General features: G+C 41.1%; 19 protein-coding genes, 1 long non-coding RNA gene and 2 other non-coding genes across 30 annotated transcripts in view; 3 read left to right on the forward strand and 19 right to left on the reverse strand.

Moving 5' to 3' along the window:
* Positions 1-21,376: 21,376 nt before the first annotated feature.
* Positions 21,377-22,484, reverse strand: LOC121177179 (homeobox protein HMX2-like). The gene is made up of 2 exons (XM_041031397.1): positions 22,271-22,484; positions 21,377-21,912 (listed from the first exon to the last, which is right to left on the reverse strand). The coding sequence occupies exons 1-2, from the start codon at positions 22,482-22,484 to the stop codon at positions 21,377-21,379; spliced, it is 750 nt and encodes a 249-aa protein (XP_040887331.1).
* Positions 22,485-24,270: 1,786 nt separating this feature from the next.
* Positions 24,271-26,127, reverse strand: LOC121177185 (homeobox protein HMX1-like). Its single transcript, XM_041031403.1, has 3 exons — positions 25,878-26,127; positions 25,036-25,230; positions 24,271-24,704 (listed from the first exon to the last, which is right to left on the reverse strand). Exons 1-3 carry the CDS (start codon positions 26,125-26,127, stop codon positions 24,271-24,273), a joined length of 879 nt encoding a protein of 292 aa, XP_040887337.1.
* Positions 26,128-52,360: 26,233 nt separating this feature from the next.
* LOC121177080 (alpha-2 adrenergic receptor-like) lies at positions 52,361-53,717 on the reverse strand. Its single transcript, XM_041031279.1, is given in 2 exon segments — positions 52,361-53,674; positions 53,676-53,717. Coding segments are annotated over 2 exon segments (1,356 nt in total).
* A 23,124-nt stretch (positions 53,718-76,841) lies between these two features.
* On the reverse strand, positions 76,842-103,031 carry LOC121177019 (protein Dok-7-like). 2 transcript variants are annotated; one of them, XM_041031207.1, is made up of 12 exons: positions 102,952-103,031; positions 102,806-102,851; positions 101,194-101,424; positions 98,750-98,950; positions 94,787-94,906; positions 90,998-91,096; positions 89,819-90,624; positions 87,837-87,885; positions 86,180-86,268; positions 85,202-85,271; positions 80,757-80,912; positions 76,842-78,668 (listed from the first exon to the last, which is right to left on the reverse strand). In XM_041031207.1, exons 1-12 carry the CDS (start codon positions 103,003-103,005, stop codon positions 78,532-78,534), a joined length of 2,058 nt encoding a protein of 685 aa, XP_040887141.1. In that variant the 5' UTR covers positions 103,006-103,031; the 3' UTR covers positions 76,842-78,531. The 2 variants fall into 2 exon arrangements, with proteins under 2 accessions (XP_040887141.1, XP_040887140.1); XM_041031206.1 differs by having other exon boundaries at positions 80,757-80,936.
* Positions 103,032-103,998: 967 nt separating this feature from the next.
* LOC121177081 (hepatocyte growth factor activator) lies at positions 103,999-114,128 on the reverse strand. The gene is made up of 14 exons (XM_041031280.1): positions 113,812-114,128; positions 113,642-113,705; positions 113,220-113,313; positions 111,962-112,041; positions 111,699-111,824; positions 110,656-110,787; positions 109,273-109,383; positions 108,517-108,691; positions 107,816-107,913; positions 106,729-106,993; positions 105,666-105,805; positions 105,202-105,342; positions 104,630-104,772; positions 103,999-104,316 (listed from the first exon to the last, which is right to left on the reverse strand). The coding sequence occupies exons 1-14, from the start codon at positions 113,875-113,877 to the stop codon at positions 104,143-104,145; spliced, it is 1,809 nt and encodes a 602-aa protein (XP_040887214.1). The 5' UTR covers positions 113,878-114,128; the 3' UTR covers positions 103,999-104,142.
* Positions 114,129-115,130: 1,002 nt separating this feature from the next.
* On the reverse strand, positions 115,131-148,656 carry rgs12a (regulator of G protein signaling 12a). 4 transcript variants are annotated; one of them, XM_041031034.1, is made up of 18 exons: positions 148,568-148,656; positions 145,529-147,401; positions 143,929-144,018; positions 129,905-129,926; positions 128,015-128,184; positions 127,142-127,234; positions 126,593-126,736; positions 125,761-125,943; positions 125,494-125,644; positions 124,810-124,907; positions 124,355-124,546; positions 124,126-124,199; positions 123,884-124,010; positions 123,312-123,408; positions 123,027-123,085; positions 122,426-122,537; positions 121,625-122,188; positions 115,131-116,337 (listed from the first exon to the last, which is right to left on the reverse strand). In XM_041031034.1, exons 2-18 carry the CDS (start codon positions 147,317-147,319, stop codon positions 116,063-116,065), a joined length of 4,242 nt encoding a protein of 1,413 aa, XP_040886968.1. In that variant the 5' UTR covers positions 147,320-147,401; positions 148,568-148,656; the 3' UTR covers positions 115,131-116,062. The 4 variants fall into 4 exon arrangements, with proteins under 4 accessions (XP_040886968.1, XP_040886967.1, XP_040886970.1 ...); XM_041031033.1 differs by lacking the exon at positions 148,568-148,656 and adding an exon at positions 148,091-148,134; XM_041031036.1 differs by lacking the exons at positions 143,929-144,018; positions 145,529-147,401; positions 148,568-148,656 and adding an exon at positions 140,144-140,387 and having other exon boundaries at positions 115,145-116,337.
* Positions 148,657-149,292: 636 nt separating this feature from the next.
* On the reverse strand, positions 149,293-151,959 carry msantd1 (Myb/SANT-like DNA-binding domain containing 1). Its single transcript, XM_041031039.1, has 3 exons — positions 151,558-151,959; positions 151,173-151,466; positions 149,293-150,463 (listed from the first exon to the last, which is right to left on the reverse strand). Exons 1-3 carry the CDS (start codon positions 151,809-151,811, stop codon positions 150,172-150,174), a joined length of 840 nt encoding a protein of 279 aa, XP_040886973.1. The 5' UTR covers positions 151,812-151,959; the 3' UTR covers positions 149,293-150,171.
* A 2,693-nt stretch (positions 151,960-154,652) lies between these two features.
* On the reverse strand, positions 154,653-165,684 carry dtx4a (deltex 4, E3 ubiquitin ligase a). Of its 2 annotated transcripts, none has more exons than XM_041031038.1 (9): positions 165,661-165,684; positions 164,884-165,098; positions 161,814-163,014; positions 157,720-157,781; positions 157,262-157,423; positions 157,105-157,166; positions 156,619-156,939; positions 156,442-156,531; positions 154,653-156,335 (listed from the first exon to the last, which is right to left on the reverse strand). In XM_041031038.1, exons 2-9 carry the CDS (start codon positions 165,089-165,091, stop codon positions 156,105-156,107), a joined length of 2,337 nt encoding a protein of 778 aa, XP_040886972.1. In that variant the 5' UTR covers positions 165,092-165,098; positions 165,661-165,684; the 3' UTR covers positions 154,653-156,104. The 2 variants fall into 2 exon arrangements, with proteins under 2 accessions (XP_040886972.1, XP_040886971.1); XM_041031037.1 differs by lacking the exon at positions 165,661-165,684 and adding an exon at positions 165,315-165,442.
* Positions 165,685-166,199: 515 nt separating this feature from the next.
* Positions 166,200-166,271, reverse strand: trnaa-cgc. Its single transcript has one exon. It is a non-coding gene; the product is annotated as a tRNA-Ala (tRNA).
* A 1,026-nt stretch (positions 166,272-167,297) lies between these two features.
* si:ch211-119e14.1 lies at positions 167,298-169,550 on the reverse strand. 2 transcript variants are annotated; one of them, XM_041030750.1, is made up of 3 exons: positions 169,440-169,550; positions 169,157-169,307; positions 167,298-168,434 (listed from the first exon to the last, which is right to left on the reverse strand). In XM_041030750.1, the coding sequence occupies exon 3, from the start codon at positions 168,430-168,432 to the stop codon at positions 167,836-167,838; it is 597 nt and encodes a 198-aa protein (XP_040886684.1). In that variant the 5' UTR covers positions 168,433-168,434; positions 169,157-169,307; positions 169,440-169,550; the 3' UTR covers positions 167,298-167,835. The 2 variants fall into 2 exon arrangements, with proteins under 2 accessions (XP_040886684.1, XP_040886685.1); XM_041030751.1 differs by having other exon boundaries at positions 169,444-169,500.
* Positions 169,551-170,764: 1,214 nt separating this feature from the next.
* coro1b (coronin, actin binding protein, 1B) lies at positions 170,765-178,177 on the reverse strand. The gene is made up of 12 exons (XM_041031385.1): positions 177,882-178,177; positions 177,618-177,766; positions 176,146-176,351; positions 175,778-175,900; positions 174,983-175,112; positions 173,884-174,065; positions 173,628-173,747; positions 173,343-173,447; positions 173,105-173,250; positions 172,830-172,887; positions 172,346-172,684; positions 170,765-172,259 (listed from the first exon to the last, which is right to left on the reverse strand). Exons 3-12 carry the CDS (start codon positions 176,347-176,349, stop codon positions 172,137-172,139), a joined length of 1,530 nt encoding a protein of 509 aa, XP_040887319.1. The 5' UTR covers positions 176,350-176,351; positions 177,618-177,766; positions 177,882-178,177; the 3' UTR covers positions 170,765-172,136.
* An 816-nt stretch (positions 178,178-178,993) lies between these two features.
* On the forward strand, positions 178,994-179,081 carry trnar-ucu. Its single transcript is given in 2 exon segments — positions 178,994-179,030; positions 179,046-179,081. It is a non-coding gene; the product is annotated as a tRNA-Arg (tRNA).
* A 427-nt stretch (positions 179,082-179,508) lies between these two features.
* On the forward strand, positions 179,509-190,844 carry LOC121176997 (oxysterol-binding protein 1-like). Of its 3 annotated transcripts, none has more exons than XM_041031174.1 (17): positions 179,509-179,851; positions 180,747-180,919; positions 181,293-181,501; positions 181,688-181,856; positions 182,181-182,292; positions 182,544-182,727; positions 182,984-183,101; positions 183,364-183,421; positions 183,658-183,822; positions 184,909-185,154; positions 186,401-186,521; positions 186,798-186,901; positions 187,587-187,682; positions 187,800-187,987; positions 188,494-188,729; positions 188,850-188,888; positions 189,016-190,844. In XM_041031174.1, the coding sequence occupies exons 2-17, from the start codon at positions 180,783-180,785 to the stop codon at positions 189,156-189,158; spliced, it is 2,325 nt and encodes a 774-aa protein (XP_040887108.1). In that variant the 5' UTR covers positions 179,509-179,851; positions 180,747-180,782; the 3' UTR covers positions 189,159-190,844. The 3 variants fall into 3 exon arrangements, with proteins under 3 accessions (XP_040887108.1, XP_040887109.1, XP_040887110.1); XM_041031175.1 differs by having other exon boundaries at positions 182,990-183,101; XM_041031176.1 differs by lacking the exon at positions 188,850-188,888.
* Positions 190,845-192,382: 1,538 nt separating this feature from the next.
* Positions 192,383-195,247, forward strand: LOC121177489 (N-acyl-aromatic-L-amino acid amidohydrolase (carboxylate-forming) B-like). Its single transcript, XM_041031817.1, has 6 exons — positions 192,383-192,636; positions 192,725-192,920; positions 193,050-193,143; positions 193,245-193,352; positions 193,490-193,602; positions 194,999-195,247. The coding sequence occupies exons 1-6, from the start codon at positions 192,383-192,385 to the stop codon at positions 195,245-195,247; spliced, it is 1,014 nt and encodes a 337-aa protein (XP_040887751.1).
* A 2,137-nt stretch (positions 195,248-197,384) lies between these two features.
* LOC121177127 (claudin domain-containing protein 1-like) lies at positions 197,385-199,189 on the reverse strand. The gene is made up of 4 exons (XM_041031341.1): positions 198,898-199,189; positions 198,298-198,405; positions 197,909-198,046; positions 197,385-197,605 (listed from the first exon to the last, which is right to left on the reverse strand). Exons 1-4 carry the CDS (start codon positions 199,187-199,189, stop codon positions 197,385-197,387), a joined length of 759 nt encoding a protein of 252 aa, XP_040887275.1.
* Positions 199,190-204,548: 5,359 nt separating this feature from the next.
* LOC121177491 (probable serine/threonine-protein kinase clkA) lies at positions 204,549-224,884 on the reverse strand. The gene is made up of 4 exons (XM_041031818.1): positions 224,853-224,884; positions 224,471-224,527; positions 221,362-221,494; positions 204,549-206,152 (listed from the first exon to the last, which is right to left on the reverse strand). The coding sequence occupies exons 1-4, from the start codon at positions 224,882-224,884 to the stop codon at positions 204,617-204,619; spliced, it is 1,758 nt and encodes a 585-aa protein (XP_040887752.1). The 3' UTR covers positions 204,549-204,616.
* Positions 210,785-215,011, reverse strand: LOC121176747 (mucin-2-like). The gene is made up of 7 exons (XM_041030801.1): positions 213,429-215,011; positions 213,188-213,252; positions 212,854-213,041; positions 212,164-212,504; positions 211,727-211,791; positions 211,500-211,642; positions 210,785-211,392 (listed from the first exon to the last, which is right to left on the reverse strand). Exons 1-7 carry the CDS (start codon positions 214,878-214,880, stop codon positions 211,307-211,309), a joined length of 2,340 nt encoding a protein of 779 aa, XP_040886735.1. The 5' UTR covers positions 214,881-215,011; the 3' UTR covers positions 210,785-211,306.
* Positions 224,885-243,563: 18,679 nt separating the features above from the next.
* LOC121177492 (mucin-2-like) lies at positions 243,564-250,044 on the reverse strand (the record flags this gene model as incomplete). Its single annotated transcript, XM_041031819.1, has 6 exons — positions 243,564-243,584; positions 243,673-244,826; positions 246,240-247,382; positions 247,481-247,496; positions 247,981-248,007; positions 249,163-250,044. Coding segments are annotated over 6 exons (3,243 nt in total), but the record flags the coding sequence as incomplete, so codon positions are not given.
* A 1,421-nt stretch (positions 250,045-251,465) lies between these two features.
* LOC121177493 (mucin-2-like) lies at positions 251,466-259,743 on the reverse strand. Its single transcript, XM_041031820.1, has 10 exons — positions 259,666-259,743; positions 258,227-258,282; positions 257,419-257,870; positions 256,784-257,229; positions 255,274-256,651; positions 254,997-255,048; positions 253,780-254,813; positions 253,492-253,554; positions 251,743-252,957; positions 251,466-251,474 (listed from the first exon to the last, which is right to left on the reverse strand). Exons 2-10 carry the CDS (start codon positions 258,267-258,269, stop codon positions 251,466-251,468), a joined length of 4,692 nt encoding a protein of 1,563 aa, XP_040887754.1. The 5' UTR covers positions 258,270-258,282; positions 259,666-259,743.
* A 6,440-nt stretch (positions 259,744-266,183) lies between these two features.
* LOC121176748 lies at positions 266,184-268,092 on the reverse strand. The gene is made up of 5 exons (XM_041030802.1): positions 267,989-268,092; positions 267,779-267,952; positions 267,122-267,183; positions 266,883-267,031; positions 266,184-266,781 (listed from the first exon to the last, which is right to left on the reverse strand). Exons 1-5 carry the CDS (start codon positions 268,016-268,018, stop codon positions 266,693-266,695), a joined length of 504 nt encoding a protein of 167 aa, XP_040886736.1. The 5' UTR covers positions 268,019-268,092; the 3' UTR covers positions 266,184-266,692.
* A 9,496-nt stretch (positions 268,093-277,588) lies between these two features.
* Positions 277,589-278,098, reverse strand: LOC121176988. The gene is made up of 2 exons (XR_005893141.1): positions 277,977-278,098; positions 277,589-277,700 (listed from the first exon to the last, which is right to left on the reverse strand). It is a non-coding gene; the product is annotated as an uncharacterized LOC121176988 (long non-coding RNA).
* A 1,005-nt stretch (positions 278,099-279,103) lies between these two features.
* LOC121176987 (flocculation protein FLO11-like) overlaps positions 279,104-280,867 on the reverse strand; it is a 4,291-nt gene continuing 2,527 nt past the window's right edge. Inside the window, exon 3 of the mRNA XM_041031162.1 lies at positions 279,104-280,867. This exon is cut by the window's right edge and continues 238 nt beyond it. Coding sequence (XP_040887096.1) covers positions 279,274-280,867 — 1,594 coding nt within the window. The 3' untranslated portion in view covers positions 279,104-279,273.

Genomic DNA, 280,867 nt, shown 5'->3' on the forward strand with positions numbered 1-280,867 from the left:
TGAAGTGTGAGGAAGTCAAAGTTTTCCTTCAGAAAGTCCTTTTCCTGCAGGTGTCTCCTAATATTACAGGTGAGACTCCTCATTCTTTGCCTTCCAAAGTTTTTAGATGAAGTTTGTTCATGTTTTAGTATGGTGGTCTGTTCAGGCTGGATTTTTTTTGTCTGCTAATGAGCACAGGTCATTTGTTTGTTGAATGGTTGGTTGGTGCAGATAACTTGATTCTGGTGTGGTGTTGTAAAGAGGCCTCAAGACAAATTTAGATTGTTTTTGCCATATTTTCTGAAGGAGTAAATATCAAACATGTTGCTCTGATAATATTTGATTCACATGGTGAGAAGATTCTCAGGCTGTGGGATTGATCAAGTCTGAAGGTGTGTGTTTAAGTAATGTATGAATATGAATACCTGGAGTTGAATTTATTGTAATGACCTGTGTTTGTTTATACTGATATGTTAGTTGAGCCTCTTCCTCACGTAACAAACTGCGGCTGTGATGGACTGTCATTTTTACAAGATTTATTGAACACTCAAGCTGCTTTGGCCACTCTGTTGTTCTCCAAGCCCTGATGGCCTTTAATTGATGTCACCTGTGTGTTCACTGTTGGTGTCTGAGGGAGGAGGGCTCAGGAGGAAAGAAGCTTTGTGAAATCTTGTGACCTCAACAGAAGCATTTCAATGGACAGTGAAGTGTGAGGCTTTCTCTCTCTCCCTCCCTTCCTCCCTCCCTCCTTACTGTGGTTTAATGAAATTGAATTCTTCTTGTCTTCCAGCAAATACACCACTGACTCCTGTTTGAGTGATCTATGTAGCAGGGGCTGCATGCCTCAGGTCTAATAAATAAATACATTAAATTTATTTATTTGTAAAATAAGAGGAATATAGAATAACATCAGCCTCATCCTTTAAACCACAAACATTTTATAATTCTCATATTTCTGTTTAGTTTAATTAGTACTTTTTGTACTTTCCACAATTAAACTGTATGTTGCTCATATATGTATTTAGATACTTAGGAATAATCTCTTCCCCCTTCCTGTAATGTATATTCTAACCACTGCACCACTGTGCTGCCCCCTCCTTAATCAGTGTGGTGCATTCCCCTCTGAAATATTTTCAGGCAGGACATTGAAGTGATTTGATTTGATTTGAGGGGTAAAGGGGTGGGATTCCTGAAAAATTTGGGATGGTTTGATTGGTTGAAGTTAATGTTTACGCCTACCTGTCCAGGAAGTCAAAGTTTTCCTGCAGAAAGTCCTTTTTACTACAGGTGTCTCCTAATATTACAGGTGAGACTCCTCATTTTTTGCCTTTAAAAAATTATAGATGGAGCTTGTTCATGTTTTAGTATGATGGTCTGTTCAGGCTGGATTTTTTTTGTTTGAAGAGCACGTGTCCACATGGCAGTGTGGGTCATTTGTTTGTTGAATGGTTGGTTGGTGCAGATAACTTCAGTCTGGTGTGGTGTTGTAAAGAGGCCTCAAGACAAATCTAGATCATTTGTAACATATCTTCTGAAGGATTAAACAACAAACAACCTGTTGCTCTGAAAATATTTGATTCACATGGTGAGAAGATTCCCAGGCTGTGGGATTGATCAAGTCTGAAGGTGTGTGTTTAGGTAATGGCAGTGTATGAATATGAATACCTGGAGTTAAATTTATTGTAATGACCTGAAATGTTTGCTTCTGTGTTTGTTTATACTGATATGTTAGTTGAGCCTTTTCCTCAAGTAACAAACTGCTGCTGTGATGGACTGTCATTTTTACAACATTTATTGAACACTCATGCTGCTTTGGCCACAAACTTGCACTCTGTTGTTCTCCAAGCCCTGATGGCCTGTGTGTTCACTGTTGGTGTCTGAGGGGAGGAGGGCTCAGGAGGAAAGAAGCTTTGTGAAATCTTGTGACCTGAACAGAAGCATTCAATGGACAGTGAAGTGTTAGAAAGTCTTTTTTTTTCTGCAGGTGTCTCATAATATTACAGGTGAGACTCCTCAATCTCTGCCTTCTAAGGTTTTTAGATGAGGTTTGTTCATGTTTTAGTATGGTGGTCTGTTCAGGCTGGATTTTTTTTTTTGGTCTGCTAACAAGTATGTGTCTACATGGCAGTGTGGGTCATTTGTTTGTTGAATGGTTGGAATGGCAGATAACTTCAGTCTGGTCTGGTGTTGTAAAGAGGCCTCAAGACAAATCTAGATTTTTTATTTTTTTTTTGCCTTATTTTCTGAAGGAGTAAATATCAAATATGTTGCACTGACAATATTTGATTCACATGGTGAGAAGATTCCCAGGCTGTGGGATTCTCCAAGCCCTGATGGCATTTAATTGGCTTCACCTGTGTCATCACTGTTGGTGTCTGAGGGGAGGAGGGCTCAGGAGGAAAGAAGCATGTGGCCTGAACAGGAGCATTTCAATGGACAGTGAAGTGTGAGGCTTTTTTTCTTACTGTGGTTTAATGAAATTGAATTTATATGTGGTCTTCTTGTCTTCCAGCAAATACACCACTGATGAGCAATTGTGAGCATACTTAAAGTCGACTCTCCTCTCAGAGTAGGGGATCCTCACATGTGAGTTATTCTCAGCAAAGCACAGTCTAGACACCACCAAATTTAAGGCCAGAATAAAACATAAAGCACAATTGAAATAAGTGTTCCTGATCTTAATGCACATTATCACTGTGTCCCAGGGATAAAACACTTAAAAGTCAGTCATGAAGAAGAGAAAGCCTGAGGGCTCTTTAGGCTGGGTACATGTCTGTGATGCACCCAGCTACTTTAGCTGTCATGCAGCAATATCTCAGAGCCTTTGCTTATGCCTTGCTTAAGTCACTTAGCAGCGCCCTGGTTAACTGAAACCGACAAAACTTCTGATTCCAGCCTGATCTTAGAATAACACCCCTGGCGATTGTGAAGCTGTCTTCGCCCATTTCGTCCGGCATGGTCCCACAATTGCATTTGTAGCTGACAGAGATGCAGAAGAAGATGCCTTATGATGTTACAACTGTTGCCCAGAGAATTAAATCAAATGGAGAGCATTAAATAGAGAGTCTTCAGATCTGGCTGACAGTTGTAGAAGGAAAAGGGGTGAGATTTATACTATTGCTCGAAGAGAGTGCCAGACTAAAGGGTGCATCACATAAATAAAATAAGATGGCATTTGGCCACTTAAAGCCAAAGGGTAAAGTGTTGGATGATTCCAGCTGAATGTTTGCCAGAGGTTGCTCTTTGCACAAAGTAGTTGCCCAGAATCATTCAGAGCAGCAACACTGGGTGATGAGATGTTTACAGCTGAGTGGAAATGTGAACACTGGGCATGTGAGAAGCCAAATCTGCTCATCACACTGGACAAAATTTCACTTAACAGTACAAATACAATGTTACTGGAGTATAGGGCTTGGTCTATGGCTGCTTGTGAAACTGTTTCAGTAGTCTGATGGATAGTCGGATGTTTGCTTCTTGTTGGTTTCATGTTTCATGCACTGCTAACAACACATGCTCTGGAAACACAGTAACTTATATTGTGGACACAAAGTAATAAGTGAGTTTTTGATTAAATTGCCTTTTAAGCAACCTTTGCTTTAATTTAATGCTAATATTTGAACAGGCTGACATGATTAACAGTAGGAGTTTATGGAGTGGATAATGTAAAATGTGCAGCAGCTGACTTTGGAAGCCTACTGTCAATTCGTCTTCACAAAGAAGAGAGTTAATATGTACTTTGCAGTTAACATTAGATGTAATGTTTTGTGCAGAATGTAATGAACTAAGAATGAAATTGTGTGACTAGCACATATTGCTAACACTGTGCAGCCTTTGTTTTTCTGTACTAATGCATTGCAGTGTTGTCTGTGGCATCCTCCAGATATCAGACATCACAGTGCAGCACAGCACCCAGACAATCTGTAAAACAAATGTAGTTTATAAAGGCCAGTGTTTTCGTCACAGCATGTTCATGCTAACAAGCTAATTAAGCATAGTTCTGTGCACATGAACTTTAAGCTTGTATTAGCAGTCAAAAGAGATCTGCCGTTAGGTGCACCAAGCTAATTATGTGATGATAAATCTTCTATGGCATGAGGTAATTTCTCATTGCTCTTTAAAGATAGTAGAGAATGTGGCAGATAACTGCTTGAAGCCTTTGCGAGTCAGCAGCGGCTAAGCTAAATGTGGCAGCAAGTGTCAGGCCAAATCAATACACGCTTCCCAGGATTCCTTTGGTGCCATAATCCAGGCTGTGGTGGGCACTGACCCTGGGGAGGCCTGGCCCCTTGTTTTCTTGCCCTGTTTTTTCATAAGCAGATGCACTTATGGATATGACAGCACTGAGCACAAGCTAATTACCTTTAAAAAAAAGAGCAGAATTTGTGCTATAAACCGCTTAGCTCATATCTGAGACACATTGAAATCTCTCTTCCCAACACTGGGCAGCCAGCTAGCCCTTGGGAAGTGGGCTATGTGGAAGGTGAGGAGGATGGTGTTTCAAAAAATTGTGGATGACCTCAAGCTCAAATGCTGCAGAACTTTCACTAGCTGTGAAAGTGAACTCTTAATGTGTGGTGCATAGATGATTTGAGTGTCAAACCTTCCCTTTGGATATAGAGTTTTGGTCAGCTATTTCACCTCACCAATTCATAATTTGACTAGCATGAACTGCATTTTGAGGATATTTCTTTGAGAGGGGCCTCCGGTGTCTTCCAGCTGATTTCACAGATCCCATTAAGTCATAATCTTGCATGATCTGCCTTAAAATAACAAGAGATAATCCTGGAATCAGGCTAATCAGCCATGAAATTGAGGAATCTCCTTGACTAACTGGATTCCACTGCAGCAAGTCAACACATGATGTGCAGTGTCCAACAATAATAGAAGAATATGCATCCAAAACATTTTACAATTTTTACTGTTAGTACTCAGCATGAAAAAATATTAAATCCTTATGAAAATATATATCTATGTATATGTGTTCTTCTTGCAAATATTGAGTCACTTTTCTTTCTTGTAACAGGAGCTACAGGCCACGGAAAAAAACCACATCTCCTTCCTTCACTCACCAGGAGAGATCATTTAATCCAAGACGAGGAGCTGCAGGAGTGCGAGGGAGGATTTCCAGAACATCACATCTTCTCTTGTAAGCAGTACTCACTTACTTAAGCCATCAGCCAGTCATTAAAAATGTAAAATTAACGTTTTTAAAGTGGAACATGATTCTGCTTTGTGCTCAGAGGGCAGTGAAGCGCGATGCTTGCATATGAAATGCATTTGGTCATCCCCCTGGCAACAGGGAAGGAAAAGGTGCATTGAGTGAAACGAGAGCAGATTGCTTTTATTCTTTATTTAGAGAGTTATTCTAGACACTGAGTCACGGAGTCCCTGCCACTGTACAAATCCTTCCTGCTCAATTGAGAAGCTTGGAAGGAAATGTTTGAAGGCTTGGGTCTCTGTGGGGAAAGTATGAAAAGTAATCGTGGATTTCTATTTGTCTCAAATGGTGTTTTTTTTTTTTTTTTTTTTTTTAAATGTGTAAACATGTCACAGATTTGGGCTGTTGACATTATATTCCTCTTAAGACAGTCTGCTAGCAGGATCAAGACAGAAATGGCAGAATAACAGAAACTAACTGTTATTTACTGTATTTATTTTTCACTTTAGCATAGATACGAAAATGAAATGGGTCAGCAAACAGTTGAAGTGTGTGTGAAATTTGTTATTTGTTAACAGGCAGGGTCCTTTATGAAATGCACTTTTGTTCACACAAATGTTTGGCCCTGGGCCGTGGCCTTAAACTTAGATGTTGTTGTATTAATGTGTTCCGGATGTGTTGGGTGTAATGTGTTCCATATTGTCAATTTCCTGCATAAACAGTGTATCCAGTTCCTCCAGGATCTACTTTAAATTGTCCTCTGTGTACTAGAGTGCAACAGATAAATCAGCCAGCTGATTCTGTACTATTGGCCAATATCAGCTTATTACAGACATTTGAACATCTGCACATTGACTAATATACAAGAAGATGTTGCAGTAGGCAAATACCAAAAATATGGTTGAGTAATGTAGAAAGTGTTACATGGGAAAATTTCCATGAAGTTGACCTCATGCACAGATATTTTTATTTCCAAGGTCAACAGTGAACCTTCAAGATCAATTTTAAAAAACAACTTAAAATATATTTATTATATAATATTTGTGTTACTCCTATGAAGACATATTGGCTGTTAAAGTGATATAATTTTTAATCCTTCAAATCTGTATTGATCTAAAAAAAAAAAAAAAACTAGTCTAATACAAAGTGAGGAATAGTGGCAATATAACAGTAGTAAAATACACTGTGCTCTAACTAAATAATTTGTATTTATAGTCAACAGTGTATTGTAAGTCTAATAATATTATGTTTTTAGCTACTTATCAGCAACAATCTTCACATTTTATTACAGCTTCCTGAAACTCCTACTATGGAGTTTTACCTAAGGAACTCAGAATTTAAAGGCACAAATCATTTCCCTTTCTTGCCATCATCAATCATAATTACGCAACAATTTCTTCACCTTGGATCAATTTGTGCCACTGAGATCAAACAGCGGTGTTAATGGGCGCCCAGATTTCTTTAAAGGTAATCTATATCATGTGGTGTGAGCAGCAGACTTTCAAGCCCCTAGTCAGCTCATGCTGTGTATTGTTTGTCACTGAAACAGTTTTTCCCTGCAGCTAAAACGTAAATATATTCTTTTGTCCCTTCTGCATGGTTGATCACGCTCTTGGTCAGTCATGTATATAATCATGCCTACTGAAAATGTGCAAATACACCTAATGATTATATTATTAGATAAGCACATTACCATATGCCTCGGCATTTAGTATTTTTTATGTGGCATACTAAGTTTGATGAAGCGTAATGAAAAGATCTGCTTTTTAAATGTGGGTTTCTCCCCTAATCTCTATTGACAAGTGAACAAGCTCTAATCATCATTGTTTCACTCACAACACAAACTGGGTCTTCAAAGGTTTCACCCACGATGCAATTACACCAAATTACTCTCGCCAGTGGAGTCACTGAAGGGCTCCGTTTTCGACCCACTCTGCTTGTAGACAGGATGTTGTAGAAAGGGTGGTTGGGAACATGGAAGGAAATACTGTACAATTTCATGCTGCTCATAAATGGGCATCTGGTCATTTCTGCATTTCATTTCAGGTTCAAGTTTGCTTTTTAAATTCTGTGAAGCAACAGGCAGAATGTGCAGACAGCATAAGAGGATTGTCCAGGTTGAGTTAATCAGTTTGCCTGAGTTGCTGCAGGATGAGACCAAACTCTTGGACAGTGAATTAAAGATAAGTTGTTAGGCTCCAATTCCATCGCATTACTCCAAATTGCTTTGAACCACATCATAAAGGCACAGCGCTTAAAGGGCATTAGTATGCATACCCAGGAGGTGAAACACTATAGTGCTGGGAAATACTGTAAGAAACAGACTGCAGCAGATGAAAGGGCACGGGTCCATCACTGTTCTTTACATGATGTGTTTGTAGTTAGCAGGAGGCGGTTGTTTCTTACCCCCATGTACTGTAGTTTAAGCACCCTGTCACTTCAAACTAGCAAGATCTGAAATTTTGCTGGGTGACTGCTGAGAATGCTAATGCCTTGGAAGTTGTATCCTGTGGCTCCTTTGGCTAAAATCAAACCCAGAGAGGCACAAGGAAGAGCTGAGCAGCAGCAATGCCCTCTTGAGAAAGGATGGTAATATTTCAGCAAGTTTGTTTGAGATCACAGAGTGGGCACTACAGGCCTGGCTCTCCACACACATTTAATTTTTTATACTTGATAATTGTTGACTGCAGACTGAAAACTGAAGAAGTCACTTATTTACTTGTTGCTTAAATAGGGTGTTGATTTTATCTTCATATTTTATAAATATAAGTTGGACCGGGTCTTTTCTGGGTCAGCTGGTGTTGGTAGTCGGCAGATAAAGTCATCTAGTGTGTGATTCCCCTAGGGAGAGACACCAGTAAATAAATATCTTTAGCTGAAGTTAGCTTCATTTTACTAAGTGTGGCTACTGTAGTAATGCATATATTTGGTATAATTCCCCTGTGACAGAGAAGATCTTCCTGAACTGTTGCCAAAGCTTTATTTATGTCAGCCAAATTCTAAGAGACAGACAATCACAACTGTGCACATTTAACATTTGAATTAATTTTGCAGCATCAATGAGAGGTTACATTTACCTGTATGACCATGGTTGCTGCCCTAAAATGTACCGGTTGACAATGATGTTTTTTTTTTTTTTTTTTTTTTTTTTAATTTAGCAACTGGTCAAATATTTATGTGAGACTGAACAAAGTCTGAGCTGTATACTCAGCATCCCATTTGAAAATGTGAACAAAATTAACATGACAGTATTCTCTTTTATAGTGCATTCACACATACTGTACAGCAGCATTATTGTTCTGTTTGCATCAGCTCTGAGCGCAAAAAAAAAAAAAAATCTGTCAGAACAGCTTTAGTGTTTTATAGCTCAGAGGAAACACAATGCATTTTATGCACTTGATTGTCACTGTTTATCAAAACCACATCTCAACCAAAACCAGAAATGATGACACATGCAAGCAACGCCTGTGAGTTTCACACCAGGGGGAAATGAAGAATATTATATGTTTTTCAGCTTGCAGTTATCCAAAAGCTCTAAATGAGACTGTTGATTTATGGACATTTCTGGCTAAGGTCTGGCCTCTATGCACACAGTATTTTCATGAAGCAGCCTGTCCCCTTGTAGCTTGTAAATAACCTGTTATGAAAGACTTAATTTTGATCTCCCTATTTCCTTCTCAATGATGAATAACTGGTTTCTAATTTCCAAATGTGTGGGCGTTTAATGAGGCCTATGACATTTTATTCTCCTGCTATAATGCTGTCTACAGAATTGTGCACTGCTGAGTGTAATCATGCAATGGTATCTGGCACAGACACACTCTGGCGGCAGCGAGGCAAAACCTGCAGCCCAGAACTGCTCCACTTAAGGGAGGCTGATGTGAGAGGAGCAGACAGGCGAGAGTGGAAGGCCCTCCAGTCATGCAAAATGCAAAAGAAATATGACTTTATTACAGCTCCCTAATGGTGACATAACAATCTGTTCAGCCACTTCCCTCCAAATCTCAAAGCATTTTGGGAGAGTGCTTCGTTCTACAGGATAGGATGGGTTTGAAAGTCCCTGTGTATGAGTGAGTTTAAACACACTCGAGCTTGAAATGTGGCTTTGACCAGCTTGTCTGTGACAGCTTTTAATTTATTTTTGGGTTGTTCTCTATGTCAAAGCAATAAATGTTGTGATAGACAAAACCAATGCATAACTTTGCTGTTAGAAACTGTTATCTTTGATCACTGCATGGGCTCCCTTTTAATACAACACATGCTGTGTACTTGTTAACTCTATAACTGCTTAAAGAAATGGTTCATAATAGTTGGAAATATAGTCGTGATTTTTTTTTTTCTGAATGATATGATGATTGGTACAGGTCTCATGTCTGTGTTTAATGGGAATCTATAGCTCAGAGGCAGCTAGCTTAGCTTAGCATGAAGACTGGACACAGGGGAAACGGCTAGCTTGGCTCGCACTAAAATTGGAGAAAAAAGCCCCTACCACCATCTCTGAAACACAGTAATTAACACATTGGATCTGTTTACTTCTTACACAAACATAAGTGTGTGTGGTAACCATTTTCTGACAAACAAACAGTTTATTTGTCCTCCCACAGTGCATAGTTGTTGTTTGCTAGCATGTTTGTTAGACCTCTGAATTGCCAGCCACATCTCAGGTTTACAAAATGTAAGGCTGAAATGAATGAAGGAAAAAAGGTGACCGTACAGTCTGGTCATTAGGATACTGGTTTGCTAATGTGTCTGTGAATACCTGCTGGTAGGTGTTTTTTTGAACTTTGTACAGAAACAGGCTAGCTGTTTCTTTATCTTCCATTCTTTATGCTATGTTATGCTATGAACACATCTGTTCATTTTCATGGTTCTCTGTATTTAAGAGCAAATAACATGTCACAAAGGAAATTTTCAACTTTTATTCACCTTTTTTTTGGTCTTTCATTTATTTTTACTGTTTATTTTCTTTTCAAACACCAACCAGCTGTTTAGACTTCTGATGAAAAGACAGTGATACTGGCCATAACCCTTTCAGGGCAGCAGGACCAGGTTCAGGTTCGCTATTTGATGTCCACTGATAAATTTTTAACCTGGAACATTTTGCAGCTATCTATTTGTGGATTTAAAAGATAAATAAAATAAACACAAACTCTCTGTTTTCTCTTTTGTAGGGTTGTGGAATTAAAGTGGTGAATAATGCATGGCTGAAAGCATCTGTCATCTCTCGGAGCTGCCGCATCTCTTCTCAGACACCAGGGGATTTGAAGGTAAGTAAACGCAGATATTTATGAAGTGATTTCAAAAGAAACAGATGCTGTCAAGTCACCTCAACGCTCACCTGTTTTTAAGCATATGTACTGTAGACAGTGCATGGTGCAGACAGAATAACACAGGAAATCACCTTTGGCTTCATAGTTTTTAACTTCTATCTATAACAGAAGATGGAAGCAGGACTTTTAATGAGTTGCTGATTTTATAGTAGAAAACAATCTAGAATAATTATTTAAGTTACTCTATATGTGAAACTAGTTACTGATAAACAGACTCTTCATTATCATTGTCAGTTTCTGTTGTGCACTCTGTTGATGGTGAAGATAGATATGTATTTTGTGTTCTGTTTGCAATTTGGTTAATGTGTTCTTCAATCTTATGATTCTCTGACTTTGCACGCTTGTTCATGTTTCATTGTGAGCAATGTTTCTGAGCATTTTTGTGTCTGGAAAGTTGATATTCTCTGTTTACGAGCTTTTCACTTCTGAAAATCACACCCAAATGATTTAATAGATGTACAGGTCAAAGCAAAATGTTTCGCAGAATGTTTTTTTTGCATATGGCTGAGTTGATGTAGACATTTGTTGACGCTCTGAAGTGGCTGTGAACTGTGACCTTTTCAGCACATCATTCATCTTAGCTGATGAGTAATGTTGACAACTGCGTTGGGCTTGGATAGCAGATGACAGGTTGTATGAGAGTCTTTTGAGCATCAGATCGTGATGTTGATGAGAGCCTCAACCTCAGGCTGCTGTCATGCTGGATCCACTTGTTGGCTAAAATGCTCAATGGGGAAGATGCTCAAGCCTTCATCACCATTGTGAGGGGATGCAGTAGTTTGGTTTTGTTTTGTCATTTTGTGCTTTAAAAAATATCACCTGGCATTGTGATTTACTGTTATTTTCATAAAGTAGCTGGTTGATGTTCACTTTTTTGCACAAAGCATGATAGCTGAGTGTCCATCCGTGCAGTAATTAACAGAACAGTTAGTTCAGTTGCACCATCTGTATCTGCATATCACTGAGAGCCACTGGATTTGTTTCAGATGAGTGGTTTAAACAGAAATGGCTGGGCTGTTACAAATTGTGTTTCATTTGGGATTCCAGCGAGGGCCAAAGAGCTGGTGAACGGGTCAGAGCTTCTGGCACAGAGGCAGCTTCACTGTTTAGCTCTAAAGGGACCAGTGCTGCTTCAGAGAGCCGCCCTAGAGGACAAGAGGAGTGGGAAGCTCTTCATTAATTTGTCACCCTGAAAATAATCTTACTCTAGCATTAGATCACAGCTATTTCGTGACTCATCGCTGGGTGTTGTTTTATCCTCTTAACTGTTTATGTAGTTGATGACTTTCAGCGTGTGAACAGGTTGGAGCTCAGTGCTGGTCGACAGTCAGCAGTTGGGTTTTGTGTCACAGAGGCAATAAAAAGCGAATACATTTCAGTTGCTGACAGTTTGGATATAGCAAGGTTTTGACCTTTTGTATTAAGTGATGTTGCATGGAACATAAAAACCATAAAACACATGGTAACTGATACCACAGAATAAATCACAGGGTAAAACAAATGTGGGTTTAAGTTTGTGACTCCACTGCTCTGCCCCAAATCAGAACTTGCTCATCTAAAATGTAGGAACTATATTTGTTTGTGTTTAACCATTAAATATTTCATATTCCTGCTTGGCAAGACAACCCACGGTTGTTGTGTCTGTTGCTGAAGCTGATTTTATTTCCCACTTGTTTGGACCTCTAAAGGGAGATGGTGTACTTTATGCATAATAAAGCTAAGACTTTAAGGATCTGTGTTTGGAAATAAGATGAGATTCTCAGGTGTGATCATCTCTGCCTGTCACTCTCAGCTGTTTTTTTTTTTTTTTTTTTGTTTTTTGTAAACTGCTAAAAATCCAAACCAAAATTATTGAACACCACAAAAGATACCCTGTAGTTTTTATACTGTCAATGTTGTCGTATTGCCACTTCTGTGAAACAGTGTGATGTGCAGTGTAGGTGTAAAGCTGAGCTGTTGGCTCATTGTAAGCTGCAGTGCTGCTGTTGTTTCTCAGCAGCTGCTGTTTAATGGTACTCTTGGTGCTCTGTAGCCATGTGTAACGTTTTAACTGCAGTGATGACACAGTCTGTTTCAGAGCCGCAGGTGCATCTACCTGGCAGGCAGCCACTCAGGCCATTAGCTCACAATCCAATGATGCCTATTTGGGGAGTAGTTGTCCTCTTCACTGCATCAAGCGCAGCTTGCCTTCTATTAGAGTCTTCCTCTGATTGCTCAGTGACATGTGTGTTTACAGATGATAAATTCTCATGACTGAGCTGTTGCACTTGTGATTTCGGGCTGTCACACTGGATGAGCTGAGCGATGCGCAGCTGCTCGGCCCTCGGGGGGGGAGAGCCGAGCTGGGAGCGCACACTGCCAATTCAGAAGGAAGCAAAAATGGTTGCAGTGCAGATTATTACATTTTTGTGGTTAGAGTTGTGGGTCAGGTTATGTCCTGTTGTCAACTGCTTGGAAGAGGAGGGTAAATGAGCAGGAAACACACCAGCAGTCAATTAACTGTCACTTTCACACTATAATCTGATATTGAGTCAGCAGTTTGAATGCAAGCACACCACAGACTTTTCTCTTTTTCCTGTTTATCTGATTGTTAATTCATGTATGTTGTATGTAGACGGTAAGAAATCTGGCTCTGAAGAGGGACTTATATTACTTGATACTCATGTTACTGCCCTCTCAGCATGTTTTCCCATTAACTTTGTGCTTAGTGTGATTAAGAATTACACTGTAGAAAAGAGTGTAAGAAATAATGTAACACAGTGGTTTCCAGTTTGAGGTTGGGACCCCACCAGTCATGATTTTGCCGGAGACTGTTGCACTGCTTTAGTTTAAGTGTTAAAAATGCTGGGAACCAATGATCTAAAAGGCCAACAGCTCTGCAGAGGTTTTGGTTTCTGTATCACTCATTTATTAACATCAGTGTTGCAAAATAACGTTTTCTGCTTTTGACACCACTGAGGGCAAGCAGAATAGTGAGTAAGAAAATATTACTGATTGTTTTTCATTTTGACGTATATAGATTTTAATGTCTCACCATAATTTTAAGGTGCTTTCTTTGTTTTTTGCTTTCACTTAGTAGTAGTTCTGTAATTTAGTCTTTGACAGTAGAAGAGAATAGAAAACTCAGCTAATCTCCTTCATCATGACTGATCTAATCAGATTTTAACATTAAAATAGCAGTATGTAAAATAATAATAATAATACAGCAGCCCAATTAACATTTCAGCTTTTAAAGCATATACCATCCTGGTCCTGAGCAGAAAAAGGCATTATTGAGCAACTAATAACCTGCTATTGATCAGAACAAGAATCCCTGAAGAGTAAGAAACTGATATGTCTGCATTCACACACAGAAAAGATGCACATGTACAAGCGCCCATTCAGACACATTTGTTCTGGTGTGAGCGTACGCAGACTCTGTGCCTCCTGGTTACATGTTAGTCACTGAAGCTTCTTTCCAATTCAGTCGATAGGCTTCCATTAAGAGGGGGTAGGCTGTCAAAGCAACCTGTGACCTCCTCTCGCCCTCTTGGAGCCCACCGGCCTGTGATGTCCGTATCAATATGAATTTCAGCCCCTTTGCACCCATCAGCTGCAATTCCCAGTGTCCATTAGTCTCAAGTATCTGTTTCCTCCAACTTGTACTATTGATTTCGGTGTGTCTTTTGTTCAGAGCATGTACACTGATCTTAAAGACGGGGACAGCTTTGTTGACAGGACGAGATTCTGTCATTCGGGCATCAAAGTTCCTCTGAATTCTACGTATTAAATGATTTTCAGAGCCTCAGTCAGTCTGAATGGTACTTTCACTCTGAGTCTCAAAGCTCTGAAGCTGAGCGAAGCAGCAGACATCTGATCCTGGATCAGATGGCATGCAGTTTGAGGTTGGCTAGACTGGTGCCCTCGAAGGTCAGGGCTTTTCATCTGGGAGGCCACAATGAAGTGACCTGTTGTTGTCATACACAAAGGGATATCACAGCAAATGTAGAGGCATAATACCTCCCTTGTGATTATGAGCTACTCCTGTGCATGTTACAAAAAAAGTGTCATGATAATGATTAATGCTTCATCTTGATAGTTAAGATTTTGGAAAGACTGAGTGATAAGGTTAGTTTATTTTCACAGGTGACAAAACACAAATCCTGAGTGGTGGCTTTGGCCAAGTTTGGTATGAAAAGGAGAAACTTTATTGATGGTGCAGTTTGTTCCAATTACAGTAATGACACGTTTTCAAAGGAAATTCAAAAGCAGCATCCCCTTTTGTCCTTCCACTGCTTCCTCCCCACTGTGAGTCCAGCATTTCCAAAGTGTGAAGAGCATATGCTGACATTTGCTCGCTCTTCACTGCTGTGACATATTTGCCGCTAGGGGGCCTCCGGGGATGAGTTTAGATATTCCTCTACACAGTAGACCGGTCCCTGCGAGAGGAAGATGGGTGACCTTTGGCTCTATTTATGTCGTCGCCACTCATGCAGGACCTTTTCATCAGATACGGTCATTGTAATCCCTCAGCCCCCATTCAATTTACAGAGGCACTCTGTCACTGCAGACCACTAAAGTCGACAAAATTAATGGATCAATAACCCCTCTGAAAGCCTGGCGGGAGGGTCCAGATCCCTCCAGTCGCTATCAAGTTACGAGTCATAATGAATGGGGTGTTGTTTATGTTGTAAAGTGCAGCGTCACTGAGTCCTTTGAACAAACCACCCTCTTAGCCAGGGCTTAGTACACCGCTGGAGAGTGTTTTCAGGGATGGGATGGGGACATTGTAAAATAGAAATATAGGGGAAAAAATGCAACTCTTTTTATGAATGCAATCTTTATGAGCTGTTAGTTAAAACTAACTTTTGTGTTGGCAGGTTGTAAAAACATCTGTGGTCATTATTTATTCTGCTTCTGCAAGAAACTGTCTTTGCCTTTTTGCATCTTCAGTTCATCAGTAAGACCCTCCAATGGTCCATTTTATGGGACTGTACAGAGTCTGGACCATGGTGCATTTATTGACAACTCAGAACAGCTGTTTTGATGTTTTATTGCAAAACTTTTTTTTTTTTTTATTAATAGCTGCTGGTTTTTTAAACATGAGCATGTTTGAGCTCCAGATGCTGAATTTGTTTTGGCTTATGGGTTGAGAAAATTCCGAAGCTGTTTTCCATAGGAAAAACTCACTGTGCACTACGTGACCAGCACTAAGTGACACAAAGTTAGCAAGGTGGAGTATGGTGGAGCATTTAGCTGCACATATTTTCCTCAGCAGCTGGTGGAGACCAAAACAGGATTAAACTGAGAGTGAATATAGACTTAGATTTGTTGGGTGGCCAGAAATAGTGTTGATGTTTCTCTGTGATATGCTGGATGTGAAAATTGGTAACATGTTTGCTAACATGTTGCATGTTGTTGACATGTTTACCTTAATAAGCTGAGAGTATGTCAGTGATGTGTTTCTGCTGCCACCGAGTGGTCAAAAGAATCCCGTCATGATTGTTTTCTGTGGTTTTCACGGTTGTTAAATGAGTTTTTGAGTAACGCGCAACTACGGTGTTGTGGAAAACAGTTTTCAGAACTAATGCTAAAATGGAGTTTATACACTCAAATGTGGTCTTATGTTTACTGACATCTGGTGTGGTGTAGAGGCTGGATTACTCTTGATTTTACTGGCTATACGATATTTGGCATCCTTTTAAAATAAATCCCTTTAAAATAACCAATCATTATCTCCGTTTCCTGCCACTCTCCTCTGTTTGCTACAGTATATGTGCCAGCATTAGACTTAAAAAGCAGTAATGGTATTTTACAGCAGTTGCTGCTCAGCTCTAATACATCATATTAACAAAATTAAACTCAGTCATCACAGTTAGTGGCCACTGCTGCGTCAGATCCAGCCTATCTCGAGGCAGCTCCAACAGTAATTGGTAGTAATTATAAATCCCGTCTGAGAATGCACAAAGAAAGCTCACGGCAAAACAGGCCTGTTTTTCAGCACGGAGTGCCAAGTAGTGTGAATGTAGATTAATGGGTCATTATCAGGGTTATTAAACAACTATTCATACGTTTGGGTCCAGTTAGGAACAAGGCCAGTGGTGAATGATTGATATGGAAATCTCAATCAAAGCTGTCACTCAGTGTTAAGGGGATGAAATTGGATCTGACAACATGTCAACCTCTTTGAGAAGAAGACAAGATGATGAGCCTTTAGCCAGCACACATACAAGTGTAGTGTACAAAGAGGTACACTGCAATATGTACCAACACTGGTCTCCATTTATTTCCTCAGTATTCTCAGTGTGATTTAAAATGACTTTTCCAAACTTCACAGGGTCGTTTAATGGGAGCTCTGATGGTAAAACGAAGCCACAGTGGTCGGGTCACATCTCTGCATTTGCATGCTAGTGGCATGAGAGAAACCCCCACCACAATTATTCAGTGGGACCACATTATCACTTGCAATTCGGGATCAATGATTTCAAACAATAGCGCTCAGCATTCATACGTTTAACGCTGAATGGAAACCATGTGCTGTGTGGGTTACTGATGGTCAGACTGGAGAAATGTGCTGACAGTTGTGAATGGCCTTGAGGTGCACATCAGCCCAGAATAACTCTGCCAGACTCCCAGCTCTATTTCTTTTTGTAGAAAAACCGTCTTTGTTGCCACTGTTGGCAGTAAGTCAATGGCATGTATTAAACTACCCCGCAATGCTCGCCAGTCATCGATAGCCCTAAATGAGTGCATATGGTGTCTTGGCTTTGGTCGTCTTTTTGATCAGGTTGAGATTTTAATGGATTTTTCTTCGCCTCTGACAGACGAGGCTGGGAGGTTTTTAGCCTGGCTCGGGGCAGACTGCAAGCAGCCGGTGGGGTCATTTGAACCTTGTGGTTGCAGAGCCAGAGTGCTGAGACACAAAGAGCCAGCGCTGCGTTCACAAGTGTCCAACAGCGGGAGAGTCAGGAAGTCTGGCGACTGTAAACCCCACCCGACCCCACCCCCACCAGCCCATCTCAGACACACTCTGAGACACGCTAAGCGGGCACTTCAATGCACACAAACCTGTACTACTACACTCGTGAGGACATGGATTAAACTAAATTAATTAATGTTTTATTATTAATTATTAGTGTTGCATTAGTAATAATTATAAACACGAGTGAAATTGGGCTTTAATTTGAATTTTGAGCAAGGTAGAAACATCCAAAAAGCTTATTTTCTATCTGCAACTATAGACTATTACTAAAAAAAAGTGTTAACCCTAAAATTATATAATGTTAAGTTATGTAATTCTTTGCAAGCTTCCACAATATATTTTCAAACCCTCTATTAAGAATGATATAATATTCCATAATGTTAGGGCTAACAAATGGGCAAATATGTTTGATGTAAATCATTTCAGTAACAGATGGACAATCTCTATTTTTTGTGCTTTTTAAAATCAGATTTTAAGTTAAAATATAAAAATATTTATATATTTTTTTACACAAATATTGCTATTGTAATACTTTTTGTGAATATACCAGCTTATAGAGCATCCTTTAAAGAATGTGAATCTAAAAGTTTCCAATACTAAGATTACAGGTATTTTCAAGCTCAGCTATGTGACAGATTTAAGATTCCATTTAAATAAATGTCAGTTATTCAGATCACCATGTAATTAATGATGTAATCTAAAATATGGTATTAACATGAATAGTATTAATGTGAAAGCAGTGAAGTAATAGTTGTTTGAGATGGATTTTCAAAGGCCTCCTGCCACTTTGTTTGACAGAGACACTGATATTCAGTCCAACTGTGTTAAAGGCTTTGAATGATCTGCTATAGTTTACAGTTGTTACCATGCAGCTTTTACTACAGTGGTAAATATGTTAGGAATTATATTAGTACTTATAATTATTACACTGATAATGAAAGATTTTTAGTCCTGCAATAACAACTTTGCTCTCAATACTTCTTGATAAAAATTTGTTTAAATGCACAACTGGAAAAACACTATGAAAAAATCGGTATGTTTCTTAATTTAAACATTTAAAAAAAATCAGTCCGTATTTGTTTCTTTCCATTTTCAGTTTTTAGACACATTTTCTAACAGTATTCCTTCACCTAACGTCAGAGCAACAACTTCTCCTCTTCTTCCTTTGTGCAAAACAACATCCCGCTCCATTGTGGCGAAAGATGAGATACAGTACAACTCTACGTGCACAGCAAAGGTAGACAGGAATTTAGTAGAGAAAACAACAGATTTGCAGGGAGACTAAGTGGTTGAGTGAACAGGTTAACAGCGACGGGGCCTTGAATGGCTGTGACAGGGAGAAAGCAGTGAGAGGCTCCGGCACTGAAGGGGGAAGTGACCCGGAAACGGTGTGTAAGTGCAGCTTGCTGGGCCCTTTAGGAAAAATCTCTCCAGAAGCACTGATGCAAGTCCACCTAAATACACATTTCTCTTATTTCTCTCGCTCTTTCTGCAGAGATGCATTACTCAGCTACACTCACGCGCTCTAACGGCAAAGAAAAACAGATAGTGGGGACTGTGTTAACAAAAACTCCTGATTCTTCAGTACTTAGAAACTTACTGTTTTTCTTTGAAATAAAAAAGTAAGAGCATCTTTTTGGTCAAAGGTGGATACGCGGCTGCACTAAAAATATAAACAGCATGGAAGCAGACTCATACTCTAGTGAGAGATTGGCCTGTACTGTCACACAGTGATGACTTCATTGCTCTGAGCCACATTAACGGTGGATTGTTTGTGTTTTTCACTGAGAGTCCGGGCTCAGATTTTCTTGTGTGGTATGAAAAGGCACATCTTGCTTCTCAAAGTTGAGGATGTGTAAACTGATGAACGGTGTGTACCTATGCAGTAGCTTAGCCTGCCACTGGTTGTGTTTCCACTCCATATAAAGAAGCTTTTTGCTTATTCGTTTTAAATTTTGATTTATTGGTGTTTTTTTTTTTTTCACAATTTAAAAGGTCCCCAAAGAGAAGCACAGTCGTATAGAAGTAAAAATGTAATTTAAATAGTAATAATAATGTATTTTTGTGAACCTTGTGCTTATTTAACATTTACAAGCTGTTGGCCAAACTTACTGTGAACATGCTTTGTCTGAAAACCAGAGTACATGTATATCTTCAGCAGTACCTCTCACACTCCTGTCTTTTATGTAATGATAAGGCGTCGCAACTTTTTCAGTATCGGGCAGTGAGATACAAACGATAAACATTTAGTGTTTGTATGTTTACTCTGAAAAGCATGTTGTCATGGTGTAACAGGAACTTCTCTGACTGCCACTTAGAAAGAGGTGTCCCAGTCTGACCTGTAGCTCAGCACAAATGAAAGTGACACCACAGGAATATTTGCTTCACACTGGCTGCTGCAGTTTTTATAACAGTCCATACTGTATGTTTGTGTTCATTATTTAAGAATTATATTTGAAAATATTTTTTAATTCTCAGTTTAGGGTGGAGACAAATTATGCTCCACTATTAGGTTAACAGCCGCTTCAAAATTTCTAATAATGATTAACTCTGGTAACTTTGATTTCAGAATAGATACTTTCTTCAGCTCGTTAAATCAGTCTGAGCAAAGTTACTTATGAAGCAATATGGTTTCAACTAAGAAGGATGAGATTAGGCCTCTGACAGAGGGAGCAGGAAAAGCCTGAGAGCACTTCACATATTTAAATGCCTAAATGCAGTTTCATGAGACATGGGAACCGCAGACCCTTGAGTATTAGTAAGTTAATTAGTAAGTATTTGACTTTTGCAAACTCTTCAAAGTACAGTTCAGGGGCTTTTGTGCACTTTACCATTAACTGACCATAAAATTACAAGTTAGTAACAAAACTTTAAGGCTTCAGTGCATGGAGAGAGGCACCTGATGACAGTGATGAGCGCTAAAAACAAAAAAGATAAATTAATAAATAAATACAAGGAAATGACCTGTTGATGTAAACGACTGTCTGAATTCAGTCTGTATATAATCAGAAATTAGCTTGAACAAGTTGTGTTCGTTTACTAAGAAGCAAGTAAGAACCCGGAGCCAATTCAGTCATTTTCCGGCTTTTTGTCGGTCGAATTTACTGGATATACAACAGGTTTGCAGCGACTTTAGCGCTGCACAGGAAAAAACTAAACTTTAACTTTGTTATTGGCCACGGTAACACAGATTTTTTGAGCTTTCTAAAATGCAAATGCACCATAAGAATAAAAAATAAGCAAAATAAAATATAATAAAGCACGATATAAATAGTCTAATCAGGAAGTTCGTTTTTTTCTAAACTTTTTCGTCCTGAAATAATTTAGTTTTAAGTCCACACGCTCAGCGAACAAATGCAAATATTACACTTTTTATTGCAAAATTCATCATTGTCATGATATAATAACTGTATTCACAGTTCAAGAGTCCGTCATATGAAAGATCAAGTGAAAACAAACGATAAAACAAACAACAATCATAAGGCCATTTAAATACAAATGAAGTGTTCCACAGAAACTATGAAATTTCAGCACAAGATTTGGGCGAAAAAAAAAAAAAAGACAGATGATATTGTATTATTGCGGGGAAACAGAGTTGATGCAGCATTGCTCTGAAGGACAACACTAACGTACATTCAGTCAGATGACATTACTGCGCAAAGTAAAACTGCTCAGAGGAACTTTAATGTATGACGATAAACTTTCTTCTCAAAATGTCCTAAACTTTGAACGTAATAATAATAATAATAACAAAAATATATAAAACCATTTGGGGAAGGACAAAAAAGTGGCACATGCATGTATTGGATTAGTTGATATGTTTACATCAAAGTAGGGAGTTTTTTTTTTTTTTTTTTTTTTTAACTCAAATAATAAAATAAAATAGAAACAGGGGAGACTGTATGTCGGAGTGTCCACGCACTCAAACATCCCACACAGAGGAAACCATCAGTCCGCATCAAACAGGCCAAAATATTTGCCAGTGTTGGAGAAGTAGATGTAAGGCGCAGCGTTTGCAGTCGGGTACATGACAGGGAAAGGCATGGGTAACAAACATCCGCCCAGCAGGCTGCTGTCTTTGTAAAAAGTCGGTAATTGCACGTTTTTTCCTGCCTCTGAGAAGTGCTTGGCTGCCAGTGGGCCCTCCATGTCCGTGGATAGCTGTCGCTTCAGCTTGTTGCGGCGGTTCTGAAACCAGATTTTCACCTGGGTCTCGGTGAGCTGCAGAGAGCTGGCGAGGCACGCCCTCTCCGAGCTGCTCAGATACCTCTTCATGTCAAAAGTCGCCTCCAGCTGAAATATCTGTCTCTTGGAGAAGATGGTGCGCGTCTTCTTCTTCACCATGGCTTTGGTGTCAGTGTTGGCCTGCTGCTGCTGCTCGGACGCGTCCTCGGCGCTGTGCGCACTTTGCGCCCCGGGACTGGAGCCAGCGGTCAGCAGCGGTGCGTTTTCTCCGCGGTCCGCACGATGAGCTCTGGGCTTCGCTGTGAATGAAGCGACAAAACGTGCTTTGGTGCAGCGGTAAAGTCAAGCACACACTCCTGCCACCCCGTGCGTAAATACACATGCAAAGAGGCTGCACAATTGTTGTCGTAATGAAAAATATAAAATAACCACCTCCAGTCCGAGATCTTCATCCCAGCATTTCCAGAAAATAATTATACTCGTTACCCTTTGTCTATTATTTTTGTAGTATTTTTTTTTTATCCATCTTTACGCACGTTTACGCATCATTCTACCTAAAAAGTCTGTCAGCCTGAAAATTGTGTATATACCTTATAAAATGTAGCAATCACCATAGATAAAGTACTGTTAAAGACAAAATTAATTTCCCGGAGTTACCTGTCTCCTCTGACCCGCTGTCATGTCTCCTCCGGACGTCCCACACCTCCTCACGCCGCGCTTGAAAGTCGTTCTTACATCCACTGCCCCTCTGCCCCTTTGAGCCGTCAAAGTCTCCGCTGTCCTGCTGCTTCAGGTTGAGGATGTTGTCTATGGTGAACGTCAAAGAAGCGCTCCGACTCGGGGAATCCTCTTTGCTCATATTCCCCGGCATTTCATGCGCTCCTCCGTGATTCCCGAAACACCGACGTCTCCGGACGCTCCGAGCACCATTGCTCCTCGGCTGCGACTAGCGCGCAGAGGAGCCGGTGCGACGCTCTTCAACGACCCGGAAGACTGCGGTTTAGCAGCTTTTGATTGGTGAGGTTGTGGGGCAGATGAGGGCGGGATGCAGATTTCCGTCTGGCTGCCATATTGTAGCTTTAAACACTTTTCTGTCATCAGATTTCATGCGTGTTCGCTCAATGCGCCGTGAAACTGAGCAAATTCAAGACAGTGCTTGATTCCTGTTCAGCAGAGTTTTTAAGCCTTGGAGTTAGAATCTCTGCAGGGTCATATATAACTTCCAGGACTGATTTAGTGTTGACATCTTTATTTATTTATATTAACTATGCCACAGTCATGTCAGCTTGACAGCTCTCTGGCTGCTGGGGTCATGAGACTTACGGGACCTATAAATGGTTCAGGGGCCACATGAGGTGACCAATAGGAAAGCAAGTCCACTTTACTGCAATAACTTTTATGGTTTATGTTTGTTTCTTGTGACTGTTCAGCCTATAAGCTATTCTGAAGGTGCGACACATCCTGTGTGTATCTCTTTAATCCAATATCTCAATTAGTCCATGAACCTATCTTAACTTAATTTACTGGTTCAAATGTGTTTGTAAAGTTCACTCACTCCTTTCCTCAAACGCATTAGTTTTGCACAGGAAAGCAAACAGTCACCATGTGACACAACAAAACAATTTGTGCATAAATTTTATTCACATGTGAGCATATCAGTGTACAAAAATCTGTATTAAAATCCTCTTAAATAAAAAAAAAAGTGTCAAAGATTATTGCTAGTAATGTACCCATGCTCACAGCTGTCAAAAGTCACAGACACCAAAACGCCTTTTCATTAATGGTCGAGTTTCTACACATTGTAGAGTGATCCAATGATACAGTGCATTATATCCCTAAGACAAGTGCATGGGCTCAAATAAGGGTCAAAAAGATGTGGAGCTTGTGAAATAATGTTCAGAAAGAATCAGAAAACCTGTGACAAAGGTTTGTCAGTGTGTGGAAAATATTTCTAGTATTGCTGCACAGCGAGGTAACACAAAGATTAATGTGTGAACTGTGGCACTAATTTTGCCTGTAAAAGCACAGCTAGAATTCCTACTTGTAAAGTAAATGTGTTTTCAAATGTAACTTCACTGCCACACATAGTGTGGGAACTTTGAGTTTCTGTTTTATGCTTTAAATCTGTACTCAGATGTTCACAAAGGCATTTTTTTTAACTTTGTGTAACCTCTCCATTCATATAATTTGTGCACATTTTTATGATTTTAGCGTTCCCAATTTTTCTTTACAACTTAATTTTTTTTCCTGCACATTCACTCTCGTACTTCTCTTGCGGAGTTTTTTTCACGGGTTTACAAAGGCTGATATACAAACACAGGGTTTGAAACAATCTCTGAACATAACTCCACAAGCTCAAAATATTATTGACCCTTAATTGTTCCCACATGTATGTGGGTCATTCATACCATTGTGAAAAATAATCACAAAATAGAGCTACATTTAAATCCTGTGTGATCTGTGTAAATGTCCTCCATGTAGGCCAGAGGAAAAGATTGTGGGCATCTTAAACAATCCAGAAATATCCATCATAGTTCTTAAATCTAGTTTTTAAAATTAATTGAAAAACAAAAGCACTGCTAGTATAGAGAAACTGTCTTGTTTTGAGGATTTTTGAGAAGCTATGTAGAAGGATCCTGATGGCCTCTCTTCCACGCTCAAAGTCCCACCAGTCCGGTCATCTGTGGTGTTACAAACGACACTGGATGAGTGAAGTGAGTAGTCAGTGGATAGTTAATAGTGTTAGAGAAGCCAACCACTGATGGCGACACTTGGGGCAGGCTGGTCAGCGTCACAGGCGTGGTAACGTTCTCGCGATACAGCACGGGTACTCTGACGACCCTCTGTGTGGCGTAGGGGACGGCTGCGCTGCTGGCCTCCATGTCTTCAGCGATCTGCCTCTTCCACTTGTTCCTGCGGTTTTGAAACCAGATCTTCACCTGGGTCTCTGTGAGCTGCAGCGAGGCAGCCAGACCGGCCCGCTCTGAGCTGCTCAGGTAGCGTTTCAGGTCGAAAGTGGACTCCAGCTGGAAGACCTGACTCCGGCTGAACACGGTGCGGGTCTTCTTCTTTCGTGCCACTTTTGTGTCACCTGAGAGGCAGAAGAGGGAAAGATTTTACTAAATGTAACTGGATACAACTGATGGAGTAGCTTTTGATCCTCCATATAACTTTGTCACTTAACTGTAGATATTTGATCAATGTAGTACCCAGAGGGTTTATAGAGATTTTATCAAGATTTCAGCATTGAAAGACGGCATGATTTTAGGTAGTAACATTTTTATGGTGCCCATGGAGCCCAGTTTTCTTTCACAGGGGCCCTGGAGCTCTTAGACACATCCCTGCTACTTCCTGTGAAACTTGTGAAACCAACAAACTCTGTATTTTAAGATGTAGCCTGGATGTATGTACTTTGGCCTCACCAGGGTCACAGCTGTCCTCGCGAGAGAAGCAGGAGGAGCGCGCGTCGTCCTCCCTGTCATCCGTCAAACTGTCTTCCCCCTTTTCCTCCGGTTCATCGTTCTCCCCCGCCCGCCCTGTTAAAGTTGGGGAATCCCGGTCGCTGCTTGGCAGAAGGTCTCTGTGTTCATCCGGGCGGCTGGGCTTGTGCTGTGGACCTGTGAGGAGAGTCGTGAAAGAGGAAACGAAACTTTAATCTGTGCTGGTGTCCCAAACTATGAGGACATTGTTTCACATTTTCTTGGGGGTGGGGGTGGTTACGCGCATTGATGTCCCCCCCGTTTTTTTTTTCCAAGATTATAAATAAGCATCAGCTCTCTGGTCTATTTGAAGCACCAGGGTGAGATTGTTGTGTGGATGCCAAACACTGTTGGCTGGTACAAGGCTGATAATTGGGGAGTTACTGGGGACAGCAAAATGTGCCTCTGTCCATTTGTCATGTCCACTTGTGGTCTGTCGAAGCAGCAGAGTGAGAGTTTTTTGAGAAAATGATAAAATGTCAGCTGCTGTTGGAGCCTAACTCTGATCCAGGTGGTGATTTTACACTTTTACGCACGAGACAGGGAGGTTTTACGTGTGACGTAATTATTTATATCATTATACATGTGTGATAAATTTCATATTGACTGATTTGTTAGATCAGATGTGTAAGTGTTGTCCTGATTCTCCAGTCAGTCAGTAAAGTTATCTCACACTGGCGAAATTAAACCGACGCTTCACTTATTTCACAACATTTTTTTTAGTCTCGTACTTTTATTGACCAATTAGAGCAAATAAATAAACCCATTTACAGATGGACACTCACTTCCTGAGCTGCCGAGCTCTGTGCGCGGTGATGTCCCTCTCCGGTTCAGCACCTCACTGTCGCTCGCACATCTCGTTTCCTGTACCGGACAGATCACCGGGCAGTGTACGGTAACTGTGAAGCCCGAGGTCTCCACCCGCTCCTCAGCTGAAGCCCCTTTGTCTGTCGTTCCCAGCAAATTCTCAATGTAAAAAGACGAACCTCTTGATGGAGGAGCGAGCTTCGATGTCGGCGCTTTCTCGTCCAGCATTTTGACTTTTACTGACCTTTCCCGCTTTTCACCCTCTTAGAAAAAGGTCCCAGATCTGGTTATTATAAACTCATTCCCGGGAATGTGTCTCGTTCCCAGCCAGGAGTCTCTCCTGCTCCGCGTAAACCATTCCGACACAATCCATGAGCGCAAAGAGAGCTCAGGTCTCAGTTGTAAGAGATCCAGGCGAAATAAAATCGCCTTTGGTTGGAACTATATTCAGGAAGCGAGGAGGAATTACTCCAGAAAACCCCCCCAAAACACTGGAGACAGTCTCGTTCTTCAGAGCCTGTCTTGTAGGCTGTGTGATAGTCTGCCTTGAGGGACCGCGGAGATGTTGTATTTAGGTCAATTAGGGAGCAAACCAAAGCAGAGATACAGCGTTGTCCTCAGGGCTGGAGATGGAGAGAGCTTCATGAAGAATGGCACAGTACCGCCTATTGGTTACATTTGTCCGTGCACACTGTATACTTTATATTTGATGCTATAATTTTGTCAATTGCTCTTATTTCTTGCACTATAACGATCAAAGACAGGATTTTACGTGTTTTCCCACCACTGTGTTTCCAATGCAATGGAAAAACAATCAGTGGCTGAACAATATTAATCATGCTAAAAAGTCAAGACTACAAGACTTTAATTTTCTTTTTTAATATATAGTAGAGTTATAGTAGAGCAAAGGTCTACAATACTTAAGTAAGCCTAATATCTGCTTTGAAGAACTTTATTCGATTAATTGCATATTGTTCAAACATCTCCAGACATGTTTTAAGACCTATAAATATAATATTTATATTTAAAGTAATGTTTTTCCCCAAAAAATATTAAAAACAATTTATAGGGTTTAACATTGGCCTCTAAACCAGTTGCAGTTGAATGTGAAAACTGAATTTTAGTGCCAAACCTTCTTCTAGTGTTAAAATGAAGGTAGTAACAATAATCAAAAGAGCTAAATATATTTTTTGAACCAGCCAGACTTTAAAGCTTGGTTCCTTACTTGCACAAAGAAAATGTGTAAAAAAAAAAAAAAAAAAAAGAAAAATCTTATATTTAAGTCAATATATGACTTTTTTTCTGTTTCCAAATTAAGCACAATTCGCCCACAGACATCAGCAGTTTTAACATCATCTGGCCTTTGGGGTTGTTATTCCTCCCTCCCAGCAGAGCCAAAGGACCAATCAGCGTCCACCACAGGCCTCAAAAAACTGTCTCATTTTCAAACTGACAGGCTGAAACAAAAGCATTTCACCATGGTTAAGAAATCTTTCTAAAATCTAATATGAACAGTAGATTATCTGTGGAGAATTAATATATATATATATTTTCTTTTCTTGGGAAGAGCTCCTGCTACCTTAAATGCCCGTAGATGGACTAGCAGTGTGTTCCAGCTTAAAATGAGTTAATTAATACTGAAGGTGGAAAATATTTAGTCAGCTTCGACACCGTGAACGGTGGAGTAAAACAGCACTGCGTTTGGAGTTGTAATAGGATTTAAACACCATGAAAAGCTTACTTTCATCTGTAAGTAAGCTTGAACAAATGCTCAGGACATTCCAGGCTGCAGGTTTTCAGGCTGCGTGTTGATCAACCACATTGAATCAATCTCTTTCCTGTGTCATTGTGCATAGAAAGTACCTCACAACAGTCCAGTAAATGTTAGCAAAAGACTGAGAGAGAAAGAAATTGAACGGAGGAGTGATGTTAAATCCATGTGCAGACTGGTGAGCAGTGAAGAGAGGCAGAGAACAACAAGCTGTTTGTGTTCTCAGAGGAATTGCTCACAATTGTTCTCCATTGTGCCACTAAATTGACTTTGCAAAAGCCTCTTTACTTGTAATAGCCTATCAACCTAATACTCTGGATTCTGGTTGGAGTGGCACAGCACAGACATTTACATGAATTTCCAAATTAAAAGCAGAATTTACATGAAGTAAAAAAATAAATAAATAAAAATAAAATATGGGAAAGTGATTAAACTTGTTAAGCAGTATGCCTGATGCATAATTAGCAACTGTGTAGCCTGCAGTACACACAGGTAGTATGGATTGTAGTACTTATATATGTACTCCTTAAGTAGAAATAGTGCATTGTGGAAATTTAAAACAGCTTAACTTGGCATAAAGTGTTCATTTTATCCAAATCTGATGTTTGTGCTTACTGTTCTTTTATTTCAAGTAGAAAGAATAATTCTGGATTACAATGAAAACACTCTGCAGCAGTTTGAATAAGTAAACAGACAAATAAATGAATGAATAAATGAACAGGCATTTGCATTAAGTAAAAAAAAAGTTAAAAAAAAAAAAATCTTTTCTGTTAATAAGTTTAAGACAAAAGTCCCTGAACATGTCTTTAAATGTGTGCTTTATCTGCTCTGTCAACTGTGATTAGTTTACAATTCTGATTGTGCACAGAAATAGGTGACATTTTCAAAATAAAGCCCCTTCCAATTTAAAAACCAGTGAGAAAAACAGAGAAAAAACAAACAAAACAAAAAGAAAACAAAAAGAAAAACATGTAAATCTCTCAAGTGAAACAACCAAAACTTTCAGGGCCTTTAAGACGAAACAGTGTCGACATGTGGCCCCACTGGTTGTACATGTTTGTGAGCAGACATGTACAACCAGTGATGAGGGACCATTTTCAGAATACTATTTGGTAGCTTCAAGAGACACTATCCAGCTATTCATAATTTAATAAGAAAAAGCAAAGAGTAGATAAGCTAAATAGATTTCTGTGTACATACAGCACTAACACGTCTTCTTCTTTTCCATCATCATCATCACCACTATTCAGTACTTTTTTTGTTGTTGTTGTTTTTTTTCCGGGCTTTTTTCTTATTTTGAACTCTGTTAACTACCTTTGTCTTTTCTAAACACAGTGATTTGACTGTGGCGTCTTAGTCTGAGTCCACAATGAAGTGGCTGGTAATTGAGGAGAAGTGGGAGCAAATCATAGCCTTACATAAACCGGTCGTGGGTTCATAAAGTTATATGGAGACTTTCCAGAGACAGACATTTTTATTAAAGGCAGTAATTGTTATTAAGATCCTCTTAACCTGCACTGTTTTGCTGGCTATAGAAAAGAATTGAGGTGGTGTGTGAGTGTTTAAAAGATGCATGGATGATGGGAAATTCTGCTTTCTGTTTTTCCAACAGTCTGTGCCCAACAGTGATTCAGGCCGACATGTTTTTGTGTCCGTTTGAGGAAAGCTAGAAATGATCTCATGCCACTTTGCCAACAGCAGCACTAACGTAACACTTCCTTTCCTGTCTGGCCTCGTTGTGAAGCTTGTGAAGCATGGAGGCATGTTCAAGCTCTCTTAATTAAAGATGGCACTGTGGCCTTACGAGGTAGATATGATGCAATGAGGAACTTAATCCCTAGAAGAAGAACTCTTCTCTGGTACTTGTTGTGTACTAATACAGTAAAACTTCTAATTCATCCAAGTTGAGGAAGGAGACGCACTAACTGTCCATTTGGACTCACTTAATGCACTTTTTCCCTCTGTTTCTTTGACTTTTGCAGTGGTGGAAGAAGAAAGTAGTTCCTTCGCTTAAGTGCAAGTGGCAATATCACATTTTTAAAATACTCTAAGTCTTCATGCACAATTTTACTTTGGTAAATGTACAGAAGTACTGTCAGCAAAATGTATTTATTAAAGTACACAATTCAGAATGGGTCCTGCTAGTTGCATTGTATTATTATATATTTTATTATTTTATTAATATTACTGAAGCATTAATTGACAAGAGGCATTTTGCATTTTATTGGTGTAGCTCTCGTATAATAGTCCCCTCTTTTAAAGTCTTTGCAGAGCAAATGTGCAGGACAGAAAATCTCGTCACCGTCCATCATCCTGCTGATTACTTTGATTTTCCCAATGTCAGCTCATCCATAGCAAAACCACCCCGAGTCAGATCCAGATGGGATTCTAATCCAGTATCATTAACAGTGTATATGTTTGTCTTCCCATATGCATGATGGGGATCACTGTATTAATAGTGTGCTGGGGAATCCTCCACATCATTATTTCTGCCTCTATAATGGGACACTGTGGCGATGCAAGCTGTTGAGGTCAAAGCCATGGCCCAGAATGCAGTAGTGTATATGAGGTCAGCGAGGTCCAGACATCTTAGGTCGGCCTTAAAGGAGGCATTCAACCAGAAAGCCCCTTTATTCCACATCGAGCTGGGAGCCATTGTCGAATCTGAGTCTGATTTTTCGGTTCTCCTGTGACTCTCTGCCCCCGCTGCTGCTTTTATTTCACACTCTTTCTTCGTCTTTCTTAATCAAAATGCTAAATTCGTACCCATCGGATGAGATTTTTTTCTTTTCTTCTGGTAGTAAATATGTCAAACAGGTCAGTGTTGGACCCTGCGTGAAAACAGACCTCCAGGCTCCCGCTGTCACTTATCAGAAATGCCTCTTAATCTGCGTTTTATACCTGCTCAGAAACTCCAAAAAGAACACTCCAGATTACAACCATCGAAACTGACACATACTTCTCCTGCTTAATCCCTATTAGCCCTCACCTCACTGCACCCACAGCCCAATTCATCGGGACAAAGCGAAAGCATTCTGGGAGCTGTTTGGTTTATTGCAAAAGCTTTTTTTTTTTTTTTTTTGCAGCCTCGCACAAAAGCCCGTTCACAAAGATAACCTTGTTGTTTTTAGTTTTGCTCGTTTGAATTTTGTCTTTCAAACCCCGAATGAAAACACGTTTGGATCTTGGCTGGAATAAACTATTAATGCCTGTTTGTTTAACCCCATGAACGGCAAATTAACCCCTGTTAGAGCCAGCGTGTCAGTTCAGGACAAAGGAGGAAAAAGCTTGATATTTTAACCACAGTTTGGCCTAACGCCACACACCCACATCCTTTTCTCTGTGTCTGAAAGAGAAAAGAAAGCATTTTTCTTCTCAAAGACAAGAAAAAACCCATTATAACACATTCTAAAGGGACAAAATGAAGTTTTGCATCAGTGTTGTGGACTTATCAGTGTCCCAGTATGTATTTTGTCCTCAGAAAAAGCGCGTTTAAAGAGCGTCTGCTGGAAAAATGTTAGTCTATGTTAACAATCACTGGCTCTTTCCCATGCGCGTTAAAGCGATCAGGGTTAATCACATGAGATAAGTGCAGCCGCCAGCAGGTACAATATACCTACACAGGAAACATGCTTTATCCCTCAGGGGGTGGGAAAGACGGAGCATTTCTGATGGATTACAGGCCCACCGCAAATACCAAGGCTTATGGGACATCAGATCAATGAGAATACATCAGCCTCCCTGTAATACCACTAATGTCTTTAGCTGTGCCAGGAACTGGGGTCAAATGTTAACGTAGCACTGGGTTTCAGCTAAATAACCATTGTAGGAAAACGTGTTGATAAGTACTCAAACTTTAAAGGCTTTTAAAACTTCTTAAAGTCGCCAAACCCCTAAAAATAAAAGCCTTTGCGCTCTTACTTTTTTCCCCCAAATGTTGTCCCCGAGTACACTCTGTCTGACCCAGGACTCTGGAGGTTCAGGTCTTCAGTGTTGTTTTTTTCTCTACATGCAAACTTAAATATAAAATCAGTTAGTTGTGAAAAGCAGAAAAGCGGGGACCTGAGCAGGGAGGAATCGCGTGAGAAAGAAGCGTAGATACGCTCAAGGTAGCAGCTGACGTCCGTGCACCCCCCCCCCCCCCCCCCCCATCCGAGGTCAGAGCACTTCTGTCATATTAGCTTATACACACGGGCCATATTTTTCAATAAATCATGGCCCTGAAGGAAAGCTGAGAGTACACAGGCTATTAGAGCTGCAGACTGTCCTGCCTGTGGACTTCCTCCTGCTGCTGCTGCAGAATTACGTTTAATGAGGAAAGTTGCCATGTGAGTGTCTAGTTTAGGGATTTTGTATGTTATTATTATTATTATTATTATTATTATTATTATTATTATTATTATTATTATTATTATTAATAACTTGTAAAAACTGCGAGTTTTTAATTGACTTTTTTTTAAGTAAACGTAAACCTGCTGTAGAGCTGGTGTTTAAAAAGTTTCTGTTATTATATTTAATATTAACCGAGCATACTTGTGTGAATAAAATTCGGTTTACAAGGCCACAGTTTAATGTTAGATAAAAATAAATACAAAATAAATAATTTTTTTTAATCGAATCATCTGAATAATAGCAATAATAATAATAGGCAATTCAAAATAGAGAATTATAAAGACATTTTTCTCGTGTTTTCTCTTTTTCCCCCATTAAAAAAAAAAAAATCTTTTTCTCTATCATTAAAATCAGTGTCGATCGTCGATCTATGTTAAGTCTCCGCGGAGTCTGAGGACCATCTGATATGATTAAACATACATGCAAAGGGGCAGGGCAAGAAAAGGGCCGGAAGCGACATGAAAGATGAAAGAGTCCACTTTAATGTTTGCCTGCAAAAAGAAAGTCTTGTTTTCCCTCCTCTTGTCACGCAAGTCCACATCCATACGCACACGCTGCAACCTAGACTCAGATCGATTGGCATTTTATTTCCTTTTATTTATTCATTTTGAAAATCGCTACATGTTTAAGTTTTGCTCACAAACAGCATCTTATTTTTATTTTTTGAAAGTCCATATGGACAAACATTTGGACAATAAGAGGACTCCACATCAGATCAGAGCTATGATTGTAATGGAGCTCCTGTCAGGTTTTCTGTAGGTGTATGTTGGACATGTTCTCTTAGGGTAACAAGTTCAAATGTTGGTAGGTTGTGTAAGTTGTGAGCCTTTTTTTTATTTTTATTAATATTAATATTATTATTATTATAAGAAGCTGCGGCTGCGATAGACTTTCAGGCATAAAACCTATTGATTACACTTCAGGAAATAACCCCTGCATTAAAACAATTAATCGATTTATTTGAGAAAACGTTTAATTTTATTTTTCTTAATATACAACAAAAAAACATGGCAAACAGCTTTTGATTTTTTTTTTTTAAGGACGCAGCGAGTTTGTTTAAACTAAACTCTGATCACTAACAAACTGTAACCACTTTTACAAACCTGTCTTTGCTCAAATGTCATTTAGTGAGATCGTCAATAGATTCTGTTTAGTAGGTTGCGATTATGTTCGGTTCTTCAATTGGAAAGAACTTAGAGGAAGGTGGTGATCGACAAAACACATTCTATTTTTTTTTTTTTTTAATTAAACAGTGAATGAACATTTCTTTGCTCTGCCAGTAAACGCATGTCCTTTACTTTGCTCTGCCGTGAAAAATAATTGAATCCCACTGCGGTTTTTCTGACTGTTTAGGCACCACACGAAATCTCTTCCCACATTCTCGTTTGGAAATTCAGCGATTTAGCGAAGAAATCAGACGTAGATTATTTCCCCGGTTTTAACGCACAGTTTTGCCTCCAAACTTTCTGTTCTTCCGCAACTTTTTAGGGAATAATTCAGTCAGTTTTTTTTTTTCAAACATGAGACAATAACTTCTCTTTGAGCAGAAAAAAAAATGTTAGTTTGAAAATGATGTGAAACAGTGTGAAAAGTGTGTGTATATAAATATATATCAAATGTTTACTTCTATGGTCTGTTTTTGAGCCTTTAGGTTGTGTAAAGTTAAACTGTAGATTTATAAAAACACACCAGTTTGGTCACAGTAGTTTATCATCTTTTAAACATCTGACTTGGATTTCTGTGCTCACCCCGTTGACACATAATGATAATCATATTAAAAACCCTGAGAAATAAGCCCCCAGTTTTGGTAACGAGTTTGTTTATTATACACAGTTTCAAGCAGAAAAGTTCTCTCTCATACAGTAAACAGGCCGAGTTGTAAAGTTCATCACCTGAAGCATAGAGCTGGTTTTGATGCCCATGTGTTCCTAGTTAGAACAAATGTATTCAACAAATAAAGAGGAGATTTTCTTGAAATGGCCAATGCACACCTTTGGTTCGAAAGCCCCACCACTGCTGCAGTAATGTGCTAATAATTGTGATTGTGTGACATGAAAGAAACTGGCTAATCTGAAGCAGTTTCTGAGGGAGTTAGAGAGGCAGGTCTCTACAGTGCCTCGAGCTGTTTTCAAGGCTGGGAGGCCTAAAACTCCACTTATTGTAATGTGCTGTTTGAGTTCAATGTGTGGAAAGCTCGAGAAAGACTTTCATGTTTGATGGCTGTTCGTGATGAATGTTATTCTGGTTTATATCATTATGTCACCTCGTGTGATGAGGAGGAAGATATCACACAGTTTCTGGTTTGATTGGTTTAATGGTTTGAGTTTGAGCTGTTTTATTTGTGCCTGCATAATAAATAGTGATTAGGAAAAGTAATGAGCCAAAGAAACATGAGCACAGCTGAAAAACATTGAAGGAGTCACATAAACACCATATGTAAACTTCAAAGTCCAAGTCTAGTCCACTATATTATCCATCACACAAATAAAGCCTTCAATCACTGTAATCAGCCAGCTGAGGGCAGCAAAACACAGTTTATGCAAATCAATAAGAGTGTGTGGTATTTGTGTTTTATTAGTCCACATACTGATCATAAACTTCCCTTGTTGGTTGTTGGAGTTGTGCTATATTTTGAAATTTATTTAGAAAATGTTTCCTCAAAGATGAAGAAGATGCTGTTTGTGGGGACAAGACTACAGATTTCAGTGGAGTGGAGACATTTAAGTGACAGTGGACAACACCGCCTCCTGATGGGCTGGTTGTGTGTTTGTGATATTATTCTTGTGTCACTAGATGGCAGTGTTGCAACAGCTCTTTTGCCTTAGCATGTCTTAAGTAAGACTGGTCCTGTGTGCTGTTTCTCTCCTCCACAAAAGGAGAAAGAGTTTTGTCATAGTTTTGTATGAGTTGTTCTATCCCCAAATACTGTGTGCATTACTAAAACACCAGATATCCCAAGATTTACCTAACTTTTATCTAACATGGTGATTTGGTAATGTATACAGAAATAGTGACTCTTATTTTTATATGTGGGTGTATAAAGAAAATCCCTTGTAATTGAAGACATCATGATAAAACATGCACTGGTAATGCAGCGTTTTTCTACATGCCACAGAGCATGATTGGATGTTTATTGTACCGTGCTGTGCACCTGTGTGGAAGCTCATTCATTCAGGCTTTTCCTTTAATTAGTCATCCATCTGTAAATCAAGCCGTATGCTGGTCATTTGACTTAGCCATCATATACACATTGAAAAGTTTAATATTTACCCTTGAATATAATGTATTTTTCACCCCGAGTTTAAATGTCTGGCGTAATACAGCATCCTGACATTCATCACCCTGTTCTCTACTCAAGGCACAGTTAATATGCACATTACAGTACAGTTAGGACTGTTTGTAACTGCACGGTTGTTATTTCTCTCACCGTGGTGCACCAAGAGGCCATAAAACTCCAGTGCCAGCCGAAAGCCAATCAATGGGAAGCTCATTAATAGATAATTTACTTGAGTAAAATGAGGAAGCTTCATCTGTCAAGAAGACTGTGGAGCAGCTACTGAGCAAAATTACATTATCATCCTGAGATTATTATGTCTCTGAGCAGAAAATGTCATCCCAGCCTGATAAAGACAGAGATAGTTGGCATTAGAGCAGAGAGACACTCACATACGCATCTTCATCTTCATCTTCATCATCTCATGGATCTTCTCAGGCCGTGATGGCTCTTTAGGTTTGACTTCATTTGGCTCTATTGGAGCATTTTGTTCTGGAGCTTTCAGCACCATCACATGATCTTCGTGAGCAGATGGAGTTTTTCCAGTTGTTAAAGAACTGAAGCACAATTGAACAAACTCCATCAGCAGATCATCAGAGCAGCTGCTAACTGACTTTGTGGTGACATTGTTTTGTTCATGGTCATTTTGGTGTAGTTTGTGGTGCTTTGAAACTCGGCTAATTTAATAGTGTAAGATCGTGACGGGATCAAGTGAACAGCCGAGTATCTTAGACCCTGAGCTGTCACTGAAATCAGCAGATGTCGTCAGATCACGCTGTTTGGTTATCAAGAGGGTCTGCATTTTGTTTGGTGGAACTGACACCTGCCTAGACTGAAAATTAAGACGAGTACCTTTATGGAGACGGGGTGGGGCGAACATCTGAGGCTAATACTATGACTAGACCCTGTGCTTAATGTACGGCTTAATTCATTACAAGGACAGAGGGCTCTTTCGCATGCATGCGGCATGTCCTTTCTCTCCACCGCCTATCAAATCAAATTAGTCCTTCAGAGGACCTTAGACACGAGGTCCTTGTGCAGAGAGAGAAACGGGGGAGGAAAAAACAAATAATTGCATGAGGCTAAAAAAAAAAAAAAAAAAGACTTCCATCATAATGCAAATTAGTGTTACTGGGCTTTCATATGAACAGGATTTTTAAAATCAGTGTGCGGGTGGCATGGTGTTCTGCTAGCAGGCAGTTCCTTGGAGTCCAGTTAGAGACTGTCATTTGCATGGCCTGCAGCTTTCTTTCTTCTTCAGCTGCCCAAACACCACTGTGCACCAGATATTCACTTCATTCTCCAACGCAAAGCATCTTATTTAACAAGACACAGATGCAGTAAGCACAGAGGAGGCTCTGCAGAGTTTCCAACCGTGAGCAGTTATTACTTTTCTGAATGTATGAAGAAGTTTGCATACCCAGAATTGAACTGTTAATGCCAGTTCAATTGTGAATCAAATTTTGGGCTTTTCAGGCTGTGTCTCATAGAGATGCAATATATGTACCAAGAGACAGAACCTAAAGAGGGTTAGAACCGCTTCGTGTATTTTCCTCTCTTTATCCTCCTCCTTGTGTATTATTTGCATCCTGTGGAATTAAACTGGAGACGTGTCACGATGCATCACAGCCGTTTCAGTTTCTTCCACCCTTGATCTTCAGAGAGCACAATACCGCGGTGCCCTTTACTTCCTTATCAGCCTCCCAGATGGTGCTCTGGCTCTCAGCCTAACTGTGCTCTGTCACCTAGTTTTCCCCTGCTAATGGAGAGTGTGGGTCTGCCAGCTGCAGATGTGCGTTCCCTTCCCTCTGGCTCTGACAGTGCACCGAGGCCACAGGTGGCCAGCGTACCTGTCGCAGACCGGAAACTTAATCACAGGCGCTCTCTAATCCCACAGAAGTCTTCTGTTTCCACTCTGCATGTAGCAGCTGTGGCTGCAGTGTGTGTCGGTAGCCCATGCATGACAACGCAGTCAGATGAAAGAGCGGGAAAATTAATGATGGGAATCAGTGTCATTTATTTGGACTCTGTACTGAAGCTATATGACTCTGAGGGAAGTATTCAAACCCAAGACTCACTGTTCTTATGGTGGCACCGTTCCATCAAATAGAAATATTCTTGATGACTTGAGTTTTATTTTATATACGTTTTCATCAAATTTACGTATTATATTATATTATATAAGGTTCTGTGAGTTTTAAAGCTGTCTGGCTTTACAGCATAAGTCTGTAACGAGTAAGGATCAGTGAGAGTTGATGACACTGATCCTCACATACATGGTTTTTATATACTGTACTATATGGGTTCACCAGAAAGGCACCTGCAGTAATTACATCCAGTCTAGTGTATTTCGGTGTATGTGACTCCTCTTGTATATCTATCTTTGCACCTGGGACTCATTCAATCAGTCCATCCCCACACAGACCTTGACTTGTTCCTATCCATGCTCCTGAATTATTTACCAGTACCCACCTATCCTGACACTGACTGTGTGAGTGAGGGCATTATATTATGCATGAGGTAAAGAAATACATGAGGTTTCCTGATAAACAATGACCTTGTGGGTAAAATGGCACCGTAGTCAAAAGCGCCAAATCACTGAGCATCGAAAGGATGGCTGTGAGAATCTACGGCCAATATATTCCTGCTCCTAATGGAGCGTCCATACTTTCTATCAGACATCTATTTTTGTTAAACTAACCCCGTCCTCCTTTAGTTGACCTTTGCGGGAAAGCAGTCAGTGAGGAGCGAGGATTTGCAGAGATAACGGGCACAGCTGAGGCAGGCACAGAAATAATAGCTGCTCTCCAGAGCCTACGAACAATATGAAATCCCTGACAATGGGCTTTCCAACACCGAACAGTAACAAAGCTCTTAAATGGGAGATAGTAAAAGACTTTTTTTTTTTTTTTTAAAGGACTGCACATAGAAAGCCAAGTTACTTGGAGAGTCTTGTCGTTAAAGTTTGCTGCTGATTGACAAGTCGATCTCTTTAATTAATCACCCTGAGCAGTTGTAGCTGTGGCCTCTCGTCTCCTAATCCCGTCCTGATGAGAAATGGTAGATAATCAGCAGCGCGACAAACCTTCTGGTTTAGTTCTGTCTGGGGGAATTAGCTTGCAGCCAGAGCAAACTGACATTCACTTTATTGACTCGGGAAGCTGCACAATCACCTGATGACATCGCTGATAACAGCAGCACTGTGTTGCCTGTAACAGCCGCATTGATCAGCCTAATGAAGACAATTCATTCCTGCTGAGAGGAGGTGAAAAATAAGAGGACGGGCCAGTAAACAGTAGCAGCTGCTGAATCTGCTTTTCCTCTCAGATCCTCTAAAGAAAAAGGAAAAAATGGTGATCCTGTGTGCATAATATAACTTGTAATATGTCAAACTGATATTACATTTAACAAGGAGCAACCGTATCATCAAAGTCAAAGCTGCTGAGCAACAGGATACCTCTGACTGTTGAACGCTTCAGCTGGGAATTTCCATCATGTCTCTGCACTCGGTGTGTAACACGATAGCTGGTGTTTTCTCTTCTGTTTATGGCGCTTGTCGATTTTTATGGAGGATTATTCTGTTGTAATGGTTTCTACTTTCCCGGAGTAGTTTACTGGAGATGCTGTCAGAGAGGTTTTAAAGGGGAAAATGTGATTTCAGTTGTTGTTGTAAATTTCCTTTCTGAGCATTATTCCACAGATTCAGAACACCTAGCTGGTTTAACTGAGTTCTGGACATGCATCCCTTTTCTATACTTACTGTGCTCGTATATATCGCCTGATGCCTGATGAAGACCAGTGTGTTTGACACGTGTTTTTTTTTTTTCTTTGCATTTTGAACATTCAGTGCACAGACTCTGTTGTAGGCGTTGCCAGTTTCCCTTCTGCACCTGTGGTGGTGTTTTATCGAGCATCTCAAAATGCCTCCTTGAAGTTGTAGAAAAGAAAAGAGGATCCCCCCTGGGAGAAGGTGTTCCTGTTTGATGACTCTCACAAAGTAGCCTGTGTGATCTCTAATTGAATTGTAGATTCTCAAATAAGTGTGGTTTGAAGTGCCGGCGCATTTTAACCTATAATTCATGTCACAGAATAATCTAAGTAACTAGGTTATATATGCAAAAATATTGTGCCAAAATAAATGTGATTTCATTCTCAGATGTCTTTTGCATACTGTAGCAGGCTGGGAGTTAACACTGGCGAGCCTCTCAAACACAGTAGAAGAAGAGGAAGTTTGACTGTGCTGTGTGAAATGACCCAGGGCAGCCCTATCTATCCAATCACATTGTTTAACAATGCCTAAAATAGAGGTGCCTTGCACTTTCTTTTCCACATCTGTAACCTCAGTGGTGGGGAAATGAATGGCTCTGAAGTCTGAGCTATTCCTTCTGGAACGGCTGGTAGTGATAGACCCAAATAATCACAGTCACAAAGCTGCCTTTTCCCTGTTGTCAAAGAAGTGTAAGGTTGCAAGGACCTTGTTGATGAAGTTATTGCATCCTCCCACACAAGGTCAATTACAAGAAATTATGCCATTTTTGTCAGAGCTGTATCTTTTAATAACCTCATCAGTTATGTATAAATGTAATTTTTAATTCGACAGGGTTGCCTTTGGCAGAGATAGGAGTCATTTCCTGTGGCTCAAGACTTTTGATCAGATGTTCTGACCCCTGAACCTGAAAGCAGGTCCAGATACATCACTCTGAGAATTTTTGGCCAATTAGGACTAATTTCCTAATCAGATATGCTTGACAAATTCAAGCGCTGATTTACTCGGGAGGCAATAAAACACCCTGGATATGTTTCCAGAGCATCACAAGACTAGCAGAAACAAAACTACATTAGTAACTGTGGAGAAATTGGTGTCTTGGTGACCTGCATGTGTGCAGAGTGCTGGAGGAAACTGGAACACCTTGACAAACCCACACAAACTAAAGTCCACAGAGAAGACATTAACTTACGCTGTGTTACTCAGCTGCTCTGTTTGGGAAGTAAAATCTGTAGATAAAAGCTCCATCGTGTTATTAGCATATCAAACTATTTCTCGCTTTTCACTGTGTTGTCGGACGTGGATGTGACCACGTTGTTAGATATTCTGGGTCACTTTTAATGGCTCTGCTGCCAACATCACATGATGTGTCTACAAGGTTCTCCTGCTGATAAACAGAGCTTTGTAGGTCATGATTAAGGGACTCATTTGTCTCGCCCACTCCGTCTGCTAAGTTTCAGCCTTCCAAGTAATTAAGGAGCTGTGTGGAACACCGAATGCTGGATGGCCTCGGGGGTTTTCACTCTTACTTTCATGCATCCATTAACAACAGGGCCAATGCCTTCCATATGTACGCTCACGCTTGGGGATTTGTTGCGTTCTTCATGGGAGTCCTCATATAAATTGCAATTGATGTTGTAATTATTTTTTGAGATTTATTTATAGAAGAGGTTCCGGTGAATGGTAAACAGCTGATATAATTATTACCTGATGAAGTTTTCCTTCTGGTTTATAATGACTCAGAATAATAACCTATATCTTGAGGGTATCCATATCACGTTTTCAGAGCTCATCTGCGCAAATGCAAGGTGGATACAGACATTATAGAATGAAGAGGGTATTACTCGGCGTGGTTTATCAAATCTTACAACACATTTATCACAAGAACATCAAGAAAAGGACGATTTAATCTCATTACTTTTCAGCCGAAATCCAATTTCTGTCACTTTGGCTTTGATAGAATTTGTATAAAAATTGGGTCTCAGACATCAAAGGCCTTCTGCAATAAACACAGATGTCACAAACAGGGAAATTTGGCTATTCATTCGGTAATTCATTTCAGTGTGTGCAGGTGGAGCCGGGTTTGAATACACTCGCTCACGAGGCAGCGGGATGTGCATAAAATTTGTGACAGGAACAACAAAAGCTTGATAGGTATGGAATGGAAAAGACGCAGGAGGGACCCTATGACTGACAGCTAATCAGAAGTCCCCAAACTGTTACATTCAGGAGACAGAGACAGATTTTTTTTTTCTTCTTTTAAGAGATTCAGAAACCCAATTATTATCTCCGCTGCCTTCTGCCGCAGCGTGGGAGAAATGAGGAAATGCTGCAGATAAAATTACAACAGATACACGGTCTTTGGGGAAGAGGCTGGATCTCTTTTTATTATGCAGTTGAAATGTGAAAATATATCCATGCAGAAAATACAGTCCAGTATGAAAGAGGTTAGGTTAGGTTAGGTTAGACTTAATTACTCCCTGGGGAACACTTCAATTGCATGAGCGAAAACATTGTATGGCATTTGTATTGATGTTTGTATTGATTGTATTGATGATATGATACATGCAAGTACAACCGTGTTTAACCATAAAGCAAACAAAGCTTTAAAAAGGCAGCAGGTTTTAAATGAGCACCTATATCGCTCTAATGCAGCTGGACATTAGTAATAGTTCTGCATGATGGTCGTCGTCTTCATCTCGATCTGTACCACGTTCTCTCTACAGTGGACGTGGCCTTCATGTTTTCATTTAGCTTTTGTACATCTCCTTTAATTCACCATGAAACAGCTGCAGAAATGAATGAATACTGGTAACAAGCATTGACTTTTGAGTGTGTCAGCACCTTTACAAACCTCCCTCCCTCCCTGCTGGGGCTCCCTGAGCCTCAGCCGTCACTCACAACAACTACAGGCTCAGAAAACAGCAAACTATCACTCAAGCAAATGTTGCTTGTGAAAATTTATATTTCAAACCCCTTTTTTGTTTTGTGTGGCAAATTTTACATCCCAATGCAGTGTTAGTCTGTGTTTTTATGGTCGACAGTGTTGCCAGTTTTAACATGGTCTGGTTTGGTCTTCATGTTTTTCAAACTTTGACGGTTCTGAACTTTGGAAACAGCAGCAACAGCTGAGTAACTGGGCTTGTTGTCCCCTTTAGGACCTGTGCATGGGCCAGTTCTGCAGCAGCATTTATTTTAGTCAGACAATGATCTTGTTAGAAAGGAGACTACTGTAATTTAACTAATCACGTGTGCCATTCAGGGCAGTTGACACTGAGGGGGCTCAGAGGTTTGAATGAGTCAAGGCTATCTCAGCCTGGTGGATGTCGACTGGAGCTGTGATGGATTCCAGCTGAGCGTGGGTTAGCTTTCTCCACTGACCACAGTGTAGTGTTTGCGCTACAGGTGAGGTGTCTAAGTTTTAGCTAAAATTAATTTTACAAGAACAAGAGGAATCTTTTAAGAATGAAAACCCAGAATCTGGTAATATCATGCAAAGCTCCGCTGATTTCCCCGATGGCCTCGCCTGTAATATACAGCATGATATTCAATTTGGGGTGGAGCAGTTGTTAATGGAAGATGAACACTCAGACGCCTGTGTGGTGCGGGATGAGGCATGAGGCACTCCATTAACTGAAAATCCCAGACCTGCCCCGAGCTGAGTCCCCATTAATGCAGAATGCAGTGAATTGGCAAAACTGCTATATCAATAATTCCTCTGTACTCCCTGCTGGCGTCCGTCCGTCCTCTCCTGTCTTCTAAACTCATTTGCAGTTTATTTGCCTGCGTCTGAATGAGAAAATTAAAAGCAAAGGCTCGAGTCAACACTTTGTCTTTGATGAAGCATGTTGGAAATAATCTTGGATTAACAGAGAGCACGCACAAGTCAACAGTTGACAAAAAGTAAACACGGAAGCAAATACGATGATGTAATTGGTGTTTTAACATTCGTTTGAGGTTCAGTGTAATTTTGCTTGGCTGAAGACACGATTTGTTGCGCTTTGTTGTTATTCCTCAATATGCACCCTTTTTGTTTCTTGGACTCGCAGTCCTCCTGCAGGCAAAAACTAGGACACCAAAGCCAAATCGCTGGGCCTGCAGGTGCTGAAACAAATCCAGTGATCAAACAGCAAACACTGTATGCCAGCCACAGTTAGACTTAGCCAGCCGGGGGAAGGATAAGAGTTCGCTCTCTCTGTGGGTGAGAAAGGGGGCCTGGCAGGAACGACAGTGGGAGCCACAGAAACGCTGTTCAAACAGTTTTTATGCAGAGATGACGTCTCTGATGGAGGCCGCCGCGCCTTGCCTCTTGAAGCTTTTGTTCACATGAAAAAGAAGTCGAGTCACGGTCTTGTTATCTTGTTATAAAGCGGTTAAAAACTCGAAAAAAGAGCTACTTCAGAAAGCTGACATTAAAGTGGATTGTTAAATATTGTAATCTTGTGCTGCGTCCCACTTCTCTCCCCACACTTGAGATCACACATGACTCATACAAGGAGGTGTACAGGATATTTAGAAATACTGGAAATGTTTGACTTGACATTAACATGTTTGCACCAAAATTTAAATAGTTTAACAAAACAATTATTTCACTTCTTCTAATGCCTAAATTCACAGAGACAGTGGCGAAGACCTTGATGTCCTTAGTGGCCTTGTTGTAGTATTAAAGCTGCTGATGCTGCATGAAGGCCTTTAATATACCATGCAGCAATTTCTTGCGTATTCTTTTGTCAGTATAAAGTGTTCTCTGGCATTCAGTCGTCTCAGTTTGAGTTATTGTGTTGCCTTGTGAAAACATTTACCTGTTTCCTGTTGTGGCTTCTTACCTTGCTTTACATTTCCATGGTGAGAGCTTGTGGCCATCTCCTTGAGAATTGTGTGTGTCCTTGGGAGACTGTGCATGGCTGCCATGCCTGACCGTGGTGTTGACTGACTTAAGATCGCAAGAGCTTGTTGTTTAATTGTTCTTGGTGTGACACACAAGTGCAATCCTGATTCAGTTGAAGATGTCTGAGAAGGGAGCTGATCAGTTCTTTAACTAATAAACTGAAGGAGCAATAGCAGTCATGATAAATGGATACAGCTATCTGGAAGTGGTTCTGACCATTGATCAATAACTGGTAATTCAATGCAATTCAAGAGGTGGTGGTTTAATTTTGCTCAGTCTCTTGTTTGTTTCCTCTTCATCTTTTTTAGACAAAACGTCTCATATTCGTGCTGCAAAGATAATTATACTGACATCTTTGATTTATAAGTCTTAGAAGATTATAAGATTTGGGTCACTGAAATTTAGTGAACTGAGTTTAGTGTCTTAAAATTTAAAAATGCTCTATTTTATGCCGAACATATTGTCTTCATACAAAATCGAGAGGAAAAAATCCCCAAATCAATTAGTTTTGCAAATGCTTAACTCTCTTATTCTAATGAAATAGTTTTAAAGTTAAATTACATAAATCTAACCTTTGATTAATTTTATCTTACAAATAAGGGAAAAATGAATAAGGGAAAGTCAGTATTAGGTGTCTGGTGGTGGCCCTATCACAGAACAGAAATTGTGGCACAGTAGGTACATTTTATTCTTACGTTACTCTTCCATATAAGCTGTTTCAGAGTTCAGTGCTCCTTTCATTGAAATTCAGGACGCTGCATTGTGTGGGTGAGGAAATACATGTAAAACCTTTCGTGTGACGCACAGTTTAATACACAGCTGTAGGTCACTGTGCAGTTAATCCCTAGTAGAAGAGACACAGAGGCATCGTGAGACCTTGGAGCAGACATGGGATGTTTGCTTTGATGGAGAGGCAGTTCAGGGCAGTAATATGGCTATGCTGCTAACAGTGCAGGTGGAACTGATGACACCCATCGTCTTCTTCACCTTGAACCGTGCTTGTTATTGGCCAGTCAGTGGCCTTCGTCTCACTGGAGGTTCCTTTGTGACCACATTTACATAAGCTAGAACTTTACTGGCATTTTCCCAATCAGTTAAAGTTTCCCTGTGGAGTTCATGACCGCTGTTGGTGATATGGAGCTGTTTTGTTTGCCTTGTGCATGCACATGCAGGTGCCAGAATTTCACGTTTTATGATGAAGGACATGCATTCAACACATTTCTTGGAACTCAAGGATACACACACACACAGTGCCTCTCGGTGGGTGATACTGAATGTAAGGAGAGATTTTGTTTCTTTACAAGAAAACGCCACAGGGCCCCTTTGATAGGTGGAATGGCTTACATTGTCAGCACAGCTGTAAGCCAGTGTTTTCTTAATTTTCATAGAAGACTTTAAGGTTCAGATGTAGTTTTAGAGGATTTTTTTCCTCTTGTGTACAAACAACACAAGATGCTTTTGATGTGAAATTATCAAAATCATAAAAAAAAATTTAAGCTGCTAGAATCAGTGTTTTTATGGCTCTAATGACCACATATGTGAGAGAGGCCGTTCACAGTGACAAACCTACAGAGAGTTATAATTTGACTCTGTAGATAATTCTCTCAGCTGCACGCAGCCTCGTCTTTCTGCTCATTGTTTTGGTTTCATGACCTGCAACAACTTTCACCACGTTCATCAGCGTTGTTTCCAAACAGAGCATACACCATGAGCCCGTACACTCCGTGCCCAGCATCTAACAGCATGCAAAATTAGCAACTAGCTGGTGAGCATAACGGAGCATTTAGCAGCTTAAGAGGCAGATATTTCCCTCAGGAGCTGGTAAAGACCAAAAACAGAGCTAAAAGAGAGTGAATTTTGGATAAATTTTTGCCAGTTGGCCAGAAACACAGCTCCAAATGAATGCTACTGTTAACCCCATGTCAGCTGGGTGTGTAAATAGGCAACTGATTGCTCTGTTATTTGTGATGTGTTCACAGTTTGTTTCTGCTGCCCCCTAGTGGCCAAAAATCAGTTAATGCAAGTTTAAAGACCTGGAGGAATGGCCACAGATGTGATCATCTGGAAGCTCCTATGTACAAATAATATAATCTACATTTATGCCTTCAAAGCCCAGGAGTGTGTTGTCGACAGGCGCAGAGCTATATCACAGGCAAATGATTATGTATTAAAGGGTTAGAGGGCAAATGTGTGAAATAGAACATGTTGGTTATAAATGAGATCCTGCAAGTGGGTTTATTTTTGTGCAGGTTCTCTGTTTTTGTGCTAATCGTCCAAATCTGTTGATGATAACTCGAATTTGACTGCACAAACACAACACACGCGCTTATTTATTTCCTAATTCTTGTTGGATTTGCACCAAGCACAGCTATTCTCTTGTGTGAAAGCACTAACTTTGGCACATAAAACAGTCACATTATGAGATAGTAAATTACATCTTTTTTCCTGTGCCCTCTCACCCTCTGCACAAGTAATTATCACTAAATTCACACTGTGTCTCAGGCTTTGAGTTCCGAGCTGTAATTATAATTAGGAATTAGATTTGACAAAAAGGCCTTGCCACATTGTTGGACACTGTTACCATGGAAAAAATAACTCATTATATATGATTGGATTGGAGCAGCTGTAACCTGTTTAGCAATAGTCTTTGTGATGCAGAAGAGCCAGTCTGAGGCACGTTGTTTGCCTTCATGCCTTCCCCTAGGCTGGATGGGGCTCACTGGAGCAAACAAAACAATAAAAGTGACTTAAGGGGGTTTTTAAGGGTCCGCCTGTTCTGCTGTTGTTCCCCGAGCACAAGATTATAAAAACAGAGCAGCCCAAATGCGGAGATAAATATTCTTTTGGCAGGTGAGGCAGTTGGAGTGTTTACAGATATGACTTTACAGTTCAGTGGAGCGCTTCTGCAAAACTATTGTTAATCTGAGGCATTTTTCTTGAGTGTATTCATGTCATGACACTGTCTATTTATTCTATATAACATTTCAGAGGGGATGATTGTACTTGTTACTCCACTAGATTTATTTGACAGCTGCTATACTTACTGTTTACTTAACAAATTAAGATCTTACATAGAAAACTTTTGAGCTTATAAATCACAATGCTTTTTATAGACTAACCAACACTGCATTAAATAATAAATTCAATAATTGAATAAATTAAAAGTTATCACAGTATTACAGTCACATGGGCCATTTTTCCACACTGAGTACTCTTAATTTAATATTTAATAGTGATACTTCAAGTAGTCTCCATTTTAAATTAAGATAGCTTTTGTGGAGCAAACCAGAGCAGAAAATAAAACATGCATTTTGCATGTTTGTACGTAGTAGTAGTAGTAAAACTTGGTTTGTGACTCAACAGCTCTTGTTAAAAAAGTAGAACAGTCTTTTCTTCAGTGGACTCATTTGCATGTTCTCGTATCTGAGCTGTGTGACTGGACGGCCAGACGGTTTTCTGCTCAGGCAGCGAATTGGGAGCTCAGCTGTGAGAGAGTTTGTGAACAGCGTCTGAGGAGCGCTCCATCATTATGATGCATGATTGGCTGAAGTCAACACATGGTCTAATTCATCACACATTGAAATGTGGATTTAGGAGTCATAATGTTTTGGTGCTGGTTCAGCAAACATGACGGTGTTACATCAAATACTAATCTAATATCAAATATTACTGCGAAGCATCAGCTAATACTATAATGTCTCACTGAAGTTTCAGAGTATGAAAAAATCTTTAAAAAGTTGAACTAATTTTTAATATTCTTAAATTATTTTGTTTATTTATTATGGTTCAGTCCACCTATACACCCTTATTATCCAGACTGTAGATTAATCTACCTCTGTGCTCTGAGGAGACTTTTTAAAGTGAGTCAAACATCCTGAGAGACACGTCCTTCTAATGGAATGAAATTTGCTGCATGAAGAGTTTTTTTTGTGGAAATTTTTAATCTTGGTGTTTTTTCACTGTGCACTGAGCCAGTACCTTTTAAACAAATTAACTTTGAGCTTATTGGGACATTTGAGGTTTGATAGTGGGCTTTACTTCATGTCTTAGACTCAGGCGAGCTGTGTTTGCTGAGCGCTAAAAATGGGAGGCAGATTTTGTGGAAGAAATAACATATCACCACAGACATGGTGTGTATCCAGCTTGAAAATAAACCTGAACAAGTGACTCACTCACTTTCAGTTTTTCCCAGCACTAATTAGAAGTGAAATTAAAGCTGTTCCGATCAATCTATCGAGCCTTTTAGAGTCTTTCAGCTCGTTGTTTTGCTTTTACAGTTCAGTCTCACCTCTCTCGTCAACCTCATTTCCAGCAGCTGTTGGCAGCATTTTTTTTTTCCAGTAACAAAGCTCTGATAAACCCAAACAAACAGCAGACAGACATAGTTAGCAACCAGCTGGAGCATTTAGCAGCTACAGGGCTGGATATTTCCCTCGGGAGAGTGAATGTTGGACATTACATTAATTATGTGGTCAGAAACAAAACTTTGAATGAATGCTAATGTTTCTCTGTGGCTGCTGGATGTGTAAATAGGCAACTGTTTGCTAATCCATTAGCTATGATACCTTTTTAAAGTGATAAAATGTTAAAGTTGTGTTTGCAGCTTGTCTTGCTTGCTCGTACTGGAAGTGTTTTGCAGAAAGTCTGTCTCGACCAGACGGCCTCGCACAGCGTGTACCGTGGAGGCTACACCAAAATCACGCCTGAATCAAAGCCTGTCCAAACTGCTGGGTTTGTTTAAGGCTCAATCTAACGTCTGTCAAAGGAACAGCACTGGCTTAGACATTCGTCCAAGATAGTTGATTTGTGTATGGCTGATGGAGCATGGTCTATTTGGCTTTTTCATGCAAAATAGATGAGGAGGAACAACTATAAAGCAATGTGAGTCTATTGAATGGACAGGTTTCTTGGTGAATCGGTTGAGTCACTTTGTATTCTGCTGGTTACTTCCACACGTCATGCCATGAAATGTCTTTAAAACATAGTTTCACCGAGTAAAACTGAGCTACGAAACTTTCTCCCATCTAAAAAGCAAAATGTTTCTCTGGTGACACCTTCACCTTGATTTCAAGCCAGAAAAGAAATGAATCACCTTCAATTTTCATGAACTGGTCTCTGGGCTTTTCAAACAGAGTGCAGGCCGGAGAGTTTTTGAAAGCCATAAAATCTCAGCAGCTTGCAAATTTATCGTCAAGTTGCTGCAGTCAGTCATAAACTACAGTAAACCACTGCTTGTTTTTTTTTGACTCCTGAGAATGTGCAGCCAAATACATTTTTATTTATCCCAGTGAAGAAGGCACTGTCCTTACTAAAGCTATAAATCTGTAAAAGAACAGCACAGTTAATCTGATTTTTTTTCTTTGACCTTATGAGGAAAACCATTTAAGTTTTGTAGAAAAGATTTAGTACTTGAACATAAAATTACAGTTCTTTTGCAGCAGTGCTTCAGCTGTTGGAACTAGTTTTTATTCTGCTATATTTTTTTATGTAAAAAGACATAAATGATTTTATGTACCATATGATTCTGCGTTGTGATAATCTATCACCACTTTGGACATAATCTGCTAACAGAGACATACTTGCCTGCTGTCTCACATCAACCACTTTACAATTCGCTGTTTATTTTTTCTTTATTCAAACAATTCCACAGACTGGGATTCTGTTTTCTCCTTTCGTTTTTTGGGACATAAATCTCCGGTGGCTGTGAACAGCAGTTGGAACAACAGCAGATGGACTCGTAAGGCGTCACAAATGGCTTTTGGCTGTACACACCCAGCCACAGCAGAAAAGTAGGAGGAAAAATGACGAGAGTTTGGTGTGGGGAATTCAGTTTCACCTCTATCCTGCCCACAGGGCCTCGGGGGAATATTAGATTATGAGGCAGCCAGAACCAACATCAAACCTGTTGTGTTGAAAGGTCACCAACACCCTGAAACGGGCATGGCCACAGTCCACCAGAGGGACTGAGCCCTTTTTTTATGACCCCATCATGGCATCTTCATCGATTTCACAGTCCTAACTCACACTGCTGAAAGTGTAACTTTAAAATGTGCGACGTTGTGTCACGCTAAAGTCCCCTTTTACAGATTGATAATAGGCAGTTTTGTAGTTACCAGTCTGCTCATGATTATTTAATTTTTCCACTAAAGTAAGACATGTAACTGTTTACACTGAGCCTGCACGACACAGTGAAACCAAATGTGGGATCTCACTAGTTTTGTATAAATGGAGATTTTCTCTTTCAGGAGAAAAGTAAACTGCTGAGTTGGATTGAATTAACATCTGTCAAATTTTAATTTCATAAAAGGTAATACAGCTACAGATAGAGACGCCACTGTACTTGATTATTCTGGGGCTTTTAACATTTGTCTATGAATTTAAAATTGAAGGAAATGTCATAAACCACCAGATGACAAAAAAAGTAAATGTAATTTGGCTTGTGATTGAAGCTTTTAGAATACACACTTTCTGCCTCTGTAACTGGTAAAAATAAAACAACATTTATTAACTACATAATAGCTACTTAAGCTTCTGGAGCACGTCAAGCTTTCACACCACAACAGCAGGTGACATAAGACTTCGTCATTTTTATTTTTGCACGACAGCAGACAGCTTAAGCAGAGGAAAGATGTGTACTGCACTTTGCAGAATAAAAATCCCAAAACAGCAACAAAAAACAAAAACAAAACAAAAAACAGAGAGGTAGTTTCTTTAAAAATAAATGCATTTGATCTTAAATACTCAGTAGTTAATGGCCACTGTGAAAATAATGACCTCTTCTTCACATCATAAAAATAATTTAGTTCATAGTCTGGAGCGTCAGCCCTTCTTAGTGCCATCTCAAAGCTTTGTGGTCCAATGAGGAATCAGTAACCAGGAGTCTGTGGTGAGTTAGTCTGTTATGCTTTGCCATTTGTCAGCTGTGTTATGAACTACCATGTGGCTTGGACACACTCAAAGAATCCAGGTACATGCTCAACACAGTTCAATTGTTATTCCTTCACTCTGACTCATTTTAGAGTCTGTTCACAGCAGAGACGCTCAAATGTAAAAACTGACAACATCATGGCAAACAGACAAGACACAAAAAAACACAAATTGTATTCACTGAGTCATTGGTTAGGACCCAAACTTTTCTCTAATAATCTCCTTTTTTGTAAAATGCTGTATAGTTTTAGCCTTTCGGGCCATTAAAAGTTATTTAAATGAAACACTCTGAAAAGGGAAAATAACTTTGGTTAAACTGCTTCAGGCTCGTTTGTGCTTATCGAACTAAACTAAACTTTTTTTTTTTTTTTTACAAATATGCAGAACTAAAGCACAACACTGACGTGATAAGCAGCCTTGAGGTGGGTCTCGCTTTATTATGTAATCTTAAGGAACAGTTTGACATTTTGGGGAAATGCTTATTGTTATATGCTTATTGTTAGCTTAGCTTAGCATAAAGACTGGATGATGGTTTTCCCACTGGTTGCCTAGCAGCTGGTCTTGGCCAGAACCAGCATATCTGTTGTTTTTAGACTTTGGTTTTTGGACAGAGTAAACAAACAAGGAATAACATGTAAATCATTGAGCTTTAGAGATGCTAAGAGGCAGAGTTTGTTATCGTTGGACTAAGCCAGGCCAGCTGTTTCCTCTCCGTTTCTAGTCTTTATGCTAAGCTAAGCTAACCAGCCACTGTGCTGCAGCTGCATATTTACAGTGCAGACTTTAGTATATCATCAGTCTTTTCATCTAACTCTTGGCAAGAAAGTGAATGTGTCTTTCCCAAAAAGGTGGCTGTTCATTCAAGTCTTGAAAAATCAAGTTTTAAAACCTTCATTCTCTGTTTTGTGCACATATGTTGCATATTCCTTCTAAATTAACATTTTATATTACCACACAGCAAATTTGTGGCTAAATTGCATTCTAGCCCCTTCCCCCAAAAAAACAAGAAAAATTGTACACATTGTAGAGAGAGAGAGAGAGAGAGAGAGAGGGAGAAACCGAGGGAGGGTTGAGCAGCTTATTTTTGCCTCTGGTGGCTCCTTAGCAGATAAATCCAGCCATGTGTGTGAGTCTTTTGTGGATGTTATAGAGAGCTTGATTGATGATGATAGACTATAAAGCGTTACAGCACACCTCAGTAGGAATAAAAGAACTGTGGCGCTCACTAATCAGATCGGGAAAGCCTGTAAGAAGCCTGTAATGGAAACGTACTTCGTGTTGAAGCTTGTAGAAACACCCAGTCTGTGGATCAGGGTGACTGAATTACAACTGGACTATGAGACGTAACAGTGGCAGGAATAGACAAAACAGGCGTCTTTCTTTTTTTCTTCACTTGGATATTTCCTTTAAGATTGTCACGGTGCAGCAGCTCTGCTTTAGATCTTAAAAGGACTTTTTCCAGGACTTGCAGAGGATCTTCTGGAAGGCTCGTCTGAAGTCCCGGTTGAAGATGGTGTAGATGGCGGGGTTGAGGGAGCTGTTACAGTAGCCAATCCAGAAGAAGAATTTAAAGAGTGGGTCAGGTATCTTACAGGAGTTCCTGCACACACCGTACAGGCTGTAGCTAAAGAAAAAGGGGAACCAGCACACAACAAAAACCCCCATGACCACAGCCAGGACGAATGTAAACCTCTTCTCCCTGGCCTGAGAGACCTTCTTCCTGGCTAAGGAGCTCCGGCGACGTTTCTTCCTGGAGGCAAAGAGGTCCATGGATTTGTTACTAACTCTGGAGATGCGAGTGGAGTGTTTGGAGAGGGAGCTTTTCTTTTGGCTGGCCCTCGGGGCTCTCTGAGAGTCCTGCTGCTGTGTTTTGTGACCTTTGCCCTCTGAGGAGGAGCTCTCCTCCATGTCAGCATCCTCAGTTTGTGGCCCGATGGTGATGGTGCGTTGGCTGGGCGTAGGCGGGCACTGGCAGTGACCGTTCTCTCTCTCGCCATGGAAAGGGGAGGTGGCCTTGCTCAGTCCGTTCTCGGTTTGTGTAACACCGTCTGGCCTGGGATTTTTTCCCGACATGCCTCTGGTTCTGGTTTTGGCCACTTGGTATATTCTGATATACACCAGGATCATGATTAGGCAGGGAGCGAAGAAGGACGCGGTGCTGGAGGAGAGGATGTACCAGGTTTCATCATTCAGCACGCACTGAGGCTGAGATCCGATATCATTGCTGTCTATAGATATGAGCGGCGGTGATGAGATGAAAGCAGATATAAGCCACACAATTAAGATGATGCACTTGACGCGTTTAGGAGTCCGCTTCAGGTTGTACTCTACAGCCTGCGTAACGGACCAGTACCGGTCCAGGCTTATTGCGCACAGATGCACAATAGACGAAGTGCAGAACAGAACATCCAAAGCCAAATAAATACCGCACCAAACTTTTCCAAAATACCAGTAGCCCATGAGTTCATTCGCCAGAGAAAATGGCATCACCAAAGTGGCGACCAGGATGTCCGCGGTGGCCAGAGAGACCAGAAAGAGGTTCTGGGGGGCTTTCAGCGCCCTGCTCGTTAGCACAGCAATAACCACCAGAATATTTCCAACAACGGTAAAGAGAATGAGAAAACTTACAAGAGCAGCAATGCCGGCTATCGCTGCTAAAGAATATCCACTGTCCAGGCTCCAGGAGGAATTCAGGTGGATCACCGTGAACGCGTCCATTCCGCTGGCGTTAGACGAATCCATCCCGGCTATGCGCGCTTTAGTTCTATGTGTAAATCCTGGACTGGTTGAATGTTGGCATGAATTCACACTCACCCCTCTAATGACCGAAGAGTCCATCAAAAACGCAAGGCTCCGCGGCCAATTGACAAATCTGACGACATGGAGACGCGCGCATGAAAAGATTAACGGAGTCTGTGGATGTTTTCTGCAGCCTGTTGATCAAGGGAATGTCAAGATAAGTTACTTAAATAAAAATGAGTCTCCCATGCAGACTGATGTAGCCTTCTCGTCTCCTGTTTGTCAGGAGTTGAGTGCCGTCCAGCCGCAGCTCTCCCTCCTTCAGCATGGTGCGCTCTCGCTCCTGATGATGCCCCATGTGTTGTTCTCATAAAACTCCCCCACTACTGCCCCGCCCCTGGCACAGAGCATTATTCTTACATTGTGGGAATATGGTAAGACTAAAAAACAAGCCTGCATTTTAGCCCAGATTTTCTCAATTTCAAAATTATTCGTAATTAGTAGTTGTTTTTGTGTTGCAGCCTTAAATAAGGGCAAACAAATGAATAATTGTCCAAATGTTATGCCTCAGTATGAGGGAGAAGCCCGAAAATTAATGTGCAGCAACGTTTTGCTGCGCTCACAGTGAAATCTTTTACTGCTGTAAGTTGCTCAGGATTGTATGGAAGTGTAAAGCAAAAAAAAAACTTGGCCTTTTGAGGTGAACTACAGAGACATGAGACCCAAAAAGAAAAGAAAGAAAAACCTGACAGACTTGTGCAGGATTTCTTTTTTGGAGCTGTGTGGCTTCATGTGGGAGCAGGTTTGAGGTGGGGAGGGTGAGAGTAGATTTGGGGGGGGGGGGGGGGGGGGGGGGGGGGGCTGAGGGATGGCAAAGATGTGAGGGCTTGTTGGGATTTTGGAGTTGAGCTCATCAGCTGAGAGGCAGGCTGCTCATCCAGACACACCGCTGTGTACATCAGGTATAGAAGACGGATTGGATTTTCAGCAGTGTGCTGCGTTTCACCTCTTCTTGCACACACACATTCGTTCTTTTCATCATACACACACATGCAGGGGTTTGAATCCAACCCAAACATCTGACAGTATAGCTGGAGCATCTATAGCTTGCTGTGGTGTATTCCGAGACCTCTGTGATGTTTTATTGTGCTAATGGTTTGAATACGATGCCTGCTGATGTGTCAGTGTTCTAATGTCTCTGCTATTATGAAGACATGGGTCCCTCAGGTGGAGCTGATTTTATTTTATCACAAACAAACCATTTCTGCAATGCAGTTTTTATTGTCAGGTAAACATTTTGCTCATAAAAACAGTTTTTCTCTAACAAAATGGTTGTTACTGATCGGAGAGGAGGCTCTGACGTTCATAATTTTCTCACTGTCGTGGATGTCCTTCACTCTGCAGAACACTGCAATATGTGCTCAAGTCTCACAAGCCAAAAAGGCTGAGAACTTGGCTAATAGTACAAATTGTTGTATTTCACACCTGATGTTTCATAGCAGAAATTCTTATCCAACCCGGATATGAGCGGATGCATCCCTTAGAGGACTTAAGTGAAGAAGCTGACTATCGTATCAAGTGACTTTAAGGTGTACGTACATTAAAGTGAAGTGTTCGAAGAAGCTTAAAATGAAGTGACTCTTCAGTGGATGAGCGTTCATGATGCCTTATCTGCCGGTCTCTGTGAAAAGCATTTATCATTCGAAGATATTTAGTTTTGGTTCAAGGTTTTCCATGAGACTGAGGTTAGCCTGAGACATGAATGCAGTCTTTGGAAATCTTAGAGAAATGCACATTTGGTACATCAGCCTTAGCTTCTAATGCAGTGATGTGAGAAAAGATGCTTTTAATGTCAGCAAATTCTTTCTTCTATAAACTCAGGTTAGGCTGACATGGCTTTGTCAGAAAGTTAAATATAAGTGAATTAGTCCTGAGACAGTACAGGGACTGAAAACAAAAATTCCTCGGGAGAACATCAAGCTTTTAAGATTCAAGACTTTACTTTTACATTTTTTAAAAAGTGAGATTTTTTTATGGAATCGTTGTGAATTGAGCTACTGTATAAAAGCTTTGATCTACATGTAGTAGTTTATGTTTCTGTGTTTATATGAATAATGTGGTAATGCTGTTTGGTTTAAAGGAGGAGCGGAAAAGGCTGTTGGAAAAATAGAAAACTCACTTTATCTAGACTCTACTGGAAAAGAAGAGTTATTGTTTAGGTCTTTTTGATTCTTAAATGCCGTCATGTGGGAAAGATATTAGTATTTCCTTTCCTGTCCTGTTGAACAACTACACAACATTTGATTGCACAGTGCAGCAAATCGTCAGAGAGGTTTAAGACTTATTGTTGAAAACTGTACTGATACAGTTGTAGCTGAGTAGCTTCTTCAGCAGTACTTCAGTGTCAGAGGGAGGCGACGGTATGACGCACTGTCTTACCTCATCCTGATAGCTCATCCAGGGAGTTGAACCAGTGACCTTCCAGTCACAAGCCTGCCTCTGTCCACACAGCTCCCAGCAGCTTCCACACCGCTGCAGCGGCACACCTGCAGGTCCAAGTTCGCTTCCACAATTTCAGCACTGTCAGATGAGTACAGAAAAGTTATAATTCACTCTCTTTATTGCTACACTCACAATAACTCACAGCTGCAGTAATGAGAAGCTGTGGCCCGGCATTTTGTTTCCTCTGATTTCCACTGTCAGGATGTGCTCAGGCTGTCAACATCTGTATGAATATTGCAACAGGGAACTTGTTTTGTGATGTGTATTCCTTAATTATTGATTGGAAGCTCTTCTCGCTGTTCTGTATTCTAGCATAAAAACATTCCTGACAACAAATACAAATTTGTGGAGTTTACGTATACATGCTGCACAACGTTTACCCTCAAGAAAGATTTCAGTTGAAACTGAAACTGAAACGTGTAGGAGAGGAGAGGAGGGTGATCAGGTAGCAGTGATCCGCAGGGTTTGAGTGTGCAGGAGGTGAGAGGCGCTGGCAGCCATCAAAGACAATTCATGTTTGTTTAAGGAACTCAGTGATGATGGGAGATGATGCCACGGCCTTGAGCTATAATTACTGCTCTGCTCTTACAGGTCTTGACTGTCATTGTGCAGCGTTACTGTGCAAACTGGCCGTCATGATCTGTTTTTGTACTTTACATATTCTTCTTTCATCTTTCTTCAGTTAGATTCATGCTGGTTCATGTGTTTTTCCATGTTCCATGTTGGTTTTATTGGATCTTATGTATCACTAAAGGATATTGTTACCAAGACGGAGTCATCTTGAAAATGTTTAGATCTGGATTCACACTGCTTCCACTTGGAGTGACAGAAGCCTGACGTTTTTTTGCCATTTCTAAGCGCTTTTCTTTTCTGTTTCACACATGGCAGCACATGGTGTTCAGGTGTTGGAACTGACTCGAGGTTTAGGACATCCCGGAAGAGGTGCTAGATAGATTGGAGGGTTTTTGAGATTGTGAAGATGATGGGACAGGGTAAAGTCTAGTTGTACCAGAGTAAAATTTGAAGCCTTATCTACTTTGTGCAGAACATAAAATATCACATTTTCAGTATCTTTTTCTTCAGAATTTGTATTATGTTTTTATAGTCACATTTCAGGGTCTTACTTCGACAGACAGATTTTATCATAATGGCTGTCTATCATCGTGAACTTGCTGTACAATCAGTTGTGAAGTAAAACTTCAGTCAGGTGGTGTTGTAAGATGTCAGCGCCTCTTCATCACGACTATCTGCTCGTGTTCACCTTTGTGGAACAAGGACACAGATAGGACTCTTGTCAGCATCTTGAAGGACATATACTTAGGACTGCACAGACATTAACACTTACACTGGCTCCACTATCTTTACAACATGAAGTCTTCAGCGCTAACTGCACGTCTGCTCCAATCGGGAAAGCAGAGATGAATGAACAAACGATCTCAGCAGAGCAATGCTGAGGAGTGAGAAGCATATTGTCAAATGAGCACAAAAGGCACTTGTGAGGCTTGACAAGAAAGTGAGGGGGAGAACAGGCTGAGCGAAAGCTCAGTGTGAACCCTTTTGTTGCCTGATTATTACGAGCAGCAAGCTTTGCAACCCTAATTAGACATTTATTTGCAGGTAATAATTTTGAACAATTCATTTAATTGCCATGTTTGGTGTTAGGAAAGGGATTGTGACAATGTCAATGTGCTGACATCATCCACACGAATGAAAAGCCCTTTTTTGGATCATGCGGAGCAGGATGCATCCTCCATCTGTGGTTTGTGGTTAAAATCAGACCACTCACACAGGGGCTCTGGCACTTTCTCCTTTCAGCAGAGCTTTGCCAATAAGACGGTTATGTGAATCTTTTAAATACATATTCACATTCATGTTCGAGTTAAAAGAATTTCCCTCCAGTTACAGTGCTCAGCTGGATGTTCAGATCTGACCTTTGCTGGAGTGTTTCAAGTCTGCAGGAGATCAGTGGTGACCTGGAGATGCTCCAGAGTTGTAGTATCGATCTGAACGGCTCATCAATCATTACCCGCAGCTCATATCATGGATAACTTCCCCTACATGGCTAAACACGTTGATAATAACCAAAATTCCTGCCATACGTTTTCATTTGTTGCGGTACAGTCAGTGCAATTGAGTGATACGATTTAATTATTATTGAGAAAGGCCAGCCCTTTGAACAATCACACGGCTAACTCGCTCTCCTGTGTCACTTTGGGTTTAATGGCACCATCTGTCAGTTGTTCCCTTTCGTGGAGCGAACAGCCCAGTCCTGTCAGGATGACGACCGTCAGGAAGGGAATGATACCCTGAGCTGAAGGTTTGGGAAGGGATCTCATTCCACCAAACATTATACTCCTCTAACAACAACTACAAAACTCTTTAGTATCCCAAAATTTGATATTATTTCATTATGTGCACACAAGAGCACTTTGTTTTATCTCTTATGCATGAAAGATAAAACATACATGACATAACTTTTGTCCAAAAAAACACAAAAAAGCTAAAGGTATTCTGTCAAGTGTCAACATATAAAAAATGTTTATGGATCATAATCTGTATTGACACACAGATGTATTAATGATGCAGTAAATGTTCATGAAATATGGCCCCCAGCTGACAATATCCTCTCAGTCTGCTTTGTGAGCTCTTACATTTACTGCTGAAAATTTACTGGTTCAATTAGCTGTTGACCCCACACACAGTCATCGCTCACATTAAGTGCGCTGCAGCTCTTCTTCACTGAATTTCAAGTAGCAGTGTGTGATGTTGGAGGCTTCTTCGTTATGGCTTTTATTGACCGGGGGAGTTGTGTGTACACACGTAGCAAGATACGCAAAAAGTACACCGAGTATTCGGGATTTCTTCCTTCTGTTCCCTCGTAGTGTAGATAATATAAACAAACTGTGATTGTAACTGACAGCAGACACAATGTGAAGTCAGTGTCAAGTGAAATTCATGTCCGTTTTTAGGCGGCAGCTGTTGAACTGACTGTCAACACTGTGACAAAGTGGCTGTCCATCGTTAAACCAACAAGCTGAGGGCTCACATAGGATCATAAATCCTGTTACACCTGCAGGACAGGAAGGCTATTACATAGTGTTATTGGGATCAGGATGGGAAAACCCTATCATAGGCAGTGCATGGGAGTAAGGAGAATTTCAAAGATATATATATAAATGTTGTATGTTATCATCTGAATGTAATTTTCAAGTCATTGCATTTATCTAAAGTTAAACTTACTAAGATTTTTTTAATATAGATTCCACCTGTGATTGTTCCCTGCCTCCCTTCCGTACATGCTTCTGCACTAAATTATCCAGTTTTTGAAGGTGTATTTGTAAAAGTCCAATTTTTCTGGGTGGCTGACAACAGACCCTACATACACAACTTAAGCATGTAGCTTCATTATTTTTGAACTGTTGGCGCCCACTACACCCCCCCAAGCCACACTCCTGTTGAGGGAAGTGATGCAGCATCTTAAATTAGACAAGCTCAAGTACAGTGCTATGCGCTTCATGGTTTCCCTGAAAAACGTGTGAAAACATGAAAGCTGCTCTGAACTGTGTTAGAACGAGACTCTACTAAACCCTGTCCATTGGAACAGACGCTGTAATGATCATTAATATTTCTTAATATGTGCAAGAAACATTTCACACCACCACAATCTCTGTGAGGGCCAAGACTCTGACTTATTCGTCTCTGTTGTCCGATACCCTTTTAGTTTGTAAAAAAGCATCTATAATTTAAAGCTGACCGTGAGTACAGTGCACCGTGCTTCAGTAATGAACCCAGTCATAATGATCAACGAGCAGCCTGCCTAGCAGCCAATAAAACTAATAAGCGATGGGCGGTTTAATGCATCATTGCAGGGTACAGTATTCAGCATTGCTCTTTGATGGGTGTTTAATGAGACCAGTGCCACGTATGGGTCACTGATGATCAAGAAAAGCATCAGTGCTCAGCTCTTACATGCCAAGTGTCCATTCTCATGGTGGTTCAAAGGGAAATTTTTGAAATCGGCAATGGCACCACTTCGAGCCTTATAGGTGAATTAGTCAATAATGAAAACAGTTGTTAGTTGCAGAGCTTTAATCACGCACACCGAAAACCTGGTGCCAGGTTTGTGTCATTGCAGCATCAGAGTATTGGTTGGCTTTTTAAAAAAAAAAAAAATTGTAGGAAATTTGTGTCCTGGTGCCCGCTAATTGGTTTGTCCTGCCATGAGTCTGGTTCAGAAATTTTGGGAAAACCTTTTAGGTCTGATTAAAGTGGGGGAGAGTCTGTGACAGCAGCATCTGGAGATATGGTTTTGCTTTGGCCTGGTTTTCTTTGTGAGAAAAGTCCAGGTCCTCAAATTGGATACAAATAGTCTGCTGAGTGTGAGCTGAAGGAGGTTCATGTCAGAGACCGCAGGAAGGCTGCAGCTCTCTGGGTGAGATTGGACTCGGGGAAGGCTGTGAGGAGCGAGCAGACAAATGAAGGGTTTGGTAAATGTAGTACAGCAGGTGTTACTTTGGTGTGGTCAGTAATAATGGAGAGATCTTGTAATGGAACAGGATTTCCCTCAGAGGAACAGCGGCTCGGTTTGTCGAGAGTTACAGTACAATACAGAGCACAACCAGAATTTGAAACTGTAATATCAGGGATGAGTAGATCACTCCCATAATTTATGCACATTTTTAATATATTTCAGCTGGAACTCTGCTTCATTAAAATCCTCCACTAAACAGCCGCGGACTTTCATTAGTTCTCCTTAATAGAATGAATATGTGAAAAGCTCCCAATTTTCCATCATGTGATTCTGGCAGAGCTCCATGACTAAATAAGATGAGTGGCGCCCTCCTCATTAGTAGTGTAATCTTCATCCAGTGTTATCTGACGTGGGAAAGCATCAGCCTATCAGAGCTCATTTACCGCAGCTCGGTCTCTTTGAAGTCATGTCCCTCTTTGTGTGTCTTAAGATTGATAACCTAATGGAAATTCAGCCACACTGAACACTCATCTATCATGTGTCCACAGTAGATACTACACACTGATGTATTGAACTGATTTAATTTCAGGCAGTATAGGATCTACAGTAACGGGTATCACTCATCAGCAGTGGCTTCTTAACTACGGTCCACCCATGTCAGACCTGTGCGGTACTATCTAATGGAGTTAGTTTGTGGTTTTGTCATTATTCTTGTAAATGCAGAATGTTGGTTAGTTTGATTTTTTGTGTAATGGCTCCTTATTGTTCAGATGAAATCAGGGACAGTTGGGCAAAATTACAGTGTATATATCGTAAAATTATGTCAGTGGTCAGAGTTTAGACTGTGGTATCTACCCATGTAGTGGTTCTGGTTGTGTTAGGTCATTGTGGGCAAACGGATTGATTTTTCTTTGTTTACTGGATTGGCACAAACATAGACACCCTCCTGGTTATTTATTGACTTTCTATAAAATCTGCAGTTTAAAGGATGAGGCTGGTGAAATTCTCATGTAATATTATGACCAACAAGACCAAGAATGGGTTCGTCTGTCGCTCAAAACTTTCTAACATCCACCACCTATGACACTAAAGATATAAATCTTTAAAACCAGCTCACAACACACAGTCTAATTTTTTTTAAAAAAAGAGCACATAATTCAGTTGGGAATGTAAAACAGTTGGGGAAACATTGATTTTTAAGAATCAGTGTATCTTCATACACCTGAAAAACCTTTTCTATGGCCATAATGAAGTTATAGTGTTTTCATTTTCAGCACACAACCTATTACATAGTGTAAGATGAGCTTGTGGTGACTGGAGTATAATATTGCTGTTTATTTAAGCCTTATTTAGTTAATCTTTGTCAGGTTAAGCTTTGTCATTTAACCACAGAGACAGCTGTAGAAAATTACAGTAAGGAAAAAAAATCAATATTTGACTGTGACATTCAGCCTTTCAGCTCATATACATGTAAATTTCTGAAATCTGTTTGCTTAAGATTCACGTAATGAGATTCTTAAATGAGTCAGTGTTTTTTTTTTTTTTTTTTTTTTTTTTAAGTTTGGCTAATATGTGTGCACAACATGTTTAATCAGGCTGTGGACATGCATATCACTCTGAATACTACCTCAGCCTGACAGCACTCTGCTTTGTTGTGATAAATTTCAGCCACACTTGTTACAGGACTAGCATGCAAATGAAATGTCAATAGGTTTCTTGTTTGGATGCACATTGGCTAATAGCTGTTTATGCTCTCCATTTCCTCTCATTGTTTGGAAGTAGATCAGTTCAAACTGGTTAAGCTTTGATAAATTTATGAGTTACTCGTTTTCCTTTTCAAATTTTTTTTTTCACCCCTGTGTTGGTTATTCAAGAGATTAAGCCGGCCGTGAATATCAGTGTATTATACATGTCTTTTCTAATTCCATCACACAGATCCAAACTGTCCTTTTTGCAGACGTGTGAATCATGATATATGAGTAACACAGTAAATGAAAGAGCTTCGGGGACCCCTCGGGCATCTGCATGCAGTAACAACACAATACTTTCATGTATTATTTACCATATCTCTATTTTCTCCAGTAATTTGCTCCATATCACATGTTTCTAATTACTGACCCTCAGAATATGTGAGATTTGCAAGTCAATTTCATTCCGTTTTTAAAAGCAAGTATCTGCTCTGCTTCAGTGTCCTTGAGCGAGGCTCTGACCTCGCTGCTGCGGGAGTCATGCCTGAAGACGTTTTCTCTTTTGAAGATGAATAAATTACTGCATTATCATAATTATTTGTCAAAGAATATATGCATACAGTGAAAAGCATCTCTGCTAGTCATGAACCTATGATAAGCAAGTGTGAGCTGGACAGGAGCTTCTGCTTTCACACTCACCTTTGTATTTTTCTAAGAGATTATAAGCAATACTCAATGAATAATTGATCAGGCGCAGATCTTTTTTTTTTTTTTTTTATCATGGAAGGGACACTTACCATATGCCATGTCTGCTTTGCCATCATGACCTTCTGAAACGTTCATGTCAGTCATCTTAAGCTGTGCTCAGCATGGGAGCAGAGCAGAGGATAAGAAGTGTTTGCTGAACAGCTGCCTTTGTGCAAGAATCCACTCTACAAGTCATTTCACTTATTATTGAGACCCAAAATCCATTTTTCAAAAAAAAAAAAAAAAAATTAAAGAAGGCTGCCAGTGAGGTGAAATAATTTTGCTTCTGTGCAAAGAAATTTACTTTTTAAAATGTGCGTAGTGGTTTCGGCTGAAGCTTCAGGTCCGTCATGTCACTTACTTTTTATTTTATCTTACTGTTCCATAGGTTACAGCAAATATATATATTTATTAGTTTAGTTTGAGCTGCACTAATCAATGTTCTTTTATTATTAACTATATATATGTGCAATGTGAAAGAGGTCGCTCATCATCAGCTTATCATAATTATAGCTTATTGTTTTGCGGCCCACCTCTTTTGTTCACTCTTTCACTCTCATTAACTCCGTTTACAGCTGCTGGCAGATGTTTTCAGTTCTACTGTAAACTACCTGCCCAGCAAGCACCAAACAGCAAAGCTAGAATCTAGCTGGTGAGTGGAGCGTTGTTAAGTGGTTTAGTAATTTAACACAGTCAAAGATAACTGTATACTGTACGTTTTCCCATTTAAACCTCAGCTGTGTAATCCTTCATACCTGCCTGTGTCTGCCCATCAGTTCCCTCTGACAGGGAGGAAAATGAATGAGTGATAGTTTGAAATATACTGTGTTTAGTCAGTGAAATAGATGGGATTCAGCTCTGAGTCTGTGGAGTGTTAGGTAATGTGCTCTATTACAGTCTTGCAGGCAGATATTTGTGATTGTTCGAGAGCATAAAATTTGAAGTCCGTCCACAGCATCATGCGCCATTCACTGTGACCTGGGACTGGACGTTCAGACGTTTAACATCACAGACAGCATCAGAGCCCTTCATCATTTCAGTCCATTGGGCATGAAATGGGATCTAACCAGAACCAGAAGCCCATAATATCATCCTCAAATCCTCAGATCTACAACTGAGGCAAAGCAGGAAGGATTTGATGGAGATGGTGCGAGTGCCGTTAGGCTTGTGGTCAGATGGTTTTCACTTGCCTCATTGAATATCATCAGTGATCTGAAAAACAGCAACAGGTGGCAGTGGTGATAACGGTGGAGATACATTTCAGTCAATACCTCAGTTGATTCAGTCAGTGCATGTTTAGGTGTTGTAATTTACCGTGCATTCAAAAACAACCCGAACAACGACTTTCAAATCATATCCTAGCAACTATAACTATGCAGCACAGCAGGCCAGCATTGTGTTTCTCTGCATGTTCATGGACGAGAGATACACAGTGAATTTGGAGGTGTTTGTCTTTTTTTTTTTTTTGGTGTTTCAACAGTGGGTTTGTCTGCAATCAACCATTAGCATGCCCACATAATTGGTTTGTCGCCTTCAGTTGCAACCAAGTGTTACTTTCAAGGTCAAGAAACACATCATCAACAAACTACATTAGTTTGCAATCTCCACTTAGTTGAACTCACATGTTCACTGTGTGGGAGCCTTTCCTTGAGGCTATCGGAGTGCAGGCGAACATTAGCTGTCCTGCTGGATTTGAAGAAGTTTGAGATGGTCCTCCCATGACAAATGAGCCCATACGTTAACGGTGATTGCAATCCCAGATAGTTAAATTATTCTTGCAAATATTTTGCAAAGTTTAGAAGTGACACTGTGTCGTCAATAACAGACTGTTATAAGCTGAAATTACCACACAAAAACTAATATATATCTTCTTCATAAAGTGCATTTCTTCTTAGAAAGTACATTTAGATTTAAAGAGCTCCAGCAACACACGCGTTACAATGCTGCTGTAATCTTCAACAACTTACTTTGAGAGAATTATGTGTTTAAAGCATTGAGCATAATTACATGCTAACTCTGCTCTCTTTTAAAGCCCTCGTTGCCGGGGAGAGAGTTACGTTTTGCCCCAGAAGAATCACAATGATTTCCATAACATAATTGAAGATTTGGGAGGCGAGGGGGGCAGTCAGTGTCTTACCCTGACATCATTCTTTCACTGTGGGCAGGAACAGAGGCTAATGCAAACAAGGCCGACTGCTTTGTAGTGGCACTTATCAGTTCATTGAGCTGTGAGCAGCTCAGCAATGCCATACATCAGTGGATTGTCTGAACCATCTGTGTAAATAATGTCTGATGCTGCGTGAAAATGAAATAATGAATCACTGCCATCCCTCTGATGTCTCACAACTCTATCTGCTCACTCACAGTAAGCCGCTTGCTCGAATCACTCCAGCGAGCAGAGGAGAGGCGCATGTGCAGGCAGACTCGGTCCCCATCACCATTCCTGAAAGGCAACGGAATCACTCCACAAATTGAATTCCTCTTGCAACAATAGCTCACGCTGATAATAATAAAACACTCAGATAGTGAGGGTTAATAGATCTTTGACTCAGTTGCCTGGCGCCTGCATTAGTATCGTCACTCCCGTACAGCAGCAGACTGGAGCTAAATTAGAGTTTGATTGCTGTTGCGTCACTGAAAATTTACCAGTGTATACTGGGTTTAAAGGTCTGTTAATTGTTTCTGAGAGGCAAATACATTTATGGTCTGGGCCGTAAATAGAAAGATATAAATGCAATGAATCATATTTATTGGTAACCACATCAAGAACCATTACAGGATGAAAAATCAACATCCCCACATTTCCGCCCTCTGGATCAGAGTAATAAATCTTACACTGTGGGTTTTCAGCTTGAGTATGCAGATTAAGAAAAAAAAGTTTTATTAGGTAAAAAGTTTTTTGTCCTAATTCAGGTCAGTGTTCATGTAGAAAATGAATTAGTGAGCATGAGTGTCCTGGTACTTATGGTATTACATATTTTTCATGAAAGCCATGAAGCTTTTATTGTCTATTCCAACCCTCAAGGCAAAGGAAGGATAGTACAAAAAACACAGGTCCCTGATCTACACTGAAGCCGTTTACATAGTTTTAATTGGTCTTTCCGGCTGTACAGTGGAACTGATTTGTGCAGATGAAGATTTATGATCCCAGTTTTGGAGACGTGTCATGTTTTTTTACTCATCACATTTCCTCCTGCTGTCGTCTGTAGTGTCTAGTCAAGAACAGTGACATTTAGGGTATATTTATAGTAATATGTGCTTGTTCTGTGCTGGTGGATATGATCCCCTGAAGGCCAGACTGTACTGTACAGACATGTGCTTATTCAAAAAGTACCAGGGCAATGATCTGTTTGATATGGGACTGTCTGACATTTTCAATGAAGCCAAATTCACCAAGTCAATTATATATCCTGAATCCACTTACTGTAGAAGAAAGAAAGAACCCCTTGAATACTATAATGTAATGAAGCTGGATTTAAGGATGTTTGAAAACTAGGCTCCCGATTTTCAAGGGTTTCATGGTAAGATGAGAGAAATGGGTTCATTTCCTCACTAAATCCATCTTTTCATGAAAGCCCCTTGGTAACAAATTTATTCCACATGCCTCAGGCCTGATAAGAGAGACACACTCAGTTGATTATTAGTTGATTAGTCCTGTTACATTGTGCACAGAATGTATCTCATCGCGTCTGAATTTGATTAAAACCAAACACCACAGTGACGAGCGTGAAAAGTTTCAAGATGAAATGCCTTGTTTACGTCATGTTCAACATTTTCTGTTGCACACAACATCGTGTGAGTCCATGTGTTGCGGTGTTGCACCCTCTGCTCGATTTGCAGAAACAGCATGTGATTGTGGGTTAAAGGCTTTTCATGCCAGCAGAAATGCCATGAATTCCAAATTTGTGGCCTTTGTGAGGCCATGCAAGATGCTTTAAAGCCTTAGAGCGTTTTCTAGGCAGCCCTGAGGGCAGAGTCCTTAATTGAAAGAGACAAGGAGAACAAGGGATAGGTAGCGAGTGCATAAGAGGCTACAGTACTTCCTCTCCTTCAACCAATCAAGTGCAGGATAAATGTCAAGCCTTGGAAAGGCCAGGCTCAGAAATGAAGATAGCTGTTGACTCCAGAAATGCCAGCTAATATTTGTGTCGCTGTGAAAGGAGCACAAGGAAAATTCCTGCAAAGCAAATTAGTAATTTCAACTTTACATATCTTCATCCAATGTGTTTAAACCACTGTGGTGTCAGAGTTTCATTGTATAAAGGTAACTGATATATATATCGTTATTAAAGTAACTAACCTGAATTTGGATAAAGTTCCAGCACAAAGGTTGTTAGTGTGGTATTTTCTGCAAAATGACCAGGAGCTGCCTGCTGATAGTGAACTATTGCTGTTAGTTCTTATGGAAACAATGAAAGGAATTTCAGCCAGCAATTTATTTTATACAAAGGACGAACACCCAGCTCTCCTCTATCAAAATCAAACACTCCTCCACATACTCTAAGGCTATATATAAGGCTGTAGATTGAGGTTCATGTGCTGTTTCCCTTCACGATTCTCTAAAGCTTCTCTGGCACAAACAGGAGTTAGATTTAAGTGCTAAACCATGTCGGAGCAAAGATAAGTCACACCACTAAGCCCGAGGATCAACAGTCAAGAGCTTTTCTTGCTCTTGAAGAAAAGACAAGTGTCCATCTGCTCTTTGGCGGCTTTGGATGGAGTCATGTCTGTCTTTCTCCAAGGATTAAAATCATCAAAAGTGTTTACAGGCGGTCACAATAGTTTTCAGAGCTTTTTACTTCTGCTGTAAGTTTACCAGTGCTGCAGGGTTGGAATTTCTGTTGTGTATAGAGAAATACCTTATTATGTAAGGGAATATCAAGCTTTTGAATAATTTGTGTCTCAATGTTAATCCCAGAAATTATCCACATGAATGCCACTTAAATCTAAAATGTTTTTCTAACATTACTTCTGGCTGCATCTTAATAAGCTTAACCTTTTTGCTCTCCGGAGCATTCATAATCCCAAAGCATAACCAAATCCTTCCGAGCCAAAGCATATTTAGTATTTTCCCTGATGTCCCTCATCTCGACTTGGCTGCTATTATGTTTGCATCAAGGACTCTTGAGAGGAAGGCTGGGTTTAAAAAAAAAAAAAAAAGGTCAGAGGTCACTCTGTGAAGGGTTGGTGCATCTGCCCGTGTCCCCGGATGCTCCTTCAGCCTGCCACAGTGATCGTTGCCTTTGAAAGCTCTCCTGCTGTTTCACGGTTATCACTTCCTGCTGAACAAAGGACAAGCAAAGGATACATCATTTGCAATCTGCATGCATGGGAATTTCCATGCTTCTAAGGTGTTAATAATTTCATCAAGGGATGAATGTAATAGTTTTCTTTTAAAACAAGTGTGTGATGCCATATTTTAAGATTACATTATTTAGCCTGAGAGCGGCGTCTTTCGGAAAGGTCACAATCTTTAAATCCATTGTGTTGCCTGCTTTGTCTCTTGAGCACGCGAGGAGCTGAGGTGAGAGAATCAGTATCAGAGAGATGGTACAACTTGAAAAATGCGGCACAGTGCATCAAAACTGCTAACAGTTCTATTCAAGGACATTGGTTTCCAGTTACAGAGCAGTGCATAATACTGATATAAGCTCTTATCAGAAATTATATGACATGTTGCAGAAATGGAAAAAGAATTACTGCCCACAGTTGCTCACTGTTGCAAATGGCTCTTGATTGCTGTTGACAGATTGCTTGAATCCGTCAGCATCAGGGTTTCTAAGAAGCCCATTCGTGCCAGGACATCTTTTGTAGATTACAAAAGTACAGTCTGCTCTCAAGTGATGGTTTCCTAGCCCAGAGTGGGGACAGCCATATCGATTCTGTCCCCCTCTTCAATCCATTATCAGGCCTCTATCAGTGCAGCCAGGAAGCCTGTGGTTATCTAATTTCCCATTTTATAAGCAAGCTGGAAAACAGCCACCAAACTTTGCAATTATAATAAGGTAGTCTCTGTATCAGTGTTTTCCCTTATGACACCATAGCAACTTGGTTTTACTTGGTTTTCATGTTCTCCTGCTGGTATTGTTATTCCGGCATTGTTGATAAGTGACTCTTATAGTCTTATTGTCCTGTCTGGTGTCTTCATCGCACATTGCTTTTTAATGACTGTGCTGTTCCTCTGCTCGCTTTGAAGTTTCATTACTTTGATGAGACACTTTTCACAGCTCAGGGTATTTCCCCTCTGAATGTAACCAAACCAAAAATCAAAGCATGTGACCGAGTCAACCAAGCTTCTTAATTGTAGCTGCTGATCTTTCTTAGAAAAAAATGTTATTTATTTGGAGCTGCCTGTCTTTCATTTAAAGGAGTAGCAATTTAACAATTTAGGAAGTACACTTGGTTTCTTGGTTTCTTTCTGAGACTTTCATGAAAAGATTCACACCATTCAGAGATCTGTATGTTAAGTATGGAGGTAGAGGCTCTGGGCAATTAGCTTAGCTTATTATAGAGACTGGAAGAAAGGGGAAACAGCTAGCCTTGGAGAGATCCATAGCTTCCAGTGAGTATTCTTTGTTTACAATAATATATTACAGGTTGGTTGTAGATCCACTGTGAAATAGCAATCAATACTGGCGTCCACAGACAGTCATTACAGTTTTATTTTGTAAGATACATTTACTACTGAATATCTCTCATGGATCAACAGCTCAGTGAGTCTGCAGTGAAAGGTAATCAATGCAGAATATACTGTATCTGTGGTTTCTCTCTTCTCTTTTACTATCACACCACGTCAATATGCCTACTGTAAGTGAGCGCTCATTATTTTTTATCAACACGCCATGTCGATATCCCTCTGTGAAACCCTACATCTTTCCTTCCAATTATTCATGATATATCATTATAAAACTGTTAGAGGTGCCATGTTGTTGCGTAGGTCCATCATTCGAATCTGTTTGTTTTGAGGTGCCGTGCTGTGATGACTCCCACTCATCCTCTCCCGTGTGCAAGTGAAGAGAAAATGGAGAAAAGACGAGTGATTTAAGTGGCTTTTAAAAACAGTGTCGTTGGAATAAATTGTGATTGAAATAAAAGCGGCACCAAGCTGCGCCATCATCTGATCTAAAAAAAAAAAAAACACTCACTGTGTGATAGTGATGATGGGTTTACACTGTGTTACTGCATCTTCAACTAATTTCCCTTTGTTTAAATTTGTCAGGTTTCTTCCTGTTTTGCTGTAAGTTTCCAGTAGAAGTAAAAAGAACCAGCAGTTCTTCACAGAACATGTGAAATATCTGTCTTGCAGTCCATTAACTTTCCGTTTCCATTATTCCCAACTCTGAGAGGCAGTGACGCATGTTCTTAATGCATCTGTTGTGTCTTTCTTGAAGGGGCAGTGAATTACAGAAATGGAACCAAAGTTGCACAATAGCAATGCCAACCTTTCTTAACCTTGAGTGCTCAGTAGTATTCTTGATCTTTTAATAACTGCACTGGTCTTTCAGTGTCGAGAAAAAGATTTCCTCCAAGTGATGCATGTTCATTTAAGACAATTTACCAAAAAGTAAATTACTTATATCTGATGTTTTGTTGTGGTCAGAGGACCAACATTTGTTGCTTAGTCAAGCTATTTAAAAGTCTATACTGGATTAATTTATTATTTATATACTAAGACAGAAACTTGAGTAGAATGAAGCAGAAGTTGTACTATAGAGCAGTTGTGGTGGTTTTTGAGGATGTTTATGGCTTCTTCTGGACTTCTGTTTTGTATGTAAGCATACAGTCATAAAAGTGGTATCGATTTTCCCATCTAACTCACAGACTAACCTCAGACACCTTCAGAAATTATAGCAATGTGGAAATTGTGAGGGAAAGTAGAGCACTGCACAGGAGCCAGAGATGAAACTGAGTTCAGGATCATGAAGTCCAACTGGGGAAGAGACAAGGACAGCAGCTACCAAATGGGATGAGTTAACCTGGATTATAAAGTGTCATCATAACATTGTCAGATTTGTACTAGAGTATTACAGTATCTGCACTCGAGTCCCATGCACTGACTATACAGAGATAATCTCACCAACATTTTGCTGAGCAATGGTTCTCTATTTTCACATCCCACACCACTGACACCTTGTGACTCATCTCCAAAAATGTCAAGTCTGTGTATGCGTGTGTGAGATGAGTGTCTCATTTGATTCTGCCTCAAAGAGCTAATCAAGGGCCATGTTTTCTGCCCCAGCACAGATGTGCCGGGATCCCCTTCAGTTTACTGAAAAGCCCGACAGGGAGGACGAAGACGTTAACCTGAAGTGCTCCCATGACAAAGATAGTTGATTTTCTATTTACTCAACTTTTAACCCCATCAACCTCTGTACTCTAGAGTAGCATTAACAGAGTAACTATCTTGGATAACTCTATAACTATACCAGGTAATAATCCATGAAAGATCATAGTCCATGCAAAGAGAGAGATGATGCGATGAAACCTCGTGGCAGCAACATACAGTGATCATTTAACCGTAACAACACAGAAAAGTCTGAAAAGGTCCATCCTGTCTCCCTGGACAGACGGATAATAGTGTGCTTTCCTGGGCAGGTTACTGTCGGTCAGCATGTCTCGGACATTATGCTGTATTTTCATTCAGCTCATCATGTCGGTGGATGATAGCACTGGTCAGACTCGCCTGGTATCCTCATTTTAGGCTGTCAAGGCCCCGCTCCAGGGCACGCTGAGTGCTACATATATGCATTAAGTGCACCTTGGGGTGCCAAGTGTCGCTCTGGGACACAGATGGGATTTCATGCCACAAGAGGAAGCATATGAATTTGGATTTATTTCTTCTTATTGTTGTTGTTGTTGTTACAATGTCCTTAAAATTTGAATTTATAGGTATTTTGGACAAAATTGACTAGAACTTCCTGTGTAACAGTGCATGTTGTGCCGAGACTAAATGATGAATGTGACAATGTAATGTTCAGTATAGTGTAATAATGCACTGTAATGTGGGTGTTGACATGACAGTAAACTGTATAGGAGCACATACTGCAGGCAGTCTACAAAGTCCAAGAGGGACCTAGAAGAAGAAATAGTCGAGATAAAAAAATATTTTATTTGCTTAAATATTCAGCGGGGTGTGTATGTAGAACTTCCACCATTAATTTATTACTTTTAAGCCCCTGGAACCAAAATGTCTAATCTTGATTTAATGGCTGTAGTTAGTTGTGCAGGAGGCTGCGTCGAGCAACTTCTACAAACGATAATTTCCCTAGTTTTTCTGATTAAAAATCATCGAAACCACAGACTGAATGCATATATATGTAGATATATATATATATTTTTTTTCATGATGTATTAGAGGGTATGAGCTGAGAAACTTTATCTTGCTGTTTAAAAACATGGTTTCCTTTAGTGAAAAGGTGGAAAATAAACTTGGAGGGGATCGTTTTTCGAGGAAAGTAATTTGCACTTCCACCTCCCTCTGACAGTATTTCAGCAGCTGGATCATCATAATTAACCATCAGAGCTTCCTTGTTTGAGCAAAAGACTAATGGAAATCAATAGATGGTACAGACTAAAGAAAGGTGGGGAAAAAAAAAAAAACCTAGTGCCAAGGTAATGATGTCACTGAGTGGGCTGTTGTTATTGCACTTGTTCTCTGAGCCACTTGACGGTTTGTGTTGTTTTTGTGCTTTCAGTAACAGTCAGCAGATGAGCATCAAATGATCAGGCTGAAGTGTGTGTGTTTGGCCGGACACTCATTGTTGTGAGCTGCTAAACGATAAAGAACAGTCCCCATTTGGTGCGTTACGTAACTCACACCCAAACAGAGCTTACTACAGCACTACAGCTCACCCGATGTGTCAGGGAGCTCAGACGCTGAGTGGTTTCACTAAAATATTCCCAATTTTTTCACTAACAGCAAAATGCAGCAGCTGCTCGTCGATTTCTCGTGACTCTTGTTGTTGCATGATAGGATTGATTTTGAGACCTCAAAGCTGATGTGATCAATATTTGGCACCACGATCATCCCTCCTAAAGCAAGAAGTGAGTGAATCATAACTACAGATTGGAAGAGCAGCCTGGAGCAGCTTAACAGATAATGAGAGATCGACTTTGTTAGCTGAAGTGATTACATCCACATGTCCTGTATGTTGAGGTGTTATCAGGCCCAGGACAGAACTTTTTACCCCCAGAAAATCCTCCCAAAATACTATTACTATCGTCTTTTCAGTCATTTCCACTTAAAAAAAAAAATAGTTTGTGTGTCGGTGTGGAGATGAGGGGGAGTTATTTGTCTTTAGAAAAGCAGGAACTGAAATGAACCAAACCTTTTCCACAATTTATAGACACATTCATTTTTTAAGTGTGTATTATTCAGAGAGAGAAACGGGGGTGGAGGGGGGCGGGGTCAGGTTTTGGACTGATCTGAAGAGCACCCTTTGAACACTGTATTCAGAAAGAAGAAAAACACTCATCGCAGTGTGTCGCGGTTACATCACCGACGAACGTTTTAGTGTGTGTGAGTGTGTATTTCCAGTCTCCACAGCATTCAGCAGGGAGGTCGTGTGGAGATAATGATGATGTTTGTAACCCTAGCTGTCCTTAAACCGCGCTTAACGCCCGGAATTTTGTAGTCTTATTAGACTATAATGTAATTAGCGAATTATGGCGGATTATTATCAGCATATTGGAAAGTGAGAGAAGGACACAAATAGAAAAAAACATGAAAGCAACAAAGCAGCTGCATCACAAAGAGAAAAAAGCCTGCTTAGCCTGCATAGGAGGGAAAAAAAAAAAAGAATAAGATTAAGGCGTTTCCTCTTGAGATGCCTCGTGGGCACTGACGGCAACAGGCTCTTTGTGTGTTTGTGTGAGACATTAGGGGTCATAATCGAGTTGGGCTGAACAAGGCCAATGACCAAGGCCCAATGACCAGAGCAAAAAGGTCAACGGCTGGAGTTTATTGGGTTGCCGTTTGGAAATGCTACTAAACCCTGCAGGCTTTGACCATTTGCAACAAATCACTTCCGACAGATAAACCGATCAGCTGCTATTTGTGGAAGCATAACATTTACTTAGGAGCCATGAGGTTGTAGGTTCAAGCATCAGCGCACGAGTTAAGGGACCGTTGTTCAACACTTAGTGAAGCCAGACTCAACACTTGTGACGTTCTGTGAGAGCTATTTCAAAACCGAAAACAAATGCTTTTAGTTTTATTTATTTATTTATTTTTTTTATGGCTCCATCGTGTGCCACAAGGACACTGTCTCGCCTTTGTGAACAATATGAAGTCAAACATGCACAGTCTGATCTGACGTTCATTATATCAGAACAGTGTATCTCAAGGCAAGCAAAGACATTTACCCAATAAATGACTAATTTCAGTGTCCTTTATGCTCTCTGTTGCTCTGCCAGACGCCACCTGAAGAACATGTGCTTCTGTAATCTAATCTATGGCTGCGCACGACACCGAATGAGAACTGATTGAAACAAGAGGGGAAGAGTGACATGAATAACAATTTCATGTTGTGAGAAAGGACGATTAGCAGATCGATAGTCAGTGGGAAATGATGTTTGTCCGAATGGTAAAATGAATGGTTTCGTGTTAGATAAATTAAGTTAATCGTCTTGGTCAATATGGCGATTGATGCAGAGGTGGAACATTCTTCAGTAACACGTGTTGCTGTATTAATGTACAGTACATGTGAGAAATGATTTGTTGTGTCCAGCATTGCTGGGTAGTGTTATTTCACTTGGCGTGTTTTGATTCACCTGATAAATGTTATGTTCACTTTATTTCTTTCTCTGTCACCAACTCCTGAGGGAAATATCTGGCTCTTTAGCTCATTTCGTTTTCTCTGTACTTCAGAATTGTTCATGCTGTCGTTTTATCTGAGTCAACAAAGAAAGAGGATTGTGCTTAAGAAGGGACTGGGTTGAGTGTTAAAGACTGAGCCATCGTTGAAAACATTGCATCACCGTGCTTTTCTGCCCAATTCTACAAAAATAGTCTTCTGCCTTAATGACCTGTAAAGAAAGCAGGATGAAGAAAAGGGTCAAGTTTGTGGTCACTACACATCAGAGATACTCAGAGCAGCACAGTGCGTTCAGCGAGGCTTTACTTTTATCTGAACAAACAGTAATGTATTTAATGTTCTTGAAGAATTATTAATGCACGTTGTGGCAGGATTTTCTTGTCTGGCCTTAAAGTGCTGTTGCTGTGAAATAATCTTTTCTCACGGTTCCTGAATAATTTATGAAATTTAGTCTTTATTTCCTCTGAGTCGTATGAAAGGAGGCGGCGAGGTCAGTGATGAAGTACTAAAAAGCAGTGTGTAGGGGGGGGGAATGACCTTGCATGAATAATTAAACAGATTGAGTTGTTTGAATTTGTTTTCTGACGAGAATGTATAAGATTGACAAAGCAAAGCAGACAGTTTGATTTGCAAGTATCAATTACTTATTCAGTAGATGTAATTTTCTTAGAGGGGGAGAAGGACATTTCAGATGATTGAACCAGAACAGAAGTAAATGGTCCTGGATTTTTATACTCAGCCTCTACAGCCTTTGTTCTTTGAACCCATGGCAAGAAAAAGTATGGAATTACCTGGTTTTCTGCATTTATTTGACATAATATGTGAACTGATCTTCATCTAAGTCTCATACATGGTTATGCTTAAGCTAATAACACACTTACTTAAGTCCAAGTGCCAAGTCTCCAGCTCCAGCAGACAGATGGTAGTCTTGAATTAGACCTGTGGTGTATTCACTGTTGGTGGCCACAGTGGGAGAGATTAAAACTCTGACCAGAAGAACTAAACTGCTGTTTCTTTCACTGAAAACATGCACTGCAATCACACACAAGCTGTCTGTGGCTTTGCATAGTTCATTAAACCACTGCCACCAGTTTCTCAGTGGCATTAATTTATTTATATCAATATTTCACCACAGAGACAGCCAATTATGCTTTATTTCTCAGTTCTCTCCGGCTAAATTTAATGAGTAAATGACTTTCCAAGAAACACTTCACTGCGCCGTATGGTTTTGTTCCAGGTCAGTGAAGTTAATGTCCATAGTGAGAGTGACTATGTGACAAGTCAATGCAAATCATGTCTCTCTGAGAGCTGGCAGACTATACATCACCATCTTGAAAATATCTGGAACAGGAACAATCCCCATTAATAGTCCCTTTGTGTGGAAGCTTTTAATTTGGACTTTTTGCTGTAACATGCTGTGAAAATAATGTGCAAAATCCACTGTTTATCTTCCAGAGCTCTCACACGGCCAAGCTGGAGTTCCCAAATCCTTTCCTGCAAAGATGTTTCGACTGCAGATACAAACTGAGTCTCCGCCAGCCTACACTGGTCCTGTGGCCCCGTCAGCATGGACTCTGCAGCTGAGGCACAAACACAGTAAGCAAATGTGACTCCATCATGGGGAAAATTATATAGCAATCACTATCAATACTTGCTGTGTAAGCTATAGTGCTAACAGCTAATATTAACGGTAATATCCTAATCTAACTACTAACTCTAGCTTCTAAAATTATTGGCGTGCGGCAGGGAAATGTCAAATAACACAAAAATAACCAAATAGCTTCCATACAAGCAAAATTATAAGGTGCATTTAATATTGTAAGTATTGTAGGTGAACATATGTAAATGTATAATACAGCCACCAGAGGGTGTGTATCATCAGCCAGAAACATAAGTAAATGGAATAATTAATTAAAAAAAAAATTATTTGATGATTAGTTTTATTTATTATTGGTTCATAATTCAAAGGCAAAATGAGAAATAGTTATTTGGTTAATTAATAAGCAAAAATGTAATGACCTTTTCTTTTTATTACTGGGGCATTAAATGTGGATTTAAATAATGCAATGTAATTAATTTATAATAGCTTTCTCTTAAAAAAAAAAAAAATCAGTTTAAACGTGTGTGATCAGTTCTGACTGCCTTCATCTTGTGCATAAGTCTACATTAAAATGCTCCATCGTAGTGTTGAATGATAACAAACATTGTAAGCTTTATATATTATGGTACCAAACCACAACTGTACATGTGGGGAAAGTCCCCATATATAATCCAGCTCTAGAAAACCTGATCACACACATCAAAGCAGTAGTTCCTGTTATAAATAATAAACAAGAAAAATAGTATTGCAAGAAAAAAAAATGGTGCCTTACATCTTTACTGTACATAAATTATGTCTTTCACATGTATATTTAAAATGTACAATCCACATCACCAAAATAGAAAGAAAATATATTTACAGATATCAAAATAAAGAGCAGGAGACAAAAAACTAAATGTAGACTAAGAGGAGTAGCTTTACACAACGCAAACCAAATGATGTTTTTATAATTACAGTTTTAGTAACAATGCCACAGTGCACACACAATAAGGAATACTAATAAAGAGCATGAGATTTTAACCAATTAAAAAAAAAAATACTTAGTTTTGAAAAACAATAGCAGACAGTTTTAGGAGGATGAGATTTTCAGTATCATTTCTGCTTTGCATTATTTATGAAGACTTTTTCCACAGTAAATCTCAGACTATATGAACTGTGACGCAGACAAAATAAAATAGAATAGCAGCATTGAGATTCTGTTCATATGATAAAGATCCGTTAGTTAAACCCAGGCAAAACAAAAGTCAATTTTGAAGTATTATGCACAACCATTAATTAGCCTGCTCTAACTTACATAAACAAAAATCTGGCTGAGACGTGTACTATTCTGTGTAAGACTGGACGAAAAGTTTTCCCTAAATTTGAATACACTGAAAACAGTTTTGCGTAGCTACATGTGGAATTACTGATCACAGGAATAAGTGAGCGTGAACTCCTTGTGAGAGTAAACAACATCTATGCTTCCTCTCCTGCCACCACCCTGCATCGTTCTCCTGAACAAGGACAAAAACAGCCTACTGCATGTTTATTAGGGATGGCCCGAGTGAGCTGTGAAATGCCTCTGCTCTGGGGGTTTATCGGGGCTGGTGACTCAGCTCAGGACTGGCACATCTTCCTCCAAGTTTGCCTGAGGCGCCGGTGCTGACATAATGCCATTTAATGAGATGCCCGAGTCCACAAAGGGGGCGAAGATTGAAATGTTGCTCCTGATCCCGTGCCAAACTTTTTCAACGAAGCTCCATCTTTCTGCTGCTTTGTGGATACAGAGACAAGTCTGAATCTGAGAAAATGGACCTTGGGCAGATGACATTTGCTGGGATGTGCAGACTGGCTGACGCAACTTCCAAAAAAAAAAAAAAAAAAAATCTGCATCAAAAGATGGAACAGAGAAGGAGTCCCACAGTAAATCTCAAGAGGATCTCTTGGAGAACAGTCACAACTGGAGAAAAAAAAAGCCTCCAAGCGGTATTACTTCTTGCAGACTTTACAGTTTGATGTGTTGGGTCGGTCTTGGACAGAAACCTCCTGAGATCTCCAGTTCAGTGATGAAGTCAATGCGGCGTCCCTTTTCTTCTCAGCTCCAGAGTGTGCAGGCCCTCCTGTCGACCCAGGGCGTGCTGCGTGCCGACTTTATGGGCCGTCTCTGTGGCAGTGATGTCAATCTGGGCGTACTTGGTGGAGCTCTTCCCTGTAAAGACACAAACACAGATCCTCTTTTAACTTGAAATAAGTCATAGGAAGTCTAATATTTCGACAGTCATCCCACTTGCTCTCTGGGCTTGCTGCAACACAGTTAACTGCTCGCGGCAGGAAATGGAGCAGAAATGATTAGTGGATTAATTGATCGACAGAAAATTAAAAAGAATAGTTTAGCATTTTGAGGAAGACACTTATTTGCTTTCCTGCAGAGAGCTGGAAGAGAAACTCAACCTCTAAATTCACTAATTAACTTTTTATGCTGTGTTGGCTTAATTGTGTAAAAATGTCACATTGTGGTTTTATGGTGATTATGAGTGGAACCGTTTCTTGGTCGCTAGCAATGACGTAATTTTATTCTCTAATTTCTTTTCAGATTACAAGACAGAACATGCTGATTAGCTCGCTGCAGTGGTGCTGTCCTGGCTCTGTAGTTGGCTCACGCTACCTCTGGACAGAGCCAGATTGGCTGTTTCCAGTCTTCATGCTAAAGGTAAGCACACAGCATTCAGACACAAGCAGCATCAGTACTGTCATGCAAACAAGTGTATTTCCCAAAAAGCTGATCTATTGCTTTATTTTGCAATAATTTTGATAATTAGTAGTAATTTCTTTGGCTTCTGCTTCTCAAATGTGAAATTTCTGAGTCTTGCATTGGGTATAATGTAACAGTTAATAATAATTTAGCCCAAAGAGCAAATTCTGCTAATTTTAAGAAACTGAGGGACATTCTTGTTTGGTGATGACAACAAGAGACACTGCTGAATCATCTTTAAACAAAAAAAAAAAAAAAAAGATGCTGAATTCTGACAAGTGATAAACATCCAAACAAACATGACAGCAGAGAGTTCAGGGTGAATTGGATCTCTGCCCTCACTGCCAACTTGATTGCTTCAGGTACTGGACTGAGCGTCACCACACAAAGCAGAAGAACATGCAAATGAGTCGGTCGAAGTCTTTAAAATTCCCCTCATGCGCTGTCTTCCATATGCATGTTGCTGGCATTAGCATAATTTGGTGCCCTTCCTTGTGTGAAAATCAAATAAGAAAGACGTCAGGGTTTAATCAGAGCAGCTTAAGACTGAATGTCACTAAAATGTACATCGCTGAATTGTTGCCTCCGACTTGAATTATGTATTTTTACAGCCCCATAAAGTCGAGGAAATCAAAACCAGCTCCTCACAACACATCGATAGTCCCTGGAGGAGGATCCCATTAGAGCCAGTGAATTCACAGCTGTGATCTAAATGCCCTGTGACCCCCTTTCAGTGTCCAGATAGAGCAGCCCCCACTCCCAGGTGACAGATTAATGAGCCCACATGCCGGAATATAAACTGAATCGCTGACATCAGATATTAACCTCTCTCATGTCAGAGCTCGAGCGGCCCTCGTATTCCTGCGGGCAGTGACGCTAATGACCGACTTGTCTGTCAATTACGGCTCACTACCGCGTCTCCGATGACAAGGACTCAGCTGTCTTTTATGGTGAGACGAGACCAAATCAGCTCAATCGTATGGTGGCGATTCCTGTAACTCTGACAAAGTAAAATGGAATTACAGAACAATAGTTCTGGATTTCCTTTAAATTGAAAATCTGCTTACATCTGGTCCAATAAAGATCTCCAGTAACAATTCTCATGAATATCTAATGCTGATTAGAAGTGCTCCTGCACATGAGTGTTTGAATTTTAATCACTGTATAAAAAAAAAAAATACTGGACACTACTTTAGTGGAAGTAATTGAGCTTTAGAACAGGTCAGAACATGGCACAGCAGTGACAATGACCATTTAAACATTTAAGGTGGGAACCGGCCTCAGTGACTGACTCTAAATTTAAATCTGCAGCTGAACTGATCCCAGATTATCAACAATTTGTTCGCATTCTTGAGTCCCAGTCTTCGATCTTTAAATGATTTTATGAAGGATCCTGTTGTAAAAAAATTAACACTGCATGTTTCTCCACAGGTGGAGTCTGACCCCCTGACTGTTCGACCTGGCTGCTGCGTGAATAAGGTAGAATGCTTTTTCATACACAGTGATCATTGAGGCTTTAGAGACAAACTATTAGGAGATCCTTACTTTGAGCTGGTAGATGTGTGACAGTCCCTCGGGGGCCGGGCCCTGGCTCCTGCAGCTCCAGCTCCATGTAGTTGAGCTGCTTCTTGGATGTGGGACTAACAGGAATATTCACATACGTCACACCTTCGCTGCAGGGCCTTTCAGGAAGTGCTGCCTCTGGGGGAAACACAAACACTGCCCCTGTCAATGCAAGAGAAAAACTGTGTTAATTTAGCTCAGGTGGCGTTTTGTTCATTTGCACCTGTGAAGGTGTTTTATGTTTTTTTTAAAAAGGTGTGAAGACTTATTTTTATCAACAAAATCCCCTGAAGAGACCAAAGTAATTCATCCTCCTGACAGGATCTGTCTGTGTAGCCACAGCCTAATAACTTACACTTTATCTCCAGCCAAAAACTATTGAAAACAGATAAAAGCGAGCCATGCAGTTGCATTTGGATGACTAATCCTTCATTACAATGAACATGGCCAGTATTTTGAACGTCTGTGTTTTTCTACACTGTGTTCCTTGTGCTAAAAATGTGTCACTCTGATGCAACATCATAGTTTTTGGACAACAATGGAGGAATATGCTGCACCATGCTGTGGCTACACAGACAGTACATATAATCAGTTCAATCCTGACTGTCATCTTTTCAGGGGAATAGTTGATATTTAAAAGATTAGAAAAAAAAAAACACCAGCAGTTTAACACCTATTTGAAACCAGTTCTGTTTTTCTCATTATGACCTTAATTAAAAGATAATAATAATGAAGACTTAAAGGATAAGATTGGTGTTATTTTAACTCTTTGTCATTATAACCTTAATCAAAAGCTAGAGGATTTCCCCCTCCAGGCTGAGCAGCTCTTGAGGCTCATGTGTTAATTAGAGTCATTCAAATGTAGAGCTCTGCATTAGTGACAACATTCTGTTTTAACAGTAAAGCACAGAGGCAGATAGGGGATCAGCAGTAACACTGGAACACAGTGTATCCCACTGAATGGGCCTTTTCCCCCAGAGGCTAATTACGCATAATTAGCTGATAGGCCCCAGAGATAAATTATGAGATACATTATAGTCATTTTGTGCTATGGGGGTAGTAAAACTCTTAAACTTATCATCCCATTAATTAAACGATTAAGCTATTTTGTCAATGCTATCATGCTTTTGTAAACTGTGTGCAGAGCTCTACATCTGATGTCCAATTCCTTTAAAAACATTTTGGTGAGTTTACTGATCGAAATGTTAATGTAATGTTTTTCTTAACATCCTGATTTAATGTAAACAACAATTTGAAAGTTATCTTTATAGTAAAACTCCCAGCAGACTGAAAAGCAGAACAGCGTTATGATCATAATTTAACTTGGAACCGATGCCGAACACAAGCAGTGATTATATTCCGACTAAAAACAGGCAACGCTTCAAAAATCTATTGCGATTGATCAAACAGTGCAGTCAGCAGAAAAAGGTGTTGAGTAAAACTAACAAGAAATGTCGCCTCGACCCAGAGTTTTTCCTGTCAAACATACAAATTATAGCCAGTGTTGCCTAAAGTGCGTTATCCCTGTAATTTATTGTGCTTGATAAATGGTTTCCAGTGACAACAGGAAGCCCCTGTCGGCTTTACTTGTCATAAACCTAAAAGCCAGCCAGGATAAAAGAGCCACATAAAACGTTTTAGCTCTAACATGTATCACCTAATGCCTAGATCTATAACACCAGCAAAGATAGCTACAGAAAAGTAAACTCAAAAATATCTGAGGAATTTGCACAACTTGAATCAGGTCTTAAATGTTACGGTAGCAGAGTAAAAATTAACCAGGCAGGGTGGCTAAAGAGAAATTTTTACCCATGTGTATTAGGAAAAAAGGACAACTTTACAGTGCCGCTACTGTTAAATCCCTAGGCGAACTCTGCTGTTACAAATACACAAACTAAAACCAGCGGATTCATGTCAAGCACTGTATATCAGCAAACAATCCAATCCACACAAAGAGCTCAGGCTCTCATTGAGATTCTCCTCTGGAGCATCAGCAGCTCATAACAAAACAAACCTGATGTAAAGCTGGATAAACACTCCTGATCTGAGCATCTATTTACCTTATTTTACTCCAGTTGTTGCTAAAGTACTGACGTGTGAAGATTAAAGAGAATATCTAGATCACAGAAAACAGATTTTACAGCCGCAGTTTCAGTCGTGTGTTAGATCCCAACAGCAGTCCGAGTATAACAAGAGAAAGAAGTTCAGCTAGTTTGTACAGTCCGTGTAAAGAGTCATGTATTCTTGTCTCATATATGTATAACTACGGCTGTAAATGTTGTTCAGATGATGGGCAACATCTAACACTGGGACACAAAGAAGATTTCACCTGCTACTGACTCTTCCTAAATGGCAGCAGCAGTGGCCATTACCCGCAGCTCAGAAGCAGGAACCCCAAAGGGACACGCATCCAATCAGTGAGAAGCCATTAGACGCCAGCAGAGTCTCACTGGGTGCAGCCTTTGGCGACGTCTCAGATGCCTGATACCTAATTGATCAGACACCAAGCAGCCCTCGCTGTACTGTGGTGTTTTATAATGGCTGTGGGTTTGCCCACAGCTCTAAGGCTGGTGGGGACTTTTCGATAATACACTTTGCGAAGCCTCTAGGGGACATGTTAGAGACAAAACCTGGCTGAGTTTAGTGACCTGAACTCAACAAAGTCAGCTGCTTTCTGAAGGAAAAGCAGGTCTAATCAAAGCTGTGTGAAGAGAACTGCTTGAGCTGAGTTTCCACCTTTGACTTTACTGTAGCTGACCAACGTTAAGCTGCAATACGTGCCAAACCTCTTTAGTGCCAAATGCCAAAAAGTACGTCACAAAAACTCTGACACTTCTTTCCTCTCTTTCTCCCCAGCCACACCTGTCCATCAGGACTCCACTGTCCCTTCTGAGATCCCATCATCCATGCAAGAGGCCAGACCAACCAGCAAGAGTCACCACTGCAAAGATGAAGGTAATAACCCACCAGATATTCATTACACAAGACTAGTAGCACCACAGATAAGTGTTCACGCCAGAAACCTGCATGCCTACACACTAGAATAGCCTGAATGCTTCTATAAATATTGCACCAAAATCAGTTCTTATAACAGCCTCAGTCTTAGCCACCACCTGCACTGGTTAATGAAATCAGGATAAAGCTTTTTAATATGAAGTTTAACAAAACACTCTAACATGCCAGAAAAATGTTGTTCCAGGTGCCATCAGGCCTGCATCCTCACATAAACCTGAGCCACTGGACTGGACCTGCACGCGCCCCCCCCCCTGTCCATTTACTGCCTGCTGAGGCAGGATGATGGGACAGATGACATGGGAGCTGAGCTGTGAGTGTAGGTACATGAACATGACTGATAGGTTTGGTGCCGCATTGTGACAGCTGCTGGGACTTAGCAGAGCAGATGTGCATTAGACTGAGGGCATGTTTCTGGGTGTGGGATGCTTAAGTGGCCAAATGTCCCCTGACAACTGTCCTCTCACCTCACATCAGGGCAGGTATCCTGTCACGCATCACTGCTCGCTCTGTTTAGTTACATGTATTTGTTTTCTCTCTCAACACAATTGGCTCTTACGTAACCCAAGTTTATGGGGGTTACATAAAATGCAGATGAAGAAATGAATATTCGCGCTGCAGTGAGCCCTCCACTACGCTGTGAAAGGCAGAGGTCGCTGAACCGAGGCCTTTCTTCTAAAATACATTAATGGCAACACAAAGGATGTGCGACTCACATCTGTATGTGCTTTACAGATCTCTACCAATCACAGAAATTTGTCTGTCACCTCTGCTCAGCCCCAGCTTGCGCCACAATACACAGTTATTGCATTCAAGTCACAGAGTTAAGATTCAGTTTGTTTCTTTATAACCTTATGTCACATGGCATTTTATCCACTATCGTAAACATGGGCACTGTAGTTAATTTTGATTCAGATTTTTTTCCCCCAATTTAAAAAAAAAAAAAAACTACATATATATGTGTCCAGTTTTAGAGATTTTTGGAATGAATGGGATTGAAGCTCAGAGACACAGACATGCTGAAGACAGAAAAACTCAAGGAGAACAAACACATTCACTTCAAAACTCTAACACAGTTTGAGGATTTTTGGAAATAAACCTCAAAATAGCAGCAAGTGAACAGCCCTCTGAGATTTATCTCATGGGAAAATAAAAACTGATGCTGAGCTCTGTAACTTAAATGTAATAACATCAGACTTTAGCTCATTTTAAACTGTCATGAACCTCAAGCAGAACATGACTCAGGTGTATGAGTCATCAATTTAATTCACTTTCCCTAAGTGGGCCCTGGTTATTGTAAGAAGCCTGAGTAATGAATGGCAAAAAAAAACAAAAACAAAACCTAAAATGCTCCATTAAAAACTAAAACAGAAGCCTATTGTGTTGCTTAATGTCATGATGTGGGTCTCACTTACCTTCAGTCTCTTGGAGGAACCTCTGCTGACCACAGCTGCCCATTAACTCATACTTGCTTCTTTCTTCTGCCTGAAAGACAAAGAGACAGTGAGCACTGTTGATTAGAATTTGCGGTGAGTGACTGAACCCAAGTGCACAAGTTTATTACATAAGAAGTGTGACGAGGACTTTGTCTTCAGCGGCTCGGTGGACATGTCAGGTGGTATTTATAGACAGAGGCTGATATTCAGGGTTTGCTGGGAGCTCAGGGCTATGTCTTACATGTGGAAACACTGTCTGCGATGCCTCATCGTTACGGAAGGATGGCCATGCCTTTCAAATTGAGGACCCATAATCTCTGATTCCAGACAGCCACTGTCAGCACAGCTATTGTGGTGTGAAAATTGGTGAAGCAGCGCATCCGTGCTGCTTTCAGTCTCACTCAGAGGCCACCACCGCCTGCACTGTGAAAACACTAAAGAGGGATTCCTCGATGGGACCATCATCACAATCAGAAATGAAGAGCCTGCTACAGAAAATCTGTAATGACTAGTCAAACCACCTCAAACGAGCACTTCCGGCTGCTGCAGATCAGACTATCAGACTCTGGACCACTCCTCCTGACAAAACTGCTTCAGCTCAGCCACAAAGAGTCTCATCAGCTAAGACACTGCGGGAGGGACGCAGCCTAAGAACGTCACAGTAACATTACAGACTTTCTTTAACTGACTGGACAAGACTTTTCCCGAGCAATAAAATGCAGAGTGAGCAAATTTTCTCTTGTGCAGTTACAGATATTACTGTTACAGCTTCCTGCCACTCAAGCTGCTTTATGAGCTGTTACTCCTTCTCTATAATCCCAATCAATTGCTATTCCCGTAATATCAGACATTTCCCTCAAAATGTTTAGCTCAACTCAGAGCACAATGAGTTACACAGTCAAAATGTGTGAGCAGTTGATAGCGTAAAGCGGATTAGAGAGTTTTGGATTGGCCTACCTCAGAGTTCCTCTCCGGCGGCCGACTCTCCATGATCTCATAAGCAGGATCAGCTCTGCGTCTTTCCTCTTTGCTATTAAGCCTTTTGTCTGGTGGGAGAGGAAAAAAAAACATAGTGTGTTTTAAATATATGAAACAAATCTGTATTTTTTTTTTCTTTGTGCCAATTTGCCAGTGGAGAAAATAATCCCACCCTGTGGTTTTTAAATCCATTTTGTGAATCATAGCAGACAAATTGCTCTCTGGGTTTAAATGCATGGATTCCTGCAGATCCAGTGATGGGAACAAACAGGAGTGGATTGATTTATCATCTCACAATACCACAAACTATTACACATGGGGGGAAATAGCATCCCCTCTGCTGCCTGCTGCTGGGAGTAAGGGATGTATTAATCATGCATAGTGTACAAGGGACAGACTTCAAAGTTTGCATGCTGGTAAAGAGATTCAACATGCTGCAGACAGCTGGAAAACCTGATCTGAATACTAAAGCTAATACTTTCAGTTTTATAATCTAGAAATCCTTCATATTAAAGCTTAACTGATGCATCAGCATTGACAACATAATCACCGTGGCATTAACATTATAGCTCAACTGGTGGTTGGACTTTTTAACAACCTATAGATCCTATATGTCATTTCTGATTTTCTAAACTCCTTTCAGAGACCTCAAAGAGCTCAGCTGAACAAGCAACACACCGAAAAGAAACATCAGAGCGTGTGAGAGAGAAAACAAGCTGCTGATAAAACAAAAGAAGCCAGAAGGAAAGTGTGTTTATTATTGATGACGAAGAGGAGAAAAGAGAATCAAAAAGACCGAAATCCCGAAGAGGAGAAGAACACCAAGGGAATCGTAGAAGCTTTGTTATCAGCTGAAGAGGCCTCTTACCTTCACTGGTCACTGAGAGACCATTCATCTCTTCATACTGACACTGGCCGTCCGCGCGCTGTGATCCATCACCGCGAGCTTGATAGAGCTCTTCCTCATTAACAGCTACTTCATGTACTTGGCTTTTCTTCAGGTGCAGCCCAGATGGAAAGGTTTGTAAAGCGGAAACGTTCCTGTTGCAGTACGTTTCTGCAGGTACGACCCGGGGAGGAGGGCGGCAGTGTTCGCTTTGACACTTCAAACAGTTTTCATAAATGACAGCTCTTCTTTCTTGCTGTGAATCTTGGGATGGTACACAGGTGCCAGCTGGTGCCGATCTGAGCTCATTTCCAAAAGCGGGGCTCATTGACTCGTACAAGTTCAGTCTGTTTGTCTTTGCCTCCGGATGCTTTTCTGCACTTGGAAAGCCGAGCAGATCAGCTAAGAGACTGGCTAATTTCTCTCTTCCTTTTCTTGGCAGCGGTGAATCCTCGCTCGTCCCGTGGATGCTTCCGGAGCCAGGAGGGGCCCGGGACTTCTCCGGAATTTGCTTCACTGCGATACCGTATTCAGCGGCAGTGCTGGCTTTGCGTGGTGATTTGTCAACGCTTTGATCTGCTGGCTTGAAGGTATGATATTCTGGAGGCAAAAACCCAACACACTTTGATTTCTGTCCCAAATCCAGTCAGCAGGCTGTGGCTGCTGCACTGGATCATCAAAACATGCATCAGATCTGCTCATGCATGCAAACGAAAATGCGTGCAGTGTCCATCAGCTGATGACACTTACCTGGCATGGCAGCTGTCACTGATCCACTTGCAGGGATGCATGGTGTCCCCTGTGAAATAATAAAGAATAATCTGATATTAATCAGATTGTTTATGCAAACTGGTTTAATCTGAGCGTTTTTGTGTGAAACGTAAATTAACAACAGTAAACAAACATCTGAGCCTTGTGTTTAAATGTGAGGCACTGAAAGGAAAAGCCTGACAATGATCTATATATTTTTTTAAATTGTAATCAATCCAAACATCAACCTACACCTACAATGTGTTAGTGTCTTGGCATTTACAGACTTCCATGACTCCCAGCCACAAACCCACCGGTGCCTCTGAAGACATAATCTTTAAATATAGGTAGCAAATACACAGTTTCATAAATAAAGCATTTGCTGGGGACTACTTTTAGCTGCGGATGAATAGAAATTCTGAGCTCTAGTGAGTATTTACAGCAGCAGGATGGAGTATGTGTGACTGGTGCAGCAGCGTGGCTCACTGATGGGTTTTTACCTGTTCTACATGTATTTAGTTGTGGTTTTAATGTTTTGTTGTTGTTGTAGTTTTTTGCTCTGAACTAGCCCTTTAACTCTGAGCCAATAAACAGTACAGGGGTGGATTGTGTTGCTCAGGCAGGCTCAGGGTGATAAATGCCCTCCCACGCTGATCCATCAGCTTGTGGCCAATAACTCATGTTTAATTTAGTTCACTGTAGATAAAAGGAACAGAGAGAGCAGATACTTTATCCTGAAACACACCAAAAGGTAATCAATTGCAATTTGCATTCTTAACTAAATGCACCACCAGCAGGTGGAGCTGTAAGTTTAAACTGTTCGATATAGCGAATGACATGAACAAACCTGTGTTCAAATGACTTGGGGGTAAAAAAAAAAAAAGGGTTTCCAAAGAAATGTAAATTATATAAATCAACATTTAGAAGCTTTTGTGCTACAAATAAATCAAGACCAGACAATGAAAGCAACAAAAGAGAAGCAGTTGATTAATCAGTTGTCAGAGAATTAATGTGCAACTACTTTATCAGAAAATTAATAATTCAGATAATTTTCAAATTAAAGTTGTGGGTTCAAACTTTACAATGGGAATATTTACTTTAGTTTTTTTAGACTTCTATGATGTTAAACTGAATCAGGGCTGCAACTAATGATGGTTTTCGTCACCTATTAATCTGCTTTCGATTACTTGTTTGGTCTAAATATTGTGAATAAAACTCGTCACAATAGTGAAAAGAATAGTTAGTTGCTGCCCGATCAAGTAGCCAAGAAGAAAAGCACCATAACTTATAAGAAGTAGACAACTAAACCTCATTGCTCAGACTGAGAGTGACACATCAGAGGCTCATTTGGCATCTTGCTTATAAAAACATCAATTAAACTTGGATGATGTTCAGTTTGCAGTTTACATAACAGAGATAAAAGAGAGAGAGAGAGAGAGAGAGAGAGAACACTCCCTCAGCTCAACAACAGTAAGTTGGGCAATAAACAGGAGGCAGAGGTGTAAAAAAGAGGAAAAACTGCAAGTCACTCACAACTCATGGGGTCTAAATCTGCTGGATACAATGACAGTGTCAACCTCAATTGGCTGCTGACATGCTAACTTGTTAGACAGATGGGCCGTGGGACTGTTAGTTGTTTTGACACCGAGCGCAAAGCGGCATCACCGTCAGCCTGCGCGATACCACAAAGGTCATATTGACAGCGAGCCACAGAACAGATGATACAGTGATGATAAGGCCTGCTCATACAAGCTGCTACTGAATGACAGCGAGTTATACAACGGATTGGGAGACTGTTTGAACAGGAAAGATGCCTTTTTTATTTATTTTATTTTTTTTGAAGTTTAAAGACTAAAAGGGGGCCGACAGAAATAGAACTGCAGTTATTTCTGAGCTTAACCTGAGTCTGTTTCTGGTGTAAAAAGAATTAATCAGCATACAAAAAGAAACCTAGTTCAAACACAAATTATAGTCCTACTCACCTTAAATCCACCACATACTGAGCAGATGGCTACGATGGTTTTGGAGACAGATGTGGAGCTGCAGATGTGACAGGAGTCAGGATGCTCGCTGGACGGCACCACCTTGTTTTTTTTACTCTCCTCTGAAGGGCCCTGAGAGTGTTCACTCGCTGACTGTCTTTCAGTCCTTTCTGAGTGACCATCACATGTCGTGACGCCGCTTTTACCCCCCTTTGCTGACTCTGTTGTGAGGCCTGACAGAGCAGAAGTGTCCTTAGTTGGTGTGGAGCGTTCACTGTCTTTGGCGCCCACATGTCCCTCTTGTAAGAGACTCCTAGGAGTGTCATACAGATACCTAAGTGATGTGGGTACCTGGTACTCATGTCCAGGAACAGTGGGGCAAGTACAAGGGCTCAGGTCTTGAGCCAAGTGGGGAGGCAGGCTGAAAACAGACCCGAAGTCCTCCCCCGGGGTGATATCCAGGCTGCCTGTGTACGAGGAGAAACTTCCAGAGTAAGAGGAATGGCTGCCGGTGGCGATGCCACTGTCAGATGAACTCTGACGGCCGATTTCCTGAAGCTGCCGGGGGGGCTTGGCTGCAGGCCGACTTCCGGCTCCCTGGCTCACTGAAAGCTTCTCGATGCTCTGTGGCGCCACTTTCGGGGCCACGTGGCCCACGTTTTCAGACGGAGCGGTGCAGGCCGGTTCAGTCCAAATGGCCAGCCGGCTGCCAATACTGCAGTCCGACTGGCTGGTGTCCGAAGTGTCGGAAGAACCGGATATGCTGCGGTCGTCTCCTCCAGCAGACGGGCAGTATGTGGACGAGGCTGCAGAAAAGGACACCATTAATAAGACTTAATTAATGAAATTTCATCAATGGAAAACAATGTTTTCATCAATAAAGCATATTAAAGCATTATAATACTACAATTATTCTTCCTCAGCCTTTTCTCTCACTGGGATTCACCACACAACAGGACCAATATATCACCTGTGTGGGTAATGTCAAATCTGTAAACTTAATTTAAATCTAAGTACAACATCATTAAAAGCCAATCCATCATTTATAGTCTTTTTTTGGGGGGGGGGGCGGGGTCTCTGCAGTGATTTTGGGATAATTATGTAATGAAAGAGGCTCATTTAAAAACTCTGAGTTGCAGTTCCACATGTTTTTCAGCTTTAAATCTGAACGTGCTGTACCCGTGCTGCTGCGGTGAGAGAGCATGCTCAGTCGTTTCTCCAGCTCCTGAGCCTCGTGGTTCAGCTTCTCCTCCGAACTGGTCTGACTGGAACTGGGATCTGTCAGAGAGAGAATCCCAAACGTTAGCTCGCCCACAGCCCATGTTATAGCCTGAGAAATCATAATAATAATAATAAATAAATAAAACGCCTCCTTCGGGGGCAGTGATTCATCAGACTAACCACTGATGAGATAAGTTAACTGAGTCTTGCTGCTGTCACTGAGATTTGGGATCAAAATGTGACGCAGCTGAGCATTTTGTAACGCGGTGACACAGCTGTGATAACACATTGAGCTACTCCAGACAGACAAGGAGGGGACACTTCAAACCACAAAGGTCTCACTCATCTTCATGCGGCATCATGAAAATAGCAACAACAACTTGCAGTAAAGCAACAAACACTCCGGCGGCAGCGGTGTGAGCTGTTTCTTGGTCTGTCAGTGTTAGAGAACATTGGACGGGCAGAGAAAAGGGTCACACAGGGGAACACCTTGGAGCGTTTGTGCAACACTACAGGGTTTATTAATAGCGCTGCCACATGGCTCTGTTGGTACGCACTCTGCTGCTGGTGGCTAAAGATTGTTGGTGCTGTGCAAGGATCTAATGTACCTTGGACCACCAAGGTCAACTCTGACACTGGATCGATTTTTTTTTCTTAAATCTATCAGAGCCTGCAGTATTAATGGGATTCATGCACCAAACTTCTCTCTAAATGATTAAGATCAATTCCCACATGTGAAGTATTGATTTACAATATAGAAAATAGGTTCAAATTAAAAAATAATACACCGGGACAAACTGTTAGGTGGTGACTTCAGTGAGTGTTGCCACTTGTGACCTTTATCTCATGTAGTTATGTTTGAAACCTAGAAGACAAAGAGCTGTACGTCCTGTTGGTGTTTACCAAGATACACATCTTGGTAAACAATATGAAATGATGAACTGATTTACTATTCAGGAAATGTATTTGGCCTAAGAAACCCTACTACTCTAAAGACTCCAGATAAGATTTGTTTAGATAAGATTTTGAAAGTTTAAACCTAGTATTTAAAGTGTTTGTACAAGGTTTAAATGTGTAAAATAAATGTTTGTAGAATTCAAATTAACAGTTAAAATAAGTTTCTCACTATAGCTTGATTTTTCTGTCATGATAAAAACAATAATAAGACAGTCAGTCAGCAGTACAAACTGATGAAGATGTTACACGTGGTTCATCATGGCTGCATCCAAATAGAAGGAAATGGGTTTCGTGCTGCCTCTGCCAGCGCTTAAAAGCTGTGAAAAATAAAATTCAAGTTTACCACTGCATCTCCACAACCTGTTGCTGTTTGACTGCTGATAAGAGATTCACCATCATACCTGCTGCCTCCATTTAAATTGCCAATGTGTAACAAGCAGCATGCCTGTGCGCCCAAATGCGGCGCAGCCAAACAGAACAAACAGGCATGTATCTTAGGTAATGCCTTCTTCACTGACAGGTGTCATAGCCTATCGCACTCAGCTGTATTTTTGCGGCTCGCTCATCCCAGCTAAGCTCCAGTAACGCCTCCTCCCCTTCGACCAAGTCAGGATTCTCTGGCTCTAGTAGCTGGCAAAGATGGTACCGAGCTGTAAACAGGCTTCAAAAATGTTTTACCACAGTTATGAGATAAGGAATCAAAACTAAATAAACTGGCACTGACGGCACATCGTGGAAAAAGGTTCCTGGAAATTTGCCTTAAATAATCAGCGATAATCAAACGTAAAATCTAAGTTTCTAAATGTCATAAATCCTTTTTCCACGTTTCATGACCAACATTTTGGTGATTAAAATGTTAAAATAGGCTTCACTGGAATAAAGTTTGTATCCTGGAGACTGAACAGAGAGCAGAGAGAGGTGAAATCACTACAGCACGCAAGGGTAACAAACAGATAACTGAGCCTGGGAACGTAACACCAATCAATCAAAAATATCGAGACGGCGGGAGGGGCAGAGGGATTTAATCTGTAGCTATGTAGGACAGAGACACGGACAAGGACTGTGAGGTGAACCGCGAGTGAGAACAAGAAACACAATTAAGATTTGGGGGGAGGAAAAAGACAGAATAAGATGAGAGAAACAGGAGGGGAGAGTAGAGAGGTGGGTGACCGAGTATGCAGCGAAGGGGGGGAGGCAGCAGTGGAATCCTGTGGATGAGGTTACATACATGCCCGGAGTGATTAGGAGGCTTTGGCTGCTCTGCTTGTGTGAACTGTGACTTTGACCCCTCGCTCCCCCTCCAACATCCTCCCTGCTATTTATTCTACTACGTGCAACAATAATAGGAGCATGAGCTCAACCTGCGATTGGGCGGCGAGATGTGTGAAAACCAGAATATCTACGAACCCCTACAGCTGCCAGCTCCACATTTCCTGTTAAGTTGCAGACTGAGTGAGATTTTTTTTTTTTTTTTTTAAACTGCTGGTGTGGAAAATCAAAAGGTGTTAAAGCGGACAGCAGGAGAGCAGATAATGTTTAACAGCTTTAGTAATATTAGATCTAGAGTCAAAATGTGTTAAAATATGTGTCATAAAAACAGAGACAGGAAAAGTCACATAAATAAGACGCAGAATTTTCTTGTGTGATTCTTTGTACCTGAGACCAGTTCAACTATTTCTATGTTTTGGACAGTACATGATGGATTTTAAAAAAAACATGATTTAAACACTTTGAAAACTTTTTCCAGGTGCCAAGTCACAATTTATGGTTTATTTAAAATTTAATATAAATTTAATACAATAACACAGTGGAAACAAGCTGCAACACTAACATATTACCACCTTTTTTACCAAAGTTATGACTGTGTTAACAGTTGATTTTTAATTTAAAAAATACTGATTGTTGCAGCTTTAAAATTAATGGTTAGGAATATTTGATTAATATAAATGAATTCATTTGCTGACTGTTTTATTAATGATATGATTAATTATTTAATATATAAACTGTCAGAATATTGTGAAAAATACCAAACGCAGTTTCCCAGAGCTCATATAAACATTGCATTTGGTCCACAAATGTCTATAAATGCTGAAAATCTGTCACAATTTCCCATAAAAGCCAAAAGGAACATTTTCAAATTGCTTCAAACAGCAAATATATCACATTTACTATCACACACAATAAAGACAAATAAAAAAATCCTCACAACTGAGAAGCAAGAACCACAAAAAGTTTGGAGAACTTGGCCCATCATCCAGCTTTCCCACCAGTAGCACAACAAACAACTGAATTTGCTGTAGTTCTCCTCTCACTGATGCTTAAGGTGACCCTAAGTTTTACGCTCACCACAGTACACTTAAGTCAGGGGCCGGACATTTGACTGAAATTATAAATTGCTTCAGAAGATTACCCAATTAGGTAAGAAACAGCTGTCAGTCATAATTTAGTCACATCAAAGCACACATCCATGCACACAACAAGCCTCTGACTCAGTCTGCCAAAAGTGGCTGGATTCCAGGAAGGCAGCGCACCTCTCAGCTATGATAAATCCCTGGAAGCACAGGAGGGTAGCCACGCCGGGTTTGGTGCAATTATAGTGGCAAGTGTTGACTTAAGTGTTTGCTCATTCTCCTTGGCAACAGCGCGGCTATTCATTATCCAGATAAGCATCACATAGAGATCCACCTTCTCTCTTTAAATAATAGCACTTATAACTAAACCTTCCCTGTCATGCATGTTGGTTTTCCAGTCCTTTGCAGCTAAGCAGCATTAAACTCCTCTGGTACTGACCTGGCAAAACTGGCCGCAGTCCAAAGGGGCCTCTGGTGGGGGAGATGCCTCTGACGATGCAGTCGAATAGAAAGCTGATCTGCTCGCTCTCGGTAGATGCGAGCAGAAAAACACCGGCCCCTGTAGAAAGCAGACTTCATTAGTGTCGTGTAGTTATTTTGTGCCAGGAAAAATATACTGTACAAGTACAAATTCTACTCTACAGGTACAAATGAATGAGATAGTTATCACAAGATTGGCTGACTGTCATTTGATATTGTTCAGTAATAGTGCTGATATGACTGATATCTGCTAGAGCTGCAACTGAAGATTATTTTTATTATTGATAAATCAATTCTTCGTTTGGTGCAAAATGTCCATTGCAATTTCTTAAAGATCAAAAATGGCCGCCAATGAATTTTTTGACAATAAACAAAATAAGCCAATCACCAACAAGTGTATGATAAAAGAATAAGTGAACAAAGACAAGTCTGATTGATACCCTGCCCCAGTCATGGCTGCTGTTATACATTTGATTTAGGAATTTAAAAAAAAATAATAATAATATTTTTTTATGGCTTCCAGTTTGTCTTTCAGACTGTCATCAGAGAGGATATAATGATGCAGAGGTCAGAGGTCTCTTGACCTCCCTCTGACAATACAACTGGCTGTCCATTACAAGGTGTCAACAATAAAGGGTCATTGTGTCGCGCCCGTCCCTGAGACCACCCATGTCACACTCCCAACACTCCCCTGGCTGTGAGCAAGGTCAAAGGTCAGATGACTGCACCTGCTGAAACTGAAAATGTGCCGCCTGCTTAGCCTTGTTCTGATATGGATCTGATTAAGAAGCATCTCAGTCAGAGAAGTATCTGTGGCACAAGAGATACTCAGATTAGAATCAGATGCTGAATTCAATCACTTCATAGGTTTTTCTTTTTGTGAGGACACATGTGCATGTCATGCTTTTGATAGCAGGTTAGCAGACCCCAGATACACCAACAATGGCCATAGTTCGATAGTAAAATAAGTGGAAAAACAAGTCTGATTGCACGACAAACTGTAAAAAAGGAAACACTGAGAAAGAACTATCGAGCAGGACAAAAGGTCGGACAACAGATCTACAGCTGCTTCAGCCAGAAGTGAGAGGTTCAACACGACTTCTCCCTCTGCTGTGGATAAACTGTGCTGAGATTACATGTCGTAGGAATGCCCTTCACGCACGCCCTTCAACACGCTAACATTCAGATGCACCTGCACGCTCACACTCATTTAACTTCATTCAGTTTCTGATTTGTTTATTTTTTAATATGAAAGTAAAAGTGATGTCTGACCTTCTTCACATTATGTGAGATCTACTGCTGAAGAGTTAATGCAGCTAAATAAATCACACATCACATTCTCAAGTGTCGTGTTTCCAGCGGGGTCATCGTGTCTCTGATGTCTCTGGCGTTCCCCTCGTGTCTGTGTCCGTCCCCTTCCAGGTGTTGACATACACTCGACTCTACTTTAATGGTTTCGTGTCTATTCCAAGATGTAAACTGTGGTCTACCTTATCACAGTGACACACACACAGCTGTGAGAGTTGTAACCGAGCTTATAAGTTGTATTCCTCAAAAAAAAAGAAAAAAGAAAGAACAACGTCTCTGCGAGTGACGCATGATGTTGAATTTTGGGCGCAGCAGGGGTGATCCTGCACAGACCGGATAATTTCCTCCAGCAGGTTTCTTGTTGCCATGAAGCAGCTGTTTTTCTAATACCCTATTTACAGAGTCAGAGGACAAAACACTACAAACAAATGAGAACAAGTGAAAAAACTGCCGTTTACATCATATGCTTTCCATTACTCAGCTGTGCAAATCAAATCACCAATAACAGGCCTCTATTTCAAAGGCTTACTAGAAGATTTGGAAACTGGATGCAGAGATTTGCTCCTATTCGGCCACAAAAGCATTAGTGAGGTCCGACACTGTTGTTGGGTGATAAGGCCTCGCCTGCTCTCGATGTTCCAGGCAATTTCTTCCACAACAAACTCAGAAAACCATGTCTCTTCATGGACCTTCCCCAAACTGCTGCCACAAAGTCTGAAGTCAGGCTGTCCCCTAAAAGAAGACCTGAGCCCACTCGCATTCTCACTCACAGAGTTGACTCACAACTCTTTTTGTTTTTAACTGTCTCACATTATAAGGAGCAAAGCAAAAACTTTTGTGAATAACTTTTGCATTTATTCACTAGGGGGGCACCTGGAGAGACGGTGGAGCAGCTGGCTGAAACACACAAATGCAAAGTTCAGCAAACCAAGCATCAACATCAACAAATCCAGGATCGCTGAGTCACCAGAGGTATGTGAACCCATCTGCTAAGGCTCATTGTACAGATTCCCCTTCAATGAAACTATGTGAATACCTGAAAACTAATATTCCAGAGTAAAAAAAAAAAAGAAACCAATTAAACAGCTGCAGCAGAAGAAGTACGTCACAGGCCATTAGCTGCCCCATAAAGGTTACTATCACATGCCTGTCAGATATGAGGCAGTTAAACAAGAACCTATTGAAAATCCTACAATCCTCTAATGACGACATCTGCACATCTGACCCTTCTGGCAAACAACAAAACACATCTGAAGGCTCTTTTTTTTTTTTCCTTTTGTTCCATAAAACTCCATTGAGCATCTTTCTCAATATGTCTGCCTGAGGGAGGCCAGATGTACGAGCAGATAGAGAGGGAAACACATCCAGTGACTCAGCTCAGCCCACTAATCCTAACGCTGACACTGATGTTCTCCATGCTGGGAGATGCCAGTTGGAAGTGGGCACGTCAGCACTGAAACATCCAGGACGGCGTAATGGTTCAAATCCATCAAACGTTCTGAGACACAGACCGGATCTAAAGGAACTAAAGGCTTAAATAAAAATCTCTAAAACAGGAGCACCATTAGACTTTAACAAAACTATGACTTATAAACACAAGCCCACAAACATGGATCCAGAATGTGACAGAGGCTTCGGAAAAGTTTCACGCTCTCAGTTGGTCCCTCTGTGAATCACATTCATTTGTCCACACTTGATCAATTATTCATCAGCCCGAAATTAGAGACAGCGGCAGCGTAATCAAAACTGATCACCCTCCAGTTATGACAGGACGAGTTTTCATCCAAACAAACTTTAGCTTTACAAAAAAAAAAAAAAGGGCCTTGAAGGAAATGGACTTGCAGCCAGAATGATCAATGACCGCTGGACCAAAACACTGACTCTGCCGAATATTTACTGTCACAAGAAAAAAGTTTATGTTCAGTAATTAAGACTCAAACTTCTAGAACTTCTTTCCCTCCTCTTCTTCTTCTAACAGGCTGTAAAGTGTTTTTTTTAATCACAGCTGCACATGACACTGTTGTACTGGGACACCAGTCATTGTACTGGGAAGGAGCCTCTGTTTCACAGACTTTGTTGAATGAAAGGTACGAATGAGTCATTCTGAATCACAGCCAGTGATTATTTGGTCTGTTTGAGATAGACCTAAGGAAAACATAGCTCATAACATGATTTAATGAGCTATTAGCCTTTAACAATGCAACCCATTTTCCTTCCAGAGACATTATTGTCATAAGATGATGAAGACAGTCTTTAACATGATTGTACAGAGACTGTTAGTTTTTTTTTCTTAAAGCCAAATTTTACTTGTTTCACTTTCACTGTGAGTGGAATGATTTTTTTGTGCTCTTTTTTTCTTATTTTGTCATTTTAACCTTTTTATTATTTATTTTTCTGACTCAATTTTGTTGAGGATGTAGTTTTATAATCCTCCCATTTTGTCAACCACTCACTGTCTTTGTGTTCAAACTGTTTTTATAGTTCCTTTGGTTCCCCACATGCGTTCCAAACAAAACTGCTCTGATCCAGCCTAAGAACCATCTGCCAAACACCTGTTATTCTATGAAGCAATAACTAAATGTAGCATAGAAATAACAATATAAGCTGCACTTACAGTAACCACATCTTGTTCCTCCCTCAAACACGAATCCGTTGGGTACAGGTCCATATCTGCGCAGGTCTGGAAGGTTCCAGTGGCCAATAATAACAGGAGGGACGTCCCGGGCCAGAGCCAGCAAGTTGTTGCACAAATGAAGAGTTGCAGGTCCGCTCTCCAACTTGGTCCCTGGTAAGACTCCAACACTGAATCTGTGAACTGAGCAACTGAACTGGTAAAAAAAAAACTATAAGCCAACAATTAACTTTCAACTTTTATGATACAACATGTGAAATTCATGAGCTTTTGAGATGCTGTGTGGCAGATTTTGTGACGTCTGGATGGAGCTAGGCAAACTGTTCAGCTGTTTCCAGTCTTTATGCTAAGTTATGTTATCTGACTGCTGTTTGTGGCTTTGTATTTACCATATAGACACTGCGCTGCACTCTTCGTAATCAAAACGTACAAAGCTGGACAATAAACCAACAACCTAGATTTTAGTCAGACTCCATCAGGAGAACAGAGTCCAGGTTGAAAATAACTGGAGTAGAAAACACCGTGTCTTTACACAGTGATCACTTCAGCATGGATTTGATTTCATTCACTGATAAAAAAAAAACAGCTGCGCGCAGAGAATGAAATCAGCGAGCTCCAAACACAACAGGCTCAGATCTGAAGCCCAATGCAATCAATCAAAGCCTGTCACAAACATCTGTGTGACGAAAACCCGATGTAAAATTAGAGTTAAGTGTAACAAAGTTTGTGGAATTTCATTCAGAACGTGTGGAGTTCCCCAGCAGCACTGTCACAGACTTTTACTGCGCTGAGGGAAAAAAAAAAAAAAAAAACTTGGCCAGGTAGGATTGATGGAGGTGGTGATGAGGAAATGTCGGCCAGCTGCGTCGCGTCATCACTCAGGTTAAGAAAGATTCATACGGTGTCACACACGACAACAAAAGCTCTGCACACTGGCTGGCAGGTGACATTTCTGCTGGTTTGGACACACTCCACTCTGTGGCATTAAACACTGGGCCACCCACACACACAAGGACAACACACACTTTTACCTAACTCTCTCAACACGTGTGAGAGTCTGAGCAGACACAGGTGTGTCTATAAAAGCCAGCACACATGTATGTTTTAACATAAACAAATGCCAAATAAGGCGCCATGTCCTCTTCCACGTCAGTAACGCTGTCATTACTGGCTGCTTCAAAATTCAGCTGGACTCCTGCCACCAGCTGCACAGCCCAGTGCTATTCATAGCTCCCATTTGTTTATCATGTATATAACTTACATAACAGACCCACACAGTAGGCTACTTACCCTGTCAATGAGTGTCTGCACTCAGCTAAAACTAATACTTATTTCTACAGGGTCAGAAATTTGTCTTGGGTAGAAAGACGAAGCAGAATCATGTGACAGCTGATGACACAGTTGTAGTTTTTTTAGAAGATGGTTGGTGACACCAGTGTGACGTCGGTAAAACCACCACTGTGAAACCTCACTGTGTCCAGTCTGCATCCTCATTAGAACTGTTTTTAATCACTTCTGATATTGTTTCTGTTTCTTTATAATATTTTAGATATGGATGAGAAACAAACAGATAAACATCACAACAACCACATCAATAACTAACTGCATCTGGCAAAATCAAAACATAAACACTGATTAATAATTGCTGATGCAGATGCAACTTCCATGCAACAACATAAAGTGTGCCACGTTGTTCTCTTGCTTAAATAAATCATGAATGCAGAGACTGTTGTTTATCCATAATCCTGCAGCAACTCTTAATCCTATGTCTTGCCTTCATTTCACTTTCTGCAGGTCAAATACAGGAGTGGATTCAAGATCCTGCTGATCACCCGTAAGTCTTCAGTTCAATTCAGTTTCAGTAATTTGCCGTTACGGCCGACAGGCTGTAGAAAATTCTACAGTGGGTTTCTACCCCCCCTGATTTATTATGCGCATTTTCAATTTAGAAATGCACAAAATTCAGAATAAAACCTCAAATATGACCAAAAAAAAAAAAAAGTTTTTTATGCTTAGCTGAGGTGGAAAAGATGGAGAACCCACAAAAACAAAATGTGACGAGGTATACGGAACAAGTGACCGAAACGTCCACTGAAGAGACTGAAAACAGCCACAGACACAAACATCAGATCTGTGTGGAGCCATAATGAGACCACTTGAGGCTTTCAAAGGTTTGGCAAATTGCAGGGCACTTTTCTTCAACTGCAGTGACTTTCAAACACTGAAACCTGCCAGCACGATGGATGAACTCATCTGGTTTTTGAGAACTGCTTAAACTACAGAACAGTCAGATCTAATTTGGTGCTATTTTGTAAAAGATTTTGAGCCATCGACATTTCCTGAAGAGGTTTAAAAGGAGTAAGAGGAAGAAGTGATTCACCAGAAGAAGAAAACACAGGAGGAAAAGCACCAAAAGATTTTCTCACCCTCTCCGAGGCTGTATCGTAGGCGGACGTCCCACGCCTGCAGGGCCTCCCTGCTGTCGAAACCCAGCACAGCAGCGTGGTTCAGGCAGAGGATGACCAGAGTAAAAGCCACACCCTCGTACCACTGTCCAGCCTCCAGGCCGCAGATCTCCTCCAAGGTGACGCAGGCTCGCTCCTTGTTGCCCTGAGCTTTGTCGGACTTGTCTTTAAAAACCAGCAGCACCAGGCAGTCTGGAGGAGTCAAAGGGTTTGAATGAGACAAAATGCAGTTTTGCACCACTGCAAATGTAACACTTCACTGAAAAATAACTGGAAAGCTGAAATCCATCATTAAAACCCAAGGTTACAGTGTCACATACTAATCAGATGCGCTCTGACACACAGTAGTTGATGCAGTGTCCTCTTGTCTTTTGGCACCTTCTAACAATCAGTGTCAACTGACAAAACAAGACCGTGTGTGGTGTGTGCACCACTCTCCTTCACACGAACACACCTCTTAACACACATAACTGAGGGATGAGCACAGACAGCTGTGATAACACTGGCATCAAAGACCTGAAGGAGCAGCAGCAGCAGCAGCAACAGCAACACTCGACGTCAGCCTAACCTGTGGAGCATGTAAAGCTGTCCAGCACCAGACACGCAGAGGAACTCTTCTGTGGCTCAGTGTAATGCAATACGGACACTTCATCGCTGTGAATCACAGCTGCTTATTCATTAGAGAAAAAACAAACAGGCCGGGGGCAAATGATGAATTCAGATGACGTGAAACTCTGCTTCAGCCAACCTGAGGCCTCCTCGCTAAATGTGACTAAATAGCAAGTCCAGATTCACTAAGCACACATTCATGATGTAACTAAAAATACATTGAGACCCAGACTATCAGTGTTTAGCACATTAACTTCGACGCCAGGATCAGATGAGGGTCAGGGAGGTTTATTTATTTATTTGTTTGTTTGTTTGTTTATTTTTTAAAGCTGGTGAAACTATGTTTAGAGCACTATGAAAACTTTGCATGTGAAAATCATGATTGTGAATGTGTAGGGAAAAAAATTAGAAAAATCTGAGCATGTTACAGCTTAATAACACACATGTAAGTTACAGGTATGAACTGTGGCCCTGCCTTTAAATCAGGCCCCAAATCTGCCTTTAAACTTTATTTTTGTACATTTATTTGCACAGGCTGTTAAGAATCTGTAGCCAGACATTTTCAAAAGCAGCTCTTTGGTCTCAGACTGTAGTTTGTGTCACCTTTCTCTGGACGGACATTTAATTTAACACAGTCAGAAACATGGAAATTTCTTCCCAGGTTTCCTAAATCCTGATTTACACACCCGCAGGTCTGCATATTCTTGTCTGAGGCCACAGACCGGGCCCCACGCCCTGAATACACGCACTTAAAGCAGGCCCCAGTGAAGACACGGGCCGGTCCGTGCGAGAGGAAAACACGCACCGACGGCAGCACCTGATATCCTCAGCTAATCTTCTTCCACCACTGTGGCGCAGCTGAAGTGGCGCGTCCGAGTCGTTACCCACGGCGCAAGACATCCACATGCGAACAACTTCAGCTGCTGTGAAATGTGCGACACTGGACCAGTAAACATGGATTTACCTGCTACAGGCGACGGCTTGCGAAGAACGAGCCACCTAGTTTTCCACTGCAAAAGAGAGCACAACAAACTTTTTTTAAAGTACAGATAAAAGTGCGCCGAAGTACTTCTGCTACCACTGTCTGCAAGTTTCGCTCAGGGTAAACACCTTTTTTCCATCTCGGAGTCTGGCATATCCCTCCACGACAACAGAATCCGTCATCTTCAGTCATAGTTCCTGACAGCTGCACAGTCGCTGCCTGAATGAGGGGTCACTTTCAAAATAGCTGCTCTCGCTCTCTGCCTCTCTCTCTCTCTCTCTGCTTGTGGGGGCGCAAACTCGCCCCCCAGCAAAGCACTTGGAAAATGGCATGACCGGTGTCTGTCTGCCTGTCTGTCTGCCCGTGCACCAGCCGGCCGGCCCTGCTGCTGCTGCTGCTGCTGCTGCCGCCACCTGGGATAGCTGACACCACCTGCTGCGACAGGAAAAACTACAGGAACAAACAATCGCATGATTCTCATGCCACAAATAACACGTCATAAAGGCTTCAGGACATTAAGAAATATTCACTTCCACTTCCAAAAAAAAGGGAAAGACAGAATATTAATTTAGAAAAGTAAGTAAAAGTCCCCTTCAGCCCCACCTTACCAAACACCTACTGTATGTCCATATACAGTTGCGCTCATAAGTTTACATGCTCTGGCAAAATTTGTGAAATATTGTTCATTTTGCAGAAAATATATTTGATTATGCAAAAACTTTTCTTTCACTCGTTCATTCATTTCATTAGTGGTCAGGCAGAGTTCTTTATTATCACACAATTATATTTGCTCTTTTAAAATCATAGTGGCAAGTTGAACCACCCAAACGGCCCTGATCAGGAGTATACATACCCTTGAGGCTTTGGCCTGATAATATGCTCACAAGTTGACACAAACAGGTTTAAATGGCTTTTAAGGGTCCACACCTGTCACCTGTTTGCATGTAATCAGTGTCTGTGTGTAAAAAGTCAGTGAGTCTATGGCAGAGGTGTCCAAACTGTTCCACGAAGGGTGTGGCTTTGCTGTGTGGCTGCAGGTTTTTACAGCAGCACACCAGACTTGACTCAATTAATCGACTGATCCCAGTCTTCAGACGGTTGGTTGGTCAAACTGTGCGCTCTTGATCTTAAAAAGTACATTTTAATTAGTCTCAAGAAACTCAGTTTTACCAAATCAGTAAAGGTTTATTCAGTCACAAAATGTTTCACAGTTAAAAAAGATAACCTATAAACTTCCACAGGCATTACATTAAAAAAACAGTTAAAGTATAATACAGTACAGTATCTCATATTTTAGCCAGAGTCTGTGTAATTTCCATTCATGAGGCCTTAGGTTTGCGTCTGATCACTGAATTGATCCAGTCGATATAGTTCACCACTTTAGTGTAAACACCAGGTTTTCTAGAGCGGCCGCAGCCGTCTCCCCAGCTGATGATCCCATACAGGAAGCTGACATCATCCCTCGCACAAGCCAGAGGGCCCCCGGAGTCGCCCTGGGGAAACACACAGGAGTAGATGACACAGTCCGCACCCATAAACATACATGCACAGATCAAAGCGGAGGCACATAAACAGCTGAGTCACACCCTTCAGCCTAATATATTACTAAAAATTGCACTCTGCCCATGAGGTAAACAGTTAACTGTGACATTTCATTTAAGAGGAAGCAGCTTAAATATTTTACACAGCAGGCCGAGCCGCCAGGCGTGACTGTTAGCAGAGCCAACTCGGATTCTGTGCTAAGAAACGTGCATCCATTTGGGAGCGTTAGATTTAATAATCGAGCTCCTCGAAGTGCTTTCCTACCTGGCATGCGTCGATACAGCTGTTTAGCCCCGCACAAATCATGTCAGCAGTGACGTGGTTGCCGTAGACTTCTGGCTTCCTGCAAGCCTCGTGAGGACTCAGTCTCACTCCGGCCTCCTGTAGACTGGAGTACCTTTCTGCCTCTGTCAAATAAAGCACAAATAACACCAAAGGGAAGGTAAATGTTTACCGTTGGATTTTTCCAATTGGATTTTCAGTTATATTTGCCTGCAAGTTGTATTTAAGGCCACAACACGCCCACGGTCCACCCACACACACAAAATCAAAGATATGTTATAGTTCGTGATGCTCGATGGTGCTACACTAACTTCCTGTTTACATTGCTTTTAATTAGACGTGGCTGCAGATGTTTTCTACTGACCGACTTACACACACAGCTAAACTCTTTACTAGCTGAGCTGTGTTTCTAACACTTCAGTACACTGACAATGATGAAAACAAAGCTTTTGTCACAGTGACACTAAAGTGCAAACAAACGCCCACACCAAATGTGATCTGTTACAATGCGTGAATGTAGATGATGCTGTTGTCACGACGACATGATCACTCACTCTCTTGCATGTGTCCCCAGCCGCTAATAGTACAGCAGTAGTTATCAGGGAACGTCGTGCTTTTGTCTGGGAGACAGATGGGCGCGATGAACGGGGTTCTCCTCACACACCGCCCGTCCTGCTTCTTCAGTTTGATCAGAACTGAGGAGCAGAAAGGCGACGTTACGAAACAGGCGAGGAGACGTCGCGAAGTGCAGTTAATGTGATGAAGCAAGTGGTAGACTCGGAGACTCCGCTGCCAAATGAAACTGCCACACCCAAGTGTAAATGTGTGTGTGTGTGTGTGTGTGTGTGTTGATGTGGGGGAGCACAGGGACACAGCTGTTCAGTGACGCACAGCTGTGCACACAGACTGGGGTCTTAAGTGAGTCTGTGTGTTTCTGAATGGGGACAGGAGGTGTTCTAGTTTATGTGAGTCACTGGTTTGTGTGTATTTTGTGTGTGTGTGTGCAATTAATGATTACCGATGTCATGTAGTGTTGGATTAAACACTGAGAACTGTTTTGGAAAGATGTATTCCTCCACTCCAAACGTCCTGGTGTTGGGACTGGTCATGTTGAAATGATGCTGGCCGAGCACCACACGGATCTGAGACTTCAGTGGGCTGTAAGAAAACAGTGGTACAGAAATGATGCACTCGTATCACTGTGTGTCTGTCCAACATTTTAGTCCAGAGCCAAGTTTTCTCAAGTGCTACTGGTTCGATTGTCTCTAGACAGTGAATCCTGAGATGCCCGGATCTTTCACCACCACCATTAGTTTATTCCACGTCTGCATAAGAAATAGTAAAATCTAATGAAATTGAAATTTATCTAGTACATTTATACCCAGAGGATTTTGTACTGTGACGTGTAAATAACATTGTAAACCCTTGTTCTACTTTGATTAAAGCTCAGCTGGTAAGAAAACAGTTTAGCCGTTTATGTATGTTTACAAGAAAGCCTTGCAGATTTCTTTTTCAAAAAGCAGTTTTCAGAAGATGAAATGGCTTTTCGCACTCAGCCACTTGTGTCCAATTTGATGATTTAATGCTTTAGCAAAAGATCTTTGAACTCGAACAATGACAACAGATGCCTGTTTGTTGACATCAGGAGCAAATGCAGGCATCTGCATGTAAACAGCATCTGTGCGTGAGATGTTTTTAGGTTTTCCTCGAACTGGATGCTGGTCTAAATATAGCACGTTCATAAAGCTGTGAAGCTGACGGGTCAAAGTCTTTAAATGACGTGCTTTCTGAACTGGGACCTCTTCTTAAGCCACAAAGGTCAGAAAATAGTAATAGAGAGAATAATACTGCCCTTTGAACAAAGAATGTTTTCTGAAAGTTGATATTTTTTCCATACACAGACTGAAAAGGACTCCCAAGGACATAAAATGTCTTTTCATCCACAAAGCTTCAGAGACGTTTTTTAAAAAAATGGTATTATGTTTAGTATGCTGACTCAGAAATGTTACAAAGCCTTTACGTGTTCTGCAGTAACATAAATATAAATCATCCACTGCAGATGAGATGGATTCGTGACATACTTGCGAAAGAAGCAGTGCGCCGCAGAGACGACCCAGCAAGAGGAGATGAGGGTGCCGGCGCAGAAGTCTGACTGTCCGATGTAAATCGCTGCCATCCAGGGGTGAGTACCCGGCAGAGCCAAGCTTCCACCGATTATCCGCCCCCTAGCTATTGACAACTTCTTCTTGTGCTTTTTCCCACACACAGGCTTTTTAGCTGGCTTGGGGGGCTTAGGTTCTTTAACACCGGGCAGGACGTTAAATGGGGCAATCCTTCGAGCAGAAGCTGCATGGGGAAAAAAGTGCATGATTAATTTTATGAAACACTATAAACTACAAGAAGAACTCGAACAACAAAAAAGAAAATGCTAAAAAACAGCTAGAATATCTTGTTAGCACACTTCCTAAGTACCTCTCCTGTATATTTTCGATTATTCTGCTGCAGAAAAGCTCTTCTATAGGGTGATATTGTCAGAGTAACAGAGCATCTTCATGCTGCTAATCATATGTTGAGGAGGGCACAACAGATGGAACAAGCTGGAGGATTCTGTGCATACCTCTGGCATCCTGACAAATGGCCAACTGCGCCAAATCCCACGCACCACATAAACATTTGGCTCCACCTGACATGACAAGTTGATTCACTGTGACTCACGCCTTAAACCCCCCCCCCCCCCCCCCCCCCCCCCACCCCAAAAAATCTTATCTAGCTGATGTTAAAATAAAAAAAAAAGAAAACGCTCTCAACTGGGCTGAATTCAGCTTTTCACAGCAGCGTGACTCAGCAGAGATTAGCTCTATTCTCCACTGGGCTGTTTTGAATGTTTCTCAGATGAGTGACAAGTGTCACTGAGACAACGAAGATATCGAGGGATGCAGCACGCAAAATCCTTCCATACTTTTTATACTTTATCATAAGATAATATAATAAGAATTTAAAAACAGTAGAAGCAAATGATGAACACAAAATCAAGCCGGCTAGAAAATATATTTAACCGTATGACAAAGCATCAAAGTATATCATTACAGTGGGGAATTACAGGTGGTATTAAGTTCAAAACAAACAAAAAAGACGACGAAACTCCTTTCCTGTGCCCTGTTTACTCACACACAGGCATCACACAGGAGGGGATGTTACAGTACTCCCAGGAGATGGCATCGTCATTTAGTGTGTAGCACCACGGCATCTTGTCCCCATCTGGGTTTCTGTGTACACACAAACACAATGGACAGAGTGTGTGTAGGTGTGGCACCCCTGTTTTGTTCAATGCATGCAGCGTGAATAAGGTGAAAGCTGGTTTTGACCGAGTCTCACATCCACGAGTTTAAATAATTAGGAAGAAGGTTTCATTGGTATTAGAGCTGCTGTTTGCAACTGTTCCAGCAGTAAACTAAGAATAAAAGCGCATCTGAGTGTGAGTCAGTCTGAGCCTGATGCGTTCGTGGCCAATGTTTACTTGAAATTGGCTTTTCTTTGATGTTTGGGACATTTTAGGGCATATACCATTTTCTGTGGGCATGCTATATGGCTGCTGGGTAGTCATAGCAACAACAACAACTGAAAGCGGTTAGAAATGGAAGAGGAGGGAATGAGCCAGAGATAAGAGGATCTTCTTTTTAATCATACACAGGCTGGGTTCAGTCCGTGCTTCTTTACCACTGCTGGTGGTTTTATGGTTGTAGGTGTCATTTGAGGGCCCATGCGTTTGAGTGACAGGTGTTGGCACATGCACTTGACAGATAAGGAGTAGGACTAAAGTTGGATATTTCTGCTTTCAAGTGTCTATAGCAGGATGTCTCAACACACACCTGCAGAAGGCATGCTCGCCGAGGCCCTTAAGCGACGATGCAACCACCGTGCCCACGTGGAGCTCGTCATGCAGCAGGTCTGAGTCCCACGGCAGACACCGGGCGCCAGACACCGTGGTGCTCACGAGCCCTCGGTAACCCTTGCCTCTGCTGTGATAGCACTCTGTCTCTGGCTCTGCAGACACACACACAAACCCCAGGCAGACGCACACACAGGCACACAGAACAATCTCAATCATGTCTCGATTCCACTGCATGACATAGGTATGTAAACAACATGAATAAAATCAGAGTTTTTCCGGATGCAGATGAGTATCAGTGAGATGTCAGATCTCTTTCCTTCACACTGGAATCAGTCAGAACAAGTCTTATTAAAAAAAAAAAAAAACAATTAAGAAAAAACTCCCTGTCTCTGTGTGCATCAACAGTTACAACAACTGTGGACAAGTTTAGCAGCTTTCTCATGTCTTCACCTGCAACCATTCATCAAACCATTATCACACACACACACGCATGAACACCCATTAACACGCATGAACATCCACGCACTGTACGAGCATGCATACGTGACAAATGCACACAAAAACAATGTCATTCAGCTGCATGATAAATACCTGCAAGGACTGCCCTGATAACGGATTATTTTCAGCCTGATATAAGCGGCATGTGATTATTCTAAAGATATGTAGTCAGAGCAAGCTGTGGATTTCTAATTGACTGAGGGAAACAGTATCTCACAGTGTTGTTTGTACTCACCGAAGCTACAGTCGGGTCCGCTGTAGCCCTGCCTGCAGCTGCACACTTCTGTGCCGGTGGCTGTGATCATTCGACACGCACCATCATTCTGACAGGGGTTCTTAGGACACGCTGGACACAGCAAGACAGGCAATGTGACATCTTCTCATTAAGTTGTTATTATCATTAAGTGTTGAGTTTAACAGCAGCCTGAACAGATGTTTCTGTTTCAGCATCACTGCATTAGGGCTGAACGATCGATCGTTTTCTGATCGAAATTGCGATTTCAGACAACGCGATCACGTGATCGCCAAAGCTACGGCTTTTTGCAGCGCTCCTGACTGACCCAGCATCTGCTGTGTCAACTATTTCACACATACGTGCAGTCTCCCTACCTGCCGAGCTCACCAATCAGAAGCGGCATATGCTGCTCGTGGACAGGTCAGGCTAACGCAATCTAACGCCACCTGCTCCACCTGCTCCTTGATTTCTGAAACGGCTTCAGCTGGAGCAGGAGCGGAGGTATGGGATTTAATCCCATACCTCATTTAGTTTAATTTCTGCATAAGTTACTTTTTGTACACATTAATGTACAAAAAGTTCATTTGTTCCTAAATATTGCCCCAAGATCTGTTGTAACATCTGTAAAATAGGACCGAGAACAGTGATGCCACATTTACATCGGGCCCATCAGACCTCTGAGCCTAAACATAAATGTTTTGGGAGGTGAATGCGTCCCTTTGAGAAGATTTTAGTTCAAATAAGCCAAAAGATAAAACTGATCCCAGTTTAAGATAAACCCATACTGTCTAATTCCAGCTGAAAAACCAAGTCAAAGCACATTCAGGTGCATTTAGCTGAAAGGGAGGATTTTTTTTCCATGACCACTGTAAGATTAGCTCCTACCATCATGACAACAAACTGTCTGAATTCAGGGAGCATGAAACCACCCCAGTGCTGCTCGCTCCTTTATGCCAGAGAATCTGTTCAGATGAAAGAACCTTATGGACCCGTGGGGTGTGTCCTAAAACACCATTCCTGAGTCACAGTGAGTCATATAATCTGTCTTTTCTTCCATGGCAAGGTTACTCCTGTAACTATGGAGCTGTGATCAAAGAAAGGGTAGGACCTGTCTTTCATATCTTTTGCTTAGAGGTGATTTTGGAGGGAGGAGGGAGGCTGGGAGGGGACCTGATACTTTTTTTTCTATAGGTTGTATTTTTCTCCATCATAAAGCTCTCATATATTAGGTGTACATGAAGAGTAAACGACTAAATAACAGTTTCTCTTAGAACTTCATCTCCCTCTTAGTTCAGCAGTTTGTAAAAACAAAGGAAACAGAAGCAGACTACAGAGCAAAAACAAGACACCACTGAAGCAGGAGAACAAAAGCTGACGTCTTACTTGTGTAGTGGACTCTTTCACACTTGATTTTCCCTGCCACACATGTGCACTGTTCCACATTACGGAGGTGAATTCGTCCCCAAGACTCTCCGATGTCATAATAGCGCAGGTGTATGGTTTCATAGCACTTTTCTGAAAAGCCGACACAACACATAAAAGGCAATAGGTTGAAATGTGAGAGGTGATTGAAGAGCTCAGTGGACCGTACAGAGCAAAGTTTGATGGCCCAGCTGTGTGAGGTGCATTCAGAGTGGGTGCATGTGGATACAGAGTGCTTTAGTTATGTTTATATTTCATTGTTATGGTAGTGAGCAATTTAAAAAGCCTTCAAACGCGCAGTGAAACCTCTGAGCATATGACTCATAACTGATTTTCCCATTTTACTTTGGCTTCTCTGGATCTAAAGGTGAAATCTCTTTCACAGAAGTAAGAGAAAGAAGAAGCAGAGTGTGAAATAGGATTCGTGATCTTCGACCAATATCATCCACATACCGTACATTATTTTGCAAAGCATGTCATGAGAAATTCATTTTTAAGCTTTTATAGGAATTTTCACCATTTTCTCTCAGTCAAGGTCGACTTATTAGGTTTTAGAGGACTTTTAACTGATCTCACAGCCTTAATCAGTGAACTGAGGTTGCTAAGTTATCATCATCCTAACAGGGGGCCATGTAATGTCTGACGATACAAAAAGAACTGGAAAAAGCTAGTTAGCTAAGTTATTTTGCCAAACAACTGTCATTTCTCATTACATTTGCAGTAAATGGAGTGAAATCTAGTGTAGATTAACCCTGTGAACGTGTTTCCTTTAAACAACATAAACATGATGATAAGGTGTGTATGCTGACATGTTTTGAGGGATTATTTCCTGTTTCCTTCTGTGGCCGTCAGGTGATTGACAGTTAGCAGCCTTCTGTGCACATTGATATGAAAACACTCAAGTCAGGGAGCAGAGAAGAGACTTCATGTGGGTGAGCATAAAAAACAGTGGAATCAGACTTTTAACTCATAAAATAATAGCAATAATTGCCAAGTCTACCTACTCTGCTCACACAGTCTCCCAGTGAAGTTCTCAGGACAGGAGCACTCAAAAGTGTGTCTGAGTGGGATCAGCGTGCAGACGCCTCCATTCTGACACGGATTCGCTTGACATGGATCTGAGACTTTACCTGATATGTTGACAAAAAAAAAAAAAAAAAGAAGGAAAACCACAATTAGAGGATGAACAAAAGCAAAAGACGACATTTCTTATGATAAAATACCATATTTTCTGCATTTGAATGAACTAGTTGTGTGTTCAACAGACCAGAACCACTTGGCTGCGTTTTCTCCGGCGCACAGATTCCCCCCTGCTGGTCCCGATCAAAATTATGAGTAAGAGAGCACCTGTGGGAGGGGAAACACGCATAGCACAGTCACAACCAAGTCACCTAGATAACAATCTGAAGAAAATTTTACAGTGAAATTCGAGAGAATTTGTCATGGTCTCCTGTCTCCCTTTAACATCTCTGAATTTATCTTGCACCATCACAGTGTCCCATGAGCCCCTGCTGCACTGTTCAGTGCTACTTAACAGTTTTTAGCACGCTAAAAAGCTAAAAAGCTAAACTAAGATGGTGAACATGGCAAACATTTTATCTGCTAAACACCAGTGTGGGCATGTTAGGATGCTGAGGTTAGCCTTTAGCACAGAGTACAACATAAAGTTACTGCAATATGACATGTAGGGTCATATTGCAGTAACTTTATGTGTAGGTGGACCAGAGATGTTGGCCCATATATAATTGCATACAAGTTGCCCCAGCTTGCTGGCACCCACCCTTCCTGTCTCGGTTCCAAAGAATGAAAGCCCTTCAGCAAGTTTTTTTTCTTTTCTCATTCACATCTAATAAAAAGAAGATTTTGCTGCTGTGTCACAATCAGAGGCAATAAAATGCACTCAAGATGGTTTTACTGTGACAGTTGTTTACACACTCTTGGAATAAACTTCATCTAGTCATAGTTTTACATAAAGTCTCTACATGTTATCATATATGAAGCAGCTAAAAGCAGTTGGTTTTTGTTTACACTGTATTTTGATGCTCTACTTGTGACACAAAAATCATTACAAAGACCCACAAATGAGTCAATTAATTCATTACCTAATTAAACAGTGCATTATGTTTCCAGATAACACTGCTGCACAAATCCCTCATCACCGTGAGCTGTAATTAAGTGTGACTACACACCCCAGTGACAAGCTGCATCAGCCCCACGACCATTAGGGCATTAAGATGGAAAATACCAGTGCTTGTGTTGATTTAAGGTCATGCCACCTTGAGGAAAAGTCACACAAAACCCTGTGACGAAACACCTGCGCTCTGTGTGAGAGTGACGTGGAGAGGCCCTGTGGTTTGTGAGTGTGTGTCTGAACAAAACCAGATATGACGAGGCGGCACTTCTACAAGTGTTGAGCTGTCCCTTTGTCTAATCCCAGTGTGTGGTAACTTTATGTGATTGCACACACATTAGTGACTGTGTAACCAAAGCAGTAGATCCAGACAGGCTGCCTAATGAGGACTCACCACGGTCTTGAGGACAGGATGGTGATGCAGTTGTGGTGAAGCCTTCCAGCATAACGAAATGGGAATTTACATTCTTTGCCCGATGTAGTAAGAACTGGCAAGAGAAGAAAAAAAAAATCCAGCATGTTGGTGACTGGACACAAAACACAGAAACTGTCTCCAAAACATAAGCGGAGTCCACAGCGTTCTGATCAGGGACATTAAATCCATGATCCCCTCTTCAGACGACTAACTCATGCTGTTAAAAGACAGGTAAGAGACATGTACAAGCACTAGTCCCCGCATGCTTTGGACTTATGTTGCACTAACAACTTCCTCAGTTACTCCTGCTGAAAACATTTCGGATTCACTGCCAGTTCAATGTGCATCACCCCCTCCCTCCTTCTTTTTTCCCCTAAACACAGGACTGAAGTAGAACCTACTTTTCCGGCTCTCCCTGTACGGCTCTTTGGAGATGACTGTTTCATATCCAGGGACTGATATGCGCTGAAAACAAGGAAGGTAAGATACCGTTTTATTGCTACGAACAATGGATTAAAAAAAAAAAAAAAAAAAAGACACGCATTAGGTGAGAAGGATAGTGAAAACTTACCGCCCGTGCACTGAAAACACAAGGTAGGAAAAATAATAAGATGAATGCCATCAGAAAAGTTTGCATCGGCTGCTCCCCTGGTGTCCGGATAAGATTATTTCCTGAACTCGGAAGAGGGTCTGAGTTTCTGTCACGTTATATCTGTCAGTTTCAGAGCCCTCAGCCTGCTTTTGGTCATAGGAAACGTGGGAAACCCTGCAAGTATTATCCTGTCCCTCACAATATTAAGCTGTGTTGAGTAAACCCGTTGCGTCATTAGGCTTGTCTATCTCAGAGGCATCCTATATCCTGCTGGCTGGTGTTCCCTCAACACCTTCTCTGCAGACGCCCACGGTTTGTCATTGCAGAGAGAGAGAGAGAGGAGAGGAGAGACCGAAATTTCCCAGAGGCTCAGACGGAGGAGGGGGTGCAGCAGGATCGCCTCCTGTCCAGCTCCGGGGTCGCGTCACCCGGTGTGAAGTTACTTTTGGCCTGGGTTTTGTTTTACTTTATTTATTTAATTTACTAATTTATTTGACGGTGAGACATAAATAAATGTGGAATGCATGACTAAAACATTTACTACATCATTACTGGTTTGTTGCAAAATATGACTGAAGTCATGCAGGTGCGTCTGCCCCTGAAAATAAATGTCCCAACACACAATGTGCTGTAGCAACCATGTTCAGGCTAAACATCATCATGACATTTACAGGTGGTTTACTGATGTCTCTTGAATTTTTAAAATGAGATAAATTACTGTTCTAATGAAGAATTTAATAATGACAATACCTTAGAAATGAAGCCGACGAGACAGACCCTATAGGCCCCATGTGTTGTCAGCATTCCAGCAGTGACATGCTGTGTCAAGACAAACTCCCCGGTCTCATCATCTAACCTCTAATTTTCACCAGCTGTAATAATCTGACTCCAGATGCTGAGCTAAAAATTCAAAGAGGAGGCTGGACATGGGACACCAGTCCCCAGGTGAAGTTAGTGTGTTTCCACAGAGGAAATTGTGAGAGAACTATACAGTTAATTATTGACAGTTCTAGCAAAGTGAACACATTCAGTTGACCAAATATTACCAATAAGGTAAATCCAAGACTGTGAATGTTTTACAAGACTCTGGGGACTTTGGGTTATAAACCACAACAAAGGAGTACTTCAAGTTTTGTTTTTTGTTTTTTTTTACAAAGGGAGCGAGAGGTTAGAGAGCGATGCTGAGGATTTCCCTGAAGTCAGAAATACCAGGACTGTCCACGTACAGAAGAAAAGGGTGTCGGTTCTCTTGGAATTACAGCCATCAAAGCTTTTTAATCATTCGACATCTGGACAACCTCAAAACCACAGAAGCAGTAAGTACAGACAATAAAGGTACTGTCATGTATTATCTGTAAAACATCGGAAGAAGAAGAAATAAACAGGAAATAGTTAAATATCCAAGAAAATTGTGATTTGCCTCCCTTTTGATCCTATAAACAGAGTCCTGCCTGACATACAACCGTGGGCACCATTTTCTAATGGGGCACAATTTATAAAGTCGAAAGTCTAAGTTCATTATTCATCTTGGAAATAGGCTATAGTTTATTAACAAGTTGCAATTTATAGCTTAATTAGCTTTGACTGATAGCTTAATTAATAGTTAATCACTCATTTTGCAATGCTTTAGAGATAAGCAGTAAAGGAACATTTTCTGGAGCTTTCAACTGCAAGCTCACAGTCTTCCTCAGCAGAAGACTAGTGGAAAAAAAGCTAGTCAGTGGACAATGAGTTAAGATTGTTTTGTCAAATTATATATAGCTTCTATAAATTGTAATTAATAGCTTAAATAATGGTTAATCCCTTTGGCTGACACATGTTCAATAATGTAACTCACTTAAGGCTCATTAACGAGCAATGGCTTATGATAAACCCATTAATTACAACTTAAAAGTATACTGGTAATGTATGCCTCATTAGAAAATGGTACCCACAAGAGGGCTTCAGGCTTCTTCCATGGTTGCTCTAACATGGCTCATTATAGAATTGCTTTGCGCTTAATTATTAAACTATACCATAACAAAAATGTATCACTGTCCCAAAATTACAATCAGTACTAAAAATCAACAAGAACACACCAGAACTCGTAAGAAATATACAATATCTATCACCGTACTGTTGATGTTTTGGAGTGGAAACGGACAGCTTTGTACATGCAGCCCATCGTTTGACTAACTCTCTTTCAAAGACAGTGCCTCAGGCTTTAAAAGTGCAGCAGTGGGGGTTCCCTTTAGACAATTGTGGCCTTGTAAAGGTCTGTCTTGCAGTCCTTGCCCTCTGGTGGATTGCGGCCGTTCTGGGGCATCTGGGCGTTCCTCATCTTGCTCTGGCACTGCCGCAGCTCGGCGACATAGCCCTGGAAGCTCAGGCTGAGCTCAGAGTCCTCTCCCTGGGACGTTTCCAGTGTTCCTTCCTCTAGATGCACTCCCTCCACATCCATCACCTCCTGAACCGCCGGTGCAGCGTCGGCTCTGTCGGCAGCTGGTTTGATGTCGGGAGTCGTTTCTGTGCATTGGAGGAAAGAAAGAAGACTTAAGATCAGCTGACGCATTGTGGATGAGCCAAGATGTCTATCTGAATATTTATGACTGTGGTGGTGAAAAACAGCAAGTGAACCAAAACAATGAGCTAAAATAAAAGTGGGAAATGTGGCGTAGAGCTAAAGCTGCAGAGTTGGGTGATAATTTTCAGTGACTTTGTCGCTTCGAATGACCCCTTTCACAGTTCATGTAGTAATCTGATCTCTTGTTTATATACTGATCATTTGATACAGAAATCACATTTTACATGTGGTTGTCAAAAATGTCTTTTTAAATAACAACAACGAAACATACAAATAACAAAGATACGAATAATCCAATCATACTTGGCCTTCGCTTCATTTCTGTGCATCTTTGACTCATGTGGATCCACAGGCGACGGAGCACTGACGCCACAGTACGCTGCCTGATGACCAGATGTTGTGCGTGACTATATTACATTTCAGAGGATCTAAGAAATGGAAACTTTTGTCACCCATGGCGTGGGTGCACATACATTTTAACCCTGCCTCACTTGATCGAACACATCAGTTTAATGCGTTTGTGTAATCTGACAAATGTATAGTTGTGTAATCTGGACAGCTGTTGTCAAGACAAACTTGATGACATAACTGCTGCTGCTCAAACTTGCTGGACCCACTTGCCAATTCATGGGAAATAAGTTAATTTAAACTGAACCAGGAGGAAATATATTAACTCACTGCCTTGTTGTCACATGTGGTGTGTTTCAACATTACCATCTGTACTTCATTTCAAACCATTCAGAGCTGCATGATCTCATCAGAAAGCCCTGGCCACAACTTATTAAAACATTAAAATCATATTTAAGGAGGGTGTTCTGGCCATGGAGGCTCTAACGTTTCCCTGTTCTTGTGCACTCAAGGAGCTAAAAGTTTCCGGGATGCTGGCATTATAGTTGTGATAAGTGATAAACTCTCCACTTGTCATGTGAACCCCGTGGCCCCACAGACTCTAAACACAGAGGCCCGAGTGACTCAAACACAGCACTTCAGCACATAGACCCCCCCCCCCCCCCCCTCACCCCCAACTCCGCTGGCTGTGATTCACTGCTGTCCAGTACATACGTAAACACAGCCTGTGAGCTCCAACAGCTGACCTTACAAAAACCCTCTTGGCGTAAAGACCGACTTGCAGCAAAGCACAAGGTGAATGACCAAACCAAACCCCCAGCAAAGTCAAGGACTTCCCAACAACTGCCATGGTTGCATCTGAAGCTGAAGAACATGATGCTGAGTTGTGTTTTGGGACGAAGTCACGACATTGGTTAAAATCAATTCGTGCCTCTGGTCAAACTTGTGCTGTATCCATTCAAATTCCCGTCACAGGGTTTTCCACAGGATGTGACGTGCTGATGTTGGTATATAAAGTTGTTAGATGACGCATTTTGATGAGTTGGGTTTTACTGAGTTACAAAATTTGCACTTCCAAAGCAACATCCTCATGCGCCACACTTGTCCATTCTCTATACCAGCCTGTTTGTCAGCACCCTCTGAGAGGTCACATGAAACCTCTTTAAATATCGTATTTTGTATGATAAACAGTCCAAAACCCTGTGTCCCCGTCTGACCCCTTCTGTCTCCCCTGTGACGTGTAAAAAAATTACTTCTTGACACATCTATTTCACATGGCCACGTCTCCTGTGGTGAGTTTTGTCCACAGACGTGGCAGCAGCAGCAGGGAGCCGAGACAGACCAGCCAGACTGGAACGGACCCAGCTACGGTCCTCACTGAGGCTGACTGCCTGCCAAAAGTCTGCGTCGAGTCCTCCCCTGACCGCCAGATGGATGATAAGGCTGGCCCGGGGTCAGTGGCTGCATGCTTTGAGAGCTGATGCTGGGACACGAGGAGGAAGGCAGTGAAACGGGCCTGAGGGAAAATTGAGCCGTGCGGTGCCTCAGGTGCGTGCTGCTGAATGGAGTCATTACAGAGCACTTTTTGGTGATAGCCTGGCCATAGCATAGATGTCTCATTTACTCTGAGGAATCACTTAATCTTCTCTGTATGAGCCAAAACCTTTCCTCTGAATAAAAATCAAACCTACTAACTTCTGATCCGGACTGTTGAGAGGACAAAGAAACACAATCTTTGCTACAACTCACTGCCGATTATTAACCCAAAGGCAAATTAAATACTGAAACTACCTTTAAGACTAGTTAATAAAGAGGCCAGCTTCATTGTTAACCAAACTAAATGCTCTGTGTGCTGAGTTCAAGTCAGATTCATGTGAACAGAGTTACACTGTGTGATGTCGCCCCCTAGTGGACGGCCTAATCCCTACAGACCTGATGCTTGCCAGACAGGGAGAAGTGATTACAGCCATGATTAAGAAATGATTGTGTTAACATAGAGCAGCAGTTTTGGCCCTCTGGATACAGACCAGAGCCCTTCTGGTTTTTATTTTTACAGTCCAATCAGGGGGCTAATTTACACCTGATGTGCCAAGTGAAGGCAGTAAACTTCCTGTGGGGCCAGAAAGACTCTTTTACGGAAGAACTCGAACTTTAGAGCCACTGTTTTTAATTCAAATGCTTATACTAAGTCATCCATACAATCCCACATATGAGAAACAGTCACAAAGCCTGGCATGAACCTGTCGGCTTACTAAGTTCTTTATACCTTCTGGTATTGAGGCAACCCGCTTTGTATATTTTGAATTAAACAGAATTGAGGAACATCTGATGATCCACCTCAACAACAATTATATCTGTTCCCTTGGAACAGCAGAGGGCGTCAGTCAAACAGTAATACACAAACTGGAGAGGGTCTGCAGTGACAAGAGGAGAACTATTGAACCATATTTATTTAACTGGATATGTTTGGACTGGGTTTATAATTATTCTGTGGGTGTTTGTGTCTTAAACACATTACAGTGCCTGAAAGCGCGGGTTTCCACCCAAACACAACTTCATAAAGTGACTAAAAAGTGTTAAAATGGAGGCACTGGTGCATCTCCATGTCTGCACGTACCAGCACAGATTCAGTCACACTGAGGCGGCAAACTGTGTTAAAAATATGGCTGTACTGAATCACAGCCATGTTCCTATTTTAGCGAGTTGGAGAAGGAGAGAGACAGAGAGAAATAGGCTGTGAGATGGATGAAAACCAGTAGTGACAGTTTCTATCTGTAGCTCAGTCAGCTCATGGATAAGGTTACCATGGCGCCCGGTGGTGGGAAGAATCAGGCTCATGCACTTCGCAGCCAGAAAAGATGAGCGAGCCTGTAGAGGAGCTGAAAGGCTTCGATTCTCCCCCCGTCATCTTGTGTACATATCACCTCTCATTAAAGCCTGGCTATTAACACGAGGCTGTGAGGTCAGAGTGAACACGTCTGTGCCCTTTCCACTAAGTGCTTTGAAGTGCAAGGTACTCGTCAAAAGAGCAGGCTTTGTTGTTGGGAAACATGTTGAGCGTGATTATCTTCTTTTTTTTTTTTTGTAGAGTTCAGCGTTTCAAGAAGAGGCATCGAGGGATTTTCTTTAAAGCCAGAATCAAAATGTGTTGTCTCTAATTGGATATCCATACACACACACATACTCACACAAACACACACACACACACAAGTGCAGAGAGACACTTTGACAATGTCATATCTGCTGCAGGAGAAACCGGCACCATTACAAATCAATTCACCACTTGATTGTTTACCTTAAAATATCAGAAACATACACAGTGGAGGAGTGGGAAAAATGACAAGTCAAAGCGGGAAACAGAAAATGAAATCCATCTGCAGGAGATGATAATGATTTTGCACCCCACACACAATGAACTAAGACTTCAACAAGCTTTGAAAACACAAGTTTAACAGAAGGGAGACTCAAGAGATCCACAATGCAACGCTAAAGCAACACAACAACAGAGCAGCGACCCCATAAGAGAAAAACTCAGGAATCACCAAGCAGGTGGACCAAGCAGTGTTCAACAAGACCGCACAAACACGGCACACACCGAACAATCTGAGCAGAGGACACACAGCGAGCAGCGGCGCCCTGAAACGAGCGCACACAGAAGAGTACACAAAGGAGTGGGAGCTGATGAGAGCAGGAAGCCACAAGACAAAATGAGACCGAGCTAAAGGAGAACGGGAGAAGTCATGCGGAGGCGGAGAGGAGAAGAGAAGAGGTGGCGATGGAGGAGGGGGGAGGGGGGGTGGAGAGAGGGGGAGAGGGGGAGGAGGAGAGAACTGGGCTCACAAACGTGTAAAAAGACAGACGAGAGTGATTTCCAATTCTAACATTTATTAGATCTACTCAATCACAGGTACAGAGTTTATTGGCAGTGATTCTCTACAACAGGCATCTAGAGAGGAAGTGAATGACCCAGATAAAGAATGACAGGCAATTCAACAATGTCGCCAGCGCTAAGAAGCACTTGTCCTTCAGTGACTAATTATTTTCACCATTGCTCAAATTGCTACAGCAGGAGCTGACACCATTTAATGACTCACCGGTTGTAGAGAGTTGCGTAAGTAAAAAAAAAAAAAAAAAAAAAAAAAAAAGCTTTTTGACACTGACATTGTTGAATTGCACTTAACTAGAGGTGGTGGGATGGAGAGGCATACAGCATTTGTTTTGTAATGACTGTTTAGCATTCGCAGGTCAAACACTGTAAAACAGCTGCATGGGGTCTGGGTTTGCTACGATGTTTTCTAACTGCACATGATGAACCCTTAATGCCGGGAAACACCGCTGCTAGTCTCATGTCTTTGCTGCTCTGACTTATAATCCTCAGTACAACATTTACTGACTACAGTACTGTCAAATATTGATTGTTAATCTGTATGCATTATGCATTTATTATTAATATTCATAAACTCTGCTGTCGGTTGCATCGAACGTTCTCATGCACCCAAACCCACAAAACAAATTCTAAATATTTAACTGGAATAATCTGATCCCAGTCACATGGCGAGCCCAGCCATGTGGGAAGTGACATCCCAAGTAAACGTTACTCACTGAACAAAATATACACATCACTATTTACACGATGATCTGAGTGTAATTGAGATCAATCACACACATGCTTTGCTGTGTTTAATAAGACAAATCAATTTAAATGATCGGCAAACTGAGAAAGAGTCAATATCAATTTGTCATTAAAGTGCATCAGAGTCAGTGTAGAGGGAGTTTTATCGTGAAGGTGGTTGGCTTTAGACCACCGGAGAGAGCGCACACATGCACATACGACACACACGCAAACACACGGAGCACTGCTTTATTACACTGTAGAAATACCTGAACTTGACTTTCCCTCTCCACCTGCGTCTTGAGACTGGGAGCAGGGTGGCGGTGGGGTGAAGTTGGCTTCAGGCAGGCTGCTTTCGAAGGACGGCATGGGGGACGGTGACGCAGGCAGCAACGTGCTGTTGGGACTGCTGATGTCGCCCTCACCCACGAGTGTCAGGTCAGTGTGGGTGTCCTCCTCCACGGTGCGGAGGCTTGGCCGGGGGTCTGAGGGCCGGGGGATGGGGGACAGGTGGGTGCCGAAAGTTGTGTGGCGGGGAGGGGGCAGCAGGCACCGCCTGGTTCCGGAGTGTCCATTGGCACTGGAGCTGAGGGAGGAGTCCAGGCTTTCCGAACGAAGGCTGGAGGTGAGGGGCCCCCGTGAAGAGACGCCGTTCTCTCGGCTCTGTCTTAGTGAGTCAGGGGTGGAGCAGGCCAAGTCAGAGGAGATGGAGCAGGAGGAGGTGGGTGGGGTCAGACGCAGGAAGTCAGGAAGCACCAGGTCTTCTTTGCTCAGGAGTCCGCGTTGGTCATTGGCTCGGGTGCTCTGTGCCCGGCTCAGCAGCTCAAAGAATTCTGCAAGACAGATCAAACAGGTTCTTTTGCTTAAACCTTCCAAACAGGTGAGCACCTGGAAGAAAAGGATTAGTTGGGTTTAACATGCAGCGCAGCAGCCTCACACCTGATAGAGAAAATATCCCTCTAGAGCTGCCGAAGATTTCAGTTAGTCCTGAGGCAAAGCAAAGCTAAGAAATCCACCACAAGTTAAAAAAAAAAAAAATAGAGAGAGAAAGAAGGAAAAGGGGGATTTACCTTCAGCTTCATCTATATTAATCTTTTTCTGTTTTCTCTTTTCCCCTTGGAGTGCTGAGTCTGGTCCACTTGCTCTCACAGAAAAGTCCTTTGGTGTTGACCTCTCATCTCCCTGCAGATGCAACAATAACAATGCACTCTGTTAGGGGATGGAGGGATGGGGGAGGGGGGGGGGTCGTCAGGGGGAGGCTGAGCATGAGCTGCCAAGCACCCTACTGAGCAGAGCATCCAGATATACTGAGACCTTCATGTAAAGACGAGACTGGACCATCTGTTGGCTCCGTGTCTTTACTGATCTTGCCAGTATGTAGACCATGTGTGATCTGCCTGAATATGGCGCAATTGCTCAAGCACGGAAAAATATGAGTGAGTGAGTCAGCCGCAGGCAGTGTTAGGGCGAAGAATAAAAAAAAAAAAAACAGGAAATAAACACCAACTGATGCCTTAGCATTGGCTAAATGTTAATAAAGATTAACACGGACTGCTGTTAAATCATACTGAATGTTGCAGAAGCAGCAGAGAAATAGAAAAGGACAAAACACCACATCTGGACTTTTTCAGCACAACGTTGTATTAGATTCAAGATGTTATGAGTACTTACTGTTGCAGAAAAACTCCTGGTAGGGGGGTGGCTTTTTAGGGAGGAAGACTTGGACTTGTCTGTTTGAAAGAGAGAAACAGAGATATACATGAAAAATTCATCAGGTTGAGAAACAGACGAGGAGAGAGTGAGATAGAGGCGAGGAGAGGACACTTGAGACATAAAACACATGTTCTGAAAAACTTGCATATGTTAATCAGAGGTGGTTAAACTTCTGGAAGTTCTTATTTTTGTCAGTATCATTTGGTGTGAAATACTGGTTTACAGTGTGTAAAATGGTCTTACCTTTCCCTGAAGCTGGGTCTGCTCGCTCCAACACAACCCGCAGGCCGTCCAAACTGGATATGGGGGCACCCAGGTCCAAAGGCTCAGTTTCTCCGCTCTGAAATGAAACACAATTACATGGTCAGCATGTTAGTATCTTCACCTGCTTTGCAGAAGTCTAGATATGCTGCTATTTCATACATCTTAGCATATGGTTACTATCTGAGCACATGAGCATTTGCTTAATTTATAAACCGTCTTTCAGTTCTGGTCTACTGTATAATACAGTTATAATGCCTGGAAACCCACAGGACTAAAATAAATCCTCTGGCTGGGGTTTAGGGGAGGAGTAAAGAGTCGGCATGTTTGAGGAGTGTCGTCATTCTTAATTATAGCCCTGGTGCTCCATCTTCAGAGGCTGGGCTGAGTCAGAGCGCTAACCACCGTGTAGAGATGGAAAAGGATGCGGTCGCTTCCCTCCCCTAACCATGATACTCCACCCTGTGGCACTCTCACACACTGCACAGGCTGCTCTCTGGACACACAGGAGCTTCAAACACATTAAGGCATTGTAGCCACCGGGGACGACTTACTATTTTGGCCACAAGATCACTGAGGTGGAGGCCATATTTGGCCACCACGGGACGAAGGACCTCGGTGACTGGTTTTGTAGGTTTGGCTTTCAGGCCCACAGAGCGGTTAATGGGCACAAGGTCCAGTCTAAGAAAACAGCAAAAGTAAATATCACAGCATTAAAAGATTAAACAGAAAATGTGGAATTCAAAGGAAACTTGACAGAGCCAGTAAGCCAGTAAGTTTGACTGATTGTTCAAACCTAAACAAGGTCCGCTTCTCTAGTCTCAGGTCTCGTGAGCTGAGGGTCATGCAGTCTTGGTCCAACACCAAAGGCTATGAGAAAAAAAGGATTTATCTGCACATTAGCAAAACATAAATCAAGCAAACCCAGAAAACTTTATACTGTAACAACTTTATACACTAACTAAGAAACATTTGTCACTAATGCATTCGTCAGTAACTTGTTGGCAATGTCTGTCTCCCCTCACCTTCTCCCCTCCCACCAGGAAGAGGTCGGCAGCTGCGATGTTGACGCTGATGTTGTGACAGAGATCTTGGAGGACATCCCTAATGGAGGCACCGGGCCGAAGAGTGATAGAAGAGCAGGAACCGTTGGGCAGAATCACGCTGCAGTGTTTAGGGGAGCGTTCCCAGACTCCGACTGAGTGGCGATTATCAGACTACGGAGGAAAGGTAACAAAAAAGGATTCAAACGGTTAATTAAGTAAAAATGGAAAAATGGCTTGGTTAAGGCTTTAAGTGTCACATAGATTCAACAGTAACTGTGGCTACAGTTTTTCTTTACCCTCTTATCTATTCCATCTATAAACAAAAAAATGAGTGGGCTGACAAGTTAAAAAAAAAAACAAAAAAAAAACTAATGGTGGCTTCACCAGACACTGGGCTCTGTGTTGCCATGGTGATCTGTCCAGAGGAATCTTACCTCAATCTTGCCAGCGGAGCAGGAAGTGGCCATCTCCAGACTGGTACCGGATGACAAGGAGCCCTGGGACTCTCTCCGCCCATTACTGCCCCAGTAGTCTGCACAGAACAGCACAGAGGATGAGCTGATGCAGATAAGAAATACTAACACACTACACACATCAAATGGCACTTCACAGTATGTAACACCAAAACTGTGTTAAGCTATAGCATGACTAATAACAACGTTTTTGATTTGTGATCGTAGTTTGTCAGCACAAAAATCTTGGCAGGCGACAAGGTGTATGTCATCAAACAAGATATGTGAATAATAATAATAATTTAAGAAAGGAAGATCACATGACTTGAAATCTTAACAAAATTTCTCAAATTAAATTTTAGTAAGAAAATTATAGTGTATTATGATATAATAATTAGAATTGAAACTCTTTGTGGATAATACTTTCTAAACTGTAATTTCTGCCCGTGTACCAGCTGTGTGTGTGTATGTGTTGAACACTTTGATCATTTCAGGGCAGCTGTGTTTCTACATGCCTCCCCTGCATGTAGCTCAGGGCAACCCTGGAGCTGGCAGCGATCTGGTGTCTTGTTCAAAGACACTTTGGAAGTCTGCGTTTTGCAAAAGCTTTAAACAGTGGAGGTTTTTGTAACCAAAAGGCAACAGGCTTCTTAATTAATTCCTCACCGAGGTTAATATCTCCGATTTCCTTTTTCTTTGGACCCTTTCCAAAGCTCCTGTTGCGGGACCATGAGAAGAAGATCCCACGTTTCTTGTCAGCGCTTTCATCTCTGCTGTCTTCATTCAGTGACCTCCCTGACCTCTGCTTTCTGGCCTCCTGTGGGATGGAGGACAAACAACATGTACTTAACCTGCTTCACTGAACAATTGATCACTCATATATTTCCATCACATCACTAATTCCTTTAAAGCATTCTACATCTCTAGTGGCACCTTTTTAGGAGTGGAAAGGGTGGAGCGGTCAGAGCTGGCACTGTGTTTGGATGGTGCAGGGCTGCAGGGGATCTGGTAGGGGTCTGGCAAGGGCTGACCATCCACCTCAGCACGCATACACTCCTGGTAAAGTGAGGACTTCAGGAATCGTGAATAGCTGTCAAACTTCATCAGGTTAAAGATCTGGAGACGTGGAGAAAGAGGGAGGTGATTGTAAGTAAAAAAAAACGGTGATTAGAAATGAGGGTTAGTGAAAGTGAGGACGACGTTAGAGGCAGAAAAAAAGGAGGAGAGGTTGAAAATTAGGGAGTGAGGAAGAGAGAATGAAACAGAAACACAAACGGAGAGACAAAACTACTAGTGTTAACATGTGGTTACAGCTGATGTTATGACAGGTGTCTTAATTTTATCATGCTCATGTGGCTCATGTGCAGGCTGAAAATATACAGATCTTTGACTGCATGTCTATGTGTCTGCGTGTACAGTATGCTCTAGCTTCTCTGTGGGTGTATGCCAGTTTGTGTTTATCTCTCTGGTAAAGCCTCAGAGCCCTTTCGTAAATAAACCCAGATGGCCACCAAAAAAACCCAATATGCTTTGTGCAAAGTGACTAAAGGCTAGATGAGAACAAAACCCCCTACTGCACACAGCATGGCTCCTCGTAATACTATCTAGAAAAATGTCTTGATCCTCAGTTTTCACATGGAACACCTCAGTAATTAAAATGAAAGAAGGCCTACATTAATCAAAGATATTAAATATTGGAACGTTATTTATCAACCAGCAGACTGTGAAATCTTAATACATGAATTCAGCTGCTGTCTGTTTATACCTGTAGCTGCTGGGTCTTGAACATGTCGGGCCGTGGGGAGGTGAGGACGTCGTCGGCCAGCTGGGCTTGGCTGTCGATGTTGACCGGCATGGTGGCCTTGCTGGACAGGAAGCTGTTGTAGATCTCCCCTGCTCTCTGGGACAGCTGCAGGAAAGATGTTTGGTGATGCAGAATTACAAAAACAACAGTGGAAAGTTATGCTGCCACGTGTCTTCTTATCCAATCATGTTTTTCACACAATTAATTGGGTATCAAGATGCCATCTGATGTGGATTGACCTTTTGCTTTTAGCCTCATTGGAGGCTGTATTACCCACAAATTAATTCACATGGTAAATATGAGGGGTCAGAGCTGACTGATGGTATAGGAGAAAGTCGTAAACATACTTCTTCTATACGAAAGTGTGTTTATTGCTCCTCTAATCCCTCCTTCCTTTTTTTTGACCCCATTAACTCTTTAACATTGTCATGATCTGCCAGTTCACAATGGACCAGAGTGTACAGAGCACAAAGCCCTAACTGCACCTATAGCTACATAATGTGGACATACCTGCTTTTTATCGGTTGCAGGGACATGACTGAAGCATTCGCAGGCCTGCCAGAACAAGATATTCTCCTCGCTGAATTCTTTCTTGAGAAATTCCTGTGGAAACACACAGTCCCAAAAGTTTCTATATGGTCTTAAACTGAAGATCACTTTTGCTGTTGCTGTTGTTGAGACCAGTAGTGAGGAAAGAAATTATTGGGCGTTATGCTGTGAACAAGATTGGTGTAAGTGTGGGCACAGGATGGTGTAGGCGAGTGCAGCTCTGATCTGTGTTGAGGGAAGGTGAGGAGGGAGGTGGTTCTGGGACGCCAGAACTTAATGCTGAGCGTTCTGAAGGTGTTGAGGGCTAAATTCAAACACACATCTTTTATGTGGGAGGTATGGTAACATAAATGAGATGCCTGTACCCACTAAGCTGGATACTGAGAATGGGCTCTGAACTTGAACCTATTCCAAATTTATACAAACCTAGGACTTGTTATGTTATGTTATGACCGTGCGAAAACACTTTAATGCTTAAAGGAAGGTGGTCTAACATGACAAAACATTTACTGTAGCATTGTAACACAAAAGCAACAGACAAACAAAAACAAATGTAAAATTATAGATCTTTATAAAGATGGTTTACACATTGTAGTTTCTTTTCCTACTCCAACAACACGTCTTGAATCAAAACAAAGGTTCAGTAAGAAACTGAATCAATGAGCAGAATCGATTAAATCCAAACAACACACAACCCTGGTGCTCACCCACCCTGTTTTTACTCTTACATCTTAATTCTGAAGTACCAAGACGCGCCATGTCAGCTGTTTTTGACAATACTTTTGGTGAGAAGGGATTCAAGGAACTTGAGAAGCGTTTTTTTTCCCAGCTTACCGAGAAGTAGCGCACGCCCACTGGATCCTGGAGGAGACGCTCAAAGCAGGCAGCCCAGCTGGCCACACGCTGCTCCGGAACCCCTCGATGGCTGACTGCTCCTGGAAGACTGCCATTACTGTTCAGGCTGCTCTGGCTGCAGCATCCCTGCAACTGGACTCCACTATAGTCTGCAAGACAGGGAGAGTAATGCAAAGGTTAGAAAGCTCTAATGTTAAAGGGTAATTCCAGCCAGGGGGAATATTACAGCTACCATTTGGTTTGCCCTCCTGAAGCTTTTAAAATTCCTGTGAATGTTTGGATTTTTGTGTCTTTAACTTTGATTAAATTTGTTTAACCCTCCTGTTGAGCCGAAGACAACAGGAGGGTTAAACACCTGAGTTTTTGAGGAGGACCTCTGTAGTAATGCTGTAATTGAGTTCTTCAACTTCAACTTCCACCAGCAAATGTTACACAATAAGTGAACGTCAAAGTTCAAAACATGTTATGAAGGATATGTGGAGCACAGGGTTAACAGAGCTGATCCCACAAAGAGAAAACAGCGGATGTCACTCAGATGATAAGAGAGGAGCAAAGAAGAAGGTGCAGCACGAAGAGGCAGCAGAATGAAAGAAGAAGAAGAAAGAGAGAAGACACGGCTGATTAAAGGGAGACAAGGAGGGAGAGTGGGTGAGGATCCAGGAGCTGGTGGTCAACTAAAGTGGGGGTCTCAGCCTGCACAGTACCTGCTATCATGGCAGCAGATGGCCACTTTAGAGCTGTGGGATGACCAAGCAAGGAATGCACAGTAAAAACAAAAAACAAAAAAAAAAACACAAAAGGATCACAGTTGGTTTGGTTACAGAGACGTAGTAGCTGTTGTCATTCTGTGGAGAATTAACTGGTTGGCATGGGCAACTGGTATTAACAGACTTTATCTTTGCTGCAACAGACAAGTTATCTAAGTCAGCTAAGGCACGGTGCTGCATATCTTCATCGTGTCAAAATGCCTGCACAGCGAGTAGGATGGATTTACAAACAGCTGTAGTTTGACTGTGGCGTTGTGAAATAAAATCACTGTAAACAGTACGTGACATCACCGACAGCCTTTCTGATTATGACTAATGTGGCCTCTACATGACCTTTGAAAGTTTAGTTGATCCTCCTTTCTTAGCTTTTAGTTCAACTGAATCAATGAAGGCTAAAATAGCAGTATGTCAATGTGAGGAACGCTGATTTTTCTTTTTTTACAATATCCACTGAGAGTCCCTGTCTACAGTTTGCTGACAAGCCATTTGTTTGGACTTGGTTTAATGTTTTAAGACTGAGGCTTTGCGACCAGTGTTTACCACATTGTGTGCAGCTCAGTTAATGAGATGGCTTTAGAAAGCAAACAGCCCTGCATGTCTGATCCACATTCACAGTGAAAGGAGCGGAGCTGCACTCCACCCCGCACTCTTGATCAGCCTGTTAGCAAATGTGATTAAAACTGCTATGAAAGTGAGGACCAGACGGCATGCATGCTAGCACAGACTGTGACCCAGAACACGCAACAAACATCCTTTCTTAATGAGGCATGCTGCCTACAGAGAATACATCATCCTCACTAAAAGACTTTTTATTAGACCGTTTTATTGAGCAACTGCAAAGTTCTGTGTTGTCTGCAGAAAATTAGAAATAAAATGCAGGCAGAAAAAAATGGACACAGCAGTGCAAGCCAAGATGAAAAAGGTTCTCTAAGTTAGTAAAAAGGATAACAAAAGAAGAACTTAGTAATAAAATTATATTTAATTCAGTTTTAGGACCACAGCTAGTCTTTAACATAGCTGGAATTCTAGGGTTTGTGCTTAGATGTTATACTTTTTGTAAAGAAACGTGTTTTTAAAGTAGTAATGAAGTAATTGTACTCACCACCATCTGAAGAAGCAGCAGACTGAAAGAGAACAAAGAGAGACATGAGTGAGAGGCTGCTCTCATGACCTCCTGTGCTGAGACAAGAGGCTGAAGACGGTGCTGATAGCAGTGTCTGTCCAGACATCCAACCAGTAGCTCTGAGGTGTGTGTCTTTGTGGTTTGTATGTGAGAGTGTCTGTGTGTGTGTGTGCTACTGGGAAACATTAATTTGTAAGTGGGTGGACCCCTGGCCACTACCACACACAGCTGTTCACACCTCCACACCAGGACCCACCCCTCATTTTATATTATCCTCACACACAAACACACTCACAGCCCTGAATGTGTGCATTCCTGCTAACTGTAGTCACAAAGATCAGAGCTCATCAACGCAGAGCTACTTGAGAGGCCATCACTGGCCGTAATGGCCCTCTTTTCACTTGCAAATTCAGGGAATGAGTGGTTTATGCGTGTGTAGATGTTCCTGAATAAAGGGCAAACAGCCCAAGGACCCCTAGTGGGCATGGAAGTTTCATGGAGACAGCTTTCCTTAACTGGGTGTAATTATATCCAAGGAATAATTCTCAATAAAACACCACCCCTGTCTGATCTAATGATGGCTCAACAAATATCTGCTTGCAATTCTTCAGTTAGTAATCACTGCCTCAGCACTGGGCTTCTGTAAAACCTGTTAGCATGCTTTTGGTTAGGCTGATAAAGAGAGATTTAATGCCTGAACTGTGAAGATGTTGTTGTAAATAAATTTAAATGCAGGGGAGGATATGAGAGGCTCATCTTAGGGCTTGGTCCAAGAACACTCAAAAAAAAAAACAAACAAAAAGAAAAAAAAAAAACAGCGCGTTGGAGGATTCATCTGAAAAGGGGAGAGACTATTTCCAGAGAAGCGTTTTCTGAGCTGCCACTTCAAAGTGTGAATATTCAAGGCTGATAATACATCTAAACAAGGCTCTTATTGCCAAGCTGGAGCTTTGGTGTGAGCTGTACATACAGTTTGTGCTTTAGTGAAATTGCATAATTCTGGATTTTACAGCTGCAATATCATAGAAACATAACAAAAATTATGGATGCTGATTAGATTAGATACAGCTTTACTGTCATTGCACGGAGTGCAAATACTGAAACAGTGAAATGCAGGGGCTGGTTTTGAAAGTGAAACATTACGATGTGGTTTCCCCTTCCAGTCTGAATTTATTCATAGCATTATCCCTGAGTGGCTGTGAATTTTCAGCTGGATCAATCAGCCTTAGAACAAGTCCAGACACATAGTGGACCAGTCTATTCAACTGGCCATCTGAAGGCAAGGGATGCAGTCGCAGTCATGTGCACTGACGTGACACTTGATTCCATTTTGGGAGTGACCACATGTAAAAGCTCTATCAGACATAGACCGCTAAACCACTAATTGTCCGTCACAGCCTCTTTACAACTCTGCTGCTGCTGAGTCCAACCCCATATAGTCAACACCCAAAAGCCACCCCTTCTGTGGTGGCTAGCATGTGTACAGTAATCATGGGTGGGTAGGATGAAGACCAACATGAAGCTGAAACAGAGGAAAGAGAAAAGAGAGAACACCCACTCCATCTGTCTGTCCCTTTGGATCTAAAAACAGCTAAACCTCTTAAATATAGAGAGCGTTGCGACTGTGGTTTATTTTAAAGGACAAGACAGACATCACACACTCTGACGTAATTTTGGTTTTGAAGAAACAAAAGATCTCCAGGCTGAAACTTGAGCCTGTATATGGAGCCTATATATGGAGAGATTTTACTTCTTAGATGACAAATGTGACAAATATCTACTCCTTGTAGGAGTTGAACTTCCACCTATTAGGTGATACATACAGTAAGAGTGGGAGAGTTACAATGGAATGGTCTCTTGGTACGCACAATTTATGTAATATCCCATTTTTTAAACCACGTTCATGTCAGTCAGAGGAGAATTATGTTGATGACAAATACACCATTAGTTGCGTAAGCATGCATCTCAATGAATGAATGAAATGTTGCAAAATTCTGAAACTGATCCTCAGTGCGTCAGACGTTTTGTTAGATTTAATTCAAATTCTAGCATTCTAACTAATTGTTTAAGCGCTTTTCTCAACTTAAATAACATCATTAAACATCATACTTATAGCAGCTGACCAGGCAGGGCTGGTAAACATACAGAGAGTGGTGTGTGTGTGTGTGTGTGTGTGTGTGTGTGTGTGTGTGTGTGTGTGTGTGTATGTTTGTATGTATGAGACCGCAGGAGTTAGACCACACACACCACTGTGTGTTTTCCAACTCGTTACTGCTTCCTCGCCCACAAGTCCCCTACAATGAGGCTGAAGTGATGACCCAGGCACACCATCACCTCTTGTCCATACACACCCTTCCTCTGTTGACACCTCTGGTGACAAGCTGGTCTACTGTGGGTGGCTCTGTAGTGCTACAGGCCCCCTTTGATCCCTTTCACCCCTTTCAACATGAGACTAAATTGCAAATATCCCATTTCCCAGTTGGAATCCTTCTGAAAGATGTCCATGTTAGGTTGTTCTCAACCATTTGGACAAATTCAGAGTTCAAGTCACAGAGGATGGTCTGGCTCTCCAGTAGGAAAACACTCTTCCAGCTCTACTGTGGTACAGCCCCCACGCCGCACAGTCTGGCGTCTCGAGACACCACATGCTGAAGGAACGTAGATGATCACACCAATAAATGTATGTGTACGATCTGAAGTGAGCCATCACAGCTAAAACACACTTTCATTGGTGTTAAAACAGTTGAAAAATAAACTGCATTCACACAAATGTTAATGTGACCCATTAAACCCTCTCTCGGGGTGATTTCTGACATTTTAAAAGCGAGCTCTATTATCTTTTGGGCTTGTTTAGGCATGTTCCTGCCTTCAGAAACTGGGTCGAGATGTAAACTGTTCAGCGCTTTACCACACTCAGATTAAAGAAAAAGCCTCTAAGAAAGTTTTACACAAGTCTAGGCTGATTCTAGCGCCCCGCAAACAAACAACCACGAGTCCCCGCCGCTCCAAACAGCTGTTCAGAGTGGGAGAGAGACGAGCGACAAAGAGGGAGATTAATGAGAAAAACAGCTGACTGAACAAAAGGAGTCTCCCTGCTTCATACAGAGGAGGACGAGGAGGCTCAGTCGGCAAACCACAGTTTACTTACAGTGCTGAAGTTCCAGGTCCTCTTGAAGGAAAGTCTCTTTTTGAGACTCATTGTTCCCTTGTCTGCTACACCAGCAGCACACAGACAGAATGTGTGTGTGTGTGTGTATGTGTGTGTGTGTGTGTGTATGTGTGCGAATGCATACCTGAACATTCCCCACCCAAAACTCTGAAAACCATGTCTGTACAAGTCGGAGAGAGGGAAAGAGAGGGAGGGAGGAAGAAGCAGAAATCTGACAAGGTACTGGACAGAAAGGAAGAAAGAGGAGGAGGATGGGGGGAGGAGGGGGGGTGCGAAGGAAGAAAGAAAGAAAGATTTCCTTACTCTGCAGCTGTTGCCATGGCAACCCACCCGACAATACATACAGCCTGTGCCACAGTGGCATGAAGGGATCAGATGAATCAACCACCCCTTGCGCCCCCCCATCACAAAAACACACACTCACTATGTCAGAACCACACTGCCCCCCCCCCCCTCCTTTTGTTTCCAGTCAGGGCACTCGCTCCTCACTTGAAAGAGGAGAAAAAATACCCAGTCAGTTTAAATTGAAACCAGATGAATTTTGTTTAATCAAAATAAAAGTTTGGTAGCCCACGAGCTGAACTCCAAGCTTCATTATCCGCTGTCACAGAGCACCATTCTTACGCCCCCAACGGTAATCGTGTCAATTGGTGTTTTCTGCTAGTAATTTAGCTCATGTACCAGAAAAAGAAAATTGTTTCTTTTTTTTTTCTGGCATCACTCCTTGTCTCCGCTGCAGCACTGTGCCTCCACATATCTGGCAAATCTCTACAATCAGCACGCCGACTGTTTTTGGACCAGCTATTATTCTTTAAGCATGGGTGGCTCATTCTGAGGTTTTCCCGTGGCAAATGAGTTAGCATTCTTCAGACTTAATTTTGCCGTAAATAATGGATGAGATACAGCGTTTATTAACAGCCCGCTTTTCACGGTAGATTTCTCCTGTTTAATTAGATTTTAACACGATCTGTCCCTTTGGAAATTGGGATGTTTGTTATATGTGCGTGTCTGTGGATAGAGGAGGCAATCGCAGATGACACCTTAATGCCCTCACGTGAGGTGTGTGTTCATGTATGTAAACACATGAAAGAGAAAAGACACACGAGGAAGGAATAAGGGTCTCAGTATGCTTCAAATGCACTGAGTGTTTATTGGCTCTGAAGTGTACAAATGCAGCTAAATAACAGTGCTTAGTTTTGGACAGTCTCTCCTCAAAGGCTTTAATGTGTTGCACTGGTTGCACACAGTGAAAGTCACACAAGTATTTGCGTGAAGACTGAAAAAAAGAGAGGTTGAGAAAAACACTCAAACCCTGCTTACCTTCACACCTCCACACACCTGGCCAATTGATGTGTGAAGAGAGTGTGATTTTCAAATTGTGGATTTTAGAACTCTAGAAGTGGGAAAAAAAAAAAATCAAAGGACTGTGTTGGTGGGGGCGTTGCTTTAGATACCAGTGAGGCAAAGAAATATGATCCAGGAAGTCCACTTTTAGTAACAGATCCATGAGTTTGAAGGCTTATCAGATGTCAAAACACATCTTAACCATTATGATTATGTTACGAGAAAGAATATTTAAACTCTGGAAAGTTATTAAGATGACAATCATTTGGCTTTTGGTGCATTAATTTCCGGATAAACAGTAGAAATTTGGCATTGGTGTTTCAAAGCTCTTTGCCAGGGATGTGTGCTTGCATGTATGTGATTGGCCAATACAACTCCCTGCCAGATGACAACACATTGCATTGCAGCAAAAGTCAGTCTGAACGTGGCCTCACATGATCCAGTGAGCGCCTCATTTGATGCATGCTGAGGCTAAAGAAGGAGAAATAATCCGTGTTCCAGTTCCATTTTACATTCTACCTCAAAAATGGATTTTGAGTACATATTACATTCACACAGAAAAAGGGACAACATTATCTGCGCACAGTCAATTTACTTTATTTCTGAGTGTGCTTTTAGTGCACATTATTGTCCCTCAACACAAAGCACAAAACAAATAGATGAGCTACTCACAGCTGGAAAAATGAAAACTAACTGCGGACAGCTCTGATAGTGCTTCAGGAACAGCTCAAACATATTAAATAAAGTATTAAATCTCTGTTTTTCCAAATTTGAATTTAGCAGTAGCTTTCCAAAGTCGCAGTTTGATGTTCATCAGCACACATGTTCTATCATTTCCTGTTTGTACAAACTGGTATTTATTCAAAACACTGTACTATGCAGATAATTACATAGTGTATACTACATGCTATAAAGTAGATTTGCAACACAGGAAGAATGCGTATGTTTCCATGTGCAGATAAAATCAGTCATACAGTAATTAGAAGCTATTCATGGTGCTGAGCTGAGTCATCCATAACTGTGGTCACAGAATCACAGGACACAGGACAGTCTACTTCAGCCCTATGGGTTTACTTTTGCCCTTTGACACCCCTGAGGCAGAGTGTTCAGAGCAGCCAGGTGAGCACATTTAAGAGCACATAACAGGAGCCAAGCATGTTGGAACTTTTCAAACAAAATGCCTCCAGGAAAAGCATTTTTCTGTCGCTTTTTGTTGCTAACTGAAGAAATTGAGTTTGTTGCCACCAAGTAAAAAGGCTTCACGTGAGCTCTGAGCCTTCAGTTGATTTATTAAATTTGTGAAACATCTCTAGAAAGGCTTTATAGCAAAATGAGCACTGCCTGTCACAAGACCTAAATAATTGCATGTCAAGCTCTCCGCCAGGCAATCTTGACCGAAGACGGAAAATAATCTAGACCTGCTATCTGCGGCAGACGGCAAACTATTCCCTGAAAATAACATCAAGAAGAGAGCCTTGCATGGAGGCAACTTCCTTTTGAGGGAGGGAGGGAGAGGGTGCGGTGACTGATAAGATGGAAGAGACATTTCTTTCCCAACCAAGCAAGGAGTGCAGGGTGAGAGAGGGAGACAGGCTGATACAGAGAATTATGAAACTCATGTGACAACATCTAAGTGAAGATAACAGACAACAGACAACCTTGTTTTTGATTTTTGGAGGTTAGGAAGAGAAGTGGAATCCAGTGTTTTTACTGTGGGAAATCTTGTCACCACAAATCTGCAGGACACTCTATCACATTAGCACGGATCTGATGAGGTCAGCATGCTTATGTGATGCTAAGGGACCAGGAATGGTAAACAACATGAACACAATTAGTGTCCCCTTAGATTTGCTATCTGCATTATCCCCATAGATCTGAAATTCTATATTCATTCCCTTCAGACAACAAGATATTTTCATCATTTGCACTGATTTGTTTTTCTAAAAAAACAAATCTAATAAAAGGGTTTTTCTGTTAAACAGATATGGACCCCAGACATTATAACGCTGCTGAGTAGATGCATGTCTGGCCCCTGGTCAACAGCCATATAAAGAGCCCAGACTTGTGTCGAGGCGGCTTTCAAGTGTAATCCACTCAGTAAACAAATGAGTTGCTCTCGATGTCTTTAAAGACATGAGTAATTTGCATGCAAACAGAGGCCGTCGTCACAGTGTGTTTCATCTCTTAATCCCCCTGATCGCCAGTAATCTACTGCCTGTTCCCCAACTCCAACCGGTTAGCCACAGCAGATGGGTACGGCTCTGCTTCTGTCTGGATTAAAGTGGCATTACTATGATTTGTGCAGTGGTGACAATGTGTATTCGTGTATGTGTATGTGTGTGTTAACCGCTTGCCGCTGATAAAAAAGCTGACAGGGTGTGCTAGCATTCCTCTGAATGGAGATGTTTACCTTTTTGCCTTCGCTGCCCTACTTCTGGCAGGGCCAGGGACATGGCGCTCCAACCAGTGTTAGAATTTGTCTTTCTCATCTCATAACAATGTAAATTCTGATCTTAACCAATGTTGACTCTGCCTGAACCTGTCCAGCTCACGGCGTTGAGCTCACTACTCACTACCAGTCATTTACTACAACTGCAAAGCGTAAAAGAATGCATGAAAACATGGCATTCACTCCCTTTGTTGTGTTGAAGTAAAAAACAGGAGTGTTTGTATGTCACTGGTGGTCTGACTGGAGGAAATGCTTCACACAAAATGAGTAAGAAATAAAATACATTTGATTTACAAGGCACAGCTGAATCCCACAAAAATAGGATAACTTAAGAAAGGGAAACAAACTAGAACCAGAGACCACGACCCCTCCCATCTTAATTTATTATCATAGAGAAAGGGCTCAGACGAGCCTGGAGGGCTTTAGGTGGGTAAACCACATAAGATGCCACCACACCCTCCTACTGCTCTCCTTCTCTTCCATAAAAAACACCAGAAACGGACTTTCCAACCTGAAACCTGACACTTGTAATTAGGCCTGTGCGTCCCCCTGGTTTTCCACCAAGCTAACTTAAACCAAAGCCAAGTGTACAACTATTTTGGAAAGTCTGCCTGGGTACATTTGCTGTGTGATGATAAGGCCAAGATATGCATGAATATCTGCCTCCTGGGAGTGTACAAGACTATACGTTGCCAGTGACAAGGAACTGCCACAATCTTTTACTTCCTGTGGAAGTCCCACTGACCTTACAGGGTGTACGGCCTGTAATCCTTTTGGTCACGCAGGGAACCTGAACTGGTTGAGAGAGACTAGGAAAGAGGTGAAGGCAAATTTGGCTTAAGTTCATCCCTCTAGTCCGGGGGCTATAGGATGCCACTGAGTCTCTGTCGGTATTTGGCAAAGTATCAAGTTCATGGCAATGTTCACAGAAGCACAAAAAAAATGCAATTTGAGACTGAAAGAGTGTGATGCCTTGCCTACACAGACACACACATCCTTCCTAAAAAGACATTTATTTATGTCTGCCATAATGTGGGCAAACTGTGCTGGTCCCCTTTTGCTTAAGCATACAATATTTTTCATAATATGGCATAATATGTCATTTAGCCCTACATAATTTGCATTTCAGGCCAACCTTTTCATTTACTGCCTTTGGAAACACCATGACTCATGGTCCATGTGACAACATGAACAATATGTGGCATTTTATTCAACCTGAAGCAAGGAGGTAACATAAATATATTTCTTTATGTTGACAAGAGGATGAAGATGTTTGTAGGAATAGTTCATGAGGAAAAGTTAGTGTTTGCACTGCTGAGCACCAAGCCAATCCCACACAATATCAGAGAGAGAGTAACTTGGCTGCCCCAACAATCCATGTTTATGGCTTCCACAGCACAAAGTAGACAAGACCTTGGCCTCATTCTGCAGCATCTTAAGCCAACACAAGGCCAAAACGATACCAACTACATTCAAGTATTGAGCCTTCCTGCAATCCCCTCCAGTTAAAATAAGGTAGGATGTCTTGCTTAATGTCTCAAACACGCATCCCAGCGTCGTTTGAGTTACAGGTGTGAGGTAAAGAGTTGAACACGACGAGCAGCCCACTGTATACCAGACATGTCTCAACTATTACCGGGGAGGTGATAAAAGACTTTGGCAGTTCTAAAGCTGTTCCTTGTTGAGTAACCTCCACACCCTTGGCAGTAGATTCCCTTTCAGTGAAGCTGAGAAATTTAATAATAGTACGATTGAAGAAGGTAAACAGTGAGCTGGGAATGAATCATTTCCAGAAGTTGTGTTACACCTCCACAGACATCCTTGCTCAGACAGCTTTTCCTATAGCCAGTCAACAGGAGATGATGAAGAGCCGTGTGGTTAACTATAAAGATAATAAACATCATAATTGTGAATGTCGATAGATGATGTCATGGCGTTGGTGTGACAACAGCCAAGAGTGGAGCTGCAGTGCGTCTCCGTCCAGAGATGGCGAGGCAGCGGGTATTTTCCGTGGTTACAGCTTGGTCAAATAGCAAACTCAGCAACCACAGCCACATCTGGTCATCTGGTTATTGGCTGTTGCATATTCATGCAGCGAGCAGCAGCTGGACAGTTAAATAACTTCTACTCAAGTTTTGTTGTGTTAATGTACTGTTTTTCCAGTTAGTGGGTTTGGAGAGAGCACTCTATGTAATTGCAATAAAACCTCTTGCAGGAGGAGGAAAGAAGAAAAGGAATCATAGTGGAGACATTTAGAAAATGTCAGGCTGCTTTGTCTTTGCATCCTATAATGCTAGCCTAAGGACACATTTCGTGAGCGCAACTGTCCACCCACACTCCAGAGCTGGCCATGTGATGTCAGTGAGATAAAAGTGCGTCGTGTTCCCTTGCCTCTACTGCCGATCCCCAGGAACACGCTATTATCATTTTCTCAAGTCATTACACCAAAATCAGAAATGGAGAGAGGAATTTATTATAAAGGAGTATGGCATCTAATTTTAGCAACAATTACAATATTAATAACTCAGCTTAATTGTTGCTCGCATGTGATAGTAGTTCCTTTAAGACATATTGTATGAGCAGCAAAGAGCATGCAGACATATTTTAGCAAAGCTGGTTTTGAGATAAGTGAGTGAGAACACTGGTGAATCAGAGCGGGGACATGCCTGCACAAAGCCAAAAGGGGCAAGGTAAAACCACAGGCAACAATTTCAAGTTCCAACTAAACTATTGCTGTAATATGGCCACCTCAAATACAACGCCACTGAACATTCACTGAGGATCTAATTCTGTCTGACAGCTACGGGTCTCTGTTTGTCTCACACTGAATCTAACTTATCCCAATGCTACCAATTGACTGTGAAAAGGGTCTCCTCTCAGAGCAAGTGCAACAGAGCGCACTTCATTCAAAGGCCCATGCAGTTTACAAGAATAATCCTGGGTCACTTTTAGTCTAACGTCTAATTTAAAGTCAGCATGCATCCTGATATAGACGCTGGACCGCATTTTGCTCTATACAGCAGCACTGTGTGTACCATAAAGCACATGAGAATTCAGCTGGCGCTGCTCAAAACATTCCTCTGACAGACCACACAAGCTAACCACTGTATGCCGCTCAAAGGCTACAACAGGAGCTACAAAGAGCCCAAAGAAGGAAAAGTAACGGTGGCAGGGAAGATACCACCGGTGTGAAAGATGAAGAGAAGCAGAGACAGATAAAATAATGAAGACTTCAAGATTTCATGACAAGACTTACGGAGTTGAGAGTTAAAGTTTGCTCCATGTATGGCACTGCGTGCGTGCGTCTGGCTCTTCTTCAGCGCTGCTCCACACACCTGGTGTGTGTGAACGAGTCCATCCGCTGGAGCTCCGCGGTGCGTGTGCGAGTCAGTGTTTGCAGTGCGGAGAGACAGAGCTCAACGGGGGAGGAGAGAGCGTGCAGGAGAGCTGAAAATCCTGACAGCTACTGGGAGTTCAAAAGCTCCCTCTCTCTTCCTCTGCTGCCGGTTTCTCTCTCTCCCTCCCTCCCTCCCTCTCTCTCTCTCTCATTGCTGTAAATTCCTCCTCTTTCCCTCTCTGTTTACCTCCCTCCCCGTCTCTGTGTCTTCATGCCTTCTCTTGGTTTCTGCTACGCCCACAGGATAGATCTATTACCCACAGGCGTGCAAACAAGAGCTGCTAATGTCTCCACACCTAAAGGGAGAAACTTCACACTCATGGAGCAAAAGAGGTGTCCCAAATTTCCCAGCAGGCACCTGGAGTATGCCTGAATAAAACATTAACAATTAACAGATGTTTTCACATGCAGACACAAATCAGAAGATGGAGTCAGTGTGAACACAGACACAGCAGCCTGCTAATGGTGTCATCTCTGTAAAGTTGAGCGCACTGTCATCCGCTGAGCATCGCGGGCGCAAAGCATCTGTTTGGAGCTAGAAACAAGGAGTCTCTGATGAGTAAGAAATCGGGGGCATTTCCACGTGGAAATAAGACATGGAGGTGCAAGGCAGCGCATTTTTCAACATGCCCAAACACAGAGGGATCTGACGACAAAAGCTCAGCATGCATCAGAACACTCTTCATCACAAGATGCATGGAAAACGAAGAAAACACAGAATTATGAAGCACTTTCTCCCTCTACTGAACCAGAGAGGCACAGATCGACATGTGTTCAGAAGCACGGGATTATATGTATGCTATTCTGTGCGTGGGTTGCAAAAGCTACGTGTCAGAGCCTTTGTAATCCGAAGAAAAATAACAAGCATTTGCTCATTCCTGCGCTAGCCACTGTGACGCACACCGCCGACCATGGAAAAAGCAACACGGCCACACGCGTCCAAATTGTTCTGAGCTCGTCCACAACATGCAGTGAGGCCATGTAGAGGGGTTATCCACAAGGGTCTGCCCCGAGCACTGATGGTGAACTCCAAAATAGTCTCACGGTGTCCTTGTGAGTCCAGATGCATGCACTGACTGAGAGCTTATCACTTATTTTTTTGCAAATCTTGCCATGAGAACAGTCCTTCAGAGCATCCTTCACAACAACACACAAGTTAGAAAGTGCTGCCGGAACCAAACATTTCAACCCCTCAAGTTTGCACCTCTACTACTGTCACTCAATATGTATTAGCAAGCGCTTGATAGGTTTATCGTTCATCATTCTGTCTTAAGTGGAGCACAGCCTTCAATGGACAAAAGAAGTTCTCATGCTCTGGCTTCTAGCCTCTCTCTCCCTTCTGATGGACAAGGTCTCATATTGGGGTTACTTCTAACAAAAATGAAAGTGGCATATTGTTGCTTAAGTAAAACTACCAAACCTGGCACATACTGGTTATGCCACTGGATGGGCTTTGCTTTGCTGTGGAAAGAGCTTTAAGAAGTCTGACCTGATCTCTGATCATGCACTCAGGGTGAAGCCCTTGAAATAAAAGTGTCGGGGCAAGTGCTAGGTGAGGATATAATTACCTTTGACTACCATAAAACATTCCCTATGGTGTTTTTTCTTGGAATGTATAAGCCTACCATGACTTAAAATGGCACATGTTAAATATTGTTCTCGATTAGACGCAGTCTGAATAGCAGTGAGCTGGATGAACCATAAGAAACCTTTCTTGGACGGTGTCCTACAAGAAGTAGAGCCTGACCAATAAATTATCCATTAAATAACAAGGAAATAACACAAAATTAAAGCATGGAAATGCTGAAGCTATGTTTGCAGTGATTTATAAAGATGAATAAGAATTTAATCTAAAACTCTAAAACACTCACTGGGGAGAGGAAGCATGCAACTCCTGCCAGAAATTTGAGGGTGCAAAGTCTTGGACCGCTTGCAAAGTTTTTAATATTCTTAAATATTCTTCTCCCTATCAACAAAAAATATCTTCTGTAACCAAAAAAGAGTGCTGATTTACCTTTACCAGGAAGCATTAATCCAGCTTGCTGAATGCAGGTCTGCACAATGTATGTCTAACAATGAAAATGCCAAACCAAACTCAGTCTACCTCAGCTGTTCAAAGTCAGCCTTTCAGCCATTTATTCTACCTCCAACATAAATCATATTACTCATGATGCTACCATGTGAAAGGCCAGTGTTTTTTGACTTCACTGACACTTCCCAGACACAAGACCAGCCTGAGTCTGTCTCTCCCTCTTGGTGTTACAGCAGCTCCTGATAGAGTAGAGGTGTGAAGTCCACATATTACAGGTGACAAAACATTGTGTAACAAAGCAAACTCAAGGTGTAAGAAAGAGAACTCAACACAATACTACAAGTGTGAAAGCATCCGGCTCTCAAACCAGCCAATGTTATTTTGTTCCATGGAACATAGTTCCACCTAAGAAGTGTAAAATAGAAAACTGATCACAGAAGCCTGAGGCAGAAACAAATGTCTCATAACAATGCCTACAAGACATCAACAGTTGCATCAGTTGTTAGGGATGATGGTAAACTCACAATTAATTTTCCTCTTGGTATATGCAACATAATTAGCAACTGCTAGGAAGCCATAGCAACTAAATATACTGAAACACATCACTAAACCAACAAAAACACGCTAAGGGGATTTCCACACATAAGCTGTTTTGGAGCTCGGAAACAAAACAAAGATAGATAATTTACTACTTGTTTTAAAGTGTGTAACTTCTTAAGTTACACACTGCCCAGAATTGTAAACTACTGTCTTGCAATTTGAACATAAAGTGTGGATGAGGGGCAAGAACCTTTAGTATTTGTAATATTTTTGTATGAGAACCTGAGCATACTGTGGTCTTGTGATTACATTATATCAACAATAAAAGAGGTCATAGAAGTTGGGCTATGCAAGCAGAAACTGAGCAGCTGTTGTAACCTTTTATAGCCATCTTTAATCCTGCAGCTGTACATCTGCGCTAGACCTGCTCAGAACCTGGAGCTTTTTAGCAACGACACTGTTCAGTGTGTGTTAGGACAATCCTGAGGAGGAGATTTGTGCCTCTTTGAGTACAATGTGTGGTCTGCGGGTGTGTCTGTGTGTGACTAATACATGGATGTGCAATACAGTATGCCACTATTTGGTTTGTTTTTGTGTCTGTTCATGTGCGTTCGGAGCAATTATGAGATGAAGGAACAGTGTGCGTGCGTTTTTATGAATGTGAATCAGTGTGCATGAGTAATGCATGCATGCAGAGACCATTGGAGAAAGAGAGTTCCTCAGCAACATTAATATGAGAGAATGTGAGCACGATATTCAGTCGTGCAGCAGTGCTCATTAGCGAGGCCAAACAAACAGGAGCATGCCTCTGGCCCCGCACAAAGACCACTTTGTGAGCCACCCCTTGCACAAGTGTAGCAGCAAATGTAGAGTTCAAGGCAACGGAAATGAAAGGTAAAAAAAAAGGGCTGAAAGCGGAGCAGAATGAGAAAGGGGGGATGGTTCACCTGAATGTCCACATTAGTGAAGCTGACCAACTTTTCTGCATACAGGCCCAGCAGAAAGAAAAAGTACAGACGACTGTCAACCGTCAATGAAAAAAAAAAAACAAAAAACTGTATTTGTTGAATACCTCAAGGTCATCCAGTGATCGTGCCAGGCTGAGACGTTTGGCAGAGCGGCGTTTTGAGGCACGAACACTTATACCCCAAAACCTGGAGCCCTGTCAAAATAAAAGAGAGACGGATGAGCAAAGATGCAAAGACCAACACTACTGACAGCTTTTTCAACACTGTTATGCTTGTATAAGTTGCATTTTATTCTGGTTAGCAATTTTGAGGTTGCATACTCCTAGGAAGATAAATGAACTGTCAGTCTATGATGCTATAAGTCAGTTGAAAAAAAGTCTGGAATTGTCAGTATTTCCACTGGATTTGACAGATTTTCCTGTTAAAGTTTCTAAATTTATTAGTAATGGGAATCATGACACACCGTCCTCTCTGAAAACATGCAAACTGGTCACATAAGGCCAATCTGAACTACCACACCACAGCAAGACAGACACACTAATTCACAGTCTGTCAGAAACTACCATTACAAATCAGCTAGAACCACCATGGTTTTGCCTGCCTGTCACTTCAGAATGGCTAATGCATTTTAACCAGCCACCCCTATTCTTATGACTGGAGAGGCTGTGTCTAATGTTTGAACAAGAGTTAAAGAATGGCAGATAATTACCACTGCATGACATGGGCTCTACCCTGTAATTTGCCTGGCTTCCTGCGCAAGATTGTCTTCCTTCTGATCTAATACAAGCTCAGACACAAAGGCACAATCCAGCTCTGATATATAAACACAGGAAAATACTTTGCTTAAATAAATAAGGCGGCAAACTACAGTAAATGCTGAAAATTTGAATTCAAATATAGATCAGTGCGGTTAAACTACCCTGTACACACTGCACATAACCTAGTTTGCCCTGAATTTTTATATTTAGCCATTTACAAAACTACTTTTGCCTACATGCCACCGAACTGGAGACATTTCTGTGGCTGAGAGACAGAAACAAATCCTGAGATCCTGAAAAAGCCTTATTTCCGGGAATTTGTGGAAACACAGGGACATCTTGTGGGCAGTGAGGAAAACAACACACACACAAAACTTTATCCATATGTTTATGACAATGACATCATGGAGTTACAACAGGTGCCTTCTCAGTTCAATTCACACTCAGCACCAATTGACTGTTGAAATTGTAGTATTGTATTTCATTTTAGGTGCCACCAACAACACACTCACTCACACCCCCGCAGTGTCTGGAAACTCAACCGCCTGTGACCATTTAATACTTCCTGTGTCGCTGTGTTAAACATGAATGGAGTACAGAAACAGATGCTCTCGTCTCAGGATGACTGTGTACAATGGAACTATTTAATGTCCCTGAACTTGCGGTTTTCTCTTTACCACATGGCTAAGAAATTACCTGCAAGGATACAGCATATGTCAGCAAACACAAGACTCATCAGTATTGAAAATCCTGTCATATCTGGAAAAAATATATACATTTGCAAAACACACACATATCAAAATTTTATAAGAAATGCAGCTCTAGGACCACAGCTCACTTTTGTGACCTGAGTAAGGAAAGCATTTTGAGATGGACTGAATGTGACACTTTTAAATGCTGCAGATTTAAGCTTTAAAGTGTAAAAAAAAAAAACTGTCTCACTCACAATTTTAGTACGACCATCCTTTCGCTGTTTTTCTCTCTGCTCAAGAAACCTTTTGGTCCATTCCTCTCTGGGGGGCAGCATGACCTCTGCTGACTGGTACCTGTCTGAAGGAATCTGGCTCATGGGAGGAGGCAGGTTATTTGGGCCGGAGCTGAGGCTAACAACTGAAGACCAGTTGTTGAATGTCACCTGAGGCTCAGGATCACTGTTTGGGGCTTTAGGCCACTTTGGCTTTGAGAACCACCTTTGGCTACCTCTGAGAGGGTCTTCGAAGAAGTTTGTTTTTTTACCCAAGGGCAGAGGAGGTGGTGGGGGCTTAAACTGGAACTCAAGCCTGGGTGGGGGACCTCCATAAAAGCTGGCTAGTGAATCAGGACCAGGTAGTGACTCTGAAAGGGAATGTGTGCTGGCACTGTTCTCTGGATTAAGTTTTTGGCCGTTCTCAGAAAGGTTTATTCGGGTGAGGTCTTCAGCCGCAGGATAATCCCACGGACAGCTGGGGAGGTGGGCCCCAGGGTGGGTTTGGATTGCAGAAGGGAAATCCCTGTCCGCTCTCTCCTCAGGGGGGGACGCATTTCCAATTCCACTGTCCCCATTGCTGCTGGCACTGCCTTGTTTACCAGTGCTACCGTTCTCCTTGGCTTGCTGCTGAGCCTCCATGTCCAGTTTTACTCTAAGCCTCTCCATAGCCTCGCCCATATCACTGTACAGGACTGTGACAAAGTGAAGGACATCTGGGGGAGTCTGAGGGAATTCCAAGCAGCCCAAGGCATCTGGATCTGGCGTGCAGTCAAAGCCAAAGCGTCCGGCAATCCCTTTGTGGTCCTCATGGTTTCCCAGCTCTGGGTCAATAAAGAAAACATGGCAGGAGGCACGCAGAGGACCATCCTCTGGTACACGGCCATCTATTATATGCGCTGTAGTGACCAAGCAAAAGAATCGTGGGTCTTCAGCACACACAGCCCCTAAGACAAGGTTCTCAGCAGGAAAGGCTGCCAAAACAGCTCCTGCGTCATCACAAAGACGAATGCAGTCAAACATAATTTTCATCATCACCAGAGTATGGGTATCCTGCTCTGTTCCCAACTGTCGTATTCTCTCCCTAATGGCTTTTAAACCCTCCTCCTCTGAGTCTGTAGTGTTCAGAATCAGCTCTGTGGAGCTCAAGTAGCCAACCACCAAGGTCATGTTTAAAATATTCCAGTCTGGGTTGACTTCTTCAGGATCTGTAAAAACAGAGTCTGTGTCGCCCACTCTGGAAGAGTCCTCCTTTGGTTGCTCAGTTAAAACACTCCACTGCTGTGACCACTGCGACATATCAGGCTCTGATACTGGCCTCTGTTTGGTGGTGGCAGAATGACTTGAGTTAACAGATGTATTGCTTGAATCGTCAGAGATAGTGCGAAGAACACCTGCCTTTTGGAAAATACCGCTTTTGGGGACAATCCCAAATCTTGCATCGTTAAGGATGGGGTTCCCCATTATTCGGCTGTCAGTATGCACCACCAACTGCAAGGGGCCTTTGCAGCTGCCAATCAGCTGCACAACAGTCTCATGCAAAGCACTGGACACGTCAGTTCCATTGATTGCCATGATGCGATCCCCTTGCTTGAGTCCCACCAGGTCAGCAGGGCTTCTTTCCAGGATGCCACTCAACAGACATGGCCTCTGTCCCGAAATAGTAAAGCCATATCCTGCACGACCACGGATGACCTCCACACCCCTGAGCTCACCGACTGCATTTAAATCCAGGCGCCTCCTTGCGCCCTCAGGCTGTCCCTGTATCCTCATCTTTGTTGTAGGGTGATGTGAGATCCAGTGTGTGGGAACCGAAACACTTGCAGGTTGTCAACACTATTGTGTGGCTGTCATCCTACAGTTACACAGAGTGGGGGGAAACCAGTTTTTGTCATTATTGCTTGAAAACAAACTTAAACAACTAATCAATAACAGCAAGTTTATTTTCTGTCAGTCCATAAATTGAGATATATCAATATATATATATATATATATATATATATATATATATATATATATATATATATATATATATAAGTAATACCAAAGTAATAAGGCTACCAAAGTAATTTAATAACACAGTAAAACACTGATATCAATCTTATTTGAGCAATTACCTGTCAAAGATAAGACACAGTCCTAACACAGTTTGCAAATTACTCCCCTCCACCCCTGCACCCACCCCCCCAGCACAGGGTGCCAGCTGGCTCCCTGCTCACCAACAACACTTTAATAATAACCAGACTCAGCGGTTTCGGTCAACCACTGTTTTTACGTGATCCAAGACTCTACTCGCCGCACAAGTTAAACATTTTTTCAGTACAGGAAACACCTAACAAACCCTGGAGAAGTCTGCTTTATTTTTACGTTAAAATCGAACCGATAGCGCAATCGCTCTCACTCTGGTCCGAAACTATAACCACAATGAGGCTGTTTGAGAAAGTTTTAAAATTACCTTTTCCAGGGGTGAAAAGTTCCGCAAAAATGCCCACGATTTTACAAACGCGGTGATAAAAGTCCACACGTTTACATTATTTTTTTTACCTTACGCCTCCATTTTTGAAATTATTCATAACATTATTTCCCTGTCGTGATTCAGTAGTAGTCCATATGGCAACGCACGACAGCTCCACCTCTCTCCATTGACTCGCCGCGGAGATCACAAAGCGTCTTTCACTGTAACCATGACAGCGTAACGTCTCTGGAACATGTGACGTCCCGCCTCTGGCCAATCACCACGCCCGTCACGTTCAATATTCAAACGACTGGAGTCACGCTATTGGCTGAGGCCGGTGACAGTTGAGGGTCTTTATTTTTGCGCTGCAGTAAATCAAATTTAAAAGCCTGAGGTGTTTTTTAACACCATTTAAATATCGAAAAGGATTTTAAACAACACTGTGAGTTATGTAATCTTACCCTACATATGTCACGAAGAAGCACGTTTTTTTAAAAAAATGCACAACACACTGAGAACACACGTTCTCAATATAATACTAATAGTAAAAAAACAAAAAGTCTTACCAATATGACCAATATACTATCTCTGCTGTATCCCTCCGTCACTTTGCATATGTGTCTCCATGTGTCTTTTTCACACTGGTACAGCACTTCACAGTGCGTGTAAACATATCTCTCTGGTCAAAGGGCTGCAACGGTTGCACACCAGGTCACATGGCTTTTCTACACATGTGCAGCCAACACTCTTGCAGAAAAGAAGGAATAACTGACTGTCATTTGATGAAACATGTCATGTGATGAGATTATTGGTAGCCTAAGGCTAAACCATGATGCACTCTAGTTCATCTATTATTGAAATGAGTGTAACATCCTATCACAGGTAGCATAATTTGTTGTGTATCTCATAAAAAACAGTATTGCATTTTCTTTTCCATGAAGCAGTGACTTCTGTGGAGTCGGTGTAGTGTGTGATGGAACTAACTTAATCCCTAGTTTCTCCAAATCCTCTTAAAATAGGCTCTAAGGCAAAGACCTTAACATTTCAACTCTATCACTCCTTGCCTTCTGTGTACTTAGCATTTCAATAATTACCCTGCAGAAACATGCTGGCTAACAGTGGATAAAATCACAGTGAAACACATGAAACAATGGCCAGACTGTGATTTGCTTTATTCAGCAGAAATGCAAACAAGAACAAGTCATCTTGACATAGTATTAAAAAACAATGTTTTTTTTTTTTTTTTTTTTTTTACTGTCATGACTTTTGCATTCATGTCTAATCCTAAAAACACAGTGCTACTCAAGATTAAATGCTGTATAAATGTTATTTGTTCGACTATACTCAGTACAGTTAGTGTGCAGGCAGAGTACTGATCTGTGTGGTCACAGTGACACACAGTGAAGATCCTGGATTTGAAAAGAATGAGTTTGTCTTTTTATAACATCTAGATAGTTTATTTATTACGTCTAAATGAGCTTCACCTTGAATATTTTTTCAGCTGAAAGCAGGAAATGTACCCTTATTCTTAGAAACTCATTGGCTGTCTTTTTCAGTCAGTTCTTTGGAGCTACAAAATCAAGGTTGGAAGTAATTGTGTATCTTCCGCAGGAGACAGTAGGCCAGCATACTGCTAACACTGACTGTTCTGCTACTGAAACACAAAAAAAGACATATTTAAGAGCTGTGAAATTCCTTTTTACAAGAAATCTGATGTAGTTTGTGTTGATGATAATACTATTTGCTGTCAGCCCCCTCAATAACCATGTCATTGCCTCAACTCCTGGTTCATAATGCTACAAATTGTCCTGTTTTGGCATCAGACCTTCCCAAATTATAATCACCCTGGCACAGTGAAAAAGTGAAGTGATAAGTTCATCTTTGCTGTTGTCCCCATGTTGTTTCAAAAGAGTACAAAATTGAAAACACTGAAACCTGACTTTCTAGATGCTTAAGTGTCATCATGGGCCTGTGTCCTGATGGTTATTAACATGGTCATCTTCCATGAATGAGGTTCAGGCTAATGACACCCTCAGAAATCATAACAGCACATTTTGTACCTCACTGTTTAATGTTAAAATGAAATCCAAAATATATATACTTTATTTTTTGCATCAAAGGGGCTATAGGTGAGGCAAGACCATGATCTCTCCCAACAACCGTAACCCATTCATGGCTTCCCTGGATCTTTGACCCCACTCTGACCCCATGACGCTGACGTGGCGGAAGGAGGCTGGATCATCTTCTCCAGAAGGTTCATCATACGCTCCTGCAGCTGCAGACACTGGACCTGGAGCAGGTTCTGTTGGTGAATGGCCCGACGGACCTCTCTGCACGTCTCCTCTATGGCTCGGCTTGACCTCTTTTGTTGCTGTAGCATGGCCTGCATCACCCGTAGTTTCTTCTTCTTCATGGACAGGTGCTTGTTGGCATTCCTCTTTCTGGCTGAAATAGGATGGGAGCTGGAGAACACAGGCAATCTTGTAAGAAATAATCTCCTCCAGGTTCAAAAGCTTACGTTAGTCTTACAATCATCCTGTAAATTGTGAACATCAGCAACTTTCTCCCAGAGCCAGAAGTTATAGAACTAGAGCATTAAAAGTATTTTTAAAGTAATAGGGAATAAAATAGTCAAAACTGGCATTGATATACACTGCCACACAAAAGCTAAACTTCAGTAAATGCTGAAGAAAACCATGCACACAGTTTGACCAATCAACTGTGATTGAGATCAGTTGTGTGACTGAGCTCAGTTGATTAAATGAGTCAAGTCTGGTGTGCTGCTGCTTGGTTTGAACAAAAACCTGCAGCCACACAGCCCTTTGTGGAACAGTTTGGACACCTCTGATATAAACCTATATCTTTCACTGTTTGACCACCTAAACTGTTTCCATGCCAACTGAATAACCCCCATCAGCTGAGTAAAGCCACAAAATACAGCTGAAAGAAAACCTTTACTTTTTGAGATTTTTTTTTCTCAATTTCTTCTTTGATAATAGACACAGAATTCATTTAATCTCAATCTGAATGCAAATCCTAAATAACATAAATTAACAAATTAAAGCCTTGGAGCTGTTATCTCCAATGTGTCAGGTTACTTTATAATCTTAGTTATTACCTTTACCTTTATCAGTGATTAAAAGACACACACACTGGTCTAGTTTCTGTTACCTGGAGCCTTGTGTGTTCTCACTGTCAGAGCTCAACGAGTCCAGCTCTTGCTTTATTTCCATCTCATCTGAGGATCCCGTGTACTCTGGCAGGAATCCCAGCATCCCCTCCTCTGACTGGGGCACTAGGTTTTCTGTAGACTGGGAGGAGGTGGAGGGACCTGCACCGGAGGCCTGAAACTCCAAAGAGTTCACCCGCCCGTTCTCCAGCGGCTTGGAGAGGATCTTCTCGATGGCTTTGTAGTACGGCCAGTCCGGCGTTTCCCCACTTTCACCAACTGTGGATTTCAGTCGCCTGTTAGAGCAAAAAAGAAAGTTTATAGTCATGCAACAGCTGGAGTTTGGAGTCACAAGTCTGGATGGATATTGGGATCTGGTGCACTTGCCTGTACTGGAAAGACATGTTGGTGATTTTCATCTTGATCTCCTCTTTGAAACGCTGCTCTCCGGTCAGTTGGAAGAACCTCTGGGACATCTTCTCGTAAACCTTGGCGTTCCTCTTGCTCATTTTCAGTTCGTTGTGGTGTTCCTCCCACACGTACAGGAGGGCTTTCATTTCACCGTCAGTCCAGTTCGGGGCCCGCCTGTGTTTCTCACTGTGGCCTGGCATTAGGTAGCTGAAACCGTCCTCTGATGCCATTTTTGAAACAGTTCTCTTGGCCTGTGCTGGCTGTGTTCGCAGAAGTGGGATCTTGACAGGTTGAATTTGAAAGTCTTTTACTGTGCTAAGAGCTGTGTGAGGTGTGGGAGTGATACATGCGAGAAAGGCACACACACCACCGTCCTGCCTGTGCCCTTCCCCCTAGCCTAGCTGAAAGAGGACTCAAAATGGGGCCTAAGGCAGGAGAGGAATCCGGTTAAAAGCTTTTAGTGGTGCGTGATGTCACCGTGACATCAAGTTGCCTTGGCAACGGTGAGGGAGGCCCTTCATATTCCCTCCCCTCCGCTCTAACCACTCCCGTCCGCTCTCCTTTCCCCTCCATTCTGCTCCACTGGCAGCACAAAAAGCTTTTAGCTGAAAGGCAGCAGTGTGAGCGCACCAGATTGCTGACAGTTTTGAAATATGAGCCTCCGAGGAGGAGGGGGGAGAAAAAAAAAAGACAGAGCTGAGACCACGGGTATGTGTTTCCTTGGCAACAAGGCTCTAGATTTGGTAGTCAGCCAACACACTGCTCCATTTAAAAGCTTTTAATAATAGACAAGTCATTTTGAGGCAGGGAGAGGGGAGATTTGCTTCGCCTGGCATGATGTAGAAGAGAAACACTTCCAGCCTGCAGTTTAGATCTAAAAGGAGAGCAAAAGCCTTTCACAGAAGATCTGTGAAACACTTTAGGTGGAAATAACCGAGGGGAGACATCAGACGAAGTGGCAACGTGGTGATCAACCGTAGGCAATCCTGCAATGGAATAAATATGCTGACTGCTGTAATCCGCTTTCTATTCATAGCTGTGGGTGGTAGACAATGGACCCCTGCAGGAGGGGTTTCTCTGACCAGTTGGAGACCCCTCCCCCATCTTAAGGCACAGATCTCTGTCTCATCCCCCATCTCAAAGCATCCTAATCTACCATACTACAACTATTTTTCCTTTTCTCTCCGTTCCCTTCTTTTTTTCCTCCAAAATATTTATGCACCAATGTCACACTCTTTCACACAAATACATAGTAAAACCCCAAAGTCCTCTTTCTGTGCAGCATCTTAGCTGTTGCTTTGTCTCTCCATATTTACTTTTGCAGCCTGAAAAGAGCAGCAATGACAATGCTGCAACACAATTTGTCTACCCTCACTTCATCTTTATTAGTGCCACTAGTTGATGTCAGTCTGTCTTAAATCAGTTCTGGCCTAATTAGACCCTGAACCCATCTGCTCCTCAGTAACCTGACAGGCGGCTGGTGTATTTTAATAACGCAGATCGGCAGCTTTAGCCGATCCATCACATCTGTCACTTAAGATGAACGCTAAGCTCCGCCGTTGCAGAAAGATGGAAGAGTGAATGAAAGTTGGTGTGAAAGGCTTTGCTTGTTTTGTTTTTTTCCTTTTGCATCCAGGGGCCAGTTAAAAGGTCTGAGCCTCAAAAAGTGAAGCAATTCAGTTTTGGTTTTTAGGTGTGAGATCACATTAATTTAATTATTTTTCCAGAGTCGTTAGTTCTGACTCAACAGTTTCTGCACAAATTGAAAGAGTAGATGAACAGAAAGATAAAAATAAGATAAAATAAGTTTTAAAATTCTTATGTTTATATAAATACTTATTATTTCAGCAACTTTACTGTCACAGCTGCCTATTAACCCTCATTTATTTCAATATCATGACTGAATCTTCTTGCGGGGGTCCATATAATTGTATTTAATTACCTTCATACATTTTTCATTCATTAAGGTGGAGGTAATCCAGACTACTAATCCAGGAGCCAGACTAATCTACAGATAAACTGGTCATGCACCGCTAATGTCTTGAAGTAGAAGTCAGTAATGTGAGTGATCTATAAAAACAAACCATATTGTACAGTCTAACTACATGGCAATGCAAACCAGAATCTATTTTTCAGGAACCATTTGCTCATAATTGAAGAAAATTTTGTTGCAATTGTACTAACACCATACATTTCAAAAGATCTAATCAATTTATGCAGTGACACAGAACTCAAATATACACAAGACAACTGATTTGATCTAAACTCATTTAATAGTCCCACTGTAGTTACTTCATACATACAGTACTGTATACTGTAACTAGATTCTGAAGTCTTTCTCATCAGCTTATTTAAACTTTCAATTATTTTCATTTTGCAGACTTAGCAGAGCAATAACTGAACAGGTATTGATTTAAAAGAGCTGAAAACACTAAACCCACAGGGAAAGAAATCTTCAAAAACCTATAATGCACCCATGATGCATCTGTGCTAAAACATTATGGTAATTTTTTTTTTAAAAATGTAGATAGGAGTCAGTCATTTTTAGTTTTATGTTGCAACGGTGAGATGACATGTAACGTTTGGGTTCAGATAATGTTATATGCTCTTTAAAGTGAGACTACATAACTTCTGAAAATAAAAATAGTACATAGTACATTCATCCTCATATAAAGCTGAATTCAGAAGTAAACAAATGCAGCCTCAGTCAGTTCTACACACTCAGAGTTTTGCTGCTACAGTCTTGGTCTGACATGACCAGTGGCTTCTGGTCACAAATGTTAGCTAGTGTTAGCTGTTAATGGATCCAATTTGTGGACTTTATGACTCTTGTGTACTTTTACAGCAGTTACATTGCATCTCAGTGTTTACCACTATCTTGTATTTGTGGCTTGTGGGCACAGCGACTGCTGTTTATCAAAACTTACATATAGTCTCACTTTAAAGTAATAAAGGCTGGCACATTTATGGACATTACAGCATCAATGTTACATAAAATAAAAGAGTAAACCAGAGTGGGGCTCTGTTATCTCTTTGAACCTTAGAAAAACGTTTAATGCAAATTTGTGCACATAAAACACATACATACAGTACAGTGCATACATAAAGTATCATAAAGTATAAATGCTCTTAATGTTGGCCTACATAAGTATGTCAACACATACTGTTGTACATCTCTTCTAATGTACCTCATAATAAACCCAATGCAAACTGACCAGACCACTTTGGCCAAAGCTGGATCCACAACAAGAGATAGTCTTTTGCACCTGCTCATGGCAAACACTAAACATGACAAAAACAACGAATGAGCACATTTTGTAGTGTGATTAGAGCATTTGAGGCTGGTGTGTGTGTCCTACACAAAAATACAGTTGATACAAGCTGTCCGTTTCCTTTTGATACTAAGTAGAAAGCTCTGTGCAAATCTGAGTTCAGGCAGGAGGTTCAGTCCTAGCTTTTTGGGTATTTACTCCTCCTGGGGGGTGGTATAATCCAGAGTAGCTTTACCTCTATCAGTCCTTAAAGTTAATGCAGATACAAGAAGACACAGAAAGCTATTAAATGCACCCATGCTCTGAGGGCAGAACAATTAAGGAATGTCAGTCTGTGAACTTATCAAATACAAAATACTGAAAATGAAATTTCTTTTTTAAAGAAAGGGCCTGGTAAATGGCATATAAAGTGTCAGGCAAACTCAGGTGCACCAGCAGCTCATCTTAACTTCTCAATCTGTCACCCAAATACAACAACGCAATGAAACACACCATATAAAACAAACTGTAAAATTAAAATATAAAAACATGAAAGAATGGAAACAATATCATATAATATATCAAGTATTCATAATATACAACAATACAATTTAAAAATCAAACCTAAAAAGGAATGTAGTTCTGGAAAAGTACCACTAGAGGTCAGCAAATATCCATGCTCAGATGTCCTGTTATACACTTGAAATATTTATCTGCAGTGAAAACTTATTTCTGCTTGTGGACTAACACTTAAAAAAAACTTACAGACTCCACTTCCTTCTTCAGTTTAACCTCCTTTCCGTTCCACATAGCAGCAGTCATAGTGGTAAACACTTCAGTTCGGCAAATTTTCACTTAGTTACATTCTTGATAAGAAGTCACAGTATAAATGACAGGGTTTTTTTTTTAATCTAACACTGACTCATATGTGCACAGTGGTATCGAATGTCTCACTGAATAACTTCTGTAATCTTGACATTGTTACTGCATCAGGAAAGAAAACGATTTCCCCGTGTTTCAAAACTGACTCATGCAGTCATAAGAGAAATTTTAATCTCAGCAAATTCTGCTGAAACTATTTCTGTAACGTTCCCGTGAAGAGTTTTGTTTTTTGAAGTTGTTTCCCATCTCTGGTGGTAAAAGTTTCTCTCTGTTCATTTTGTCAGATTTTGAAAATAATTTGGCTGTCCAGCTGTGGATCACTTCCCAGCATTGTGTGTTTACAGACTGCAGCCTGGTTTTTTATGTCTTCAGTGTCTCAAATGTCTCTGTTCAGTCTCTGGGAAGACACTCCTCCTCGGTGATGCCCTGAGCCTTGAGCTCCTCCAGGACGTTGTCCAAGTGGCCGGGGTCGGGGTACCCATGCCCAGTCAGGTTGGAGCCAAACTCCGTCTTGTGGTGCACTTCGTTCCAAATGACTGTGTCAGACTCGCCAGTGGTGCTGGACGTGCCCACGGAGAAAATGAGCCGGCGGTCCCACGCTACCAGGAGCAGCCTCAGAACCTGGACAAAGCAATTAAGATAGAAGACATTGTCATTTTATCACATAATCTGGTCATGTCTTTATACTACTCATAAAATTAGAAAGAGGGGATGTTTTCTAATTTACCTTGCGTCCCTTCTCGCTGTCAGGGAGGTAGCAGTGTCTGGGGAACCCACGGGCGGTGAAGGGTTTGCCTGGATTTGGGTGCTCTGGGCCCTGAAGAGAGAGACCAGAGTTCATTACATCACACCTGATGCGATAATTTTGCATCAGGTATCACAGAAACATTTTGCCTCAATTTACCTGGATGCCAGGAGGGATGTTGTAAATAATCCGGATGGTTTTGCAGTCAGGGTGGCCAGGCAGTGAGTGGGGAATGACATGGTACTCCATCTTGCCTGGGGGCTGGTTGCCAGTCTTGACTCCATAAATGGTCTTGCAGGTGGGGCACTGCAGGCTGCCATCTTTGTTGCCATTGTTATACATTGCAACGAGGCACTGGAGGTGGTACTGGTGACCACACTGTGCCAGGCGGCCCACCGACTCGGCCCGGGAGATACCACCCACGCCGGGGCCCTTATAGCCTGATGGTCCTGCGAGGGCCTCCATGCAGATGGTGCAGTCCTGAGTTGGGAAGACAATTCAAATGTGATTTATGTCTCAAGCAGTCTTATAAAGACAGATAATTTTTTGGGCAGCTTTTTATTGTTGGCCAGTGAAAAGCACTGGAAATCTCATGTTTTATTTAGCTGAACTGGTCACGGAAAATCATCAAGAAGGAGAACTCACCTCCTCTGGGGGATTGCGAACTTTCTGAAGGTACCTTTTCACCACCTCCTCAGGGGTCTTGCCTACAAGATGAAAACACATCTGTGATAATCTGTTCATGAGGAACAATTCACATTCCACCAAAAGCAAAAGCAGACTTCATCATCATCAGACGCACCTTTGCGGGCCTGTTTCTTGGTTGTCTTGCGGCAGCAGTGACCCAGACCAGGCACGGGCTTGATGTCACTCTTGCTCACAGGTGGAGGATGAAGCACCAGCTTGGGCGGGCGGGTCAGGCAGACGGGAAGTCCCGCTGCACTCATCAGGATGCCTGTAATACCTGCGTACAGCCAGAAGAGGGAGGATGTGAGACACAGTATTTGGGGTTTTCTCATTGTGTGGTGAGCTCTTTATCTCGGGAATTACCTATTAACCATACTGGTGAAGGTTGGCTAGTGGATTTACTCAAATGTCAAATGCAGCCAAATAGATGTGTGTAGGGTGGCAAATCAGTGTCAAGTCAGGAGCAAGGTGCCTCTTTAAAGTCTTAAAAGCTGAATTTTAGACCTAATTTAAAGAAAGTACTTCTGATCAGTTAAAATAAAATGAGAAAATTGCTTGTGTCAGTATATTTACCTGCCAGCGCAGGGTGCACAGGGCTGGATCCATTCAGGTTCTTCACTGGAACGGTTGGCACTCTGAAACACAAGAAAACAGACTCATATTAACCTACAGATCAATGACACACTAAAAGCAGACACACTACAGGCCAGGTCACCTCAGCAGCCTGGACTGAAGGTGCTGAAATCTGATGAGTCACCTGTAAACAGAGTTACACACAGCTGTCCAGAGCATATGCTAGATTCTAGTTCACCCAGTGTCAGCAGGTTAAGGAGCTTTTGCCGAGTCATGTTGAGAAACAAACAGACGTGGATCATCATGACTTGACATACTGTCCTATAATTATCAGACAGGACTTCCTGCTTAAGTAAGGCTTAATCTTAGGATGACAAATGAATTATTTTGCTGTTAATTATTGGGTGCAACTAAAGTAATACTTCTTAATGACTCGGACGGAGGATCGGTATCTATAGTGATCTTGCTACTTAAAATGAAGATGTCAACTTATGTCAAATTAAAGCAGCTTTGAATTAATTCAGAAATCAGGCAGCATCATTAATGTTGAATTTTTCAAATAAAAAAAACCCAAAACAAACAAACAATAAACCTCCTTAAATGTGTTGACAAAGCCCAATAGATATTTTTGACATGACATACCCTTATATGCCCTTATTTGGGTAAAAATATTTTTAACCATAGCTGGACTATACCTCTGCTCTCATGAACAGAGGAATCGCATATGAAACACACAAGAACAGTTTGCAATGAGCCCAACAGTATTGCTGCTATGACTGTCCAGCCACAGGTGTGTACTTACGGTCTGCCAGTTTTGATAACAGTCATCTCTCCCTCTTGAAAGTGCCAAAGACCACAGATACGAGACAAGATATTCCAGCAACAATATCCACGCGTCGCACTATTAGACTCTTTCCAGTTGTTTCTCTTTTTTTCCTGCCTCTGATTGATCCTTACGTTTAAAAGCAGTATGTCAGTGTATCCGTCTCCGTCTCTCTCTTCCTGTTTGTGTGCTGGTGTCAGGTCTCCTTCCTCTTTTATAGGGCTAATCCACCTGTTTCCATCTGTTGACTAAACTCTGGTTGTAGGCCAGAGATTCATCACAGCAGGGATTACCACGTCACACTGCCAGGTTGCCATAAGGCTGACAGACATGGGCACGTGTAACTCTATACAATCCCATACAGGTATATCACAATATGTCAACATAATAAAGTGAAGGCTTGCATTTCAATATGCTGTCCCTGTAGATTTAAGAACCTTGCTAACAACTGTTAAGGCATTAAGCATTAACACAGGGAATCATTGCAGCCAGGAAAAATATACTTTTCCATTGGAAATCATTCAATTTTTAAAAAAATACTTTTTGGGGGACCTTTCCTCGACTCCCTGGTGGAAACCTGTTAGTGTTGCATCAGTTAATTTGGTTGAGGTTAAAGGACACAAGCTCTACACGTAAACAATAATTTTCCCTCTCTAGATAAATGATGCAACAATGACATGGAAAACGGTTAAAGAGTTACTGTACTGTCCAGTTCCCGTACTGGTCAATCTGATTACACTGTACTGTCTTACTATATTAGTTTGTTTACCAAACACCGTGTCCAAGCTTTGGTATTAGCTCCCTCTGTTCGTTCCCTATGTGTTTCACAAAGTCACAAAACGTGCAGCTGACCCTGAGCATGAATAAGTTGATTGACATTTGTGTGTCAGGCAGGTAAACGTGAGTAATATGATGAAAAGATTAAAGGATGGCAGGAGAAAAGCAGAGAAAGGGTGGGAAACAAGCGGAGGAGAGGAGTGTCAGCTAGTCCTGTTTCTTTGATCCTGGCTAATCTAGTGGCATTAGAGCAGCCTCCATCTGCAGCGCTGGATGATGGAAGCACACAGGCTGCCGCATATGGCAATGCTCACACACTTTGCAGTTACAAGCTCACACCTTGAATCAAATCTGATGACAGGAAGAGATAACCGCTTGAAGAAGGAGAAAAAAAAAAACACTGCTCATGCACACACGGTGGTGGAGTTTTGTGTGGTGAAGACACACTTGTAGAAATCAAATCCAGTGCAGAAAGCGGAGAAAGGAACACAACAGGTGTGTGTGGACCAAAGGCAACTCTCATCACCGTGATAATCTGTGACGTTGGAGACCCCTCAGAGTTTAACACTTCACTAAGAAACCATCTGCTCCATTTCACTGCAGGCAAGCTCTCTCAACACAAATCAACAACAAACTCACCAATCCAACTGCTAAAGATGATTCTTTTTGTTTTTTGCTTTTACTTTGCTAATGAACCCGTGCGCTTTTTGAGAACTAATTAAAACCAAAATCAAACCTAGCTTTGCCTCTGACCAAAAAAAAGTAAACATCAGTGATAAAGTGAAAAGTGCAGTAGGAGGAGCGACTCCAACATCAAGTCATATGATTTATAAATGTGAGCCTAATTACCTACATGTACTTATGGATTTATATGACAAAACTCTAACACTAGGTTCACCAGCTCCAGCAACTTTTTCTTCCACCGCATGAGACTCTGTTTTCATAAGATGCTGTGAAAGAATTTGGGGATAATGCGGTAAGATGATGACAGCAGGGGCACTAAGTGGAGCTTGCGCTAAGAACAAGGAGAGAAGCAGAGAAGAAGGGCGAGAGGCAGAGAGGTGAGCAGAGAATCCCAGGCTGTGACGTTGCTGGTTTTATCACAGCAGCAGGTGCGACCATCTGCTGGACAGAGGAGTACTCTCACCTGATATGTTGAAGGAATGGGTCAGTCACACAGCTCACCTGACACAAAATACAGAGATTACTGGAGCTGGAATATTAAGCTTGAGGTATTTGGTATTAATCTGAGGCTTAGCTGCTGCTAAACTGTTCTACAGAGGTTGCCTTCGCTCAGGTGAGGATTCAGAGAGTTGGGGTGCCCTGATGGGGCCATGTTGGGTGACTCACATGGAAATGATCCACAGCATATGGTCTTTTTTAAAGTTTAATCCAAATTCATTAAGACACACTCTTTAGTGATTCCATGTGTTTGAGGCATTGCTTTTCTTGTATGCTTTTTCATATTTGAGTCTTCCCAGAACCGCAAACATCTTGCTAATCAGCGCCCCCTGGCTATGGCACCTGGACACTGTGACTTCCTTCACTTAACATTCACTGATGCTGACAACTGTCAAAACTAGTCTTGGACACCTAAATACCAGGTTGTCACACCGTGGTCCTTAGGTGTTTAAATGACTAATCCATCTCAAGCTCTTACTCTTGTGAACTGTTTATCTAGATGATCAGAGCCTTTTGCTGTTAAAATGCCCCACAGATGTGTCTTAAGATGTATAAAAAAAAATAATCTGCTTTGAAAAACAAATTGTGCCTGATGTGGTTTTTCCATAAAAAGAGAAACAAGTGAAATTACCTTGTTAAAAGTAAAACATCCGCTTTTTGAGATGCATCAAAGATACATTCCAGATGTGGTTTGCTGTAAAACCTGGAATGCGTTTTTTTATATCACTCTGTAGTTCATATTTGACAGGGCAGAGGTTTTAATCAGCATTAGTTATCGAGACAACTCCATAAACCTGCGTTGTGAAACATACCCCTGATCCACACTGGTTGCTACGGTTACCAGCCCAAGTGCAAGTATTTCCAGGGTTTTCCGATTCCTAGACCCCAAGTGAGAACGATATACTAACTACATATATACATACACAACTTGTGCATGAGTGTTTGTGTATATTTATGAAGTAAATCCATCATTAAGCTGCTGCGTGACAAATGTCTGGAATGTGTGTTCAGTATGAATGCTCCTCATTGTTTTTCCATGGAAATGAACGAGCCCGGTGGACTTTGTCACAAAGATTAAAGGCTCACGAATGCTAATGAGCGCTGATGTCAGACTCTGTGTAATGAGGACTTCAAACAAATGAGAAATTCCTGACTAAATTCATTCTTCTTGCATGTCCTGTTCGGCTGGTTCCATTTTGTTTTGTATACAGTAAATTGATATGGAATGTGATCACTGGAAACATTTGAATTATACATTAAATATTTTAGCAATACTTTCCTATTAAAATCATTTTTTTGGCTATCTACTCACCCAGAGGCGATAAGGGCACGTGACTGAGCCATGGCGATACGCTGCAGTGCAGGTCGGCTTAGCCCTGCTAGGCTGGACCGCGGCGGCAGGGGGGCCGCGCAGGCAGCAGCACCAGATGAGGACACTGGACCCAGGACGCGGGCAGAAGGCGCGGGTGTACAGGTGGAGGCAGCTGTGGAGATGAGAGGTGGCCCTGGAGCGGGCACTGGAGCGGGTGCTGTAGGTGCAGAACAGGAAGCAGAGAGGGAGGAGGAGGAGGTGGAAGGGTGAGGGGGAGAAGTGACGACAGACGACGGCGCGGTGGAGGGTGGTGGAGGAGGTGGCGGCGGTGGGGGGAGAGGCGGAGGAGGGGGACGGGTGGAGGAGATGGAGAGGGCGGCAGTAGCTGAGCCAAGGAGGGAAAGAGAATGGGTGAAGCCTCCTCCAAAGCCAAGGCTGGAACTGCTAACACCGCCACCACCACCGATGACACCTACACCTCCTGCACCACCCATCCCACCTACATTGAAACCACCTGTCGCCCCAACTATAGACGTCCTGTTTGGGGAAAGTGATCGTGACAGGGAAGGAGGACGAGGGAGGGTTAATGAGTACGACCCTCCCGGGACAGGGTGACTGCTGATTTTGGGACTAGGTGGCTTGGTCTGTGGCGGTCTCCGACCCAGAGTGTGAGCAGTCGACATCGTGCCTGCTTTCACACTCAGTACCAGCATACACTGCTGACAGGCACAGGGCTGTCCCAGAGAGGTGATGGCTGAAGCAGGGAGAGCCCCGCTGGGGTACGCACTCCCATTTCCAGTCCCACTGCTGCTCATCCTGATCCCCATGCCCACTCCAGATACATCCACACCAAGCAGTCCTCCATGACCGGGCATTGACGTGGGACCCCAGGCATGGTGGGACTTAGGCAGGGGCCCAGACACAAGGGGATAAGCCAGGTCGGAGCGGCGCTGGATGCGCCGGCAGCGTTGCGTCTGCCCGTTGATTTGGGTCATGCTTTCGAAGTCAATGAGGTAGCAGAAACCCAGCGGTGCCAGGTCCAGCCAGGGCTGCTGACGATCTCGTGCCGCCTGGATGGCGATGCCCACTTCCGTGTCGTATGCCGTCCAACTGCCGGCGTCGTTCTCCCACTCCCACAACCAGCCCTGGCCTGGAGCTGAGGTGGGGTCGTAGAAGCTACGTCGTACCGGTCGAAGGGTACCTGAGGCAGGGGTCAGAGGGTCACAGCATAAGTAAAAGATTAATGCACATTGTGAAGATTTTAACCTGGTGTGTCTTTGAATGGAGCTTTGGAGTAATCTCCTACTGTAAATATAAAGTTTGAAGCACATACTGAGCATCTTTATTTCTTGTCTCTTGAACTGTAATTTTATGTTGGGTGATGAGGTAAGTGACTAGACTACTATTTGCTGTGGACAAGTAGATTACAACCCTAACAAATTCAACATGTCTGTGTTTGCTTGCTAAGAATTTGGGCAAACAGGTTGCCCTTGGTAACAGCACACGGTGTTCTGTTTTCTGATTGGCTGGCAGCCTTGATCCGACCCAAAGCTGGCTGTGTTTGCTTTCCCAGGGTGTCCAGAGAAACTCAACAGAGTCTTCATACTGTAAAACCTTTCCCATATCAAATCCTGTCTTTAGGAGCAGAGCACAAGTTTCTTTAAGATGTGTGAGCCTGATGTAAAAGTGAGAGATGAAAGCTTTTTTTTTTTTTTTTTTAAGAACTGCAAAATGCATGTTACAGTATTTTACAGTTCAGCCTGTGTCCTTTCTCTCTTCTTTAATCAGCAGAAATGATAGCCAGGGATGGATTACAAGAAAAAAGGCACATACAGGTCCTGTATACGCCCACCAGGCTGAAAGTTTGTGTCACTTCATGGCCATTTCGTGTCACTTCATGGCCATTTCGTGTCTCCTCATGGTCAATTTTCGTCTCTTTGTAGTTGTTTTGTGTCTCATTATGGCCGTGGCCATCTCTATGGTTGTTTTGCCTCTCTTTGCCATTGTGGTCATTTTGTGTCTTTTAACTGAACTCTAGAAATATTAGCAGTCACTTAATACAGAGGTTCTGACCCAAGGGCCCCCTGACCTCTCATGCCCCTGGGCCTATGGCCAGTAGGGAGGCAGGTTGGGTTATCAGTCCACGATGAGAGGAAAAACAGGGTAACTCACAAACTGTCTAAACATTAGGAACTGAATAAGCTCCAACTTGTCATCTATACAGTATGCATGGCACAGCTTAACAAGACAACGGGGAAGTTCATTCATAAAATCCGTTCCCATCAACCCCATTTTGTCATTGACCTCAAACTCCTGAAATTCCTCCCCCACCTCCTCCTCCCTGGATCCTATTTAAATTGGGGCACCCTGCCTGCCTCCCACATTTCAGCCTCTGCTGGCTTTGGAAAACAAACTGCACAAAGGCTTTTGTCAGCCAATGTTGAGAGAGAAGAATGATGCTGGGGTCTCTGCCAAAGTTAGAAGCCTGACAACTGACAATTCCCTGCTTTGTCTTACACTGCCCTGCTTGCCTCTCTTTTATGAAATTTAGACTCTTATGTCATATTCTCTTACAATACAAAAGACAGTAGTATTGATAATAGTGTCTGCAATGAAACTGTTAGAGTAAAGTGTCTACAGTGTCCGTGAGTATGACTGGACACTTCAGCTGCTACTTTGTCCTAGGTGTCACATGCAAACACAGATCCTATCAGAATGACTCACTTGGCCAAGGACAACTCTGAGATCCACAGATGTACAGCATGCACATCCCTGTCCTGGTGTTTACAAAAAAATAAAAATAATAATAATAATAATAATACATCCTGTACTACAAGAAGAAACTATGGGAGATTAGATTTGTTAATTTAACATATAAGCAATGGCTTTTATATCATTGCACAGGAGAATTGAAATCCCACTGAAGCATCAACATCTGGAGCAGAATCATCATAAGGGCTTGCAAAGATAAAGTAGACACACATGAGCAATAAAAAGGCCTCCACCTCAGGCCCGGCTACAACGTTGCATCCTCCGCCGTGTGCCTCAGCCTCTCCTCTCTGCTTCTCACCTGTGTCTTGTCGGAACTGGTGCATGGAATGCAAATCGATGATGTAGGGCGAGAGGCGAGAGTCCACCTGGCCGAGGACAACACTACCACACCGCGGGTCGCTCCGGATGACTGCCTCGATGTGATGACAGACAGCTGGGCTGTAGGGCCGCCAGCGTCCGTGCTCGTTCAGCCATTCCCATACCACTACGGCGGATGCTAGTAACATCCTACTCCTGCAAGGGTGAAAAAATAAAAACGGCAATATTGAGGCATAAATGATAGCGAAACCGCGGGGGTGATGGGCATTTAAAGATACCCTGCTGCCGCTCCGCCGTGCATCCCTGCGCACAGGGGCGCTGCATCCATCTTGGACAGTTTGCAACCCAGATGTGTCTCCTATCTGTGGATATAAATATATATTTTGGTGTGACACTACATGCAAACTATACCTTCCATGTTTGTAGTTTCTGATATGCAGCAATTAGTCGGTCCTTTTATCAAACGGCGAGGACAGAGACCGTTTCAGGGCGCAAAAATCCTTGCAGGATGGTTGCATTTTACTCCCTATGCAGATGAGTGACGTGGACTGAAATCATTTCTCCGGCACAATCAAGTTAGGGTGAGAGGAGAAAATGCAACTTGGATGCTCAGGGTGGTGCGGCACTCGTAAAGTAGGTTACTGTGACAGACTGGATTTCATCGCACAAGGGTTGCATGTTATTTTTTATTTATTTTACCAAAATCTACGCCGTCTGTAAGGGAGGATCAGATTCATGAAGACAGATAAATATTTACCGGGTTAGATCGGCTCCAGGGTCTCCAGTCAAATCATTGCTCAGTAGAACAGTTTGGGTGCTTTAGTAATGATCCATCTGTCTCTGTGAGGATGTCTTCAGTCATGAGGTAAAATCCAGGGTTTCTGGTTACATAATTGTTCTGACATTGTTAGACCACACTTACGTTTGCTCTACCTTGTCTTACTTCTTAGGTCCTCCATAGTGTCCCGATCGAGCGGCTCTCACCCAGCTGAAAATTATTCAGCCGGCGAAAAATACATATTTGACACTTGCGTGCGCGAACACTCCCACGCCTCAAGGCCTCCAACATCCAATCAGATTCGAGCAAGTGCTCCGCTTGGCCAATCACGAACGACTCTCATGCCTCATACACACGCGCGTACTCACTGTTCATTGTGTTGAGGTATGAAGAGTGTTGTATATATTTCTGTTCCATGTTATTTAATGCCACCGTTTTTTACGCTCTAACCCGCTCTCATTATGTGTTTTTTATTTGAAGAGGAGAAGCGCCATAGTCAGAACAAGAATAAAAAGTACTGGAGATGCCGGGGATTGAACCCGGGACCTCATACATGCGAAGCATGCGCTCTACCACTGAGCTACATCCCCATTGGTTGATAATGTCCTTCGTATCGTTTTTATGTATAACATGGCTTTTTACGTCAACCAACGTCTCCGAAGGAAAAGTTTAACGTAGGTTTGTTTTGCTAATAAAATCATGAAATATCTCTTTTAGTACTTTCATTAACAATGGTAGAAAGGTACTAAGTAAGCTGCATTTACTTATGTACTTGCATTTTACTTAAATACTGCCCAGGGAGTATATTTTGCTGCTAATACTTGCAAGACTTCAACTTTTAACTGTGTATTTTTGCAGAACAGTATTTATTGCTCAATTGACTAATTGTACAAAAGGTCGTCTCTTTAAAGTACTGTTCCCTGAATTCCCACACTGCCGCGGTCCGTGAATGCACCGCAGACGTGTCGATCGATCGGAGAAAAACAGTTGAGTGACTCCGCAGTGTGCGTCTAAAAGCAGTGAGTTTTTGTTGTTATGACACATGTGTACCTTTCGTTAATATTTCTACACATTCAGAAGTCAAGTAATAACGTGCCAGTCGTTTTTGGGCAGTAGCATTCGTGAGGTTATAAGTAATTAGCCACAACTTAGCGGCAGGTAGTTAGCTGCCGCTGAGACGTTTATGCTAGCTCACTGCGTAGCTAAGCACTGTTGTTTACGTTGCATTTGCCTTTTGATTGATCCGTTGAGTGATCATTGTAATTTAGTTATAAGTAATATTGAGCTGTATTTCAGTTACTCTTATTAGATTCACATATTTGGCTCAGTATATATTTTATGTGATTTATATTTCATTTCTAATTGTATTTTGTTACTGTGTTTGTATTACAGAAACCACACACATTCAAACGCATGTAATCACTCACAAAGTTATATAAAGAGTCAAACTTTATTCTGGACTCCGTTCCTCATTCTCCACCTACCTGCTCATGTGTTCTGACCGACACACTGAGGTGTTTGCTGCCACCTAAGATCCACATCTAACACAGTCTACACAACACTAATCATTTCAGCTCTAATATAACTAGAAGAAGTAGAAGAATAACACATTTAAATCTGTTTTAAGTTTTCTGTTTTTATTTTAAATGCAAATTAGAAAGAAAAAAAATTAAAGCAATAAAAACACTACACTCCACAATGTACAACATGCAATTGGTTGACACAGTAACACAAAGTCTTATTTCTTGACTACCTAAGTCAGTTTGACATTAGCAAAGTTAAACACAAACATTCAAATTCCAGTGCACCCCTGCATATTTATAACACCTTCATTCATCAGTCAGCATTTTATGCTGATGACTCAACAAGAAGTTGAATTAAAGCCAGGGCCACAGCAGCCATCCTCTTTAGTTTTTCTAGGTTTTCTTGTTTACATTCTGTAATTAAAAAATGTACACATGTAGATTGTTTCATAGGCTGATCCCTGATTTATATATCCTGAGTCTGTAGACTCAGGATATATAAATTGGACCATCTCTATAAAAATAGACATGTAAAGGATTTAGCATATCTATGCCAAAATTATATTCCCAGCAGAGAGCTTAAGATTGTGTCCTAAGCTGTTTTTGTATTCCATATTTTCTCACCCTGTACTCACAGTGCAGTCACATCCCTGTCCATACCTTCACCTCCCGCTTCTTCAGACCAGATGGCACTTCCAGAGAACTGCTTTAGGTCTATCGACAGTCCAGCCCCTCCACTTGCCTCCCCTTCTCCCTCGTTTTCCTCCTTTTTGTCCTTCGTCTCTTCCTTCGCATCTGACTGGTCCATTAGCTTGCTTTGCTCCCCTGAACACTCCAAATTTGACTTATCGTCTGAGGTGTCATTTCCTTTTCCCATTGTCTTATCACACTGCTCCGTGTTATTATCCTCCTCCTCCTGGGAATCCTCCTCGCTGTCACTGCTTTGGCTACCACCGTCGTCCACCTGTTCCTCCTCATCTTGGATTTCTTGCATTTCCTCTAAACCCACATCTACATCACTGCGACGCCAGACCCTGAGCAATGTCCCTAGAGTATGATGTGCCGCACCCCTCACCCGGTCCCTGACCCCTCCTTCCTTGTACACCATGCGCTTGATGGTATATTCTCCATTAGTCTCCCTGTTCAACTTCTTGTAGAAGAAGATGAACAATAAAACCAGACTGATTAGGATGACACAAAGGATTGGGATTGTGTAACTGTCACCCATGCCTGAAGCAAAGAGAGAGAAAACATGTACTGAGTTAGGATGTCACACATAGGACAGTGCGCTTTATTCATTTCAATGAACGTTTTGGGTTTTTTTTTTGATACAGTCTTGTAAAAATCGACATTTTAGGAACAGCACTTATTTGTTTTAATGGTGAGAGTTAGGTGAGAAAATCAGCGAGTACTTTTACATCTGTACAGTAAACATGTAGCAGCAGCCAGCAGTCAGGTAGCTTGGCCAAGCGTAAAACATGGAAACTGTGTGAAACAGAACTACTGGTAGGCAGAGTTAGTTACCTTCAGAGAGAAACAGGTGGCTGTTGGCTGTAGCTTCATATTTACCACCTTATTTATAATCTTCTCATCTAACTCCATGGAAAATAAGCAAATTAGAAAATTTCCCACACTGCTGAAATAGCTCGTACTTGATCGCCACATGGGTGTGGTCTTCCATAAAGCAATTCTATATGTGAAAGCGAGTTAGATAATCTCAGTAAATCTAAATTTCAAGCATTTTTCTGTGGAATATGTTTTCTGTTGTGCTATCCCAGTTTTACCTACCTACTAACTACCTAATAGCAGGTTGAAAAAGACGCTAAATACTATGTTGGCAGTTTTAACCAAGTCTGAATCTAGTGATTCTCCTCTCCAAGAAAATCAGAAATGCCCTCAGTTTTATAAAAGCTGTAATGCTGAGTAGGTTTAGATTCAGAAATGTACTCTACCTCTTTAGAAAATTCCCTGATGAGTAGAAAAATCCCACTGGCTTTTTGTCACAGTTGCAGGCAGTTTTTTGCGATCACACTCCTTGTACGTTCAATGCAGCTGTGAAGTTTTCATCAGAAGGAGATCCATTGATAAATTTACAGTCAGGATCTAGAAAAAAATGTAAAATGTAAATGATATTGCAAAGTGCTTTCGGTAAACCTTGAGATGGCTTCACATAACATTAATTTACAACAATGCCTGTATAATTCACTGTCATCTGGAAAAAATTATAATACGTACGTACGCTGGAGATGTAACAGGAAGCCTGTCTTTGGCTTTATCTTCTCTGACTACAAAACTGTCTGCAGAATTACAGGAAGCTAGCAGACCGCTCACAGCATTGCTGGTTTCCTGTGAAAGTGATAATTAAACAGCATAAGTCAGCTTGCTGTGGGAGGGAACTTTTTTCATCATGGTTGAGCAGACATAGATGAGAAATTAAGTACTGCAACATGAAGTTTTAAATACTAATAAGAAATGAAGTTGAAATGTATGAGGATTAGAAAAGACAAAAATGTGTGTGGCAAAAATGTGTTAGCAAAGGAAATAAACAGGGAAAAACTTGTCAAAGTTATGAGCAGGCGATAACGTTTGTGGATCCAGAGTAGTAAGGGACTTACTGGCGACCTTTAGAGTACTTTTGAATGTGTGTGTGAATTGTGCAAGAATTGTGGTGAAGAAAAGTTTGATGAAACCAGATCAGATGAGATGGAAACATATAGGCTGAAGAGGGTGACAACACAGATTAAAGACAAATTCAAGCAGGGTGTGGTGGAAAGAACAGTTAAAAAAATAACAATTATTTATGGAAAGAGGAAGGAATACACATTTGAATTTTTTGCACTGCAAAGTTTACTTCTGTCACTTTGAGCCTGCAGCACAGGTGCACGTTGCATTATGCAACATATATTAAGCATATTTTAAGTCCATATGTACCTGACCAGAAATGTACGAGACAGTATGCTATGTTTCTTGTGAGACATTTCACCTTCTACTGTCATTTCTGTCAGCACCTCAAAGCACAAAGGTGCCATGTCAAGATATGTGAAAAAAGTTTTCAAACTTCAAACTTTTATCAAATGCTACAATTGCATGAACTTAGTTAAACCTTTGAGCCTCTGCACCAACAGTGCAGCAAGATCAAAAGCTGGTTAGATGGCTTCTGAAAGGAGTCAGCCACATCCTGTTTGTGCTTCAGTGGCCAGGCCGCGACAGCCCCTGCACTCAGAAATCCGCACTGTACTTTAACACTGCATTTCCCTTTGAAGAACGTTTGTGCCACTGTCTGGTGCGCAATTGTGAACAGTTTTTACTCACAGAGGGAGAGCAACTGCAGTGTGAAACTGCTGTCAAATATATACAATTTTAAACCCAAATAAGATGCCAAAAATCATCTTTGTTGTGGTGTGAGTTTTAAGATTTTGTGGAGCCTCCACATAGTCTACTTTAACTCTATAAATATGATCTATAAATAACCAGAGAAACCATAAAAATGATCAGATTAGATCAGATCATAAACAGAAAATTTCTCAGTGTAAACAAAAAGCCATTCAGTTAATACAAAGGAGGAATGAATCTTTATTGAGCTTTCACAATGTAGTTTCATTTACAATGCTACTAGTTTTACAGTTAGTGTTAAGAGGTCAGTGCATAAAGACATATAAATTACAATTGGAGTAATAAAGGGATTGATGTGGAATGTACCATTGTTGCACTATAATTGACTGATGGACACGTAACAGGTCAGTGCCTCTAAATGGAATGGCAAAAAACACAAAGCTAAAAAAAAAACTGAATAGAGCTAAGATCTTTAACACCAATACAAATATAACTGCAAACTGTATATAATGTTCCACATTTCATTGTAACTTCATCTTCCTCTTTTATTTGGCTGCAAACACTTTTCTGGACTGATCATTTCAATATATTTAATGTACTTTGTAGTGTAACTGGTATTAACGTTATATTTGTATGTGAAACAATGATTAAAAAGTAAAAAGTTAAGAGGTCTTGAAAAAACTCAGCAGAGATCCTGCTTCTTTACACACGTCAAAAGAAGGTAAAGAGCACGTCTGCATATTTCTATTTTAATGTTAATGTGGACATATATCTTGCCTCATGATGTGACAGAAAACAACATGAGGTACAAAATCACAAGTGTTACCATTTCATTGCAAAGAGTACACACAATTACGATACACATAGATACTTAGCTACGCTCTCAACAGCTATCATTCACACAATTCTCTCTGTCAAGATCATGATTTGTGTACCAAAAGATTTTCCTACCATTAACCTTACACACAATGTCCTATCATGAAGTAGTATAATAAAGCAAAAGTATAACAGTGAGTTAACAACCGGGGGTCTGATATGAAGTCACAGTTTAGCAGCTTTAACTACCTGATTAAATAGCCCTAATGCTTATATTTGTGAGTGCGTCAGAGAAAACAGTTATATTAGAGGTACTTAATTGCTTTGCTATAGAATGTCAGCAGCTTTAATATAACGCTGTGTCCTGCTTTGTGCATTAATTTGAGGCAATGGTGCTGCTGTAACTCCTTCACAGCCCTTCAAAATTAACACGTGGATTTTGCAAAGCTCAAAGCTGCACTATATGCACCACCAAATAGCTGCTACAATACTCCTTCATATGTAAAACCAAACATTATGTCAGTCTTAAATTTCAGTCTATGCAGATGACACCCCGTTCTCAACTACAACCTGGAAAACAATTGCAGAGACATTGGTTGCAGAACTGTGGTTTTATTTTCATTGCAACTTGGCCTAGTTGTAAGCAACTGTGATTCACAGTTACTTGCTACCCTACACTACATTCTCCCACTCACACAGCTTAAGGAACTGTTGATTCTAGTAAGGCTATGGTCTATGGATTTAGAAAGAATGCCCTCCAAATGTAGTGAATCTCCTACTTCCTCATACATCCCCATCTTCAATCCGAGCCAGCTGCCTCTCGAGCAGCTCGATTCTCTGGTTCTGAGCGAGTACGACGGCACGTAAAGCCTTCATTTCTGCTAACAACTCGTTCAACACATCGTCCTGAAAGGAGAGAGGAAAGTAAAAATAATGACTATGAGCATAAAAAAAACAATATTAAGGACAACATCTCTCATCAGTTGACTCACCTCTCTCTTCGGCCTGTCAGTATTTCCATCTGTCTCTTTCGTGGCTACTCGTGGCTGTGGCACCTCTTCTTCTGTCTCCTTGGCGGCAGAGGTAGGTGTAGATGTTGGAGCAGCTACATTGCCAGCTGAAGGCGGGGTGGCCCCGGTCCCAGAGTCCTGTGAGACGAGTTTGGGCTTGCTCCTGAGGGTGTCTCTGTGCTTGGATGGAGGAGCCGTGTAACCACCACTCAGGGAGACCAGCAGTGGTGGTGCATCCTGCCCAGCTATCCATTCATCAGCCAGGAGAGCTGGCTCTAAGCTGGCTGTGTCTGGGTACAGGTCTCCCTGGAACAGATCTGACTGGAGAGGCAAGATGGAATTAGAGTACTATAAGTAAGTATAAGTGTTTTTATTGTATGTATGGATAGATTTCTTCTGTATGCAGAGCACTTAGAATTCTATTTCTGAAATTTGCTTTTTATTTTTTTACTGTAAATGAACTTACCTTCCGTGGTACAGTCATAGAGATGGGTTCTACTTTCCTTTCATGCAGTTTGTAGAACCTACAACAGAGCAGAAATTAGAGAAACCTTGTTAAGCAACAGAACAACAGTGTGGCTGAATATTGTGCTTTTAATTATTTACAGACAACAGTGGAGGCACACAGTAATAAGGTATCTGCTTGGAAACAGGCAATACCTGTTCATAGGATGAATTAACTAGAATTTTGCCAGCCTTACTGTAAAATGAGCATGACCATACATACAGTATTATACTTACCTGGCAATTTCACACTTGTTGACGTCCACACCTCTTTTACTAAGAAAGCCTGCCCCTCTCTGAGGCTCTTTGCTGCTGTATAAGCTGAGAAAGTGAACATACGGAGATTCATCTGTCACCTCGAAATACCGGATGGTGCAGTCCCCCTGAAAGCCAGAAGATTAAAAAAAAATGAAAATCAAACTAAACATTACCAGCTGGGTGAATCTGTGTTTGCCATACAATCCTGAGCTTATACCTTTCCACACAGGTAGACCATGTTTGTATCAGGGTCATAAAAGGGTAGAAGAACTCCATTACTTGTATCCATTTCTTGTACAGCCATTGGCTCAGAGAGATCTTTCTGTAAGAAAAAAAAAACAAACCTTGATTTGATCAAACCCAAACTTTATTCTCAGCCTGGCTAAATGAAGCACACATTTATTTTCTGCACTGAGACTTAACATTGGCACTGAATTGTGCACAGAAGAATTTTCCAATACGAATATGATTCCATGGGATACTTGTAAGACAAGAGACTTACGGTATCCCACAGTGCCAGCTGTCTCTCACTCATACGGCTGAAGCCTGTGGTCAGGATCTTCCCATCTGAGAGGAACACAGCTCTCATGGGCCTGGTACCATCATGGACCTTCTCTCTCACCTAGGAGAACAATTAGAGACAAAGGATAATGGAGCATGAGAAGACTACTTTACTGTTCAGGATGTGTTCATGCATGACGTACAATCATATAACCTCTTCTGTAAGCAAATGCACACATTGCAAAAATTCAAATAACCTTGAGGACGGTGCCTCTTCGTGGGTCAATAACGCGCAGGGCCTTGTCTTTGCAGACGGTACAGACAGCACTGCCATCCTTGTTCCAGCTGACGCTGTAGATCAGGTCTGGATGGGCATCACTCAGCTGGTACACAAGCTCCCCCGTCCCCACATTCCACACGCATATGACATTATCACAGCCTGAACAGAGAGACAACATCCAAAGTCTAAGTTCAGGAGGCAGGTTTTTCAGTTCTTTAAATGCATAAATGCTGAATGAAAGAACATAAAGGAGACTGGCACCTTGTGACCTGACTGATCTGCTGGGTTTGTAAACAGAGGCTGCCTGATAGGTACTGTGGAGCAAGGTCATTAAGCACTTTGGCTACTAAGACGTAAAACTGGCATGGTTGTAAAAGCAACAGGCAGCCAGTGGAGGTTTCTGAGAACCAGAGTAATGTGGTCTAATTGATTTAAGAAGCAGCAGTGTTGTTATGTTGGCCTTGTAATCTGTAAAAACATCATTATAGTTCAACAACATGTCTCTGTAGCAACTTGAATGACAGAAGTAAGGCACCTACTAGTAAGTTAGTTAGAATATGTTGCATTGTAGTGCTGCTGCAGCAAAGTGTAATTATTTTGCAGGTTAATCACATTCTCCTTTAAACTTGCACTGCACGCTATGAATGTCTGTGGGGGGACATCCAACTCCTGGCTTGTATAATGCAGTAGTATTTGAACTGGCTGTCACTGAACACCAGCACAGTAAGATTAGAGCTGTCCTTCAACTCTCACTATTTACAAACGGAGAGCTATACAACTCTTTTCTTGAATTTTGTTACGAGGCAAAGTTGATCTGCATTTTGAAAGGATGACATATGGATGACATATGTCCCTTTCACGTGGTCTGCTTACGTGTGCCATTTGAGATCATCGTTTTTATGTAAATGTATGCAAAACAACATATAAACCACACGGTCGCACAGCTTAATTTATAAACCAGGCTCTCTACGGTGCACAAATAAAAAAGTTAATCGAGCGATCTCGAAGTCACCGACAATCCACGTAGTTTTTCATGCAACCAATTTGTGGTGCCAGAATGTGACCAATGCCGCTACCTGCAGTTAGGAGGATGTTGAAGGCAGTAGGGTGCCAAGCCAGGATGCCCACTCTTTTACTGTGGCCCTCGAGGGTCACAATAGCCTCAGTCATTGGACTTGTCAGGCCCCCATCTGGGATCTGCCACACCTACAAACAACAGGACACAAGAGGCATTTATTTAAGCAAAGCAACATGATTTGATGTAGAATATCTTCAGGTTTTAAGCCACAATACTGGCTCACAGAATTTATTCTCGGCCACAAAAAAGTGTAATTTTACACTTTACGTTTTTGTACAAAAAAATCAAACAAGATATAACACATTAAATAGAGAGTTTCAGAGGTGCATGTAGGAGGAATTAGTTAACTCTGGACAGAACCAGGCTAGCTGTTTTCCCTGTTTCCACTCTTTGTTTCTGAGTTAGGCAAACCGTTTCCTGGCTGTAGCTTAACAATTACTGTGCAGTTCGATTAAATTCTCAACAAGAAAGCAAGAAGCATTTCCCAAAAAGGCCAAACTATTCCATTAAGGTTCTCTGGATTTACTGCATGTGAAAGAAGCTGAGCACTTAGCCTCTCTAATCTTCTCACATTTTTATTCTATTAACTGGAACACAAAAAAAAGCCTACGGAACAGCATTTTCATTTCTTCCTCTAAGTAAAGGGGAAATCACTGTCAGAGGCTTACTCTACCCAACTGTGGTCTGTTTGTGCAACAGTAGCTTGTGGCATATGTGACCGTAGATGCTACCAATAAAGATAAAGTGCCACAAACCACCAGCAGGACGGCAAACCTCCAAAAAGTTAAGCTACCTTTACTGTGAAGTCCTCTGAGGCACTTGCAATGATATTGTCATCATGAGGAGACCACTGGATGTCCAGCACCGGTGCTGCATGGCCGCACACTGTTGGACAGGACTGATCGATTCTACCGCTCTGTGGGAAAAACAGAGAGACAAAGTTGTGACACTGTGACAAGTTCCTGGAGAAACTTTAACATATTACAGGAGTATAACCTTTGTCCGGTATTAGTCTGTTGAAGTGCTGCATATGCATAAGCCATGAATGGCGTGAGAAAATGCTCTTAGCAGATTGGAAGACAGGAAACAAGAGACTGAGGCTTTTAAAATTATTGATCCGCTGTTTATCTGATTCTGAATGCAGTGCAGAGATGGTCGAACCTTGCCGATCGGAACAACCAGGAAGGCTCCTCCTCCGCCTGCTTCGATTATAACAGCGATGAATTTGGGGTTCACTGCACAAAGGGGACTGTCCCACGTAACGCGGGACACTCTGACGTCGTCGATGCAGTGCTCGGCTTTCCACGCCTGGGCAAAAACATGGCGGAATTTGCTCTGCCTGACCACACCTCGCCTGAAAGACATATCTGTGGGGCAGAGAGAAAAGAAGTCACATTTGAATTGGAAGGTAAATTCAGGTTCAGGTTCTAGTGTCTTAGACTGTTGGTTGGGCTGCCCGGTTAGCTCAGTTGGTAGAGCACGAGACTTAATCTCTAGGGCTCATGGGTTTGAGCCCCACTCCGGACAGCACCACCTCCCATGGGCTCCCCACCTGAGGGAGGTGCTGTAGAACTTCAGTACATTGTGGACTGGGCAGGAGCTGCCCCCGCGACCTGGGCCTGTGCCCAGATATGTGGCAGATGATGACATGACATGATTATTGGTTGGACAAAACAAGCAACTGATGTTAAGTGTCCAATTTATTAGAATTTTTGCACATAGAAAGATTATAGAAATACTTAAAATGTTATAAATTATGTGTTTCGTGTAGTTTTTTTTTTTTTTTTACATGTGTAACATGGAAAATGTCTAATTATACTTTTGATGTACTTTTGTGCCTGTGTGGGATGGGCCAAATGCTTTGCATAAACCAGATATACGTGCTTTGTTAAAATGTTGGTTTTAGTCACCAACATAGAGTCCCAAAAAGTTAAACGTATGAACAAAGATGTCTGATTAAATTCATAGTGCATTCCCTTATTCTACAATTTATTCTGTAAATCCCCGACATCTTCAGTCTGTCAGTGAAAGAGAAAAGGGGGTTGTCAAAACAGCAGGCAAATTCTTTCATACTGGGAGTCTGTCCTGAAAAGTACAGTCAGGCTTCAGTGGACAAAAGGGCATGATCCGCCTGAAACCAAAACATGCTGTGGCAGTGAGGGGAAGGGGGTTGGGCGGCCAGAGCTGCTGAGGCAGGGGAGCCAGTAACTCTATATGCCATCTACCTAATACTTCACAGTTGTCAAAGCAAATTGTATGTTAGCAGGTATGCAGGCTATAGTCTACAGTCTTTTTTTTTTTTGCTTGTGAGGATAAAACTTCCCCAAATTCATAATCTGTTTTGTAAACTGAAACACATCCATAGCTATGTAGGTCTGTGTTTCTAAATAATGTGCCCCTATTGCATATTTTTTTAAACATCCTGCTTTAGTATCACAAAATAGCCACACGGCATTCCTACACCATGTAAATGAGGTATTGCATTGTTGTCTGCACACAACACAAAGAAATGTGGTTTTGCAAATAGTAATAACCAGTTTGCAGCAACAAAGGATGTGTATTTATGCGTAGTTAATCCCACACTGAGACATTGCAATGAAACGGCACGGTTATTATTTTCGACAACAGCATACCTGGCTTTTGAAAGGCCTCTCTTAATTGGAAAAAGGATCACCAAAGACTCGGGCGTGACAGGAGGAGGCCAATAAAATAATCCGCCGCCAGCAGCAGTAACTTAATCCTCTCCTGTGTCCAGGCAGGCTTTCTCGTCGACTGCGCAGACCTATAACAAATCCATTAGAAATAAAGACCCATCCGAATTGTTATCGCCTCATTTTCGGCCATTCTCCTGTTGGTTTGTCAGTTATTACGCATGTGTGCTATAGTAAGAGCCGAACCTGACAGAGCATGTCCCGTGCCGATGTATCCGCATGAACTGGCAGCGCAGCGACACTGACTGGAGCCCGGCTGAGGGCGATGATGGTGTGGGAAGGGATACAGACGACGCTCGCCTCCGTCTCCCTTTACGAACGACTGTTTTGGAAAGATGGATCGGGCGGAATCCCAGACACTTCCGCTCCTGGCAGGATATGTCAGAGACACGCAGGAGTCAAGAGGGTTATCACCCGTTTCCATCCAGAGCCCTGTCTGCAGGAGCGGATGTGGACGCGCCTGCAAAAAACACTGCAACTGAAATAATAACTAATTTAATGTACAAGGCAACTAATTACAGTAACAGCTATGAATGTAGGTGTCCGCAGTGCGCATGCGTGGAACAATTTTCATTTTGTGCTAGTTTTTGGAAACTTGACTTTTGCTGCGGTACAAATGGAACAAAGTACATTAACTACAGTTTAATATCATTAGTAAAAATATGATGCTTTGCTATAATTAAAACAATCCGACAGTAAATGCAAGTATGGCTTCTGAAAGAAATCTATTTTGACAACAATAAAATTGTGCCTTTACGTTAATACATCAGTAATAATGTAACGATATGATGACATATAGTAATTTCATTTCTAATACTTTAGATATTAAAATTAAAGTACATTTTCATTAGTTTACAAAAATGTTAAGCAGAAGAAAACAATAATAATAATAATAATAATAATAATAAAGAATTAGAGAATAAGATCACAGCCACGAGAATCGTAATTAAATATTAACTGAAATCACAAGGTTACATCGGATTCCTCCTATCAGCACTTTTCCATTATTTGTCAGCCAATAACTACAAGTAGACGTAATAACATCCTGTTAATTATTATGGTGGACTTGATACCGCTGAATGTGTTGAACATTTTATGGACCTTCAGCGCCACTCAGCGTTTTAGTATGGGACATAGCAGGCTCATTAGAATTGGTCCACATGAAGCTCTGCTCTGAAGAGAAGAGAAGGGCAGTATTCGCAGTTGATACCAAAGACACATCGTCTCAGAAAACTAAGGGACAGCGGTATTAGTTTTAGTAAGTTTAAATACTCTCTGACGAGAAGTGTGCAACAGGTGGCTCCGTGGCGCAATGGATAGCGCATTGGACTTCTAGGCATAGATGAAGTGATTCAAAGGTTGTGGGTTCGAGTCCCACCGGAGTCGCATTTTTCGTTGCTGGTTTACAATGAGACCAGCATTTAAACTGTTACTCAACTCAGCAGTTTGGTCCTCTACAATTATTTAAGTCGACTACTATCTGCAGTAATTATGTGCTAAAATTATACCATATTTTAATGTAATTTTATGTGAACCAGAGTGATAAAACTGCTTAGCATTATGAAGCTAATATTGGCTAAGCTAGTTTAGCTGAACGTATCAAGTTAGCCAGGTAAAATCAAAGTAGCTTTCCGTTTAGATCCTTCAAAATAAAACTCTTTCTTGAGACAAAATAAAGGAAGGAACTTGACAAAGCAGGAGCATCGGTCAATACTTTGGAGACAAAACGCTGATTTCATCCGGCCAAGCGTTGACATTGGTTAACTTGACGCTGCCACCAGGAAACTAGCTATCTTTGTGTTTCTGTACGGGACCAAATAGTGTTGCACCGGGTGTAACCAGCGAGCTAGCGTTAGGCTAGTTAGATGTAGCTAGCTAGCTTTAGAGTCTTGTCGGTGTACGCAGCTGTAGAATGAACATTATATACACGAGTTTTGAGGGATACAAATGAAATTTGTTGGTGTCACTTTATTTTACAGTCCCATTACTGTTGTCGTCGACGTCTCCCGCTTAGTTGTTTTCATCACTAGTTGTCCCGTCTTGGTCAGTTAGCTAGTTAGCCTCTTCAGCTAGGCACAGTAGCGTATGGGTGTCAAAGTTAGCTGTGACTTCACCGGGTGTCTGGTTGCCTGATCTCACATTTCGGACACGTCAAGGTAAATATTTAGCCATCGGCGAGTTTGAAAGTTAGCAACTGAGCTAATGGTTGTTTCGCGGCGTATCTTGCATGCACTGTGTTGTAAATATGTACACGTCAGCTGGTAAACTTCGTGCAAACATGTCAGCTGGTGTTTCTTCCCTTTAGCCCATGTTCGAGCAATATTGAGCTATTATTGCCATGACTGCCACTTAGCCTTGCTGCAGCTAACGGTGACTAGCTTCTGGTGTCATGCTGTTAATGAGCTTTATTAATTTTGAGTTTTTATTATCTGGTTTTCTTTGTGATATTTATTATACAGCCGTCACATTTCCTCCAAAACCCAACTAGAATGACAGAGTCTAAAGTCACGAGTTCTGCGTCAATTAGTCAATTAATTATTGTTAGTTTATATCTAATTAAAAGACATAATTACATTAATTACATGTTTTAATCAGACGTCGGCAACTGTTTTATGAACATTCACAGGTTTAAACACGAGGTTTGTCTGTAAAATGTGTCAGTAGTGAATCTGTATTGATCCTAGAGTTAACCTTTGACCTGTCCTGCCACACTGAAAGATCAATATCAACCACCAATAATGATTCATATAAATGTTGTGTGAAATGTTGAACTGAATGCGATAAACAAATACTTTCGTTATCAGGTAGTCGGCTGATTATTTTCATGCTTAATTATTTGGATCATAAAATGTCAGAAAATAGGACACTTTCTATTGTGAAACCCGTTGCAATGTCATAAAGCCCATAAAGATATTAAGTTTGATATCATTGAAGACTAAGAAAAACTGTAAATTTTTACATTTGTAAAGTTAGAACCAGTGAATTTGTGCTATATTTGCTTACAAGCATATGCTGTATCAGGTAAATTCTAACTGTAATTTTCCCTTTAAGGTTCCTCAAATCTGTATTTTGATTTTGGGGGCTGTGATGTCGGAGGCCAAGACCCCCACTCCAACCCCAGCTGGCGATACATACAAAGGATGGGTGTTCAAGTGGACAAATTACATCAAGGGTTATCAGCGGAGATGGTTTGTCCTGAGCAATGGGCTGTTGTCATATTACAGGTACACTTTCCTGCAGAACACAGATAACAAAAAGAAAGGATGTATCCTTGACAATGTGAGAGAAGTTCCTCAGCAGTGATCCTCAGTAACTCGTGTTTAATTGCACACAGCAAACTGCTGATCACATGTCAAGTGAATGATTAATACAATTAGCCTCTCTTCGTCATGTGTCTCTTTTATTCAAATAAATGTTCTTGTCAGATTAAATCTGAGGGAATGTTACAATCTCTGTAGGATAGCTGTCAAATAAGTAATAGAACTGGGTGTTAGAGACCCCCAAAAACAGGAAAAATGACTTCAGTTATAGCCACAGTTTTTTCTAAATGTTTACATTTTTTATCAAAAACTCAAATCAAATTCTTCTGAATATTAGGACCCAGGCGGAGATGGGCCACACATGTCGGGGCACAATCAACTTGGCCACAGCAACTATCACTGTGGATGACGCTTGCAACTTTGTCATATCCAATGGTGGAGCACAGACGTATCACCTGAAGGCCAGCTGTGAAGTAGAACGTCAACGCTGGATCACTGCCCTCGAGCTGGCCAAAGCAAAGGCGGCACGCATGCAGGCTGAGTCAGGTAAAACACACAAACACACAGGAGGATGTGAAGAGCTGGCAGAAGAAAAATGTATGCAGTTTTCTTGCTCTGTGAGTCTTTTAAAATGCAAAGTGAAGTTATGTCAGTGGCAGATGTGTGTTTTTTTCCCTCCAAGTCTTTTAAACTGATTTCTTTTTCCACTGTGGTTGTTTTTATTGTCAATAGATGACTCTGGGGATGACTTCTCACCATCATCTGCACCGGTGGCGCCTGGACAAGGTGGTGGGTCGCAGAATTCAGAAGTCCAGTCTGCTCTCAGAACGCTAGGCAGCAAGGTGGAGGATCTCAGCACGTGCAACGACCTGATCTCAAAGCATGGCTCTGCCCTCCAGAGGTCAGGCTTTACTTTGTTTTTGCTTTAGACCTCAAGCAAACGTGTAATATGTTTCTCACATCTCTTCTGTCTTAACTAAAAAAAGTTTAACATCAGTTTGTCCAGATTATCACATCAAGATCTTGTTTCTTTGATGATCATATACTATTTTAAGGTGTGATGTTGCACTGAATGAATGAAAAGACAATACAGCATGAGTTGAAATAATAAACCCAGAGGCAATAATGAATAATAAAATTAGAGGCTCAGGGTTTTATATACAGTAAATTGATGGTATATTGTCCCGATTGTTAATTCATATTGTACATTTTAATATTTATTTAGGTCTTTATCAGAACTGGACAGTTTACGTCTGACTGGAGAGGCTGGTGATAAGATTCGTCAGGTCACAGAAAGGGCCACACTGTTCCGCATCACCTCTAATGCTATGATTAATGTAAGTTTCACCTCCTTTCTCAGTACACCTACATTTGGTTTGTTTTTTGATGTTTAATGTATAAGCGAGAGTGGGCCTGCTGACTAGTTTAAATAAATCTTGTTGTTTTGTCTGGACTGATCTTATTTGAGTTCAGAGAATGTAAACTTGATGCAATCAGTAATCCGTGCAGACCAAATTAACAGGTCACAGTGACTGAATTTTGTGTCTCAGCGGTTCTAGCTGATCCTGTTTGATGATTTGCCCCTCAGGCATGCCGAGACTTCCTCACTTTGGCTCAGGCTCACAGCAAGCGATGGCAGAAGGCGCTGCAGGCAGAACGGGAGCAGAGAGTGAGGCTGGAGGAGACTTTGGAGCAACTAGCCAAGCAGCACAATCACCTGGAGCGAGCGTTCAGAGGGGCTTCACAGGCTAATGCTACAGCAGACAATAAAAGTACGGGACCCATACTCCGATCCTAACGCTGGCCACTTCCCAAATTACAGTTCCTAGCCCTTTTTTTGTCCCATGTCACTCTTCTTCTCTGCTCATTCATTATTTTTATTGTACTATTTTTTTTTCTATTAAACTATTCACTTGTTTTTTTTGTTGCCTACAGAAATGTTGCTTGGCCATTGTTTTTTGAAGTTCTACATGGGTAGGGTTCACACAGCAGTGAACTGAAAGAATTCATTGATTGTTTTCTGTTAAGGTGCAGCTGGGCCAGGTAAAGGTGAGGCCAGCGATGAGGATGATGACAATGAGTTCTTTGATGCCATGGAGGAGGCTCCTGAGTTTATCACTGTGCCCGCAGATCCGCAGTTTCACAAGTCAGTATCTCCTTGTTTACCGCATTTTTAGGAAGAAACTTCTGTGTGAATTCCCCCAAGTTTTCATTATATTATTTATTTTACCTGTTTCCTTGTAGCCCAGCTACAAGCTGATGATGATGTGATAAGTTCTCATAGTTTTACTTCTGCACACATCGATTGATTTGGGTTATCCAGTTCCTTGTGTTTTATGCTTTCTGTTTATTTAACCAGAAACTTCCCAGGCACTGACAGAATCTCTTTGTTTTTTAATCCCTTACAGAAGGTCAAGCAGTAATATCAGCGGTTTCAACAGTGAAATGTGTCCTGATGATCAGTCGGTATGTCCCCAAGGGTGGTTAACTGTTTTTCAGCTAAAACCCCATTAAAATGCTGTTGACCATTATCAGTGATAATTTAATACACAGTGTTTCACTGTGTAAGATTGTGTTGCAATCATGAATCAGATTAGAAACTTGTTAACAATGGCTGATTTGAGCAGTGAATCAGTGATTTAATGCTTCATCATTTCCTGTCACTTTTATGCCAGTTATTGACAGAACTCTCTGCCTTCCAGCTTAATGAGGAGCCTCTTGCAATGACCCACGAATCCTCCTCTCAGGAGCTGGTGCCCTTGAAGAAGAGGCGGACACGCATCCCAGACAAACCCAACTATTCCCTCAACCTGTGGAGTATCATGAAGAACTGCATCGGCAAAGAGCTGTCCAAGATCCCGATGCCTGTGAGTATGTCCGCAGAGGTTACTCAATATCCAGCCTGACTCACAGGAAGTTTGTTTGCTGGCCGGGCCATTAAAGACCACAGGAAGTTTCACCTCCTCTTTTGCTGCTCCTCAGTCGCTCTTTTCATGTCTTTGTTTGTGTGGTTGCAGCAGAAAAGTATCCATGCTGAAAGGGTAAACAAAGATATGATATGTGGGTTAAATCAAAACACGGGTCCTCTTCATGTCTGCAGTACTGGGTCAGCAAGATTCTTTGAAAGTCAACTATGATTAAAATAGTTCCATTGTCAGACCCACTGACGGAGCTGTCATAAGGTTGTGTTTGGTGTTTTTGGAAGAACCTCAGAGACATTCTGTAGATATACATCTATGATCTTTATTTAGGTTTGTCTCTTTGGCAGTGATTTGCCTATTTACAGAATAATGTGACCTTGTATGCTCACAGTACTCCCGACTGATTTCTCAACTGCTGTGTTTATTGTTGATAAGTAACAAGAAATTGCATTACATATTCAAGTCCAGCAGGGAGCACTGACAAGTTGATTTTTACACTATTGCATGTCACAAGCAGTAAGCTTGTTGGTCACAATTATAAAAAAAAAAAAAAACAAATCCAGGTGTTCCATATATTCCATATGTATTGCTTATTTAGTTATTTGTTTTTTAAAAAAGTATTATTGGCTATATTTTTACATTATCAGATTTTTTAAAACTCTCAAATATTGATACTGGCATCAAAAATCCAGTTCTAGTCTGTTTGTAATATTGAACACATTTACCCTCCTCTTTCCATTTTTCTTTTGGCAAAAACTTTTTACACCGTTTTTTAAAAACTGTAATATGCTCAGAGTTTTTCACGCCCTACTGTAAGCTGATCCAAGTGTTGGCTGTAACACATTATTAAAAGGGTTTCTGAACCAAACCAACAGAGCAGTATCTGTAAATTTTGAGTTCACCTGGCATTATACCTTTGCTGGTCTCAGGTAGGATGTCACTGGTCTGAGTAGTGTGTCCCTATCAATTTAATGTCCTTTTAGTTGTGATGAACAATTTAACGTAGCATCTGAATTATTCTGCTCTCTGTAGGTCAATTTCAACGAGCCCATTTCAATGCTTCAGCGGTTGTCGGAGGACCTCGAGTATCACGAGCTGCTGGATAAGGCCGCCAAGTGCCAGAGTTCTCTGGAGCAGATGTGCTACGTGGCCTCCTTCTCCGTGTCCTCCTACTCGACCACCGTTTACCGCACGGGCAAACCCTTCAACCCTCTGCTGGGCGAGACGTATGAGCTGGACCGCCGGAGAGAGAGCGGCTACCGCTCTCTCTGTGAGCAGGTGAGAGAAAAGGAAACACAAGAGAACTGAATGTCCTCCAGCAAGGAAGTGAAACTGAACAAAGGATGGATATCAGGAAGGATGCCTTGAAAAGTCCTGCCAATTCAGCATTTCGAGAGCGTTTTACTTCCTTTTGACTGGAAACTAGCAGTGAGTGTTAGATAATCAAATCAGGAAAGGGGGACTGCTAAAACATAATTAAGAGTTTAATTAGTTGTTGTGGTCATAAATACCTGATTAACATGTCACTGTGTGTAGCTTTTATAAAAGATCACTGGTGGTAACAATTTGGACACTTTACAGTCACCAGCCACTTTATTTGGTACACCTGTTCATCCACTCGTTAACGCAAATATCTAATCAGCCAATGACATGGCAGTAAATCAACACATTGAGGCATGTAGACATGATCAAGGTGAACTGCTGAAGTTCAAACCAAGCGTCAGCATGGGGAGGAAAGTTAATTTAATTGACTTTGAACATGCCGTGCTTGTTGGCGCCAGACGGGCTGGTCTGAATATTTCTGTAACTACTAATCTACAGGGATTTTATAGGGTTTACAGACAATGGTCCAAAACAGAGAAAATATCCAGTGAGCGGCAGTTCTCTGGGTGAAAATGCCTTCAGCATGTCAATATGCACTAATATCTCTGAGGAATTTTTCCAGCACCTTGTTAAATCTATGCCACGAAGAATTAAAGCAGTTCTGAAGGCAAAAGGGGGTCCAGCCCTGTACCAGCAAGGTGTACCTAATAAAGTGGCCAGTGAGTGCATATTACAAGTCATTTAAAAGTCTTTTGATATGAAAGACAGGATAAACAAAAAAAGAATGTATTTTATGAAATTTATTTTAATTTGGGGCATACTCTAGCACGGAGAATTGCCTTAGAAGGTTGGAAAATTAAAATGGCTGAGAGGTTTCTATTCCTGAAGCACAAGAAAACATATCCAGTCCAATAAATAATCCAATAAATTGTTAATTCAGGCAGCAAATCCTGTGATCAGCCAGCTGTGGAGAAAGCTTTATTTAGAGTATAAGCTTATAGACTCATGAGCTGGTTTAAATGGGGGAAACTCTTAAATCTTATGAGTAGTTTAATTGGATTTGAGATTTACAACAGGGATTTTCTTGCACTGCTGTATAAAATCTTTTTATTTATATACTTCACAGCTCTGTCAGTGTTATTATATCACGTTAAATGTGAGTCAGACTATTAGGGATTAATTGTTCAAAACTCTGTCCTAGGTGAGCCACCATCCCCCTGCAGCAGCACATCATGTGATTTCTGATCGCGGCTGGACCCTGAGGCAAGAAATCACTGTGGCCAGCAAGTTCAGGGGCAAATATCTCTCCATTATGCCTTTAGGTAAGAAATGGAGCAGTTCAAAACATTCTAACGATGTCTTGAGGCCTCATGACGTAGATTGTTGGGTGTGATGTGAACATAACTGTCAGTTCCTGGCGGTGAAAACAAAAAGAGTTCACAAAACAAAGATTCTGTGAGCAAAGCCTGAAGAATGTATCAGTCACACCTTGGTTTATTATTAGGTTATCAGGCAGAGGATAGAGAATAACAAACGTGGTTTGTTTTCTTGATGACGTTCATATGTTTCTCGCGTCTGCGTTTTGTCTTTCTGCGCAGGCACAATTCACGCAATCTTTGAAAAGGGCAACAATCACTACACATGGAAGAAAGTTACAACCACAGTGCACAACATCATTGTAGGAAAACTGTGGATCGATCAGGTGAGACTGAAAGAGTTAAAGCAATGATTCCCAGCTGGACTTCAACCTGGATGTCGTAGGGCTTGGTGGTATATCATGGCGGTTTATCTACTGAAAAGTACTGTAATACATTTTCTCAATATACAACTGAAAAAATGTTTATAGATAAAATAACTGACAAAAGTATAACTGTTTTTTTTTGGCTAAAGTGGTGAAGTACGCACCAGACAAATCAAGTTGTTCCCTCACACTGATGAAAAAAAATCATGTATGACATGATTTGCGTTTTCCAATAAAAGCAACAACTACCGTCAGTGAAACAATACAGCAACAAAGAGTAGATCAACATCAGTGCAGGATATCAGTATACTGTGCATGTCCCTGAACGCCTGCATATTTGCACTCAAGTGTGTACAAGATTTATTTATTTATTTGCTTCATAGTTTCCTTGTCATTGTGACGTGCATTTGGCATTTTTATAGACGGAAAGACTGCACACTTCAAACCGGGCCATTCACATTATAATTTCAATACTCATACTGTATATTTAGTATTTAAATACTATTTTGTATTTGAAATTACCCTTTTTATTTCTCTTTTCCAGTTATTTTTATTCCTACTGTAGTTAATATTAATATTATATATAATATTTACACATATCTCCCCATCTCTCAGACTTTACATTTTCTTTCTGTTTCCCTTCCAGTCTGGAGAGATAGATGTTGTGAACCACACCACCGGAGACCGCTGCCATTTGAAGTTTGCTCCTTACAGCTATTTCTCCAGAGATGTGGCCAGGAAGGTGAGAAAAACCTCTGACTGATTTGATTCTCAGGACATAAAATAAAATATACTTGAAACACCACAGGGGTCACGATGTTTCACTCCTCTGTTAACCCCCTCTGTGTCCCATTTTCAGGTGACAGGTGTGGTGATGGACAAAGATGGTAAGGCCCACTACGTGTTGTCGGGGACATGGGATGAGAAGATGGAGTTCTCCAGAGTGATGCAGAGCAGCCGAGGTGGAGAGAATGGAACCGAGGGCAAACAGAAGACGGTCTACCAGACACTCAAAGCCAGAGAGGTCTGGAGGAGGAACCCTCTACCGTAAGTATGATAATTCCGGGACAGGGTGTGGGTCTATAAATAACAGCCACAAAAACAGTCCTTCACAGGTGCGTCAGCTGGTGTAACTTTACTGAATGTACTGTGCGCTTAATTAACAGTTAATGACAGGTCATAACTTGTGACTATATCACAGCTAAGGGACATTGTTTGGCCTGACAAGAAGCAGAAGTTGCTGAGTATGGCTGTATATATGTTATAGATGTCATCCAATTTGAACTGTTTTTAGGTCCCTCGTGAAGCATTGGTGCAATATCAGTGATATTGTATATCATATTGTAAGGTGGTTGCTATGCAACATACTAGGATGTTTTATTTATCTCTTTTTTTTTTAAATCACAGGTTGATTTTATCACTTGGTTATTTATTTTAATTAGTATGCTGCTGTTTGGTTGCTAATGATGTGATTATGTGGATTCAGTGGCGGGTTAGCATCACCTCATACAGAGCTGTGTGTTTTGGAACCTATTTTTGTATTTTGTCCACAGTGAGGGAGCAGAGACCATGTACTACTTCACTGCCTTGGCTCTGACCCTAAATGAGCTTGAGGAGGGCGTGGCGCCCACCGACAGCCGTCGCCGGCCTGACCAGCGTCTGATGGAGGACGGTCGCTGGGACGAGGCGAACTCCGAGAAGCAGCGGCTGGAGGAGAAGCAGCGCAGCGCCCGGCGGGAAAGAGAGAGGGAGGCCGCCAGCCAGCGCACCTCCAGCCAATCAGAAGAAGGTGAGTCAAGTGTGTGTTAATGCTTTACTTCTCCTGTATTCCTCTCTAGCTTGTATGGGGAAAATCTTGAAATTAAGGGGTAAAAAAATATCTCTGTGATCACCTTTTCTCTTCCAAAAGCTGTCGATGAGGACTCTCTTACTGATCCCTCCTTAAAAAGCAAGTATTCCTCTTTTTGTCTCTTTTACTGTCTCCTCCTTATTCTTTAATTTCTGACCTAATCATCTATCTAGATTGTTTATTTTTTCCTAGCTTATTTTGTTAACACAGTTTTTCCATCTTTCAGGCGCACCTCATGACAACTACCAGGCACTTTGGTTTGAGAGCTGTGAGGACCGCATCACAGGTGAGCAAGTTCATATCTATAAGGGAGGCTACTGGGAAGCTAAGGATCGTGGCAGCTGGGAGGGTTGCCCAGACATATTTTGACCTCTGCGTTGACTGCAAAGTGCCCTGAAGAGACTGATCCATCAAAGCCACCTGGTGGACAACTACCACAAAGGCCTGCTTGTCCCCTACTTGGACAGCTGCTTCCCTCCAGTGGCTCTCTGTTCTAGGAGATCTTCAGGACGGACACTGCTGTCTGATCCAGAGTGAGCAGGGTCTTCCCTCTGGCCTCCTTTATCCCCGTTTGGGTTCCTGTCTTCTTGAGTCTTGGCATCTGTCCCTTTGTTGCTGTCACACATCTGTGAGGACTGGAGTGAAAATCTCTGTGCTGCTTTGACTCGGGTCAGGCTGAGTATAAGGGGGAGGAAATGAAATGGGCAGTGCTTCCAAATCTATAGTAGATCATTCTTTTAGTCTCTCTGCTCAAGTCTGTTCAGTCTCTCAGATCAGGAGCAGAAGAGGTTTTGTGCTGATAACACATTGTGGGATAATGTAGTGTTCCTATTTTCATCCTCAGCATTGTGTGCTTTGGTAATAACTCTAAATAAAAGGAGGTAAGACCTGGTTAATATAGACATTTATATATAAATATGATTAAAATAATTTCATTTAAATGTCGACTGGTGGCCTTCAAGATGTTAGCGAACATTTCTCGTTTATCTCTCTGATTTAGTGTCTTAATGTAAATGGAGTAATGAAGGTTCCAGTGTGCTTGTGTGTATGACTGCATATCTGCTCTTTCATCACTTTACAACACAGCCGCTGTGCAGTTAAAAAAAAAAAAAAATGAAAGAAAAAAGAAATGATTGTTCAGAATACCGGTTGACCCACTACACTGTCATGTTTTATAGTTAGAAGGGAATGTTTTTTTTTTTTTTTTTTTACCAAGGCCTGGTGGAAATTATGGTGGTGAAAATTATGGCAAGGCCTAAACACTGTTTCTCTTCGCCTTAGACAAGAGCGACCTGCTCTCACTCGTATTTACATCACACCGGAGTGGACATGATGTTGACATTTATTGCTGGTTTCTTGTACAAACTTGAAAAGATTTGAAGAAATCTTTCGGAAAAGACTACAAAGCTGCAAAATGGCGAAAAGGTTGTTCCAGTGCTGAGGAAGTCATTAGTGCAGTTTTATTCAATAACAATTAATGAAATTACCCTTTTTCACAGCACTGGAATAATAATAATAAGCAATTTTGCAAATACAGTGAATGGTAACTAAGTTACGTGGCAGTAAAAACAGTTTTTAAATGTGTAGGGAAACTTGGTGTGATTTTTTTTTTTGACAATAACAAACAAATGAGCAAAGAAAATGAGAAGTGCAGTGGTGAAAATTAATGTCACACCTTTGTGTATCTGCTGAAGACTTCATACATATGCAAGTACATTTTGACACCAAAAACATGGGATATAATGTGTGTGTGCATTTCATAATTTTGTTTGTAAGTGTACTTAAAAATGAAGAATAAAGAAACAAAGAATTTAAAAGCATTGCAAATAATTATGATTTTATAAATGTATAGAAATTCATATTATAGTATTGATAACTGTAAAGTAGTTTTTTTCTGGTATTTTTGGTTCCTCTCATATTATAGGAAGAGGACTGTCTTCATTTTCAGAAAAAAAAGGGAGTTTCCATACTTGACTGAGAGGGGAGACGTAACATTGTTCAGTATTTTGTATTAACAAAGAAGAAGAAGAGTCTGTAATAAACAAATGCTGTGATGTCAAACAAACAGCCTTGCATACTGTTCTTCAGTTTTATTTGTTTCAACATTTCCTTTAGTTATCGAGAAGGTAACACAGCTGTAGGTTTGCCAAATCAGTTCTGTAGGAATTGATTTGTTCAGTATGGACTCCAGATGACACGAGAAACCAATGATGTAATCAATTTAACTACTCTCTCATTATTACTTCATTACTTCACAAAGCTGTTGGCATGGCTGTAAGCTCTTGTTCAACTGTAAAATCCTTTTAAAAAAATAATTTAAGGCCTCAACAAAAATATTTGTCTGTTTTAATATCAATATAGACCCAGACCTTTAAAATCCAGAATTGGTAAGGCTACTGTAAAAAGCAGGATGCATTATTATATACTAAATATCCCATGTAAAAGGCCATCTCACACTGAACAAAGGAAAATGAGTCACTAAGCCGTTCAGCATAAATAGATTTTAAGATGAGCTATTTTCACTTGAGTGTTTAATCTTCAGTCTGTGTTCTCTTTGAATCTCCAGCTGGTTCCCGTTGTTTTCCCTGCGAGAAGAGCTGTTTCTTCCCCTGTTCACATCGCAGGCGCCTCTCCTGCTGTGTCATGCCAGCAGATTTATTTTTAGCCAACTTTCTGAAAGGCAGACTGGAACCTACCATCCTATACATGGGGCACAGACAAACGGGGAGTTGGGGAAAGTTGGGGAGGGGCTTACGGTTCGGCTGACCTCACAGCTGCTGGGACCAAAGGAGGCAATCGATGCACCACATCACACTCAGGACACACCCCGCCTACGATACAGTGTGGTACAGTGCAGTGCAGTGGACAAGAGGTGGTAGAGGGACGGTGAGAGTTTGCATAACAGGCAGCTACAGCCTGTTCAGAGGGAGGGATGGGAATGCTGAATCAGTGAAACTGCATGAAAGCCTGGGAGAGGGTGGAAGAGGGTAAACGCCAGGGGGAGAGGGAAGAGAAAGGTAACGGCCAGGGCAGACTGAGGAAGATGTACAGTAGGATGCCTCGTCATTCATTTCATCTCTTATTTGTGAACGTGGAGCTGACAGTTCTCCCAGTTTTACCTCAGGCTTTCCTCCTTAGTTAAGAGACTATAAACAGGCTTTAATCTCAGCGCCGCTTTAGAGTACAGTACATTCGTAGAGTTTAAAGCCGGAACTGCCCCTTTACAATTCAGCAAGCCAGAAAAGCGAGGTAAGGTTTCACAAATCAGTATCTCTGCTTTATGTTGCAGTGTTGTCTACAGTGTAGGCAGTGACGTCAGCACTGGCTTAACTGATACCTCCCACTGAGTGGAACAAGAGGGAATCAAATTTGTGGTTTGACATCATTTGACACTGATGCACACTGAATAAAAATAGATACAAATAGTTTGTTAATGGAGAAAATGCAACTCAATCTGTGCATGTGATCTGCTCAAAACTGGATGAATAATACTGTATAATGCATGAGGACTGAAATGCGACATAGACAAGTTGCAAACGTCCTAAATTTCTTGCACATTTTCCCCCTGTGTCTCTGCCTGCTCTCAGTCTCTGATGGAAGTAGACGAGGTGGTGTGTTTACCAAGGTTGTCCCGAGTCGCTGTGTGCGGCGGTACCCATGGCAACGAGCTGTCTGGTGTGTACTTGGTGAGAGAGCTGCTGAAAGCGAAGAAGAAGGTGATGAAGGAGGAGGAGGAAGAGGAGGCTGTGTCAGTGCTGATGGTGCTGTCAAACCCACGGGCCATGCAGCAGTGCAGGAGATACATCGACACTGACCTGAACCGCTGCTTCACCCACGCCGCCCTGAAGTAAGGCGGCAGTGAGAGGTGATGAGGATGCTTATGTTTATAGTTCTGATGATGATGAGTTTTCTTTTTTGTATCTCTTGTTTCCCAGTGGACCCATGTCAGACATGGCTCCCTACGAGATGATCAGGTCCCGAGAACTGAACGCGATGCTGGGCCCCAAAGGCAGTCCCGAGGCGGTGGATCTTATTTGTGACCTCCACAACACCACTTCCAACATGGGCCTGTGTCTTATTGCGTACTCTGACTGTGACTGGATCTGCCTGCATATATTCAGACACCTTCAGGCAAGTCAAAACACTTAATATGCACAGAAGTCAAATTGATTCCTACGGCACATTTCAGAAACTTTCCAGAAGTCGGTTACATGAAAAGTGATAATGCTGGAAAAGTTAAGTCTGATATGTCTTTTTCAGAGGCAGATGCCGGATATACCAATGAGGTACATCCATTTTGATGTCTCCAGTAAAGAATCATATTCTCTTGATTCAGTGGGAAAACATGGTTTTGGTAAGATTTTCATTTTCACTACAAACTACTTATTTGAAGGACAAAAAGGTCGAATCGTTTCTGATGTTTGCCATCTAAAATCCGTTGTTTTTTTTTGGCAGCCATGGAGATCGGCCCTCAGCCCCACGGTGTTGTTAGGTCAAACATCTATACAACGATGAAAGCTGGCGTGCAGCATGTGCTCGACTGGGTCCGTTTCTTCAACTCAGGTATAATTAAACAGAGGTTACCAACGGAGCATTTTCATTTTGACTCCAAAATGTGTTGTAAACTTTCTCGTGAATTTTTTTAAACCCTCATTGAACATCCTTAGGGCCTCTTTAGCTTGTTCTGCCTTTCTCTTCAGGTACTATTTTTGAAGGAGGATTTGTGGACGTGTTCACCCTGGTTAAACACCTTGACTACCCACGAGACTGTGAGACTCACAACATCACAGCAGCCATTCATCCTCAACTCCAGGTACAGTCTGAAACGTATTTGTAGCTTTGGTATTTAAAGACCAGACTGCCCTTTGTCAGATTTAAATGCTACTGAGCCCAGTTATGTAAGTTTGGATTAACCAGGGAGTGGATAAAACAACAAACAAAATGAACGTAAACTACCCGACAATAAAGAACAGGACAGCTTTACTTGACCACAAAAGAAGCAAGGCTTTTTAGCCAAATAAAAATAATAAACTTTTATTAAAAGGTGTCCTATACAATGTCTGGATGTGACCTCGCCCGTTGTACATAACACATTAAAATCTTATGCAGGATTAGTCACAACACAGGGTGGGGCCTCTTCCTGTGAAATGTTTTCATACCAATAAGCAACCGTGACGTCTACAACATGGTTTTCATACCATTACAAATCTACTGTTATCAAACAGCTGTTCATTTACAGAGTGGGTTAAATGCATCCAACTTTCTTTAACCAGAAACTCGATTATGTGGGAAACTTTTCTTAAAGGATGACTCATCAAATCATCGGCATCTATCTCGCAGGTCTTTTAATTTATGAATAATTTTATGGGTCATTCAGGATGAAATTTGATATTAATTAGAGAGACCACAGAATAAGATGCTGAGTTGGTACATTTGTAATTATTTTATTGCGAATTTAACTCCTAGTGTAAGCTGGAGAGTATTTTTTAAAAGTAAATGAATATTTACTGAAGTTTAAACTGAGCTTTTCTTTCATGAAAATTCCCATTTTCTCTACAATGCCCAATTACACAATGCTTTCAAGGAAACGTCCTTAAAAATTATGTCGACGTTACCAACCCATTAATTAAAGTGTTTAAATTTTTTTCCTTTGTCCAAAGTTTTTGCTTTGTCCACCTGCTTCTACTACTGAACGTGTAGGGTACTGGTAACTATGATGATAGTGCCTGATAATAAAGCCTTGTCCTTGTTCATGACTTGTGCAACAAGTAGGCTCACTATAAATAACCAGCATTGTGATTATCACAATGCAAGTTTCTGTTGAAACTACCTGACAGGTACTGATTAAGGTAAGACAAATTTTAAGATTGTACTTTTTGGCAGCAACCATGTCAGTTAGGGAGGAGTGTATCTACAGTTTGTCTTCTGCCATGATTATAAATCAGTAAACACAACCATGAAGCACCTCGTGACCATTATGAACATGATTTTTTTTTTTCTGATTTTAAAATGGCTGCTTACCCGCATAGAAAAACAAGTCTTTAAGACTTGATGGAGCGACACCAAATTGCTGCAACATCCTGATAACGTTCATTGTGAAAAGAAAGAAGATACAAAACCTCACATATAATAGTGGATATTGCCTTAGAAATTTTAAAGCTAACAGGTGTTGTTCTTTATCAGCCTATTTGTCTGCCTTTCCCCAACAGGACCGAGACTTCTGCCTGCTCTACCCTGAAGATGCGCTGTTCCAGACTTTCTCAGGTGAAACACTGAGGTATAAAGGCACTGAACCTCTTTATCCTTTCTTTATCAATGAATGTGCTTATTACGAGAAGGGCATCGCTCTCTCCCTGGCAAGAAAGAGGCACGTGATGATCCCTGCAATCCGGGTGCAGACAGAGCAGGAGCAGCAAGCTGACGAACAGAGATTTACGTCGGAAGAAGAAGAGGAGTGAGGGTGGGCCTTTAAAACACAACGACACTGATGTGACTGTGAAATAAATTTTAAAAAATGCTTTTATTGAAACGACAGCAGTTGCTTGGAACACGCACCACTGCATGTCCGCACTTGCATACACTCACACACAATATTTAAGTGTACAATTACTGACTGTTTCAGCTCACAACTGGAGAATGAACAACACATTCACTGTAGATTCACAAAAGCACAGTCATACAGCTGATATATTTACGCTCCTGTGGATACAAGGGAGAGAGCAATTTCTTGTGCTGAAAGGCTCAATATGTCAAATACGATCTGATTAATCAGACCATAATCAGACAACACATTATGCATTATTTCACAAACATTCATACATTTCATGAAACCTTGTGAGTGTTGTTACTCTATATATTTATGGACACATATAGCATGTTTTAAAGGGTAATAACAGTGTTGTTTTTTCTAAATGTATTTTAATTAGTGGGACATTTACATTCTCAAAAAATAGAAATTCACTACGAAGCACTACAGCACTAGTCAGGATATGTTCAAAAATAATTTAAGTGCAAAGCAATACTGTAGCTTAATATGGCCTTTGAAGTACATTCATAATGCCTAACAGGGAAACCCTATTTCCCTTAAATCCTGTTGATTTAGTTCATTTGTTTGTTTTTGTCCATAATGGTGATAGCAAAAAGGAATTAATAAAAAAAAAATAGAGGAACAATATAAACCAAATAAATAACAATAAACATAACTAAATTCACAAAAAGAATGTGGAAATCAATGTATATGAGCATATGAGGTCAACAAAACAAAACACAAAATGTTGAAGAATTACTACAATGTTATACATCATGACATTTTTCGAGTTTTCTACAAAAGTCTACAAAATCAATCAAAACATTAAAAATATTAATGAAAATATCAAAGAAAACAATAATCATAAACACGGTCTGGCCTTAAGCATTGCCATAAATAAATAAATGTCACTTAAGTCGAAAGTCAATAAATATCTTAAGGTATCTGTCATGGTGCTGTGCTGCACAGACATACTCAGGGTGTGTCCTGAACGTTACCCCCCGAGTGTTTTCCTAAGTGCAACAAAGGGAGAATGTCACCGCACCCAGCTCTCATTCTGCGTGTGAGCAGATGTTCAACAGGTTTAAAAATTTCAACCAGAAGAGGTCAGTGAAACAGCCGGTGTGTCCCAGTTCAATACCACATAGAATACTACACGTCATGCACTGCTGTACATACAGTATACTGCTTTTCTTAGTGGCTGGAAATCATACAAAGTTATTAGATACACAGTTATTTTTCGGATATTTTAATTCTTTCATTAGAAAGTGAAAGTGTAGAAGGACAGAAAACACTGGAAGAGAGTGAAGGGGAATGACACGCAGCAAATGGTTCATCCAACATCCCTATAATCAAATCTGACAGGGCAAGAGACTGCCTCAATGGCACTGTGGGAAACTGAAGCAAAACTGAAAGAGAGCACATATGAAGTGTCCCTCATTGCACAAGAAAAATGCAACAACAGGTCAAAGCTGAACCTGTTTGGGTAAATCATTTACTTTTGTTTTCTCATCCAAATAAGTTTGTCTAACGTGGGGATTTGTTTAAAATGGCTCTGATCATGTTAAGCTTCATGTTTCTTGTCCTGTCAAAATTATTTTTAAGTGATGTTGCTGCATTGCCAATTATCTGCAATTCATTTGAAAGTGTAGTCTTACTATTACCCACAGAGGTGGTGGCCAAAACTATGAAAATAAACCACAATTATCCTTTGATATAGTTATTTCTTGGATGAAAATGCACTAAATATTTTATTGAATCAATGTGTAGTATGAAACTGGGACACAGCTAATGCTTCTCAGCTTGCTGTTACTCTGAACCAAACATATGCTGTAATATTCACTTTTTTCTGGTTGACCTTTTTCAAACCAATTCCATAACCCCTCGAGAGATAAAAATCAAATCTTTTAATGCAGCAGATAGGGTCATCATTATAGAGTACATGCACTTTAATCCATCAGAGGGCAAAACGCACAGATTAACCCACATCCTATTCCTCTGAGATCATTATAAAATGCATCTTGGTGTCAGAGTGGGGTATGAATTTAAACACGGCAGAGATCTCAAGTCTATGCCACTCGGTACGCAGTCATGCGGTAGTAGTTCTGACTGTGGCTGCGAGCCGCCCACACCAGCAGCGCGGCGGCCATCATATGGAGCGGTGAGGAAATGAGGGCCAAGTAGAGGGACCAGCCCAGAGAGCCGTCCACCTTATCAGGCAGCATGGACACCCTGTGGAGCAGGTCCATCCCTGCCAGGTAGCAGCACACTGTGGCTAAGGTGCAGAGACCTGCAGGGCACACGATGAGGGGGTGTTAAGGAGAGACGAATTCAGCTGTGATAGGATTTCCTGGCTAACCAGATTTTCAGGTATTATGCAGAAATTTTTGTGTTTGATGTTTCATATACATTTTTAAAATGTCATTTCTGGCTGCTGTAGCTGAAACAAAACCACCTTTGTTTCTGTTTTTCTTTTCTGATGCAGGTCAAGGTAAGTTACTTTCCTCAGGCTGTTGTTAACTCCCTAATTTAACGCTTTGATGACAAATATGAAAACCTGGCAGTCACAAGTAAGTGGCTGAACATGTCTTACCAGCCAGCAGGTGAAGTACTCCAATGCCCAGGGTGGGGGTGAGGCTTCGGCAGAGGCAGGCACAGAACCCAGTCAGGCCTGCCAACACCACCAGGCCCAGAGACACCAATGGCAGCAGAAACTGGCACCTCCACAGGTCTAAACATGCAGACACAGGAAGGAATGAGTCAGTGAACATCCCAGTAACTGAGGCCTTCATTTACTCACCTTCTGTTGTGAGACAGAGGACAGTGTCCTGACTGGGGACAATGTATCATTCAGCATCACATATTGGTCATAATTAATGCACTACGTAGAGAAGAAGCTGAATCTGGTTCAAGTTTACAGCTCACAGCTTCAAGCAACTTATACCATTTAAATATGAGTGAACTTGTAGTGAGTGAACTTACATGTGCGCAGCATGTCCTCTCCACTGTTGTGGTTCCCTGGTTCTTTGTACTTGGGAACAAACTGCTGAGGTAGAGTGAAGCTTCGACACTCCAGCGCCATTTTGGCATCTGAAAGAGGTTATTTTTTTAAAGAACCAGTGTCTGAGCATGTATTTGTATGTTTTGTACATGAATAAACTTTGTTTCAATCTTTTTTCACATTCCATGGGGAAACTGGTTGCTTTTAATTTCACACTCTTTATTTATATGTTGTATAAATGGAGTAAAATACACAAATATAGTATTGTACTTAAAATGATTAAATTTATCCAGGTCTTTAAAAGATAGTCGGGTATTTGTTTTTCAGAACATTTGATGCCTTGATCAGTGACTCAAGTGGTATTAAAAGGAAATATACAACGCATAATCAAAGGCTGATTAATTCCCACCTGCCGGTTGCAGAATGAGCCACACCTGTGACATCCACAGACAAGGTGGGGCTCATAATTGGACGGCAGCTCTAGCGTGTTAAGCTTCAGGGTTACAAAACTAATGACTCACCTCTTTGTTGGAGTTACATTGGACAACGTTGTGCAGGTGCGGTCAGTTGTATAAACTTACCTGGCTCCTTGTACCAGTGAGCGTTGGCCGGAACGAGCACACACCGCCACCAGAGGCCCACAGTCCCGTTGAGGCGGAACAGGGTGTCGCTGTAAGTTTTCTCATCAAACTCTCCGTCCATGAACTCCTCATACAGCGAGCGCAGCTCGGACACGTTGGCCTCTCCGCGCACGGTGGGGCTGCTGTACTGGTACCAGTGCTGCGTCCCGATGGCCACCGACAGATACACGGTGGCCAGTATGCTTAGCACACAGGCGATGACCAGAGCTGTGGCGTAGCGGTTGTCAACCATTGTTCACCGCGTCAAAGGGGATTAAGTTGATGCCAGCGGTCAATCGTCGCGCATCAATATGATCAATCTGCGATGCTTCCTGTCACTCACCCTTATCCGAGCCACTCTGGCATCGCCGAGTCTGCTAAAGATACAGTGCAACAGCCAAAGACGGGCTTTTATCTTACTGACTTACACTCATCTTCAGTGCATAACAGTCAGCGTCAGCAGCCCTGCAGCCCGGCTTGGATGCGCCATCTGTTCCCTTGTCCCACTTCCACAGATGGTGGGTGGCCCGACGCTGCGACAGATCTCACACAGCTATAGACGGCAATAACAGCCCCTAGTCCTCAGCAACGAATTTAAAACGGGCCTGTGTTATAACATACGTTATGTCCGAGGCAGCAGCAGCAGCTTGGAAAATGCAAATTGCATGGGTATGTTTTGGACAGCAGGGTGATGCCGGCTGCATCCAGGACGATAGGAGTTGTAAACATACTAATCCATGTGTTTTCCTCTTCCGGTTCCGCCGATCAGCAGCGTGTGCATCATCTATTCCATCGTCGTTACTAGGAGGGCAGTAAATAAATTGAAAATAAATTTATAGTGTTATCATCATTATAATCATTTGAGACCATGGTCAACATTTTCAACACTGAAAATAACTAAAATTTCTTGGTGTTGTTCTAATATTGTTTTAAAACCTTCTCTTTGCTGCCAGGAATTCTAGTGGGAAAACTCCCAGAACATATGTGAAGGATCAGTGATAGCTATAGTGGTTTTCTGCTGCAGATGCGCTTTGTCTAGTATAACTGTCAGCTAGTGTTTGCTAACTTCACACAGGTATTAAAGTGTAACAGACACCCTGATCCCCTTTATCCACCAAATTTGCAAAAGACCACACGGGAGACAATTTCAATTTCAGCTTCAAAGATTTTATATTCTGATCATTGTAAAGTTTCTGACAGAAATGGAAAAAAACACAAGAAATCTGACAGAATAAAGTTAAGCACAATTACATGAATAGACTTAAATTAGATAAATTAGAAAACTGACACTGCAGTTTTTACACATATATCATGTGCACCATGACCTTTGATAAAACTAGAGGGTTGGAATGTGAAGCACACTATGACCTGCATGTGTTTCTTCATTTAAGGCACTTGTACCCTTTAAAATATGCTCTCTGTTCAGTCTCTATGCCATATTATACGATGCAATGTTATGAAGTGAAGCCTGAAAATTAATTTACCACTCATTTGGAGACAACAGAAAGGTTTAGATAATCTGAATTTCAAAGTAAAATAATGCCATTTTGAATAATCTTTCCTTTGAACAATATTTTGCTTGTACAAATTAAAAAAGATGTATCTTTGTTAGAAGACTGACACATTCAGATTCCACAACCTGCCTGTTTTAGAATAAAGCTAAGTCAGTATATGGAGAATGTGACTTGAAGGTTGTAGTTTGTAGTTTTACTTGTTTGGTGAACAGGACAAAAGAAAACAGCAACAGTAACTGACGTTAAATTAAATATTGCTATAGAACAGTACTAAGATATATTAGAACAGAAGTAAGATATATTTTTACAGTGATAATGTGATAGTGCAATTATTTTCTTACGTCCCAGGATTACAGAAAAACATAGTGTTGTTATATTGTTATTCCAGTGATGATTCAGTGGACCAGGAGCTTAGAGTTGCCTGTTTCATGCTGGACGTTCTCACACAGAAGCGTGTTCAGTTCGACAGACATACCTCATCCACTGTCATCAATCTGTGTGATCAGTGCAGAGTTCAGTTTGATAGTGAATTAATCTGAAGTCCTTTCTCATACCAGACACGGCAGTCATGTTAGGGAAGTCAGCTACTGTTGGCTTGACAGTAGCCATGACAACAGCACCAGGAAGGATGCAGTGACGAGACTTATGTTGTGGCTTACTCCACTTGAAGCTGTAAATGAGGAAAAAAGAAATCAAAACATTAGTTTAAGAAATAACCTAAATGTGCAGACTTTGAAGTTTTTTTTTTTAAATCAAGTAGATCTCAATATTTCTTACGTATGCCATTCACAGTGATGGAGCTGCCTTCGATATCAAAGCCGGTGACGGTTGCATTGAGCAAAACACTCGCAATCTGAGTGTTATTAGGAACAGATGTGCTTTGGAATCTAAGGTTCATGTCATTGATGACTGATCCATTTCTGCAGAAGGAGTAAAAAAAATACTGTGTGAAACATCAGGTTTTGGCCTCTATTCTCGAACTGTAACAAAGTGTTAACAAATTACCTGAATGCCACCACGTCCAGTGAATTGAAGGAAGTTGGGAATTCCTTTTGGAACAAAGGCTCAAGCTATAGGAAGAAGAAAACACTTTATATCTTTACACTTCTTATGTCTTTTTGTGATGTGAATTTATTTTGTCTTGAAATGTTCCTCCTGATGTCTGTCATCACTTACATAACTTAAAGGACAGAAAAAAGTAGGAACAAGCTGATGATGAAATGAAAGGATTATTTCCTGTACCTATTTCCTATACCTTACTGATATTTAATGACATGTGTTTATAGCATTTAAAACAATACACTAGATAATACAATAAACTGTACCCACAGGTTTTTAATTCTAAGGGGGACACTTGCCTGTGTCTTTATCATAGAGGCCCGGTTTCGAAAAGCAGCTGAGGTGGTGTCCCACAAGTCATTTGTAAATGTGTCCAGAACAGATCTGAAAGTCACCCGCCTAATTGTGATTGCTACAGTTGTAGGACTGGCAGTTGTGGTTGCAGCAGTAGTGGAACTGGCAGTGGTAGTTGCAGCAGTTGTAGTACTGGCAGTGGTAGTTGCAGCAGTGGTGGAACTGGCAGTTGTAGTTGCAGCAGTTGTAGGGTTGGCAGTTGTAGTTGCAGCAGTTGTAGGGTTGGCAGTTGCAAGTGAAGCACTTGTAAGATTGGCAGTTGTAGGTGTAGCAGTTGTAGCTGAATCTGCAACTGGACCAGCTGTAAAACATTTTTTTAGAGAGTAAATAAATATTAGTTTTCATTTACAATTTACTTCTGAAGTTGCTAATTTAATTGTCAATAAGAAATGATATACATTAGCATGCATTCTAGCTGTATACAAGGTAGCAAAGACAATATCTAGTACTGTGACACATGGCACTGCTGAATGGATGGATTGAGCCAACGCTAAAAAATGTTGAAGTTGTCTTAATGAATGTATTCGATGTCTCCATGTCTTAATTTTGCTGGTAACTCATTTAAAATCAGAGCATGAGCAGCACGTTATTTTAGAAAAACTGATGGCAGCAACAAATTCTATTGTGTTGTTTTTACTTACCAGTTAATGTGATTGTGCCAGCATTTATGGTCACGTTTAACATATCACTGGAAGTATTTACAGCTTGTACTAAGACTTCAGCTATGACACTGTTCCGTGGGAGTTCTTCAGTGTTATTAGTTGGATTGAACGCAATACCAATTTCTGCTTGAGTTGTGTTTGCTCTTGTTTGGCCTGGAGGAGCAGCCCTGTATCATAAAACCAAATGAGAGAAATGTCAAATAACAATATAAGACAACTGTTACTTTACCCAAATGTGAGATTTGAAAACAACAACACTGAAAGTTAAAAAAAAAAAACCAAAATTAGTGAACCACTATTAGAAAATGTTTTTTACCTGAATTCTTTCACAAAGCACCGGTTAAACCGAGAACTAAATCTCCTTCTGTATATGAAATTACACTGCAAAAAGAAAGCAAAATTGAGACCATTGGTAACTTTCAAGCACAATTAAAATGAATCAAAACAGAAATGCAAATTTAGCTAAAACTAAAATTGAGCCAAAACATTGTCCAGTCACTCGTGTGTAACAGTGACACAGTAAATGAAGTGTGTATTCAGTGTGAAATTGTACTCACCGCCCCTACAACTCGTTGCTCAAGATCTTTAAATCGACTGCTGCTTCGGTTATTAAGATCATCTGTAAATGGTTCAGCTGGCAAGTCTGCAGTGACAGTATAAACCGGTTCAGGAGCCAAGGTGGTTGTTGTATTCTCTGTAGTCATTGTTGGAACAGGTGTTGTTGTTATTGCTGTTGTTGTCATTATAACGTTGTTTGTTGGAGCCCCAGGAAGAACAGCTGCTGCAGGTGTTGATAAAGCAGGTGCTGCTGTTGATGGTGTTGTTGTTGGCACAACTGTTGTTGTCATTGTAACAGCGGTTGTAGCTGCTGCAGGTGTTGTTGTCAAAGCGGGTGTGGTTGCTGATGATGCTGCTGTCAGACCAGGAGTTGTTGTTGTTGATGCTGTTGTTGTGGTTGCAGCTGTTGATGCCACAGCTGTTGTTGGAGTAGAGACTGTCATTGCTGCAGGTGTTGATGTTTGTGCAGTTGTTGCAGGAGCAGGTGTTGTTGGTGGAACAGGAGTTGTAGTTTCTACAGATGTTGTTGTTGGAGCAGGTGTCGTTGTTTGTACAACTGCTGTTGCTGGAACAGGAGTTGTAGTTTCTAGAGGTGTTGTTGTTGGGGCAGGTGTTGTTTGTGCAGGTGTTGTTGTAGCGATAGAAATTGTTGGGGCAGATGTCGTTGTAGCAGCAGAAGTTGTTGGGGCAGTTGTTGATGCTGTTGTTGTTGTTGGCACAGGTGTTGTCATTGTAACAGTGGTTGGTAGTGCCCCAGGAGTTGTAGCTGCTATAGGCGTTGTTGTTAAAGCAGGTGTGGTTGCTGATGCTGCTGCTGTCAGACCAGGAGTTGTTGTTGCTGATGCTGTTGTTGTGGTTGCAGCTGTTGATGCCACAGCTGTTGTTGTTGGAGTAGAGACTGTCATTGCTGCAGGTGTTGATGTTTGTGCAGTTGTTGTAGGAGCAGGTGTTGTTGTTGGTGGAACAGGAGTTGTAGTTTCTACAGGTGTTGTTGGGGCAGGTGTTGTTTGTGCAGGTGTTGTAGCAATAGAAATTGTTGGGGCAGATGTCGTTGTAGCAGCAGAAGTTGTTGGGGCAGTTGTTGATGCTGTTGTTGTTGTTGGCACAGGTGTTGTCATTGTAACAGTGGTTGGTAGTGCTCCAGGAGTTGTAGCTGCTACAGGTGTTGTTGTTAAAGCAGGTGTGGTTGCTGATGATGATGCTGTCAGACCAGGAGTTGTTGTTGCTGATGCTGTTGTTGTGGCTGCAGCCGTTGATGCCACAGCTGTTGTTGGAGTAGAGACTGTCATTGCTGCAGGTGTTGATGATTGTACAATTGCTGGAACAGGAGTTGTAGTTTCTATGATAGTTGTTGTTGAAGCTGGTGTTGTAGAAGCAAGTGTTGTTGAAGAAGGTGTTGTTATTTGTGCAGTTGATGTCGAAGCAGGAGTTGTATCTGCTACATTTGGTGTTATGGAAACTGGTGTTGTTTGTGCAGATGTTATAGAAGCAGAAGTTGTTGTCAGAATGGAAATTGTGGTTTCTGCAGTTGTTTTAGCAGCTGTTGTTGTAGCAGCTACTGTTGTTGGAGCAGGTATCATTTGTGCAGTTGTTGTAGGAGCAAGAGTTGTTGTCAGAACAGGAGTTGTTGTAGGTGTCTCTGTAGGTGTCGTAGCAAGTGTTGTTGTTGAAGCTGATGTTGTTTGTGCAGTTGTTGTAGGAGTAGCTGTTGTTGAAGCAGAAGTATCTGGTACAGTTGTTGTTGAAGCTGGGGTTGTTGGGGCAGGTGTCGTTGCTTGTGGAGTTGTTGTAGAAGCAGGATTTGTGGTTTCTGCAGTTGTTGAAGCAGGAGTAGTCGTTTCTGAAGGTGTTGACGTAGCAGGTGTTGTTGGTGAAGATGTTGTTGTTTGTGCAGTTGTTGTAGAAGCAGGAGTTGTTGTCAGAACAGGAGTTGTGGTTTCTCCAGTTGTTGTTGTTGGAGCAGATGTTGTTTGTGCAGTTGTTGTAGGAGTAGGTGTTGTCGGAGCAGGAGTTGTAGTTTCTGCAATTGTTGTCGTAACAGTTGTTGTTGAAGCAGGGGTTGTATCTGGTACAGTTGTTGAAGCTGGTGGGGTTGTTGAAGCTGGTATTGTTGGGGCAGGTGTTGTTGTAGAAGCAGGAGTTGTGGTTTCTGCAGTTGTAGCAGCTGTTGTTGGAAGAGTTATGGTTGGAACAGGAGTTGTAGTTTCTACAGTTGTTGGGGCAGGTGTCGTCGTTTGTGCTGTTGTTGTATGAGTAGGGGTTGTTGTTGTAGGAGTAGGGGTTGTTGTTGTCAGAGTAGGAGTTGTAGTTTCTGAAATTGTTGTAGCAGTTGTCATTTGTACATTTGTTGGAGGAGTAGCTGTTGTAGTTGTTGAAGCAGGAGTTGTATCTGGGACAGTTGTTGAAGCTGGTGGTGTTGAAGCTGGTGTTGTTGGGGCAGGTGTCGTCTGTGTTGTTGTAAGAACAGGAGTTGTGGTTTCTGAAGTTGTTGTTGGAGCAGTTGTTTGTGCTGTTGTTGTAGGAGTAGGGGTTGTTGTTGTCAGAGCAGGAGTTGTTTCTGGTATAGTTGTTGTTGAAGCTGGTGTTGTTGGAGCAGGTGTCATTTGTGTTGTTGTAGAAGCAGGAGTTGTGGTTTCTGCAGTTGTTGTTGTTGGAGCAGTTGTGGTTGGAAGAGGAGTTGTAGTTTCTACAGGTGTTGTTGGGACAGGTGTCGTGGTTTGTGCTGTTGTTGTAGGAGTAGGGGTTGTTGTTGTCGGAGCAGGAGTTGTAGTTTCTGCAATTGTTGTCATCGACATTGTTGTTGGAGCAGTTGTTGAAGCGGGAGCTGTACCTGTGACAGTTGTTGTTGAAACTGGTGGTGTTGTTGGGGCAGGTGTCGTTTGTGTTGTAGAAGCAGGAGTTGTGGTTTCTGCAGTTGTTGTTGTAACAGCAGTTGTTGGAGCAGTTGTGGTTGGAACAGGAGTTGTAGTTTCTACAGGTGTTGTTGGGACAGGTGTCATTGTTTGTGCTGTTGTTGTAGGAGTAGGGGTTGTTGTTGGAGCAGTTGTTTGTGCAGTTGTTGAAGCAGGAGTTGTACCTGGGACAGTTGTTGTTGAAGTTGGTGGTGTTGTTGAAGCTGGTGGTGTTGTTGAAGCTGGTGGTGTTGTTGAAGCTGGTGTTGTTGTTGAAGCTGGTGTTGTTGTTGAAGCTGGTGTTGTTGGGACAGGTGTCATTGTTTGTGCTGTTGTTGTAGGAGTAGGGGTTGTTGTTGGAGCAGTTGTTGAAGCAGGAGTTGTACCTGGGACAGTTGTTGTTGAAGTTGGTGGTGTTGTTGAAGCTGGTGTTGTTGGGGCAGGTGTTGTTGTTGTAGAAGCAGGAGTTGTGGTTTCTGCAGTTGTTGTTGTTGTAGCAGCTGTTGTTGGAGCAGGTGTTGTGTGTGCTGTTGTAGGAGTGGGGGTTGTTGTTGTCAGAGCAGGAGTTGTATCTGCTACAGTTGTTGAAGCTGATGTTGTTGGGGCAGGTGTCGTTTGTGTTGTTGTAGAAGCAGGAGTTGTGGTTCCTGCAGTTGTTGTTGAAGCAGGAGTTGTGGTTTCTGCAGGTGTTGTTGGTGAAGATGATGTTTGTGCAGTTGTTGTAGAAGCAGGAGTTGTCAGAACAGGAGTTGTGGTTTCTCCAGTTGTTGTTGTTGGAGCAGTTGTCGTTGTTTGTGCAGTTGTAGTTGTTGAAGCAGGGGTTGTATCTGGTACAGTTGTTGAAGCTGGTGTTGTTGGGGCAGGTGTTATTTGTGTTTTTGTAGAAGGAGTTGTGGTTTCTGCAGTTGTTGTAGCAGCTGTTGGAAGAGTTGTGGTTGGAACAGGAGTTGTAGTTTCTACAGTTGTTGTTGGGACAGGTGTTGTTTGTGCTGTTGTTGGAGCAGGAGTTGTTGTTGTTGGAGCAGGAGTTGTAGTTGTCAGAGCAGGAGTTGTTGTTTCTGCAATTGTTGTCGTAGCAGTTGTCGTTGTTTGTGCAGTTGTTGAAGCAGGAGTTGTATCTGGTACAATTGTTGTTGAAGCTGGTAGTGTTGTTGAAGCTGCTGTTGTTGGGGCAGGTGTTGTTTCTGTTGCTGTAGAAGCAGACGTTGTGGTTTCTGCAATTGTTGTCGTAGCAGTTGTTGTTAGAGCAGCTGTCATCGTTTGTGCAGTTGTTGTAGGAGCAGGTGTTGTTGCTGTGGAAACAGGAGTTGTAGTCTCCCCAGTTGTTGTCATAGCAGCAGTTGTTGTTTGAGGAGGTGTTGTAGTTGCTTCAGTTGTGGTCATAGCAGGTGTTGTTGTTGTCAGGGCAGTTGTACTTTGTGCAGTTCCCAAATCTACAGCAACTATTGAAAAGAACAATTCAGTGCAAACCTATTTTAAATATTTTCAGTTTTCTGCTAAATTTGTGCACATGGTAAATTAACCTGTAGTTAATTCCAAATACAAAACTTCCGCTTCGCAGTGCTTTACCAGATGAGTCACTGGTGCTATTTAATGTAACTATGGGTTTATTTTACTAGAACCAAACTCAGTAAAAAGTGCTAAAATATTAAAACTGACTACTGAAACACAGCATGCTAATCATCTTTCCAGATCAATAATGGTATAGATGTGATAACAGAATGTCATGTTTCTTTTACAAGAAACATTGGATGAAATGCAGGCAAGATCTCTGCCCTAACTTCTGTGTTGTGTTGTTCCCTACAGCTTTTCCACCAGTTTGTTTCAAGACACTGTAAAGACAATCACTTTATCACTTAGCTTACCTGTTAAAATCAGGAAAATTGATATGAGCCATCTGACTTCCATCCTGTGAATGAATCTATAAACTTAAACAAGACAGAGATTAACTTACAGTTCCAGCATGTAAAAAAAAGAAAAAAAAGAAAAAGAAATACAGTAGTCATAATGGACAGACAAATCTTAATAAAAACTGACAAAACAAGAATGTCCAAAGTATCTGCAGTAAAAAAGAAAAGGAGTATAAAAAAATGAATGAGTAGAGTGAATTTCTTTCTTCCAAAGATTCCTTTTGAAACATTACCAGCAATTTCACAAATCTTAGTCACTAGGCAGAGGTAGTTATATTTAATTTGAAGGAACAATCTTTTCATCCCTAACAAGACCTCAATTCAGTCTCATATCAGCAAGGGAAACACAAAAGCAACAAGACACCATATCAAATGGTCAAAATTTCAGAATTTCAAACTTTCAAAAACTTAAATGACAAATACCTTTTTCCCCATCTTCAGTTTCAAGTGTCTTTATGCTCAATGTTCCCATAAGATCTTATACAGATTGTAGGTGATCTCCACTGAGTGAGGACACCGTTCTTTATCTGCCCTAAACACTCAAGCTGTGCAACTATTTACAATCATTAACTAGGCTGAAATGTTCTTGACCAAAGAAGTGGACTTCTTTAAGGACAGGGGTGCTACAAGCTGACCCTGACCTCTGACACTAAAAGACAAAAAGAGATCCCCACAAGAACCACTACCTCATCACAATTTTTATTTTTCAAAAATAATTTCCCTTGTTGTCTGGATAAATTTAAATAGACATATTAATAGACAGTAATAATCATATTACACCAAAGGTTTATAATTTAAATGACTTTCACTTATCACATTAAATATGAAATAGTATTCAATAATGACACGTCTAATGTAGATTTTAAATGTAAAAAATGTTTCCATGTAGACTTAAACATGTACTTACCCAAAATGAAAAGCGATTAAATGAAAAATGATTAATTCCCCCTTCTTTTCTTGTGTAGATGTGTAGATCTTGTGTAGATTGTTTCAGTGTTTTGTTTTTTTGTTTAATTCACTCCAGTTTTCATCTATAACATGCAAACCTTTCACCTTCTGTGACGGTGCACAACTGTTAAGGCCTTTATATATTGGAATAAAGAAAAGGCTAATGACGTGACTCATTGTTAAAGTGTTTTTCAAAAATGCTATGACACCTGCTATGACATCTCAGGGAAGAAGCAAATGACAGTGTCTCTCCCACCCATTAATCTGTCACATTCCTGGCACAGCACAATGGTATACTCCCTTCTCTTGTCCTATGACAAAGTGCTTGTGACTGTTGAAAGAAGTTCTGCCCCAATGACAGTAAGTTCTGACAAATTAAAATAGTTTTAGTGATGTGAACATAAGTAGGGTGAAACAAAGGAAAAGTGAGACAATTACACTGTTGTAAAGGATATTTGGTTTTATCTAAGTATGTGAATATTGTAAATGATATTTGACATTGATATTTGGCATAATCCCAAAATTTGTAAATAGATGATATAATACAATTAAAGTATGTCGCAGTGATATTATATGTGGCCACATACAAAAAAAGCAAATACCCATTATTTTCATTTCCTCATATTTATCTGAGGGAGTGCCAAGACATGATGTAAATATGACTTCTTTGTATTTAATGAATATTGAATATCTGCTGGTATTTTGTTTCCAGCCTTAATGCCAGTGAAAAATACAGAATTTTTAATGTTAAAATTTGCAGCATACTGTTGAAATAAGGACAGTTAAACTACACTGTTGCCTATAAAGTTGGAATAAAATCTAATTTACCTTTTCCCATATAATGATTGTGACAATGTGATTTATTCTTGATAGATAGAATCTTCCCAAACTTTAATGATCAATCTCTTCCAATGTGATTATTGAAATAGGAATAAAAAGAGGAATGTGTCTGAAAATAAAATGATTCCTTTATGGGCAACAGTGTACATGTGCTTTTACTGCTGCATTGTGAACACTGACGTTACATTACATTTTAAGAATTCTTTTTAACATTTGTGAGGAGTTCTTTGTCATGTGTCTTAAACCCTTTCAGTCCTTTTTTCTTTACAGTTTTGCCATTTCTGGCATCAGTCAGAATAATTAATATGTAGTGACAAAATGTAGTGTAAACACACGATCTAGAACCTAGACCTTACAAGTTCAGGTATTGGGAAGTTCCATGCTACAGATTGCTAAGTTTCCGTCATGGAATAGGTCTAAATGTGAGGTGAGGTCTTATCCCACAATTCTTTGATATCTTGTGACATTTCTTTACAATGTTTGATACAAATACCTTTATTTTCAGTCCACTGTGTAGTGGGAGATAACCTTCCTGTGATACATCAAAACATTGGCTATTTTTGTTATCATATTATATTTTAAAATTAGACACCTTAATTGAACGTTATAAGTTGATTGATAAATTTGAATATTAATTAAATTATTAATTTATTAAATTTAAATAAAGTAGTAAAGGAGAAAATAGATATAAATGTAGCAGCTGTACCTGGTTGCAGTACTTTCTGCAGTTATGTTTGCAGGTGTAGCAGTTGTGGCTACAGTAGCTGTAATATTTGAGTTGTAGTATTTTCTGTCACCGGTGAACCAAGGCTTTCTAAGGCTTTTATTGGTGGCTATCCTCCCCTTCTGTAGCAATCAAAGCTGGCAATACTTGTCACCGAAAACTGTCGGAAGCCAAGGTCTAGAGTGACACTCTAAGCCTCTCTGCAGTACTACCAAATTGACATTAGGATACTTGTCACCATCAAGTTCATCATAAAATGCACAAAAAACTAGCCTCATTTACTTAAGATGTTTTTACTTTACCCACCAAAACTGCAAAATATCACACGAGAGACGATTTGAATTTTTCAGAGATTTTGTATTCTGATCATTGTAAAGTTTCTGACAGAAATAGTAAAATCTACCAGACATCTCACAGAATAAAGCTATGCATGATTACATAAATAAACTTTGTATAAATAAGAAAAATGACATTACATATATATGTATATATATAAAATTCCGTTATGCTCGCATAATGACAATAAAGACTCTTGATTCTTGATATATGTTGTGAACTATGACCTTTGATTAATTTATGTGAGGTTGGAGTGTGAAGCACACTATGACCTGCATGTGTTCCTTCATTTAAATTAAGACCCAAATCTAAACATTAATTTTACATGAGTTTAGAAAAGTTTAGAAAAAGCAGAATTAGTAACTAACACTTAAATATTGCTATAGAACAGTACTTAGTGAAGCAGGATACATTTTTACATTAATAGTGTGATAGTGCAATTATTTTCTGACATCCCAGGATTATCATCAGGATTGTCATCAATCTGTGTGATCAGTGCAGAGTTCAGTTTGATAGTGAATTAATCTGAAGTCCTTTCTCATACCAGACACAGCAGTCATGTTAGGGAAGTCAGCTACTGTTGGTTTGACAGTAGCCATGACAACAGCACCAGGAAGGATGCAGTGACGAGACTTATGTTGTGGCTTACTCCACTTGAAGCTGTAAATGAGGAAAAAAGAAATCAAAACATTAGTTTAAGAAATAACCTAAATGTGCAGACTTTGAAGTTTTTTTTTTAAAATCGAGTAGATCTCAATATTTCTTACGTATGCCATTCACAGTGATGGAGCTGCCTTCGATATCAAAGCCGGTGACAGTTGCATTGAGCAAAACACTCGCAATCTGAGTGTTATTAGGAACAGATGTGCTTTGGAATCTAAGGTTCATGTCATTGATGATTGATCCATTTCTGCAGAAGGAGTAAAAAAATACTGTGTGAAACATCAGGTTTTGGCCTCTATTCTCAAACTGTAACAAAGTGTTAACAAATTACCTGAATGCCACCACGTCCAGTGAATTGAAGGAAGATGGGAATTCCTTTTGGAACAAAGGCTCAAGCTGCAGAAACAGAAAATACTTTGTATCTTAACACTTCTTATGTCTTTTTGTGATGTGAATTTATTTGTCTTGAAATGTTCTTCCTGATGTCTGTCATCACTTACATAACTTCATTTTTAAATTGAAATGTAAATTTTAATAGGGTATCTTTTTCCTATTTTATTCCTATTTTTGTAGTGCAGAAAACAGAAAATGGCCAAAGGACAGAAAAAAGTAGGAACAAGCTGATGATGAAATGAAAGGATTATTTCCTATACCTATTTCCTATACCTTACTGATATTTAATGACATGTGTTTATAGCATTTAAAACAATACACTAGATAATACAATAAACTGTACTCACAGGTTTTAATTCTAAGGGGGACACTTACCTGTGTCTTTATCATAGAGGCCCGGTTTCGAAAAGCAGCTGATGAGGTGTCCCACAAGTCATTTGTAAATGTGTCCAGAACAGATCTGAAAGTCACCCGCCTAATTGTGAGTGCTACAGTTGTAGTTGCAGCAGTAGTGGAACTGGCAGTGGTAGTTGCAGCAGTTGTAGTACTGGCAGTGGTAGTTGCAGCAGTGGTGGAACTGGCAGTTGTAGTTGCAGCAGTTGTAGGGTTGGCAGCTGTAGTTGCAGCAGTTGTAGGGTTGGCAGTTGCAAGTGAAGCACTTGTAAGATTGGCAGTTGTAGGTATAGCAGTTGTCGCTGAATCTGCAACTGGACCAGCTGTAAAACATTTTTTTAGAGACCAAGTAAATAAATATTAGTTTTCACTTTAAATATGCTTCTGAAGTTTCTAATTTAATTGTCAATAAGAAATAATATACATTAGCATGCATTCTAGCTGTATACAAGGTAGCAAAGACAATATCTAGTACTGTGACACATGGCACTGCCGAATGGATGGATTGAGCGAACGCTAAAAAATGTTGAAGTTGTCTTAATGAATGTATTCGGTGTCTCCATGTCTTAATTTTACTGGTGACTATTAAAATCAGAGCATGAGCAGCACGTTATTTGAGATGCTTGGAAAATTGATGGCAGCAACAAATTCTATTGTGTTGTGTTTACTTACCTGTTAATGTGATTGTGCCGGCACTTATGGTCACGTTTAACATATCACTGGAAGTATTTACAGCTTGTACTAAGACTTCAGCTATGACACTGTTCCGTGGGAGTTCTTCAGTGTTATTAGTTGGATTGAACGCAATACCAATTTCTGCTTGAGTTATGTTTGCTCGTGTTCGGCCTGTTGGAGCAGCCCTGTATCATAAAACCAAATGAGAGAAATGTCAAATAACAATATGAGACAACTGTTACTTTACCCAAATGTGGGATTTAAAAACACTGAAAGTAAAAAAAAATTAAACAGCAAATTTAGTGAACCACTATTAGAAAATGTTTTTTACCTGAATTCTTTCACAAAGCACCGGTTAAACCGAGAACCAAATCTCCTTCTGTATATGAAATTACACTGCAAAAAGAAAGCAAAATTGAGACCATTGGTAACTTTCAAGCACAATTAAAATGAATCAAAACAGAAATGCAAATTTTGCTGAAACTAAAATTGAGCCAAAACATTGTCCAGTCACTCGTGTGTAACAGTGACACAGTAAATGAAGAGTGTATTCAGTGTGAAATTGTACTCACCGCCCCTACAACTCGTTGCTCAAGATCTTTAAATTTACTGCTGCTTCGGTTATTAAGATCATCTGTAAATAGTTCATTTGGCAAGTCTGCAGTGACAGTGTAAACTGGTTCAGGAGCCAAGGTGGTTGTTGTATTCTCTGTAGTCATTGTTGGAACAGGTGTTGTTGTTATTGCTGTTGTTGTCATTGTAACATTGTTTGTTGGAGCCCCAGGAAGAACAGCTGCTGCAGGTGTTGTCAAAGCAGGTGCTGCTGTTGTTGTTGTTGGCACAGCTGTTGTTGTCATTGTAACAGTGGTTGGTAGTACCCCAGGAGTTGTAGCTGCTGGTGTTGTCAAAGCAGGTGTTGTTGCTGATGATGCTGCTGTTGGGCCAGGAGATGTTGTTGCTGATGCTGTTGTTGTGGTTGTAGCTGTTGATGCCCCAGCTGTTGTTTGTGCAGTTGTTATATGAGCAGGTGTTGTTGGTGGAACAGGAGTTGTAGTTACTACAGTTGCTGTTGTTGGAGCAGGTGTCATTGTTTGTGCAATTGCTGTTGCTGGAAAAGGAGTTGTAGTTTCTACAGATGTTGTTGGGGCAGGTGATGCTGTTGGAGTTGTTGTTGGGGCAGCTGTTGATACCTCAGCTGTTGTTGTTGGTGTAGAGATTGTCATTGCTGCAGGTGGTGTTGTTTGTGAAGTTGTTGCAGGAGTAGGTGTTGTTGTTGGTGAAACAGGAGTTGTAGTTTCTGCAGGTGTTGTTGGGACAGGAGATGTCGGAGAAGGTGTTGATCTCTGTACAGTTGCTGTTGTTGAGACAGGAGTTGTAATTTCTGAAGGTGTTGTTGATGGGGCAGGTGTCATTTGTGCAGGTGTTGTAGTGGCAGACATTGTTGGAAGAGGTGTCATTGTTTGTGCAATTGCTGTTGCTGGAACAGAAGTTGTAGTTTCTACAGGTGTTGTTGGGGCAGTCGAAGGAGTAGATGTTGTAGTGGCAGAAGTTGTTGGGGCAGATGTCGTTGTTTGTGCAGTTGTTGAAGGACTAGCTGTTGCTGTTGTTGAAGCAGGTGTTGTATCTGCTACAGCTGTTGTTGAAGCTGGTGTTGCTTGTGTAGTTGTCAGAACAGGAGTTGTGGCTACTGCACTTGTAGAAGCAGGTGTTGTATCTGCTACAGTTGTTGTCTGTGCAATAGTTGTAGCAGGAGTTGTCAGAACAGGAGTTGTGGTTTCTGCAGGTGTTGTAGTGGTTGCAGGTGTTGTTGCAGCAAGAGTTGTATGTGCTACAATTGTTGTAGCAGGTATAGGTGTTGTTGTTGAAGTTGTTGTTTGTGCAGTTGTTGTAGAAGCAAGAGCTGTTGTTGTCGGATCAGGAGTTCTCATTTCTGCAGGTGTTGTTTGTGCAGTTGTTGTAGCAGTAGCTATTAATGTTGTTGAAGCTGGTGCTGTTTGCGCAGTTGGAGAAGTAGAAGTTGTCATTTCTGCAGGTGTTGTTATTGTAGCAGCTATTTGTGCACTTGTTGTAGAAGCAAAGGTTGTTGTCAGGACAAGAGTTGTTTCTGCTGGAGTTATTGTTGTAGCAGGTGTTGTTGGAGCAGATGTTTCTGCAGTTGTAGGAGTAGCTGTTGTTGTTGAAGCAGGTGTTGTTTGTGTAGTTGCTGTCGAAGCAAGAGTTGCATCGGCTGCAGTTCTTGTTGAAGCTAGTATTTGTGCAGTTGTAGTAGAAGCAGGAGTTGTAGCAGGTGTTGTTGGAGCAGGTGTTGTTTGTGCAGTTGGTGTAGGAGTAGCTGTTGTTGTTGAAGCAGGAGTTGTATCTGCTACAGTTGTTGTAGAAGTAGGAGTTGTCGTTGACGCAGTAGTTGTATCTGCTACAGCTGTTGTTGAAGCTGGTGTTGTCATTGCAGTTGTAGAAGCAGAAGTTCTGGTTTCTGTAGGTGTTGTAGCAGGTGTTGGAGCAGATGTTGTTTCTGCAATTGGTGTAGGAGTAGCTGTTGTTGAAGTAGGTGTTGTATTTGCTACAGTTGTTGAAGCAGGTGTTGTTTGTTCAGTTGTTGTCGAAGCAGGAGTTGTATCTGCTACAGTTGTTGAATCTGATGTTGGTTGTGCAGGTGTTATAGAAGCAGGAGTTGTAGCAAGCGTTGTTGTTGTAGCAGATGTTTCTGCAGCTGGTGTAAGAGTAGCTGTTGTTGTTGAAGCAGGAGTTGTATCTGCTACAGTTGATGTAGAAGCAGGAGTTGTTGACACAGGAGTTGTATCTACTACAGTTGTTGTTGAAGCTGGTGTTGTTGTTGCAGTTGTAGAAGCAGAAGTTGTGGTTTCTGTAGGTGTTGTAGTAGGTGTTGTTGTAACAGATGTTTGTGCAGTTGTTGTAGGTGTAGCTGTTGTTGTAGAAGCAGAAGTTGTATCTGCTACAGTTGATGTTGAAGCAGGAGTTGTATTGGCTGCAGTTGTTGTTTGTGTAGTTGTAGTAGAAGCAGGAGTTGTTGTAGCAGGTGTTGTAGCAGGTGTTGTTGGAGCAGATGTTTCTGAAGTTGGTGTAGGTGTAGGAGTTGCTGTTGTTGAAGCAGGAGTTGTATCTGCTAGAGTTGTTGTTGATACAGGTGTTGTTTGTGCAGTTGTTGTCGAAGCAGGAGTTGTATCTGCTACAGTTGTTGTTGAAGCAGGAGTTGTATCGGCTGCAGTTGTTGTTGAAGCATGTGTTTGTGCAGTTGTTGTTTGTGACGTTGTAGTAGAAGCAAGAGTTGTTGTAGCGGGTGTTGTTGGAGCAGATATTGTTTCTGCAGTTGGTGTAGGAGTAGCTGTTGTTGAAGCAGGAGTTGTATCTGCTACAGTTGTTGAAGCTTGTGTTGCTATTGCAGTTGTAAACACAGAAGTTGTGGTTTCTGTAGGTGTTGTTGCAGGTGTTGTTGTAGAAGCAGGTGTTTGTGCAGTTGTTGTAGAGACAGAAGTTGTTGTCAGGACAGGAGTTGTTGTTGGAGCAGATGTTGTTTCTGCAGTTGGTGTAGGAGTAGGTGTTGTTGTTGAAGCAGGTGTTGTATCTGCTACAGTTGTAGAAGCAGGTATTGTTTGTACAGTTGTTGTCAAAGCAGGAGTTGTATCGGCTACAGTTGTTGATGCAGGTGTTGTTTGTGCAGTTGTAGTAGGAGCAGGACTTGTTGTAGTAGGTGTTGTTGGAGCAGATGTTGTTTCTGCAGCTGGTGTAGGAGTAGCTGTTGTTGAAGCAGGTGTTGTATCTGATACAGTTGTTGAAGCAGGTATTGTTTGTGCAGATGTTGTCAAAGCAGGAGTTGTATCGGCTACAGTTGTTGTTGATATAGGTGTTGTTTGTGCAGTTGTTGTAGAAGCAGCAGTTGTGGTTTCTGTAGGTATTGTTGAAGTATGTGTTTGTGCAGTTGTTGTTTGTGCCGTTGTAGTAGAAGCAGGAGTTGTTGTAGCAGGTGTTGTTGGAGCAGATGTTGTTTCTGTAGTTGGTGTAGGAGTAGCTGTTGTTGTTGAATCAGGAGTTGTATCTCCTACAGTTGTAGAAGTAGGAGTTGTTGTCGACGCAGGAGTTGTATCTGCTACAGTTGTTGTTGAAGCTTGTGTTGTTATTGCAGTTGTAAATGCAGAAGTTGTGGTTTCTGTAGGTGTTGTAGCAGGTGTTGTTGTTGGAGCAGATGTTGTTTCTGCAGTTGGTGTAGGAGTAGCTGTTGTTGAAGCAGGAGTTGTATCTGCTACAGTTGTTGAAGCTTGTGTTGCTATTGCAGTTGTAAACACAGAAGTTGTGGTTTCTGTAGGTGTTGTTGCAGGTGTTGTTGTAGAAGCAGGTGTTTGTGCAGTTGTTGTAGAGACAGAAGTTGTTGTCAGGACAGGAGTTGTTGTTGGAGCAGATGTTGTTTCTGCAGTTGGTGTAGGAGTAGGTGTTGTTGTTGAAGCAGGTGTTGTATCTGCTACAGTTGTAGAAGCAGGTATTGTTTGTACAGTTGTTGTCAAAGCAGGAGTTGTATCGGCTACAGTTGTTGATGCAGGTGTTGTTTGTGCAGTTGTAGTAGGAGCAGGACTTGTTGTAGTAGGTGTTGTTGGAGCAGATGTTGTTTCTGCAGCTGGTGTAGGAGTAGCTGTTGTTGAAGCAGGTGTTGTATCTGATACAGTTGTTGAAGCAGGTATTGTTTGTGCAGATGTTGTCAAAGCAGGAGTTGTATCGGCTACAGTTGTTGTTGATATAGGTGTTGTTTGTGCAGTTGTTGTAGAAGCAGCAGTTGTGGTTTCTGTAGGTATTGTTGAAGTATGTGTTTGTGCAGTTGTTGTTTGTGCCGTTGTAGTAGAAGCAGGAGTTGTTGTAGCAGGTGTTGTTGGAGCAGATGTTGTTTCTGTAGTTGGTGTAGGAGTAGCTGTTGTTGTTGAATCAGGAGTTGTATCTCCTACAGTTGTAGAAGTAGGAGTTGTTGTCGACGCAGGAGTTGTATCTGCTACAGTTGTTGTTGAAGCTTGTGTTGTTATTGCAGTTGTAAATGCAGAAGTTGTGGTTTCTGTAGGTGTTGTAGCAGGTGTTGTTGTTGGAGCAGATGTTGTTTCTGCAGTTGGTGTAGGTGTAGCTGTTGTTGTCGAAGCAGGAGTTGTATCTGCTACAGTTGTTATTTTAGCTTGTGTTGTTTTTGCAGTTGTAAACGCAGAAGTTGTGGTTTCTGTAGGTGTTGTAGCAGGTATTGTTGTAGAAGCAGGTGTTGTTTGTGCAGTTGTAGAAACAGAAGTTGTTGTCAGGACAGGAGTTGTTGTAGCAGGTGTTGTTGGAGCAGATGTTTCTGCAGTTGTAGGAGTAGCTGTTGTTGTTGAAACTGGTGTTGTATCTGCTACCGTTGTTGTTGAAGCAGGTGTTGTTTGTGCAATTGTTGTTGAAGCAGGAGTTGTATCGGCTACAGTTGTTGAAGCATGTGTTTGTGCAGTTGTAGTAGAAGCAGGACTTGTTGTAGCAGGTGTTGTTGGAGCAGATGTTGTTTCTGCAGTTGGTGTGGGAGTAGCTGTTGTTGTTGAAGCAGGTGTTGTATCTGCTACAGTTGTCGAAGCAGGTATTGTTTGTGCAGTTGTTGTCAAAGCAGGAGTTGTATCAGCTACAGTTGTTGTTGATACAGGTGTTGTTTGTGCAGTTGTTGTTTGTGCAGTTGTTGTAGAAACATAAGTTGTTGTCAGGACAGGAGTTGTTGTAGCAGGTGTTGTTGGAGCAGATGTTTCTGCAGTTGTAGGAATAGCTGTTGTTGTTGAAGCAGGTGTTGTATTTGCTACCGTTGTTGTTGTTGCAGCAGGTGTTGTTTGTGCAGTTGCTGTTGAAGCAGGAGTTGTATCGGCTGCAGTTGTTGTTGAAGCAGGAGTTGTATCGGCTGCAGTTGTTGTAGAAGCATGTGTTTGTGCAGTTGTAGTAGAAGCAGGACTTGTTGTAGCAGGTGTTGTTGGAGCAGATGTTTCTGCAGTTGGTGTAGGAGTAGCTTTTGTTGTTGAAGCAGGTGTTGTATCTCCTACAGTTGTTGAAGCAGGTATTGTTTGTGCAGTTGTCGAAGCAGGAGTTGTATCGGCTACAGTTGTTGTTGATACAGGTGTTGTTTGTGCAGTTGTTATAGGTGTAGCGGTTGTTGTCGAAGCAGGAGTTGTATCTGCTACAGTTGTTGTTCGTGCAGTTGTTGAAGCAGGAGTTGTATCGGCTGCAGTTGTTGTCGACGCAGGAGTTGTATCTTCTACAGTTGTTGTTGAAGCTTGTGTTGTTATTGCAGTTGTAAATACAGAAGTTGTGGTTTCTGTAGGTGTTGTAGCAGGCGTTGTTGTTGGAGCAGATGTTGTTTCTGCAGTTGGTGTGGGAGTAGCTGTTATTGTTGAAGCAGGTGTTGTATCTGCTACAGTTGTTGAAGCAGGTATTGTTTGTGCAGTTGTTGTCGATGCAGGAGTTGTATCAGCTACAGTTGTTGTTGAAGCTTGTGTTGTTATTGCAGTTGTAAATGCAGAAGTTGTGGTTTCTGTAGGTGTTGTGGCAGGTGTTGTTGTTGGAGCAGATGTTTCTGCAGTTGGTGTAGGTGTAGCTGTTGTTGTCGAAGCAGGAGTTGTATCTGCTACAGTTGTTATTGAAGCTTGTGTTGTTATTGCAGTTGTAAACGCAGAAGTATTGGTTTCTGTAGAAGCAGGTGTTGTTTGTGCAGTTGTAGAAACAGAAGTTGTTGTCAGGACAGGAGTTGTTGAAGCAGATGTTTCTGCAGTTGTAGGAGTAGCTGTTGTTGTTGAAGCTGGTGTTGTATCTGCTACCGTTGTTGTTGAAGCAGGTGTTGTTTGTGCAATTGTTGTTGAAGCAGGAGTTGTATCGGCTGAAGTTGTTGTTGAAGCAGGAGTTGTATCGGCTGCAGTTGTTGTAGAAGCATGTGTTTGTGCAGTTGTAGTAGAAGCAGGACTTGTTGTAGCAGGTGTTGTTGAAGCAGGTGTTGTATCTGCTAAAGTTGTCGAAGCAGGTATTGTTTGTGCAGTTGTTGAAGCAGGAGTTGTATCAGCTACAGTTGTTGTTGATACAGGTGTTGTTTGTGCAGTTGTTGTTTGTGCAGTTGTTGTAGAAACAGAAGTTGTTGTCAGGACAGGAGTTGTTGTAGCAGGTGTTGTTGGAGCAGATGTTTCTGCAGTTGTAGGAATAGCTGTTGTTGTTGAAGCAGGTGTTGTATCTGCTACCGTTGTTGTTGCAGCAGGTGTTGTTTGTGCAGTTGTGGTTGAAGCAGGAGTTGTATTGGCTGCACTTGTTGTAGAAGCATGTGTTTGTGCAGTTGTAGTAGAAGCAGGACTTGTTGTAGCAGGTGTTGTTGGAGCAGATGTTTCTGCAGTTGGTGTAGGAGTAGCTGTTGTTGTTGAAACAGGTGTTGTATCTCCTACAGTTGTTGAAGCAGGTATTGTTTGTGCAGTTGTGGAAGCAGGAGTTGTATCGGCTACAGTTATTGTTGATACAGGTGTTGTTTGTGCAGTTGTTGTTTGTGCAGTTGTTATAGGTGTAGTGGTTTTTGTCGAAGCAGGAGTTGTATCTGCTACAGTTGTTGTTGAAGCAGGTGTTGTTCGTGCAGTTGTTGAAGCAGGAGTTGTATCGGCTGCAGTATTTGTTGAAGCAGGAGTTGTATCTGCTACAGTTGTTGTAGAAGTAGGAGTTGTTGTCGATGCAGGAGTTGTATCTGCTACAGTTGTTGTTGAAGCTTGTGTTGTTATTGCAGTTGTAAATACAGAAGTTGTGGTTTCTGTAGGTGTTGTAGCAGACGTTGTTGTTGGAGTAGATGTTGTTGTCAGGACAGGAGTTGTTGTAGCAGGTGTTGTTGGAGCAGATGTTTCTGCAGTTGTAGGAATAGCTGTTGTTGTTGAAGCAGGTGTTGTATCTGCAACCGTTGTTGTTGTAGCAGGTGTTGTTTGTGCAGTTGTTGTTGAAGCAGGAGTTGTATCTGCTACAGTTGTTGTAGAAGTAGGAGTTGTTGTCGATGTAGGAGTTGTATCTGCTACAGTTGTTGTTGAAGCTTGTGTTGTTATTGCAGTTGTAAATACAGACGTGGTTTCTGTAGGTGTTGTAGCAGGCGTTGTTGTTGGAGTCGATGTTGTTTCTGCAGTTGGTGTGGGAGTAGCTGTTATTGTTGAAGCAAGTGTTGTGTCTGCTACAGTTGTTGAAGCAGGAGTTGTATCAGCTACAGTTGTTGTTGATACAGGTGTTGTTTGTGCAGTTGTTGTCAGGATGGGAGTTGTTGTAGCAGGTGTTGTTGGAGCAGATGTTTCTGCAGTTGTAGGAGTAGCTGTTGTTGTTGAAGCAGGTGTTGTATCTGCTACCGTCGTTGTTGAAGCAGGTGTTGTTTGTGCAATTGTTGTTGAAGCAGGAGTTGTATCGGCTACAGTTGTTGATACAGGTGTTGTTTGTGCAGTTGTTGTAGGTGTAGCGGTTGTTGTCGAAGCAGGAGTTGTATCTGCTACAGTTGTTGTTGAAGCTTGTGTTGTTATTGCGGTTGTAAATGCAGAAGTTATGGTTTCTGTAGGTGTTGTAGCAGGTGTTGTTGTAGAAGCAGGTGTTGTTTGTGCAGTTGTTGTAGAAACAGAAGTTGTTGTCAGGACAGGAGTTGTTGTAGCTGTTATTGTTGAAGCAAGTGTTGTATCTGCTACAGTTGTTGAAGCAGGTGTTGTTTGTGCAATTGTTGTTGAAGCAGGTGTTGTATCTGCTACCGTTGTTGCAGCAGTTGTTGTTTGTGCAGTTGTTGTTGAAGCAGGAGTTGTATCTGCTACAGTTGTTGTTGAAGCTTGTGTTGTTATTGCAGTTGTAAATACAGAAGTTGTGGTTTCTGTAGGTGTTGTAGCAGGCATTGTTGTTGGAGCAGATGTTGTTTCTGCAGTTGGTGTGGGAGTAGCTGTTATTGTTGAAGCAAGTGTTGTATCTGCTACAGTTGTTGAAGCAGGTATTGTTTGTGCAGTTGTTGTCGAAGCAGGAGTTGTATCAGCTACAGTTGTTGATACAGGTGTTGTTTGTGCAGTTGTTGTTTGTGCAGTTGTTGTAGAAACAGAAGTTGTTGTCAGGATGGGAGTTGTTGTAGTAGGTGTTGTTCGAGCAGATGTTTCTGCAGTTGTAGGAGTAGCTGTTGTTGTTGAAGCAGGTGTTGTTTGTGCAATTGTTGTTGAAGCAGGAGTTGTATCGGCTACAGTTGTTGATACAGGTGTTGTTTGTGCAGTTGTTGTTGAAGCAGGAGTTGTATCGGCTACAGTTGTTGATACAGGTGTTGTTTGTGCAGTTGTTGTAGGTGTAGCAGTTGTCGTCGAAGCAGGAGTTGTATCTGCTACAGTTGTTGTTGAAGCTTGTGTTGTTATTGCAGTTGTAAACGCAGAAGTTATGGTTTCTGTAGGTGTTGTTGTAGAAGCAGGTGTTGTTTGTGCAGTTGTTGTAGAAACAGAAGTTGTTGTCAGGACAGGAGTTGTTGTAGCTGTTGTTGTGGAAGCAGGTGTTGTATCTGCTACCGTTGTTGCAGCAGTTGTTGTTTGTGCAGTTGTTGTTGAAGCAGGAGTTGTATCGGCTGCAGTTGTTGTAGAAGCATGTGTTTGTGCAGTTGTAGTAGAAGCAGGACTTGTTGTAGCAGGTGTTGTTGGAGCAGATGTTTCTGCAGTTGGTGTGGGAGTAGCTGTTGTTGTTGAAGCAGGTGTTGTATCTGCTACAGTTGTTGAAGCAGGTATTGTTTGTGCAGTTGTTGTTGAAGCAGGAGTTGTATCAGCTACAGTTGTTGTTGATACAGGTGTTGTTTGTGCAGTTGTTGTTTGTGCAGTTGTTGTAGAAACAGAAGTTGTTGTCAGGACAGGAGTTGTTGTAGCAGGTGTTGTTGGGGCAGATGTTTCTGCAGTTGTAGGAATAACTGTTGTTGTTGAAGCAGGTGTTGTATCTGCTACCATTGTTGTTGCAGCAGGTGTTGTTTGTGCAGTTGTTGTTGAAGCAGGAGTTGTATCGGCTGCAGTTGTTGTTGAAGCAGGAGTTGTATCGGCTGCAGTTGTTGTTGAAGCAGGAGTTGTATCTGCTACAGTTGTTGTAGAAGTAGGAGTTGTTGTCGATGCAGGAGTTGTATCTGCTACAGTTGTTGTTGAAGCTTGCGTTGTTATTGCAGTTGTAAATACAGAAGTTGTTGTTTCTGTAGGTGTTGTAGCAGGCGTTGTTGTTGGAGCAGATGTTGTTTCTGCAGTTGGTGTGGGAGTAGCTGTTATTGTTGAAGCAGGTGTTGTATCTGCTACAGTTGTTGAAGCAGGTATTGTTTGTGCAGTTGTTGTCGAAGCAGGAGTTGTATCAGCTACAGTTGTTGTTGATACAGGTGTTGTTTGTGCAGTTGTTGTAGGTGTAGTGGTTGTTGTCGAAGCAGGAGTTGTATCTGCTACAGTTGTTGTTGAAGCTTGTGTTGTTATTGCTGTTGTAAACGCAGAAGTTGTGGTTTCTGTAGGTGTTGTAGCAGGTGTTGTTGTAGAAGCTGGTGTTGTTTGTGTAGTTGTTGTTGAAACAGAAGTTGTTGTCAGGACAGGAGTTGTTGTTGTAGCAGATGTTTCTGCAGTTGTAGGAGTAGCTGTTGTTGAAGCAGGTGTTGTATCAGCTGCAGTTGTTGCTGAAGCATGTGTTTGTGCAGTTGTAGTAGAAGCAGGACTTGTTGTAGCAGGTGTTGTTGGAGCAGATGTTTCTGCAGTTGGTGTGGGAGTAGCTGTTGTTGTTGAAGCAGGTGTTGTATCTGCTACAGTTGTTGAAGCAGGTATTGTTTGTGCAGTTGTTGTTGAAGCAGGAGTTGTATCAGCTACAGCTGTTGTTGATACAGGTGTTGTTTGTGCAGTTGTTGAAGCAGGAGTTGTATCGGCTGCAGTTGTTGTTGAAGCAGGAGTTGTATCTGCTATAGTTGTTGTTGAAGCTTGTGTTATTGCAGTTGTAAATGCAGAAGTTGTGGTTTCTGTAGGTGTTGTAGCAGGCATTGTTGTTGGAGCAGATGTTTCTGCAGTTGGTGTAGGAGTAGCTGTTATTGTTGAAGCAGGTGTTGTATCTGCTACAGTTGTTGTTGAAGCAAGTGTTGTTTGTGCAGTTGTTGTCGAAGCAGGAGTTGTATCTGCTACAGTTGTTGTTGAAGGTGATGTTTGTGCAGTTGCTGTAGAAGCAGCAGTTGTGGTTTGTGTAGATGTTGACGTCGCAGATGTTGTTTGTTCAATTGTTGTAAGAGCAGGTGTTGTTGAGGCCGGTATTGTATCTGCGACAGTTATTGTTGAAGCTGTTGTGGTTGAAGTTTGTGTTGCTGTAGCAGGAGTTGTGGTTTCTGAAGTTGTTATTGTTGAAGCTGGTGTTGTCAATGCAGGTGTTGTTGCAGAAGGAGTTGTCGTTGTGGTTAAAGGTATCATTTCTGCAGTTGTCGTCTGTATTGGGGTTGTTGTTGCCTCAGTAGTTGGTGTTTCTGCTGTTGTAGTGGTCATTGCAGTTGTTTCCGGATCATGTGTTGTTCTTGTCAAACCAGCAGTTGTCGTTTCTGCAGGAGTTGTTGTCGTTGTTGCCGTTTGTGTAGTTGTTGTCGGAGCAGGGGTTGTAGTTGCTTCATTAATAGTCACACCAGATGTTTCTGTTGTCAGGGCAGTTGAAGCTTGTGCAGTTCCCATATCCACAGCAACTACTGACAAGAATGACTTAGTTTGAAATCATTTTCGATTCATGCATGTGGTACATTAATCTGTAGTCAACTACGAACATAAAACTTCCACTTCACAGTACTTTGCCAGGTGAGTCACTGGTGCTACTTTACTAAGGGTTTTACTGCAGCCAAACTCAGTAAAAAGTGCTAAAATAGTAAAAAGTAAAACTAACACACAGTCTGCTACTTGTCTTTCCTAATTCCTAATGGTGTGTGTGTGAGTGTGATAATGGAATGTTGTTTGTTCCGTAAGACTTTATCTTTCATTTGTTAAAGGCAATCACTTTAACATCAGTCAGCTTACCTGTCAGAATCAGGGAAATTGATATGATCCATCTGGCATTCATCGTGTCAATGAACCTATAAAATGAAACAAGACATAGATTATTTTATATATTTTATTTTTTTAAATAAAAGAAAACCTTTTTTAAAAAATAAAAATCCTTATCTTTTTTTTTTTAGTTCCAAAGGTGTTACTGAGAACATATAAAACTTAGATCTAACAACTATCTTCCAGAGTTTCCTTTTGGAAGATTACCTGTAATTTTACAAATCTGATTCACTGGGCAGAGGTAGTTATCCTTAATATGAAGGAACAACCTTATTTTCCTCAACAAATGCAACACAAAGGCAGTAAGAAATTATGTCAGTTGGTCAAAATTTCAAAGTGAACAACTTCATGACAAACTTCACTTTCTGTTCATATCAACAGGTTGCTGCTGATGGAATATTAACATGTACACCCACTCTCTGTATAAGTAGAGTATTTGAACAAAGAGTGAGGACACTGTTCTTTATCCACCCTAAATACTGAAGCTGTTACACTGTTTGCTATCATTAACCAGGCTGAAATGTTCTTGACCAAAGAATTGAACTACTTTAAGGCCAGGGGTGCTACAAGCTGACCCTGACCTCTGACACCAAAGGACAAAATGAGATCCCCACAAGAACCACTACCTCATCACATTTTTATTTTTCTAAAATAACTGTACTTTTTGTCATCAAGTGACTTTTCTGCCCTGATGGTGGAAAAAAAAGTTTACCAATTTTCCATGATAACAGAAATGGCAAAACATTGAAATAAAACTTAAAACTGATGGTAAAAAAAGAACGAAAAAGCATTGAAGCAGGAAAAAAAAAATAGCTTAATTCAACATTCACTTATTACAAAGACAAAAAGAGATCTTTATAAGAATGGCAACCATATCACATTTTTCCTCAAAAAATTGTTTTATTTTTGAATACAAATATCACAATAAAAATTTAAATTGAGCTTTAAATCGGAATAAACCCTCAGGTCAGCTTAAGCAAAACCAGTGAAGCAGGATTTCACTACATATTACAACAAAGGTCGATTATTTAAATGACTTTCATTTAAAGTCACTTTAAATATGAGATAATATGTAATAATGACACAATTTTTAATGAAATAAAGATGCATGTACATGATGCAAAATTAGACAATGGTCATTAATTAAATTTATTTTTGTAATAAATAACTAAGCACACAAACACAACTCATAAAAGTTTAAACAGTTTAAAACTTACCCAAACTTAAAAGATGAAAAGTTATTAATTCCCCCTTTTTTCAGTCCAGTTCTCATCTGTAACACTGAAAACCTTTCACCTTCTGTGACAGTCCCATTCTATTACGACCTTTATATATTGGAATGGAAAAAAAATGCTAATGACGTGACTCATTGGTGATAAATTTTTCAAAACAGTTTGTGACACCTTAGTGACGATGAAAACCAAATCGTAGCGTACATTTTCTCAGCTTTCAGTCTGTCAGATTCTTGGCACATCGCTTTGGTATACTCCCTTCTCTTGTCCTGTGAAACAAAGACATTATGCTGGTGCACTACACCTAGATGAATGAAGTTCTACCGGTCTGACAGTAAGATATGCCGAATACCTAAATACTGAGTTCTTGTGAAGTGAAACAGTACAAGAAGAAATGCAAGAAAAGTAACATCAATATGGACTTGCAAATTTAAATATACTGAATGCATACTGTATATATTTGGACTTTTCCCAATAAATATGGAAATAGTCGATAGAATGAACTCGAAGTACACAACCATGACATCAATATGATCCAGCATGAAATCATTATATTTAATAAATAGTGAATGTCTTCCTTTATTTGCATTCTTTTTAATGTTAATAATTGCAGCATTTTATTGAAATAAGGACACTTAAACTTTTTTACAAATTCAAATACATTTGTACGCGATTGCCTATATCCCACTTCTATTCACTGGCAGTGGAGTTTTAAAATCCGGCTCCTCTTGGTTCCCAAGTGTGTTAAGAACTTTTCAAAAATTTCAAAATGAGCTGACATTATCCTGCAGCATCTTGTTGTTGTGTTTTTAAGGGTTTATCATCAGGGTCCGTACGTTTTAGTTTTAGTGATGTCTTCGGCTGTGCAGCCCATCCCTATGTTATTTTTACATTTGACGTCTTTTGAAATCTCCTGCCAGTCATCAAAGAGACTTGATGTGGGTTCACTCCTCCCTCACTTAAAGGTCATTGCAAGGTGCTTAACAAGTTTTCATAGTTCAGACATTAGACAATAATCATTTGACATTGTGATGCATTGTGTTGGGAGTAGATGTGCGGTGCATGCTTTGTACTTTATTACTGGGTTGTTGTTGTTGTTGTTGCTTTTTTTTAAACTCTCTCATTCCTAAGGTAAGATCTGTCAGCACCATGGAACGTCCTTCTTTGCTACAGAGAGATTTAAGAGAGGAAAAAAACTGCATTATATTATTGAGTGTTAAACGTGTGTTTTCCTTTCTTTTAATTAAAGTACATCTTTAATATGTTGTAACAATGTACATGGCTTTTCGATTTTTAAGTCATTGTTGTCACAATTCATAGCTTTCAGTTTGTTTGCTACATGGTCTATCCCTGTGTTGTTTTTGCATTCTACTTCCTAGAAATCACTTGTCAGTCAAAGCAAGTCAAAGCTGAAAACCCTGACTTAACAGCTTCTTAGATTTTAGTTCTTAGTTCAGGTTCAGAGAAGCTCTAGGTTATAGGTTTCCAAGTTGGTGTCATGGAAAAGCCTTAAATGTATTCTGCAATATTGTGTTTCATATCAAAACTGTCTTTTCAATCCAGTATTTAATTAAATTATTGGATGTTTCTATCACCACTTTTTGCTTTAAAGGGAGATGCTTAGCATTAATGTTATCATTGCAGCTCTATATACAAATTCATTTTGTAAAGGTCCTTCTCGCACATCTGAATGTCAACCTTTGTGTTATGAGTTGCACAGTAATCGTAGCAACTGCTGTTAGAGAGACCGTTGTTGCAGCAGTTATAGCAGATGTAACTGGGGTTGCAGTAGTAGTTATAGATATGTGTGCAGGTACAGAAGTTGTAGCCACAGTTTTTGTAGTATTTGAATTTGAGGTTGTAGTTGGTGAAATTGATGTCATATTCTGTTTTATTTTAACATTTAAATATTTTAAATATTGAAAGTCCCTGGGAAGAACTGTGCTAAATGTTATTGCTGGATAAGCCGTAAGTCTTTCACACAGTGAAAGTCTATTAAAGTGTTTCTTTAATAAGAAAAAGTTTTAAAAGATCACACAAGAGACGATTTGAATTCTTCAAAGATTTTGTATTCTGATCATTTTAAAGTTAAAGTTTAAACAAGAAATGTAAAAGAATATAGCTATGTGTGATTATATAAATACACTTTGTATAAATAAGAAAATTGAGATAGTATTGTTTTGACATACATATCTTACACTGATGATCTCTGATAAAAGTATGAGGTTAGAGTGTGAAACAGACTATGGCCTGTATGTGTTCCTTCATTTAATTAAAGACAAAACTACAACATCAATTTTACATGAATTTGAACACTACAGAAAAGCTTAGATGAAACAGCATAAGTAACTGACATTAAGTTAAATATTGCTATAGCACAGTGCTCAGAGAAGCAAAATAGAATTATACATTCATAGTGCAAGAGTGCAATCAATTTCTGACATTTGTTGGCAATTTCTGACATTGTGTTGTTATATTGTTTGACTTCAAACAACATAACATGAGTTTTAATAACTCAAGTGATGATTCAGTGGACTCAGAGCTAAGAGTTGGCTGTGTCATTCTGTCCAGGATGGTGGACGTTAACTATTGCTGGCTTGACAGTAGCCATGTCAAAACATTAACATTCATAAATAGCCAAACGGTTCAGCCTTTGAAGTTTTTAAATCACATCATTTCTTACATATGCCATTCACACTGATGGAGCTGCCTCCGATATTGGAGCCGGTGACGTTTGAAGATATCTTGTGAAATATCAGATTCAGGCTGCTATTATTGAACTGTAACAAAGTGTTAACAAATTACCTAAATGCCACCACATCCAAGTTTCGAGAGTTGCTGTACTAGCAGCTGTTGAGGTTGTCAGAGCAGGAGTTGTTGCGTCTTCAGCTGTTGTTGTTTGAGCACTTGTCATTTCTGGAGTTATTGTAAGAGCAGGTGTCGTTGATGGTTCAGCTGATGTTTCAGCACTTGTCATTTCTTGAGTTGTCTCTGGAGCAGGTGTTCTTGTCATTGCCATTTGCTTAACATATTTTTAGTTTGTTTATGTGCAGGATTACATAAATACACTGTATAAACAAGAAAAATTACATTGCATACATATACATATACTTATGTTGTGCACTATGAACTTTGATTAATTTATGTGAGGTTGGAGTGTGAAGCACACTATGACCTGCATGTGTTCCTTCATTTAAATTAAGACACAAACCTAAACATTAATTTTATATGAATATGGAGACTATAGAAAAGTTTAGAAAAAGCAGAATTAGTAACTAACAAATATTGCTATAGATCATTACTCAGTGAAGCAGGATACATTTTTACATTAATAGTGTGATAGTGCAATTATTTTCTGACATCCCAGGATTAAATACATAGTGTTGTTATATTGTTTCACTTATTATTCCAATGATGAGTCAGTGGACCAGGAGCTTAGAGTTGGCTGTTTCATTCTGTCCAGGATGCTGGACGTTCTCACACAGAAGCGTGTTCAGTTCGACAGACATACCTCATCCACTGTCATCAATCTGTGTAATCAGTGCAGAGTTCAGTTTGATAGTGAATTAATCTGAAATCCGTTCTCATACCAGACACGGCAGTCATGTTAGGGAAGTCAGCTACTGTTGGCTTGACAGTAGCCATGACAACAGCACCAGGAAGGATGCAGTGACGAGACTTATCTTGTGGCTTACTCCACTTGAAGCTGTAAATGAGGAAAAACAAAATTAAAACATTAGTTTAAGAAATAACCTAAATGTGCAGACTTTGAAGTTTTTTTAAAATCAAGTAGATCTCAATATTTCTTACGTATGCCATTCACAGTGATGGAGCTGCCTTCGATATCAAAGCCGGTGACGGTTGCATTGAGCAAAACATTGGCAATCTGAGTGTTATTAGGAACAAATGTGCTTTGGAATCTAAGGTTCATGTCATTGATGATTGATCCATTTCTGCAGAAGGAGTAAAACAATACTGTGTGAAACATCAGGTTTTGGCCTCTATTCTCAAATTGTAACAAAGTGTTAACAAATTACCTGAATGCCACCACGTCCAGTGAATTGAAGGAAGATGGGAATTCCTTTTGGAACAAAGGCTCAAGCTGCAGAAACAGAAAACACTTTGTATCTTAACACTTCTTTTGTCTTTTTGTGATGTGAATGTATTTGTCTTGAAATATGCCTTCCAATGTCTGTCATCACTTACATAACTTCATTTTTAAATTGAAATGTAAATTTTAATAGGGTATCTTTTTCCTATTTGTATTTTCTATGTGTGTTCTCTGCTTTTTGTAGTACAGAAAACAGAAAATGGCCAAAGGACAGAAAAAAGTAGGAACAAGCTGATGATGAAATGAAAGGATTATTTCCTATACCTATTTCCTATACCTTACTGATATTTAATGACATTTGTTTTTAGCATTTTAAAACAATACACTAGATAATACTACTGTACCCACAGGTTTTAATTCTAAGGGGGACACTTACCTGTGTCTTTATCATAGAGGCCCGGTTTCGAAAAGCAGCTGAGGTGGTGTCCCACAAGTCATTTGTAAATGTGTCCAGAACAGATCTGAAAGTCACCCGCCTAATTGTGAGTGCTACAGTTGTAGGACTGGCAGTTGTAGTTGCAGCAGTAGTGGAACTGGCAGTTGTAGTACTGGCAGTGGTAGAACTGGCAGTTGTAGTTGCAGCAGTTGTAGGGTTGGCAGCTGTAGTTGCAGCAGTTGTAGGGTTGGCAGTTGCAAGTGAAGCACTTGTAAGATTGGCAGTTGTAGGTATAGCAGTTGTAGCTGAATCTGCAACTGGACCAGCTGTAAAACATTTTTTTGGAGACCAAGTAAATAAATATTAGTTTTTACTTTAAATATGCTTCTGAAGTTGGTAATTTAATTGTTAATAAGAAATAATATACATTAGCATGCATTCTAGCTGTATACAAGGTAGCAAAGAGAATATCTAGTACTGTGACACATGGCACTGCTGAATGGATGGATTGAGCCAACGCTAAAAAATGTTGAAGTTGTCTTAATGAATGTATTCGATGTCTCCATGTCTTTTAAAATCAGAGCACGAGCAGCACATGTTATTTGAGATGTTTGAAAAATTGATGGCAGCAACAAATTCTATTGTGTTGTTTTTACTTACCTGTTAATGTGATTGTGCCAGCACTTATGGTCACGTTGAACATATTGCTGGAAGTATTTACAGATTGTACTAAGACTTCAGCTACGACACTGTTCCGTGGAAGTTCTTCAGTGTTATTAGTTGGATTGAACGCAATACCAATTTCTGCTTGAGTTATGTTTACTCGTGCTCGGCCTGTAGGAGCAGCCCTGTATCATAAAACCAAATGAGAGAAATGTCAAATAACAATATGAGACAACTGTTACTTTACCCAAATGTGGGATTCAAAAACAACAACACTGAAAGTTTAAAAAAAAAAAAAAAAAACTAACCCCAAAATTAGTGAACCACTATTAGAAAATGTTTTTTACCTGAATTCTTTCACAAAGCACCGGTTAAACCGAGAACCAAATCTCCTTCTGTATATGAAATTACACTGCAAAAAGAAAGCAAAATTGAGACCATTGGTAACTTTCAAGCACAATTAAAATGAATCAAAACAGAAATGCAAATTTTGCTGAAACTAAAATTGAGCCAAAACATTGTCCAGTCACTCGTGTGTAACAGTGACACAGTAAATGAAGTGTGTATTCAGTGTGAAATTGTACTCACCGCCCCTACAACTCGTTGCTCAAGATCTTTAAATCGACTGCTGCTTCGGTTATTAAGATCATCTGTAAATGGTTCAGCTGGCAAGTCTGCAGTGACAGTATAAACCGGTTCAGGAGCCAAGGTGGTTGTTGTATTCTCTGTAGTCATTGTTGGAACAGGTGTTGTTGTTATTGCTGTTGTTGTCATTATAACGTTGTTTGTTGGAGCCCCAGGAAGAACAGCTGCTGCAGGTGTTGTTAAAGCAGGTGCTGCTGTTGATGGTGTTGTTGTTCGCACAACTGTTGTTGTCATTGTAACAGCGGTTGGTAGTGCCCCAGGAGTTGTAGCTGCTGCAGGTGTTGTTGTCAAAGCGGGTGTGGTTGCTGATGATGCTGCTGTCAGACCAGGAGTTGTTGTTGTTGACGCTGTTGTTGTGGTTGCAGCTGTTGATGCCACAGCTGTTGTTGGAGTAGAGACTGTCATTGCTGCAGGTGTTGATGTTTGTGCAGTTGTTGTAGGAGATGGTGTTGTTGGTGGAACAGGAGTTGTAGTTTCAACAGATGTTGTTAGAGTAGGTGTCGTTTGTACAACTGCTGTTGCTGGAACAGGAGTTGTAGTTTCTACAGGTGTTGTCGTTGGGGCAGGTGTTGTAGCAGCAGAAGTTGTTGGGGCAGTTGTTGATGCTGTTGTTGTTGTTGGCACAGGTGTTGTCATTGTAACAGTGGTTGGTAGTGCTCCAGGAGTTGTAGCTGCTACAGGTGTTGTTGTTAAAGCAGGTGTGGTTGCTGATGCTGCTGCTGTCAGACCAGGAGTTGTTGTTGTTGATGCTGTTGTTGTGGTTGCAGCTGTTGATGCCACAGCTGTTGTTGTTGGAGTAGAGACTGTCATTGCTGCAGGTGTTGATGTTTGTGCAGTTGTTGCAGGAGCAGGTGTTGGTGGTGGAACAGGAGTTGTAGTTTCTACAGATGTTGTTGGAGCAGGTGTCGTTGCTTGTCCAACTGCTGTTGCTGGAACAGGAGTTGTAGTTTCTAAAGGTGTTGTTGTTGGGGCAGGTGTTGTTTGTGCAGGTGTTGTTGTAGCGATAGAAATTGTTGGGGCAGATGTCGTAGCAGCAGAAGTTGTTGGGGCAGTTGTTGATGCTGTTGTTGTTGTTGGTACAGGTGTTGTCATTGTAACAGTGGTTGGTAGTGCCCTGGGAGTTGTAGCTGCTATAGGTGTTGTTGTTAAAGCAGGTGTGGTTGCTGATGCTGCTGCTGTCAGACCAGGAGTTGTTGTTGATGCTGTTGTTGTGGTTGCAGCTGTTGATGCCACAGCTGTTGTTGTTGGAGTAGAGACTGTCATTGCTGCAGGTGTTGATGTTTGTGCAGTTGTTGCAGGAGCAGGTGTTGGTGGTGGAACAGGAGTTGTAGTTTCTACAGATGTTGTTGGAGCAGGTGTCGTTGCTTGTACAACTGCTGTTGCTGGAACAGGAGTTGTAGTTTCTAAAGTTGTTGTTGGGGCAGGTGTTGTTTGTGCAGGTGTTATTGTAGCGATAGAAATTGTTGGGGCAGATGTCGTAGCAGCAGAAGTTGTTGGGGCAGTTGTTGATGCTGTTGTTGTTGTTGGTACAGGTGTTGTCATTGTAACAGTGGTTGGTAGTGCCCCAGGAGTTGTAGCTGCTATAGGTGTTGTTGTTAAAGCAGGTGTGGTTGCTGATGCTGCTGCTGTCAGACCAGGAGTTGTTGCTGATGCTGTTGTGGTTGCAGCTGTTGATGCCACAGCTGTTGTTGTTGGAGTAGAGACTGTCATTGCTGCAGGTGTTGATGTTTGTGCAGTTGTTGTAGGAGATGGTGTTTTTGGTGGAACAGGAGTTGTAGTTTCTACAGATGTTGTTGGAGCAGGTGTCGTTGTTTGTACAACTGCTGTTGCTGGAACAGGAGTTGTAGTTTCTACAGGTGTTGTTGTTGGGGCAGGTGTGGTTTGTGCAGGTGTTGTAGCAATAGAAATTATTGCGGCAGATGTCGTTGTAACAGCAGAAGTTGTTGGGGCAGTTGTTGATGCTGTTGTTGTTGTTGGCACAGATGTTGTCATTGTAACAGTGGTTGTTAGTACCCTAGGAGTTGTAGCTGATATAGGTGTTGTTGTTAAAGCAGGTGTGGTTGCTGATGATGCTGCTGTCAGACCATGAGTTGTTGTTGCTGATGCTGTTGTTGTGGTTGCAGCTGTTGATGCCCCAGCTGTAGGTGGTGTTGTTTGTGCAGTTGTTATATGAGCAGGTGTTGTTGGTGGAACAGGAGTTGTAGTTGTAGTAGATGGTGTTGTTGGAGCAGGTGTCGTTGTTTGTGCCATTGCTGTTGCTGGAAAAAGAGTTGTAGTTTCTACAGATGTTGTTGGGGCAGGTGATGCTGTTGGAGTTGTTGCAGCTGTTGATACCTCAGCTGTTGTTGATAGTGTAGAGATGGTCATTGCTACAGGTGGTGTTTGTGAAGTTGTTGTAGGAGCAAGTGTTGATGGGACAGAAGATGTTGTCGGAGAATGTGTTGATCTCTGTGCAATTGCTGTTGTTGAGACAGGAGTTGTAGGAGTAGCTGTTGTAGTAGCAGAAGTTGTTGGGGCAGATGTTGTTTGTGCAGTTGTTGTAGGACTAGCTGTTGCTGTTGTTGAAGCAGATGTTGTATCTGCCACAGCTGTTGTTGTTTGCGTAGTTGTTGTCAGAAGAGGAGTTGTGGCTACTGCAGTTGTTGTAGAAGGTGTTGTATCTGATACAGTTGTAGCAGGAGTTGTGGTCTCTGCAGGTGTTGTTATGGTAGCAGGTGTTGTTGTTGCAGCAGATGTTTGTGCAGTTGTAGGAGTAGGTGTTGTTGAAGCAGGAGTTGTATCTGCTACAATTGTTGTAGCAAATATAGGTGTTGTTGTCGAAGTTGTTGTTTGTACAGTTGTTATAGAAGCAAAAGCTGTTGTTGGAACAGGAGTTCTTGTTTCTGCAGTGGTTGTTGGAGCAGATGTTTGTGCAGTTGTTTTGGGAGTAGCTATTAATGTTGTTGAAGCTGGGGTTGTTTGTGCAGATGCAGAAGCAGAAGTTATTGTTTCTGCAGGCGTTGATATTGTAGCAGGTGCTGTTGTTGGAGCTGATGTTTCTGTTCTTGGTGTAGGAGTTGTTATTGATGCAGATGTTGTTTGTGCAGTTGTAGGAGTAGCTGTTGTTGTAGCAGGTGTTGTATCTGCTACAGTTGTTTGTGCAGGAGTTGTTTGTTTAGTTATAGAATCAGGAGTAGTAGGTGTTATTGGAGCAGACGTTTCTGAAGTAGCTGTAGTAGTAGCTGTTGTCGAGGCAGGAGATGTATCTGCTGTAGTTGTGGTTTCTCTGGGTATTGTTGTTGGAGTAGATGTTTGTGCAGTTGTTGTAGAATCAGTAGTTGTTGTAAAAACAGGAGTTGTGGTTTCTGTAGCTGTTGTAACAGATGTTTCTGCAGTTGTAGGTTTAGCTGTTGTTGTTGAAGCAGGTGTTGTTTGTGCAGTTGTTGTCGAAGCAGGAGCTATATCGGCTACAGTTGTTGTTGATGCAGGTGTTGTTGTTTGTGCAGTTGTTGTCAGAACAGGAGTTGTGGTTTCTGCAGTTGTTGATGTTGTTGTAACAGGTGTTGTTTCCGCAGTTTTAGGCGTAGCTGTTGTTGTTGAAGCCGAAGTTGTATCAGCTACAGTTGATGTTGTTGAAGCTGGTGTTGTTGTTACTGCAGTTGTAGAAGCAGAAGTTGTGGTTTCCACGGGTGCTGTTTGAGCAGTTGTTGTTGTCGCAGATGTTTCTGCAGTTGGTGTAGAAGTAGCTGTGGAAGCAGGAGTTGTATCTGCTACAGTTGTTGTAGAAGTAGGAGTTGTTGTCGATAAAGGAGTTGCATCTGCTAGAGTTCTTGTAGAAGCAGGAGTTGTTGTTGACGAAGGAGTTGTATCTGCTACAGTTGTTGTTGAAGCTGGTGTTGTTATTGTAGTTGTAGAAGCAGAAGTTATAATTTCTGTAGGTGTTGTTGTAGCAGGTGTTGTTGGAGCAGATGTTTCTGCAGTTGGTGTAGAAGTAGATGTTGTTGAAGCAGGAGTTGTATCTATTACAGTTGTAGAAGTAGGAGATGTTGTCGACGCAGGAGTTGTATCTGCTACAGTTGTTGTAGAAGCAGGAGTTGGTGTTGACGCAGGAGTTGTATCTGCTCCAGTTGTTGTTGAAGCTGGTGTAGTTATTCCAGTTGTAGAAACAGAAGTTGTGGTTTCTGTAAGTGTTGTCGAAGCAGGTGTTGTATCGGCTACAGTTGTTGTTGATGCAGGTGTTGTTTGTGCAGTTGTTGTAGAAGCAGGAGTTGTTGGAGCAGATGTTGTTTCTGCAGTTGGTGTTGGAGTAGATGTTGAAGCAGGAGTTGTATCTGCTACAATTGTTATAGAAGCAGGAGCTGTTGTTGACGCAGTAGTTGTATCTACTACAGTTGTTGAAGGGTGTGGTGTTATTGCAGTCGTAGAAGCAGAAGTTGTGGTTTTTGTAGGTGTTGTAGCAGGTGTTGTTGAAGCAGATGTTGTTTCTGCAGTTGGTGTTTGTGCAGTTGTTGTCGAAGGAGGAGTTGTATCGGCTACAGTTGATGTTGATGCAGGTGTTGTTTGTGCAGTTGTTGTTTGTGCAGTTGTTGTAGCAGGGATTGTTGGAGCAGATGTTGTTTCTGCAGTTGGTGTTGGAGTAGATGTTGAAGCAGGAGTTGTATCTGCTACAGTTGTTGTAGAAGCAGGAGCTGTTGTTGACGCAGGAGTTATATCTACTACAGTTGTTGAAGGGTGTGGTGTTATTGCAGTCGTAGAAGCAGAAGTTGTGGTTTCTGTAGGTGTTGTAGCAGGTGTTGTTGAAGCAGATGTTGTTTCTGCAGTTGGTGTAGAAGTAGATGTTGTTGAAGCAGGAGTTGTATCTGCTACAGTTGATGTAGAAGCAGAAGTTGTTGTCGATAGAGGAATCGTATCTACTACAGTTGTTGTTGAAGCTGGTGTTGTTATTGCACTTGTAGAAGCAGAAGTTGTGGTTTCTGTAGGTGTTGTTGTAGCAGGTGTTGTTGTTTGAGCAGACGTTTCTGTAGTTGGTGTAGGAGTAGCTGTTATTGATATTGAAGCAGTTGTTATATCGGCTACAGTTGTTGCTGAAGCAGGTGTTTGTGCAGTTGTTGTCGAAGCAGGAGTTGTTTGTGCAGTTGTAGAAGCAGGAGTTGTTGGAGCAGATGTTTCTGCAGTTGGTGTAGGAGTTGCTGTTGTTGTTGAAGCTGTAGTTGTATCTGCTACAGTTGTAGAAGCAGTAGTTGTATCTGCTACAAGTCTTGTTGGAGTTGGTGGTATTATTGCAGTTGTAGAAGCAGAAGTTGTTGTTTCTGTAGGTGTTGTTGTAGGAGGTGTTGTATCTGCTGCAGTTGTTGAAGCGGGTGTTGTTATTGCAGTTGTAGAAGCAGAAGTTGTGGTTTCTATAGGTGTTGTAGGAGGTGTTGTATCTGCTGCAGTTGTAGAAGCAGGTGTTGTTTGTGCAGTTGTTGTAGGAATAGCTGTTACTGTTGAAACAGGTGTTGTTTCTGCTACAGTTGTTTTTTGTCCAGTTGTTTGTGCAGTTGTTGTAGAAGCAGGAGTTGTTGGAGCAAATGTTTCTGCAGTTGGTGTAGGAGTAGCTGTTGTTGGTGAAGCAGGAGTTGTATCCGCTACAGTTGTTGTAGAAGCAAGAGTTGTATCTGCTACAATTGTTGTTGAAGCCGGTGTTATTGCAGTTGTTGAAGCAGAAGTTGTGGTTTCTGTAGGTGTTGTTGTTGTAGCAGGTGTTGTTGGAGCAGACGTTGTTTCTGCAGTTGGTGTAGGAGTAGCTGTTGTTGAAGCAGGTGTTGTTTGTGCAGTTGTTGTCGAAGCAGGAGTTGTATCAGCTACATTTGTTGTTGATGCAGGTGTTTTTGTTTGTGCAGTTGTTGTCAGAACAGGAGTTGTGGTTTCCGCAGTTGTTGTTGTTGAAGCCGAAGTTGTATCAACTACAGTTGATGTTGTTGAAGCTGGTGTTATTGTTACTGCAGTTGTAGAAGCAGAAGTTGTGGTTTCCACAGGTGCTGTTAGAGCACCTGCTCTAACAGGTGCTGTTTGAGCAGTTGCATTTGTTGGAGCAGATGTTAATGCAATTGATGTAGGAGTAGCTGTTGTTGAACCAGGAGTTGTATCTGCTACAGTTGTTGTAGAAGTAGGAACTGTTGTCGACGCAGGGGTTGTATCTGCTACAGTTGTTGTAGAATCAGGAGTTGGTGTTGACACAGGAGTTGTATCTGCTACAGTTGTTGAAGCAGGTGTTGTTATTGCAGTTGTTGAAGCAGGTGTTGTTTGTGTAGTTGTTGTCAAAGGAGGAGTTGTAGCGGCTACAGTTGTCGTTTCTATAGGTGATGTTGTAGCAGGTGTATTTTCTACAGTTGTTGAAGCAGGTATTGTTTGTGTAGTTGTTGTCGAAGGAGGAGTTGTAGCGGCTACAGTTGTTTGTGATGCAGGTGTTGTTTGTGCAGTTGTTGTAGGAATAGCTGTTGCTGTTGAAGCAGGTGTTGTATCTGCTACAGTTGTTTGTGCAGTTGTTTGTGCAATTGTTGCAGAAGCAGTTGTTGTTGGAGCAGATGGTTCTTCAGTTGTTGTAGGAGTAGCTGTTGTTGAAGCAGGAGTTGTATCTGCTACAGTTGTTGTAGAAGTAGGAGTTGTTGTCGACGCAGGAGTTGTATCTGCTACAGTTGTTGTAGAAGTAGGAACTGTTGTCGATGCAGGAGTTGTATCTGCTAAAGTTGTTGTAGAAACAGGAGTTGTTGTTGACGAAGGAAGTGTATCTGCTACAGTTGTTGTTGAAGCTGGTGTTGTTATTGTAGTTGTAGAAGCAGAAGTTGTGGTTTCCACAGGTGTTGTTGGAGCAGATGTTTCTGCAGTTGGTGTAGAAGTAGATGTTGAAGCAGGAGTTGTATCTGCTACAGTTGTAGAAGTAGGAGATGTTGTCGACGCAGGAGTTGTATTTGCTACAGTTGTTGTAGAATGAGGAGTTGGTGTTGACACAGGAGTTGTATCTGCTACAGTTGTTGAAGCTTGTGTAGTTATTCCAGTTGTAGAAGCAGAAGTTGTGGTTTCTGTAGGTGTTGTTGTAGCAGGTGTTGTATCCGCTACAGTTGTTGTTGAAGCAGGTGTTTGAGTAGTTGTTGTAGAAGCAGGAGTTGTATCGGCTGCAGTTGTTGTTGATGCAGGTGTTGTTTGTGCAGTTGTTGTAGAAGCAGGAGTTGTAGTAGGAGCAGATGTTTCTGCAGTTGGTGTAGGAGTTGCTGTTGTTGTTGAAGCAGGTGTTGTTTGTGCAGTCGTTGTCGAAGCAGGAGTTGTATCCACTACAGTTGTTGTTGAAGCAGGTGTTTGAGTAGTTGTTGTAGAAGCAGGAGTTGTATCGGCTGCAGTTGTTGTTGATGCAGGTGTTGTTTGTGCAGTTGTTGTAGAAGCAGGAGTTGTAGCTGGTGTTGTTGGAGCAGATGTTGTTTCTGCAGTTGGTGTAGGAGTAGATGTTGTTGACGCAGGAGTTGTATCTGCTACAGTTGTTGAAGTAGGTGTTGTTATTGCAGTTGTAGAAGGATAAGTTGTGGTTTCTATAGGTGTTGTTGTAGCAGGTGTATCTTCTACAGTTGTTGAAGCAGGTGTTGTTTGTGCAGTTGTTGAAGCGGGAGTTGTATCTGCTACAGTTGTAGAAACAGGAGCTGTTGTTGATGCAGGAGTTGTATCTACTACAGTTGTTGAAGCGGGTGTTGTTATTGCAGTTGTAGAAGCAGAAGTTGTGGTTTCTGTAGGTGTTGTTGTTGTAGCAGGTGTTGTTGTTGGAGCAGACGTTTCTGTAGTTGGTGTAGGAGTAGCTGTTGTTGATATTGAAACAGTTGTTGTTGAAGCAGGTGTTTGAGTAGTTGTTGTAGAAGCAGGAGTTGTATCGGCTGCAGTTGTTGTTGATGCAGGTGTTGTTTCTTCAGGTGTTGTTTGTGCAGCTGTTTTAGAAGCAGGAGTTGTAGTAGGAGCAGATGTTTCTGCAGTTGGTGTAGGAGTTGCTGTTGTTGTTGAAGCAGGTGTTGTTTGTGCAGTCGTTGTCGAAGCAGGAGTTGTATCCGCTACAGTTGTTGTTGAAGCAGGTGTTTGAGTAGTTGTTGTAGAAGCAGGAGTTGTATCGGCTGCAGTTGTTGTTGATGCTGGTGTTGTTTGTGCAGTTGTTGTAGAAGCAGGAGTTGTAGCAGGTGTTGTTGGAGCAGATGTTGTTTCTGCAGTTGGTGTAGGAGTAGATGTTGTTGACGCAGGAGTTGTATCTGCTACAGTTGTTGAAGTAGGTGTTGTTATTGCAGTTGTAGAAGGATAAGTTGTGGTTTCTATAGGTGTTGTTGTAGCAGGTGTATCTTCTACAGTTGTTGAAGCAGGTGTTGTTTGTGCAGTTGTTGTTGAAGCGGGAGTTGTATCTACTACAGTTGTTGAAGCGGGTGTTGTTATTGCAGTTGTAGAGGCAGAAGTTGTGGTTTCTGTAGGTGTTGTTGTTGTAGCAGGTGTTGTTGTTGGAGCAGATGTTTCTGTAGTTGGTGTAGGAGTAGCTGTTGTTGATATTGAAGCAGTTGTTGTATCTGCTACAGTTATTGTTGACGAAGGTGTTTGTGCAGTTGTTGTCAAAGCAGGAGTTGTATCGGCTGCAGTTGTTGTTGATGCAGGTGTTGTTTCTTCAGGTGTTGTTTGTACAGCTGTTGTAGAAGCAGGAGTTGTAGTAGGAGCAGATGTTTCTGCAGTTGGTGTAGGAGTTGCTGTTGTTGTTGAAGCAGGTGTTGTATGTGCAGTCGTTGTCGAAGCAGAAGTTGTATCAGCTACATTTGTTGTTGATGCAGGTGTTGTTGTTTGTGCAGTTGTTGTCAGAACAGGAGTTGTGGTTTCTACAGTTGTATTTGTAGTTGTAACAGATGTTGTTTCCACAGTAGTAGGCGTAGCTGTTGTTGTTGAAGCCGAAGTTGTATCAGCTACAGTTGATATTGTTGAAGCAGTTGTAGTTGTAGAAGCAGATGTTGTTTCTGCAGTTGGTGTTGGAGTAGATGTTGAAGCAGGATTTGTATCTGCTACATTTGTTGTAGAAGCAGGAGCTGTTGTTGATGCAGGAGTTGGATCTACTACAGTTGTTGAAGCGGGTGTTATTGCGGTTGTAGAAGCAGAAGTTGTGGTTTCTGTAGGTGTTGTTATTGTAGCAGGTGTTGTTGTTGGAGCAGACGTTTCTGTAGTTGGTGTAGGAGTAGCTGTTGTTGATATTGAAGCAGTTGTTGTATCTGCTACAGTTATTGTTGACGCAGGTGTTTGTGCAGTTGTTGTCGAAGCAGGAGTTGTATCGGCTGCAGTTGTTGTTGATGCAGGTGTTGTTTCTTCAGGTGTTGTTTGTGCAGCTGTTGTAGTAGGAGCAGATGTTTCTGCAGTTGGTGTAGGAGTTGCTGTTGTTGTTGAAGCAGGTGTTGTTTGTGCAGTCGTTGTCGAAGCAGGAGTTGTATCCGCTACAGTTGTTGTTGAAGCAGGTGTTTGAGTAGTTGTTGTAGAAGCAGGAGTTGTATCGGCTGCAGTTGTTGTTGATGCTGGTGTTGTTGGAGCAGATGTTGTTTCTGCAGTTGGTGTAGGAGTAGATGTTGTTGACACAGGAGTTGTATCTGCTACAGTTGTTGAAGTAGGTGTTGTTATTGCAGTTGTAGAAGGATAAGTTGTGGTTTCTATAGGTGTTGTTGTAGCAGGTGTATCTTCTACAGTTGTTGAAGCAGGTGTTGTTTGTGCAGTTGTTGTTGAAGCGGGAGTTGTATCTGCTACAGTTGTAGAAGCAGGAGCTGTTGTTGATGCAGGAGTTGCATCTACTACAGTTGTTGAAGCGGGTGTTGTTATTGCAGTTGTAGAAGCAGAAGTTGTGGTTTCTGTAGGTGTTGTTGTTGTAGCAGGTGTTGTTGGAGCAGACGTTGTTTCTGTAGTTGGTGTAGGAGTAGCTGTTCTTGATATTGAAGCAGTTGTTGTATCTGCTACAGTTATTGTTGACGCAGGTGTTTGTGCAGTTGTTGTCGAAGCAGGAGTTGTATCGGCTGCAGTTGTTGTTGATGCAGGTGTTGTTTCTTCAGGTGTTGTTTGTGCAGCTGTTGTAGTAGGAGCAGATGTTTCTGCAGTTGGTGTAGGAGTTGCTGTTGTTGTTGAAGCAGGTGTTGTTTGTGCAGTCATTGTCGAAGCAGGAGTTGTATCCGCTACAGTTGTTGTTGAAGCAGGTGTTTGAGTAGTTGTTGTAGAAGCAGGAGTTGTATCGGCTGCAGTTGTTGTTGATGCTGGTGTTGTTGGAGCAGATGTTGTTTCTGCAGTTGGTGTAGGAGTAGATGTTGTTGACACAGGAGTTGTATCTGCTACAGTTGTTGAAGTAGGTGTTGTTATTGCAGTTGTAGAAGGATAAGTTGTGGTTTCTATAGGTGTTGTTGTAGCAGGTGTATCTTCTACAGTTGTTGAAGCAGGTGTTGTTTGTGCAGTTGTTGTTGAAGAGGGAGTTGTATCTGCTACAGTTGTAGAAGCAGGAGCTGTTGTTGATGCAGGAGTTGCATCTACTACAGTTGTTGAAGCGGGTGTTGTTATTGCAGTTGTAGAAGCAGAAGTTGTGGTTTCTGTAGGTGTTGTTGTTGTAGCAGGTGTTGTTGTTGGAGCAGACGTTGTTTCTGTAGTTGGTGTAGGAGTAGCTGTTCTTGATATTGAAGCAGTTGTTGTATCTGCTACAGTTATTGTTGACGCAGGTGTTTGTGCAGTTGTTGTCAAAGCAGGAGTTGTATCGGCTGCAGTTGTTGTTGATGCAGGTGTTGTTTCTTCAGGTGTTGTTTGTGCAGCTGTTGTAGAAGCAGGAGTTGTAGTAGGAGCAGATGTTTCTGCAGTTGGTGTAGGAGTTGCTGTTGTTGTTGAAGCAGGTGTTGTTTGTGCAGTCGTTGTAGAAGCAGGAGTTATATTGGCTGCAGTTGTTGTTGATGCTGGTGTTGTTTGTGCAGTTGTTGTAGAAGCAGGAGTTGTAGCAGGTGTTGTTGGAGCAGATGTTGTTTCTGCAGTTGGTGTAGGAGTAGATGTTGACGCAGGAGTTGTATCTGCTACAGTTGTTGAAGTAGGTGTTGTTATTGCAGTTGTAGAAGGATAAGTTGTGGTTTCTATAGGTGTTGTTGTAGCAGGTGTATCTTCTACAGTTGTTGAAGCAGGTGTTGTTTGTGCAGTTGTTGTTGAAGCGGGAGTTGTATCTGCTACAGTTGTAGAAGCAGGAGCTGTTGTTGATGCAGGAGTTGTATCTACTACAGTTGTTGAAGCGGGTGTTGTTATTGCAGTTGTAGAAGCAGAAGTTGTGGTTTCTGTAGTTGTTGTTGTTGTAGCAGGTGTTGTTGGAGCAGACGTTTCTGTAGTTGGTGTAGGAGTAGCTATTGTTGATATTGAAGCAGTTGTTGTATCTGCTACAGTTATTGTTGACGCAGGTGTTTGTGCAGTTGTTGTCGAAGCAGGAGTTGTATCGGCTGCAGTTGTTGTTGATGCAGGTGTTGTTTGTGCAGCTGTTGTAGAAGCATGAGTTGTAGTAGGAGCAGATGTTTCTGCAGTTGGTGTAGGAGTTGCTGTTGTTGTTGAAGCAGGTGTTGTTTGTGCAGTCGTTGTCGAAGCAGGAGTTGTATCAGCTACATTTGTTGTTGATGCAGGTGTTGTTGTTTGTGCAGTTGTTGTCAGAACAGGAGTTGTGGTTTCTACAGTTGTATTTGTAGTTGTAACAGATGTTGTTTCAACAGTAGTAGGCGTAGCTGTTGTTGTTGAAGCCGAAGTTGTATCAGCTACAGTTGATATTGTTGAAGCAGTTGTAGTTGTAGAAGCAGATGTTGTTTCTGCAGTTGGTGTTGGAGTAGATGTTGAAGCAGGATTTGTATCTGCTACATTTGTTGTAGAAGCAGGAGCTGTTGTTGATGCAGGAGTTGGATCTACTACAGTTGTTGAAGCGGGTGTTGTTATTGCGGTTGTAGAAGCAGAAGTTGTGGTTTCTGTAGGTGTTGTTGTAGCAGGTGTTGTTGTTGCAGCAGACGTTGTTTCTGTAGTTGGTGTAGGAGTGGCTGTTGTTGATATTGAAGCAGTTGTTGTATCCGCTACAGTTATTGTTGACGCAGGTGTTTGTGCAGTTGTTGTCGAAGCAGGAGTTGTATCGGCTGCAGTTGTTGTTGATTCAGGTGTTGTTTCTTCAGGTGTTGTTTGTGCAGTTGTTGTCGAAGCAGGAGTTGTATCAGCTACATTTGTTGTTGTTTGTGCAGTTGTTGTCAGAACAGGAGTTGTGGTTTCTGCAGTTGTTGTTGTTGTAACAGATGTTGTTTCCGCAGTTGTAGGTGTAGCTGTGGTTGTTGAGGCCGAGGTTGTATCAGCTACAGATGATGTTGTTGAAGCTGGTGTTGTTGTTACTGCAGTTGTAGAAGCAGAAGTTGTGGTTTCCACAGGTGCTGTTAGAGCACCTGCTCTAACAGGTGCTGTTTGAGCAGTTGTAGTTGTTGGAGCAGATGTTTCCGCAGTTGATGTAGGAGTAGCTGCTGTTGTTGAAGTGGGAGTTGTATCTGCTACAGTTGTTGTAGAAGTAGGAACTGTTGTCGACGCAGGAGTTGTATCTGCTACAGTTGTTGTAGAAACAGGAGTTGTTGTTGACGAAGGAATTGTATCTGCTACAGTTGTTGTTGAAGCTGGTGTTGTTATTGTAGTTGTAGAAGCATAAGTTGTGGTTTCCACAGGTGTTGTTGGAGCAGATGTTTCTGCAGTTGGTGTAGAAGTAGATGTTGTTGAAGCAGGAGTTGTATCTGCTACAGTTGTAGAAGTAGAAGATGTTGTCGACGCAGGAGTTGTATTTGCTACAGTTGTTGTAGAAGCAGGAGTTGGTGTTGACACAGGAGTTGTATCTGCTACAGTTGTTGAAGCTTGTGTAATTATTCCAGTTGTAGAAGCAGAAGTTGTGGTTTCTGTAGGTGTTGTTGTAGCAGGTGTTTGAGTAGTTGTTGTAGAAGCAGGACTTGTATCGGCTGCAGTTGTTGTTGATGCAGTTTTTGTAGAAGCAGGAGTTGTAGCAGGTGTTGTTGGAGCAGATGTTTCTGCAGTTGGTGTAGGAGTAGATGTTGTTGACGCAGGAGTTGTATCTGCTACAGTTGTTGAAGTAGGTGTTGTTATTGCAGTTGTAGAAGGATAAGTTGTGGTTTCTATAGGTGTTGTTGTAGCAGGTGTATCTTCTACAGTTGTTGAAGCAGGTGTTGTTTGTGCAGTTGTTGTTGAAGCGGGAGTTGTATCTGCTACAGTTGTAGAAGCAGGAGCTGTTGTTGATGCAGGAGTTGTATCTACTAAAGTTGCTGAAGCGGGTGTTGTTATTGCAGTTGTAGAAGCAGAAGTTGTGGTTTCTGTAGGTGTTGTTGTTGTAGCAGGTGTTGTTGTTGGAGCAGACGTTGTTTCTGTAGTTGGTGTAGGAGTAGCTGTTGTTGATATTGAAGCAGTTGTTGTATCTGCTACAGTTATTGTTGACGCAGGTGTTTGTGCAGTTGTTGTCGAAGCAGGAGTTGTATCGGCTGCAGTTGTTGTTGATGCAGGTGTTGTTTCTTCAGGTGTTGTTTGTGCAGCTGTTGTAGAAGCAGGAGTTGTAGTAGGAGCAGATGTTTCTGCAGTTGGTGTAGGAGTTGCTGTCGTTGTTGAAGCAGGTGTTGTTTGTGCAGTTGTTGTCGAAGCAAGAGTTGTATCAGCTACATTTGTTGTTGATGCGGGTGTTGTTGTTTGTGCAGTTGTTGTCAGAACAGGAGTTGTGGTTTCTACAGTTGTATTTGTAGTTGTAACAGATGTTGTTTCCACAGTAGTAGGCGTAGCTGTTGTTGTTGAAGCCGAAGTTGTATCAGCTACAGTTGATATTGTTGAAGCAGTTGTAGTTGTAGAAGCAGATGTTGTGGTTTCCGTAGGTGTTGTTGTAGCAGGTGTAGAAGTAGGAGATGTTGAAGCAGGAGTTGTATCTGCTACAGTTGTAGAAGTAGGAGATGTTGTTGACGCAGGAGTTGTATCTGCTACAGTTGTTGTAGAAGCAGGACTTGGTGTTGACGCAGGAGTTGTATCTCCTACAGTTGTTGTTGAAGCTGGTGTTGTTATTCCAGTTGTAGAAGCATACGTTGTGGTTTCTGTAAGTGTTGTAGCAGGTGTTGTATCCGCTACAGTTGTTGTTGAAGCAGGTGTTTGTGCAGTTGTTGTCGAAGCAGGAGTTGAATCGGCTGCAATTGTTGTTGATGCAGCTGTTGTTTGTGCAGTTGTTGTAGAAGCAGGAGTTGTTGTAGGAGGTGTTCTAGGAGCAGATGTTTCTGCAGTTGGTGTAGGAGTAGCTATTGTTTGTAAAGAAGTAGTTGTACCTGCTACAGTTGTTGTAGAAGCAGGAGTTGTATCTGCTACAGTTGTTGTAGAAGCAGGAGTTGTATCTACTACAATTCTTGTTGAAGCTGGTGTTGTTACTGCAGTTGTAGAAGCAGAAGTTGTTGTTTCTGTAGGTGTTGTTGTAGCAGGTGTTGTTGTTGCAGCAGACGTTGTTTCTGTAGTTGGTGTAGGAGTGGCTGTTGTTGATATTGAAGCAGTTGTTGTATCCGCTACAGTTATTGTTGACGCAGGTGTTTGTGCAGTTGTTGTCGAAGCAGGAGTTGTATCGGCTGCAGTTGTTGTTGATTCAGGTGTTGTTTCTTCAGGTGTTGTTTGTGCAGTTGTTGTCGAAGCAGGAGTTGTATCAGCTACATTTGTTGTTGTTTGTGCAGTTGTTGTCAGAACAGAAGTTGTGGTTTCTGCAGTTGTTGTTGTTGTAACAGATGTTGTTTCCGCAGTTGTAGGTGTAGCTGTGGTTGTTGAGGCCGAGGTTGTATCAGCTACAGATGATGTTGTTGAAGCTGGTGTTGTTGTTACTGCAGTTGTAGAAGCAGAAGTTGTGGTTTCCACAGGTGCTGTTAGAGCACCTGCTCTAACAGGTGCTGTTTGAGCAGTTGTAGTTGTTGGAGCAGATGTTTCCGCAGTTGATGTAGGAGTAGCTGCTGTTGTTAAAGTGGGAGTTGTATCTGCTACAGTTGTTGTAGAAGTAGGAACTGTTGTCGACGCAGGAGTTGTATCTGCTACAGTTGTTGTAGAAACAGGAGTTGTTGTTGACGAAGGAATTGTATCTGCTACAGTTGTTGTTGAAGCTGGTGTTGTTATTGTAGTTGTAGAAGCATAAGTTGTGGTTTCCACAGGTGTTGTTGGAGCAGATGTTTCTGCAGTTGGTGTAGAAGTAGATGTTGTTGAAGCAGGAGTTGTATCTGCTACAGTTGTAGAAGTAGAAGATGTTGTCGACGCAGGAGTTGTATTTGCTACAGTTGTTGTAGAAGCAGGAGTTGGTGTTGACACAGGAGTTGTATCTGCTACAGTTGTTGAAGCTTGTGTAATTATTCCAGTTGTAGAAGCAGAAGTTGTGGTTTCTGTAGGTGTTGTTGTAGCAGGTGTTTGAGTAGTTGTTGTAGAAGCAGGACTTGTATCGGCTGCAGTTGTTGATGCAGTTTTTGTAGAAGCAGGAGTTGTAGCAGGTGTTGTTGGAGCAGATGTTTCTGCAGTTGGTGTAGGAGTAGATGTTGTTGACGCAGGAGTTGTATCTGCTACAGTTGTTGAAGTAGGTGTTGTTATTGCAGTTGTAGAAGGATAAGTTGTGGTTTCTATAGGTGTTGTTGTAGCAGGTGTATCTTCTACAGTTGTTGAAGCAGGTGTTGTTTGTGCAGTTGTTGTTGAAGCGGGAGTTGTATCTGCTACAGTTGTAGAAGCAGGAGCTGTTGTTGATGCAGGAGTTGTATCTACTACAGTTGCTGAAGCGGGTGTTGTTATTGCAGTTGTAGAAGCAGAAGTTGTGGTTTCTGTAGGTGTTGTTGTTGTAGCAGGTGTTGTTGTTGGAGCAGACGTTGTTTCTGTAGTTGGTGTAGGAGTAGCTGTTGTTGATATTGAAGCAGTTGTTGTATCTGCTACAGTTATTGTTGACGCAGGTGTTTGTGCAGTTGTTGTCGAAGCAGGAGTTGTATCGGCTGCAGTTGTTGTTGATGCAGGTGTTGTTTGTGCAGCTGTTGTAGAAGCAGGAGTTGTAGTAGGAGCAGATGTTTCTGCAGTTGGTGTAGGAGTTGCTGTCGTTGTCGAAGCAAGAGTTGTATCAGCTACATTTGTTGTTGATGCAGGTGTTGTTGTTTGTGCAGTTGTTGTCAGAACAGGAGTTGTGGTTTCTACAGTTGTATTTGTAGTTGTAACAGATGTTGTTTCCACAGTAGTAGGCGTAGCTGTTGTTGTTGAAGCCGAAGTTGTATCAGCTACAGTTGATATTGTTGAAGCAGTTGTAGTTGTAGAAGCAGATGTTGTGGTTTCCGTAGGTGTTGTTGTAGCAGGTGTAGAAGTAGGAGATGTTGAAGCAGGAGTTGTATCTGCTACAGTTGTAGAAGTAGGAGATGTTGTTGACGCAGGAGTTGTATCTGCTACAGTTGTTGTAGAAGCTGGTGTTGTTATTCCAGTTGTAGAAGCATACGTTGTGGTTTCTGTAAGTGTTGTAGCAGGTGTTGTATCCGCTACAGTTGTTGTTGAAGCAGGTGTTTGTGCAGTTGTTGTCGAAGCAGGAGTTGAATCGGCTGCAATTGTTGATGCAGCTGTTGTTTGTGCAGTTGTTGTAGAAGCAGGAGTTGTTGTAGGAGGTGTTCTAGGAGCAGATGTTTCTGCAGTTGGTGTAGAAGTAGCTATTGTTTGTAAAGAAGTAGTTGTACCTGCTACAGTTGTAGAAGCAGGAGTTGTATCTGCTACAGTTGTTGTAGAAGCAGGAGTTGTATCTACTACAAGTCTTGTTGAAGCTGGTGTTGTTACTGCAGTTGTAGAAACAGAAGTTGTTGTTTCTGTAGGTGTTGTTGGAGCAGATGTTGTTTCTGCAGTTGGTGTAGGAGTAGCTGTTGTTGAAGCAGGTGGTGTTTGTGCAGTTGTTGTTGAAGCAGGAGTTGTATCCACTACAGTTGTTGTTGATGCAGGTGTTGTTGTTTGTGCAGTTGTGGTCAGAACAGGACTTGTTGTGTCTACAGTTATTGCTGTTGTAAATGATGTTTCATCAGTTGTAGGCATAGCTGTTGTTGAAGCAGAAGTTGTATCTGCTACAGTTGATGTGTTTGAAGCTGGTGTTGTTACTGCAGTTGTTGAAGCAGAAGTTGTGGTTTCCACATGTGATGTTAGAGCACCTGCTCTAACAGGTGCTGTTTGAGCAGGTGGTGTTATTGGAGCAGACGTTTCTTCAGTTGGTGTAGGAGTAGCTGTTGTTGTTGAAGCAGGAGTTGTATCTGCTACAGTTGTTGTAGAAGTAGGAGTTGTTGTCGACACAGGAGTTGTATCTGCTACAGTTGTAGAAGCAGGAGTTGTTGACGAAAGAGTTGTATCGGCTACAGTTGTTGTTGAAGCTTGTGTTGTTATTGTAGTTGTAGAAGCAGAGGTTGTGGTTTCTCTAGGTGTTGTTGTAGCAGGTGTTGGAGCAGATGTTTCTGCAGTTGGTGTAGAAGTAGATGTTGTTGAAGCAGGAGTTTTATCTGCTACAGTTGTAGAAGTAGGAGATGTTGTCGACGCAGGAGTTGTATCTGCTACAGTTGTTGCAGAAGCAGGAGTTGGTGTTGATGCAGGAGTTGTATCTTCTACAGTTGTTGTTGAAGCTGGTGTAGTTATTCCAGTTGTAGAAAAAGAAGTTGTGGTTTCTGTAGGTGTTGTAGCAGGTGTTGTATTTGCTAGACTTGTTGTTTGTGCAGTTGTTCTTTGTGCAGTTGTTGTAGAAGCAGGAGTTGTTGTAGCAGGTGTTGTTGGAGCAGATGTTGTTTCTGCAGTTGGTGTTGGAGTAGATGTTGAAGCAGGATTTGTATCTGCTACATTTGTTGTAGAAGCAGGAGCTGTTGTTGATGCAGGAGTTGGATCTACTATAGTTGTTGAAGCGGGTGTTGTTATTGCGGTTGTAGAAGCAGAAGTTGTGGTTTCTGTAGGTGTTGTTGTTGTAGCAGGTGTTGTTGTTGCAGCAGACGTTTCTGTAGTTGGTGTAGGAGTGGCTGTTGTTGATATTGAAGCAGTTGTTGTATCCGCTACAGTTATTGTTGACACAGGTGTTTGTGCAGTTGTTGTCGAAGCAGGAGTTGTATCGGCTGCAGTTGTTGTTGATTCAGGTGTTGTTTCTTCAGGTGTTGTTTGTGCAGTTGTTGTCGAAGCAGGAGTTGTATCAGCTACATTTGTTGTTGTTTGTGCAGTTGTTGTTGTTGTAACAGATGTTGTTTCCGCAGTTGTAGGCATAGCTGTTGTTGTTGAAGCCGAGGTTGTATCAGCTACAGATGATGTTGTTGAAGCTGGTGTTGTTGTTACTGCAGTTGTAGAAGCAGAAGTTGTGGTTTCCACAGGTGCTGATAGAGCACCTGCTCTAACAGGTGCTGTTTGAGCAGTTGTAGTTGTTGGAGCAGATGTTTCTGCAGTTGATGTAGGAGTAGCTGCTGTTGTTGAAGTAGGAGTTGTATCTGCTACAGTTGTTGTAGAAGTAGGAAATGTTGTTGACGCAGGAGTTGTATCTGCTACAGTTGTTGTAGAAACAGGAGTTGTTGTTGACGAAGGAAGTGTATCTGCTACAGTTGTTGTTGAAGCTGGTGTTGCTATTGTAGTTGTAGAAGCAGAAGTTGTGGTTTCCACAGGTGTTGTTCTAGCAGGTGTTGTTGGAGCAGATGTTTCTGCAGTTGGTGTAGAAGTAGATGTTGAAGCAGGAGTTGTATTTGCTACAGTTGTTGTAGAAGCAGGAGTTGGTGTTGACACAGGAGTTGTATCTGCTACAGTTGTTGAAGCCTGTGTAATTATTCCAGGTGTAGAAGCAGAAGTTGTGGTTTCTGTAGGTGTTGTTGTAGCAGGTGTTGTATCCGCTACAGTTGTTGTTGAAGCAGGTGTTTGAGTACTTGTTGTAGAAGCAGAAGTTGTGGTTTCTATTGGTGTTGTTGTAGCAGGTGTTGTATCTGCTACAGTTGTTGAATCAGTTGTTGTCGAAGGAGCAGTTGTAGCGGCTACAGTTGTTGGTGATGCAGGTGTTGTTGTTTGTGCAGTTGTTGTAGGAGTAGCTGTTGCTGTTGAAGCAGGTGTTGTATGTGCTACAGTTCTTGTTTGTGTAGTTGTTGTAGAAGTAGGAGTTGTTGTAGCAGGTCTTGTTGTAGCAGAAGTTCCTGCAGGTGGTGTAGGAGTAGGTGTTGTCGGTGAAGCAGGAGTTGTTGTAGAAATAGGAGTTGTTGTAGAAGCAGGAGTTGTTGTAGCAGGTGTTGTTGGAGCAGATGTTTCTGCAGCTGGTGTAGGAGTAGCTGTTGTTGTTGAAGCAGGAGTTGTATCTACTACAGTTGTAGAAGCAGGAGTTGTTGTTGAAGCAGACATTGTATCGGCTACAGCTGTTGTAGCAGGTGTTGTTGTTTTTGCAGTTGTTGTTTGTGCAGTTGTAGAAGTAGGTGTTGTTGGAGCAGATGTTTCTGCAGCTGTTGTCGGAGTAGCTGTTGTTGTTGAAGCAAGAGTTGTATCTGCTACAGTTGTAAAAGCAGGAGTTGTTGTCGACGCAGGTGTTATGTCTTCTACAATTGTTGTTGAAGCTGGTGTTGTTATTGCAGTTGTAGAAGCAGAAGTTGTGGTGACTACAGTTATTGTAGTTGATGCAGGTGTCTGTGCAGTCGTTGTAGGAGTAACTGTTGTTGTTGAAGCAGGTGTTGTATCTGCTACAGTTGTTGTTTGTGCAGTTGTTGTAGAAGCAGGAGTTGTTGTAGCAGGTGTTGTTAGAGTAGATGTTTTTGCAGTTGGTGTAGGAGTAGCTGTTGTTGTTGAAGCAAGAGTTGTATCTGCTACAGTTGTTGTAGAATCAGGAGGTGTTGTTGGAGCAGATGTTGTTTCTGCAGTTGGTGTAGGAGTAGCTGTTGTTGAAGCAGGAGTTGTATCTGCTACAGTTGTTGTTGAAGCAGGTGTTGTATCTGCTACAGTTGTTTGTGTAGCGGTTACAGTTGTTGTAGTTGATGCAGGTCTTGTTGTTTGTGAAGTTGTTGTAGGTGTAGCTTTTGTTGAAGCAGGTGTTGTATCCGCTACAGTTGTTGTTTGTGCAGTTGTTGTAGAAGCAGGAGTTGTAGCAGGTGTTGTTGGAGTAGATGTTTCTGCAGTTGGTGTAGGAGTAACTGTTGTTGAAGCAGGAGTTGTATCTGCTACAGTTGTTGTAGAAGCAGGAGGTGTCGACGCAGGAGTTTTATCTGCTACAATTGTTGTTGAAGCTGGTGTTATTATTGCAGTTGTAGAAGCAGAAGTTGTGGTTTCTGTAGGTGTTGTTGTAGCAGGTGTTGATCTTGTTTCTGCAGTTGATGTAGGAGTAACTGTTGTTGTTGAAGAAGGTGTTGTATCTGCTACAGTTGTTGTTGAAGCAGGTGTTGTTTCTGCAGTTGTTGTCGAAGCAGGAATTGTATTGGCTACAGTTGTTGTTGATGCAGGTGTTGTTGTTTGTACAGTTGGTGTTTGTGCAGTAGTTGTCAGAACAGGAGATGTGGTTTCTGCATTTGTAGTAACAAATGTTGTTTGTGCAGTTGTTGTCGAAGCAGGAGTTCTTGTAGCAGGTGCTGTTGGAGCAGATGTTTCTGCAGCTGGTGTAGGAATAGCTGTTGTAGAAGCTGGTGTTGTTCTCACTGCAGTTGTAGAAGCAAAAGTTGTGGTTTCCGCAGGTGTTGTTAAAGCAGGTGTTGTTGTTGTAGTAGATGTTATTTCTGCAATTGGTGTAGGAGTAGCTGTTGTTGTTGTAGCAGGAGTTGTATCTGCTACAGTTGTTGTTGAAGCAGGTGTTGTTTGTGCAGTTGTCGAAGGAGGAGTTGTAGTGGCTACAGTTATTGTACTTGATGCAGGTGTTGTTGTTTGTGCAGTTGTTGTAGGAGTAGCTGTTGTTGTTGAAGCAGGTGTTGTATCTGCTACAGTTGTTGTTTGTGTAGCGGTTACAGTTGTTGTAGTTGATGCACGTCTTGATGTTTGTGAAGCTGTTGTAGGTGTAGCTGTTGTTGAAGCAGCAGTTGTAGCAGGTGTTGTTGGAGTAGATGTTTCTGCAGTTGGTGTAGGAATAGCTGTTGTTGTTGAAGCAGGAGTTGTATCTGCTACAGTTGTTGACGACACAGGAGTTGTATCTGCTACAATTGTTGTTGAAGCTGGTGTTGTTATTGCAGTTGTAGAAGCAGAAGTTGTGGTTTCTGTAGGTGGTGTTGTTGGAGCAGATGTTTCTGCAGTTGGTGTAGGAGTAGCTGTTGTTGTTGAAGAAGGTGTTGTATCTGCTACCGTTGTTGTTGAAGCAGGTGTTGTTTCTGCAGTTGTTGTCGAAGCAGGAATTGTATTGGCTACAGTTGTTGATGCAGGTGTTGTTGTTGTTTGTGCAGTTGTGGTCACAACAGGAGTTGTGGTTTCTGCAGTTGTTGCAACAGATGTTATTTCCGCAGTTGTTGTAGGTGTAGCTGTTGTTGTTGAAGCTGGAGTTGTATCTGCTACAGTTGTTGTTGAAGCAGGTGTTGTTTGTGCAGTTGGTGTTTGTGCAGTAGTTGTCAGAACAGGAGATGTGGTTTCTGCATTTGTATTAACAAGTGTTGTTTGTGCAGTTGTTGTCGAAGCAGGAGTTGTAGCAGGTGCTGTTGTAGCAGATGTTTCTGCAGCTGGTGTAGGAATAGCTGTTGTAGAAGCTGGTGTTGTTTGTGCAGTTGTCGAAGGAGGAGTTGTAGTGGCTACAGTTATTGTAGTTGATGCAGGCGTTGTTGTTTGTGCAGTTGTTGTAGGAGTAGCTGTTGTTGTTGAAGCAGGTGTTGTATCTGCTACAGTTGTTGTTTGTGTAGCGGTTACAGTTGTAGTTGATGCAGGTGTTGTTGGAGTAGATGTCTCTGCAGTTGGTGTAGGAGAAGCTGTTGTTGTTGAAGAAGGTGTTGTATCTGCAACCGTTGTTGTTGAAGAAGGTGTTGTTTCTGCAGTTGTTGTCGAAGCAGGAATTGTATTGGCTACGGTTGTTGATGAAGCAGGAGGTGTTGTCGACGCAGGAGTTGTATCTGCTACAATTGTTGTTGAAGCTGGTGTTGTTATTGCAGTTGTAGAAGCAGAAGTTGTGGTTTCTGTAGGTGTTGTTGTTGGAGCAGATGTTGTTTCTGCAGTTGGTGTAGGAGTAGCTGTTGTTGTTGAAGAAGGTGTTGTATCTGCTACCGTTGTTGTTGAAGCAGGTGTTGTTTCTGCAGTTGTTGTCAAAGCAGGAATTGTATTGGCTACAGTTGTTGATGCAGGTGTTGTTGTTGTTTGTGCAGTTGTGGTCACAACAGGAGTTGTGGTTTCTGCAGTTGTTGCAACAGATGTTATTTCCGCAGTTGTTGTAGGTGTAGCTGTTGTTGTTGAAGCAGAAGTTGTATCTGCTACAGTTGTTGTTGAAGCAGGTGTTGTTTGTGCAGTTGTTGAAGTAGGTGTTGTATTTGCTACAGTTGTTGTTTTTGATGCAGGTTTTGTTTGTACAGTAGTTGTCAGAACAGGAGATGTGGTTTCTGCATTTGTATTAACAAATGTTGTTTGTGCAGTTGTTGTCGAAGCAGGAGTTGTTGTAGCAGGTGCTGTTTTAGCAGATGTTTCTGCAGCTGGTGTAGGAATAGCTGTTGTAGAAGCTGGTGTTGTTCTCACTGCAGTTGTAGAAGCAAAAGTTGTGGTTTCCGCAGGTGTTGTTATAGCAGGTGTTGTTGTAGCAGATGTTATTTCTTCAATTGGTGTAGGAGTAGCTGTTGTTGTTGAAGCAGGAGTTGTATCTGCTACAGTTGTTGTTGAAGTAGGTGTTGTTTCTGCAGTTGTTGTCGAAGCAGGAATTGTATTGGCTACAGTTGTTGATGCAGGTGTTGTTGTTGTTTGTGCAGTTGTGGTCACAACAGGAGTTGTGGTTTCTGCAGTTGTTGCAACAGATGTTATTTCCGCAGTTGTTGTAGGTGTAGCTGTTGTTGTTGAAGCTGGAGTTGTATCTGCTACAGTTGTTGTTGAAGCAGGTGTTGTTTGTGCAGTTGGTGTTTGTGCAGTAGTTGTCAGAACAGGAGATGTGGTTTCTGCATTTGTATTAACAAGTGTTGTTTGTGCAGTTGTTGTCGAAGCAGGAGTTGTAGCAGGTGCTGTTGTAGCAGATGTTTCTGCAGCTGGTGTAGGAATAGCTGTTGTAGAAGCTGGTGTTGTTTGTGCAGTTGTCGAAGGAGGAGTTGTAGTGGCTACAGTTATTGTAGTTGATGCAGGCGTTGTTGTTTGTGCAGTTGTTGTAGGAGTAGCTGTTGTTGTTGAAGCAGGTGTTGTATCTGCTACAGTTGTTGTTTGTGTAGCGGTTACAGTTGTAGTTGATGCAGGTGTTGTTGGAGTAGATGTCTCTGCAGTTGGTGTAGGAGAAGCTGTTGTTGTTGAAGAAGGTGTTGTATCTGCAACCGTTGTTGTTGAAGAAGGTGTTGTTTCTGCAGTTGTTGTCGAAGCAGGAATTGTATTGGCTACGGTTGTTGATGAAGCAGGAGGTGTTGTCGACGCAGGAGTTGTATCTGCTACAATTGTTGTTGAAGCTGGTGTTGTTATTGCAGTTGTAGAAGCAGAAGTTGTGGTTTCTGTAGGTGTTGTTGTTGGAGCAGATGTTGTTTCTGCAGTTGGTGTAGGAGTAGCTGTTGTTGTTGAAGAAGGTGTTGTATCTGCTACCGTTGTTGTTGAAGCAGGTGTTGTTTCTGCAGTTGTTGTCAAAGCAGGAATTGTATTGGCTACAGTTGTTGATGCAGGTGTTGTTGTTGTTTGTGCAGTTGTGGTCACAACAGGAGTTGTGGTTTCTGCAGTTGTTGCAACAGATGTTATTTCCGCAGTTGTTGTAGGTGTAGCTGTTGTTGTTGAAGCAGAAGTTGTATCTGCTACAGTTGTTGTTGAAGCAGGTGTTGTTTGTGCAGTTGTTGAAGTAGGTGTTGTATTTGCTACAGTTGTTGTTTTTGATGCAGGTTTTGTTTGTACAGTAGTTGTCAGAACAGGAGATGTGGTTTCTGCATTTGTATTAACAAATGTTGTTTGTGCAGTTGTTGTCGAAGCAGGAGTTGTTGTAGCAGGTGCTGTTTTAGCAGATGTTTCTGCAGCTGGTGTAGGAATAGCTGTTGTAGAAGCTGGTGTTGTTCTCACTGCAGTTGTAGAAGCAAAAGTTGTGGTTTCCGCAGGTGTTGTTATAGCAGGTGTTGTTGTAGCAGATGTTATTTCTTCAATTGGTGTAGGAGTAGCTGTTGTTGTTGAAGCAGGAGTTGTATCTGCTACAGTTGTTGTTGAAGTAGGTGTTGTTTGTGCAGTTGTCGAAGGAGGAGTTGTAGTGGCTACAGTTATTGTACTTGATGCAGGCGTTGTTTGTGCAGTTGTTGTAGGAGTAGCTGTTGTTGTTGAAGCAGGTGTTGTATCTGCTACAGTTGTTTGTGTAGCGGTTACAGTTGTTGTAGTTGATGCAGGTCTTGTTGTTTGTGAAGTTGTTTTAGGTGTAGCTGTTGTTGAAGCAGGTGTTGTATCCACTACAGTTGTTGTTTGTGCAGTTGTTGTAGAAGCAGGAGTTGTAGCAGGTGTTGTTGGAGTAGATGTCTCTGCAGTTGGTGTAGGAGAAGCTGTTGTTGTTGAAGCAGTAGTTGTATCTGGTACAGTTGTTGTAAAAGCAGGTGTTGTTGACGCAGGAGTTGTATCTGCTACAGTTGTTGTTGAAGCTGGTGTTGTTATTGCAGTTGTAGAAGCAGAAGTTGTGGTTTCTGTAGGTGTTGTTGTTGGAGCAGATGTTGTTTCTGCAGTTGGTGTAGGAGTAGCTGTTGTTGTTGAAGAAGGTGTTGTATCTGCTACCGTTGTTGTTGAAGCAGGTGTTGTTTCTGCAGATGTTGTCGAAGCAGGAGTTGTATTGGCTACAGTTGTTGATGCAGGTGTTGTTGTTTGTGCAGTTGTGGTCACAACAGGAGTTGTGGTTTCTGCAGTTGTTGCAACAGATGTTATTTCCGCAGTTGTTGTAGGTGTAGCTGTTGTTGTTGAAGCAGGAGTTGTATCTGCTACAGTTGTTGTTGAAGCAGGTGTTGTTTGTGCAGTTGTCGAAGGAGGAGTTGTAGTGGCTACAGTCATTGTAGTTGATGCAGGCGTTGTTGTTTGTGCAGTTGTTGTAGGAGTAGCTGTTGTTGCAGTAGCTGTTGTTGCAGAAGCTGGTGTTGTTCTCACTGCAGTTGTAGAAGCAAAAGTTGTGGTTTCCGCAGGTGTTGTTAGAGCAGGTGTTGTTGTTGTAGCAGATGTTATTTCTGCAATTGGTGAAGGAGTAGCTGTTGTTGCTGAAGCAGGAGTTGTCATTACAGTTGCAGAAGCAGAAGTTGGTGTAGGAGTAGCTGTTGTTGTTGTTGTTGAAGCTGGTGTTGTCATTACAGTTGCAGAAGCAGAAGTTGTGGTTTCTGTAGGTTTTGTTGTAGCAGGTGTTGTTGGAGCAGATGTTTCTGCAGTTCGTGTAGGAGTAGCTGTTGTTGTTGAAGCAGGTGTTGTATCTGCTACAGTTGTTGTTGATGCAGGTGTTGTTTGTGCAGTTGTTGTCAAAGCAGGAGTTGTTGAAGCAGGTGTTGTTGTAGCAGATGTTTCTTCAGTTGGTGTAGGAGTAGATGTTGAAGCAGGAGTTGTTTCTGCTACAGTTGTTTTTGAAGCTAATGTTGTTTGTGCATTTGTTGTTGCGGTAGGAGCCGTCGTTGTGGCTGCAGGTATCATTTCTACGGTTGTCATCTGTATTGGGGTTGTTGTTGCCTCAGTAGTTGGTGTTTCTGCAGTTGCAGTGGTCATTGCAGTTGTTTCCGGATCATGTGTTGTTGTTGTCAAACCAGCAGTTGTTGCCGTTTGTGTAGTTGTTGTCGGAGCAGGAGTTGTAGTTGCTTCATTAATAGTCACACCAGATGTTTCTGTTGTCAGGGCAGATGTAGTTTGTGCAGTTCCCACATCCACAGCAACTACTGACAAGAATGACTTAATTTGAAATCATTTTCGATTCATGCATGTGGTACATTAATCTGTAGTCAACTACAAACATAAAACTTCCACTTCACAGTACTTTGCCAGGTGAGTCACTGGTGCTACTTTACTAAGGGTTTTACTGCAGCCAAACTCAGCAAAAAGTGCTAAAATAGTAAAAAGTAAAACTAAAACACAGTCTGCTACTTGTCTTTTCTAATTCCTAATGGTGTGTGTGTGTGTGTGTGTGTGTGTGTGTGTGTGTGTGTGTGACAATGGAATGTTGTTTGTCTTGTTCCTTAAGGCTTTATCTTTCATTTGTTAAAGGCAATCACTTTAACATCAGTCAGCTTACCTGTCAGAATCAGGGAAATTGATATAATCCATTTGGCATTCATCCTGTCAATGAACCTATAAAATGAAACAAGACATAGATTAACTCACAGCTCCAGCATGTCAAAAAATTAGAAATATAGTAGTCACAGTGAACAGACTAATATTAATAAAAACTGAGAAAACATGGATGTCCTGGGGAGTAAAAACAGTGAAATTTCATCAGTCCCCTTTAATATATTATGGTTGTAGAAAATCAAACCAAAACTATTTGAATGTCTTATTTCAAATGAGAAACAATATATTTTTTTTTAATAAAAAAAAACCTTTTTTAAAAAATAAAAATCCTTGTTATCTTTTTTCCTTTCTTTCCAGAAGTGTTACTGAGCACATATAAGACTTAGATCTAACAACTATCTTCCAAAGTTTCCTTTTGGAAGATTACCTGTAATTTTACAAATCTGATTCACTGGGCAGAGGTAGTTATCTTTAATTTGAAGGAACAACCTTATTTTCCTCAACAAATGCAACACAAAGGCAGTAAGAAATTGTCAGTTGGTCAAAATTTCAAAGTGAACAACTTCATGACAAACTTCACTTTCTGTTCATATCAACAGGTTGCTTCTGGTGGAATATTAACATGTACACCCACTCTCTGTACAAGTAGAGTATTTGAACAAAGAGTGAGGACACAGTTCTTTATCCACCCTAAATACTGAAGCTGTTACACTGTTTGCTATCGTTAACCAGGCTGAAATGTTCTTGACCAAAGAATTGAACTACTTTAAGGGCAGGGGTGCTACAAGCTGACCCTGACCTCTGACACCAAAGGACAAAATGAGATCCCCACAAGAACCACTACCTCATCACATTTTCATTTTTCAAAAATAACTGTACTTTTTGTCATCAAGTGCTTTTCTGCCCTAGTGGTGAAAAGAAAGGTTACCAATTTTCCATGATAACAGAAATGGCAAAACATTGAAATAAAACTTAAAACTGATGGTAAAAAAAGAACGAAAAAGCATTGAAGCAGGAAAAAAAATCAATAGCTTAATTCCACATTCACTTATTACAAAGACAAAAAGAGATCTTTAGAAGAATGGCAACCATATCACCCCCCCCCCCCCCCAAAATTGTTGTATTTTTGAATACAAATATAACAATATAAATTTAAATAGAGCTTTCAATAGGAATAAACCCTCAGGTCAGCTTAAGCAAAACCAGTGAAGCAGGATTTCACTACATATTACAACAAAGGTCAATTATTTAAATGACTTTCATTTAAAGTCACTTTAAATATGAGATAATATGTAATAATGACACAATTTTTAATGAAATAAAGATGCATGTACATGATGCAAAATTAGACAATGGTCATTAATCAAATTTATTGATGTAATAAATAACTAAACACACAAACACAAACACAACTCACAAAAGTTTAAACAGTTTAAAACTTACCCAAACTTAAAAGATACAAGATGAAAAGTTATTAATTCCCCCTTTTTTCAGTCCAGTTCTCATCTGTAACACTGAAAACCTTTCACCTTCTGTGACAGTCCCGTTCTATTACGACCTTTATATATTGGAATGGAAAAAAAAATGCTAATGACGTGACTCACTGGTGATAAATTTCAAAATGTTTTTTGACACCTTAGTGAAGAAAAAAAAAAGATTGTGATGTACATTTTCTCAGCTTTTAATCTGTCAGATTCTTGGCACATCACTGTGGTATACTCCCTTCTCTTGTCCTGTGAAACAAAAACAATATGCTGGCGCACTACACTTAGATGAATGAAGTTCCACCGGTCATGCTGAATACCTAAATAGAGTTCTTGTGAAATGAAACAGTACAAGAAGAAATGCAAGAAAAGTAACATCATTATGGACTTATATTATGGACCATATGATATTTGAAGTTATCTGAATAAATATGTAAATATGATGATATGATAAACTAAACAAATAAATTTAAAGTATACATGCATGACATCAATATGACCCAACATGAAATCATTATATTTAATACATGATGAATATCTGCCTTTGTTTTGCTTCCAACCTGAATGTCAGTTATAAATACTGACTTTTTAACATTAACAACTGCAGCATATTGTTGATATAATGACATTCAAAACTAAAATGTGCTTTTACAGCTGCATTTGGAGTACTTGTTTCACAAGGAAGCTGAGTGATGATTTTTCTACATCACGGCTTTTATATCAATTCATATGTATTTTGTACATCAGTGCAAATTCATTTAAACAACACCTTTCTATTCACGGACAGTGGAGCAGGTTAAAGTTAAACATTGACTTTAGATTCAATTTTAAAATATTGTTTATGAAGAGTTCACTCTGAACTTCTTCCAACCATTTAAATAACATGTTTCTTTCTTTTTTGCTTCTGTTATTTCAAGGTGAGCTGTCATTATCCATCAGCATAATATGTAGAGACAATACATCTAGCTATGCTAAGTGTTCAATGGCTTCATCATGTGTTATTTTTTCATTGCACTTCCTCAGGATTACTTGTCAGTCACAGAGCCTTGATGTGGGTTCACTAAAGGTTACTGAAAGTCACTGCATAACAGGTTTTTACAATTAAGTCGTAAGACAATAATTATCTGACTCATACATATAATCTTAGTTATATCACAAATTTGAAGCATGAACCTACAGTGCACGTTAGATTCAGCCCAATCCAGCAATTATATCACTCCACCAAAATCCATTCCATTACCATTAGGGATCAGGAAGCTTTGTCACCCCAAAGACTCAGTTTCATCTACTCAACCAGGAATGTGAACACACCACTTGTATATGGATAAGTTAATACAGTCTCTCTTCAATATCGTTACCGTACATGAGAACAGCCAAGGTAATGTTATTTCAAATTTTAGAGAGAAACTGTCATTTATTATTTCTTATTATGTCTCTTGTTGGATATCCTCACTTATTTTGAAGAGTGGCAGTCAAAGTTGGCAAGTGAGAAATAGCAAGCGTTTTTTTTTTTTTTTTTAATTTATTTAGTTTTTTTTTTTTTAAATTTATTTATTTTTTTTATTTTAATTTAGTTTTTTTTTTTTTATTTTGTCAGAACAAGGTCATAAAGTTCCACGAATCATTGGGTGGGTTTGGCTGTGTTGTGCATCGTAGGAACATGACAGTTCAGTATGTTATTATTTTTTGGATGGGTGTGGCTGCTATTCAGAAACAATAGTCAAGGTTGAAAGGACTAAAGTTGTCCATCAATATTATTCAAGAGTCTTTGTTCTCTCACTGAAAGTTTTCTATAAAAAGATAAGATATAATTGAAAACAATAACAAAAATATGTTTTTCCAGGATTTATAAGTATCTGCATCACTAATTTAATGCTGATGCTGGTGGTTATGCTAGCATATCTTTCACACTGTCTGATGGTATTTGAATAAATAATAATCTCCTGGGAAAAGTAAACGAGGCTTTCTGAGCCCTGTCTGACTGAACAAACCTGATTTGCTAATACAACAAAGGAGACTGGTTGAACGCAAGACACTCTTGTGAAATTCACTTGGAGAAAGTCAAATGACAGGGTTCAACTTTCTGTAGACATCACTGCTGCTTTCACTGTTGACCCTGATCTTAAACATACCCTGATCCACTTTACACACCCAAACTGCAAAACAGCGCATGAAAGATTGTTTAAATTCTTCAAATATTTTTTCTTAAAATTTCAAATATTTGTGACAGAAAACTACAAGTAAAAGTACTAGAAATCTCAGAGTACAGCTATGCATGATTACTCATTACACTTTTGTTTTGACATATGTATCATGGACAGCATGATTTATAATAAAATTATATGTTCTAATTTTACATGCATTTAGAGACTATGGAAAGGAACTTTTAAATTGAAAGATTTGAATTGGATTTTGGAAGTTATGACATTTTCTCTTAATTTGTGTGAAGTGCTCAGAGCTTCTTCTTTTAATGCATTCACTACAAACTTGAAACTTTATGATACTGTGATAGTTATGCCAAAGTAGGTGCGACTCATACTAATGAATGGTATTTGTTTTGCTGCCATCTGACATTCTGCCAAAAATCACAGTTTTCTTTATATTTACTGTCAGGACTCGGGTTCTTGTAGGAATTGTGCGATGTCCAGCTGACGTCCTTGTTCAGTCGGAGATAGTAGAACAAAGTCATCAACACAAACCAGAGACTTCATCTTTCTGTCTAGGAGGGAAAGGCCAGGAGCAGCACACTGATCCAACTGAACGACAAGTTCCTTTACATGCACGTTAAACAATGTTGGGCATTGAGCCACGAAAAGCTCAGTTTGTTTGTCACCAATTTTAACAGCATATCTATTTTCCAAATACATTAATTTGATCAGATCATATATTCAGCCACCTATAGCTCACTGTAGATGTTTGTAATAGAGTCCTTCATGCCAAATGGAGTTTAAAACTTTTTTGAAATCAATAAGACACGCAAATATCTTAATTTTCCTTGTTAAAGTGTGATCAAAGTGTGAAGGGGAAATGCATTGTCAGCAGTGTGGTATTTTGGAATGAAGTCAATTTGACGGCATTGAAAAGCTTCAACACCGCACCCCACATCTCTGGGGTGCTGCATTTGAGCATTTAATTTTTAATGCTGTGTGGACTGCAGGCTTTCCTTCGCTGAAGAGTTTCACAATCTGCCTGTTCCAAAATTAAGATAGAGCTGCAGGTGGACTTTGGAGAATGTGCTTTCAAGATTGTACTTTCCTGTTTGGCCGGTTTTACTTGTTGGGTGAATAGGACTAAACAAGACAGCAATTGTAACTGGCACAGTTAAATATTGCTATAGCACAGTGCTCAGTGAAGATAATTTTACATTGATATTGTGATTTTCTGACATCCCAGGATTAAATATATAGCCTTGCTATATTGACAGACATACCTCATCCACCGTCATCAATCTGTCTGATCAGTGCAAAGTTCAGTTTGATTGTAATTTAATCTGAAGTCCTTTCTCATACCAGACATGGTATGACATGTCATGTTCAAATGGCAATTCAAAGGGAAGTCTGCGATTATAGCCATGACAACAGCACCAAGAAGGATGCACTGACAAGACTCATCTTGTGTCTTGCTTCACTTGAAGCTGTAAATGAGGAAAAAAGAGATCAAAACATCAGGCTAAATGTTCAGCCTTTGAAGTTTTTTTTAAATCAAGTAGATCTCAATATTTCTTACATATGCCATTCACAGTGATGGAGCTGCCTTCGATATCAAAGCCAGTGACGTTTGAAGCTGCCCTGATAAAAAACACTCATAAATCTGAGTGTTATTAGGAACAGATGTGCTTTAGAATCTAAAGTTGATGTGTGAAAACAATGTGAACCCACACATTGTAATCCTGCAGAACTCAGACCGGGTGTTGTGAATCAAGTAGTGTTGTTTGAAGAGTGTTCTGTAGTGTGACTAATTATACCTGTAATCAGGTCAGGCCATAAATGCCTCTCCCAGCATGAGGGACAATCAAGGATGTCTTCTGATCACACCTACTGTAAAACTTATGACAGTCACATAGGGTTCACTTCCAGATCAGCAGTTACAGATGTCATTTCACCCTAATGGACATCTGTTCTAAATGATCACAAGGTATAATCCTTATTGTCTTAAAAGCCCTCCAGGGAGAGTTTTACAACCTGAAAGAATGCAGCTTATTTCTAAATTAACAATCCTAAACTTAGTATCACTAAACACAGACACACTGAAAAAAAAAATTTCCACAGATGTTATTGATAATTGATCCATTTCTGCAGAAGGAGGGAAAAAATACTGTGTGAAACTTCAGATTTAGGCTGATTTTCTTCAACTGTGACAAAATGTTAACAAATTACCTGAATGCCACCACGTTCAAGAACTTGAAGAATGATGGGAATTTCTTTTAGTACAAAGCTTCAAGCTATAGAAACAGAAAACACTTTGTATACTTTTCAGCTGGACCATGACAGTGGGGCTTGCTCCATACTATGTACCATATATGTTTTCACAATGTAATATCATTGATGATATGGAAGGATTATTTACTCATCACTTATTGTTTTTTTTATTATATATTTTTTTAATAATAGCATTTTAATTATTTAAGTGGTGGCTCTGTCTTTCTGATAATAATACAATACATAATACAATAAGCTGCACCCACAGGCTTTACTTTAAGTGTGAGACTTACTTGTCCCTTTGAAATCGAAACTCATTTTCTAAAAGCACCTCATGATGTGTCCAGGATGTCACCCATAAATGCGTTTAGAAGTGAAAGTCACCCGCCGTGTAGCCAGTGATACAGTTGTAGGTGCAGCAGGTGGAAGCGCGGCAGGTACAGGTGTGGCTGTTGGAATTACTGTGTCACTTATGCTATCTAATGACAATTTACATAACAAGGACTCTTGTTGCACACTGATAGTGACACACTGCTCCTCACAAGTCCCAGTTTAACCCCTAGTCATGATCCACACAAACAGTTTTGACTTCACTTAAAATTACACCCCTGGAGCAGACAGTGCTGTATGTCTCATGTTATAGAGAAAAACACCTTTAAGGTGTGATGGCTCCCCCCTGTGGATGGGTGTGCTTTGGTACACCAGAGATACTGCCAGAGGGTATTAAAAAAATATCTCTGCAGAGCATCAGAGCAGTTAAATGATTTGGAAATTATTCAAACAACAAGTGCCTTCGCAACAGGTTTAGTTATAAACGGCAGCATCTCTGTGTCAGTTATACGACTGTCTTTATATAGCCTATTTTACGATATATTTTACGATCCCAAGCCATCTTCTCATTTTATCGTTGTCAGTGAGGTACATGCTAAGTTGCCAGGTTTGCGCGCTTGCTTTTGCTGGAAGTGGGTTATTTTGATGAAGAGTGAGGGACCAAAACCCGCCGATCCTGGCAACCCTCAAGCCGTAGCTGCTACGCACCGTGGAGCAGCCGACGGTGGCAAAATTAAAGGAAAAGTTTATCGTCTAAACGGTTCAAGCGTATTAGCTAATTTGGCTACATTGGCAAAACATGATGTTTTCACATAAACGAATTGAACATTATTACTGTAGAAGAAAACGGATACCACCCATGCAGAAAACAAAATACTATTTTCTTTTTTTGTTTGCAGGAGCTACTGACGTCAACACGGGCAGGTGGAGCTGTGCTACCTGAGGACAGCTAATGTCACGGTGAAATGACTGGTTGTAAATTTATAAATCAGTTGAAAAATAACTGTGAATGGAAGCTTTTGAGGTCGTTTAAAGATAGTGTCACGTTCGTGACCTGCAAAGTTTCACCCTCACCCGCCTGAGACACTGGGTGTGCCTTTCCTTTAGTCCATCACACTGAAGACACAAGGAAGAGACACAAGAAAAAGAAGAATCAAGGAAACAAGTTAGTGAAATGAACACAAGGAAACAAGATGCTGTTAAAATACTGTTAGATTTTATTTTGTTTTTTTGTTTTTTTGCTTTCTCTCCAGATTAGTTTTTGACAAGCAATTACGTTTGCATTTGAATCATTCAACACACAGTTTGCAGGTGAAGTAAAAATGTGTATATTGATACATTTGTTAGTATATTCATTATTTAAACTTGTGTAAATATAAGGTATATTATCAACTTTACGCTCTGATTTTCACATGTGGCTGAATGAACATGGCACAGAAATGACAGAATGAAAATGAATGATAAAACTTCATTTATGGTTCCTTTTATTCATCAGACCTAGGGTTAACAGATTTGATTTAAACAGCAGATTAAATGACTGTATGTCGTATCAACTTGTTCTTCCTGGTGACAATTCCACAGCATATTATCATAATTATCATTTGACAAGGCCTTCCTCCATACCAGGATGAACCTTCTTCCTGAACAAACCTGAATAACCAACCCTGTTGAGAATATCTGTTTGTTAAGGTATTTTTTGAAAATAACAGCACAGGTTTCATTGTCTGAATATATCTCAAGTGCCTTTAATTGAAACATCTTTGTTATACGATACATGTTTTTATATCCACTTTAGACGTAAAGACTTTTTTTGTATCCTGATCATCTTGAAAATTATGTTTTACTACAGTTAAACAAAAATACAGGTAAGCTCACAGAATACACATATGTCTGATAATAGAAATATATATAAATAAGGTAATCAACTGGATAATCATTCAGGACACTGTTCAGACATATATTTTATGAATGCCACAACATTCAATATAAATCTGACTGGGGGGGTCTGCAGTGGTTGAATGCAAGAGGAGATGTGTCATTGTAGTCGACTTTTGTTTTGAATTTGTGTGTAGTCATCCCAGTTTTTAATTTAATATCTCGTTCTATGTCTTTCCAGGCCATGTAGCATTTGCGATCCTCAGATGTCTTCTCAGCTTTTTGATGAGAACAGTATTCTTTTTCATACCAGTGATAACAGTCATTTTCCAATGGGATTTCACATGGACATCAGAACTGACACTATTGCTGGCTTGATAGCAGCCATGACATCAGCACCAGGCAGCATGCAGTGATGAGACTGATCTTATGGCTGACTCCACTTGACACCTCTGTAAACGTTGTGAGAGGGAAACAAGATTTTTCTTTAACAAACAGTTCTGTAATACAGTAAATTGTTGATATTTGATAAGTAGCATTCAGTGTTGCTTACGCGTGCCATCCACAGAAATGGAAGTGGTCTCAATGTTGAAGGCTGTGATATTTGCAGCTGCATTGACCAATACGTTTGCAATTTGAGTGTTGTTAGGAACAGATGTAGATGCAAATGTAAGGTCCATGGTGTTGATGATTGATCCATTACTGAAAAAGAAATTACCAAAAAGGACTGTTTTATTGCATGAATGTATGACCAATATTCTCCAGTCTATCAACATAACAACAGCAAATTACCTGAAGAAAATCACTGTCAAGGACCGGAATGTAGAAAATGCTTGTTTGTAGAAAGGTTCAAGCTGTGGAAACACAAGCAAACCAGTGGTAAGTATTTATCGGTATGTGCATTGCATTTTTAATGGTGGAATTTCATTTGCACTATGTATTACGCTGTTCAACTTCCTGTTCCTCAGATTTTCTTCAATAACCGCCGCATATTTAATCTGTGTCCTATTTACTTTTTGTGGAACAATGATTTACATTGTTTTTTCTTTGAAAACTCAACACAGGGACTGAACTGCCATCTCATAATAAACAGGGTTTTCAAAACAAAAAAAAAGTCATCCATTAGGAATTATTAAAAGCATTTATAAAAGCATTTCAAAGCAACCATTTTTAAACATGTACCATCTATAATTAAAAGTAAGTTTGAAGGGACTTTCTTAAATTCACTGTTTACAGTTTAATTCCACAACACTGATGAGAAATTTAGTATGTGAGGATATTGGGCAAAAGTCATACACGTGTTTGCAAAGAAGGAGAATGACTGTACAAATGAAACAAATGAAAAGATGACATATTGTAGAACAACCTGACATTAAGGATATCTTGTAAAATATTTCCAATTAATTTGGATAAGGATGCATAAATTTTCACTCAGGTAGGGAGACTTACTGTTGACTTAATCACTGAAGCTCGACTTTGAAACGCTGCAGATGATGGACTCAGCAAGTCACTTGTAAATGTCTCTCCGACAGATCTGAAAGTCATTCGCCTTATTGTCTGTGCCTCAGCAGTTGTAGTTGTTGTTTGTACAGTTGTGGTGGCTATAGGAGTTGTTGTGTTTGTAATTGTAGTCATATTTGTAGTCGTAGTCGTATTTGCAGTTGTATTTGCAGTCGTATTTGCAGTCATATTTGCAGTTGTATTTGCAGCCGTAGCCGTAGTATTCAAGGTGGGTGCTTCTGTTGTTGAATTTGATGTAGTATTTACTTCTGTTAAAAAAAAAAAGAAGAAAAAGAAGAAGAAGAATTATGGAACAATAAGAAGAAAAATGAGAAACTGAGAAAATTATAGTAACCAGAAGGTCTTCTTTGCACAAACATATACAGTACATCACAATATGCACCGTGTTTATGTATGGTAAGTCATAGCGAAAGTTTCACTTCTGTTTGTCAGTGGACTTCATGGCAATTATTAATGTGTATGGTCTTAATCCTTTGAATCCCATCTTTAATTGTCTTAAGACATAAAAGTAAAGAGAGATGGTTAGTGAGATGGTTACTTTCTGATGAACTTTAAGAGTATATTCATACTAAGAAATAGTTTTGTATTATTGATTGAGACAACAGAACTGTTTATTGGGTGATTCAATGAAAAACAAGTTTTATTACCTATCAGAGTGAAATGTAGTGCTACTGTTTACTTACGAATTACTTGGATGGTGTTGGCTTCAACAGTGAGATTGAAGGTGTTGTTGGGGTTAGACACAGCTTCTACTAATGTTTGTGCAACTGCATCAGCTTTTGGGATTTGTGCAGCTGGAGCAGTTTTGTTGAACTCAATCCCCACCTCTGCTTCAGTGTTATCCGCTCTTGTTCGGGCTACAGCTCGTCTGCATCAAAAAAGCACATATCTCTTAACAATGATGTATGTGTGTAGTTATTCCATTATTTTTGGTAATTATTAACATAAAAAATAATATTTATCACCACAAACCAGAAAGTAAAGCAATGTCAGTTGGACTGTCAAAAATGATTGATGAAACGTTACCTAAACTGTATGACAAAACTGCGGATGAAAAGAATGCCAAATTTTGCCCTATAGATGATATCATACTGTGGGAAGGAAACAAACAGAAACTTATTAACAAATTAAAAATATAGTATTCTCCAAATTATATTAAAAACATTTGCAAACACTTTATGTCTGTAAAAAAATGAATGAGTAACATGACCATTTCAACATTGTACTTACCACCTGTACAACTTTAACCTCAAGAGCCTTAAACTCATTGCTGCCTTTATCATTGAGTGCTTCTACAAATGGTTCTGTCAAGGTTGCCGCAAGAACCACAACTGGTGGAGGAGCTGCAGTTGTAGTGGTTGCAGTTGTAGTGGTTGCAGTTGTAGTTGTTGTCATTAAATCTCCAGCTGTTGTAGGCCCCGCTGTTGTTGGCACACCAGTTGTGGACCCTGCTGCTGTTGTTGTCACAGGAGTTGTTGATGCAGCAGGTGTTATTGTTGTCACAGGAGCTGTTGTTGATACAGCAGGTGTTGTTGTTGTCACATGAGTTGTTGTTGATGCAGCAGGTGTTGTTGTTGTCACAAGAGTTGTTGTTGAAACACCAGTTGTTGTTGATGTACCAGTTGTTGTAGACCCTGCTGTTGTCGTTGATAGACCAATTGTTGTTGATGCACCAGTTGTTGTTGATCCTCCAGTTGTAGTTGAACCTCCAGTTGTAGTAGATCCTGCTGATGTTGATACAGCAGGTGCTGTTGACCCACCCGTTGTTGTTGAAGCCCCAGTTGGTGTTGATCCTCCAGTTGTTGAAGCCCCAGTTGTAGTTGACCCACCAGTGGTTGTTAATGCACCAGTTGTTGTTGTTCCTCCACTTATAGTTGAACCTCCAGTTGTAGTAGATCCTGCTGTTGTTGATGCAGTAGTTGTTGTTGACCCACCAGTTGTTGATCCTGCTGTTGTAGTTGATCCTCCAGTTGTTGACCCTCCTGTTGTAGTTGATGCACCAGTTGTTGTTGATCCTGCTGTTGTAGTTGAACCTCCAGTTGTTGTTGACCTTTCTGTTGTAGTTGATGCACCACTTGTTGTTGACCCTCCTGTTGTAGTTGAACCTCCTGGTGTTGTTGATCCTGCTGTTGTAGTTGATCCTCCAGTTGTTGACCCTCCTGTTGTAGTTGAGGTACCAGTTGTTGTTGATCCTCCAGTTGTAGTTGAACCTCCAGTTGTAGTAGATCCTGCTGATGTTGATACAGCAGGTGCTGTTGACCCACCCATTGTTGTTGAAGCGCCATTTGTTGTTGACCCACCAGTTGTCGTTGATCCTGCCATTGTAGTTGATCCTCCAGTTGTTGTTGACCCTCCTGTTGTAGTTGATGCACCAGTTGTTGTTGATCCTCCACTTATAGTTGAATCTCCAGTTGTAGTAGATCCTGCTGTTGATGCAGCAGTTGTTGTTGACCCACCCGTTGTTGTTGATCCTGCAGTTGTTGTTGACCCTCCAGTTGTTGTTGATCCTCCAGTTGTAGTTGAATCTCCAATTGTAGTAGAGCCTGCTGTCGTTGAAGCCCCAGTTGTTGTTGACCCACCAGTTGTTGTTGATGCACCAGTTGTAGTTGAACCTCCAGTTGTAGTTGATCCTGCTGTTGTTGTTGAAGCTTCAGTTGTTGTTGACCCTCCTGTTGTAGTTGATGCACCAGTTGATGTTGATCCTGCAGTTGTTGAACTTGCAGATGTTGTTGATACTTCTGTTGTAGTTGACCCTGCTGTTGTAGTCGATGCACCAGTTGTTGTTGACCCTGCTGTTGTAGTTGATCCTCCAGTTGTAGTTGAACCTTCTGTTGTAGTTGATGCACCAGTTGTTGTTGACCCTGCTGTTGTAGTTGATCCTCCAGTTGTAGTTGAACCTTCTGTTGTAGTTGATGCACCAGTTGTTGTTGATGCACCAGTTGTTGTTGATGCTTCAGTTGTTGTTGACCCTGCAGTTGTCGTTGAACCTTCTGTTGTAGTTGACCCTCCAGTTGTAGTTGAACCCCCAGTTGTTGTTGATGCACCAGTTGTCGTTGACCCTGCTGTTGTAGTTGATCCTCCAGTTGTCGTTGAACCTTCTGTTGTAGTTGATGCACCAGTTGTAGTTGACCCTGCTGTTGTAGTTGGTCCTCCAGTTGTAGTTGACCCTGCTGTTGTAGTTGGTCCTCCAGTTGTAGTTGAACCTTCTGTTGTAGTTGATGCACCAGTTGTAGTTGACCCTCCTGTTGTAGTTGATCCTCCAGTTGTTGTTGATGCACCAGATGTAGTTGACCCTGCTGTTGTAGTTGATCCTCCAGTTGTCGTTGAACCTTCTGTTGTAGTTGATGTACCAGTTGTAGTTGAACCCCCAGTTGTTGTTGATGCACCAGTTGTCGTTGACCCTGCTGTTGTAGTTGATCCTCCAGTTGTCGTTGAACCTTCTGTTGTAGTTGATGCACCAGTTGTTGTTGATGCTTCAGTTGTTGTTGACCCTGCAGTTGTAGTTGAACCTTCTGTTGTAGTTGATGTGCCAGTTGTTGTTGACCCTCCAGTTGTTGTTGAGGCACCAGTTGTCGTTGACCCTGCTGTTGTAGTTGATCCTCCAGTTGTCGTTGACCCTGCTGTTGTAGTTGATGCACCAGTTGTTGTTGACCCTGCAGTTGTCGTTGAACCTTCTGTTGTAGTTGATGTACCAGTTGTTGTTGACCCTCCAGTTGTAGTTGAACCCCCAGTTGTTGTTGATGCACCAGCTGTCGTTGACCCTGCTGTTGTAGTTGATCCTCCAGTTGTCGTTGAACCTTCTGTTGTAGTTGATGCTTCAGTTGTTGTTGATGCACCAGTTGTTGTTGATGCACCAATTGTAGTTGACCCTGCTGTTGTAGTTGGTCCTCCAGTTGTAGTTGAACCTTCTGTTGTAGTTGATGCACCAGTTGTAGTTGACCCTCCTGTTGTAGTTGATCCTCCAGTTGTTGTTGATGCACCAGTTGTCGTTGACCCTGCTGTTGTAGTTGATCCTCCAGTTGTCGTTGAACCTTCTGTTGTAGTTGATCCTCCAGTTGTTGTTGAACCTTCTGTTGTAGTTGATGCACCAGTTGTTGAACCTTCTGTTGTAGTTGATGCACCAGTTGTTGTTGATGCTTCAGTTGTTGTTGATGCACCAGTTGTTGTTGATGCACCAGTTGTAGTTGACCCTGCTGTTGTAGTTGATCCTCCAGTTGTTGTTGATGCACCAGTTGTCGTTGACCCTGCTGTTGTAGTTGATCCTCCAGTTGTCGTTGAACCTACTGTTGTAGTTGATGCACCAGTTGTTGTTGATGCAGCAGTTGTAGTTGACCCTGCTGTTGTAGTTGGTCCTCCAGTTGTAGTTGAACCTTCTGTTGTAGTTGATGCACCAGTTGTAGTTGAACTTCCAGTTGTAGTTGAACTTTCTATTGTAGTTGATGCACCAGTTGTTGTTGACCCTGCAGTTGTTGTTGACGCACCAGTCGTTGTTGACCCTGCTGTAGTTGATCCTCCAGTTGTAGTTGAACCCTCTGTTGTAGTTGATGCACCCGTTGTAGTTGAACTCTCTGTTGTAGTTGATGCACCAGTTGTTGTTGACCCTGCGGTTGTTGTTGTTGATGCACCAGTTGTTGTTGACCCTGCTGTTGTAGTTGATGCACCAGTTGTTGTTGATGCATCAGTTGTCGTTGACCCTGCTGTTGTAGTTGATCCTCCAGTTGTAGCTGAGCCTTCTGTTGTAGTTGATGCACCAGTTGTAGTTGACCCTGCTGTTGTAGTTGATCCTCCAGTTGTTGTTGATGCACCAGTTGTTGTTGACCCTGCTGTTGTAGTTGATCCTCCAGTTGTCGTTGAACCTACTGTTGTAGTTGATGCACCAGTTGTTGTTGATGCACCAGTTGTAGTTGACCCTGCTGTTGTAGTTGGTCCTCCAGTTGTAGTTGAACCTTCTGTTGTAGTTGATGCACCAGTTGTTGTTGACCCTGCTGTAGTTGATCCTCCAGTTGTAGTTGAACCCTCTGTTGTAGTTGATGCACCCGTTGTAGTTGAACTCTCTGTTGTAGTTGATGCACCAGTTGTTGTTGACCCTGCGGTTGTTGTTGTTGATGCACCAGTTGTTGTTGACCCTGCTGTTGTAGTTGATGCACCAGTTGTTGTTGATGCATCAGTTGTCGTTGACCCTGCTGTTGTAGTTGATCCTCCAGTTGTCGTTGAACCTACTGTTGTTGTTGATGCACTAGTTGTTGTTGATGCTTCAGTTGTTGTTGATGCACCAGTTGTAGTTGACCCTGCTGTTGTTGTTGGTCCTCCAGTTGTAGTTGAACCTTCTGTTGTAGTTGATGCACCAGTTGTAGTTGAACTTCCAGTTGTAGTTGAACCTTCTGTTGTAGTTGATGCACCAGTTGTTGTTGACGCACCAGTCGTTGTTGACCCTGCTGTAGTTGATCCTCCAGTTGTAGTTGATGCACCAGTTGTTGTTGTCGCACCAGGCATTACAGTTGTAGTTTGTGTAGCAGCAAACTCAATGGCCACTATTTTTTAAAAAGAGAAATATTGATGTCTTTAAAATAATATGCTCTTTTCTGACCACTGTGAACACTTTACAATAATTATTAACTTACCTATAAGTATCAGCAAACTTGATAAGACTGGTCCAAAACCCATTGTGTCTGCTCTTTAACCTGCAATATTTGACAATATAGTAAGTTATGCAATAAATCAGGCAAACATCTTAATGTACTTAATGTTCAATTTGTTATGATAATTATAAACCGAGATTTTTTTCAATATGTTAAATTAGTATATTTACAGTTTTGTAAATCAGCAAATACACGTGTTTTTAAAATTTTCTGCTGATTTGTAATCTGTAAAACATTTAAGTTCTTTTCAGACCTTTCTTTTAAAATTCAGTTTCTGAGGGCATCTACCCTTCCAAGCACAAAATGTAATTATAGAATGTTCTCGTCCCATACGCATGAATATAAGTTAAAAACTGTATAAAATACACATAACTCTTATAACTAAACATAACCCATAACTCTTACACATAACTCTTATAACTACAAATTCACAATTACAGACATTATATGAGGCTCTAGGTATGGGACTCTTCTGTAGCTTTAATCAGTTGGCCATAATAAATAATATTCCTTTCACACAGTAAATATTTTAATTTCAGAGGTTGATATTTTGTCATAGTGATAAACATAAATGTTGATAATTTTTCCATTCAATTTATGTATGCCAGTAGTGAGTTACAATACGCTATGCCTGAGAGTTGCAGCTGGAAACATGAATGGTTTTATTAATGTTGGAAATTCAACCACAGCATTGGTCTGAAAACAAATTATTTTATTGTGTGATAAAATATGAATTTAATGTATCTTGATTCATAATTCCATTTCATAATTAATTATAATGTTACATCACAGATAATAGTGATATATGAAATATCAATTATGGTATTTACTTTGGAATGAACACAAGTAAGAAGGATGTTTGTGAGGAACTCTTAGTATATCACAGAGGATTTTCTTAACTTTTCCTCAGACAGGAATCCACAAGCAAACCAGAGGTCACACCTTGAGCAGTTATGACCTTAATAGTGTGCAGCTTTACAGCAAATCCTTCACTCAGCTTATCAGAATTTAATATTTACAGCCTCATAGTTTTGTAAATGTATTATTATGAGATATTACACTCAGTTTTTTTAAGCATACAGGAAAAAGGAGATATAAGATGCTTGAAGTGGTATCTAAAGGTAAACTAAAATCCTTTGATAAATATTTTATTAACCTGCATGTGCTAATGTAATGATTTAAAGTTCAAGATTACAGAGCATTTGTATTTTAGACTTAATGAGATGTTTAAAATGACCAGTTGCCACAATATTAATAACATTTTTTCATCCAGAGGATGTTCTGAAGGCTTAGAAAGGACTGAATGTTAAGGATTAAATCACAGTTTAAGATTTTTTTTTTTAATGCAGCCAAAGTGAAAGGTAGTTCTGTGAATACAGTTTTAGCTAACCTAATTAGAACTTGATTTCAAATCATAGGATATACACTGGAAATAAAATGTCACATAATTTTGTTAATCTTGACATTCAAGGTGAATTTTCCTGTGACGTTAGGTTATTATGTTATGTATTATGTGGCAGCTAAACAACACAGTGGAAGTAAAACACTGAAATGCACTGTAAATAATTCCTTGCATGAATAAAACTGACTCTAGCACACTGAAAATTTTAAAGAAAAATCTAAAATAAATAATGTTTATTTATAATAATTATGATAAATAATTATAATGGGGCCTTTAAGACCTGGTTTAAGCTTAAAGGCAATCTCAGTATGGTAAATTGCAAGTTAAAACAGGTTTAGTCCTTAAAAAAAAAGAAGTTTTTTCATGAACCAATGTATTACTGCATTTTTTTTCAACATAGTTATAAGTGGGTTAAATCAGAAAAAGATAAGGACCAAAAATAACACCAATCCAATGCAACAATCCAATTAGATGTGGCAAAAAATGGTAAAAAAAAACTGCCAAAATAATTCATGATATGCAATCAAAAACACTTCATAATAAATCATAATTTAATTTCATAAAATAAACCTGTATTTTGAATTTAATAAACATAAAAAATGCACTTACCCTAAGAAATATTCAAAATCTCTAGATCTCTAGGCTCCTTCTGAATGCACAGGTTTGCTTAGGTTTTATATGCGGCAAAGTTAAAGGATGTGACGTAACATGAAGGATGAAACCAAAAAAAAAAAACAAAAAAACTGCCCAAACAGTTTATTGTTAATTTCATGGTTCACTCAATAGATAAAGCAGTGTTGTTTTTGCATTCCACTCAAGTGATCTAACTGGCCGTCATTATCTCATCTCTTACACACATACAGCTGCAAGATACTTACAAAATTCAAAATTTTTAATTAATCGCCTGTGTATTGATATGACATGATTCAAACTTATAAATTTTGTGAATTTCCGCAATTTTTTGTATAAGTGGTTTGCACTTTCTTCTTTGTTCAGCCACAACGGCTATCAGGACTACATACACAGTCCTGGCACAGTTGGCCAGAATAAATGGATGCACCTTTACATTTTTATGTTGGTTCCTCTTTCCTAGTTCATTCAAAGTCACTGTTTTTGCTAAGTGACACCCCAGCCATGACAAAAATGAGACAGTGAAGACAAAGAATACAAAGGAAAAGTCACGTCAGTTAGACTCCAGATTTAGCACTGACCCACCCTGTGTTCAGACCAACATTCACAGATAGTGAAATTCTTTTTTGGTGGGTGGTAATACCGGACAAAGTCAACATGTGATCTGGCCCAGGACAATAAGATCACACTGAGATATTTAACTGTCTGTCGTACTCATAAGTCAGTTACAAGACACTATAACAAGACACCTGGGAGCACAATCAGATAATAACAGGTAACTACAGGAATTTTATTATTATCTATATTATTATTATTATTTGTTATTAAATAAATTTTTCCCTTTTTTTATCCGATCCACTGACTTTCAATGTGAGATCTGTGGGACTGAATATAGCACCACAAATGCAGAGAAGTAGAAATCCAGGTTTACTAAAGCCAGTCCTATTGACGAACCCCTTCACTGCATTTTCCATTAGAGGTCAGGCACACAATCACATCCATTCTGTCTAAATCTGTACTGTAATGTCTCTACATGACCTGAATACAAACTCCACAGATAGAAAATGAAGAAAATATCAAAGAATAAAGAGTGACAAAACATGACACAGCATATATAGACAGAAATAATTAGTTTATTCAAGGTCTAACTAATTGCAGTGCTCTAAACTGCAAATGTATTGATTTAAAAAGATAGCAAAAAATAACAGGATAAACAGAAAGGAAAAATAAGCACATATTTTGCAGGTAGGTGAGACAACAAAACATCAAAATGACAAACGTAAACAAAACTCAACATTGAGCAAAACTCAAAATCACATCAAATTGTTCTGTACAGGATTTGTTCATTTGTTCATACCCCAACTGCTGTTTGGTAAAAACTATGAACTGTGGGATGTTTTCTTTTTTTTCCATATAGTACAAAATATCTCAGTGGGCCTCAAAAATATTATACACAGTATACATCAGTAAGAATGAAAACCTTAAATTTACTGGAGATTAAATACAAACGGATACTTGAAGCAAAGACCTGGTGTAATAAAAACAAACCCAAAGAAAGAAACTTTAAAAAAATAAATCTTTTGTTTCAATTTCAATCATGTATCAGGGTTATTATCAGCATGTTTTTATGTGTGTGCATTTTGTTTTCTTTTTAGAATATTAGGTTTAAAACTTGGACTTGAGTGTTATCTTTGAAAAGGACAGGGCGTATAAACATACACACACATACACAGAGAGAAATGGGGCATAACTGGCCTAACCACCAAAAGCATGTAGGAGGAAAGTACATGGGTGTCATTCAGTGGCTGTCCTACGTCCACAGTTCTTTCTGTAACCATCCATGCCATTGTCAGCTGAGTAATATGTCATTCTGTGGTTTTATGCTGTCTCCTTGGCAGTTACCTTTTAGCTTGCTTAACAGTCTGTTGCTTATAATCAATGGACAACATTCAGTGTGAGAAGCCTCAGGTGTATCTGTGACATCACATACAAGAGAAGGGCTTATTTTGTGATTGAGAGTAGCTGAGGGTGGGTCAGTTTAGGGCAATCCATCACTGTTTCCTCATGCAATAAATTTGGATGCGTCGTGACCCACTGAAGTTTGAGCATTGGTCAAATAAACAATAAGGATTTCAAGCCTTTTATGTATAATTTACTCTTCAGGTGGCAATGTGGGGACCTGTGAAATTAAAAGAAAAATATCATTTACTACAGAAAATACCTTGACATTTAAAATATCAACCTGACTTGGATGTATGAGGAGTAACACTACTCACATGGGTAGAACACAAGTATTCCAACTTACAGCATAAATATCAAACCATCAATGACTATAAAGGAATATTTTGCAGTTTTGCGAAATACACATATTCACTTTGGTATCAACCTTCTGATCTACCTCTTTTCAAGAAAAGTAATGATCATATTTTTCACAGTGTTTAACTTTTGTAATTACCTCATTTGTGTCATTCTGAGCTGGAGAGTCTGCACTGAAGGCTTTTGAAACCAGAAATGTAGTCCGGATCACAGTTGGATGATCAAAGACAAGCGGCCTCACAGCACCAATTTTATGACAAAGAGCTGTGTGGCACTGTTGCAGGGGCAGCAGTTGACAATACTGGAGTTACAGTTAGGTTTGTTGGCGTAGCTTTTAAAGAGCTGTTCATTTTTCCTTCAACGGTAATATCTGTCCTTTGGATAGGTGTCCCCTCTGTTGGAACAGGCACTGAAGTCATGTCCACATTTGTGGTCTTATCTGTTTGAGATGAATGTGTTGTTTCTGTTGTTGAGTAGGATAGTTGGGATGTTGGTTTTGAAGTTGCAGTGCTGTGTGAAGCTTCACTGGATGAGACACTTTGTGGTTGTGAAGCAGAGGGGACACCTGTTGATTGTGTAGTTTGGTATGTTGATGTATCACTTCGCTGTCTGGTGGTGGGTGTGATGGGAGAAGCTGAACTCTCTGGAGGGGTACCGATTACAGCTGTATTTGGGGATGTTGTTCTTAGTTGCTTGGTAGTCTCTGTAAAAGTTGTCATGGATGTTTCAAATTGCATTGGTGCCACTGTAGATATTGCTTTGTCTTGTGCATTTGTTGTCGACACTACAGCGTCTGTTGGTGTTGTGAATCTCGTTTCTGCCTGCAGTGTTTGTTGCGTTGGGACAATTTCTGTTGTAGAAGCTACAGATGGAGTTGGTGTTGCTGTGGATGCTGCTGTCATAGACACTGGCATCTGCGTAGACGTAAGACTTGTAGATACACGAATATTGCCTGTGGGTGGAATATATTGCGTTGGTGTTGCTGTGGACACTGTCTCCACAGATCCTCTGGTTTGTGCTGTGAACCCTGTTTCAGATGGTGTAGTTTGTGTTGGTGTAGTGCTGTGAATTGTTATTAATCCAGTTGTCTGTTCTGAAGCTGTGAGTTGTTCTGTTGTTAATGCTATTGATGTTGGTGATGTGGGCGATTCTGTAGTTGCAGATGTTGTACTTGTCTCTGATTGTGTAGTTACCACTGTGATTTGTGTTGATCCTCTCTCTGTTGTTTGATCAGATGTAGTTTGTGACACTGTTAGAGATGATGTAGTTTGTGACACTGTTGTTAGAGATGATGTAGTTTGTGTTGGTGTGTCCTCTGTTGTTGTGGATGTTATAATTGGTGCTGGGGTGTATAATGTTGTTGGCCCTGCACTTTGTATCTCAGCTGTGGGTAGTTCTATTGTTAAGGATTCTGATGTAGAGAATTGTGAGGTGACTTATTCTGTTATTACAGATGCTGCAATTTGTGCTGGAGTTGTTGATTTTGTTGTTACAGCTCCAGTTTGTGTTGATGTTGTGTCTGTTCCTCTACTTTCTGATGGAGTGGCAGTGAATCCTATTGCCACAGATAATGCACCTTGTGTTGAAGTAGCTGATGTTGTCAATGGTGTTGAACTTTCTCTGGTAGATTCTATTACTGTTGGTGCAATGATCTCAGCTGGCACTGTGACATGACTAGAAGTTGGTACAATTTGTGTTGTTGTTGCTTTGGATACTGTTGCAACATATAGTGTAGCACGGTTTGGCATTTCTGTGTAAACTCTTGTGGTTGCGGTGGTTTGTCTTGTTTCCACAGGTGATGCTGTTGGTCCTGTTTCTGAAATATGTGTCTGTGATGTGGTCGACGGTGGTGTGGCAGATAATGGAGTGTGTGCTGGATCTGATTGTGTTGTTACGGATGTAAATGCCAGTGATTGCAAAGGTGCGGCGGTAGATGCTGTTGCCAAGGATGCTATACTTTGTGTTGGTTCTGTTGATGTTTGATGTGTGGAAGAGGAATGTTCACCTCCAGTGGATGGCATATATTGTGGGGTGTATGTGCTGCTCCTTGACTTCATGTTGGCTATGACTGGACTTGTGGTTTCCTCTGAAGTAGTGATCACCTCTGTCACTGTTACAGTTGGAATAACTGGTGAACTCTTCTCAGTTGGACCTCCAAATGTGGAAGCTGATATGTTTAACGCTGTATCAACAGGGGCTGAATGTGATTGTGCCCCAGTGGATTTACTGGAGGTTACTGCTGTTGCAGACAGGCTCAGAGTTGTGGCTTTGAAGTTGATCAGAGATGATGAATTCAGAGAGATGGCTGTCTCAGATACATTGTTAGGTTTGTCAGATGTTAAATGTGGCTGCTCTGTCTGTGTTTTGTCTTGAATTTGGCGTACAGATACTCTTGTTACCATGGGATCAGTTTGTGATAAATGAGGAATGCTGTTTTCTGTACTCTGATCTGTGACGTGTGAGGCCTTAGGTGTGGCTGGCATGGTAGTCACAAATATGTCTATGGGTGAGTCACCAATGGATGTCGATGTGGGAGTGTCATGTACTGATGCTGAAAGGATGTCAGTGGGTACCGCTGTATCCGCCACAGTTAAATTGGGTAAAGGGGAGATAAGCTCTTGCATTGTCTGAGTTTGGCTGGACTCAGCTGTAGTCAACGCTGAAATACTTTGTGTGGAGTCAGGATGAATCACTGTTTCAACTGAGGAATTCGTTAGTCCTGACACATTGTGCACCACTGTGGAAGCGTCAGGTCCAACAGAAGATGAATTCTTATCTCTGTCCATAAGAGAAGTGCTAGGGTCTGCCTCTGATAATTCTGAGGTTGGTTGGTTTGTGATCATATTAGGTGACAGAGTGGTTTGGTTAGATTCATGGAGAGTAGTCACAGGTGTAACATGAGAAACAGTATTTCTGTCACTTGCAGTGGCTATATTATTACTGATGCTTCCCCCTGTCAGTGCTGCATTTATTTCCTCCACTATTTCTGATGTTTCTCCTTCAAGTTGAGCCACAATTGGTATTTCTGAA

The sequence above is a fragment of the Toxotes jaculatrix genome, chromosome 23, assembly GCF_017976425.1.
Source record: "Toxotes jaculatrix isolate fToxJac2 chromosome 23, fToxJac2.pri, whole genome shotgun sequence".
Classification (NCBI taxonomy): Eukaryota; Metazoa; Chordata; class Actinopteri; family Toxotidae; genus Toxotes; species Toxotes jaculatrix.

Excerpts from the sequence above, each read along its gene's own strand:
- LOC121177179 (XM_041031397.1), bottom strand. The coding sequence starts at position 22,484 with ATGCCGGGGAATATGAGCAAAGAGGATTCCCCGAGTCGGAGCGCTTCT. Across the intron at positions 21,913-22,270 it reads CAGCGGGTCAGAGGAGACAG|CGAAGCCCAGAGCTCATCGT; the intron begins GTAACTCCGGGA and ends CTTCATTCACAG.
- LOC121177185 (XM_041031403.1), bottom strand. The coding sequence starts at position 26,127 with ATGCTGGACGAGAAAGCGCCGACATCGAAGCTCGCTCCTCCATCAAGA. Across the intron at positions 25,231-25,877 it reads AGAGCTCGGCAGCTCAGGAA|GTCCACAGCACAAGCCCAGC; the intron begins GTGAGTGTCCAT and ends CTCTCCTCACAG. Across the intron at positions 24,705-25,035 it reads CGAGGACAGCTGTGACCCTG|GTGACACAAAAGTGGCACGA; the intron begins GTGAGGCCAAAG and ends TCTGCCTCTCAG.
- LOC121177019 (XM_041031206.1), bottom strand. The coding sequence starts at position 103,005 with ATGACGGATTCTGTTGTCGTGGAGGGATATGCCAGACTCCGAGATGGA. Across the intron at positions 98,951-101,193 it reads ACGATACAGCCTCGGAGAGG|TTCACAGATTCAGTGTTGGA; the intron begins GTGAGAAAATCT and ends TCAGTTGCTCAG. Across the intron at positions 78,669-80,756 it reads CACACATCTACCAGCTCAAA|GGAAGAGCTCCACCAAGTAC; the intron begins GTAAGGATCTCC and ends GTGTCTTTACAG.
- LOC121177081 (XM_041031280.1), bottom strand. The coding sequence starts at position 113,877 with ATGCAAACTTTTCTGATGGCATTCATCTTATTATTTTTCCTACCTTGT. Across the intron at positions 107,914-108,516 it reads GGCGAGCATGCCTTCTGCAG|AAACCCAGATGGGGACAAGA; the intron begins GTGTGTGTTGAG and ends GTGTGTACACAG. Across the intron at positions 104,773-105,201 it reads CTGGGGACACATGCAAGAGA|AGGCAGAAAGGTACTCCAGT; the intron begins GTGAGTGATCAT and ends TTTATTTGACAG.
- rgs12a (XM_041031034.1), bottom strand. The coding sequence starts at position 147,319 with ATGAGGATACAGGGACAGCCTGAGGGCGCAAGGAGGCGCCTGGATTTA. Across the intron at positions 125,944-126,592 it reads TCAAGACCCAGCAGCTACAG|ATCTTTAACCTGATGAAGTT; the intron begins GTATAAACAGAC and ends CCACGTCTCCAG. Across the intron at positions 124,908-125,493 it reads AATCGGAGATATTAACCTCG|ACTACTGGGGCAGTAATGGG; the intron begins GTGAGGAATTAA and ends TGTTCTGTGCAG.
- msantd1 (XM_041031039.1), bottom strand. The coding sequence starts at position 151,811 with ATGGCATCAGAGGACGGTTTCAGCTACCTAATGCCAGGCCACAGTGAG. Across the intron at positions 151,467-151,557 it reads AACATGTCTTTCCAGTACAG|GCGACTGAAATCCACAGTTG; the intron begins GCAAGTGCACCA and ends TTGCTCTAACAG. Across the intron at positions 150,464-151,172 it reads GAGAACACACAAGGCTCCAG|CTCCCATCCTATTTCAGCCA; the intron begins GTAACAGAAACT and ends TGTGTTCTCCAG.
- dtx4a (XM_041031038.1), bottom strand. The coding sequence starts at position 165,091 with ATGTTACTAGCATCCGCCGTAGTGGTATGGGAATGGCTGAACGAGCAC. Across the intron at positions 156,532-156,618 it reads ACATCCCTCCTGGCATCCAG|GGCCCAGAGCACCCAAATCC; the intron begins GTAAATTGAGGC and ends CTCTCTCTTCAG. Across the intron at positions 156,336-156,441 it reads ACAGCGAGAAGGGACGCAAG|GTTCTGAGGCTGCTCCTGGT; the intron begins GTAAATTAGAAA and ends TGCTTTGTCCAG.
- si:ch211-119e14.1 (XM_041030750.1), bottom strand. The coding sequence starts at position 168,432 with ATGGGTGACAGTTACACAATCCCAATCCTTTGTGTCATCCTAATCAGT.
- coro1b (XM_041031385.1), bottom strand. The coding sequence starts at position 176,349 with ATGTCTTTCAGGCGAGGTGTGGTCAGGCAGAGCAAATTCCGCCATGTT. Across the intron at positions 173,748-173,883 it reads GAAGAGGCACCGTCCTCAAG|GTGAGAGAGAAGGTCCATGA; the intron begins GTTATTTGAATT and ends TTGTTCTCCTAG. Across the intron at positions 172,685-172,829 it reads CTATGACTGTACCACGGAAG|TCAGATCTGTTCCAGGGAGA; the intron begins GTAAGTTCATTT and ends TTGCCTCTCCAG.
- LOC121176997 (XM_041031174.1), top strand. The coding sequence starts at position 180,783 with ATGTCGGAGGCCAAGACCCCCACTCCAACCCCAGCTGGCGATACATAC. Across the intron at positions 186,902-187,586 it reads GAAAACTGTGGATCGATCAG|TCTGGAGAGATAGATGTTGT; the intron begins GTGAGACTGAAA and ends TTTCCCTTCCAG. Across the intron at positions 187,988-188,493 it reads TGGAGGAGGAACCCTCTACC|TGAGGGAGCAGAGACCATGT; the intron begins GTAAGTATGATA and ends TTTTGTCCACAG.
- LOC121177489 (XM_041031817.1), top strand. The coding sequence starts at position 192,383 with ATGGAAGTAGACGAGGTGGTGTGTTTACCAAGGTTGTCCCGAGTCGCT. Across the intron at positions 192,637-192,724 it reads TTCACCCACGCCGCCCTGAA|TGGACCCATGTCAGACATGG; the intron begins GTAAGGCGGCAG and ends CTTGTTTCCCAG. Across the intron at positions 193,144-193,244 it reads AGTGGGAAAACATGGTTTTG|CCATGGAGATCGGCCCTCAG; the intron begins GTAAGATTTTCA and ends TTTTTTTGGCAG.
- LOC121177127 (XM_041031341.1), bottom strand. The coding sequence starts at position 199,189 with ATGGTTGACAACCGCTACGCCACAGCTCTGGTCATCGCCTGTGTGCTA. Across the intron at positions 198,406-198,897 it reads TCACTGGTACAAGGAGCCAG|ATGCCAAAATGGCGCTGGAG; the intron begins GTAAGTTTATAC and ends AACCTCTTTCAG. Across the intron at positions 198,047-198,297 it reads AGAGGACATGCTGCGCACAT|ACCTGTGGAGGTGCCAGTTT; the intron begins GTAAGTTCACTC and ends CTGCATGTTTAG.
- LOC121176747 (XM_041030801.1), bottom strand. The coding sequence starts at position 214,880 with ATGACAACTTCTACTTCTCCAACTGCGCAAACAGCACCAGCTTCAACA. Across the intron at positions 213,253-213,428 it reads AGCAACGAGTTGTAGGGGCG|TGTAATTTCATATACAGAAG; the intron begins GTGAGTACAATT and ends TTCTTTTTGCAG. Across the intron at positions 212,505-212,853 it reads CGGCACAATCACATTAACAG|CTGGTCCAGTTGCAGATTCA; the intron begins GTAAGTAAACAC and ends AATGTTTTACAG.
- LOC121177491 (XM_041031818.1), bottom strand. The coding sequence starts at position 224,884 with ATGGATCATATCAATTTCCCTGATTCTGACAG. Across the intron at positions 224,528-224,852 it reads AATTTCCCTGATTCTGACAG|TTGCTGTGGATATGGGAACT; the intron begins GTAAGCTGACTG and ends TCTTGTCAGTAG. Across the intron at positions 206,153-221,361 it reads TTTACAACCGCAATAACAAC|TCCTGCTTCAACAACTGCAC; the intron begins ACAAGCTTCAAC and ends CCCAGGTACAAC.
- LOC121177493 (XM_041031820.1), bottom strand. The coding sequence starts at position 258,269 with ATGAATGCCAAATGGATTATATCAATTTCCCTGATTCTGACAG. Across the intron at positions 256,652-256,783 it reads GCCAATACAACTCCTGCTTC|CACAACTTCTGCTTCTACAA; the intron begins GACAACATCTGC and ends ACCTACAGAAAC. Across the intron at positions 253,555-253,779 it reads CTACACCAACTGCAGAGACA|ACATCTGCTACAACAGCACC; the intron begins TCTACTCCAACA and ends CCAGCTGCAGAA.
- LOC121176748 (XM_041030802.1), bottom strand. The coding sequence starts at position 268,018 with ATGACTGCAAATACGACTGCAAATACAACT. Across the intron at positions 267,953-267,988 it reads ATACGACTGCAAATACAACT|ACAAACACAACAACTCCTAT; the intron begins GCAAATACGACT and ends ATGACTACAATT. Across the intron at positions 267,184-267,778 it reads CTTCAGTGATTAAGTCAACA|CTTGAACCTTTCTACAAACA; the intron begins GTAAGTCTCCCT and ends GTGTTTCCACAG.